Below are 277,070 nucleotides of genomic sequence, written 5' to 3'. Positions count from 1 at the left end.
GGCATTCATAACATAAACGTGCAAAGTCCACAGCACCACAACTCACGCGCGCGCACACACACACACACACACACACACGTGCGCACACACACACACACACACACACTAGAAAACTAATCTTCTCTGCTTTGTACAGAAAAGATAAAGTTGAAAATCAAGCAGAAAAGACCACTCAAAAAAATGATCAAATACAGGCAAAAATAAGAGACAAAATAAAAAATATAACCACTTATTAAATATATATATATATTATTTGTCCAATGAAACTTGTGATCACTTACTGCACACTTCTAAAATTTAATGAGCTTTATTTTTTCTCAAAACACCTCATCAACTGTCATTCCTAAAAAACAAAACATTACATACAAGGGCAAGCCCAACATTCTCCACTAATTTAACCAAATGTGTTTCTCTCCACAACATGAATCAAGATTATCTAATGGCAAATTAATTAGCTTGTTTTCTCAAACCAGCAATAGCAAAAGATAAATAATAATAGCAAAAATAATCGGTCAGGTAATGACATCAATACCAAGAACAGGAAAAGAGACTGATGTGATGCTCCCAAACAGAGAGCCATTTAAAGCAGGGAAATAAAACCAGAGTGCACCCCAGTGGAAAGCCACCATCCATTGTTTTATTAGTGACACGGCATGAAAACGATTTCGCTAGTCAAGACTCGTACTTACTTACTTACTTACTTAGGCCTTTGTATTTCTTGCAGAATAATGGCCATTGATAAAAAGTTTCCACCATGACCCAGTCAAGACTCACTGAAGAGAAAATATTCATTCTGAAGGAGGGACGTTTTGGTGGATTGAAACTGAACTGGTCCTGAAATCTTACTAATGCCACCCAGTGATTTAGACCAATAAGCTGGTTGGCAGAAATTGCCTAAATTTGGATTAGAGGTATTGGGTGCAGCTAAATGTGAAATGTGAATTCAGTGAACGAAAAGTTAAATAGGTAAATGGCAGGTTAAAATGGGCGAGGGAGAGCATAAGAGAGAAAGCAAACAAAAAGTTCTCGGTAAGCCGCATACAGTAGCTGTCGACAAAGTCCTCGGGGTCTGCGCTGAGAGCAGTGTGTTTGTGTTACCTGTCTGTTCTTTGATTTCTGACTGCTTCAGTTTGTTGAAATTTAGACATGTTCCAGCGATAACACAAGTGTTCTATTTTTTCTTGCCAAAGAAGCTGAACCTCTTCTCGCGATCCTTGTCTTTCCCGTCCTTGTTGCGCATGGTAACACCTCCGGCTTCACCTGAGCTGGGGGAAATGGGAGGCATCGTCATGGCACGACTGAGGGCCCGTGGACCTACGGGCGAATCTGCGGATCCTGCTGGAATAGAGCTGATGATGGAACGGATCCAGGAGCTCATCTCAGCCTTTAAACAAACAAAAAACATGTGTTATACTTTATGACCATCAAGCTTAGTCACAACACACACACACACAGTTTGTATTCAACTACTTATTTGAGGAGAGTAATTCTGTTTTATACTTCTTACCTCATCCTTTGCCTGAAACAGGTACTCTTTTCCATCCCCGAGCCTGCAGACAGTGTTGGTAATGTGAACCATTAGTCAAATATAAGCCATAAAGCTTAACAGGGTGAAAAACATACTCTCGGGAATCCTTTTTCTGAGTTTTTTAAATTGCCTCAATTCTCACCTGAGCTTGAATACAAATTTCCTCTTCTTATAGTCGTTTGCTACCTCACACACAGCCTCTCCGAGGCTGATGGGTACCTCTCCGTGGTATGGAATGCCATTGCTCGCGCTCTTGCCGTCTTTATAGAAACCAAGACTTCCTTTTCTGAGGACACAGTACACGCTCTGCCAGGACCTAAAGGAACAAAGAAAAGGCAGTTGAAACGCACTGTGATTGTCTTCATCGTCTTGGCTCTCCAATGACTATTTAAAGTCATTTGACAGTTAACAACACTTACCTCGTAGCTGCCTTTTTGCTGTGGGACTCCATCTCCTGTTTGCGATTGAGCATCCCCTCCATGGCATCTGGCTCTGCTCCACCCCTACTCGGTAACGTGGCAGAAGGATCAAGGCGAGAGGATGCCAGCCCACTGTCCCTGCCTGGTCCGTTCACAGACTCAGACTCAGAGCTCTGTGGTTAAAACCAGAACATGAATGGTTGTGAGGAGGTCGAAAAACATTGGACTGGATGGAAGCAGTGAGCAGCAAAGCAGCCATTCACAGCCATACGTGAAAAGTCATGATGACGTTTGTTTTTGTCGGCACTGTATGATTACCTGAAATAACAGTGTCCACATAAACACACAGTGCACTGATATACAATTAAAATAACCAGGCATGAATGCATGCTACACTGAACATGGATAGTTAAAATGTAAAAAAAAAAAAAAAAAAAAGAATCAAACCATACTTAGGCAACCTAATATACTTTTTGATTGAAACAGAGGCAGACATGATTTGTAATGTTCTTATGTTAGTCTTTGCCTCCTTAGTCATGTCTCTATAAATCAATAATCATTGCACCACACAAATACAGACAAAACACATAATTATAGTTCAACTCTGTAAAGCCTTAAACCAATAACATCTCTTCGATGAAGAATTCAAGATTGAATTTACTTCATGAATCTTAAATACAAAATCCAAAGACTATAAGATGCCTTTTAAAGTACTGAATTACGGCAGATGAAAATATTTGGAGACATTCTTGTTCCTTTTTTTTCTACAACGAGCTGTTAAATGACGTTCACACTCATCACAGGAAGTTTACACATATGGGGAATTACTAAAACAAGGTACATATAAACCAGCTACAATTATCACCACATTAGCACATTTACAACTCCGAGCTTCACATTTACATTAACTCGTGTCCTGGTCAATATGAGCACGCATACAACAGCAGACTGATACATGAGAACAATCTGTTCATGAATCTGCATCATGCCTTTAAACAGCAATGGGACTCATCAATGAAACATGGATAAATAAAGCGATGGTTTGCATCTGTGATAGAGAGCAATGGCTTCTCAACAGAAGAAAAGAGGCACTGCAGTTGACCAGGAGCTGAGCGGAGGCTGTGACGGGGCGAGGGGAAGCTACAAAGCCGACCACGGCTTGGTACTCACACGCTCCGGCTGCTTTGGCTTACACACACGTTTAGGCTCTGATTTCTTTCCCACTGACAACGATAGCGATAATGACTGCTGATGAAAACGCAATAAGAAATTGTTAAGAAGTCTCGTTTGTGGCAGAAACTTGAAAGTTACAAACACTTCTAGGACTTTGTTCAGGCGGAATACCATTATGATTGGCTCAACAACGATGTCAATAAACCATCAAATTGATGAAGTTTCATTCATACAGAGATGTCGCCCCTTCTTTAAATGAGTCACATTTAATATGTTCACTTCTGCCAGTGAGGATTTTCACTTGGACAGTGTAACATACATAGATGTTGACTGTGTCCTCCCCTGATCCCAACCCCTCCTCAAGTGTGCACTGTCCAAGTGACTCAGGGTCCCTGAGGTGTTGGGTTAGTTTCTTGCTCTGCAAATCCCAGGTGGCACTGATTCATTTCAGAAAAATTGCTTTCACACTTCACATTAGTTTGTACTGTGGAAGTCATCAACAATACTGATAGTAACAACTTTGCTGCTTATCCTGGCCATAAAATATCGCTCCATTTAGATTTGTTTTAGGAATTTTACTCTCCTGGCAATTTTCTGGTAAAATGATAGATGTTTCTGTCAATTAGATAGTCGCAAAGTCACAATACAACAAGGGGATATGTGTCAAAAGAACACTGTTGATTAGAGTAGAACAGGCAGAGACACACACTTAAATACAGTGATGCATGTAGTGTAATAAACTCAAAATATACTTTTACAACTTGTACATTTAAATAATATTCATCCATGTTTTTGTCAGTAATGTATTACTATTAGATGTGGACATGCTATGTTAACAATAATGCAATGTAATAATATTGATTGAATGAGTGAATTTCCTATAAATCCATGTCAGAAAAAAACAATGAGGCATGAAACATGGAAAAGACTTTACAGGATATGCCAGAGACCTCTGGTAAAACATTTAATTGGACCTGTAAAAACATTATATTTTTTATAAATGACTGTTGAACCACAGAGCAGAAGCCCTGTAATATTAAAAGGATTTGGATCTACAAAAGACTCACCTGCGATGTGTCATTGTCGCTATGAACTCCATTCACCGACACAGACTGATTGAGTGTGGTCTGGTCCAAACTGGTTCTGAGTGAGAGAGCGAGTGAAAAGAATGTTAATACAATATAATGAAAACAATGTCAAATTACACTATACATCAACACCGCTCTGCTCGATTAGAAGTCCTCTTTGGTTTACCTGGCTGCAGAGTCATGCACATGACTTTCTGTTTCAGATTGTGCCACTTCTACTGGGGGTGGTGTGGGGGGTCGCCTTGCTCTCTCTTCTTCCTCTCGCCTCCTCTGGATCTCATGCTCCTCAAGCTGAAAGATGTAAAGTAAGTGGTGATAGTTAAACTTAACACCTCATAAGTGAGGGAAAAGCCATGTCTACATTAATTAACTCAAACTATTTTTCAAATACACAGCATGTGATGGGAGTATTTTTTTTACTTACAGTGGTAAGTTTCTCCAGCAGCACAAAGCGGTCTTCCCAGGCTGCAGCAAGTTTTTCAAAGGCCTCATGGCGCTTAATTAGGCTCTCTACCTCGTCCACATTTGAGCCCAGCTCTGCAGCTCGCACCAGAGGTTCTTGCCCTGCCAACCAAGACTCTGCCACATAGGCATCTCGTCCGAACTGCAACACCTCCAGTACTGCGAAGCAGAGGTAAGGGGAGCAGAAGACAGAGAGAAAAATAAAAAGAAAGAGAGTGAACAAATAATAATGTAGAATTTTGACATTTACCTCACAGGTCTTGACAGGAAAGAATTCTGGATGTCATGATAATCTTCAAACTGGATGTACCCGTTTGTATTTGATCTTCTGCCTTTACCCTGTAGCAACCACAGAGTATCCCCGGCCATGGCACTATAAGATTGAATGCACCCTTATGTAGACTATAAAACATGCTAAGCAGGCATACCGATTTGTAAATGGTCCATCTTGTCTTGCCACTTGTTGTTGATCTTCTCTCTCTTTTCCTTGAGTTGAGACAGTTTCTCCCGGATCTGTGAATCGAAGAACATTCAGTAATTAGAAGACGTATGAAAAGATTGACTCGAAGCAAAACCTACAATATTCCATTAAGTTTTCTCACTTTTTTAAATATTTTAAATATGAAATAACATGACTGAAGAGAACAGTGAAAGTGGACCACTGCCTACTACCTCATCAGCTGCATAGTGATTGTTGTTGATGAGAGAATTCCCCATCTCGATGCAGGCAGTAAAGCTGTCTGCCCTGGTCTCGATCTCTGACTTGATATCCTGATGATTGGCAATGACCAGACCTGCAGAAGACACATCCCTGGGACAACAGAGAGGAGAATGGGGTGAGATTTAAATATACTTGTCGCACTGATTATAACAGCATTCATTACCGTGACTGGAAAATTAAGCATGAAATGTCACCTGGGGCTGTCGTGTGCATCTATCTGCAGATTGACACCGTCCATCCAGAGCATCAGGTCTCGCACCATGTTGAAGAAACGGAACTTCTCCACAGTGTCCAGCAGGAGGAGCCTGCGGGCCTGACCAGCCTCAAGCAGGCCCTCCCAGGCAGAAGTCACAGCATGTTCACTCCTGTTAATGTCATCCGCCTTCTCCCCAGCATAAGCCTTCTGCAGCCGTGCTGCATCATCTTGCACCTGGTTCACCTATGAGGTCAAAGAAGAAGAGGGGACATTCAGTTTTTTGCTCACATGGCTTTCTTGGAATCTCACGTGAGAGCTCCTTATTAACAGACAGCTGACCTGTCCACTAAGGGCCTGGATGTCATTTTCGAAAGTGTTGTGCTGTCTGTGTAGATGCTGAACGGTGTTTAGATCACGGCCAAGGTCAGACGGCAGCCCTTCCCTCTTCTCCTTAACACGTCCAAGCACCTCCATGGCATCTTGATGGAAGCGGTGCAACTCATAGGAGGCTGCTAACATTTGTGTGCGTGTGTCAATCAGCTCCAGCAGATCAGCCCAAGCCTCGTTTAACCCGTCTTTCCACTCGGCCACACTAGCGTTCTCAGGATGACCCGATTCAATCAGGTCATCTGCAAGCCCATTTACACCATCTACACGCTCTTGGCCAATGGTGCTGGTGTCACGAGCAAACTCACGAAACTTGTCCCTCAGCATCTGTAGAAAGAAAAAAATCAGGGCAGAAGTGGGAAAATTAATTTGAGCAACATTTCCCTGAGCTTCAGGGTCTCCAAAGTATGTGACGGAGAAAGAAAAAATAACGTACTGTGACATGTTCATAGTCCTGTCCTAGTTCATGGGAGCCAGCAACCACCTCCCTCTCAGCAATCCACTGTTCCAGGTCATCCACCTCCCGCTTTAACTGGGTCAGTCGCAGTCTCTCCTGAAGTCGCCCACGACGCTCCTCAGCGAGGTCTTTCAATCCTGCATATAGTTTGTCAACTTGGGCTTGTCTTAAGGTGATTCTCTCGCTGTGTTAAGAAAAAAAGAGAGCAACACAGATCAGTGGTTGTGGGTGTACAAAGTTTTTCATCAGAAGGCTTGTGTGACAGTTGACACTTCAACATTTAGATCTTTTTGTGTGTTGTTACCTTTCTGGGTGTTCACCGTTGACCATAATGCGGCTGCTGTTGGCTAGTTGGTGAATGGTTTGGGCGTAGTCTTCAAGTGCCTGTTCCAGGGTCTGGTGTTTCTTGACCATCACTAGTGCGCTTTGCTCATCCTGGGAAACAAATGAAAAAATATATGATATTTTCTCAAGACAAAAGAGTGTGGAAAAAGCAGCACCGAGAGCAATTTTCTCTTATTTTGTCTCGTCCTACCTTGGCTTTTTCCTCTGACATCATGTGCAGCTCTTGTTCTCCCATCCAGGCCTCCGCCTCCGCTGCATCAGCATAGAACTGCTGGGCGCGATTTGCCTCTATTAGACGAGTATGCCGTTTGTCTGTCTCGGCTATCAGCTGGTCCCAGAGGTCCCGCAGCTCAACAAGGCGCTCCTCTAGGACAGACTGTCTCTCGCCATCTACCTGGCTCTGAGGCTGGCCTCGTCCATGGATGTCATCGATGCGAGGCTGGTGGCCCTGGATCTCCTTCTGCAATGTCTAAATTCAGAAACAGAGAAGGTAGGTTGCATCTCACATTTGCCTTAGATGTATACTCATTGACAACAAATAATAATTTAAAGATACCAATGATATCGTTATCTTCCTTTAATTACCCTGCATTACAACATTTTAAACAAAGTATGGTAATTGTATCCACTGTACCTGGTTCTTTTTGATAAGCAGCTGTACCGTGGGCAGGTCTTTTCCATGTTCTGTGGAGGTCGCCAGGGGCATCCTCTCTTTCACCCAAAGCTGAGTGAAAAGCAGGCGGGTAAATAAGACATGAGTATCAGGCAAAACAGTGACTTCAACGTTCACATTGAATTTATGCAATCAATCAGGTGATTCAACTCACAATTTCGTCCTCCAGATCTCTGTTAAATTGATGTGCTTCTTTGGAGTCCAGTAGCCGCTGTCTCCTTAGTTTGAGAGGATCCTGAAGGTTGGAGAAGTTGTCGGTGACACGCCTTTGTTGACCATCTACCTCAGCAATTCCAGCGTCTTCCTGGGACAGGGCCAGCGCCTGAGACTGAAGGGACTCCACCTCCTTCTCTCTGACATCCATCTGGTGCTCCAGCATCTACACAGCAACAGTACAAAGATATTACAAATAAACATTTAAGTCAGTGTCCACTTAACATTTGGCACTCAGCACTCAAATGCAGGATTCATAAAATGCAGGATTCATAAAATGCAGGATTCATAAAATGCCATTTGTAAATGCTTTTTAGCAGTTAAAAATCACAATATATGTTTTGTATACAATTAACAGTATTCCTTAACAGCAAAGATGGCATGGATTGAGCTTTGTTTGAACAGTGTGCTCTACCTGGTGCTTCTTGAGCAGGATGTTGACACTGGTCAAATCTTTGCCATAGTCGTCGCTATGCAGCTGACCCTCAAGGTTTTTCAACCAGCCATCCAGAGCAGAGCAGCTCTGTGTAAAGAGCTCTGCCCGGTTGGCATCGAACAAGCACTGGGCTTTGGTGCGGGTGGTGCCCTCCAGCTCCTCCCACTGACGCTGTAGGTCCTCCAGGGTCTGCTGTACAACAGGTTTTAGCTCCGGCTTCTCGGCCACCAGTGCCTGACCCTCCTTTTGGAGACAGGAAACAAGGAAACAATTTTGAATTCAGGTTCATTTTGCTCTGGGAATGTCTTTACTGGGAGATTCAATTCAGTTTATTTTGTATAGCCCAAAATCACAAATACAAAATTGGCCTCGGAGGGCTTTACAATCTCTACACAAAACATTTCTGTCCCGGGACCTCACATTAGATCAGGAAAAACTCCCCAAACAAAGATAGTAAAAACTTTTTCACAGGGAAAAAAGGGAAGAAACCAGCGAGAGAGATTGTCCATAGAATGTGTTTTAAATATAATGCTGACAATCAGGCAGATAAATTGATGTCAACATTTAATTTGACGGCAATATATATAAAAATGGTCACACCTTATCAATTTTGTCCAGCCAGTCTTTGTTGGATGCCAGCTCTGCCATGAAGGCCTGATGCTTCTGCCACTTGCTGTGAAGATTTCTGGCCTCATCATAAGACATGTCCTGTGCCGTCAGCATCTTCTCATTTATCCACAACGTGAGCTACAGAAAAAAAGAATAGCATTATGGATTAAGTAATATTTCTTTATATTATTAACTGTGCCATATGTTACATAACATAAATAAATACATAAATAAAAAAGTTAACACAAATTCTATAGTTTGTTTCTTATGATTAAAGAAATCATTTCTACTCACAATTCCAGGTGAATTTCACAAATGTATCCTGTTACCATCTTTAATTATTTATTCATTATGCTATTTCATTTAAAAAATATGTTTTACCTCTTGTCCATCTTGTAGGAAATGCTGCAGTTCACGGTTGTCCTTAAGCTTAGCCAGCAATTCATTTGCTGCCTCCTTATTCTTCAGATGCCTGGATAAAATAAGCAGATAGCTAAATGAACATCTTTTCTTCAAATATTATTACACTATTAATAAATAAAATGAATAAAATTTGTTCGAACCTTTCCTGGATGGAATCAACTTTTTCCTGGATCTTATCAGAGTTAGCATTACTATCATTAATGAGGCGCCGTCCACCCTCCACCACACCAGTTATCTTCTCCTCACTGGCCTCTGTTGTGGTGAGGAAGTCCTCATGCTTCTTAATGGCCTCCTCTGCTCCTTGAAGACTGGTGGGCATTTCCGTGTGGGACAGCACATACTCCTACACAGAGAAGAAAGGAATGAGTATTGTTTTAAACATGTGTTATGTGTAATTATCCAATTCCAATGTTTTTTGCAGCCTGTGTGCTTCCTGTAAATATTGTATCAAGATTAAAACAAATACGAAAAAGTCACAAATATAATTTAGCTGCAGCTGTCTTTGAATCCATAATATTATTTAATTTCCTCTTCAATTATTTTGGTGCCACTTAAAAGTATGATAGCTCTCTTTGGATTGCGGATACATACAGATCTAAGCCTATGGCCCACTTACAGTGCATCTAACTTCTCTCCTCCAAGAGAGTGAAAATGCAAAACAGGGCACCGATGTAAACAAACCACAAATACCCACAGAAGCATAATACTTAATGATTAAATATGAGGGTAAACATATTTCTGATTACTAGCAGTGTTGCATTAAAAAAAATAATTTAAGCCTGAAAAATATTTTACTACATTACTTTTGGCATCGCAAATCCCGAACATTGAATCAATTTGATTTAACAATTATAATGAATTGAGATTGAGAAATTGATTTTGCAAGTCATGTTGAACCCATTCTCTGCTTAAAGACCTAATCCTCCACTTATATGATTCAATATATCTTATATTTAAGAATTTGACATTAACTGTTGGGACTGTAGACATCGACCAATAAAGCAGTACGTTGATACATGATTTTTGTTTCAAAGAATGAATTAAGTTTACATAACTCTCTGGTGCATGCTTTAATTCCATATTGTATTTTCCTAACCTGGCTGTTGAGGAAAGCCTCGGCCTGCTTTGCATCTCTCAAGAAATTCTGGAAGTCAAAGGCTTGGGCCAAAAGACTGTGGCGGTTCTCCCACATGCGACGCAACTCATGCCAGCCAGTGTCGAGTGCCTGGAGCCTCTGGGCCAAGAACATGTACTGGGCATCTGTTTGGCCTTGGGTCACCTCCTCACCGACCGCTCGCATCTTCTCGTAGTCCTCCTTATAGTTATCCACCTCATTCTTAATACTCTCATGCTGGGCTAGCAAACTCTCAGCCTCAGGCAGAGAGGTTGGGATGTCCTCTGAGGCCACGGCTGTCTGGGTACGGGACAGCCAGGACTGAAAGTCATCCAGATCCCTGAGGAAACCCTGCAGCTTGCTGGCTTCGCCCAATGACTCCTCGCGCCGCTTCATGGTTGCGTTCAACTCCTTCCACACATCTTGAATCTCTGCCAGGTGTCCTTGAATTTCTCCAGCCTGATCTGGATGTTCCATGGCCAGTTTTTCAGCCTCGTTTCTCAGGTCATCCAGTTTGCCCTGAAAGGATATGAAACATCATTATCTAACGCAGATATGACGAGAAGATACCTCAACATGAAGCCCAAAATAATCTTACTACTACTTTACTTGATTTCTAAAAGTTATATTACACAGTCCGTTTTGTTCCCATTCCTCAACAATAAGTCACTGCATGTGACATTTCCATACCTGAATAGCCTCCAGGTCCCTCTCCATGCCAGTGAGTTTGCGTTGCAGAGCCATCACTCCAGCCAGGTCATTGCCCAGGCTCTGGGTGGATTCAATCACTTTGGTTTTTTCCTTCATCCAAGTTTGGATCTCGTTGCACTCCAAGTGGTAGTTCTGAATGTTAAGGGCCGACTCAAGAGCAACTTTCTTTTGGCCAGCCATTTGTTCGAACTCCTTCCATCTAGGGACCAGAGCAAATTTTAAATTTTAGCTAAAATGCTAACCACGGTGCTTGTTGAGTACAAATGTATTTCTTTGTTGAATCGTGGGTTTTACTGGGCCTCATATGTTAGCTCTGACCTGTTGTGGAGTTGGTCTCGTGTCTGATGGATTTGGTCTTTGTTACAGTTGTCGGAGCTCAGCAGCTGCTCGGCCACCTGGTTCACATCAGTGACACGAGTGCCTAGGTTGTTCATCTCAGGTTCCAGAGTCTCAAATCTGCAGCCATAAATAATAGACTAGCATCAATTCACTCATTCTTAAAGGTCTAATCTAATTTAGACTAAATATTTCTGTAGATGATAAAACTATTTGTGACAGAATACCTATTAATTCACACCTTTTCAAGGGATACGATTTCTAATAAATTAAACCTTCTTCGTTAACATTCTCCTGTTTCGGCCAGACTAACCTCTGTTGCACCACCTCCAAGTCTTCCAGTTTGGTAGGGATCTCCATGCCATCTAACCACTGCTCCTTTTCCTCCACCCAGAGCTGGCAGGCACCAGCTTCACTGAACATGCGGTATAGGGCCAGGGCACCTTCCAGAGCCTGGCGCCGAGCTACTGACAGAGACTCTAGTTCTTCATAACTCTGCTCAATAGCAGGTAGGCGACCATCCACCTAAAGTCAGCCATAAACAATATTGAGCATCACAAATTGTAAGCCATCACTGAAGAAATGTAAGAAAAATAAAGCACACATACCTGAGGGAAGTCCATGTAGGCCTGAGGCAGTGCTTGGACCTGCTCATGCAGGGAGTCGATGCCGGGGCGGTGACTCTGGAGCTCCTCCTCTACCTCCCTCTGCTTGCGAGCGAGAGTTTGGGTGGAGAACTCATCATGGCCCACCTCCTGACTTGATACCTGTCTAAGTGTCTCCCTGATCCATGCCTCCATGTCATTAGCATCTGTTTGAAACTGGTGCAGGGCCACAGCTTCTTTGAGGCTCTGCTCTCTGAGCCTAGTTGTCTGGGGAACAAGTAAAACAGAAAAAGTTAGAAACACACAAAAAACAAAAAAAATCATCGAATGCAATCATTTATACTGTACTAATACAATGAATCGTGATCACCACACACCTCTTCCAGATGTGTCCACTGTGCACGGATGTCTTCAATCCTCTCGGTGACCTCTGGGGCTCCAAAGTGTCCCTCCTGAACCAAAGCTTCTCCGGCAGCAATGCTGTTGCTCAGGGGGCCATAACGAGCTGCCATCTCATCTGTGAAGGCCTCGTGTTTGCTGAGCAGGTGAAGGGCAGAAGTGAGGTCACGGCCACAGTCTCCACTGGCCAGGATCTGTTCCTGCTCTCTAATCCAGGATGCTTCTTCTCCCACATCCCACAGAAACTGCCACAAGCGGCGTGACTCCTCGAGGCGCACTCTGCGTTTTCCAACAAGTTGACCAAGCTCCTCATAGGCTTGACCGAGGAGATCAACCTTCTCACTAACTAGTCCCGGCTCACACGGTTTGTAGGCTGGTAATTAGAAAAGGCAGGAATGAATACATGGCAGTTAGATCTTGTGCCCAAATAGATGTATCTAAATCTACTTGACCCGTAGACTCACCCTGTTCATAGGAAGTGAAGCGCTGTGCTGCTCCCTGAACAGCCTTGATCCTTTCGGCCTGAGCGGAAATGTCAGCCTCTACCAGATTGTGTTTCTGCAGTAGGTCTAACACATCATGCAAATGTTTGCCACTGTCAGGCGACTGCAGACGACCCTAAAACAGAACAGTTCAGTGGAAGATTTGTTTATTTCATATAAATAGAATTTTAAAGAGAACCACCAAACTGTTTGCAACCACCCCCTACAAGGTAGAAATCTCGTTCTGGTCTTGTGTCCACCACCAGGATGTGTGAAGAGTGAGCAACATTTAAAGCAAATAAATATTCATAAATGTTGAATCATCACCATTTTATGAGCTATGTTTGGGACATGGTAATATTTTAAATGGCCAAAAACCAGTAACGGCTGACAGCAAAATTTCAACAACCTGTATCTTCAGACCATTGACGTGCTGCTACAAATACAATTAAATAAAGTCAATAAACTGTACACAAGCATTCTAATTATGTGGCAACAGTCAACTGAATCCCCAAGACATTAAAAAAATACAAAAGAAATGGATGAATATACTAAACAACTCCACCCCAGATCAAATAAAACACCTTTAACTGTTTCTCAACCGCGAAATGTAAAGAAGACCTCAAATGCTCACATTGCAACAGGTCAAAGCTTAAAAAGCAGCAAATAGTACGATGTTTATTTCAGGTGGTGGGTGGCTAATGATACCACGCCCTCAAAGTAGTAGGGAGAGGCATGCATGCTCAATTTTAAACAAGCTAAATAAAGTATGTATGTGTTGTGTTGGATCAGTACCTTCATGTCTGCCATCCAGTCCATGATGTAGCGCATCTCCTCAAACAGTCTCTGTAGGTCACGATGGGCGTTCAGTCGTTCTCGGCGTGCAGCCAGAAGCTCTTTAAGGTATTCCCAGAGTCGAAGTACATTGTCCCTCCGCGCAATTACACGCCGCACATCATGGTACCTCTCCGCTTCCAGCTCTTTGGCAACAGCCTCCACAGCAGCCACACGCTCCCAATATGCCCCAATGTCTGTCTCAATTGCTTCGTGTTTACGAGTGGCCGCTTCCACAGCTCCCAAGTCAGTTCCAAAGTTGTCCTAATGAAAGAGGAAATTGAGCTTAATCACATCAAAACTGTTCAATGTATTCAAGTCAGAAATACGAATGTGTTCGAAGACACATCTTTAATTATATTACCTGGGACACCAGTCTCTGGTTCTCACTCAGCCATGTTTCCCGCATAGCTGCTTTGCGGTCAAAACGTGCAGCAAGCATCTCCAGTTTCTCCTGACGAATCAACTCATTCCTCAGTGCCAGCTCTCGTTCATGCTCGGCCTTTTCCAGTCGCTCCCATGCCTGCCACATGAAAACACAGGAAGTTGGTGACCTGCAACTCGGATACCAATACTGCATACATGCTACATGTTGCTTGCAGCACATTATTAGAGGTTTCTTGATGGAAAACCATTACTAGTCCTTTTATAGAGCAACCCATACCTTATTGATGTCGGAGATGAGTTTACCCTCTCTGGGCATGTAGACTTTCTGATTGTTTGCTCTCATCTTGCTCTGGATAGTGAAGAGGAGAACTTCCAAGTTTCCCTTCTCTGTAAATCTGTGGGGGCAGAAACCACCTTAGTTGGACATAATGTACAGTCTCTCACTTTGGATCCTAATGGATAACAAGCATGGGGTCATTCACTGGTTTACAAAAACCCACTCACTTGGGGGGTTTCTCCACAGTCCGGTAGGAATTAAAAGCCTGCAGTTGGTTTTGCACAGCATTCAGTGAGTTAGCTAGCTGTCGATCGTTAAGCGTTCCTATGGTCTGCTCGATCCACATGAGCAGCTCCGAGGCAAGGCTCTCATACTTCTCTATCAGTTGGTCAGCCTCAATAGCATAGTCCAGTACCTGCAACCGAGAGGGATCTGTGAATCAAGGCAACTTGTGGCCAAACGCTTGACTCTCAAATAATGTACACAAACACACAGCTAACCTTGCCAATTCGCTTGCCCTCCACTGCCAGGGCTTTCATCTTCGAGAAGTAATGGTAATAGGTTGCCACATAGGTAATGATGGACTTTTCATCAGGTTGATCAACATTAACATCTGGAGGAGAAAAAAACAACAGTTATGTTTGTTTATCAAATCAGCATTAATGGGTGCCAAATTATTACTATCTTTGGACATGCATTTTGTGATACCACTGTAGCTGATAAGTGATGTAGTGTTGCCATCAATCTGTTTCGAACAACAGTTAGTGGACGGTGTCAGGCAGTCAGCGTTACTTGTGACAGGAATGCGTCATGTTATATGTACCCACTCACCTTCTGGGTCCAGCAGCTTGGTGAGCCCAAGATCCTTCTCAGCCACATTGAAAGCATTCTGGAGATTGTAGTGAGCATTGGACCTCTTCAAGTTGTCAAACTCAATCACATCGGGTCTGCAAAGGCCAGAAAACAATTCTGGTTTGAATAATTACAGCTGGCAAAGCAGGGTGAAAACTAATAGCAATATCATTCAGGCTAACATATAGACATATAGCCCCACCTATTTGTTCTATAGTGTTAAACCTTTTGCAGTCCACTCCAAAACATGTCTAAATGTACTGATTATTTATTGCTTATTCTTGCCTGAACCAGGTTTGAATTTTGGCTTAATTATGCATTGGAGGGATGTCAAATTGGTAAATCACTTTAATGACCAAATAGGCATGCATTGGCATTTCCAAAATATGAGAATGAAGACAAAAAGTGTTCATATCTAGTGGTTTGAATTGTAAAATGGTCATGAAACATTATACTCCACAGCATGTTCTTAATTCATAAAGTCACATTGCTTTAACAATGGAACGGGAAAAATATTTGCATTATTGTGAGTGTCTGCTGACTCTACTGCAGTTTGAAAGGGGCCTGATCATGTAAATGGCAGCGTCATGGTTACATGAATATCCCACGATTCACTAACTAATGAAAGCAATGTTTGCATTTATAGATCGAGTATCACCTGAGACATTCAGTGTATTGAACAGCAGGGTGTGCAAGAGAGTTATCAAACATGGCTCGTCATAGAAAAATAACTAGGTTATTATTTCTGTGATCTAGGTCATCTTACTCCCTATTTTCATCCTTTTAGCCATACTGCAGACTGTTTGAAGAAAGGGAGTAGGAGGAGACCACAATAGAAAAGGGGATAAAAACACCCTTAACACCCATGTTTCTGCGACAGGTGTTCATCATTAGGTTAAGAAAGATTCTTTAAAGGAAAGACTTGTTATAACCAATCACAAGTTGGTGCTTAACAGGAGCCTGTTGTTGTATTGTAGTACAACAGGAAGAAGTCAATGACCTGTGTTTGTGCACGATGGCACTGAACGCCAGGCCATCTCTCCAGCTCGTGGTGAAGTTGTGGATGTTGACATTGGGGTATCTGCAAAGACCAGATCAGAAGTCATCAATCATTAACTCTTCACAGCATAATCACTTACCACTTCAGTAAAACCACAATTATCATAAATGGTTTAATATGTCTTCAACATGTCAAAAGTATTTAGCCTGTGTGATTAAGTCATCCCTTTCCCACTCTTTTCTCACCCAGCAGTTTTCATTTGGCACCAAAGCAGCAGGGCCTCTTTAGCAGATTTCTTCTCCTTGTTGTCCCCTGTCTCCACACTAATGTCCTGGATCTGTCAGCATAGCATTCTTTAGTTAAGACTGTGCCCACATCACTTTACACAAAGGCTATATAACTGGACCTCGGAATGTCGTGACTATAATGTATTAAGGTATATGTAGTATATTATACCACATTTCAGGGAGGATTCAAAAAATAACGGCAGTAAGTTGGAATAAAATATTAGCACAAATAACTTTTAAATCCCATTGCAGCAGTATTACCTCCATTACAGTTTTTGTGAGTTTGAGGATGGGCTAAGCTCAATGCAGAGACCTGATGTCTCAAAGCCGAACTTACTTCAGCAACGTGGCACGCACTCTTCAACACGACTCTATACAATACCTGGAAGCGAAGGATGATGGTCCAGATAAGACCCAGGGTGAGACGATGATTCCCATCCACTATGTCATGTGAACCCATGTTTTCTAGATGGACCTTTTGCTCCTTCAGAAACTGCAGGGCTTTATCAACATTCTCCAGGCAGTGGATACGCATGCGGCCCTTGGTGGGCTTTGGCTGAGGGTAGCAGAGAAAAAACAAAGACCCATGTTGAAATTTATGAACAAAAGTGATTACAACATACAAAAAGACAAAAGGTTGAAAGTCATTTAAAATAAGCAAAACATGTAGAAGCAGGAGGAGATATATAGCACACACAAAAAAGAAGAAATGTAGATCATGAGTTCTAATTCCTCCTGACTTGTGGTGCAGGGTCAGGGTATGGGTATGGGTAAAGACGGAGAGATGTGGTTCCTGTGTGACACTGACCAGCTGTTCTCCCGAAAGCACTTCCAGAAGGCGGATTAGCATGCGGCCATCACGCAGGTCGGTGTATAAGTCACCAATGCGAGAAGTCACTCGGCCTAAGTGAGAGTTTACCCATTTGGTAAAGGTCTTCTTCTGTACTGCTTCACGCTCATCTGCAAAAGAAACAACAGGGAGAGGGAGAGAGGGAAAGAAAGAGAGAGAGAGTGGGGGGTTGAAGTTGATTTACAATTGAGTACAATTGCCTCCCGTGACTGACATGCCACTGGCATCAATATCAAACTGTAAGGGAAATTCATATTTATAAAGAATCAATTTGGTGCGAAAACAAATACCAACACAATCAACAACTTTGAGAGCACACACGTGACAGTAAATCATACAGACTTAAGCCCGTGTCCTGAGCAGTTCATTTCACAGATAAGCTATGCTATTAATTCTATGGGATCACTGCTTAGTGAGAGGTTTTCACTCGTCAGACCAACGTTTACTGATGACTCTGCTCACATGTACATTGCCAATTACTCCAATCATGTGATTTTAGGAGAGGAAAGTGACAATGCAAAATTGTACATAAAGACAATGCAATTTGCTGTTTTTCTATTGAAGCAGGACTAAAAAAAGAATCACAGTAAATTAAGCTGTAACAGCAGCTCAGACATATGGACCAAGGGAGTAAGAAGCTAATCCTGCTTTGCCACCTAACAAGGTGACCTCATTTCTAGGACACAAGGTCTTCCTGCCTTTTGAAAACACCATTCTAGCATTGTACTTAATGCGCTGCACCTAATACAAGACAACACAGAAAAACCCTGAAACTGACAGTAAATAGATCAGAGGAGCAGCTGTGATGATAAGATAACAAAATAAAGACTACATGCATCCGTGTGAAATTAAATATAAAAAAAGGTGAAGAAAACATCTCTCATAAAACAATAAGAAATAGCCTTAAAAGCAGCTTGGTCTAACACATGAACCCAAAAGTTACAACTTGTGTGCTTCATATGCTGCATCAAATCAGCCATGAGGGGAGGTATCTCGACAGGTCTGTAAACAAATGTTCCTCCTTCCTATTCAATTTAAGCATTTATTTAGCATCATTACATGATCTTAATGTTGTGAAAGAATTACAAAGCCACTCCAAAAAGAGTGAGCAATGTGAAGTGACCAAAGCCAGCATGTTGTGCAAATAACTGCTCTGCCAACTGTCTGCTAAAAACAGAACAAGATGTTGAAATTTCAAACAAGCTTTCTCGGGTGGAGTAATACCAAAGAACACAACGCTTGACCTCTTGCTCTTTTGAAATAAGGATTACAGATAGCTTCCTGTAATGTTGTTTTTTAACAGAAGATTTAAAGCAGTCAGATAATAATTTTCTGAAACAGCTAATGTTATTACCGTGATTAAAATACCCTTACTGCTGTGATCTTTGTATTTTACCTCTCTGTGATTCTGGTAATAAAAAAGGTAACATGTAGAGTTTTGACTTTATGTGGCCTTGTCTAGTGATTTAATGAGCAGGATCAACATAGCTTTGTTTTCACTACTGGTATAAGTCGCATGTACCTGCTAGTAGTATGAATACCCAGGATAGTCTATTCGGGTGTATTCTTGTGCCGTACAGCAGCTGGTTCTTAAAATATCCATACCTTGCACAAGACTGCAGAGGAAGCGCGAGCACTGTGTTATAAAGTAAAGTATCACTTACTGATGTCTCACCCTGTTCTATCGCTCTAATTTCCTGCTTGAGGGCTGAGTAACACTGAAAGGGCACAAGCACTCCAGACAAATAGTTCAACAGTAGGTAAACCCAAAGACAGTAAGGTTAATAGGTGCAAAAGCACAAATATACATGAATCAACACGTTTTATAAAAAAGCCCTCAATGTGTTGTCTTGAGTTAATCAATTTCCAGATTCAGCACAAATATGTTAATTCAATGTGGTGACTTTCAAGGCCTACAAGCATATTTGAAGTGTTGGAGAAGTGTCAGAAACAGGTTTGTTCTGCTATCTTAGCTATCGGCCCTTTTGTCTTCCTGACGTGGGCTTTTTCCTAGTTTACCTAAGCTCAAAGATATCAGACAAACAAGATAATTTTATGGCATCACACTCAAACAACTACTATTGCTCAAACAGCCCTGCTTTAGTTCAACTCTTGTTGGTCCTATTCATACCGTGAGAGGATGTGCTGGTTGCTTGAGTTTTGAGTAATTTTATTACATTCTCATTTGAACTTTCAAGAACTGACTCACTAAACCTGCTTGGTTTTTCTTCCTATCTCTCCCATGCACCACGCTAACAGATTATTTCATTATTGAAGGACCACTAAGCGATTTGAAGCTGTTCAATGAGCCAGCAGAGGTGGATTACTGTGGCAGGTGAGGTTTAGTTGAGGAGCCTACATTCCTCCTGGCGTTTGGTCATGTTGTGACAGCTCTCAGCCTTGAGGAGGAGGCAGTGGCCAGGGGTCCTAAAGAAGAAATAGTTCAACCTTGCTGGTGCTCCGCTGCTAATAACAAGGCTGATAAAGAAGCACAAAAAAATAGACAAACACGAATATCATTCTTATTTGGTTAAACAAACACAAACTTGTTAGTCCATGGGAGGATATGTCAGCTTTAATGTTTGCACATCCATGTCAATGGTTTCCCATTTTTACCAGCCTTTAAGAAGGTTTTGCAACAGTAATTGTATGTATTTTTCAGCACAGGATAATAGGGTGGTGGCTGAAGGTGAGACATGAGACAGAGACTACGCTTCCCGCATATTGTCAGATGTCTTAGGACGTCAGGCAAATACCTGCTGAGCATGCCAGCATTGTTACACAATTACACAGTAAAAATGTAACACACCACCATCAGGGATGCAAGGTGTGATAAAACTGCATTATATACTTATGTTGACATACCTGTGATCCATGAAAAATAAATATTGGCTTTATTAGATACTTTAATGCGATAAAAAAAATATGACTAACTAACTTCACAGTGTGTTCCTTAAAAGTATTCTGGGGCAAGAAGGGATGGAAATATTATCATTTAAAATTTAAAGAAGTGAGCATTCAAAACTCCCTCGACTATCCTCAACATCCACCTGTACTTAAGCCCGTTGTGTGTACGCAAGGAAAACAAGCGATTAGAATTCCAGGCCCTGTTTTTTCCGTTGTTTACTAATGGCAGATCAGAACTAGTGGTTACAGGCATCATTGAATGTTTCAAAAGCATATTTGGGCATGTCCAGTCACTTTAAACATGCTTTAAATATACCTCAAGGCGGAGGAGTAGAGTGGGGGCCTTGCACAGCCAATGCCCCATCTATTGTTGAAGGTGCTGTTGCTTTCCATTTAACCCCCAAACAAACTTTGGCACTGTTGATAACGATGATTATCTGCAGGTAATCGGAGCCCATACGCCGCCAGACTTAATCCTGTCTGTGTGGCTCATAGAAGCTAGGATCATATTTAGTGAGAAAATGGAGATAGATACAACATAATGAATTACTGGGCCAAGGCAAGGCTCATGCACATCAATAATGGAAAACATTATCACATCAGAACAACTTAGATTATGTACAGTTTAAGACAAACAAGTCTATGGACACTAATTCATATTATGAGGGTGAGGAGGTTCAGACGTGGGTGTTGATTGAAACGCCAGAGCGAGCATGAAGAGACAACAAGAGGCCCAAGCGGCTGAACACGCACCTCAGGGGAAACCCCGCCTGAAAGCACCAGGGAGTGAGTGGCTGTGAGGAGTAAGGCCGGGGTCATAGTTTAATACACAGAAATAAAGCCACTATTGCTGGCTACAGTTCTGAGCTGTTTTATATTTATTATCTGTGAAGTGTATGACCGTCTTAACCAGGGATTTCTTCAAAGAAAGATCTTTAGAAAATGACAAAATATAAATAAAGAGAAAGAACATGGACTAAATTGATAAATCTGTAGAATGACATGGCATACAGGCAGGGTTTGTAGACACATGGATTGATGTTGTTTTGATGGATACATATGTAAAATCTGAAAACACATTTAAACCCTGAACTGTCAAGTGTTTTACATTTGTTAAAAAATTACTACATTCTTAGTGTGCAGGCGGGTTGGGGGGTGAGGTGGTGTGAGGGGCGGGTCAGAGACCTGCTGAGTCCCCCTATCCAAGTTTTCCTATGTTGCTCCCTGTCTTCTCAATGAATCCTGCAGCCCTTCGTTGTGTTGCATGACACTGCACTTTATCTCCTAGTGGCGTCACTTCAGCACAGAGGACAAGGAGTGACTCAATCCATAAATAGCTTACCATAGTAAGCACTTTACACAACAGCAACAAATGCACAATGCATATTTTGTCTACTTTTCATTTCCTGAAACCACATTCACTGTCAAATTCACCCGACTACCTACAGTCTTGTGATTATTTTTCTCACTCCCAAACACGAAAAACGCTTTTAGACGAGCGATAGAAAATGCATGCAAAACCTAGTAATCATTCAGTGCTGCCCACAATTGAATCTTAAATTATGTGTTGCTGAGGTCATGCCTTCCTCCCTCACCATTCCCGGTTCTCTTTCGAGTTGGGTTGATGCCCTTGACTTCATAAACTCTTGACATCAGGTCCCTCTCCCACCTTGAGCTTGCGTAATGAGTGCCTCCGGCCACCCTGTTCTCAAAAAGAATGAGCAAACTGCTTCCATCAATCCGGAGGCCTTAATCTGCTTTAATGACCTTCTCTTGGTCAGGCCCACATAGACAAGATTATGGTTTTGTGCCAAAGAGCACAGAGAAAGGCCCTCGGTGCAAGTCTGACTCTTCTCTCGCTTTCAGCTCTGATCTTACTCATATTATCTTACACTATATATAAAATATGGAAAATATTCCAAAATTCAACTGTAGCAATCTCAAATTGTTGTACTACTAAAATTGTTTCTATTACGCGAGTGAAACAACTGAAGAGCAAAGGTTGAGTCAGATGAGTGTGATGTATATAAAGAGATTTTAAAAAAACACATTGTTATTAGTGTGTATTTTATGTATATATTTATATATGGGCATGTTGGTCTATTATATTTAGGTAAATCTCGATGAGCCATAACATAGTATCTCTCCATTGAATTTCTTCGAAATCTTAAAAAGATCAGGCATCTCACATTCTTTGTTGGATTAGTGGCAACATCAGGCACACAAAAGAACACTGTTGAAAAAGTAAACATGACCATGAAACGGTTTTAACCCTAAATCCAAGTTCACCTTTAATTTACCCATAAAGGAAATTCACTTAATCACGGTTGCAAAAAATACTCATTAGAGGACGGCCTTGACATCTCTAATTTGAGTCTGTTTGTCTGCATTAAGCATTTATCACATATGGTAGTTAAACTCAAATAGTCAAAATCAGGTTATCAGTTTTATGCTAAATGGTTACCATTATTACCAGTGGGTGGTTTGAGCTATATGGCGTGGCAATTAAATGAAGACCAACCCATCAAGGAGTTTAGATTTGTAAATCTTTATATTTAAGAATTTAAATTAAGGTTAAAATAACTACTACACCTTCCAATTCAACAGTTGCTTCAGTATTAGGAAGTCTGAAACAACGTAGAAAAACATCAGAGTACAGAATGTTGCACTTCATGTACCTGACACTGTTTGATCAAATCATTGAGTGCACATGTTATTTTTCATAACATTTTTTTCATTTCTTTCCTTTATATATATATTTCTGGAGGGAATTGAAAATCTACCCTTAGTGTTATATGTCCACAGCGTTTAAGTAGGCATCCCATTATTTGTAATATCCAACTCAAACTGTGAAAAAGTGATGCATCTGCAAAACCAAGTGAGCAGAATGTCACGTATGAATGCATATGCTTTGACATTTCTCTCCTTGAAAAAAAGCAGAACTGCCTTCCTTTGCTTAAGACTTTGAAAGTAGGGCTGTGGTAGAACTGGTGCATTGCCACATGTGGCATGAGTTATTTTTACACTTTTAACAGTTTGCGGTCACAAGTATAGAAAGACAATGTTTTTTGCCGAGCTTACAATGACAACAACTAAAAGGGTGAATAAGATGAAATCCGTTCATCTCTTTATAAAGACGATGAAGAACTCAACATGTCCTTCAGGTCATGCCCTTCTGTGCCATCTGCAGCTCATAATGAGAAAGACTGGGAAGGAAGGGACCAGCCAAGGTCAATAACATGAGAAAAGAGAAAGAAACCGGCAGCTCTCAGCCAAAACATCTGGACACAATAGTGTGTTAAAAGTCAACAAGACAATCATTTTCCTAAAGCATCCAAAACAGCACTTTCTTGTTACCCTTCAGAGTAGAAAATGGTAAATATTGGGAAAACTGTACAAACACAAAGACATTTTGTGTGTGCATGTGGTGAAGCCTCACCACCGTAATGTGACTCTGAGTTACAGCCGAAGGCCCAGAGAGTCAGAGCTTTCACTAGAAGTGTTAGAAATATTAAATTACAACATTCAATTCTTACTGCGCCACTAGACTTGAAACTTTACCTCAAATTTGACATGGATCTCTGTCAAAAATTCAGATTCTTCAATAGAGTATACAAGAACAGAAATACTGCCGACCTCGGCATCTAGGCATTCACTAAAAAAAAAAAAGGAAAGAAAATCTTAGTCACCTCTTTGTTGTGAACAGACCAAAATGTCAATACAATTATATATGGAGGAAAAAACTATAGTGGTAAACTAAAAGATAACCACCAGAGTATCTATAGTGGGAAATTAGTTAATTCAGTACACTAAATATCAGAGCTGCAGAATTTGTTTGGACATCTTTTCACGATTCTGTGTTTTGCCTAGAAGGCAAAAAAAAAACCATGGTTAAGTACTGTGTATTTGTATGAAGCTATATTGCTGATGCCTGCTGAGAGACAGTCTAAACTTAAGTCCACAGCAGTTGACTTTGAGCGGGTAGCCAGGACAATGACCCTGTGGTCTAAAGAAATACGTGTTATCTATGAACCGCAACATTAAACTGACAATTTATCTATCTTGGCGCCAAAATCAATAGACGTAAGCATGAGGCAATAAAAGGTGAAAAAAAAAAACTTCCACATGTCTCTCTCTATTGCATTTTACACATGAGGAACCATAAGATTGCATAATATAATGTGCACGGTGTCATTTGAGTTACTAGAAAATGTCAGGGTTTGAAATAGCTTTATATGTTCTTCATTGGACATTAATGATTTTATGAGTTAAAGAATAATGTGAAGGTCAGTCAAAAGACAGAAAGCTTTTCTTTCTTTCTTTTAAACCAGAAACTGTGCTGCCATGTGTCTGTTCCATGGCAAAAACATTAAGGTGTTCCTTCTCATTTAAATTTAACCATGTGGCCCAGTGCTCCATTAAACCATTCATCCTTGGCTGTAGTTATTTAGTTACTTATCATTCACCACTAGTCAAACAATGCTGGATGTGTTCAGGCCTTTCATGACTGGTATTGGTCCTCTAAATCAGTCTTGAAAAATGTTCTGCCATTAAAAATGATGAAGACACACCTTTTCTCCAAATATGTCAATTATAAAAGTTGGAAAAGGAAAAGTTGACTGACCTTGCATAAACTGCACGCGAGATGGTGACAAATATTTTGAATGGATGCAAACATAATGTATGGTTTGCAGACAAAACTATTTTAGGAATGCTTCCATTTGTGTGAAGCGAACACCCACCTATTTATGTGTGTACATCTTCTATTTTCTCAGCACACATCATGGTTCAAAGCGGGAATGGAGAGAGTGACACAAAGAATGAGCCTCTAGGGTAGTCAGACTGGAAATACAAGTGGGTGTTGACAAAACGTGTTGACTTGTGTGTCCGAGTATGTGTGCTTTGGTATATTTACAGCAAACTGTATCAAGAACATATTTATACTCAGAGATGAACATACAAAGAACATAAACTGTGTCACACATCTGTCATCCTAATTATCCTAAACATGTATTCATAACTAGAGATTACAGTCTGAATGAACCTCATTTCACAATATTTTTGTTGTAGGAAAGTGTGAATAAATCTTATCAACGTAAGATTAGTTACTGATCTCCGACCTCAAAAATGACACGTTGGCGAGTTGAAAAGATATGTAGGTATGTACCCTTGGCTTCTCTGTGCGTGACGTTGCATAGTTGAATCTAATTATGTTGTAAATCTTTTATTTTTATAAAAGTAAAAGATGCTATTTCCTGGGTCTTATTCCCCCTAAAGACCAGCGCGGCCATCAGTGTGGAGGTGTAGGCAAATACACACGGACCAATCACTTCCTGAATGGCAATCAAGATATGGTTTAAAATATTGTTGATCCACTACAAGAATGTCAAACATGCACAGTAGACTTGCCCCTCAAATACACTCTATAACAGCGTTCCATTCTAGATAGCAACCAGGGAGGGACAGGAAACTAGCAAAACACTATGCTCTACATGCACACCACAGACTTAAATGCCAGTTTCATACACTAATGCTCATACACATTCAGCTGCTGCAAATATTTGATCTCGCGGGATGTGACTAAGAGTCTAAAGCTCACCGGAACATGCCACATGGTAACACAAGAATTCCAACAGGTACACATGGTGATAAAGCAAAAGCTATCACACAATACAAAGTGTTGATTTTGCTTCTATGCAACACAAGCATTTACAAACGTTAGTTACCATATAATTTTCTACGTCCAATGTCACAACTCTGGCCTTAGTGGTTTCTGTTTGCAGGACCTCACAGGCCTTAGCCAGAGACAGAGCTGTGCATTGTAATAAGATAAGAAAGGACAGGTGGCCCAGTGATCAGGTGCCAGACTGCCTGCTTTAGAGCTGAGCTGAAGTCTACTGTATGTCTACAAGGCTCCATTAGATTCTCTCCAAATTAAGCACTAAAAACAGAACTGAATTGAGAGAGGAGTCGAATCAACATCTCACAAGAAGAGACTAGGAAAATGCTGAGCTATTACAGGGGGACTAATTCACAACCCAGACCACCTGCTGTAGGAATACCACGATAACACGAGCCAAATAGTCCTCTACTAAATATTTCCTGTATTAATGAACAACAGGGAATGTGTTAAAGAGTAGCACTTTTCACTCTGGGAAAGTCTTATCAGTAAGTTTCAACATAAACAAGTTACAACTGTTTCCATCGGCCACACAACAAATAACTTGAGGCTCTAACAAGTGACGTCAATAAAACAACTCTTTATTAAAATATATTGGCTGAGCGAACCTAAACAAACCATTGGATAAAAGATACGGTATATTATAAATTCCCAAAGAGAGTGAAATTTCCCTTTCAACCTTATCGACAGGTTAGTATGACTCTTACCTTGCAGCTGTTTAAACCTTCCTTCCAGGATGTTAGAGTATTGCACCTGATTAACAAATGCTGCCGGGGACAAGCAGGGCTCCCTGTCCCTGCGGTCCAATTCCATTTTTGTTTTCTGGATCTCTCTCCTAATATTCCTCTTAGGTACAGAGTGAATGGAAGTTTTCCGGCATAGCACAAAAGAGGCAAACTTTCCCACAACAAATATATCTAATCATTCAGCGGGCTTTCCAGAAGATAAAACGTTGTGTATATATCCGAAATGCCTTGATTTGTCCTCCTCTTCTGTATTTCTTCAATGCTGCGCCTCACTAAGGCACAACACAAGCATGAAAATGTTGCCGCCTGTTCTTTACTGTGTCCCACCTTGTCCAATGAAAGTACAGCAGTGAAACGGTGGAGGGTTTTTTTCCAAAAAATTATTTCAAACAAAGCTGAAGAACAAAATGTTCTCTGTTTCACCTCCTTGTGAAGAATTTCACAACACTTGTGGACTCTGAGCAAAGTCAAAAACGTTGAGTTGCACTCCCTTGATGTTCAAGGCTGGCTATTCCTTCCCTCCAAACTCTGAACACGCATTTGCTTGAGCAGAGCACAGCAGGGCAACCGGCTGCGGTCGGATTGCTGTGTAAACACAGCCGGCTGTGCCTTCTGAAAATTGTGTCATTTGCATAAGGTGTGTTTGAGGGAGGAGCACAAGGGAAGAATACCGTGGAAAGATGAGGGGAGGGAGTAAGGGAGGAGGTGTAGAGGATCGACTAAACCATTAAGAGTTCTCTGCTAGGCGTAGCTTGAGGCAGATTATACAACTCTACCGTAATGCCAGGGAGCAGAGGGGTGTGGCCTTGCCGAGAAGGTCCATCATCAAAGTCACTATCAGATCCCATCCTCTTATCCTGTCGTCTCGCTGTGTGGTTCTTATTTCTGTCACTCTCTAAGACAAGATTTGATCTTCCTTTTCCTGTTCACGTGGCCTGCCCTGTGATAAGGCGTTAAGACAGGAAGGAAGTTGTTGAGAATGTCTCAGCAACACAACAAGCTCTTTCCTGCCTGAACAAGATTTGAAATTATGAACTTGTGCGTCTGTTTGTCAGGCAGATGGTAAGGCAGGCGTGGGGGTGGAAGTGAGTCATTACCAGTGCAAAATAATTATAGAACTACACCGCATTAACACATTTTATGTTTTACTAGATATGGGACAATTGTAAAAATGATGTATGGTACAACTTGTTATGGGGAAAAACATCTTCTTAGCTTTTTATGATTAATAAAGATTAAATTATGGGAAATGGATTTATATCTTTAATTCTGATGGGATTTGAAAGTTACAAACAATTAATTTCCTCTATCACTGAACAACGGAACATATCATAGAGTAACTAATTACAGCCTTTAAGAGCAGATTTTTGATTCTCAAGCAAGTTTATGTACACATGACTCACCGCCACACCAATAATAAAGATGTATATCAAAGTAATACACACACCAACAGTACGGTCAGCTGAAACAATACATGAAGAGGAAATTATGAATATATTTTTGAAGTTGTTGAATGGAAGGTTTACTCGATCTTGCAGCTGCTATCACCCTAAAAAAAATGCAAAAGTTAAAAGTTACAGCTGTACTAAATACCTGTGTGCAAAAGTCACACAAGACTGTAAACACAGTGGAAGACTAAGGTCACAACCTTTCTTACGAGAGGATGGCGTTTGGTCTGGTCAGGGGGCCGTGGTAAAAAGGTCTGCTGTTTTTTTTTTGATCTGTGCTTGCCCTGATGAGCAGGGAGCATCTGGATGGGTCTCATTAGAGGACCAAATGCTCTGGGCCTTCTGTGACTTGGTGTTTATAGAGGGAGACTGGACTAATGAGATCCGAACAGAACACACTTCCTTCGGAGGACCAGACGCTATGCTGTGGTCGCATGCGGCGAGAAATGAAGAGCAGAGAACTGGTAAAATGGTAATGGCCATTTAAGATCCCACTGGGCATATATCAAACATCACACTCCCAATTAACATGACAGGCAGATGTGATGGCAGGTTTGTGTGTCTGGCACATAGGTTTTAACAAATTATGTTTCGGCCGTTTCCTCCCTTTACAACTCATCCATCATTTAGATAGATAACAATAAATAAACACACTGGTTAGGATAAACAGTTTTTTTCTCAATCTTGTGAAATATGAAAACAAACAGTGAGGAAGTCTGCTAAAGGGAGATGTGGGAGAAACTCCTGCATTGAGAAAACTGGAATTAATGATATTTAATGATGGTTTGGTGTGGTGAATGAACACAGAGGAGAAAGAGAAAAAAGATAGAGGCTGCGGAGGAGTAAGCGCTACCAGAGGGAGAAAGGAGAGATCTATTGCTGAGCAAGCCATTTTTTTATCATCCCACAGCACACCCCCGTCGAGGAACCCGGGGGAGGGCGGAAGGCTGGACCGTACTACAAACACTGGCAGTAAATATCTGATCTGAAAAGGAATCCCCCCGGAGCGGGTAAGGCTGATTCAGAGTCTTCAGGATTCACGAAGGTTTCTTCCTTTTGTCCCTGTGAAAGTGTTTTTTCTCATTTTTGGGGGAAGTTTTTCCTGATCCGATGTGCGGTCCTGGGACAGGAATGTTGTATGTGTACAGATTTTAAAGTCCTCTGAGGTAAATTTGTAATTTGTGAATTTGGGCTTTACAAAAAAAAATGAATTGAATTCTACCATTAACTTTTGCCTGATATTAAACTGAATTGTGAACTCATTAGACACCGTTTCCATCGTCACTGACATTGGTTCCACTCTGATTTATTTCCATAGGGCCAAACACAAGAGATCAATGTATCTGCCTGAATTTTTTTTTTAACTAACAGGTGATGTGTCCTCATGACAACATTCTTTGTTCCAATGTTTTAAGAATGGAACAAGTTAGAAGAGAAAGAAAAAAATACAGAACTAGCCTGCGATGTTATTATATACATGGAAATTATTTAAAAGGAAAAACCCCTTTTTATGTACCATCTCGTTTCAAGATAATATATCAATTGACAAGATATGTAGTAAATGTGAAATGTATTTGGTAATCCAGAGTGTCAAATCACATTAAAAAATGCTATACAGCAGCAAAGGGTTGAATATTTACAATGTATTGTAAAGAGGTGGCAGTTTAACAGCCAACACAGACGCAAAAAATAAATAAAACTATGCCACAGTCAACCAGGCATTGAGTAGCAGTATTACAGGGTAAAGGATACATGTTTTCCACATCAAAGTAGATTGCTGCTAGAATTTCAAAGTAATCAGTACTTTTAATCGTTTGATTTAGAACAGTCTCGATAGAAGCGTCAATGTTATCTGTAGCGGTCTCCATTGGTATTAATGCTCCTTTGTTCAGGCCTAAAGCTGACAACGCTTGACAGTTAGTCCCGCCCATGGCACTGATTGGCTACTTGTTAGTTCTTTGTGGCGCTCAAAGGTCTGGACCTGGGCAACAATCACTCCAGTCATAGTCTAAGTATCTACCAAATGCTGTACAGTGAATTGAAATGATATTCTACCATCTGTGTTGTTTATAAAAAAATAACGCTAACATGGTGGTAATTAAAAGGCATGTGGATGCTTGGAGTGGGTTATCCTGGAACAACAAAGATGACAGTTCTATCCCCAGCTCTTACTATCAAAGGGTTCTTGAGAAGGGTCCTGAACCCCACGTTTCTCCCTTACCGCTTCACAGCAGCCCACGGCTGCTAATGCTCAAGATGGGTTAAATACAGAGGTCAGATTTCATGTCCATTGAAATAAAGTCTAAGTTTTTTGTATTTGTGAAAAAGCCTTTCGCTTTCCCACTGTAGAAGCTTCCACAAGTAATTACATCTAACTGTTTGAGTGTGAAGCTGGGCGTTAAAAAAATTCAAATTTGCACCGCTTGCTTTGCTACCCACACAGTACTGGAAAGTAGATAAGTGGTTATTTATGCAAATTAAAATTACCTTAACACAGGGGTGGTTCTCTAAAACTAGTGGCAGCTGCTGCCACACCAGAAGTAAAATGGTGTGAATCAGGAAATGAGGCAATCATATTACATGAAGAAAAACAAAGGCAGTTGAATTAAGAGAGACTGTGTGAGAAGGAAGCATATGGAGCAGCTCACATAATGTTAAACGTCTTGACATTTGGGGAGAAGTTGTAAAAAGGTGGGCAGGAGCTATGCCTAGGGGGCAATAGCTACTACAGCATGTCAAAGAATGTGCACATCAAGCCCACACTTGTCCAAAGGAGATTGTATCAGGTATTCACACACACACACACACACACACACACACACACACACACACACACACACACACACACACACACACACACACACACTAGTATTACAGCCCTCTGTTCCTTTCCATAATTATATGGCATCAAGATACAGTATATCTTCAAATATAGTGCAATGTGTTTGCAACCAGGTAACACAATAAGGGCAAAACCCAAAGTTTGTTTCCTTTTGGCATAAGGAAATGAGTCAGGCTATATTTGTAAGTGAAATGAGGTCCATCTCTTTAGAAGTACTTTGACTCCAGCGGTAGCGGTGCTCAGAAATCATTAGAGCGAGAGAGTTGTTTTGTGTGTGTGTGTGTGTGTGTGTGTGTGTGTGTGTGTGTGTGTGTGTGTGTGTGTGTGTGTGTGTGTTTCTGTGTGCGCGTGCGTGTGTGCGTGCGACTGCCTGTTGCTCCCCTCTGCTGGGTTCTCCTTGATACTGCAACTTGTTTTGACTATTAATAACATATATTTTATGTTAAGCCTGTAAAACCAGGAAGGTACAGGCATCAGAACATTCACCTGGGTCACGTTAGTTAAAGCTTCCAGCAGGGCTGGCTGGCCAGCAGACATGCACTTGCACAACTTGGAAGGATGTCAAAAGTCTCAAGGGTAGGTGAGTAAGGTGGCGAGTAAAGCTGCCTGCAGACCTACATTGTATGAAAAATGCAGCTTTCTCATTCATTTTAGTAAGACCACTGTTAGGCACAGCATGTGGTCTGATGTAGAGGGCCCCAGCACAAAAAACTAATCGTCATCCAGGAACACTGGATAGTCGTGTAATCGCTGTTTTTTAAAATGATCATAACATGAATGGGCTTGGGCCACCTACAGCAGCCATAAAGACATATATTAACCTGTGGTGAAATGACTATACAGTTGCCTGGCTTTGTCCTCATTTTGGAGGTAATTCAGTCTTGCCCTATAAAAAGAGATGTGTGCCTTTTGGGATAGAAAAGAATAAAGTTGGTACCTTAGTCGACAGAGCCTCATTATATCGGTGCAAATTACCATTGACCTGCTATTTTGTCTCTAAATGTTGTCTATTTTCTCAAACTGCTGTTGTATATTTAAAAACGTTACTTTAAAAACAGTTGGCTTACTGGCCTAAATTCAATAATGACATTTGGAAAAAAGAATGTGTTGCATTAGACTCAAGAACTAGAGAGATTACAACCACAGATGTTCTGTTTGAGTGGAGTGAACATCTTTTCGGTTACAAAGTGAGAATGTTATTTTACAAGTGCTTTACTATGTGTTGTTTATATCCTTAATGCTGCTAGGCTGGCAAGTCAAATACTTGTCTATCTGCAGATATCACCCCCCAATTGAGTAATCTGCCAAGGCTGTCAAAAAATTTGCTGTCAAAAAGGCAGTCTTAAAAATGTTAGCATTCAGAGGAGAATTTGTGGTGGTCCCAAACCAGCTTGAAGCATGACACAGGAATGTGCCAGTCAGTATGTGACTGAAAAACATGTGCCAGGGAGACTGCCTTTTTAACAGAGCCGTCATACAGTTGAAAGCTCGGGGCATTACCAAACAGCTGTTTTATACAGTTTATCATTGAAATGGTTAAAGCTGAGGAAAATGTACAATTACAAAATTGTACTTATCTTTACAGTGCCGATTAACTCAAACCCATGTTGTGTATGTTTCAGTGTTTTTAACTTTGCAAGTACAAATTAAAAGATTTTCCAAAATGAGATCAAATACATTTCCAATCCTATCATCATCTTTAAATGTAACGCTATCATGATTTTATATGAAATAAAGTATTTGTTGTAATTATGATGCTCCAACTGTAATATTAGTTTGTTTAGTTGAGTCAAACATGATTACTGGGGTTTGCTAAATGTTTCTTTGCCTTGCATTTAATATCGTACTTTAGTCTTTTGATTGTATTGTGTGAATTGTCGTAACAACATTAACATCATACTGTTCAGCTTAGAAGGATGCAATACAGACAGCAGTGCAATTTGTCAAAAGTCTTTACAAAGTTGATGGTTTGATAACAGGTGTCTTTTGTAGCACACTGTAACTTTGAGGTGGAAACTTCTCCATATACTACTACATTTGTGTGATACCAAACGTGTAGCATACCTGCGAGGGCCTTGATGCGTGAGCGCTCGAAGAGGCGTGCTGAACTGTTTTCATTATCCCAGTCAGTCTCTGCTGCCAGGTCCCAGCGGTTGTTGATGTCATTGTACTGCTGCTGGATCTCCAAGCTGTCAAAGTCCGTCGGCGAGATGGTGCTCATGTTGTCCAGGCTGGAGGAAAACTCATTCAACCTGCAATTCAGACAAGGAGACACAAAAGCACATTCAGTATCCAGAAAAGAGAGGCAACATTCCGCGATACCAGAAGCTTCACAAGACGGACTGTTGAAACGTTCCCAAGTAAAGGTTTGGAAGATTCCATTTAGAAACAGAGAGTCTATTTATATTTTATCCTAGGCCAGATGATGCTCTAAAACCACCTACACTCTCCTCACAGCTGAACTCAAGTTTGATATGCTCAAATGAAAGTCATATGCAAATAGAAACTGAGAGAGTACAACTGCCAGAGTGTATTGAGAGATAAAAACGTGCAAATAGGTCTGAGCTCAGCAACTGTCATGAAGTCAACCAGTTAGACAACCAAGACACACACACACACACACACACACACACACACACACACACACACACACACACACACACACACACACACACACACACACACACACGTCAATAGCCCTACTAGTGGTCAAAATCCCACAGAATGAAACACTTTATATTCTCAGTTCCTGCCCTTGCACTCACTGCTGGCCATGCAACATCCCTACTATCCTGCTGCTTGTGCCAACTCAGCATTCAGGTATAATAACAAGGGCACCCTCACATGGCAACAATCAATAGGCCTACACCATGAGGAGGTCAGTGCCACACCTTCAATCGGATGAGTCTCTGGATTTTGCTGACAGATTTGAGCTTGAGCCAAATGGAAATGCAACATTTAGTCATTTAAATGGTGTATGAACTCTAATATGTCCCTATATAACATGAATTATTGGTTACTAAAAACTGATGTCAAAAACATAATACTTTATTCTTAAAAAGATCCTATTCTTGCCTTCAAGGAAAGCATTCAAATATTGATAAATCTGATATTTATATTTACATAAATTAAATGAGTGATTGATTTCCTATACATCATGCCTCAACCATGTTTGATAAAAAAAATAGCTTTTATTACATTAAGGAATTTACTTCATTATTCAAAAATCAGGACTGCACATGACCAGACAGATTCTGTCGTTAGTATTATGCACTGGAGCTACATTAAGATTAAACCCCCACCGGAGAGACCCATTAACTAACTGGGGCTATTTTTTAAGAGCATTGAACAGATTAATAGACATGGTTGACTAGTCAGTTTGCTAATACCTTTATCTTTCATTGTGTCTAGTAGCTGTGGCCTCCTTGTATTAAGATGAGTGAGAGGACAGTTGTTAAAAAAATATGGAGTTTTGTGAGGAGGTATTTTATGGGTAAGAATAACTAAGGACCACAAACCCTGCTCAATGCTAAATTCATTAATTTAATGCACAGAAACTGCAGTCCTACTTTCTCCATCATGTCTCATGATGAGTTTATTTTAGTCGCGGTTAGATTACGTGGTACGATGGTGAGAGGTTGGAAGAAAGAGATTCTAGGCAATAAACGAGGTGGTGCTCTAGATGAGATTAAGTAGGCCAGCTATGCAAAACACATTACACATTAATAAGGCCATGTAATTCTCTGTTCTTTACCTTGAGCTTTGATTAAAAGAAAGACATTAACAGCTGCCGACAGAGATTTATCCGTTTGATTGTAAGGCTGCCAGTAATGCGTTTGCTTGTACGATTCTCAATATATCCTCTCAATCAAACCTGGAGTTCAATAACGGACCGCTGCCAGAACCAATACCTATCAATATTGTATACTGCCAGTGGACATCATGGTTGGGCCCATATTCCCCAAATCATTAAATGCAAAAAAAACGAATACCAGAAAGGCAATAGCATTGTTGAGCATAGCATAAAAGAGAGGGAGTGAGGTGGTGCAGATTTTGGCTGTCCTAAAACAGCAACAAGAAAGTACTAATAAATACTAGTTACCCATCATAGGAGCAACTTAAAGTGTGACTGATGTGTGCTACATTATTTGGCTTTGTTGGTTTCTTTATATTTTGCATTTATTGGTTAGTTTTCCAGTATAGATGTATGCAAGAACCAAGTGAGAACGAGGGAGATGAGATGCAATAAATGTCCACAGCTACAATTAAACCAGGGATGTTGCAACTAATTGGTATATAATGTGGACCACCAGGACTCATAGGGCGTTGTTTTCAAATATGACTTTATCAAAGAGAGAGGCTGAGATTTTGTTGAAGTCAAACCTTTCCAATTCTGCTGTGCAATACAGTGACCTGAACATCAATACACCTTACCATTGTTAAGACAAGTCAAACAAACCGCTCACATTCTAGCTATAAAAAAATAAAACAAAAGCTTGGCAAATCCTATTAGTGGCAGATTAAGAAGCGGCTGGGAATAGAAACTAAATGGGGATTAGGGAAGAAGGTAGAACACCGCCTCCACACTACACCCAGACCTGTCACCTCCCCACTCACAGGCACCCCAGGAGTTGGCTAATGCTTTGACCCCCTTGAGAGTGTGTAGTGTGCGTAGGCAGTATGTTTATTCTTGTGGTCCTCATTTATGAATGTAATACTATCTATCTTACAATAATTAAACAGTCAGTCCACAAACTCCCCTTTTTTCACCCTTAACATCACTGTGTGAAATCATGGGGCACATTGATAAACAATATATTAAAACAAGCCTACACTCTGTGACTGTTTGTGGTGCAGTGCGGCTGACAAAGTGGTAAGATTTACATGCAGCTTAAATAACCCAAATGCCACAGCATGGAGGCAAGAGCCACAAAGAGGACACACTATCAAGGACAGGCCTGGCAGCAATAAAGTCAATGACAATCTGTCTGTGGGAGCGGACCAGGGCGGGGGCTGGAAGGGGCAGGACCGGTGTGGTCACAAGAGTCTGGCAGTGGCAGATCGAGGGCAATCCTCCCCTTATTGTCGGTAGGAAGAGGCTCGACTCAGTGTCTGCACTAATCACCCCTCAATGTATCAGACAAACAATCCCCTGACCTACTATGATACAACCTACTGTACTCGTTCTCGCACACACACGCGCATGCACAAAACCACACATGCAAGCTGAACTGACCTATTACACCCCCACCAGCACAACCATCAACCTCACACACACAAACACACACCCACAGAGCTTCTAAAAGCCACACACACACACAAATCCACCCACTCAGCATGTGCAAATCAGTATTCAGCACACAAAATGGGTCGGTTCAACACCTACAATCATACTAGCCTGAGTGAAGTACAGTTGCCTCCCAGAGAGAAACAACTTAAATAACTTCTACACTGAAACTGCAGTTTGCAAAGCTAAAAAAACACAAAGGAGCAGTCTGAGTCAAAATGTCTCCTTGCACAAACCTTCAAGTAGAGAAATCAGATGCTAGCCCTAAAGCTACTGTATTGCAACTCCACCATTACTGCTCATATCAGGGATAAAAAAAAAGCCAGGCAGGCAGACAGATGTGGCACAAAAGGGGGGCATAAAGAGGTTTTATGAAAGAAAATCCCCTCAAGGTCTAATCCACAAATACATGCCAAAAGATAGTCATGTGTTATTATATATGTATCATTATTAATGTAATGAAAGATTTAGATCTGTACGTATCCTTCATATGTCCATATGCATTGACCTCCCAACACTAGTGCAATCAACAAAACATAATACAAAAGAAATAAGTGCTGCTGTTAAAATCAGCCTATTATTGTAAAAGCTGGGCAACATTGCAGGGCTGTGTTAACAAAATGAAAGCTTCGTGAAATCGACAGATCCTCAAGCTGGGCAACGAGGCAACATGGAGCCTACATGGAGTCCAACCTTTTCAAACATGACAGCATGCTTTCTCTTCAAGTCAAAATAGGAAAACGGGACATGTACCGCAAGTGACTGTTTGGAAGAATAGTGCATCTGAAAAAGTAAAAACGCGAAAGTGGGGCACTGAGGAATGCCTCAAGGCGAAACCCCAGCCTGTGGCTGGGCAGACACACATCAGAGTATCGCTCACAACAGAGTGACACCGGTGAAGCAAGCAGGGTAGAGAAAGCAGGATTACAGCCAGCGCCACCACCTCTTTCTGTCTCCGCCATCCCTCCTCCCCCCCAGAGCTGCTTCCCTTCGCCCAGCTGGTCTATTTATCACTGCACTCGTTAATCAGAGAGAGCGGAAAAGAGAAATAGAGTCCACAATCAGTCACCCTCAGGGAATTAGGCCTATGCACACTTTGCCAGTCACACTGCCACAGCACACTAGGGGAATAGGGTAGACACACACAACCACACCCTATAACGCCAAACAAAAGGAGCTATAAGCCTTTTCGTGAAATTCACAAAAAACACATCTATAATGTTTTAAATATTACTGAAAACATATCATTATGACTGTAAATCAGCCGATCGCTTCACATAAACAAATTTCAATGAGTTCAAGCTGAGGTGGCACCTCTGTGTTGCCAGCCAGTCAGTCATACTCAGACGAGCATGGGGGTGGGGAGGCAGATCCCCAAATTTATCGCACAAAGCCTGCTCCGCCAAACTGGCCCCATACAATGGAGGAGTCAGCAGAGAGTTGAGGCCAGCCGTTCGAGCCTTTCCTGTTTGCAGAGATGAGGCAGCCAGAGGCACATATGCATCAGAGGCCCCTCCACAGGCAGCTGATCCTGGCCTGAATGCCCTGCTGAATAGGACAGCAGAGGTCCTTTGTTGACCTGTAGCATCACATTGATCAAATACTCAAGCTGGAAGCATGCCTTCCACACATAGACATAGAGATGTCACTTTGGCTTTGGGCATCAATTCTGTTTACTGCACAGCGGTACATAATAACTGGAATTCTACAATCCGTAGAATACAACACAAGTGGGCAAATTCACAGGGCACTACCATTCATTAATTCAATAATTCATAGATATTGTGATAATCTTTGACAACTTAATCAAAATATGTGAACACTTTGAAGACTGAGAAAAGCAGGACATATAATGACATCTCACAGAGGTACTACTATACCCTTTAACTACGGCATGAAAATGAAGAAGCACCTGACTTGTAAACCAGCTCCGTCTTAAACGTCATAACCAAGCTGGACTTACTATTCTTTGTCAATGTGAGGCATGAGTGGACAATCAGTATGAGTAACAAATTACACAGCCAAGTATTTCCTGAGGATTGACTGTAATAACCCCACGATACAAATATTTTGCATCTTAGAAGTTTATAGTTGAAAATCACCCTATAGGCTACATCTTTATAACCTTTTTCCCACTGTGGCAATTTTGGGCAATAAGGCATTAGCGTTTGTATAATAGTATGTTTATATGTAGTCATATCATAATGTGATGCCACAGCATGGACAAACCAAGGCAAAAGTTACAGAAGTTGCTGCTCCTGTCTTGCCCATGCTGCTGAATAAGTCTTGAACTCAGCCTTTGCAGAACATTTGGCTGGGAGTCACAGTGGCAGCCTCAAACTCGATGGCTGCCAGAAATCAAAATTAAAAACATCAGTGAATGAAATATTCATGCAGATCAGGCTAGTCCACCGTGGATTGATTCTTGCCATTTTAAAACGCACTAGACCAAGTGCAAGCGTAAGCACTGTCAGTTTGCCTCAAGGTCTGCCAGTCAGTGTGGTGACGCTGATGCATGCTTGATCGAAAGGCTTTTTCTAACCATCTGTTGATCCCAACAGATCCTAACAGCCCAACATCAACACTCTATGTGCATGTGTGGGAGGTTTTTTAACCTCAGGGGTAGTATATATTTTTGGTTTTGCTTTCCTTTTCTTCCTTGACCTAAAAAAAGGTGCAGCTACGCATCGGCAGATGAACAAAAAATGTCTTCAGCTACATCTGGAGGTTGCCTTCTTAGTGTGGCTGCTTTTGAACAATGTTAGCAACACCAGGCAAAGCCACTAAACCAACATTGTTGAGATATTTTCTCTCTCAGAAACAAGGAGATGCTACTATCTGCTGACGAAAGCTGTTAAATGCACTAAAACTAAACTGAATTGTGACCCAATAGCCTTCATTTAGACTTGCGGCACTAAAATAAAGCAGTTTAATTTGGTAATTTCAGAATACTCTATCCGAAAAGGGCTTAGATTGACAAACTGAACCTTAACTATGAATGGTATTCCTTGTTTTAGTAAATAGTTCATTGCAAACAATTCCTTTTTCAACCATATCCAAATAGTGCCTCATATCAGAAATGATAGAATAACCTGGCAGAGCTCTCTCCTGGCACTAAGATATTCCATCTTTAGATTCCTGAGAGTAGAGGTGCAACACATGTTCAGAATTTCTTCATATGCACGAAAAGTCTGTTCACGCAAGAGGCAGTGAATGTAAAACAAAGTACTTCCAATGACCTGACCTTTTAAAAAGGTGGATTTATCATTAGGTTTCATATTATATGAGGTGCCAGACTGTGTGTGTGTGTTTATTTTTATATATATATATATATATATATATATATATATATATATATATGTATATATAGAGTATACATAATACATCAAATAAAAAAAACACATGGCTGCTGCCATGTGCCCATGTGTGAACTTCATTCTCTCTCTTAACTTTTTTTTACATGTTAAACATAGCAGAGATGAATTCACTGTTCTTTCTATTGAGTGTAAATACCAATAAAGCACAAAAATAACTTCTGATCTACTTTACTTAGTGGCTGCTGTTTAGTTATAGATGCAAGACAATTTGCACATTTATATTGACGACACACTAGGGCTGTCAACAAATATTCGAAATTCGAATATATATTCGAATAGTTTTTAAAAACCGAATTTTGAATATGAAAATTAATATTTGAATGTAAAAAAATATATATATTTTGGAGGATCATTCTCGTGAATCTGGCAACCCACGCCGAAGCCACGACGAGGTGACAAGGTGCTCAGTGTTGCCAGATTGGAAATGGAGAAGGATCGTACCAAAGGCTCAATATGGTCGTATTTGGAGGATTATTATCGTGCATCTGGCAACCCTGAGATCGGTCGACCAATGACAGTTCTCTCTTGCGCAAGAAGATGAACGTAAGATACCGTTTCAAAACTTGTAAGAGCGTAATAACCAGTTAGTGAAAGACCCAGAGAAACACAAATATCCAACGAGGTAAAATCCCGGACGTTTTTGAATCCCTGCCGGCCGCATTTGTTAGGTCTAGAAAAGAGGACATGTTCAGGAAAAGGAGGACGTCTGGTCACTATGTAAGCTAGAGTTAGGGCTACATCTCCAGAATGTGCACCCAAGAGAACAACGCATAACATGTGAAACTTCAGCGGAACAGACACGTCGGGATACTTATTTTTCGCCGTCCGCCACAAGTTCGTTGTCTGCTTTCACAAAGTTATTGTTGTTCATTTAAACCGCTTTGCGCGGAGAGCACGACGGTGCGGGAGAGAGAAAGAGAGAGAAAGAGTGCGTGTGTGCGAGCGAGAGGCCAGTGTCTGCTGTCTTGGCCATTTATTAATTTACTTATTTTTGTGTGGGTAATATGTTGTTAAATATGTTTAGACTTAATTAAATTACCTATACAAGTAGTTATGTCTCGTATTAATTTGCCCTGTTATTGTCGTGCCTATTGCGCATGCGCAACCAGAAATTCAAATATATTCGAATATACGTGTTTTTTTAAAGCGAATATTCGAATGTCATTTTTGAGCAATTTTGACAGCCCTACGACACACACAGCTATCTGAAAAAAAACTAAATGCATGCAAATGAGACAGTTGTTCAGGACAGATCTTGAATGTATTTGGCCAAAATAATTTTGATGAGATACATACTGTCTTGTTTTAAAGGTGCTGTAATATCCATCCTGATGACCTACTTTCTTTTATTATATGCATTTAATTTTTCGTAACACTTTACGTTTCTTTACTTTAAGGATGGAGCGTAAAGTGCCTTTTCAATTGTTAATTTATGGCAGCAAAAAAAGCAAACATTTCAACCTCAAATCTGCAAAAATGTCACTCTCTGGCCTCAAGGACAGAGCACACATGCCACAAAAGCATTGCTTTTAAGGGAATTACCTTGGACGCAATCACGTGTGAAAGTTTAAATAAATACATGTGGGAAAAATGACCAAGACTAAAATGATGAAATAAATAACTGCTCAACAGAAAGCAGTACTTGTTACACAAGGCATATGCTGGTTTAGTGATATGGTTCACTAAAGCACAATGAAAGTGTGAATGGCAGGAACTGAAAAAAGGCTTGTTCAAGAGGGATTTTGAGAATCAGCACTATGGGGGGCCCACATTCACAGCCCCAGTCTATTGTTGAATGCTGTTCATCTAGTCAGACACTAACAGCCATATCTCATGTGTCTATCATTACAATCCGGCTGTCTCTCGATCACAAAGGCAGATTATTTCAACCTGTGGCCATGAACACAATAACAAGGTATGATCTGACTAGGACTTTTTGAGGCAAGCTTATCCACAAACACACTATATATTCTATTCATCGTATTCTAATAAAAGGTTGTTGGTCCATTTATCTAGTTTGTTTAGGTATATGATCTTTCTGGGCAACTATGCAGTGCTGACTGGATCAATAAGTATCTTCTAATTATAGAAGAGAGAATTTCTATCACAGCAACACACATCTTGCAAATGCAACACATATCCTGCAAATGAGTGTCCATATTTAAAAGCTGCAACAAGAAAATTCAATACATTTGGAAAACACATTTTAAATGTTACAAAAAGTAACATTTAAAGTAATGTAAATTATAATTACCCTGTTGCAGCTATAATGAACATGAAGCAGAACAAGAGGGCATGGATGCCACCATGAGCTGTTTGTATGAAAATTAATTTGATGAATCTGCAGATATTGCCTGCAAATGTATCAAATACAATGAAATGTATTTGTTAGTCCTCTTAGGAAGATTCAGTTTTATGTGTTGCAGATTATCCATAAAAACCTGAAGATGTCTGTGTAAGGCATAGAAGAGACAAGGAAATAAAAACTCCACAATGGATGATAAATTATTCCAAGTACACTGTTTGTTTTGATGCACAATTACACAATGAAATCTTCCTTGTAATCTCCCCATTTGGTGTTTAGTCACAGCGGGCCTCTGCAGCTAGATTTCAGCCACAGCTCCTAAGGGACTTCATACATTATTAAACATACTGTTTGTGGACAGCTTCAACCATACACCTAATGCCTGCAGACAAAGCTCCATGAGCATCATTTAACAACGTGAACAGGCATGAGGAAGTCATCATGTCGCCCTCTGGTGGTACCATTTTAAGGCTGGCTTCTCAGTGGGGACTTTTGTGCAAATGTAACAGATTTATTCAATTAATTGATTCTTAATTTGTTGTCTAAGAGTAACCACATAAATTAGCGTTGTATTCACAGAACCTAAAGTTAACATACTTTATAATTACGTAAATAAATATGGCTCATCTGTAAATTATATTTAAAAAAATCTATTTAAGTGATAAGTGATAACAGTTTGTCAAATTTAGTCTTCCATATAATCCAGTTCCCTGGGCTCAAAGGCAAAGAGGAGGTAGTGGGAGAAGAAGGAGGCATTTTTAAATGGAACAGAATGAACCCCTGGCTTTCTATCCCATCTTATAGATCTAGATGACTTCAATTTATTGCATTCAGTTTCCAATTAATGTGTAAATCCGTCACTGAATATAAAGTGAGCTGGAAACCTGATGTAAATTGTATTAAGAACCACTGACATAGGATAGTATGGTCCTCCTTTATTGGAGAGGCCATATGTTTAGCTTCACAACAAAGCCAAAGCTCCTACCAGTGAACACCAAACTATTCACTATGTGGTGTTCTAGCCAAGAAGAGTAGTTTAATAGCATCAATGTAGACGTTTTTGCCTGAGAGGAGAAGGTCATCAAGGAGTTGGAAGAGGCGCGTTCCATAAGCGTTACCCACTACTCCTTAACTAATGTAATATTGTGGCAGCTCTTGTTTATTCATGCATCCTATAGATTTCATAAAACCATTCAAATAAAATATGTCATACTGTAAATATAACCACTTATTTCCAATAACTAGACTAATCTCAATCATGGGTGATAACTGCAATCTATTGTACACACAAAAATAAACATACATTTTGAATCTGGCATCAAGAATGATGCTTACATTTTATGGTCATTGATATGCACGCCCCTCATCTATGTTTTTCATTTTCTGCCACAATAAAACATGTTGAATGGGCTGACGTCTGAATGAAACATGGTTCTTCTACACGTGGTAGCCGGCAAATGTGAGATCTCAATATGTGAAAATGAAGTATAATGGTTGATGGGCATGAAGCAAACGCACGCGTTTCAAAACAACTAGTTCACTGGACTTTGCCTGGAAGGATATATTGCTCATAAGACAACCTTTTAACGTACTTTTACCTGATGCATCCCTGCTATGACTCACAGTCTAGGCCAGGCAGGCACGCAGTATAAATCTCAGTCATATATCATAACATAGCCACAGAGCCCACAATGTCGAAAGCAACACACACAAAAACAGCAGCAGCTTTACAAGACGCCAGCACTTTGCCACATCTCGATGAAACACAAATTACAACCTGGCGAGCGGGCGGGCAACAATGCTTGGGTTGGTTTATTTGCAGATGTTCAATCGGAGATCCACAGGCTGGTTGTTAACACCACGCAGATACAATGTGGCTGCGTTTGACATCAGTTCAAACAAAGGCAAGAGGATACAGACGTGCAGAGGAATATGGTTCCCAATCACTAACGTGAGGCGCTGCAGCCAGACGGAATCCTCGACCAGGCAGCTAACGAGCCAGAATTAAACATGAGTTGTTTTTTTTCCACCAGCATCTCTTTCAGAGTTTCATTAATGGCACTGGCTGAGATACAATAACGTCCGTTGTCTGTTGACTTGGCCAGCTAATAGCAGAGGCAAGCTAACAGCGTCCACCTGAACATCTCACTCCCATTAGCTTTGTTATTAGTCGGGTTAGCCTCCTGGTTAGAGAGAAATACTAACACACACACACATGCACACATTAAAATATATCACGCTTACCCCTTCTTTTGTCTTCTGTTACAGTGGCTGTCGATATTGTTTCTAACGCGTCACTGTGTGCGATATTTCAGCAGACATGAAAAATATCTTCCTTCGCTACCAGCGCGTGCGACGAAGCTAATTGAAAATTAACGTTTAAAAATCCAGGTAACGGTCAACGGCTGTCCTTTAAATCCGCATCTTTGAAAAAGACCGTTTCCTCCGCGCTGCTACTGGTGCAGCACGTTACGTTACGAAACCAGGCTCTTTTTATATATATATTTATATATATATATCGCTTTTACATAAAACGTTCAGCGGGGGAAGACAAAAATAAGCGATGAAAAGAGCCCGTTTTGAGGCAGGTACGAGACGGATATCCGCAGCAGCTTCTTCTTCTTCTTCCCCCCGCGGCCGAGCATCAGAAGGGCCGTCTAATCTAACTCAGTCCCGCTGCCTGTGCTCCCGTTCAACAGGGAGAAGAAAGAAAAAGTGGACGTGGTGGTGGTAGTTAGGGGTGTGCGTAGGGGTGTGTGGGTGGGTGTATGTGTGTGTGTGGGTGGGTGGGTGCTGACCCTTCACAGTCACATGAGAAGCACATTTTCGGTATTCTCAACATAACTGCATATAACTAACTGCACATCGCTAAGAGGAAGATGCTCTGACCCTTCTCTGGTGCTGTCCCTGGTGCTAAAACGGAAACGTGCACATGTCATTCCGTTTTCGTATCTCAAGACAGATTTTTGCTCGCAATCTATTTGTTAATTTAATGAGGGATATTCTACAAATGCAAGCATTGGAAATTCTGGTTTACATTGAATGCATCATCTTCAATCCACACGGGGTTGCAGCCAATTTGAGCATCTCACTGGCTGTCAAGGCTTTCAATCTCCAACTATCGCCTTTGTAACTGGTGACCCTATATGAAAAAAGGGACTCAATATAGGATGACGTCTTCTCCTTGGATCCACCACATCAATGTCAGTGAAATCATTCATTTGTCCTGGTAGTTCATACATTTACATGGTGTATATTATATCATATTAATACATCCCACAGCAGAAATACATTTTATAAATTCATGAAAGCACCTCCCCCACATCAGTGCTTTTTATTGAGTCAAAATTCTAGAAATCCAAAATCGACAAACACCACAATCGTGATGTCTTTTTTTTAGGTTGGCCTCCATTCGTCTTAGCATTTTTATCTCTGGGAACTGCCATTGCACTAAATTATTCCTGAGACACTATAAAGCACCTGGTTTGTGGGACATCAAGCAAGTCACTGAGATCTGGGTTATTCATAAAGCCCTGGAAGATCCTCATGCTAGAGATCCTCAAGACCAGTGTTTTCCCCTGTGCTTTTCTCAGTTGCACGGCATAGTAATGTGAGCAGTGATTGATTTCTGCAGTTGAGTTAAAAAAGATCCAGAGGGACTAATTCCTGCTGGGCGCCTGTACGGAAGGCACCCAAACTCCAACACCTAAATTATATTTGTATCTTTGTGTGCGCTGTCTGCACTGTGTTTGTCTCTCCACCCGGTGTGTATCTGTGAGCGTGCGTGGTGCTGAACCAACAAAGTGGTAGTGGCAAGAGCTTTATGGGATGATGGTCTTAGCAAGTAGAAAAATAGCAAGCTTCTCATAATAAGCAGTTTGTGGTAATGAAAACGCTGTGTTGTGTTCTTAGTGTGATTCCAGTATTTTGCATTTTTGCTGTGAGTATATTATTGTAGTTGGATCTTTCAAACTGCAGCTAAAGCATCAATGGTTGCCATTGCATTGCACGATCAACACATTTCAGAACATTTTTCACTGCTCAAAACTGTGTATTTCACTCAGCACCTGCATCAACAGATTTATTTTAGTTGGGTTGATGGACAGTTGAACTACGGTGAGGGACGGTTTAAAAGGGGACCTTCTACCTCAAAGATAACACTAGTACTGACTTTAAAGCATCGTCAGCCAGATTTCTGAGATCAACGCTATTGTTAAAGATTGATAACATAAACTCAAATGAAATGAGCGTCTGTTGAGCAACAACATTAACCATTATCTGCCCCAGCAACGCTGCTCAGGGGACAACTGATCAGATTGTGGTTGCTATGAGCATGTGAATGTGTGAAACAGAGACCAGAGTATTTCTAAAAAGGGATAACTGCTGATGGAGAAACAACCCTGATTAAGATAAGGTTAAATAATAATTTGTTTACAGATGTTTTTAGATTTGGTTTTAGAGGACATTGTTGACTTGTTTTTACTGTCAGATGAAATTAGACTATATGTAACAAGGCTTTTTTTCTACATCCAGTCAGTTCACTTGATTAAATGGATTTTGTAGAACATCACATACTCTGTGCATGCGACTTTCAACTCTTTATCATTGTATTCGCTAAAGTGACCCTCCCACATAAGATGGCATCACCCAGATAACGCTGTTCTTTTTTAAATCCAAACATTACAAACACTGAAAATGCGGAAGAAAGATATTTCTACCATTGCAGAACTAATATTGTAGAACTATTGCTTACATAAGCACATGGTATTGCAGTGTTGACAATGCTGTATATTTCAGTTAGTCACTGGAGCCTGATATATTTTTTGAGTACATATTAACATGCACTTTAATCTTTTCTTGACCTTTTTCACTCTTCAGTGACACTGATTAGAATTAATACCTGACATTGATTTTTTTTTTTTATCTAACAGTCAAATAGTTGTATCTTATATATAATCTTATTGGTTTTATTAGATAAGATATAATATAATCTGAGCAATACAAATTACAAAACAAACTCCAGTTCAGGTGGCTTTGCATTTTACTTCTTGAAGGTTACAGTCTGAACACTGTACAGGCATGTAAAAGCTAAAACAAAGACACCAGGGATAATAAAAAAAAAATTCTGTAATTTGAGCTGTGGGTATGTGTTATAGCACGCACACACACACACACACACACACACACACACACACAACCTGTTTACGCCCCCGGCCCCAGACCCCACCCCTGCTTACATACCCACACCCCAGCAGAGAGCTCATCCACAATCCACCATGACAAAGAGAAAGAGCTGAGTGCAGGATATAAGGCTGCCAGAGTTGGTCCAGCACAGTGCTTTTTGCAGATTGCAGCAGTTTGAGCTAAACCCCCTCTCTGTCTGCTCTATAGACGGGACCTGTGTGAGTGGGGTCATCATTAGTGTGTGCAGTGACCAGGGTGGAGTTGGGGTGGGGAGAAGAGGATGGGGGGGGGGCTTGTGTTTGGTAAAGTTGGTGTGATTGTATAGCTTCACAGCCCGGTGGACATGATCTCTATTATTCCCCCCTCCCAGCACAATGTGACTGATATTCTCAGCCCTAAATCTGAATCGCATGACTCCAATCTGGGTAAAGGTGGGGGTCTCGGATCTCAAATAAAGTGTCTGAGGCTGGGACAGACACAAGTTTAAAGAAGCACAGTTTAAAATCAACACTGCTGTTCCTTCTAGAACGTATACAGTTGCATTCCCATTGTTCACTGTACTCCAAAGATTTACTCATTACCGGTGAGTACAACAGGTCTGAACCCTGTTTTAAACGTATAATTAATTTTTAAATGTTATTTGCACTTTATTTGACCCTTTTATTGGTTTTGCAACACATCTGACAATGCTCTGATAGCAAGTCCTCTTTTTAAATTTCCAATCAGTGAAAAGTGAGACTTTATCCACTGATAAAACTTTAAATGTAAGAGATCTCTTTGTTGTTCATTCCGCCTATTCGTTCACCTCAGGCTCATGTAGAAAATTGACCATGAATTAGTTTCACAAATCAACAACTGTATATCAAGGAAACCATAAAAACAGTGAAAAAGGCCTTCCAAGCATAAAGATGCAAGGAGCGGACAGGTTGAATTGAAAAATTTCTTTCCACACTGTCAACCATTGCAATGGCTTATTCTGGTGATCTGAGTTAAAGATGCAGTGACTGTTCAAACTATATGGACTCAGTAGTCAGCACACACTCAATGTACTGTGTTCAATACTTTGATGTGAAATATGCATGGATTACAAAATGTCATCCTTATGCTGTGCTATGTCATGTTTCTCCCCCTAAACTCCAAAGGCAACCAAAGTGTTGTTTCACCAACTAAGAGGAACGTTTCGTAACTGCAGTCAACCGCCACCGGTACCTCGTGGGTTATAGTTCGGTCAGTGTGACCTACTAAAATATATTTATACCTCTCCAACCACTCTTTTCAGTCTACTCCCAAGGACACTGTGCTATTTCTGTTTCGTTTCTTGCTTATCCCTCTCTCTCTCTCTCTCTCTTTCTCGCGTCCTTTTTCTTATCTCTGTCTCCCTAAACTAGTTGCTGGAGGTCACCCTGCTGTTCCAGTTTACAATTATACAATAGTTTGACAGAATGAAACCAGGACAGTGAGGAGCTGTGGTGCCAATATGGTGCAACGTGACTCACTGACCTCTCAGGACGAGAAGCATCTATAGAGGCAGACAGACAGCGTGTAAGTTATTACACCTGTTTTCTTGGTGTACGAATCAGCAGACAGGATGTTTCTCATGCAGTTAACATGAATCACATGACAACATTATAGGTTCATTCACTTGATGCTTGAGAGCAGAGGGTGTTGTGAAAGCAATACTTCAGTCTGTACTGTGTTTTTGTTTGTTGATATTTTTCTTTACCTTTTTTTGCACATTGCAGAGTGCAGTGAGCAATCACAGTGTGGTGACAAAGCTTAATGATTTCATCAGCACTATGTTTATACAGTATGGTCAAATTGTGTACATACTATGACTACATAGATGTGTCTACACATGTCTGAGTATAATCAAGCAGGCACACATGTTGGGAAAGTTATTGTCCTGAACAATTTCATCCATCGTGGTTCTAGTTTTACAACAAAGGATCAATAAAAATTGATTAATCCGGAAAGGCACTTGTATTTCAAATGAAGAAATAAAACATATACTGTATGTTTCGTTCACAGATTTAAAATAAAGAAGCATGAGCATGAATGATGCATTTACTGCAGTGGGACTCTTTATATTGACGCCTTATCCATAGATTTATAACACCCACACACCTCAGAAATATAACCATTCTGCAACCAGAGCTGAGTACACTGTAGTGCAGACATGGTGGTGGTGTCGACCCTGTTGGATTGATAGAAAGCATATTCAGTACAGATGTACAAGCAGCCCCCTCTAGTGGAACGGTCTTGTGGATCATTGTACTCACACAGTGTGATTTATTGATTTGGTTAAATGTTTGTTGTAAAACATCAATTAAAGCAATCAAGCGTAAGTAAGTTAAACCATACCACCGGAGGACCGGTTGTGTTTGTTTTCCATATCTTTACAAATGATGCATATGAGGGGGGTGGAAGGGGGGGGGGGGGGGGCACATCTCTGTATAAGAACATTTCTGCAGCTTCAATATTTGCTTTAGGATACGGTGGACGACAAAGACAGCCAATGATGCTACCGCTTTATAGAAGAAGAAAGTAGTAAGATCAGAAGTCATGACAATTAGGACCAGCAGCAGGGAACTAGTTGAACTGTTCCAATGTAAACAGTTTCTTTAGAGCCATTTAAAGATTTTAGTTTGAACTTTTGTTTGTGGCTAGAAAAAGAATAGTACAAACTATAATACTTTACTATGCTGTTCCATGTTCACGGACATGTAGCTTCCCTCATCTTGTTTTCGTCGTTGGTCCATTGCTCATCTTCGTTCTTATCCGTAGGCTTCTTTTTTTTAATCATTTGGTGACTTTAGTCACCCAAAAGACAACACTAAATGAAAAACCACACAAGTTTATTAATTTATTTTATTCACTTCATGAAGAAAACATAAGTAAACTTATGTATTTTGTATTACTTCCTTCGGTTAACTATTACACAATATACATTGACCTCAAATTATTGCAACATAATGGACTCACCCAAAAAGAAGCCCTGAAGGATAACAACAATAAAAACTCTTAGATTGAATGCATTTAGCATTTAAGTCTAAATAAATGTAACTGTTTTAGACAGCACTTATACACACTGTTTCCGCATCTTTATTTGACTTCTCTGGCTGCCTGTCATCTGTTTCAAATCAGGAAGAACCAGAGGAGGAGCTGAGGGAAGAGCTTGATGAGTCAGATTAAAAGGTGTAGACCCAGGGTAACCTGGTGGACTGGTGGAGTGAGCCGGTTCTGGTACCCTTCATCATCCTGGGGCCGCCTCGTGATTTTGCCAATAAAGCAACATTGATTTAAAATAAACTTTTTGTATTTTAGCAACAACATATAAATACAGTGTGGATGCAGAAGAGCTAAGGAGATGTATCAGGATTATATGAACTCAGCAAAATTCCTATAAATAGAATGTATTTTATTTTTTATTTTGAGCACTTTATATGATATTGTCTTGAGGTAACTTAGATTTGACGCTAGATGAATACATTGAATTGGATAATTAAAAAAAGTCAGTTTAAAACATGCAATAAAAATGTCAGACGATAAACAAAGAAATTAAAACATTTTGTCACGGTTTTATCTTTAGTGCCTCCTCTCATCTGTTGTGGCAAAATGAGATCGGAGGATTCCAAAGCAAAACAATGTTTTATCAAGAACTGCATCAATATGGCCTCGCGATAAGAAGTATTAAGAATTAAAAGGCATGAATCTGAAATTTAATAAAACATGAATCTGTTTTATAAATCGTCTTGGACTTTATTTTGGATAAGCCGCCAAATGTGTATGCACACCCACATACTAGTCTGTCTAACTTGCTTATCCAGTCAGTCATCCATCGAACTAGGAGGGTCCGTGTGAACAAAGCGCACACGGACCTAGGAGGCTCGTCATTGGCTGAGAAGACGAGCGTCAAACCTACGTACACACGCTGTGGTACCAGTCTCTACGATGAGACGTTTAGGGAACCGCTCGAGTGTACGTCCAACACTACCATCTTCATTCTGACACTAAGTACCGCGTGTAAATGAATCTAACTCTATACGTTGTGTTAGCTTTGTCTGACATGCATTATTCATGAAATTGTATTTTTACATTCATAAAACAATACATTTCATCCAAACAGGACATTTTATCCAAATTTACTTCGCATGTCACACTTTCAGTAGATGTTTCTGGAAAGTGTTTTTCAGCATTTCCATCAAAACTTGTTAGACTTCTTTCTTTCTGCAATGGCTGATTTAAATTTGGAAAGAGATTTAGGCTATTTCGGTATCTAAATCACAAGACAAACATTAAACCCTGATCAAAACAAAAGAATGGAAAATATGCATTTTTTTTTAGACATATAATACAATTACAATACATATACATGAAAGAAATGCATTCTGTGTAGTAATGAATATTTCCGCCTTAAAGTGATGAACAGACGGCAACTTCCACCAATGTGTTTTGGAATTACGACTTTACGGGGAGCTCTTGAAGCGCTCCAATGTCTGCGCGCTGATCCATCTCAATGAGTCGCGTGTGCGTGTAGCGTGTGTACAGTTAATGAGAAGAGGGAACGCGGCTGAGCAGAGCTCCCCTGCCATGACGGACAGCTCGGTCTGGTAGCAGGCCCGATCCCCGCCGGACAGTCGCGATGGACTTCGTGCTGAGCGGAGCGGCGGCGTGCGGCGCGTGTCTGTTCACCAACCCGCTGGAGGTCGTGAAAACGCGAATGCAGCTTCAGGGAGAGCTGAAGAGCCGGGGCTCGTACCAAGTTTATTACCGCAACGTCTTCCACGCCTTTTACACGATCGGTAAAGTGGACGGACTGGCCGGCTTACAGAAAGGACTGGCTGCCGGGCTTGTCTATCAGTTTTTTATGAATGGGATCAGGCTCGGCTCGTACTCCATCATCGAGTCCTCTGGATACATCCACACCAATGGAAGGGTCAGCGCGGCCAAAACCACGGTGGCAGGGGCTGTGGCTGGAGTGGTGGGAGCCGTGGTTGGAAGTCCCGTATACTTGGTCAGTAGCCGGTTTCCTTGTCGCCTGGGATCGCTTGACTTAGTTTTCTTTGTACTGCTCCTTTAAGGTTTATCAGCCGGGACATTTCAAGGTGAGCTGTCACCTGTAACTTTGGAGAAAAGGAAACACACATTGTCTCTATTGATTTACAGGTTAAGACTCATCTGCAGAGTCAGTCGACCGCCTCTATTGCAGTGGGACATCAGCATAAACACCAGGTGACAACATGACCCTTGAGATGGTAATGAATATGAGAGGCAGGCATAAACTGTTTTGTGTTTTCGTCTTCCTGCCAGGGGATGATCCTCGCTATGTCAGCCATCTATAAGCAGCACGGCATTCTGGGACTGTGGAGGGGCTCTAGTGCTGCTGTACCACGGGTCAGCGTGGGGTCAGCTGCACAGCTCTCCACCTTCTCCTCCACCAAGGAGCTTGTGGTCGACCTACAGGTTAGAATATGTAATTGCTCCCTGAGAGGGCTCGCTGAGGTTTAAAGAAAGTCATCTAAATTCAGTAATGATGAGTGGAAACAGGCCGACGGGAGGAATGTTGTCTCCCCAGTCTTCCACTGTATGCACACGTCTTCTTATGACCTCACTGTTCCATAATAAACACGTTTGCGTTGAGGGTCTTGCATAACTCAGAGAGCTGCTGTGATTAGCCGAGGGGCCAAAGCTTTGCTGATATCCTCGAGAGTCTGGACTGATCTGGATTCTACACTAGGCAATCAATTGAGAAAACAGATTAATTGATCATCAAAATAATCATTAATTGCAGGGTTGAGAAGGTCATTTGTAGTTGGTTGCTGTGCACAGATTATAAAACCAGTCATCGTGGCACTGACAAAGCATTGCACTCTTCTGGAATCGAAATTCGACACGACACCACTCATTGGCCCCTCCTGCCTGAAACCATGGAGGTTACACAACTAGTGCACCAGTATACCGGTTGCACGTTGCTGCTCGCCTGACTTGATTAAAAAAAAAAGGTCTTACTTACTTGAAGCCAGAACTATAACGCATTTTAGGGAACATTATTTAAATGACCGGTCTGCTAAAAAGCTCAGAAAAGAATCCTGACATTCTCGTTCAAAGCGGCCTTCAAAGAACTAAAAATGGTTATGTATTGCCGTGTTGTATGCTTATTGTTGTATTTACCTTCTTCATAAAGACGTGACACCAACGTCTAAAATACTTGCGTCATTGTTTAAAAAAACAAAAACTTTTGTTTACATCAGGTTTCCAAAGAAGGCAGCTTTGACTGGAACTACTCAGGGGGGCAGGAGGGGTCTGTGTGTGTGTGTGTGTGTGTGTGTGTGTGTGTGTGTGTGTGTGTGTGTGTGTGTGTGTGTGTGTGTGTGTAACATAGTCACGAATAATAGTCATCCTTCTGTTTTCTTAAGATCTTGGTGATGATTTACTGGTCTAGAATCACCACACTGGTTTGCATACTGCAACTAGAGCCTCTCATATCCTTATGGCCTTCTATCATTATCTCATCTTATTCTCCCCAAGGTGTTCCCGAATGGCAGCTGGTTGGTGGCCCTAAGTGCCGGCATGATCAGCAGCGTGGTGGTGGTGATGGCTATGACACCTTTTGATGTCGTGAGCACACGGCTCTACAACCAGCCCGTGGATCATTTGGGCAAGGTGAGGAGAGAGACTTCCATTGGCTTCTTTAGCTTTTGGTATACAAACCCCTTTTTTTATACTATGGATGTAACATTGACATGTTTTTCTGCAATAGTGATTCAGCCTTTACCTCGCATGGCAGCTCGATTCTTGCGCTGTCTCGTCACATAACAGTCCACCATTGAAGATTTGCCACCTTCAATGGTGCCTGTTTACAGGTTCTTGGGAATATTACTGCATATTTAGTGAACAAAAAATGCTGTCGTCGAGTGAATTGTGGTGTGATGGTTGGGGCTGAAGAATACACGTTTTAGTCCTCTCCATTTCAACAGATCAAATGCAGGCTGACTGTCGTTTCCTCATCTTTTAGGGGCAGCTTTATAAAGGATTTGCTGACTGCTTTTCTAAGACACTGAGGAAGGAAGGCTTGATGGGACTCTACAAAGGCTTGGGAGCCTCTTATTTCCGGCTCGGCCCACACACTATTCTGTCTTTGTTCTTCTGGGATGAACTGCGCAAACTGTACAAGCAGTTCAGATAACACCGGGAAATTGGGTAACTCATTGAGCTCTGAGTGCGGAGGCTCCATGACTCCTCATTCAATGAAGGTACTATCATGAGGTTGAAGAAAAAGCAGGAGATGGAAGTCATGATGGGAAAGAGAAAGAGCAAAGGTCACAATAGGGAAACACAGTCAGGAGGAAGGTGAAAATGTCAAATCCTCATATGTGCACAGATATGATGACAACCTGCATAGGAACTTAAAGGATAACACAGTACTGTATGTCAAACAGCATGACTCTTATAGCACTTAAAATAATGCTATTCCAAAAGATATAAATAATTGACACTGGATATAATTCTGTACCCTTTGGAGGAAGCATAAGATGTGGCCCACAGTTTGAGGAAATCAATGGATTGTGCCAACCGCCTCAACAGTGTCATAACACCGAACTATAAAATGCTTGGTGCAAACTGGTCATGTGGCAAGCTGCTCCATGCTTAATTTTTAACACTGCACACTGGCAGTAAAGTGTCTCTCTGACTATCTAACAAGACTACCTCTATGTTATTTAGTATTTTAGTTTAACCAGAGACCAGCGTACCTACATGTACAAACAGAGTGCACATCATCTTAATCGGCAGCATTGCTTCATGCTTTATGTGCGCTCATTTTTTTTCATAGGGATAGGTGCTTGAATACAATTTGTATTGAAAAGATTAATGTCATATAGCCTTTGTCTATAGCCTGAGCTAATTTGCATCAATTATGCTATTCTAAAAGAATAATTACACGGTGCAATAGAAAAAAACACGATGGAATCCAAACAATGAATAGATTGCGCTCGTTATCAGAGGTTTTACCTTTGAAAGATTTAATTCCCAATGCAATACTTTTATGTTGCTGGTGTTAACTCAGGTGTTATCAGGACAAATGTCTGTTTCTGTTTATAATATATATCATGATTTATAATAAAAAAAAAAAAATGAAAGTAGTTGTGTTGTTGTCTGTGTGCTACTACATAAATGCTCAAATATGTGTGTTATTTCTAACAAATACTTTGTTGAATGGAATTAACACCATCCTAATGATTCATGAACATCATTGCTCATATTTCATTGCGTTAAAAAGGTCTTTAAAAATGCTTTAGCTAAGGAGTTTTTCATCACATATTTGAATAATCATTAAATCATCAGTATTTATTTAGATATTGTTATATAAATTAGCCTTAACATCATGTCCATGTAATTTTACATTCTCCAGGTCAGCATGAGCATCATCAGCGTTACTGTGTTGCTTAATATAGAACACATTTTTCTTAATACAACACTAAAGACACATGGTACCTGATTTAATTTTGTATTATGTCGCTCTCCTGATTCGCTCACCATTTTATACTCTCACGAGAAGAAACTTTGTTTTCTTGATGTTATGAGACCAATTTGTAAGCAATGCATGTGGTTTATTAGGAGTAGTCCAGGGAAGGGAACTGTATTTAACTGCAGTATCAGCTGTGTAATTCATACACTGACCGAAGGATCCTAATTAAGGCCGATCAAACTGACTAAGATAGTCTTCCCAATACAACATTATTAGACTATGAAAAGTTGTCTTTGAAATAATATCTCCAGCGCGTCTAAACAGAAATACTTTTTGTCAAGCGACAAAACCTTCTGCCGTTTGTTTAGTTCACACCAAGCCATATACAATTTTGGTGTTTCATAAAAATACCAAACAAACTCCTTAAAATAAAAACCAGATTAGGAACCAGACTGTGAACCCCCTCAAGCCGATTTGATTTAGTAGTGAAAAACATGAACAATTGCATCCGATTCCTAACAGTGTACTTAGCCATACTATTATGATAAAGCCATTTTTGTGAATGAAACCTGTTAAGTGGTCTACAATGACGACATATGGAATAGTTAGTTTATATAAATTAGGAGCCAGGAGAAGTTAAACGTCTTAAATTAAAGACTGGCTGGGGAATATTTTAATAAACGTCAAATACAAGCAAAATACTAATGGTAGTTTTGCTACTTTTGTTTGGAAATTGCTCCGTTCATTTGCAGATTGCTCCAGTTATGTTTCATAAATGTGTGACAGAATAAACTTCCTGTTGTGGGCAGACACTTTCTGTTCAATGAACTTAAAGACTAAATACATTTGTATTGACCTACATTGTGTTACATTTTTTTCATATGGACTGAAATTATGAAACTAGAGGAATTTACAGTTTCAATAATATACTCAACCCACAGTACTATTTATTTCCACTATTGTAATGGTGTTAAGGGAGGTTGTTGTTTAAACTAAGTTAATTTCCTTAAGTTTACAGGGATTAGAATAATCATGTGATCACTAGATTTCAAATTGAGAATTGGTGAATTTCCCCACCGAGCTTTTGAGCAACAGAAAGTGCAGCCACTCTGTTTTTACATTTCTAACGCATTTAACAAGGGAACCTTTGATTGACAGATTGTGTTTATTTTAGTGTCAACCACTGAGACAATTAGCTTTTCTTACAGGATGCCATTATGGCAGCGCTGTGCTTTGGATAATAAACTGTGTCATTCAGAAAGTCAGCTGTTTTGCAAACATAACAACAGACTGGAAATGTGAGAGGGCGTGTTTTCCTAATGTGACAGGATGAGCAGGAGGCCTCCAGGACACTGATGGAGAACCCTGTACTGAGAGATTTATTGATCGTATCATTGATCCCGCTTATTGCTTATTTATTAAACTATCAGGAAGAAAGAAAAAAGAAATTAATGGAGAGAAATCAACATTGCTTCATTCATTTATAAAGTAGATAAATTACTACGTGATGACATTGTATTGTTGTACTGCAGCTCAGTACTTGGGTGAAAGTTCTAGTTTACTTTCCACACGTTCACATAAACAAGAAGTTCATCTATGTGATGTCTCTTTGTGCCAGAAGGGGGCAGCAGAGTTCAGGCCAAGCATGTCAGGTCACACGACGCTGCTTTTTACACACACACACACACACACACACACACACACACACACACACACACACACACACACACACACACACACACACACACACACACACACACACACACACACACACACACAGTTTACGCCCCGGGCCCTAGACCCCACCCCTGCTTACAGCTCAGCGAAGAAGCAGGACGCACAATTACAGTTTACTATAATAATAATAATAATAATAATAATAAGAGAATAAATAATGTTAGGAAGAGAATCAAAAGACTCCCTCATGTGGAATCTGCTTGATTTTGACTAGAAACCACACAATATGATGTTCAGTCTGTTAAAACAGAAATATGAATATATTATAAGGACAGGTAACTGTGTGTGTTCATGTCCGTGACACACAAGTGCATGAGCTTCGGCATGGTAGTCTCTCCCCCTGTGACCTCTGACCTGTGCAGTGTCCTCGTGAGATAGAAGAGCAGCAGCAGTTAATAGGCTCGTTCGTTAGAGCTGCGGGAGGCGTTGACGAGAAACTGCGATCAAGTCGGACAGTTTTCAGCTGCCTTCAAAGTATTAACTGGAAGTTACAGAATAAAATACTTACTGTTAGTTCCGATATGTCGTCTACTTGTAAATCAAATCTAACCGGCATGCACTGATCGCGTCAATCGCCGCCGATCGATTCTGCGCAGAACTCGCTCATCTCATACGAGACTAATCTCAAGCCTAACCTGTTGCTGTCACAACGACGTTGCAGCGGACGCCCCGATTGGCTGTCAGCCTCTGGCCCCGCTCCTGTTGTCTCATACCTCAACAGCTTCTCTAGTAGGGAAGCAGTGAGCTTACAGTTTGTTTTCGGTTGCTAAACGAAAGTGGTCACAACTGGAGTCACATCTGCAAAACTCTACAGTCTGCACCGCAGCAGTTTCTGTGGACCAAACTCTAGTTCGTTTTTCATTGCTTGAACACAGTTTTCAAAACTCTACACACTTATCCCATGACTTTAACCACAACCTGCACTACACTGTGGATTTACAGCACTTTGTTCAAATGCTAACACACTGCTGTCAAAACTGTGAACCACACATTCAAAACGGAATAGATTTCAGCCTTGTGCCTTTCAAACACTGCTGATTGCAATTTCAGCTGAAAGGCTAAGCAGGTGTCTTGTTTTAGACTTGTTAGTGAAAACACACACACACACACACACACACACACACACACACACACGTATTGCAGTGTATATATAGGCTCAGAAAGACTCATTTTGGAAATGGAACAAGGAAGACGGGTTCGTGGAGGGAGATGGGTGGCAGGGAGACGGCGGATGCGTGGAGGAAGACAAAGCGCTGTTATTTCAGATGACATAAGGGCTACACTTATAGACCATGTCGCGAACCATGGTCTCTCAGAGAGGGGCAGGGTTGAGGGTGCAACCCAATCTGCAAAAATCCAGTGGCATCTGTAATGCGACTTTTCCATCATACAAACAGGTGAGAGTTACATCCTTACAGTAAATGTAAACATTGCAGGAATCTATTTTGTATTGCAATTATAGAATATTTACACAGATATATATTACAGTAAGTTTGACTGTAAAATATATTTTTACAACAGGACCCAAAGGCTGCCCCCAACAGGGGGAAGAGGAAAAATATGTTTAGATGCGCAGGAAAATGCTATTGTTGACATGGTGGTTGTCAACAATGCAATAAAACTGCGGGAGATTAAAGAGAGTGCTGGCTGATGATATATTTGAAAATGTTAATTCTGTCAGCACAACTATTGCTCGAGTCCTAAAGAAACATCACGTTACAATGAAACAGTGATGCACTGTACCGTTCGAGAGAAACAGTGAACGGGTAAAAGAGCCAAGATGCCAATATGTCCAGGTAAGACGTCTGAGGTTACATGCACAGCTATAAAAAATATTTACAGTAAAAAAAAACACTAGCATATCGACAGTAAAACTTTGCACTTACTGTTTTTCAGAGTGTAATGGAGGTGGAAGCACTGGAAAGACCACATTCATTTGTATTTATCGATGAAGCTGGATTTAACCTTGCCAAAACACAGCGCAGAAGAAGGAATGTTATAGGTCAAAGGGCCACTGTGGGGGTTCCAGGCCAAAGGGGGGGGGGGGGGGGATATCACCATGTGTGCCGCAATGGCCAATGATGGCTTGCTTCTCAACACACCACACATTGGCCCGTACAACACAGAAAGGCTTATAGCTTTCCTAGAACGGCTCTATGCTCAACTAGTGCCAGCAGAACAAGGGGGGCCAGTAAGAAAAGTTTGTCATAGTTTGCAATGACGTTGCTTTTTTCCTGCAGCTGTCACAGATTGGTTTGCAGCACATCGCAGATTTAGTTTTGTACCTGCCTGCATATTCACCCTCCCTCATCCCAATAGAGGAGTTTTTCTCTGCCTGGAGGTGGAAAGTGTTTGGTCACCACCCACATGACAAATGTCTCTTTTGGAGGACTGCCAGGTACTCCAGAAGGTTCTTCCCCAGGTGCACGGCAAGAGAGAACAATAGATGTGATGTTGATGAAAACATGTGGCCCGATGCTGGAGAGAGGCAGGATTAGCTCCTTAATTATTTGTTCAAATTACAGTATGTACTTTTAGTTTCTACCTTTTTTTTCTTCTCATTACTGTAATTCTGTAAATTACTACAGACTATTGAAGCAAACTGGTAATTTTCATTTACTTTAAAGAATTGTTATGTTCTAAAAAATGTAATGAATCATGTGAAAGAGTCACTCTTTGAAGAAAATATTACTTTGTATGAAGTCACTGAAATTGTTCAAACTGTAAATATGAAAAGTTTGTATTTTTCTGTATTGGTGCTTGATTCTAGTGTTTTTATTCTGAGTGACAGTGTGTGTGTTTTTATCTCAGCGAGGATTGTGCAGTGTTTGGCTGCATTGAGCATGTTTTGAGCCATGTGTTAGAGTTGTGTTGCTTGGAATGAGTTTTGCAGGTGATGTGAACTGTTTAGCTCAGGTGACTGTTGGCAGTGCAGACTGTAATTAGAGTTTTGCACATGTGACTCCAGTTGTGCCCACTGTCGTTTAGTGATCGAAAAAAAACTAATGTTTAAATAAAGCCCCAGACACCTGATCCTCACTGTGTTACGCAATGCAGTCATAACTTGTCTGCAGCGCTTATGGCTTTAAGCTATACAGCTAAAGGAGTTGCGTGGGGTCCCTCCTCCTGAGGCAACTTCTGTGACTAAAGCAGCGAGGGTATCAAATCCATGCGTGCAAAGACATTAAAGGAAGTCCTCCGGGAGGCCGAGTTGAGACTTCTTGCCGTTCATGTTGGTTTAAAAAAAGAAAATACCGTATCCTGTGCCTCTAATGTCCCTGTAATTTATCAAATGGATACCCAGTGTTTTTGCATCGAGATCGTCATTACGTAATGTCACAGAGGAGAAGTGAAGTAAGTCTTGTGTCAGAGAGGAAGAAGAGCTTAATAACAATCAGCTCACATGTCATTTTGAGCTTTTCTTTTGGGGCACCTATTTATTGTAATCTCAGAGATTTCCAGCTTGTTCTACAGGAGCATTTCATCTAAACCATTTCCAAGTGTTAGCTTGAAGGCTAATTTCACAAAATGTACAGAATAAATATTTAACAAAAGCTTCCCAGAGCTTCTCTCAATACAGAGCAGGGCAGATTTTCCTATTCAACATTAGTAAAAATGTCACATACGAGTGTAACAAGGTCCTGTTATTTCGGTGAGTCCCCGGCACAATAACATAGCACTTCAGGTATTTTGTTGGTAATGGTCTTTATTTGCACCTACTCCCACAAACCGCCTGGCAGCAGTCACTCCTGGTCTCTTTAAGGTCTTTCCTACTGCTCTTTATATTGAGGAAAGCAATCAGCTGAGAGCAATTAGGCCTCATCTCCAGCACCTGTCCCCTAAGTCACCTACAACCACACCAACATTAGAACAATGAAACCACATGCTGATACTGGAACAGTCAACATGCACATTATCAATGTTGACATATTAAGCCACGTACTAATGTCAACTCATAAAAGCAGTTACGCTCCCTGTTTATGCTGAGGTGGACCTTGCAGACGCTGCAAATCACATTCGATCTCACAATGTTGCCTTCCCTGCTGCTGCACTTGCAGGTCCAGCCTCTGATGGGGGATGGATGGACAGATGGAACCGCACAACATCATTTGCGGTGTCCACAGACATGCTTTTGGAGTCAAAGTACCTTGTAAAGTACTGTAAAATACTATAAAGCAGAAGCCCTAACCACCAGACCGCACAGACAGAATGAATGAAAAAACTGGATTATCAAGGTCGGAAAGATCATTTATTTAAAAAAATGATTGGATACATCCATTCGTTTCGGACAACAAATCTGCTGGTGTTCTGGTTTAAAATCAAGGCAGAACATCCTGAGATTGCCAATAAAGCTATGAAACCCTGCATCCATTTCCAACATCCTGTCTTTGTGAAGCAGGGTTTAAGTTACGGAGTAGACTGGACTAAAAGTTTAAGTTATAGAGTAAAGGTTTAAGTTATGGAGTAGACTGGACTAAAAGTTTAAATTAAATTAAATTATTAATTTGTTTTTATGCCGGTCGGATAATTTTATTACGTTAATTTATCGCCCACACCGTCAAGGCCGGTTCCTAAAAATATTGTCGTGCACAAAAATAAACATGCAATCAAACAAAACAACTGTTAAACGATCATAATCTGAGGCAAGTACCGCATGCTAATTAAAGGGTTAAAAGGCCATGGAGATCTTTGTAAAAGTCCACAGCCTTTAAAAGGCAGAAGTTAACAATAAATGTTGATTATTATCAGGTATTTTAAGTTATTGAAAATATATTTAAATTTTTTTGTTATGAATACAGACATATTTTCATCTATATCCAGGAGTTTCTTTATCTCACTAACGATTCAAGTCTGTTCGGTATTGAAAACACAGTGTCATTTACACAACACACTCCAACATAGCAACACACAAAGCTGACAGCAAAGCAAGTTGCAACCAAGAATTCATCGTTCCTTTTCAAGTATCCTTTGAAAATGACACCATGAATCAGGCGAAATTCATCCAGAAGGAAGGATAAATAACTCACTTCACAGACATCAGTTCCACATGGAAGAATTACCCAACTCTGGGCATTTGCCTTCCAGTGAACAGGTCTAAACCCTGAACATTGGCTCTCTGTCAACCATGGCCAATACCTGACCTGGTACACTGCCTTTAGTCCAACCACAATGCATCATCAAACCTGAGTTGAACCCCAAACCAGCCCATGAACAACTGGATTTAGGAAGCATGGTCAATGTCATTGAGGAACCGTAAAAGGAAATGCTGATCCTTAATAATTTTGCCACAAAGATGAAGTCCCTCTGCCTCGATATCCATAAAAGCCAGGCAGAGATCCAAGGTTGGGAGAAACTGGACATAGTACAGCAAAATGCTCAGCAGTTTAATGTACAGAAAAGCACAATCAAAAAAGCATGCAACACCCTTTGAAAATAAGTGAGGGTGGTTATCGACATGGCTCAAAACTATCAACTGTTTAACACTATGCCTAAAACGGCGAAAGCTGAGAAAGCAGAAATGGACAACGGGAAGGTCTGCTGCAAAAAAAAAAACGACAGACCAGCTGCTAAAACTGATGAGCTTCGAGCAACTCAAGTCAGACTGCGTTAGAAAGACAGGAAAACGCATACAAGGAACTAATTTATTTCCTTAAATAAACTCCAAAAAGAAATTGCTTTGGAGAAAAGCAGCCAAAGAGGCACCAACACAATGTCCAGGAGTTGCAGAAGGAAGTCAAGTTGGAAAACGCTGGGAGGAAAACAAACATGGCCATGCAAGCTTCCATTGAAAAGGGAAACCTTCAGAATGAGGCTCTGCAGAAGGAATTCCATTTCATCAACTAAAAGATTGTTAGGGTGAACTACAGGCCCGCTCAGACTCTTCGACAAGAGACAACTGCGCTCTGCAACAGAACATCCAAGAGTTGCAAAAGGAAGTCCGGTTGGGAGAAGCTGTACGAAATCAAAGCTGGCAATGCAAGCTTCCATTGAAGACCAAAAGGTCTATTACATTAAAATAGTCAAAGAAATTTAAATCGACACAAGAAATAAAAAGAACACAATTGTTATCCCGTTACACAAAACCAATAGATTATGTTTCGTGACTCGTGAATATATCATGGATGTAAAACACAACGAGGGAAACCAGGCTGCTGGTCCTCAGGAACATTCTGAATCTACCCCAGAAGAGTTTTGTCTGAAAACTGCTCTGAATCTGGCCAACAGCAAGATCATTCTGGAGAAGAAGTTCGGAGACATGGAGGAATTTCAAAGACCAGCTGAAAGTGAAAAGCCTGTAGATGACAGAGAATCCAGCTTTCTGGTGAGCATGCAAAAGTTAATTGACAGAAGATTGAAGGATATTTAGAGGGAACAACAGAGGGAGCCACAATGCGTCAGCTTTCTCCAAATTCAAGTGCGTCTTAGCAACCAAGACCATGACGAAATGGTTAAAACATATAAGGCAGGTACACTGAAACTTGCTGAGTCAATGTTAATAGTCGCCGATCTCTACCAGGAGAAAGAGGATTCGTCTCTGCGACTCAGAGAGTCCCAAAACAAGCTTTTGCTGGAGAAAGCCGAACACATCCAGAACAACCAGGCCCTGAAGGCGCAAATAAAGTCTCTGCTGGAAAAGGCCGGCAAAGACCAGGACCTGAAGCAGAAAAAATAACTTCAGGATGAGCACCAATGCGAGGTGAACAAGTTGAAGGACGGGATGGTCACTCTCAAACTTAGTAACAAAAGTCTCCTTTCAAAGCTTAATGCCAAAAAAAAAAAAATACTCTGAGCATCCAAGAAGAGCAATGGGAAAATAAATATGATGATCTGGACAAAAGGCACGAAAGGAAGCTAAGCAAGACCATCCTATTCAGAAGAAAAGAAAATCAGAAATCCCAGAAGATTCTGGACAATAAATTTAAGGCTGATTTGAACCGGAAGCATAGCTTGGTGGTGCAACTCGGAGCGGTGAACAACGAATGCACGCTCCTGAACGATTCACAAAAGGAGCTGATCGACGCACAAGACTCCATGATCGACTCACGCACGGTCATGACCGACGAGCGCACATTACTAGGATATCTGTCTGCAATTTTTTTTAAAAAGTGTAGAGGCACCCTTAACAGGAGGATGCAGCCAAGAGGTTGACTTCGAAAAAATGAAACGAAAAATGCGGGAGACGCAGACTGTGGCGCAGACACGGACGCTGATGGAGACGATGTTCGGGGGAACAACGTGCGACATCGACGGCCCCCGTCGTCCAGCTCCCGACTCTATTTGGAGGAGACAGAGTTATCTTGACGATTAGGTCTGTTTGACAGAACCTATAGGAGAGTGATTCTCCTCGGTTGCTCTCACAAAGGTTTTTTATTCCTTTTTTCCCTGTGAAATGTTTTTTTTCTTCTATTTTTGGGGAGTTTTTCCCGCCTCCCGCCATGGTGCCCCGACCCTCTACCTCCTGCTGACATGGATCATCTGGATCGTGGATTATTTCTATGTTCATTAATTCTGTTATGTTGTTCATTCTGTACACATTACATCTATCGCTTCTGTCCAGGCAGGGAGAGTGATTCTCCTCTGTTGCTCTCATGTAGGTTTTTCCCTCTTCTTAGAAAAGTCATAGCATGATTACCGATGCAAGGCGCACGTTTTGATGAATTTTGACGTTTGGGCTGGCAAGGCCCAAACGTTTTTAATAATAATAAGCCAGCAGGAGAACATGAAGTGTGCTTGCAGCATAACCCACACGTAATTAAAGTCCTGCCACAGGCACTACAGCACTGAAAGGACTCCTCAGACCAACTAGGACGTTTTGGGTTTTTCCTCCTAAACACACGAAAAAGCTAAAACCCTCGTCCCAGTTGCTGCTCTCTGATCAGCCAACCATCACCCCATTTACCAATTTATCCATCACCAACAAGAGTGGTGCTCAGCAGTAATACCGCCATTTGAATTCACACTTGAATGCAAAGTATCAGCAGCAAATTGTACATGTAACAAAAGGTAAGGTACTCATTATCCAGACCAAAGTAAGGGATCCATAAGAGGGGTTTTTCAAGGGTTCAAAGCATTGGCCTGCTCCTAACCCTCCTCCGCCTCCCTGATAGACTCACTCCCCCCCTCGTTTGCTAACTCGAATGGAGAAAAATTGTCCCCCACCCGCCCCACGACAAATGTCGACCGATACGGAGCTCAGCTGCGGTGTCGCGGCCGGTGTCGTCCGACGTAAACACTCGTTGGTCGAAGAGTTTTTAAAGTCCGCTTAATTGTTCTGTTCTTCTGTCTCTTGTCGAGATCTCGTCGGACGTGAGCGCCATCAGCCAAGGACCAATCAGATTGCGCCTTCCACGGTGGCGAAGTCAGGAGAGCCGAAGCACCTTCCTTCGGAAAGCTCCGCGGAGTGCGTCACTGGGCTCAACCGCTGCGCCACCTGTTCCCGCTGATTAGACCCGGTGTAAAGATTTAAAAACATACGATAGAAAAAATAAGTCGTTTTATGTATGACCTTCCAGTAAAAAAAAAAGTACATTAATTAGAAGAGTTCAACCCAGAAACGAGTAGCAAAAAATAAAAATATTAGTGAAAGAAGTAGTCCCTATTTTTTTTATTATTAAAGTAAAAGTAGGAATACTACAGTGTAAATATACACTTATACAAGTAAGAGTACTGCATTGAAAATTATACTCAAAAGTAAAAACATCAAAGTATACTTTAATTAAGAGGACCAAAAAGTAAATACTTATTACACATGATCGTTTCAGATTTATTTATTTATATCTATATATTTGATACAAATCCTGACCTATTTCCTCCAGATTATTATTATTATTATTATTATTATTATTGTTAGTTGAACCACATACTTAATGGTAATAGCCATAAATGTGGTCATCCATCTTGACAACAACTTTACAGTTTAACAGCACCAGAAATTGTGAACTTTAAAATCATTATAAAGTTGAATCAACACCTCACTGAAACAGTGAAGTAAAAGAATAGGAATAAAATAAATAAACTAACGGCCTACCAATACAACCGCATAATCATTTTATGAACATAAACATTAAATTAGTATTACATATAAAACAAGAGGCAGGTTTATTTGTACAGCACATTTCATTTTCACAAACAAACACATCTCCGTAACTGTACGGGCTTGTGGGAGTCTAACATCATTTTAATCCCCCTATTCGTACTTGAAAAGTCACAAAACTGCCAGAGTTTTTTCTTCTCCTCCGTCTCACGTTTCTGAGTTCTGAGTCCTTCCTGGTCTGCCCACATAAAGCACATGCAGAGGCTCCTGAACATTTCAATACCATGCCTGAATCAGACAATGTTTTGGCATAAAATAAGTCATTTTTCCATGTTTTAACCGAACGACCAAAAGGGTGTTTTATTAGTATGTGGGCTGTTGTTATGGCCCTTCACCATACAGTTTGAAAAACTTGGGGACCGTTCAAGGAGGCATTTTTAGGGAATCTGGCTCATATCATGCTGGATGTACATAGTTACGATCAAAAATTTGTTATAAAAAGGTTTTTTAACCATACACTTTATTCCCAAAAACATTCTGAAAAAAATAATATAAAATACAAGTATTAGAACCCATTTGGGGTTCATACGACCACTTGAACCACTTGAACACAACCAAATTTGTGGCACAAACTCACGCAAATCAATTAAAACTCATGAGATCAACTGCAGCTGGAAGCCAGTGAATAATTAGCTGATTTAAAAAATATATAATAAATTACAAGCACTTTTTGAGCTTCGCCAACGCCCTGTCAGAACGCAAAGCACACTCAGCAGAAAGAGACTGTTCTGTGTCAGAGAATAAATAGTATACTAAATACTGTGTTCACTGCTCAGACCTCATTCTGCCATCATGTAAGGCTGACTCAGGCTCTTGTGTGTGAGTGTGTGAATGTGAGAGTTCTCGCTTACACACACACAATCACGCTTTAAAGTAGATATGAATATAGAACACAGGCAGTTTTATACAAAAAGTAAGAAAAACATTTTCTGATATGCCAACATCTGGTGAAAAATCACAAAACATGTCTTGAATGAGTGGAAGGATTTGCATACTATGTGTAACACACACAAAATGTATGGTCACATTTGTGTTTATTTTATTTGTTCTGTGATCTTTTGCCCAGTGGGTGGCAGTGCAGCGTTGTGGTTTCAGCACGTAGGTGCGCTATCAGCCTCTCATAGTTTGAGAAGACGCTGGAAAACAGAAGCCAAATCGTTTGCCTGTCATTAATTCCTATTTTCTCGTGTCGGTAAATAACACATAACCTATGAATTGTATACCAATGTTTAGTAATACCTTGTCAGTAGATTACTTTGTGTTTTGTTTGCTATTTACTCTGTTTTAGAGGATTTACTGTCGGGCGTTAGCTGGGATAGTGTTGGCCCGGTGTTACCTCCCGGGTTATATGTAGCTCCTGTACATTTTACTTAGTGACGCAGTTAGTTTGTTATACAGTTGACGCGTCGCGGCCATTTTAAATAACGTCTTCCTCATGGAAGCCATAGTAACTCTGGGCGCATTGCCAATGTAAAAAAGAAAGAGGGATTTAATAAATTCCAGGTGTCAATGTAATTTATCGAATTTGATTTATGTAGTATGTATGTATTGGGGTAATTACCTGTATTTGCTTGGCTGAATTAATTGTGATGGCCATGTGGAGGTTGACAAGATGATTGTTTACACTTGGAATGACAAATAAAATAGATTGAGAAAACACTGGAAAACAGGAGCCAAATCGTTTGCCTGTCATTTATTCCTATTTTCTCAGGATCAAGTCTGTTATCAGGCTCCGTCATCTGAGACCTGTAATATATGCAAATGTTCATTTGTCACCGTCCACCACCTCTACTCACTCTTTGCTTTGGTGGTGGCGGTGCTGCTCGTGCTGCAGAGGACCTGGGCCAGGAGAACACAGCTGAGACCGGCTGACAGGGTCTGTGACAAAGTGGTGGACAAGCTTCCTGTCTCCTACGAGAGAAAGTTCAATGCACTTAGTAAAGACAACACTGACAGATTGGAGTGGTGTAAAACGGTTGTGTAGCTATGTTTGTGATTATACGCTTATCCTGATTGCATACCTGGAGAGACACAAAAACAACACCCAGAGATCCTGCCCACGACAGTAACACAGACACTGTCGACAGTTGGCCCGTGTGGCCGTTACAGTGGTTAGCTGTGGCTTGGAGAACCTGGAAACAACCAATCTGGTAAGTATGTTCATTCCCCTGATAGATTTGCACGGTGCAGAATCACCTCACACTTCACAGATGTTGTTAATTGTAGGACAGCTCAGAGATTTCACTGACAAAATAAGCCATTGAGTTGCTACCTTGCTTGCAATTAAAGCTGCCAAACTGGAAGCCTGCATCACTGAGGCCACTGCTGCAGCTGCGTAGGAGCCCAGAAGGAGCAGAACACCCCCATAAGTCAGGAGGACCAGGATCCCTGCCAAACAAGCAGAAAACAGGATTGAATGAGAAACTTGATGCGCAACAAAAAAGAAATGCCGCGCAAGGAACACTGATCGCGTTACCAAGAATGTTCTGTTTCTAATAATAGTCCAAAGGCTGGTTGTGTACACACGTTGGCCTCTGTGTAGAAGCAGTCAGGAATGTTGCAACAAGTTGATTTTTATCTTATTGCTTCACAGTTCCTTAATTTGTGCAACAGGTTTAACTTTTTACACGTATCAGAATGCAATTCATTACTAACTTCTTCCTAAATTGAATGAATGTACTGACACACACCAAAAGATTGTTGGACAGTTGATAATTCCATTAGTGTGAGGATGTATTAGAGCAAGAGGTTTGGTGAAAACATGGCCGGTACGACGTGAACACTTGTAAGTGGTGCATTTAAATGGTTTTGAAGTATTTACACTAAGAGCCACAGACAAGATGAAGGCAGTCAACGTATTTAAAGACGTTGGTTTTGGTCTTTCTATGTGATTTCTTGACAATAACAACAAAAATAGAATAATGCCAGACTTATCCTGAAAGTGTATACACAATATTGAAAGTGTGTGTGTGTTTGTGTAGATAGGCTACTTTATTCATCCCCAAAGGGAAATTTGGTTTGGTGGAGATCTGTGCTAACCTGTGAGGGTATCACCACGATAGTGCAGGATAAGGAACACAATCGCTGCTGTCTGGGCCAAGGTGAAGAGCCTTTCAGCCCAGGCGCTGCAGAGCCGTTCATGTAAAACACATGGCAAACAGATGATAACAGGTACATGCTGCCAGATAACAAACAGAAAAATATTCAATTCCTTGTCGATTAACTCACAGTTTTTAAACTCGACAGAATTTGCATTGAGATGCGTAGACCACATCTTTTAAACATTTATTGAATGAATGTCTCTTGGGCACATCATGAGCAAACTGAGAAAACAACTAGTAAAATGTAGCTTCAAGCATGAGCATGTTAATGACGATGGTTTAGTTTCCACCATCAATCAGAGAAACTCCTCGGTGTCTCGACTTCAGCATGGTGGAAGTGAAGAGAAGTCAGTCAGTTTCTACATCTCAAATCAGTAAGTATTGGGACGTTGCAACATGATTGTAATACAAAACATATGACTCTAATCTGCCGGTGATTCAGCACAGAACGAGAAGAATTAAATGTCCTTAAATACATACAACAGTGGGTAGTTGTTGGCCACGGCGTACACAACAGGACAGGAAAAGGCATACAGCTGCAGGAGCGCGGCGGTCAGACTCAGGCCCTCTGCACTTCTTCTCCACAGTATCGTCAACAGCTGTGGCAGCTGTGCTGCAGGGAGGAGGCAGACAGGGAGGAGTGAAGACAACATGGAGTTACTCAGTGGGTTTGGTGGCTGTGTCTAGATTAGCAAGCGATATGTAAACAATGAGGTAAACATTGCAATTATGGACACAAAACCTCCCATTAGCCACATAAAGTAGCATTGTACTTTGCACCATCAGTTTACCAGAGCACCGAAAGTGTTTTGTTTGATCATTATGATTAAACAATACAGAATCAATAAGGATTAACCATTATGGGGAGAAGTGATGACCCGCTGCTGATGTCACGTGATTCACTCAGCTTTAAAGTTGGTCTTCTTACCCAGAAGAGCGTCCAGTAAGATCCAAAATCCGACAATTCTGGTCGTTATTAGTTTTAGGCAAGGCACTGTGACAAAAAAGAAAAGTATTCAAACAATCAGACGCGCGTTGGACGCCCACTGCTGCACGAGAGACGCGTGCGCCTGTGGAAATGTAGCGCACACAACAAAGAGCATATCGCAGTTTATAGTTACACAAACAAAACGTTTACAACGTTAACTGTTACTCAGAGACACCTAATTAAAAACAATCCATGTGGGAAACCACACACACCTCCCTCACGCACATCTGGAACGATGTGTTTTCCTGTTTCACGCGCTTATATGTCTTCAATTACATACATTTCCCCACGAGGGGCCTCACCGTGCACGTGCAAGTTGACGAAAATCCTCTCGTAACATATTTCTGGCATTAAATAGGTAACCAGGAAGTCTTTGACGGTGGACGTGGCCATGGTGGGTCAGGCTGCAGTGAGCTGGAGTCTCTCCTCAGTAACAAGGGGAGTGGTTCAAAGGTCCCCTAATATTTACATTTGGGCCACAAGGACACGAAGCCCAGACCCCCGATACAGGTAGACCGGAAGTTCACCTGCCCCTTAGTCTTTGTTGGGAAAATGTTTCCCTATATATTTTAAAGGAAAATTCTTAAATTATACACTTTGTACAGAAATGTGCATACTATATTCAAAGACACGCTTTCAGACAGGTTTTTATGACATACTCTGCTTTGAATAGGCTAGTTTGTGTTTGTAAGGATTGTTTTTTTCCACAAGAAAAGTTGAATCACCATGTTAAAAAATATTTAAATGACATCTACCCATGGACGAGCCAAACGGGCACAGGCACACGGGTCAAACATGTCCCTCATGGAGACACATACCAACATGGTGAAGAAACATAAGATGCAACATGAGCGATGGGTAACAACTACAAAGAGACACAAAACAACAACAAAAAGACGTGAAACAACTATAAAGTCTGTCCAGAGGCTCATTGCATAATTAATCTATACCATCTTTTTATATTATTCACCTCATAAATTGAACTCAGAAGATGTTTCTTACAGGCGTCCACACATTTCCTCAGTTTGACATCTCAAAAACATTAGGAATTATCTCGGAAGGCCCAGTCGTAACTCTTTGACGAGAGAAAAATATAGCGTCTGCAGAGGTTCAGTGTTGTGCAATAGTGAAATTGCATTTTCAAAGACTGCAAGTTTTACATAAATAATAAAACATGTCCATGTTTTCATGAGCTTTTATACCTTGTTTGTCAATTGTTGAGACAATTTAAATACAAAGTTTTAAAGTTATTAAACTCATTAATTGTCTCTCAGTGTAATGTGTGAATTCAGAACAGTTAGATGTGTTCAAATACAACTAGACACTTTACAAGTAAAACTAGGTTCATAGATGTTTCTACCTACTACAAAGCTTGTTGGACTAAAATTAGCTCAACAAAAAATGAAGTCACTAAATGCATGTAACAGAAATTCACCATCATTTGTGGGACTTCTCTTCTCTGAAAACAGGAAGGATTCGAGCGCAAAAACCTCATCAACGAGTAGTTGTACAGCAGTTTTCACTCTGACAACATGTGCTCCGTAAAATGTTCCCGCTGCATCGGCACCTCTCTGTACCCGCTGGTGCTCATATCCATCATCTGTAACATAGTGCTGTTCTTTCCTGGCGGGGATGTCAAGTACGCCAGAGACGGACACATTACTCAGGAGGTGCGGTACATGGGGGGACTCGTCGGTGGAGGTTTCATGGTGAGCTGTCTTTTACTGAAAGGTGTGACTAGTCTGCTATAAACTTGTTTCTGAAAGCAGCATCAGATACAACTTAACATATATATTGTTTGTTTATTGTTTTTGTGGTGATCACTTTGCCCGTTTTGGGTCCTAATTTTATGCTTCAAGATCGTATGACACTTCAAATGAATTGCATTATTCTTTAGTGTCACCACATATTGTGTGATACTGTCAGGAGGCACCTTTCATCCCGACTGAGGCAAAGTCTCAAAGTTTCATTGACAAGTTTGGCAGAGTTTGAAAAGTAATTCCTCAAACCCAGAGTGACTGAAGACGGTGGTCTAAGTGCTGAATCGTTTACCACTTTTTTCCCGACGCTGCATTAATTCCCTGTCTACTAATATGTACCACAGGTTCTGATTCCAGCAATTTTCATCAGCATGACTGGGGAAAACGGATGCTGTGGATTCCGCTTTGGGGTGAGACTAAGTCAGACATTTCAGGTGCACGGTAAAGAATGGAGGAAAAAGTAATCAAGCAAGAACACCTTGTGTTCAGGTTATTTTATTAAACTGTTGTTATATGCTCAAGAAGAACTGTCACACTCAACCACTTGATGGAGATCAGTCAAGATGAGAATGACTCAAGAGAAAATGGAAATTTGCCACATAATACTGCATCACGGTTGCATGACACTTAATCTTTAGATAGTCATAATAATGCACACCCACCATAACCACAGCACAGTCCATTTCTCCTTTTCGAAAATAAGACTTATTTGGAAGTTTAAGTTCTGTGAAAGTCTTCATGAAGCATTAGTCTTTTGGGTTGAATCTGAAAACATGTAAAGATTATAATTTCTGGCTTTTGGTTGAATGCAGATGTTCTTTTCTATCGTATTTGCTGCAATGGGCGTGGCCGGTGGCCTGTACAGTTTCATCGTGGCGGGGCTCGGTGTGCATTATGGGCCCCTCTGCAACAATGGTGGGGTTTGGAACACACCTTTTAAAAACAGGTAACAAACAGAAGTTCTGATGATATGAACGCAATGGAGTTGTAGTTATATAGAAGTCTCTTCTTTTGCGCAGTAATCCCTCCTACCTGACCAACCAGAAGTCGTGGAGAGTCTGCACGGAGCCCAAGAACGTGGTGCAGTTCAACATTGGCTTGTTCTTCACCCTGATGGCGACCAGCGGCCTGCAGGTGTTGCTCTGTGCCGTTCAGATGATCAACGGCCTCTTTGGCTGCCTGTGTGGAGCCGGCAACAAGAACGAGGTAAAGACAAAGTGGTTGCGCTTCAGTTCACCATGTTGTTAAGTCGGATTTCTCTCTTTAGTCATCACTTCAGTTTCCCTTGCTTTTGTTTGTTTGATTTTTGATTTTTTTTTTTCCCTGACAGGAAGCATAAGCTCCAAATCAGGATGATGAAGATGCAACCGTGTCACATCTGACGAGTTGACTGTCGCCCCCCGCTGGAAGGGTGGGAGTAGTGTTCCCGGCTGTATTCGCAGAAAACATTCACTTTGAAATATTTGTCGCCTCTAATAAATGATTCAATTTAAATCTGCATTTTATGCTGTTACAATGTATTCAGGTGTGTTGTGAGCAGAGCACAGTATTAGAAATCATTCATGCTAAATGCATGGCTAAGTTTGAATAAATTGGCTTACAATAAATGCTTCTGATCCATTGCTACAGTTCGGTGTCATGTTTCTTTATATCTAATGTTGATTTTATAATGAGAGTAAATGTCACTAAATAATGCATCAATTTTTCTATCCAACATTTTAGTGTTATCTCAAATTGTTGCATATAAACCAGACATCTGGTTGTTACTCTTCTGAGAGGAAGGCCAACATGTTAGATGTCCGTAGAGCCTATCGGCCAGAAGAGAGCCAAGTACAGGCCATTTACCAAGATTGTAAATGGCCTGTACTTCCGAACCCAAATGTATTTGGTTTTGTTTTTACCGTTCACTGCCTCAAAACGGGGACACTTGCTGAATGTTGACTGCTCCAGGATGTCCTGTCTTTGAGGAAGTGACTCTCCCTCATGATGCAGCACACAGAGATTTGCTAGACTCCATTTGTTTCTGTGAAAGTAACAAAAGTGAGTAAAACAATTGTGGTCAGATATGTACTGTATTCCTGCGGTAACATTTTTAGATGAAAGTTAATTAGCATTTATTACTTTATAAATTTGTTTCATGCCCACACAGGTCAACGCAGAACTCACTATCGACAGTAATCATGTTTTTTATTTATTCATTTGTTTGTGAATCAAAGGAAAGGAAAGGAATCCACCTCCAGACTTTTTTCACAAAATGTAATACACAAAAATTAATCTTTACCAGAACTCCATTCAAATGAATGAGAACCTGAGTTACTCACGGAAATAATATGTAACTCATTCAGGTTATGTATCAGTTGTAAGTTATGGTGGTTGTATATTCAATAGATGACATGTGAAAACAATACTTCAAAGAAGGAAACTCCAAACAATATTTACAACCTTTATCACTGACGAGGATCACTGCCATGCCAACGTGTTGCTTGGAGACGGAGATGTTTTGGGAGGCGTTGGCTCTTTCTGCTCTTTTTCTTTTCTTTTTTACAATTCCCATTTTTGGTCAATTTGTAACAGACTTAAACTGCAGTCAACAGCTCATAGGAATTGAAAAATGTAGACGTCCGGTTTGTGTTAAATCCTCCTACAATATGGACATTTCTCAATGTTTTGTAGTGGATGTCGATGACGCATTGTTCTTGTTCTGCCGAGCATGCTGCCACAAGTCTAAAGTCCAACTGTGCCTTGGTCCTGGCGTCACAATGTCAATACATCTCCTGAATACTGTATACAAGAGGTGGAGTTGAAACATGCCTCACAGTAAATCTCTGCTCTCTCACAATCCCCACAAAGACATCCAAGTAGCACTTTGCAATAATAACTTTCAGCAACATACTGTCAGCTGATTTTGGGACTCAAACTCAACAAAAGTAGGTATTAGTGAAGTGACCATCACTACTGTGTGTGACTCAGATCACCTGAATGGATTCACACCTCCACAGAACAAGCATTGTCGCTGAGGGAATGAGTCACATTCATATTCTGCGGCCTATCCCAGGCTCTGTTTGTCCTCGTTATCAGTTTGTCATTACACCGCCCACACCCTCACATCACTCTCTGTATTTGGCTTCTGCTCTCAGTGGAAATACTTTTCACTCTGTGGGTCAGTTTCACGAGGAACTCCTCTCTGAAAACAGGAAGGATCTCAGCTCAAACTAACTGAACAAGTTGCAGGACAGGAGTCGGTCTTCACTCCGACAACATGTGTACTGGAAAATGCTCCCGCTGCATTGCTGTGGTTCTGTATCCATTAGCAGTCATATCCATCATCTGCAACATTGTGTTGTTCTTTCCTGGCGGAGACGTCAAGTACGCCAAAGACGGACACATTACTGAGGAGGTGAAATACATGGGGGGACTCGTCGGAGGAGGTTTAATGGTGAGTTGTCTTTTACTGCAGGGTGTGACTCTCCAACACGCTGCTTAAGATTCCTCTCTGAAATGTGTGCTGCCTCAAAAAAACACAACACAGTATTTTAAACTGGTGTGCAGTGGTCACCTAATGGTTGTAATGGTGTTTGAAGAAGTAGACTTGCTTCCTCTCATTAATGTATTCAAGCTTAGATTAATCCATTAAGTGAAAATATGAAACAGTTTTGACAAAATGTAATTAAATCTCAGCTCCTGTTTCAACCTGTTTCTTGCCACAGGTGTTGCTCCCAGCGCTTTACATCAACTTGACTGGAAAACAGGGGTGCTGTGGGAATCGCTGTGGGGTGAGTCGGTCCAAACTACTCGTGAGATAGTGAAAGATGACAGCTGAAACGTAAATGATAAACAAACAAGCTACTATATGCAGGAATACACTTCTCCAGCTAGTGTAAAATATGATAATTTGAATTTAATTAACAATTAATTAACACATTAAAATGCAGACTTCCTATATGTAATTTAGTTACATTTAAGCTAAAGCTAAAGTTTAGAGGCCAGTTGCACTCCAATGTAATACCTAAATAAACATTTTCTGTAGCGTCTCTAAACTATCAGAAAAGTACAACCGTACAACTACTTTGATTTTTGCTTGAATCCTTCCTGTTTTTGGAGAAGAGAAGAACCATAAATGGCGGGAAATTTCTGTTACATGCACAAAGTGACTTCATTTGTGTATGTAATAAATGTATTCCTGTTTGAGATCTTCTTCACGTTGTCTGATGTAGGTGCAGTATGACGACTACAGTGCAGTAAATAAAGTGTGACCCTGCTTTAGCAATAAAGAAATGCCACTGAACCTAGTCTGACCAGACTAATGAGAAACATGTTGCAGCTGGTTGGGTTTAGACTGCTGGGGAAAGCATAAAATGTGAGGAATGTGGGTTGAAACAAAAGTTGAGCCTGTCCCTCCTTAAACTAATAAATACTCAAAAATGTATTAAAAGTATGACAGCAATGTGAGGGGGAGGAGGAAGAGGAGGTGAAGCATGGGAAAGAAATTCAGTATGAATGAATGTGTTAAACAGCAACAGAAGTGTTTCTGACCTTTTCTTATCATTTTACTTCTGCAGATGTTCTTATCGATTGCCTTCGCTGCTGTGGGGGTCGCTGGTGCTCTGTACAGCTTCATTGTGGCTGTGCTTGGTTTGCAAAACGGGCCCCTTTGCAAAACTATTCTGATTTGGAGGACACCTTTCAAAGACAGGTAACACGCTGCAGAAACTTCCTCATGATATTTCATATGTTTCTAAAAGTCCCGATTACTCACACGCCTCCTCCTTTGCACAGTGACCCGAGTTACCTGACCGACAACTCGTGGTGGGGTCAATGCACAGAGCCGAAGGACATTGTGCAGTTCAACATTGGGCTGTTTGCTACTCTGTTGGTCACAAGCGCGCTGCAGCTGATCCTCTGCACCGTTCAGATGATCAACGGGCTCTTTGGCTGCCTGTGTGGAGCCTGCATCGACAAGGGGGTGAGAAGAGTGACACCGAATAGATCAAGTCTTTCTGGTGTGGTAAGGATTGAAATTCACTTTAATAAAAGTATCCTTGCTCACGTCTTTGGTGTTTTCCTTCCAGCCGCTGTGAGGTCCTGACAGCTGACTGGCGCCCCCTGCTGGGGGATTGAGAGAAGCGCTCCTGCTGCATTGTAGATTTTTTTTATACTTTGTGCACATGTCAATGTTTGCAAATGTTTGTGAAAATGGTTTTAGAAATAATGTACACCAATTATATGGTTTATTCTAAATACATTTGTTTGAAATATAAGCTGTTCATGTGCTGTGTTGAATTGTATGTGGCGTTAAACATGCATATTCTGCTTTAACCTTCAGTTAAAATAATGGACTCCATTGGATAACTGGTGAAATAAAATGCAGGACAAAGTTATTCTTCAATGAAACCTGTATTGCTGCAATGCATATCAGGATAGATATTCACACAAACATTTCAGTGTTGTCTCAAATTGTTAGCATTTTTAAATAACTACATTTTTTAATTAACATTTCTGACTCACCAACCACTAAATACTGGAAAATCCCGCAGGAGGAACGCAGTGTGCAAATGGCACGTTTGACGAGGCAGTTGATATTTTTCTCATGACCTTGTAAAGAACAATCCAGGTGACACAACAGAAAAAGGCAAAGTGTTGTAATTTAAAAAGGCAAACACTGGGTCCCAAAAGAGGGGAACCTTAAACACAACAGGATGGGACTAAAATGGGATGGGGAAAAAAACAGTCAGTTTATGCTGGCTATGTTTGTTTCTATTTAGGCTGATAAAACCTGAAAGACTTCAGTCAAGGCCGTCGGCCATTAAAGGCCACGAAAAGTAAGCTTTTTGTTAACTAGAATTGTCACATTACCAAAACAAAATGAGATGTGACTCACAACTGAGGCGCATCCACAGCTGTGAAGGATTCCATCATCGCAAACACAAGTCATCACAACACATTATAGGCAACTTAAAGTAATCAGTAAATGCCACTTCACATTTCTAAATAAAACCTTTATGCATTGAGCTACAGTAATAATTCAAATGGAGTGTGTAGGATTTGGCGGCATCCAGTGGTGTGGCTTCATATCACAATACCTCTTTGTGAAGAAGACCCGCTTCCAGTGTAGATATAAAGGGCTCATTCTAAGATAACCAAAACACAATGATTCTTAGTGTCAGGTGAAGATACACTGAGTATTATGACCCAGTTACGCCGATAGATCCCCCTAAATCCTCCACACTGGCCCTTTAAGATTGTGCATGTTAAAAGAAAACCTCACAACCTCATGGAGTGTTTTTCTTACCAACGTACGAGCTTACAAAAGAAAAAAAGGATGATTTGAAATGACTGGCAGAGAGAGATAGTTCTGTGCGGATTCGACCTTGTTGAGGTAGACATCGAACAACATACTGGAGTGTTAACAACCCCTCACAAATAGACTGGTTGAGGTTGCTCAATACTGTGCTGCACATATGTTTTTCTCATATATGCGGTGTGTTGGCAAAGCATCTTTGGGGAGTTAAAAACAAACTACATCTAAATCCCCCCAAAAATATCAATACAAGGATTTAAAAAGATTTAAACACAAGGTGTAAGTTAAAAAGAATGATGTGGCAGTTTTTAGTGTTATGTTAGACAAAAGCAGGAAATAGCAGAAAAACCAGGTCCCACACAAAATAAACTTCAACTGGAGTTTTGATTAGGGTATATTGCTACAATATTTCTCCTACAGTTCAGTACTCCTTCATTTGTGTTGGGCATATTTTAACTGTCAAACTTCTTCATCATGAGCTTGCGGCTGGCCTCATAACCCAGGAACAGCGCTCCGTTAGCGGGGAAGGTGCGGACCATGGTGGGGGTTAGACCAGAGTAGAGCGCCTTCGCGCCTAAACAGAAGAAACGGCGCAGATTACACTCCGATTGATAACACAAACAGCAGACAGCTGAAACACAAGCATCGCCGCTACCATCATGAAACCAACCAAAAACTAAACGTTAAACTCTCCTCCTACCTACCTTCAGTACGTGCAATGGTCATGAAGGTTTTAAAAAAGCCCGCCTGTTTGCCAGTCATAGACATGACTTGGATACGAGACTTGACGCAGTCAAAGGGATAGACGACCAGCCACAGGCACGCCCCCCCAAAGCCACCGCTGAACATGATTGGAACCACACCTTCAACAGAAACAGTGACACAATGATACTGTCCATCAGATGTGTAGGAGGTGAAGAGGGCATTTCTTTATCTGAGTAATAAATCCTAAATGTGCATGCCTTCTACTCGCAATCATCTTATTGCCACGCACTCATTTATCTATAAAAGTTCCTGTAAAGGAAAAAAGTATAGTCGCGAAATTTAAAAAAAATTAAAGATGAAAATTAAAACGCACAAGCAGACACACATCCATAAGTGGGAGAAATTAGGATGAATTTTACAACATCCAGCAAGGACTTTCACCCATAAGTCAGTTACTTCATAGCTGTACTTGTGCTGAATACTTCAAGGCTTCATTCATATTGTTGACGTTCCAATTCTAACTTTTTCTAAAATCAAACCAACTATTCTGCTTCAAACCATATGAAACAGCGTTTAGTATTAAAAAAACAAAATTTTCCCCACAGTCTAAAAATGACATTTAAAAACCACAATAGCTTAATTTGAAAACCTCAACAGAAGCTTCGACATGCATAATATATTCTAATTAAAACAATAATTGATGAGGATAAAAGAGGGTTAATTTCTTAGTTATTCAATACATTTGGCTGACGCATTAGTAAACTAACGGTTTGAAACATTTTTGTCTATCAAATGAATGTGGTTTTAATATGAGATGCATTTAGTAGTTAAAAGGTTTGTGTTTACATTAGGAAAGCCAGCCAGACTTCTTCATTAGTGCGTACGCATGGTCTGAGGCAGATAAGATAAGAAATGTGGATGAATTGTGGATTTAAGAACGTTCTCATGCACAATTTGATTGTGACTGGGTTATCATTGTGATAACATTTGCTTAATAACTTTTATTTAGCACTGCTTTTAGCACCTCATTTAGATCTATTAGAGTAACTTTTCCCAGAATGAAAATTGTCCCAGTACCTATGTCCTCTTTTTCACACTTCAAGTAGTCTGAAAAGGTGGTGCGGCAGAGCTCATAGGCACCGAAGAAGCAGAAGTAACCAGGGACCTCTCTGGCTATGGTGGTGGTCAGGCCCTGGAAGAAGCCCTGTGGCCCCTCATTCCTCATGATGGATTTCACCACCGACCACACTGTACTTTAGACAGAAAGGAGGGACGGATGGCTCAGGTAATGCACACACACTACAATAGTATTACTGACAGAATAACACGTCAGAGGATCTTCAGGGGGAGTCTGGGGAACTTACTTCTGGCGCTCAGCGATCTTGCCTGATAACTCCATCTCATACATGGCTTGCAGCCGGCACTTGACGAGCTCCGTGGGACAAAGTACCAGGGAGGAGAATATGGACGCTACTGAGCCAGCACAGGCTTTCTGCACGTCACTGCCGCGGAGGGAAGGAGAAACAAAAGACATTTAGAGACGGTACATGTGTTTCCCAAGGGAACGAGGAGGACAGCCTGGTTTACTTTCCCCTACCTCAGCACAGCATCGTTGTGCAGTCCAGCCGTAAAGCGGATGATCTGCTGGCAGAAGCCGTAGCTCATGAAGAGCACAGAGTTTTCTGCGATGTTGGCCATCAGTGCCGGCATGGTGCCCTGGTAGAGACCACGCAGACCCACTTGTTTGTAGGTGGATGAGATGCAGTGGATGAAACCCCGGTACAGATTAGGAAAGGTCTGCATCTTGACCTTTGCCGTGTCCAGAGGCTGCCCACTAAAGACACATGCAGCTCCCCCTTGGAGAAGAAAAGATATATCTGTCAACAACAGAAATGATCCAACAAAAATGTAGTACAGCTGTTTCACAAACTACAGGGAATACTTTTTAAAAAGTACTGTTGACTTTACAACTGTCATTTGCATAAATAAAAAAGGTACACACATTAAATTGTATATTTGTATTTAACCCATTGTAAGAATTTTGAGGAGTAGTACTTTTCTTTTATTAAAATCAGTGCACAACATAACTGCTTAACAACAGTGGTCAAAGCTGAAGAGAGAACAGCCTTGACACTCCACTGAGTCAAAGGGAACACAGAGAGAAGCGAGCCGGAAAAACACACAAGTCATCAAAATCTTCCGTGACGTCAGACATGGCGAGTGAGCTGTTTGGTAATACAAATAAGAAGCAGAGAGGATCATTTCATGGAGAGACAAAACATAGTTTGTGTGCTACTTTTGGGAGACAAAGCACGGTAGTTACCTACGGCTCCTGCAGAGAGGTCAATCATGGCCTGGACCACCGGGTGTGGGGCCATGGTGCCTCAGAGGAAGTCTCTTTCTCTCAGCTACCTGAAAAAGAAAATAATGGCGCTTCAACTCCACTCACAACATACTGCTACATCTTATTCGAGCACTTCATTAACTTTAAACACAGAAGATAATTTGTGAATATGGGTGTGTTTCCATACAGGGAACACAACAGCAGCTGGGTTATCAAGTTCACGGTAGTAAAACTTGTCCTCATTTATGGCAAGAGTAATTATTTACAGTGAGTTAAGACTGTGTGAGGAAACAGACGAATAACTGTCATACACAATGCAATGCAAAGGAAGACGTAATGTCACTACAACAGACATGTTTGCATTAACAGAAGCTGCAGTCTTTCTGGATTAAGAAGAAAAGCATAACTTTCTTGCAATGTATTTAGTCATTTTGAATATTCTTGACCAAAAACATCATAAGATTTAACTGTGTGATAGCAGCCTTTTTAAGTGGAAAGATAATAAAAAGTAACAAAGCTCTCCAGGCTAAAAACATGTTATGTTTGCAATAGTTGTAATTATGTAAATGTTGCAGTATTTTTAGGAACACTGAGTTCTCTTTCCCCTGCTGAGGTCACATTATACAGATACTCAAAAGTAACAAAGCTCTCTAGTATAAAACATGTTATGTTGGGAACACAGTTGTAATTTTGTAAATGTTGCAGTGTTTTTAGGAACACCGAGTTCTCCTTTCGCTGTTGAGGTCACATATATAAATCCACAAATATATGTATAACACAAGGTTACCACCAGGGGGTGACAAAAGACTATTCTTTCTACAGAAATATAGCGTTGAACATCTTAAAAACTAATTCAGCGAGCAAATGTTGCTGTAACCGCCATTAACAACACTTTTACGTCAGCAGACCGCGGGTGAGAGTCATCGTTTTACTTTACGGCGAATATTCACTTTTTAAGAACAAAAAGAATAAAAGGGTGTTAATAATGTAACTAATAAAGCACAAACCTTACAGGAACCAAGGCTTCACAGCTGGTGAGGTTACCGTCGCGTTACTTTACCATCTATCACGTTAAAACACGGTGACGTTAGACGAGCGAGCTCCTGACCACCGCGCACCGGGAAGCGCATGCTGACACACGCGACCAGCACAAACGTCCACAGTTTATCCCGTCGTTATCTTGTGTGCCACATGTGCACCGCTGTAGTCACTCAGAGGAGACAGTGAACGGGTCGGCCATCAGTGATACAATTGATGAGGAGAGAGAGTCTCGAGGGTGTGTCGCATCCGAGGAGAAGAGCTCCCACTCCGCTCCAAACTGCAGTCCACCAAAGCCGCCTTCGCTTTACTCTCTGGTCACTCGTACTGTCCTATGTTCTGGACTAAATATCTCTAATAATAATGCTATAAGACTTTGGAATTGAACACGTTGCACTAAACCCAACAAATGTAATACAATTTGCATTTTGTTCGGAATAATTCGGAAACCGATGCAATTGATTTATTCCCTCCCTCTTCTAGAAATCGAGTGACGCTCTCTATTTAGGATCTATGATATGTGAACGTTAAAGCTTCCGGTTCACATTTTCAAAATAAACCCTCATGAGAAGGTGATACACCCCCCCCCCCCCTGTTGGTTTTTTAAAAATATTTTTTTAAACATAAGAGTTAACAATTACAACTATTCAGATTACAATTATTCGGATGGAGACCTATTATACATTTCAATGTAACCAACAAACATTTGTAATGTTGACTACCCAGTATATAAGTCAGGAAGTAAAAGGGGGGCTCTTTGTCAGCTGTTTTTTTGTGTGGTCTATTAATTCTCACAAAAATGTTTAAATATGATTTCCCTTATCTGACTCATTTTTGACATAAGGTTAGAAATAATGTATTATGATATAATTATTATAATATATCATACATTATGTAATTAGGTATCTTGTGTGTGTAAAAAAAACAAAGGCACTAGGGAGTCGTGTTGAGCTGTTGAAAAAACAATAACCATTCTTTTACATCTTGTGGCATTGTATACACATTGCTTTTGCACATTGTATACACATCGCTTTTGACTATTAGGTCATTGCAATTAATTAATTGCAATCACCAAATGGGCAAAAGCAAGTTTACCCCCTCATGTATTGTTCTCTTCACCCGTAAAGTTGCAATTTTATAGAAAAATATGCAAGTCAAACCACAAAGTCTCATTGTTGTTATTCATCTCTGAACTTAAATGCAGCCAGAATACCATCTGTTTAAACAAAATTGACTGGATTAAAAATGTTCCCTCTGTCCACAGGCTTATCCTTAAAACTCAAACCCGCGATGGCTTACCACAGTCTAGACCCACTTAGATACATGATGCAACACCTCAGGCATGCACTCAATAAAAGACGATGTTTTCATATCACTTTGACTTTTATAAAAAAAAACAACAATGACGTTGTCTACATCACAGACAAGAATCATCAATATTCTGTTTTAAACAATTTTGCCATGAACAGAATGAACCCCATGCCCATCCCTCCCCCGGAGCAAACTCCTCTATACACAGTATACTTTACATACCTATAGTTCCTGTTCAGTCGTTTTGCATTTTATCAAAGTAGTATCAATAGCTTTAAAATACATACAATGCTCTTTCCATTGTAATTATAATTGCTATCCTGATTGTACATACAGTATCATTTCCCACAGTTAGAGTCTGATTTTCAACATGTTGTCACAAATCATTCTGAAGAGACGACACAAGTCTCTGCATTTCATTAAACACTTGGCAGAATTGTTTTGTAAATGAAAAGCATTTCCTTACAACCGCCGTGTGTCATGAGAATTGGATACGCTGCAGATATCCTCACACTGTCAAAGTGGTTCTGAATACACAATACAGGAAATTATATTAACCCAAATCCACAGCTTTTATTCATGCGTTCCTCTTATTTGACATCAGTAATGTCCTGAACCCTTCTCAGACTCTCCAAGGAGCTTTACTGCCAACTGTTATGTCTGCCCGAAATTGAGATTATGAGGTACAGTCAGAAAAGCTCAGTAATCCCCAATAAGAAGAGTTACACTGAAGGAATAACAAAGAGATTATAAAAGGTCACTTTAACAAAAGAGTAACACAAGTTAGAAAAGTGGAACTAGTCCATGTAGTTGTATGGATTTGTTATACAAGAGTTTGGCAACAAAGTTCTCAGTGTTGAACACAGACTGTTGGCAGTGGGCTGTGCTCAATCAACATACAGTTTTTACTTTATAGGATTAGAAACAGTGACTGATAGGTGCCTGACGAATAGGTAAAAACAAAAACTTAAATTAAACTTTGTATTAGTGTCACAGGTCTCAAATGTGAAGCTCAGAGATCACGAGACACATACAAACTTTGGCACTAGAAATACATCCTTTGCAAATAAAATGGTGCCCAGGCGTTGAATTGAATACTAAAGAAATGTGTGGAAGACTTGTTTTTCCAGGAGCTGGTTTGAATTTTGATCTCTAACTCTAACATAACCGATTAATGACCAGAAACCAGTAACCACAGCCAGGCACGTGAGTGTCCTCTCAGATGTAAGTTGAGGGCTGCGTCAGAATAAATATCTCAACCTTTTTACCTCCAGGATTAAAACACTCAAATTTTATTTCATGTGTATCAGCTTGCAAGTGCAGTTCAGCGTTTACTCTCTGCCACAGGGGCAACAATATTTTGGTTCGTGAAATAAAAAGTCAATCTAAATGTGGGAAAAGCAACCAGTCTCAAAAATACATCAAGAAAGCCTTCTTCATTTGTACCCTGTATACACATAGCCAGAGCCCAGCAGGAACGAGTCGGTCAATACCGTGTGTTTAGCGCCGCAACACAATGTCCTTTGGGCAATTTAGTTGCAAACCAACACGTCCTGATTCAATGTGCAGTACCACTAATATCACAACATGAGCCAACTCTCCCCTAGCGGCTTTGGATACAGTAACCAGCCATAACCTATATAAGTCACTCTACCTTAAGAAAAATGGGAATACTTTTTTTTAATTAGCTCTATGGCTGATTCTGTGTGTCTATTCTCTGAAAAAATGATCTGTATAGTAGACTTTTAAATAGTTGTCAGACTTTTTTTTGGCAATTTGTTTGACAGCAGCAGACTGTTATCAATGGAATAAAGGAGGAAGTAGTGAGGGTGAGCAGGAATGGCACAGTCTCATAGTTTCAACAAAGTCCAGTGTTTGAGTGAAGAGACAAAAGGAGAGGGAAGTAGCAGGATTCACACCTTCTGGGAACTGAATCCATGTCCAGATAATCCACATCCAAATAAGAGCAGCACATAAGCGTGTTAATACTCCTTCAGCCCCGCTCAGCAGTCAGACACCTGCACTGGCTGCTCTGAGGAGTTACAATAGCCTCCTTTCATGATTGTTTTGGGGTTCAAAATATACTGCAAGTGAAGTAGAGAACAGTTCATTTTCTGTGTTATATTGAGTAAGAAGTGGATAACTTATTTATATACAAGACACTGGCAACTGCATTCATTTCTTCTTGGTGTAAAAACAGGTAAAGTCATTAAAAATATGATTTGACATCAAAATCTATACAATGCAGAAACCTCATGTACAAGATGCATTTGTTACATTTTCTCTCTGCAACCTGTCGGCTGCACAGTGTCCACTGATGATCCGCTTCAGATGGAAGGTCCCGTTGCAACAGGCCGTCAAGCTTTCACACTGAAGTGGCTGGTTGGTAGTGGACAGTTAAAATGAAAATAAAAAGTAGGGACAGAAGTGGATGCTTCCCAAGGTGTGAAACAGAGACGTTTTTTTTCTTTTTTCCTTTGTTTCTTTTTGGCCAAACCTCAGCGAGACGAAACCAAACAAAAGAGCGATGGAGTGCTTACATTGTGGCTGAAGTGTTAGGCACTGCAAAAAAATTAAACTTTTTTCTTCTTTCATGTTTCTGATAAACACAGTAAGGCAATTTGATTATGGCTGACTGATATCAATATAAGTGTCCGGTCTGTCTTCTGGTAAGTTCAACATATTCACAATTTAGACTCAGGAGAGAAACAACACTTTTTCCCTCCATTTTAACAACCCATTTTAAGATTACCTGTGTAAAAACAGCTACAATCAAAAATGAGGCACTTTATAAAAGAGTATATAGTTATCTAAGCTATATAGTATTAATCATTATATGTATACTGTATATTTTATATACCATTGTAATGTGTCACTTTATATTAGAATTGTGTTAACTGTTATGAAAATGAGGAAACAGACTACAGCATGTTCTATAGTTTCTGTTATTCTACTTGTACACTGTAGTATAGTATAATATACAGTTATAATAAAGCTCAGTCGCCAAAAAAGGATTTACACTGACTTTTTTTTCTGCTTTTCTTGTGCTACAAAATGGTTAAAATTAAATAGTTTCAGATCATATTTGGTGGTTTATAGGTTTATTTAGTTGTGTGAAGTTTGAAAATTTAAGTTGAGAAAAAAATAATATTGTTATTATCTAGTCAAATGTATCCTATAATAAGAATATGTACGACTTCATAAATGTGCATTTTGAGCATCTTTTTTTCATCTCAGATTCCTTCCCGGTGTAAATAAAGCAATAGATAAAGAGTAGAGTAGTATAGTATATGTAATAGTACATATATTATACTATAAATATGTGGGGAGTGAGGTTGTAATTTTTTGTAAAATTATAAATAAGACTCAGTCCCCTCCCTCCCTCAATCATTTTCATACAGCCGCTGTTTAAAAATATTTTCTTTTCAGCTGCCCTCCCAAACTAGTCTGTTATCAGGTCCCCTCAGCACATCTCAGTGAGGGCATTTACATACATGCAATCTAATTATTCTGCTTACTGTGCTTTTGAAGCCAATTTGATTAAGCTGTTTATATGCATAGCAGAAGAACATTATGTTAATTTGGCCATTTTTATGCGATGTTACATACTGTGATTATTAAATAAAGACATTGTTGTTCATCTATGCACCTGCTTTGATCCAATTACATTATTGCTTTTCTGTTCAATGCAGTTACAGTAAGTTTGAAGTGTTAGTCACTTGTAGTTTGAGATAAAATCAATAATATTATAATTCAACACAGTGGACAAATGCTAAAAAAAAAAAAAAGAAGCCGGATTCCCACTGTACCGACAGATGATCGGTTAACTTTCCCTTCAATCCTTAAACTCCCCGCCATATGAATTAAACATCCAAAATACTACTGAAATACATTGACTAACAATACCAGCAGCATTTGCGGATGAGCCACAGGATGTGACAGGACATGATTAGTTTGTACATAATCACAAGTTGGGGCTGTATAAACATGTATCCTGTGTGAGTGCACACACAGTGAAGCTTTAGAGATAAAAACTTGTGTGTGCTCTGTGTCGGCAAACACTGAATTACATTATGACAATTATGAAAGGATAAAAAGAAGCCATTGTTCTCATCCCTCCACTGCAACCTAAAGCTCAACTCTAGTGTGATGTTGACTGCGGTGTGAAAATGAAATTGTAATCCTATGATATCCCATTTAATACACATTTACACTTGTGTGTACTTCATAAAGATTGCATACGATCTGTGGGATTTCTTCTTGTTTGAAGAACTGAAATGAATGAAAAACATGATTATTGAATCTGAATTTAATTTGTATATCATAATTTCCTTGACAAATAACATCCACTTAATTATACCTTAGAAATCGAGTAGTAGCACAAGAAAAGTGGTAAAGAAGTATAAAGGCTTTTTTGGGGCAACTGTATGTAATAAATTAAATATGTTAATAGTGAAACCTCTGCCAATCTGTAGTTCTTTCCTTTTCCAGTCAAAATAACACCTGATGATCATTTAACTTAATACACATGGACAAAGGATGATATATAAAAACACATGAACCTTAAGTTTGGCACTGAATAAATAAACCCTCCAGAGTGCAGCTGAGATTGATTTACAATAGTTTAAAAGATTGGCTTGTGCACCAATCACAGTGTGTTTTAAATTAAGATGCACAGAATGGCCACCTGAGAAGTCACCCACAATCACATATCAAATTCTCATCCTTTATCTGTATTAAGCTAAACAATGATCAAATGTCATTTTTGTTCAAATCAAGGCAAAAACGAAACTTTCCCCCTGTGTGTGTGTGTGTGTGTGTGTGTGTGTGCGTGTGTGTGTGTGTGTGTGTGTGTGTGTGCGTGTGTGTGTGCGTGTGCGTGTGCGTTCGGCACACATTTGGTTGACAGAAAACAGCTGACAGGATGGGGATGAGTTTTCCAGGTTTTCAGGGTTCAGACTCCCCTCACAGACGGTTGGAGATCAACAATCTGAAAGAAAAGAAAAAGCAGGAAAGAATTCAAATCACACATTTAAAACAAAAAAAAGAAGCTTTCTCTACTTGTTACAATAATTTGTGTCATCCATTATTATAGTTTGCATATTAATCCACAGTCAACCTAATTTAAATCTCCCCACACAAAATGTTACAGTACATGAAGCAGCCTATATTATACATTCTGCAAATCATAATGCGTTTCAGCTCCTGCTAGCTGCTCGGGTAAATACCACAGGACTGATTGGAGTTTAATGCACCGTGTTGCAGATGTCAATTTTATGTGTTTTGCATCTTTGCGTTGGACTGTTTAGTTCCAGGGATTTTAAACCGTTGATTCTTTTGAATGAGCCACCGAAACAATCACAATCTCAAGTTCTGATCACGTCGGCAGAATCAAGTCAGTAGCGAGCAAATATCTGGGTTATGATCATCTGCAAAGAATTGTTTTCCCCAGAGAGAAAAAAAATGAGAATAATTGCGTTAGAAAACCACTTTATTAAAGGATAATCATAGTTCAGACACAAGTGTGTATAAATCCACCTGTAGTTTGAGTCAGTCTAACAGCTTGCTCCATCCACTCTGAGTCAAATGATTGTCTGTGACCTTTAACACTCTGCGCTCTCATTGCTGTGTTAAAAAGGTTGACTGTAGGGTGGAAATGTTCTGCACGGCGTTTCCCTGCATTTGTATTCTTTTGTTTTTATGCAGATATCCATTATTATAGATCTATACTGTTTGAAAGAGTGAAGCGATGCAGACAGTCTGGTTTAGTTTCCTGCATGAAGCTCATAATTGTGAGAATGTGTGTAGTCGTGTTCACTAATAACAATCATAGATCAGATAAAGGTAATTAACCATTTATAACACTCAGACAAACTGGAAGATTTAAGTTACATCATTGTCTTTGCTGTCTTTCCAAGACATTAAACTGCACCAGGAGAGCCGAGTCGTCTTCTCCTGTGTTCACATGAGCACTTTGCTCGTAAAGCAGATGTGACAATACAGCAATAAAACATGGGGCACAATTAAATATGTTAATCTAGTTCTTGGTATTTAAATAAACATTTAGTTTGAGCATCTAATTAAAATGTAATTAAAACAGGAGTAATGTAATATTAGCAACAGTATTAAAGTGTTGCTTGGGTATTGGAGGAGCCTGTTTGTTGGAGGGTTCACATGCTGCAGTACAGCCCCATAGCCAGGCTTCAGATATTGAGCTGCATTATTAGAATATGGCTGCAGTCATAAAAGGCACTGTTTGGGATTGACAAGACGGGAGGGCACAATCAATCACTAATTACAGTGCAAAATGACATGAAAGAGTAATTTACAGAATATTAACAGAACCTTAATTTGCTTGCTGTGCATGTTTAATGCATACATACGGTATGCATGTATATCCCCAGTTAAAATAATGAGGCAGTTATTATGAATATACATGTACACGCAGAGATGGAATACCATTAGATAAATCAATCATGCAAATGTTGGAGCTGCTCCGAATAAATAAGCTGCACAACTTCTTTGTTCCATTTGATCCTCTAACGAATACTTCTGTTCACGTGAATATACATTTTAAACACTTTCATTTCTTGGTATGTAAAAGCAATATATATATCTTAAGTCATCCAGCGTTCATCCATCAAAAATATACTTAACATTAACCATTAAATAAATGTGATGTGTAAAATGTGAAATTCTGCAGCCGATAGCACACCCACACAAACATAAACACCTGGCCCGAGTTTCTCCTCTCTACCTCCATTTACGTGAAATGGCTCATTACCAGCAGAGAAATCAATTGGCTTTGCTCTTGTGAACACCCACTCGTGATAATAAGAGACTCAACAGACAACCCACAGCCTGGAAACCCAGCGCGGCCCTCCAGCTTAAAGCAAAGGTGCACATCAGGCGAGGATGAAAGGGGAAGAAGTGACTTTGACCAGACATTAGTTTTGTCTGTGGATTATATGCACATCACATAACAAGCTTACATCCAGCGAGACAACCAGGAATTATGTCCTTTTTCCTTTCACCAGTTTTGAATCATTTTTTTCATATTTCCTAGTTAGTTAAATTATTGACAGTTAGGGCTGCAATTACTAATTATTGGTTTTATTTATTAATCGGCTGATTATTTTATGAATTCAACTATTAATTGTTGCCAGAAAATTGTGAAAATGCCTGCTATATTTTAGCCAAAATTTAGAAAATCAAACAGCTTATTTTGTCACACCAACAGTCTATAACATAGAGATATACTAGAAAAAGCAGCAAATGAAAATCTAGATTATGTATTTATTTATTGATTAATTATAAGACACTTGAATCATATTTGGTTTTGGACAAGTGGGTGTTTTCTTCCAACTTCAACATTTTCAATCTGAGAAATCACGTCAGAAGCAATTACTTCATAGTTTAGGAGACACTCCAACTGTAGTATCATAAAAGATGATATCTAAGAATGTATAGAGCCTCAGCTCAAGAATATCTGAGCATTTAATGAGTCCAAAATGTTACATCACATTTTAGTTAAGTTCAGTTTTAGTTTAGTTGAATAGATATTTTAAGGAGATGAGTTGGCAGATCAGGTTTTTACTTACCTTGACCATCCTTTCTACTGGTCTGGTGAGCTCTCCGTTCTTCTGACTTGTAGAAATCAATACTGGCGTACGTGTTGAGGCCGGAGCCAGCACTGCTGCCCACGGCGCTTCCTCCGATGATGTATGCGGTCGAGGCGCGCTCCACTCCGGCTTGAGGGCTCTCCTTAACGGCCAGGTCAAGGTCAATATAGTTAAGGCCTTGTCCAGCAGGTGAGGAGGAGGCTTGCGGTGGTGATGCAGATAAACTAGCCGCCTGCCTGTTCTCCCACAGTGAACCATCCAAGCCATGCCGATGGCTCGCCGCCTGGCTGCCCTCGGGGAAGATGGAGGTAGAAGAGGGTGGGTGGCGTGGGTGGGAGGGAGGTGAGTTAAATGTCTCTGAACGGTGGCTCTGCCGTCCCTGCGAGTCACCTCGGGCCAATCTGCCACTCCGCTCAGGAGACTGGTAGGACTTGACTGGGGAGAAACCCAAAGCGGACTCCTGCTCCAGGGATGAGGGTTGACCAGAGTGAATGGCAGGCCTTGCTGAAATGCTGGGATCTGAACCTTTGTTATCCATGAATGGAGTAGGGGCGTCTGTTGGCATTGCCGCCATCTTTACTTTTGCTCTGTACCCGGCATTGCCCTCTGCTGCCGGAGGAGCGGACGTGCTGTGTTCATGCCGGGCCTTAGGGGCAACAGCCGGTGGGCCCTGTGGGGTGCTGAATCTGGATCTAATAGGAGTCAGGGGCGTCAAGGTCTTCCCTAAATCCATACTGACATATTCGGCGGAGGTGGACAACGGAGCTGAGAAGCTGCGAGGAAGGTTAGCGGGATTATCGTGGCAGAGAAGTGGTTGATTAAAAGGCCGAAGGGTTCCATGGATCACAGGTCGCTCAGACCCCGAACGTCGTCCTCTGCCATACTTATTGTCCTCCTTGAACACAATACTGACATACTCACCGACATTTTGTGACACGGATGGCAGCAGATTCTCCTTTACCCTGGGAAGGGTATTTGCTTTAATAATGTCTGAAGACATGCTGAGGGGACGACCCCTTCTTTGTTGCTTTGGGCTCTTACTACTTGACCCACGTTTTTGATGATGGCGGCCATCTTTTGTGCATGTTCCAGCTAACTTGTACTCTGCCCCAGTCCTTACTAAACTCAACCCTCTCCCTGCCGATATGGTCTTGTCTTCCAGGCTCTCACTGCTGGCTGAGCTGGAGGAGAAGGAAGAAGAAGACATGGAGAGTTGACAGCCTCCTGCAGAGCCTGCTGCAGTTTTATTTCTCTTGCTGTATCCCACTCCCCCTCCTCTTCCCGCACTGTCATGCCCACTGCTGTCCTTTTTACCCTCCCCTTTGTTTAAGTCCTCCTCAAAGCGAGTATAGAGAGTGTGTTGATAAGCTCTTGGCAGGGAGAAGTAGGAATTGAACATTTTTGGTTGCAGTTGGTGCTGTTCGGGGTGAGAAGGCGGTGTGCTGCAGGCAGAGCGACTGCAGTCAGGTGAGATGTTCATGTAGTCACTGGCAGCCCGGCTCTCCATGCTGGCCCTGCTATCCCACATGCCCAGTCCGGTTAGGTCTGTGGAGCTGCTGCTGTTGGGAGACATGACCATGTAGCCCTCTGTGCTGGGCTGACGGATGTGCTGAGGGGGGGACACACTGTTGTTGGGGGTCATGGCCATATAATCATCATCTGCCCCAGGTTTAGCTCTGGAGAGAGAGAGTGAAGCAGGAGGAGAAGTGACTCCAGGCAACATTGACATATAGCCAGTATCCACGGCCGCTCCACCTTCCACTTCTCGCCTGCTTTTGTCAGTCCTCTTGCCTCTTTTCTTCCCTCCTGCATCAAGCTGCCCACCCCCAGCTGCCAAACCCCCTGAGCCAGCGCGCTCTCGATTAGCACTCTGCGACATGATGGCGTATTCTTCCTCGTCTTCATCATCTTCATCTTTTCTATGTGGGATCAGTCGTTCATGGGCTGCCAAAGGCAGAGAAGCTCTTTTACTTAATAGTCTGCGTTCTGCCTCAGATTCCCTGCTGGATGAGCGGCGCAAAATGCGCCTGCCTTTTGAACGATGATGGGAACCAAGGAGGCCCTCTCGCTGCCCCATCACTATGTAGCTGGAGGAGCCTTCTCCGTGTACGTGATGTCCGGACAGATTGGGTACGAGCAGAGAGTGTTCCCCAGGACTGGAGCCATATTCATCTGAGGAGCCATAGTCGCTCGGTGACCCTGAAACCGAAACTCTCTGAGAAACACGAGGGTAGGAGCAGATCGTCATGCCTCCCACTGCTGCCCCCACGAGGCCGCACTCTGAGCCATGGCCAGAGCTGGAGGACAGACTCGGCGCAGGAGAGGGAGCAGGATTAGGCGTGTACCGTGCAAGGCTGAGGGTAATCTTAGCCGGAGTTGGGGCCCTGGTGGGCTTGGTCCTCAGTGTCGGCGTAGTTGAGCAGGAACCGTTAAGACTTGGGCTGGAGCTGGCCCACGTCCCTTTGGCGCTCGCTCCGCTCTCCTCCGACCGGGCCCCGATGCTGGCAGTCCGTGCCCTCGGGAATCCGTGGCGCGACGTAGGTGAAGTGCTCGTGCTGCTGCCTCCTGTTCCGGGGGTCTCTGTGCGGGCTCGTCTGGAGAAGCCCACCTGGCTCGGCGGCAGATTTGGATGATGTCGACGGCTCGGGACACTGATGGGGTTTGAGGCGGTACCGCCCCCACACGACGTCCCCACAGACTGGGATTTACTACGCTGACGAAACTCTTCACTCAGGGCCTTCATGGCCTCCAGCAGGGTCTCGTGCATGTTCTGAGCCACCACAGAGTCATCCACCTGCATCCAGAACTCTCCAGGGCCGGTTATCGCTGAGCGGCCCACCTCAATGAAGAAAAAATTCTCTGAATGGCCACACCTGCGGACATTCATCAGCTGCAACACCACAGATGCCACGTCAGAGTTGAGTTTGACAAAGTTGACTGTCTTGTCAGTGAGGCACAGCCGGTAAATGCCCACTAAGTTCCTGGCATGCCCAAGACCTTTAGGCCAAACCTTGACCTGCCACACCTCCTTGACGGTTGGAACAGGAGACGGAGAGCTACACTCTCCACTACTGCCATAGTCTTCAGGAGTTTTACCTAGGAAAACAATAAAGAATAAATAAATATACAATTACGGAGTTTCATGACGAAACATGTCATGCATACGCACATTAGGAAACACCCTCAATTTACATAAAACATATAACCAGTTTAAATATTGATCAAAGCCTAAATGACAAACCAGTGAAGGTAACATTAAAAAGTAATATCTATCATTGTTAAACTGCTACATGCATGAATCTCTACTGTGTCCCAGTGTCTGCCAAGCAACAGTGCTGAAGCTAATTCATCACCATCACTTTTATGCTTCAGCTCTATAATTAATGAAGTGTTAGTGGACAGAGAATACATCTAATGAAAGCAGCATTTTTTGATTGTGAAATAAAACGTAATGTTTCAGTTTAATGCCGATCACAAAATCCCTCTTACCACAAAGTCACTACAGTACATATATATATACATATATATATACATATATATATACATATATATATATATATATATATATATATATATATATATATATATATATATATATATATATATATATATATATATATATATATATATAACTGTGGTGGTTCCCCCTCCTGAAACATATTTTATATTTGTATTTATTAGAGATGATCCCCACTGGAATTGCTGTAACATGGTATATTAATGTGTTTCAATCTCCATTTGGGCGTCCCTGTGCACATTATGGACAGGTATACAGTCAAATAAATTAGGACCAGTGATTTATGGTGGCTGTCCCTGAGACATAATCTCAACAAAATGGGGGTCTGTACTCAGTGTATCTATTCAGGGTTCCACAAATGACAAAATTAAAGCTGGGCAAGCCCATCAGTCTCAGCGAACTGAAATGTAAAAAGATAACACGAAGGGTGGGTGGCGTTCAGCTCCAGCATATACGGATAACAACGTAAACACGAGGATAACCAACAGAAACACATTTTCCAGTGAGAGCGCGCTGACGATGCCATCTCCTCCCTACCAGCAGCACCGTGTAACACAAATGTAGGTTAGGCGAGCGGCAGTCAGGGCTGTGCAGAAAAACAACAACACAGGCTCCAGCGGAGTGCACCACGATAGGCTACTACTATATGATGCATCCCTCGGATGGTTGCTATATGCCCACTGCGCCATGCAAAAATACCCCGTCGAATGTAACGGGCTGCATTTCAGACAGAAAAAAGGGACTAGTGTCTAAATAGTATCACATATAGATGCCATTTAAAGCATCACATTGCATTTTGCTGAGAGAAAATGATCCGCAGCTTCATTTTGCAGACGAAAAATGATCCGCAGCTTCTAGGTGTATTAACGCGTATTGAGATTGTGCAGCACAAACACAGCACATGCCGCCCATATAGCGTGTTGGTCGACCCCGTTCAGACGGATCTACCTGCCTCTCGGTTAAAAACGCCACCGTTCACACTGCTCAACTTGGACTGATTTATTCTAAATGAAATGGCCAAACTAGGGCTGCAGCAAACACATACACACAACTGGAGCCAGTGATGTGCAATGAACGACCGGGAATGGTCGGAGCCAAATGTGCATGGAGAACAAACAGCCTAACCCATACAGGATGGGCCCGATGCAGAGACAGACAGTAGAAATCACATCACACTTTGCATATCTTACAGTTGCCCTGGAGGTCCAGCATTGCTTGGTACCACTCGTCTTGGACCTCCTCGCTGTCTGCAGCGATGGCAAAGCTCTCGCTGCGGGTGTAAAGGACTATCATGTGCTTGTTCTTGGAATCTGCTCGCTTGTTGATGTTGAAGCAAGTCTCCAGGCTCAGGACTTTTTTGGGCACAGGTGATTTACTGCGGAATTTCTTCTCGTTCTCGTAATACTCAAGACGAGCAGGACCATGCTCCGAGGCCGCCCTCAGCACGAAGAAGCGCCGGTGCATTGATTTATGCTTGCGGAGATAGCCGCTCTTCTGTACATCTTCATAGTTCTGCGACTCGGCTGCTTGGTTCTCCATGGCCGAGACAGGGTGGTACAAATAGATCAGAAGCCAAATATCTCAGGGAAAAAACCGAAGCCCATGTGTACACCTTACTAATCCATTGCGACTACGTCCCTCGTCCTCCCCGCGTCCACATTTAAGTGTCCAGCATGTGTGGAAAGGCTCAGGATGGGAAAAACAGCCAGACCATGTTTTGGGTATGGTCTCATACTGTGAATCCAGCAGCTGCAGGAGGCTCCGCGCACCGAGCGTGCACAGCGTCCACCGCTGCTCGTCCTGCAGCCCAACCCAGTCCTGCCCGATCGAGTCCAACCACGGTGCAGTTCGTCTCCTCCACCTGTCTGAGGATGCCCACATTCAGTCTAAACCCATCGCTGTAAAGCTAAGGGGAAATAAAACAGAACTTCCGATGAAGATTTTCAAAATGAAACCACTCCCAAACTGAACGAGGCCTTTCTACCCATCAGCTGATCTATTCCTGTATTTTTTTTGTGATCACTTATCCTCTGATCGGGGACAGGGGGTCAAAATGGCAAATAGGTAAGACACCACAACACAGGCACAGTTTCACGGCAGCAGCTTCCTCAGTGATACAGTATTTGTGAGTGGGACATGAGAAAAAAGACTCCAACTACCCCATCTATCTGTGTCTGTACCTCACCAAACTAAGTGGTCAGCGTCTGTGCATTTGTGTCCCTTTTTTTAATTTACCAGCCAATGCGCAAAAATAGAAGATTACCGTTATTACACAGTTATGATAATATATCAACAATATAAAACTGCCTGCTGCAAATCGCTTGCTGCACTATTCACACATAGTTTGCTTCTCTTTTGTTGTCACATGAAAACAGTGCAAGCGGGTCGCCCACTTGCATGAACTGATATTTCAGAGTCAAACCTAATAGTGCTTTTTCATCAACAACATTATTGATCCAGTATATAACCTGCTGAGCATGCTGATATTTTTGTGTGACCACAACCCAATGTGCTTTTATTGCGAAAGCCAACCTGCTATGTTTCCGGTCTCCTCCTGGCTCTCTCTGGCTGACTTGACTCCGCTTCTGCTAGACTGGCACCTCCAAGCCGTTGCCAGCCAAATGCCACGGGGGGCTTCAGGGCTGCTGGGGCGCACAGAGGAACACGGTGTCCAGCCGGGCAAGACTTCGTTGATGATCAAATCGACGATCAACAGTTCATGTCGTTTAATTCAGCTTTTATTAAGAGGATTTGACCATACTGACTGTGCAAAGGCAGGAGGCAGGAGGAAGAACACGCCTGTTTGAGAGGTCAGGGCTTCTGCACCATACCTGTGTGCATCGTTTTACCGGGGAAAATGCATGACATATGATTCCCTAGATACTATTAGTTATTACTTAGGAATCTAATATTATAGTGATACACAATTGCATTATAATGTTTTATATCAGACCATTTCTTACCTGTGTTCAGTTAGTTGATTATTCCTTTTTTGTTTTTTTGTTTATTTTAAGATAAATCTAAAATCAGTGTAACACTAGTTCAACAATCATTTGGGCAGCTGCAAACTAATTGTCTTGACCATAAGTTGGAAGAAATTCTCTGCTGCTGATGACATGCCGTTTAGCATTAATCCAATGTAATCAGTGTTAATAATCACAAGTTAAACATACTGATGGTATTAGTGGGATGTTCTTTAGTGGTTTGGACCAACACGGCCGAGCCAGCGTTCCCCAGAGCACACAATGTGGTTAGCCTTTTAATGCCAACTGAGGTTTTATGATTATTTATAATGTTCCCATACATACATGCGGTACATACAGAGTATTAGCTGAATAATAATGCCACATGCTTATCAATAATATAATAATTTATACCCAAAGCAACAAAATGCTAAACAACACAGGTGTTAAGAAAGCAAGTCTTTTACACAGTCCGTGGTTAAATCCCAGGCGTGTGATTGCACCACCAAAGTGCCAAAAGAGGTTTGGCATAGCAACCTGTCAAACTGATCAAATTGTCCTCCTAGCAACCCCTGTTAGTGGCAGAAACAAGAATTGCTTTTGAGCTGACATTGTCCTCAGGGCACGAATATCACGAGCAGTGCAGACAGGATCTGCATACAACATTTGAATCATTTCATGAAGAAATATATGATCTTATGTCTCCGGTACACAAAGGACAAATTTGATTTGGTATACAAAGGATCTTTTAAAGAAATCTCTGGACCTAAAGCAGAAACTATACTCTGATACTGAAGAAAAACTACAATTTGGTTTTACGCTTTCCACGTCTAAAAACCTGTAAATTCTCGGTAAGTTACTGTAAGATGGTGCAACTAAAATGCAACTTCAGCTCAGTGGAGGTCGTGTTTCAGCGGGAAATCCATTAAATAAACATGCACAAGATGTATCATTATTTGCAACGTTCAGGAGGAAATTCAGACCTCAACAGGGTTCGCTTACGATGTGCAGCGTGTTGCACAGAAGTTGCATTCTGTAAAAGCTGTCCCTTGCATTTGGATTGTTCCAGTACAGAATATAACAGTGTTAAACCAGCCCAAAAGTTGTCAGCATCATCTTTTATAATTGAGTGACGTTTTGAAGTTGCTGATATTGTGATAATAAATTTGACCCTATTCGATGATGAGTCTTTTTAAGCAAAAATGATGAATATCGTAATACCAGAACTTGTCTATGAAATCATTTATTCCCTGCTCAGAGAAGAGGCATCATTACACAGAGTCTCTATGAGTCTGCATAAGGATACACTGAAGAGTAACATTTTACATCGGCATTTATACACAGAGATCAAAGGTTAACAAAGCATGTTGTTTTAGGTGGATGCTCGAACAAAGGTTGAGACCATCTGTGGTTTAAAGGATCTTCGTCCTGTCCTTAATGTATGACCTGTGCACAGAATGATTTATTACTTCATCACAGCTACGGGAATGTTATCTCATTTGCATTTGACAGAAGAGGAGTTGCATTAAAGATTTCTAAGATAAACTACAACTCAGAATATAAAATTCCCATTACGTACTTTCAGTATGTCATTCCTCGTTTCGAAGTGTTTTGCCCATTTACAACACCTCCATTTCAAAGCTTATAGCTTGTTTTAAGTAAAAAGTATGAATTGACCAATATAAGGAACTAATTTTTCCTTATTTACTGAACGTGTGACATATTGGACCCTTGTTTTGAATCAAAGTTAAATACTGTCAGAGCACCATTTGGGAGAATAGCCTCAACACACTTACGAAGACACAATCTTCACTAAAACCATCATTTATTTACAGAGACACATTGAGAACACTTTAAAAAGGAATAGTACAGTACATTCAGTTTTGATGAGATCAATCTATTTGGCAAATTGATTAAAAATCTAACAAACGCAGGTCCTACCTATATAGAATAACTCATCAAAAAACATTCAGTAGCTTTTTCTGTGCCAGTGATTAACACTTAATGGTGTGAAGGACACCAAAAGAAACCTGATAATCAAGTCATTGCATTTCTATTTTTCGTCGATGTTAGAAGGGGTCAGCAAGTGACCTTCAAGGAAAAATGTTTGCAGACTGAAACTGCTGTTGGAGAAAAACATCACATCCCGACCTTGCTTCAATATCAGTGCCGCAGCAGACAATTAACAAGCCAACAAAGAGGGTGTGAACAATGCCGTTGCTCGCTCCTTAAATTCACTGCGATTAAATCCTTGTTTTTTTGCCGTCCTCTTTTGTGTCAGGGGTTTAGGAAACCCAAGCAGAAGGAAAAACTTCACTAAAAAGTCCCTCACTCTGCAGGACAAAAACACAGACTAACTATGTACAAATTTACAGTATGTACACATCCCCGAGCCACACAGAAATGACTCAGAGGACTATGTCCTCTCCTTTTGATATGCTTTCCCCCATATTCTGTAAATTCCCCTGGGGTCGGGCACAGGAGCGACTTAGTGAACATTTGTTCTCATAGGACCTTCAAATGCAGCCGCTGTGTGGGGTCCCGTGGAGCCGAAAGAGAAACTAATAGGCCAAAAACTCAGACACTGCGAGACATAGTCATCTAGAAGTCTGCGCCTGCACATGAGAAGGCTCAATCTGCTGAAGCACATTATCGGAGATAAGATTTTCAGCCAATTGCATATCAGTGCAGAGCAGAAATACTGTGTGTGGCAGAAATCAGGTCTCCCCATTGCTGTCCTATTAAGAGGCTGTTAAACACAGAGCTGTACAGTACACTCAGCCATGCATGCAGCATGTTTCAGTAATAGGCTAATTGTACTTTAGGTGAAGCGACAGAGAAACTGCATAGTCGTTAGTGAACAATAGTTTGGGTCTTGTTTAATGTTGCGCACATCTCCTGAGATTTGGTAGAAAATGTTAGCAAAGATATAAACACAATGTTAAAAAACAAAACATGTATGTATAGTATCATGCCATTATTAAGGAAAGAAGCTTATCTTTAAAAACAATATCTTGTGTCATTACATGTTGGGTTGTATTCATTATTTCAAGTTTTGCAGATGTTTTGGCCTCAAGTTCATTTCCAGTATGTATCGTTATAATTAATAAAAGTCATCTCATCTGAAACTTAGATCTTTGATACACTCAATTGAATTGATGAGTTAGTCAAATTAACTCAAATATGCCTATCGCCGTAAGGGAATACAATGTGACAACATCACAGAGATATTGTTATTTTTTTGTCCATCTATATTCATCTAACATTAAATAAACAAACCAAATAATTTGATTGAAACATTTTAATCATGTTTGGATTGTATGGCTTCATTCATCAACTGTGTGAAGAATCAGAGTAATGCTGCTACCAAAGCAATATCAGAGCTGAGCTTTCAGCCCTGACGGATCGATCCGGTGCTCTCCAGCTCAAATTACTGTGAAAATGTTTCAATGTACTAATTCCAAGTTGTTGTAAAAGGTTAATTCTCCGAAAGTGAGTGCTCTACTTTACCCCAGATGAATAGTCAGGCACTAATAGCTTCCACCCTCGGGATGTTCATGATACAATATCTCCAATATCTCTACAAAGCACAAAGATTAGTACAAATACGAACGACCGTACAAGTACATCCAGAATTGAAGTACACCAGTACGTATTACACAGGACGCTGTAAACGACTCATCCATTACAATCCCCTCCTCTGTCCTCTAAACCGATACATTTTGGGATCTGTCATTCAACCTTGGTGTGCATATCATGCTTTATGTGTACTCTATGTTTTGTTGAATACAAGTTGTGCTTTCTACTATAAAGATTTTTTGAGTACAGAAATGAATTCTCTTGTCACTGGTGCTGGATTGATAGTAGATTATGGTTGTTGCATGCGTGTTCAACTCCTCCTCAACACATCTCTCGGTGTGGTTTTTTCACTGAAAAACAATGTTGATCTAGAAAGTATCTCTTTTCATCCTGGGACATTCCTTAAAAAAAAAAAAAAAAAAATCTTCCTAGCCCATCTTCTTCTGTCGATCCAGGAATTTTTGTCGTCTGTCAGGAGGAATCTCATCTAACGCGATACCATGATTGGCTCCCCTGTAACAGGAAATACAGCTTTTCATGCACTGAGATTGAAAGAGCACCACATGCCAGTCACACCTTATCTTGCTACAACGTGAAGTTGTGCTACATTAAAATGCAGTGAAAAGATGAAACAGACAAATCACCTGAATGCATATGTGGAGGAGTAACCAAAACATTCCCTTACCCTGCAAGGTCTGGAGGAATAGGCAGAGGCTTGTTGAAATCCTCTCTTCCTACCAACCAATATGTGTACTCAATCCCTTTTCCCTGAAAATAAACAATCATTAGAATCCATGAGCTGTCGTTACGATGCCAGGGTCACTGTGTCACTGTGTTTCTATTCATGTTACCTTTAACTCTGTCATGCCCCTGGTGTCAATTTTGTATCCCAGATTCAAGCTCTTAAGAACGTCGACTGTGCTTCGGTTGACATGGATTCTGTAAGCTGTGATGGAAATGACAGAAATACACGGCAGCATTTACACACCGGAACTGCTTTAATGTCAGTTGAACATGTACAATCTTTATTGTCTTTGGGACTTTAAAATGATAATATCTGAGAAATTTAGAATCAGGCTGTTATTTAGGCATTAAGCCACTTGGTGGCAGTAAACTACTCATTAGTATATTGCTGCTAAAAGCACATGTGTATAATTGTTATTTTAGCTTAGCAGTGGTGGAAGAAGTATTCAGATCCTTTACTTAAGTAAAAAATCCACAATTTGAAAATAATCAACTCCAAATTATAGCTCTGCATTCGAATCCTAACTTCAGTAAAAGAATTTAACAATTATCAGCAAGGTTTACTTCAATTATTAAAAGTAAAAGTACTCATTGTGGCGTAAAATGTTACTTGTCTGTATTTTACTATTATATATGATGCTTATTGTATGATTATTACTGCTGCATCAATGTGTTTGTTGCATTTTACTGCGGTAGATGTTTAAGGTTGTGTTTATTTGAACTCCTTGGTACACTGTTGGGTAGTTCAACGCCCTGTTTTTAGCTTTGTGACAATACATTTCCCAAGAGGGTATTATATACTTTAATTAGCTAATGTAATTTCTCAACACATAAAGAAATAATTAATCATTTAGTTCATCAGAAAAATAATTGTTAAAACTAACTAAAGCTTTGAGACGAATGTAGTGTAGAAAAAAAAGCTTTAAAACTTAAGTGGAGGATAAAATATAAATCTGCATAAAATGTAAATACTCCAATCTGGACTGAAATACCATACTTTTACTTATTCGTATATAGTCGATCAGACTACTGTGAGAGTTCAAAGGTGAAGAGTTTTATTTATTACAGTATGATCTTCTGGGAGCTCCATCAATTTGAAGAGTTTTATTCCTAAACATAAGTGCACTTGGCAGTTAACACGTGAGTTCATACTTAATTTATTCAGCATGCAGAGCGTAGCGGAGTCAGACTTGGTCAGTGACGTAGACATTTACACCGAAACTTCAAGTTGGCCTTTAATTCTGCTGATAGTCTTAAAGGATTTGCAGGACTCCTCACTTAAAGCCCTATTTAGGCTCAGGCAGCATGCACACCAACTACACATGTACACTCACAACCATGATATATATATATATATATATATATATATATATATATATATATATATATATATATATATTCAAAATGATTTTAAAAAGAGGAGATTTGTCTATATAATGATGTTTTAGACACTCACGCAATCCTGTGGACTCCATTCGAGATGCCGTGTTGACAGTGTCTCCAAACAGGCAGTACCGAGGCATTGTAAGACCCACAACTCCTGCTACCACTGGGCCTGCAAAGCGCGCGCACACACACACACACACACACACACACACACACACACACACACACACACACACACACACACACACACACACACACACACACACAAAATTGTGTGTCAATTATTTTTCTTTCTAGACTTCTGATCAATTTTCATTTAAATAAAAGTACGCAATTATTTTCCCAAAACAACGACTAGCACTTCTGTGTACATAGAGAAATTCAAAGAATTTAGAATACATCTTAATTGTGCAGTGTGTTAATTGGATGACAGCGCTCTAAGCGGATAGCCTTTCACTGTTCCAGGACTAAGTTCCAGACGAGGATGAAGAAGGTAAAAATACCTCTTTGCCTTAGCAGCTTGGGCTCCTGTACTCTTCTTCCTCCTGTACTCGTATTCCTCTCATATACTGTACAGTTTTTTTTAATCACTCTGGAAGGAGGTTTTGATTGATTTCCTACCATATTACTCATTATTCATTCTACATGTATGTGACTCTTAAAGGAATCACTCATAGTAAAAAAGCAACTTTACGACTGTGTATGGAGAGAGCATTACAGCACAAAAAGGATGGACATATAGCTCACCAGAGTGCAGGCCGATACGAATTCTGACCTTCAGTTCAGGCATGTGCCTCATCTTGAAGGTCCCGATGCAGTGGAGGATGTCAAGAGACATGTTAGCCATCTCGGCTGCATGACGGTTGCCGTTTCTGGTGGGGACACCTGAGGCTACCATGTAGGCATCTCCGATAGTCTCCACCTTAATACAAAAAAAACAAACAGTTTATTAAACACACACATATATACAGTATATATACACATACACAGTATACATACATACATACATACATACATACATACATACATACATACATACATACATACATACATACATACATACATACATACATACATATACCACTAGTTCAACAATGCATAGCATTCTCTGGATAAATAGGGGACATAAATTGATGTGGCATATGTGTTCCTGGATCAGATCAGATCAATATCAACACACAGAATTCTAGATCGAATTCTCACAAACATTTTGACGGGAAATACAAACGATTAGTAGTGGAATACAATAATTAAAAAACTACAGTTACTATACACTCACCTTGTAGACATCATGCAGTCCAATGATGGCATCAAAGAGTGTGTAGAGGTCGTTGAGCAGGTCGACCACCTCGATGGGATCGCTGAGAGCTGAGATGGTCGTGAAGCCCACGATGTCACTGAAGTACAGCGTGACCTCGTTGAAATGCTCGGGCTTGACGGGCTTGCCTGTTTTCAGCGCCTGGGCTACGGACCTGGAGGAGGAAGATGATGAGTGGAAGACACGCCTGAGGTGCTGAAGCAGAGACAGTCTTGAGACTGAGCTTGAGACCACTTAAAGTAATCTTACATTTTCTTGGGCATCATAAACCAACTTTTACAGACATACAACGGCTTTGTCTTTCTCTTATTGATCCTTAAACAATGCCACTTTGCAAACAGGCAAAGTGGCATTTCTAAAAACATGACTGAGATACACACAATAACAGCAGGATGTGATTCTCTCCTCTCAGTGTGTAAGTAAAATACAGGAGAGAAACCTCTTTTTGGCAGATCAGTGATTTCAAACACAAGTAAGATTAAATATGATATAGATTCAATATCACTAGTCCAAAATCATGTCAAACACAGTTGAGCACATTGCCTTGCAAAAGTAATCACTTCTTGCACTCATTACTAGTTGTCACATAACAACTTGGAATTAAAAAATATTTTTTAAATTGTATGTTAAGTAGTCCAAATTAATGAAGTGAAAAGAAAAACAACTGTAAAGTGGTGTGTGCTTATGTATTCAGTGTCTTTGTGATGAAGCCCCTAAAAAAGGTCTGGTCATACAAATGACCTGGTCACCTAATTAGTGAAATATTATCCACCTGTGCAGTCTCAAGTGTCAAATAATGTGTCACATGATCTAACAGAGCAGCATTACATTAATCAATAGACTGAACTACATCAAATCTGCCCAGAGAGAATCAATACCCACAGACCAGACAAGAGAAGCGAGAAAGAGACCAAAGACCACAGAGAAGATTAAAGTGTCTGTGCATAGGACCATTGGCAGGTTTGTTAAGAAGCCATATTCTTTTTGTTTTCTAATTATGGATTTACCAGTACTTTGTTAGATCACGTGACACTTAAAGTGTACATAGGTGCACTCTATTTAAATAACGATGTGATGTCATCAATTGATTTCCATTGTGATGTTGTTTAGGGACAATTCTAACATCAAGCTCGAAGACAGAAACTGAAGATCAGCTACACTACAAAACATACAGGAAACACAACTGAGGGGTCGATCTGTTGGAAAAACTGAGGCACATCATGCAGTATTGTCAATGTGTATTCTTTGGTGACCCAATGATATAATTGAACACATTATTGATCCCTTAGAGAGAAAAAAAGAAACGCCCTCCTATAGAAATAGACTGTAACTAATTTCAGTGATAGTAGACATTCTTCTAGCACATGGTTGCTTGCAAGTCCTGCTCGCAACCATGCTAAAATGAGACTATTTCTGACCTTTGACCTCCATGAGGATGCAACAGAAGAATAATGTTCTGTTGTAATTGTGCTGATGCTCTATGGGCCTAAAGATCTTTAGTGAGCATGACGTCACAGTTTTTGTCGTGTGTTAGGTAAAGTTGCTGGACACTCACTTGGGCAACATCTGAGCCACCAGCTTGTCAGTCTTCTGCCTCTCCACCTCCAGCTCTTCTGTCCTCTCTCTGATTAGATCCTCCAAGTTGGAGGAATACTGCTCCAACATGCGCAGCATGGAGTCGATGATGTTGGTCTTCTTTCCTTTAGTGATGCTCTTGAACTGTCGTGTGAACAGGAGGAAACAGGATGTTCACACAGAATAGCAAATAAGGAGTAGATGTGGATTGAAATGTGTTTTTTTTTAGTGTTTTTACCAGCTTGAAGATCTCCTCAAAGGTCGGCCTCTTTTCTGGCTCTTCACTCCAGGCGTATTTCAAAACCTGTATCACCTCCACTGGGGACTCGTCCACAGACAGGACAGGCCGACACAACGGAGGAGGCTGTTTGAGTTTGCCGATAATCTCTGTAAACACACACAGACGTTGTGTGTGCGAACACAGAAATAAATAAAAACAGACAAAACACTTGATACGGAAAATGTATTGCCTCTAATGTGATTTTGTGCACCAAATTTTGTCAAAATAATTGGGCAGCATATTCAACGACAATCTTAATATTTGCATTTTTCTTTCCAGCTCAGTGTCAACTGTTTAGTAGAAAAGGTGAGCGGAGAGCAATACATATAATAAAATAGCATGTCATTATCCACACAGGTGGGGAACAGAAAAGACAGGATTTCAAATAGAACATGCACATGGCCTTCTACAACTTCACTTTTCTTTTCATCCTTCGGGGTTAATAACCCCAGATCACTCACCCTTGGTTGGCATGTCCAGCATGCAGTAAGGTGCAGAGCGGGAGATGACCTCCTGCCCGACAATGGAGAAGCTGTAGACATCCCCAGCGAAAGTGCCCCTCTTTCTTAGACTGGAGCTTCTCAGCAGCTCAGGAGCCGTCCAAAGCAGACCTTTACAAATAAAGTAAGTAATAAATAAACAAATAATATTGATAGGTACAAGCTTTGTTACAAAATGTGTTAATGTATGCACATGAACTCACTTTCTGGCTTTTCCTCATCAATGTCAATGCCTTGGGCCATCAAAATTTCATTGAACCCATAATCTGTCACCTTCAATACAAAGCGCCCATCGACCACACAGTTACGGGATTTGAGCCGTCCATGGATGATGTCACGATTGTGCAGGTACTTCATTCCCTGATGACAGTTTGAGGAAAACGTGTGAGTGATGAGGCAACATGACAAGACGGGAAATGAAATGCACGTTGGTCATGTTGTCTCTCCTACCCGAATCAGATCCATTAACAGGGAAGACTTAAACATCCAGTCAAGACGCACTTCCTCATTGCTGATCAGATTCTCCAAGCTGCCCCTGGTGCAGTGTTCAGTCACAACAGCAAGGATCCCAGAGTCGCAAAACAGTCCCAGGAACAGATTGAGGTTCTCATGCCTCATGTCTCTGAGCTGATTGGAAGACAATGGAAATAACAAGATACAAGTTAATAAGTTTGATGCGTTTTATTGTGGGAAGGCACCAGACCAGTCTATATTTGGGGTTTTATTGCAACAGAGGAAAGTCAGTCATTGTGATAATGACACACACATTCACTTACCTTGACAAAGACCAACTCAGTGTTGCTGTTGATACCCGATACAGGTCCACCGGGGCATTTCTTCAACCAAACCCAGTCACCCTGGGAGAAACACAAAACGACTCTTTGTGAAAAAAAGGACAAACAGAAGTTTATTAAATATGTCAGTCACCTTACCTCAAACACAGCAACATTGGAGCTATCTGGTGTGGACGCCATGTAGCTGCGACCGGACACAGAGTGCTGAGGTGTCTTCAAATCGAGCTGGCTTTTCAGGATACTTTCGTCATTGATCCTCTGCTCAAATACAGTTCAAAGAGGATGGGGCAGCTCAGAGTACATACTATTTTAAAAACGACTGTCATACAATCACATACTTGCAAAGCAGAGAGAAGCAACATACAGACAGTAAAGCCATAGATTTAACAAGGAACTTACCCTTTTGCTGACTTGGGTGTTGATGAAGACCAGGTCGTCCAGGGTCAGCACTACCTTTGTTGATCCACCGGTACCACCTCCAAAGTTGAGCCCAATCCTGCCACTTTTCCTGGACAAAGAAAGAGAAGAAGAAAACAATCAGGTTTTTTGAAAGATCACACAAGACTGCACCAGAAGGGAAATTATTATTTGATACTGTGCGGTACGTACTTGAGACTGATAAAGAAGTTGGAGCTACATCCAATGACTCCAATAAATGCAAGAAGAAGAAAGAAGAAAGTGACTGTGTCCAGGCCTTTAGGAAGAGAAGAAAAACACAAAAATAGTTTAAATGCACTGAATTATGGAGCAGTGCTCCAGCTAATATGTATGATTATTACTAGTGCCCTCACCTCCGGTACAGGCAAAGTATGGGCTAAACCAGCAGCCTGAGTCTGTGTATGGCGAGCTGCCCGCAAAATGGATCGAACGGCCGAGGTATTTCAAGCTCCCGACCTCTCCATGTGTATGCTCGGCATCCAGAACATGAGTGGAGTAGAGATAGTGGCCAATGCCACTGTAGTCCAGCACTACATACTGAGCTTGCATGCCTTCACCGTCTCTGCCAGCCTTCAAGTACTGATTAAAGCCATCAAATTCAAAGCCGCCCTTGCTTTCACCCAGGATTTCACCGGTAACCCAGCGGCCTCCATTTGCGCGGGCCTGCTCAGCAGCCATAGCTGTGTAGTAGATCATGTTGTAGATGGTGCCAAAGAATGGAGAAACCTTACAGAGGAGACAGTAATGTGATGATTTTGATTACATTCAAATGTTTATAAAAGTGCCTTTGTGTATCCTCTTCTAGATTTGTAATATATTACAATACACTGTACACAAAAGTATCCCACAAATCTCACCTGTTCTGGTGGGGTTGTGGTGCGAATTTCATAGCTGTCCTGAGCGTCTCTGAAAGCCTCATTGAAATTGCGTTTTCCAGAGTCCATAGTGATGGTGAGGACTCCGTCATAGGCTTTGCGCAGCTTGGTGTCATTGCCCAGCATATAGTAGGGTGCATCATTGTACGGTAGTGAGTAGAGGAGGCTGTCGTAGGGGATAAACACGTAGCCACGATCGATCATACGCATGAACAAGGCTGTTGTCAGAAGCTGGTACTGGGCTTGGCCACCAATCAGGACAGAGGGCATGCACATAATCACCACTGTGGAGAGAAGTGGGATTCAAAACGGATTCATTTGCATGACTCATGTGGACTAAAACAATGTGGAGATGGATTTAATGTTGTTACATTTGTGTTTTTGTTCTTATTTCAGTCATCTTCACATCTAAAACTCACCTCTGACCCGGTCTGCTTCCCGCACTTTTGCCAGCGCTCTCCGAGGACCATCTTTGTCGGACTCCATCGTCACCACAGGGTTGACAGGAAGGCCAAGAGCCCTCAGTGACGAGGCCAGCTCCTGACCTGTGGCTTCCCACAAATCTGTCTCCTCTGAGACTATGGCCACATGGGCCCAACCAAAGTATCGCAAAACAGAGAAAAGTACACGAGAGGACAGTGGCAGCGGCCGCAGAAAGTTGGAATACATCCCCATTTTATTCATGTTGGGTTTGAGGCAAGCCCAGGAAAGAATCCCAACATCCCACTCTTTTGCATACAAAGCGGCTGAGGAGCAGTAGCCTGGGTTAGCTGGGCCCAGAAGTGCAGCACTATAACCTTCCAGCTCAGCAAAGCGAGCCAGGGCACGGGATGACTTGCAGTCCTCATTGACCAGCGTGTAGTCATACCAGTAGCCTTTATTGAGGTAGGGATCTTTGTTTATGCGGGCAGTGGCGAGGCGGGCTGCCAAGTCAGGTAGTGCTTTGGAGTATAAGAGGTCACACGTCCAGGGTCCAACCAGGGCCACCTTGAAAGTGGTCGCCCAGGTTTGACAGGGCAGAGATGAGAGTATGAGCAACAGCAGAAGGAACCAGTTCCCAGACCAACTCCTGGAGCGTCGCATGGGGGATGATGGCAACTGTGGTTTTGATGATGAAGCTGCTAATGATTTGAACACACTATATCCACTGCAACTGTTTGCAGCCACTGTTCGCACACATTCTTTTCTCTTCACTTTTATTGAATCATGCTGCCATCGTGGGTGGTAAGACAGGTTGTGCAGAAAGCGAGGGTCTCTGTGACTTGCCATTTTCCTCTTACAGCTATGCTTGAGCCACAGCACGGGGGCGCAGAGTTTATGGTGACTAGCGTGACAGTGAATGTGTCTTTGTGGATAGGACTGCCTCCCTTGGCACTCAGGAGGCCTCTAGTCCAAAACTGGACCGGCGATGAGACAACCCCAAGTCATCACTGTATCCAGTGAATAAAAAAAAGGTGCAATTAGAAAGTGTGTTGCTAAACAATTTAACATGATCTGCTTTTGCATCTTAGGATTTGTGACACAGACAAGGATACCTTAAGGCTTAAACAGTCAATTAGGTACTGGCATGATCCCTGACCTGAAGCTGCATCTTCTTGAGCAGTTTGTTTAACATATATGATGTTGAATTGTGTCAGCTTCCATCTGTCTCATTGAAGACATTTGACCCACAGTGCCAGTGCTGTTCCTTGAAGAATTAATGGCTTGTGTGGCAAGCTGATAAGCTCTGCTGGGCCCATGGAGTTTAAAAAACCAAGTGCCAGGTAACGTGGAGCTAAATCTGGCCTTGATGTCTCCATTTACTCTTAGCATCTTATAGATTGATGGAGTTTACACCGGGGGTTTAGGTTAACTTAAGAAAGACAGTCAAACCTTATTCATCTTCAAACATTAACTGAATTAAGAAACTTTATTGCTGAAAACGAGGACACTGAAAATAAAGTTGTTGCATTTATTGCATGTAAATACATATGAACTACTTCCTATTCTGCGCTTAAAAATATCTTCAGCATTGGGCACTTTCATAACCAACTGCAACCATGGCAATTATGTTTTGAAAACCTACTTTTAAATCCTGTTTTTGGACTGATACATAAACATAGCTAACTTCATTCTGTGTTCAGAAACACTTAAAATGGCTGCTCGTAAAGGGACATTGATAGCTGAGCAAAAGGCCCGACCAACCATTTCCTTATCTCAGTGGCAGCTAATGCTAAAATGTAGAGCATTGCTTCTGAGATATAAGGAAGTTCAGCTTGAAAGAAATATTGATTTTTCACCAATATCATGCTGGTTTAGAAAGAGAATAAAACAACCTTGAAGCTCACCCCTTAAAACACTGAAATAAGTTAATTTCAGTGAAACAACAGTGAATTACAAAATGATTGTGCTTGTTTTGTTGTGTGTATACCATAGCCTGACTGATACTCGATTTTATCATGCCAACATTACAATTTCAGAATCTAATGGTGAGTTTTTAAATGTAAAATATGGTGGAAACAAATATATTGTTATGAATTCCTTTGATTCAATAAATCAAAATTTGTCTAAAATTGTTACTTCAATATACACTAAATGAAACATTTTACAGCTAAAAGATGAACTTGTCAGTTCTCAATGATTAGCATAATCCAGTTTCTAAATGATCTCAAACTAAATTTGGCATTTCTGTTCTGCAATCTCTTGTTCTTTATCAGCTAAAAAAAACATCAATATATGTTTACTACTAATGGCCTCTTTATCAGCCTGGCTGATTTATCTCTCAAGCTCTCATTTCTATATGCTTGAATCTTCAATACCAACTCTGTTTTAATCTTACATGTTAATCACATGTAATGATTCAAAAATTATATTTAACAGTAGTGGCTGATTTGAGTCTTTGCCTTGAACAAGCGGCGGCCAACAGGCCTTTTAAAGGGACTAATACGGTCATTGGCTTATGAGTTCTTAAGGGTCAGGTCAAGAGTAGCACTGATCTTTATGCTAACTTTGTTCTTATGTGATGCTGATATTAAGAAATAGGTGAAATTATGTTAACACATTAAAATGCTTTTTTACATTTTATGAATAGTGTTATTTTCTTCAAGGATTCAGCCAAGGATTAGACAGTCCTTGGCTATCCAACAGTCTCACCTTTGCATGAGGGTCTGTGGCAACGATACTTGACAGTGTTAAATCAATGACACGAAAATTCAATGAAACATATTTACTTAGAGAAAGCTCTGACCTGGAGCAGTTTCACTACATACTGCAGGAACCATGTCGATGTTGGAGCCTGTCGTTGAATGGCACCATCCAAACTCCAGGTGGATTAAGTATACAGAAGTATACAGCCGGAACAGTGATCGTTGTCCTTTTATTGGGAAACAATATCATAGGTAATCCAAGTAGTGTGGAAAGTAAAAAAAACAACTAGTTTTATCTCCTCTTGTATCCAAGTTCCTTAAAGACAATACTGAAAATGAAAAATCTCCACATTTCCAGTAGTTGCTTTGGCTCCTGATGACCCTATTCTGGACTGGGACCCACCCCAAACCACAGAGGGACAGTGCATGGGACGAGGTAAAACCCCGATCCAGTGTCTGGATTGTTAGAAGCTGTCCGAAAGCTGTGGAGAGGTAACGGGTAAAAGAAAGGGAAGAGTGGGAAGGACTGGCAAGCTTTGACTTCTCAGCCCTCTTGAGCTTCTAATCCACAGTGTGGGAAGAGTGTGTGGGGGAAGGGAGGGCTGGTGGAGAGGAACAAGAAGGTGAAAGTAGAGGTAGATTCACTCTGAATCATTTACACAAGCGTAAATTTAGGTGATGACGTAGAATGTTTTAAAATCAACCTAAATTAATGTGACTGAATTATGCTACAAATGGTGGCTAACTGTACTGAGGGTCATATTTAGTAGGAGGATCATAAGAAGTATATGATCTTATGAAGAACTAATACTTCCATAGCAATGTCAATAATTGCACATTTATCCCCTATGGCTCCTATAAATTATAGAATTGCATGTAATCATCTGAAGCTTAAACCTGGTGCAGGGATTAAGGCACCTGTATCTGTAGCCCAATGAAACCCTGCAGCTGCACTTCAAATCCCTGTGATTCGTTTGCTTATGCTCATTGTCGTATCACCACTTTTACTACAGTTGCCAAAGATGAAACATTAAATTTAGCATGGCTAAAACTCTCAAAACTTATTTCAATAAAATTGGTCTTGTATCCATCCATTATCTTAATCGCTTATCCTCATTGGGGTCGCGGGGCGCTGGAGCTGATCCTAGCTGTCATGGGGCGAAGGCAGGGTACACCCTGGACAAGTCGCCAGTTCATCACAGACATAGACAGACATTCACGTTCACGGGCAGTTTAGAGTCCAATTAACCTAAGCAGCATGTTTTTGGACTGTGGGAGGAAGCCGGAGAACCCGGAGAGAACCCACGCTGCCACGGGGAGAACATGCAAACTCCACACAGAAGGACCTGCCAGACCAGTATCCAAACCCCGCCCGGGATCCGAACCACAGACCCTCTTGCTGTGAGGCGTCAGTGCTAGCCACTGCACCACCGTGCAGCCCCGGTCTTGTATCCATTTGGTTTCAAAAATAACCTGAACCTCGCCCCTGATCAAAAACAAGAAGATGTTTATGGTGAATAATAGGGTCTTTTTAAAAAATGATTGATCAAATATGTAAAGGTGTCTTTTATATGACCACATTGCTGACATTTTTGAAAGCTCATTTTCTGAGTTTGAGCTCCAACTTCTGGACAAGATAACAGTCACAGAGGCACAAGGCATCTCGGGCGCAATGCTAATAAAGGCAAAATAACAATATGAGCTGGAGCCAAGGGCTGAAAATATCTTGCGGTAAGCTACTCGCAGCTGGTACAGTTCACTGCAGGTGAAATGTAAGGCTTTCATTTTTTTTAATCAACCACATTTAAATACAAAGACGCTCATGTACGATACGGGGAACACATCCAGCATAAGGGCAGTGACCTCAGCTGAGCTTTTTGAAGCCGGTCGCTTACATATGGAAGTGTGACAATGGGTTTGTTTTTTGTCCTGTCTTGCACATTGATGGCAGCCTTGCTGGAGTAATCAGATTAGTCAGGTGGGGCTGTGCTAAACTGATCTGCTGCACGCAAGCCTCTTAAAAGTGACATGGACTAACAGCACTGACAGAGATCACTTCGAAGCAAGGTCAGGCACACGCCAGATTCACCTAGTTAAGTAAAGACTCAGCAACTGCAGAGGTAGCAACACTGCACAATACTGACGGGAGGATACCAGGACTTCTGATTGTCATTCAGACCTACAATGTTATTAATCTGCAACAACCAGTCATGTAGGCAAAACAGACAATAATATGTAGTAGTCAGTGTCAGTTTTTTCTTGTTATGTATCTGAACTGAATACACTTTTTATTATTCTAATATGACATACCTGTCCTTAGATGCCAGTGTGATACTGGCATGTGCTTGGTCACATGACTCCCAAAGCTGTAATGCGTTTGACAATTTCTAAAGTACATCTCTCTTGGAATTCTTTACTTTCTACGGAGAAGCTATTTGTCGAAGTTCATTAATCACATACTGAAGAAAGATCCTTTGGGAGGAGCAATAGAGAAGCTTAGACAGTTGCCTGCTCCGTGACCCCACGTAATTAATCAGGTGAATTCATTTGGCCGCCTCCCACCACAACGTCATTCAGTCTGTCCAGCGTCATCTGTTTAGAGCTGTAGGAAAGCCGGGAACCTTCCATGAAAAGACGGTTATTTAACATTACAAGTAGCTTTGAAATAGTCATGAAAAAGACTGTGCCACGATATGACCTACATAAGCAAGCAAGAGCATCAGTCAGACACTATTTCTATACGGAGATGTGATGGTGGGTATTCTTTAGACCCGTCTTCAGATTAGATTCTCTGTGACATCAGACAAAACTAATTACTGCATGTACGTACACCACCCACTTCTTGGGATCCAACACCACGGAGCTGGAGGCCCAGGCTGTATTGCTGGGCCTACTGGAGGGCAGGGAGAACCAGCTGTATCCTTATGACACAGAGCTATGGTGCTCATTTAAACACTATTGCTTTTGTCCACAGGGGCCGCCAAAATCAACAATGAATAATCCTTGTAGAAGCTTAAAAATGTGTGTTTGGTAATACGAAAGCTGTCATTGTTGCTGAACAATGTCCTCTGGATGTCAATATTCGACTCACCACCTACAAGGCGCTCTACAATCGGCTCCCCCTCCGTCTCTGACCTCTTCCACCAGCCAATGCCTCAGTTCTGCTGAGGTCAACCTCTTGCAAGTCTCTAATCTGAACCTTGGGTGACAGGGCTTTTGAAGTCGTCGCCTCTCCCGGTGCAACTCATTACCAAACCACATAAAAAATGGTTCTACATCTGTATTCACTATTTTACTGCATGTTTGCTTATTTTATTCGACAGTAGAGTCTTTGAGAACTTTCACAACTTTCACAAGCGCTATATAAATGTGTTTAATGGACAGGACAAGACACGATGAAACAGTACGAACCAACAAGGAGCTAGGCGACACATGGGGTTTAAATACAAGAGGAGGTAACGAGCAACAGGTGGACACAATGAGGGCAGCACAGGTGCAGGGAATCCACAATCAGGAACCAGGTAGACAGACAATCCCAGACAATCACCAGGGCAGGAAGTACAGAGACACAGGGACACAAGACTACAAATATATATATATATATATGTATATATATATATATATATATATATATATATATATATATATATATATATATATATATATATATATATATTGTGTGTGTTTAGTTTAGTTTATTTCATTGATGTCTGTAAGTGTGGGATGATGCTACTACAGCAAAAAAAAAATCTCCTTGGGGATTAATAAAGTACTTTTCATTCATTTCATTTAAAATAAAATAGGAAACAAAACTCAAACCATGACATGAAGTTGCACTTTTTATTGTCTTGACTTGTATTTTCTAGAGTTTTTCTTTGACGCTAAAATATGGATAATAGATAATGTCAGACAAAAAATAATTTGAAGAATTACATTGGCACATTAACTCAACTGAGCAGGTTTCCCATTGTACAGGTACATCACTGCATATGTCTCTAGCAGATCCTGGTCCAGCTGCGGCTGGTTAGAAAGCTGCAGCACCCTCTGTCGGTTGATCTGATACCTGAATAAAACAGAGAGAGACTGTGAATTCACTGCAGCCCAATCTCTTTGATGTTAAGCAGTTAAAATACATTTTCGTGTCCACTTACACATTTATTCTAAGTTTGCATTAGCAGGTGGTTGTGGAATGAGGGACAACAATGTAATGCATTGATGTCGCATATCTAAATATTTAACCTCTGGACTTACCGGCTGTCACAAAATACATTGTGTTAGTCTCCTTCTGATGTAGTTGCAGCAGAAAAACACTTGGCACCGCTGCCAGGAGCTGGAACTGAGGTGAATGTTTCTGCAAACTGTTTGGGACAGAAAATGATGTTGCATCTTTGAATGACGATTAAAAAAAAGATGTAGTTGAGTCTGCGGGGCGTTTGAAAGCTTCAGGTGCATTGTGGGGGCCCATTTGTTGTCTGCTATGCTCACTGTGTCTGACAGCAGCTCTCAGTGATGGGTGGAGCAGTGTGGGAGGAGTACATAAACAAAGTTTTCACTTCCTCTAATATATATTTAACATCATCTGTGAAGGGAAACCTGTTCAGTCAAGAGCTCTGCTGCAAAATGTCATTCACTAACGCGTTGGCCATCATTGGGGTATTTACTGTTGTTTTCCACCTGCTGAGACTGGTCTGGAGATGTTGGTGTGGACTCAGACAGTTTTTTTTGTCCGAGCTTTGGCATGTGGATTTAAAGACGTATGGGCAATGGGCAGGTAATGTCAAAGAAAACCTGTGTCAGATGTTTTTGGAGATAAACAAAATGTTAAGGATGCAAGATTTAAGGGTTAAGTTTCATTTTAGTAGAAAGAGATGTACACTGTAAGTACACTGTGGTTTAAAGGTTTGGATCACCTGCCACTAAACCTTGATTTGTTATATTCAAATGACTGAGAGAGGACTACTCTATATGTTTTAATTGTCTCTCATGCAAAGACTTTTACAGAAAATTCTTTACAAATGAATGTTATTTTTCCGATGAAAGGTTTGTTTTGTACATGGAGAACAAAATGTTGTACAATGTGCAAGGATTCAACCAGATTGACAAAGATCTCACCGACAGTTTCATATGAATAAAAGAAGTCTGTCATTGGTAAAAGAAACTTGAAGATTATCAATAAAATGAGTGCAGATTTAAATAGGAAGATGTTTTAGTGTCAAGTGCACAATTATGCAGCCTGTAACAAGTTGAAATATTTACAGGTATATTGCTTTGTCAAAGCTTTTTAAACATTACAACAGAAATAGAAAATTAGCACTATTGAATCTGGATCACAGAACATCAACTTAACATTTGATAGATTTAGAAAATAACAGTTTAAACTCTTCTTTCTAACCACCTAGTAGACTGCAGAGGGCCCAAAGAAAAACAGCAAAGATATTTTGAGCTCAAATGCTCAATGTGGTCATATAATGATTTACTGTCACTGCTTGTCTGGTCTGACAAAAGGGTATTTGGGGGCAAAACAACATTCTCGCATCACATGTAACACTATGGAAACATTGCAGACATTTCCCTTTTAATCATATAGTCAGTCTTCTTTCAAGGCAACAAACTATTTCAAATGTAAATTCAGTTGTGAAACAGGTGGTAGAGACTGTAAGTTAGGGAACTACAGGGAGCAGACTGCTGAGACGTGGGAATATTTGGATATTCATACAACAATAGCTTTCATCAGTAGCACCAGACTTCCTTTCAGTGGAGCCAGTTTGATAAGGGATTTGATAAGATGTTTACATTCCTCCACGATGGGACATTTCCGTCTTTTTGCCAGCGAACATTTCAATCCTCTGCAGGCATGAACTTAAAATTAATTTCCCATATCCCTTTGTTAACTTAGGGCAGTTGTTTCCACTTCTTCAAATTGTTTGAAATGCAACCTTTATTTTTTTCATAAGACCATGCCTCTATCGCCTTTGTCGTCAAATCCACATCTTGTAAACTTCTCTCATGACTTGATAAACAAAAAGACAAGGGTTTCAATGAATCTAAAATGAGTGTAACGTTGATTCCTCTAACATGTGCGTGTTCTCATTTGTGCAGTTGTCACCGGTGCCACATCTGGCATTGGCAAAGCCTATGCCTGTGAGGTGAGTCGTCAACTTCCTACAACAATTTCTCCCCATGATGGGGTCTAAATGTCAAGTTAGGAGCTAGACAGTTGGTTGATATTTGTTAAGTCGTTTTAGATCGCGTGTTTCTGATCTCATCCATGCAGAATGTTGTTGTTGAGCCAACACACTTGTCTGTCCTGTATGTCTCCTCCTAGCTGGCCCAACGAGGCCTGGATGTTGTTTTGGTAAGCAGATCGGATGATAAGCTTCAAATGATTGCCAAAGAAATAAGTGAGTGAAGAGAAAATAAAACTGCTGTTCTACTGCTGCAGCAATGAGGCGGTGCCTTAAACTTCTTCTTCCCCACACCAGATGAATTACACAGATTAACGTTAACCATGACAGTGACATAAAGTTTTGCTGCTGAATATGCGATCAAGAGATCGGCATTCATGCTTTTCTAGTCGCTGAACTCTGTTAATGTTACATTGTAAACAAGCAATCTGTGTTTAAAGTGACAGGAATAGTAATGATGGCAGCAGCGCTAAGCTTCATTCAGTTACATTATGATGCGTTCAGGGTCTGTGTGCTCTGTCTGGTCAATACAAATGGGTATTGAGCAAAAGTAAATTATAACGTTATGATCATGCTTTCACATCTCGTAAAATGTAGAGTTGGTGAGAAACGTGAATAAATCCAGCTGTTGAAAAAGATGTTTTCACAACAACATAAATAGATATGAATGATGAACTATAAACTGTTTATGACGCAGCTTATGACGCATCATCAAAACTACTAATGAGAAGATTTCATAATAATTTACCCCGTACACTATAGTATAGTAGTATATGAACAGATGACTTAAACAAAGTAAAGGATACCATTTTGAATGTTTGATGGTTCACACAGACTTCAGAGCAGTTGAAGGGATTTTTGGGAGCGTGTCAAAAAAGTCTGGAGGCTTGTAGATCAGCTGCTAGAATTAAACAAGGAAATCCGTATCTGCTCATATGGATCATCAAGGATCGATGATTAGTACTGGTAGCAAACAAAAAAAACATGATCAGGGATCTCTAAAAGTTATATTTCCTCCCTTTTTTCTTTTGTGCCGATACAATCTGAGATCCGATCCCTGACACAAACCGAACCCTGAGTTCTCGGCTCCGTTGCACCACTACAGTTTACGGTTTCCCCATCGCAGTAAACACAATTGTCTTTCCATGTGCAACAGAGGATCAGTATGGACGAAAGACTCGCACCATCCAAGTGGACTTCACAGACGGCCAAAGTATCTACACTACTATCGCAGAACAACTAAAGGGACTGGAGATTGGGATTCTGGGTAATAGGACAACAATTTACAAAGCACAAGAAAAGTACTGGGAGGTTACAGATACTTTAGGAACTCAAATATATTGCAAGCAATTCTTCTAGAAAACGTTGACAGAGAAAAAGCTGTTTATTGGAGCAATAACTCATCACTGTTGCTAAATTGCTTCCAGGAAGTCACATCTTATAATAGAAAGTGGTTTCCCAACCAGGCGTTCAGGCCCCCTCAGGGAGCGCAAAAGATCACAGGGTGTGCACTCGTACTAAACTCATAATAACTTACAGGATAATTTACACAAAAGCCTGTATATTTCAAATAGATATTTTAATGTCCTCACTCAGACATAGTAGGCTAATCAGAAGGTCATCTTCTGTTTCACCACAGTATCTATCTGATGCAGATCACCAGCAGATCATGTAAAGTATACTTTTAAATGATCTATGTTTATAGTTCATAGTTAAAATACTCATAACTTGCTGAATTTTAATTTCGCAAATGCCAGACACAAATTAATAATACTGAAAGTTTGGCTACATTTTTTTTTATACCAAAATACTTTCAAACCTGTGTAGATAGTAACAGTAACAGTTCTATGGACGTCACCACATTGAATCAGTTAATTATTGACATGAGACAATATTAACAGAGGCTGTGTGTGTCTTTGTAACCCTCACAGTTAACAATGTAGGAATGACCTACTCTGACCATTTTGCCTATTTCTTGGATGTACCAGATGCTGAACAGGTAACATATTAAATATAATATAATATAATAACAGGTGCTTTGTTTTTTTTGGCTGTTAGATGTCATGTTTGTCTAATTTCTAACTAATATTTTCCCTTGTGTGTTTATTATGACCAGAAAATCACTCAGATTATCAACTGCAATATGCTTTCAGTGCCTCAGGTAAAACATTTACTGTATGCTTGTGTGTTTATGAAGTCCACGTTTCCACTATATCTGAACTAAGTTGTATATTTTGTAAATGGCTATTGCTGCATTAAAAAAAAAGATCATGATTTATATTTTCCTCGCTCAGATGACCAGGCTGGTCCTTCCAAGCATGGTTAAAAGGTAATGTCACAAACATCCAGAAGTTGAAATGAAGTCATTCGAGATTAATTGATGGACGTTTGTCTTCCCTCTCCTTCCCAGAGGGACCGGGCTGATTATCAATATGTCCTCTGAAGTGGGCGTTCGTCCACAGCCTTTGTTGTCCCTTTATTGTGCCACTAAGGTACTTTCTCATCCAGACATTATGTTATTTATGTGCACATATTCATTCAAATAATGCACAACTTCATGACACTCACCCTCTTCTGCTTGTTTTGTGACTTTCTTCTTTATTTCAGATTTTTGTGACATATTTCTCTCAGTGTCTGCATGCAGAGTACAAGTCAAAGGGAATTATTGTTCAGGTAAAGTATGTGAGACTTAACCTCGGCCATTCAAATGTACTAAAGCTGGAGGACATGTTTTAAGCAATGAAAAGCATCGTATATAAAGTAAACATAGTCATTTAACCCTGACAGTTTTATTCACTTTAAACAAGATATGACTTCAACATGTAACAAAAACAAAGAATTAAGCAATAATAATTGAGACAGAACACTCATTAGGATTGAGAGGAATTGACACATACTTATGTCATTACACTGGCTTGTTTAATACACTGAAACCACAGATGTGTTTTTAGCTGTTAACGAAAGATTTGGTTAATAACAGTATCCCGCAGCTGACGCGCACCAAGGAGTTTAATCTCAAGTTTTACTTCGAAAGTCGGACAGCGCAGACTAAATCTTTTTTTTGCAAAGAGCAAAAACAACAGAATGCTGCAGGAGGCGTTTTGGGCATGAGTATTGTTGTTGAACTGCGCCTTTTTGCTTGGTTTGTCTCAATCCCAATGGCAATCATGTGTTTAATGTCACATTGGTATGAATTGTGGGTAATTCCCTTGGTCCAAGTCTGCAGAAATGCAGATTTACGGTAAGCCTTCATAAAGGGCTCAAAATGTCTCCGAGCGAGCCCTAAAACACTCAATGATTTGACGTTGGAACAGTCCTGAACTCTCACAGACTTTACAGGAGCGCGACTCAAAGTCTTTGTCTGTTAGTGTGGAGATTGGGATTGGGCCAAAATGTTAAAATGCACTTGATGACTTGAAGGTGGATTAGCCCCAACCCCTCAAATTAAGTCTTTGGAGCTTGGCCCTTGACCATGCGAGCTGGTACTACTTCAATGCCAAACACCATCCACTGATGTTTAAGTTCATGATGATAAATAACAGCCACAACTGAAGATGTTTTATGACATGCATTCAACCAGAAGTATTGATTTCTAAAGTTGCTTAGTACCACTAAAATTATTTATATGTGTTTTTCTTCGGTTGAACAAACATTCAGCTCATAAAACAAACTTAGTGTGCTCACCGGCAGCCGGTTCACACTGACTCAGGTTATGTTCCCGTTTAGTTTATTCACTGCATTGGAAGCTGCGTCCAGCACACCGTGCTTTGGAGACTGCTGCGCTGGACTCATTGTTTCTCAGTGCTCAAACGGAAAGTTATTTTTAAAAGTCATCAGTGTGTGTGATTTAAAAGGAAGTTCAACCAGTCAATTCTTCCCCAGTGTGTGGCCCCCTTCATGGTGTCCACCAACATGACGAAACACAAGACGGTCAACTTCTTTGTGAGGAGTGCTTCCGGTTTCGCCCGTGAGGCCTTGAACACCGTGGGCCACACCAGCTACACCAGCGGCTGTCTGTCCCACGCGCTCCAGGTCAGGTGGATGAGAGATGGTCACTTACAAACCCTCACCTGCTGCGCCATCCTAATGCTTTTTCTCCTCTGTCCTATCGTACTACAGAACATTGCCCTCACAATACTGCTGCCGGACTGGTTCCGCATGTCCTCGTTCCTCGTCAGAAAGTTCAGAAACTACGCACCAGCCAGCCAACATGAGACAACCGTGTGCAAGAAAAAGGAGACGCTCGGTCAAAAGGAGGAGTAGTTGTGTGACAGAAGTTCTAACTGACATGAACGTTGACTTTTACAGCTAAAAATAGACTTTATAAGCTTAACCAAACAACCACTGTACATATTTCTAAAAATATGTGTACTATCATAACATGGTAAACTGCATTAAAAATGTATATTGTTATATTTTGCATATTTAGTTATTCTCAGTTGCATAAAGTTTTGAATTATACATGAAGATAACCTGTAGGGTAATATAATATAGAGTTTTTCTGTTAATGTACAGTACATACTATTACACAGAAACACACAATCTGTTTGTATTGCATTTAAGCAATCTTTTAAATACATATTTAAATTTTGCCATATTACAGTTGATACCAATACATATTACATTTGGCATATATTTCCACCTATGACAATCAGCAGTTTATTATGTACATCGACAAGAATGAGCTTTAGTATCCACGAGTCAGTTATTTCAGGCTCTGTCATTGAGCAAAAGGTCATGAAAATGACCTATGAAGAAATTTTCCATTCGTTAAATGGCCCTTTTATGAATGTTAAAAGGTCTATGTAAGTGCTGCAACACTATAAAAGCAAATGTGACAAGAAAGTGACATTGTACTCTGTATTTGTATTGTAAATAAGATAAATTAACTGTGGAACATGTGACTACTCTGGTTTCAGCCTGGAGTTGGTCTGAATCATCATTGGTCGTGGTCCTATGAGACTAGATTAGAATGGCTCTCATCTATATAACCATGTTGTGGTTATAATTTGACAATTTGCATCACAAAATCCAAGTATAGTCTTCAAGTAAACACATACAACAGCAGCACATGCTGTTCATCATTCTGAGGTCACATGTAGAAAACGGTTCCCTTTGTGAAGAGTGATGCATTTAACAGCAAAACAAGACATGTTTGCAAAACTGCATGGGAAACAAAAACCAGAACTGAATTCTGCTCAGAAACAACAACAAAATTAAATATTTTGGTTCAGAAGAAGTCTGAGAATGTAAAAAAGAAAGCATAAACAGTTAGAATGATTATGCTTTAACACAACACCATTTTAGAAAAGTTTTTACCTTGGTCAATTGTTAACACAAATTCATAATTTCCTCCATAAAATGATATTTAGACGTAACTATATTGAATGTCAAAGACAACCCGTATTGCTCCAAACAAAGTGAGTCTTTGACACATTTCCATCTCTTTTGAAGAGACAGGTTTAAAGCTGATCCAAACAGGAGGTTGTGTCAACATAAAATCACACCCAAAACAGTTAGTATTCCCACATTTCTTGGCTCACCAAGCCAGTTCAAGTGTATGTAAATAGGAAAGTAACCTCTTTAAATACATAAAGCTCAAGTGGCGTATTTTTTTAAATGCACTCTGTGATCTGTGGCTGTGATCCTTTTGAAAGCTTACGTAAAACATCTAAAAAGCTTCATTAGGTGACCATACTGTAAATGGTGCTACATACTGTAACCTAGCATCCACTTTTCTTTACATTATTTGTTAACTTTACATGTAACCCGAGTTTAAACTCACGCAGATAAGACCTTGCTGCCTCTACAATATCAGCGAACAAAACGACCGCGCACGCTCACAGATCAGTGTACGTGACCGGGGTGACCCCGTGAATCAGGAGCGTCGGCCCCAAACTATTGGTCACGGCTTCCAGCTGAGCCAAGTACTGCTGCGACTGGCTGCGCTGACCGGTGGGTCGAGGTAAATACAGGAAGCGCACAGCGGCTTGAGCGCTGTGCTCCATCAGCATACAGTTCACTGCGGACAAGAACTCCTCGGAGAGAGCTCGCGCTGGCTGTGCAGGAGGCTCGCCGTTTGGCTGAACATGGTGCTGCACCACAGAGTCCCAAGGCACGATCTTTATTGACGCCCTGATCCTCAGCTTCTTCAGCAGCTCCCGGAACGTCTCCTCGTTCACCACCCAGCCCTGGTCGCTGGACTCAGTCTCCACATTCAGGAAGATTCGCATCCTTGCGTGGCGCCATTTGTTGGACATGTTGAGCACGCAGGCCATCTGCAGCAGGAACAGGCTGCACACGTCCTCGTAATCCCGGCTGCCGGGATGGAGCAGGTTGAGGGGCCACACGTCGATTGTCCGCTCCGACCCGTCCACCTTGCTATCTTTATCCTCTCCCTCCAACTGGAAGAAATAGCGGCCGAGGCACACGTTCTTGTTCATTTTAATGGCGTCAGAAATGATCCCCACGTACTCCTCAGGTGATAGCCAGCGTGGGCTCTCAACATGTCGCACCGGTGGAAAATGGGCCTGCAATGAAGGCAAGTCGACCCCAAAATTGTATTCGCCCTCACTCCCTTGTCCATTCGAGGAGTCACAGAACGCAGAGTCCTGCAGGAAGAAGTCCTCAGGAGTGCAGCTGTCGTAGAAACCCAAAATCAGTGTGTTGGGCTTCATGCCACCTTGTAGTGGGAAACAGAAGTTCAGATAAAGCAAAACCATAATCTGTACTGAATGTAAGATGGCCGGGGATGAGGGAACGCTTACCGAGGCCTGTGATGCGCAGCAGATGCTGTGTTCCCTGTCTGACAGAGGGGGACAGCGTCAGGTCCACAAAGGCCTTCACCCCGAGTTTATCAACGAGGCTCAACCAGAAGTTGTACTGCTGCTGAACCGGGTCTGACGGCAGAGAGTCTGGAGCACAGGGGAATTAGTATGAAATGCATTTCAGGAATAGATTGGAAGAGTACAGGCTTCACTTTATGGAATTCAAAACTACTGAACACATTTCAGAATTGAAGATAGAATATTGGTGGATGAGGTTGTCAGGTCCTTTACTGAAGTAAACGGTAAAAGTATCCCAATTGAAAAATACTCCAAAACAAATAGGGACTTTAAAAGTCCTGCATTTAAACTGAAAAGTAGAAGTAAAAGTATATACATTAAGTGCATCAGCTTTAGTACAGCTAGATGTACTTTAAGTAATTAAATTAAGTATTACTGCCGCAATAGTATTAAAGTGAAATGTCTCCTGGATCTGATATATTTGTATTATCATATAATTAGATTGTCAACAGTGGGGAATCAGTGCATAAGTAGCATTTCACTGTTGTAGCTGGTTGAGGTGGACTTTACAATATATAGAAACTAATACATTTATTCTGGTCCAGTGGCTCGAGCGGTTAACTATTCTAAATCAAAGTTTGAACAAATGATTGTTAATTTGACTTTGTTGTAACGCTGAAAAGGGTAAGATTTATTCTGAAAAGTAGCTGTCAAACAAATATAGTTTGCTAAAATGCAAAAAATGGGAATACTCAAGCGAAGTACAAGTTACTCAAATATAATAAAGTAACGAACTAATTGCATTACAACTGTGGGTCAGTGAATGAATCAAAGAACCTGTCAGCACTTTCTGAATCCTTGGGTTGCATCACACAATATATTTACAAGGAGCTAGACATTTGGCCGAATTAAAGGATGTCTGGTTTGAACTCTCAGGTCTGACACAACTATGATACAGAGGAAAATTCTTATCTTATTAATAATGTAAAAGAAGCAGCAGATGGAAAGTGAAAACCCACGGGGTAGTCTTCCATGATGGTGCCTGTGACTTCAGGGAAGCCAATCAGATCTGTTACACAACTTCAGTGTAATGCAACCTACTTTAAAATGTGCTCTGCTGCTCATCTTGTTCATGTGCTCTCAGAAAGAATGATACAACTAATCTCATGATGCCATGTTGATTGGACACATCAGTGGCAGGCTTCCAGACGCATGAAAAGGCCAAAAGCTGAGTTTCACTTTGAACATGATTTACAGATAAGAATAATTTAATACGGTTGGCCATCGCAGACCATCCACAGGGAATTACCCAGATCTCCCAGCTGCACGTGGCCCAACACGTAGAGTCCTCCCTTCTTCAGCTGGTTGACAAACAGGATGAGCTGACAGGAGGAGCGAGGGTTGGCCACCATTAACAACATCTGCGGCCTCCAGAACTTCACATGGTCTTTCCTCACATCCAGCATCAACAGATACTTACGCACCTAAAGAAAAAGGAAGACAGCATTGTTGACACACACACACACACACACACACACACACACACACATGTGTGTGTGTCTGTCTGTAGGTGTGTGTGTTTGCAATGAGTCCAGATACCTGATGGAAAATGAGAGCCTGGCTGACGTAGCCCCAGCTGCTGGTGGGCGATCTGTAGTGGAGGAAAAGCAGAAGCAGCAGCAGGAGGACGATACTGCCTGAGGAGTACACGGGGTTAATGACGAACATCATCACTAAACAGCTCAGGATGCCCAGCAGGCAGGTGTGCCAGGAGAAGAGCTGGAAGGTCGGTCTGTTAAACACACACACAAAGAATAGAGGTCACTGGACACATTAAAAACAGAAGCCAATAAGACATTAAATATGATTTTATTGTCCCATAAATTATATGATGGTAATAAATCCAAGTGAGCTTGATTGGGTTTTAAATATATATTTTGTTGTAATCTACATTTATAAGCCTGTACTCTCTGAAAAACGACACCTTTAAAAAAGGTAGCTCACACGCTTTGCTTTTGTGTCGCTGAGCAATTTTAGATTAATGTTAATGAAGGCGCTATGAATAAGTACCAGCTGTTTCAGAACTAAACGCATAAAACCTTTTCTTCTCAAATAATATTGGAAATTTTACTTCTACAGCAGTTGTTTTTGTTTGTTGTAATTTCATTATGACAATTTGATTTTGCTGTTGGATTCAATTACACACCGATGGAAATTGTGATAGGAATGCCTACTGATCACTTATCATTTTACTTTTAATATTGATTTTATTACCTGAAATTTGGTGCCGACGCCCACTCAAGAGCCAAACAGGCCAGATCAACCGCAGCGTAGGCAAGCAAGTAGAAAACAGTCACCAAACCTGCCACGGCATTGAGCTGGCCTGCAAACACTACACACTGAAACACAGACACACAACGGCTTAGGACACTAGTTGTAATTAGAAAAATATATAACTGCATGAGGCAGAAGCTCTGCTCACCTGTGCCAAACCCCAGGTGTACAGCACAGCCACCCACGGATTCCCGGAGCTTGATGTGATTGTAGCTGGGGCTAATGGCAAACCTGTGAGGGGAAAACAACAGTCTGTTAGAAAACGAGTGAAGAGGGGGAAGCCATATAATGAGCCAAAACATAAAGCCGTACCAAAGAGCTGATCCAGAGCAAGAGCATGGAGGATACGGGACGCTCCGATCATAGCGCACATCGCAGCTGAAAGAGCAGCGCAGAATATCCCGACGGTGACGAACGGCGGCCAGATGTTTATCCTCTGGAGGAAGCCATAATCCTGAATCAACAGGGTCCTACAGAAAAAGAAACAAATTACTTTATATTGTTGATCTCTCTTAAAGCATTCATATCAGACAACACCACAATGAACTATTTTCAGACCTGTCACATGTGGCGCTGACCAGGATGAAGACAAGGACGTAGACTGTGAAAGTGTAAAAGACGGCTACGATGGTTCCTTTGGGGATAGAAACACTCGGCGTCTTCAGCTCCCCTTCAGAGATATGCGGAGTGGGAGCAAACATCAGGGTGTGCATGTGCTCAGTGCAGATTTACTGAATTGCTGCGTTTGTTTAAACAAATCTCTCGAGTGACAATATTCTGCATAACGACATGCATATAAATTAAGAAGCTCAAAGCAGCAATGACATAATGGCAAAATACCGAAGTTACATTCTAACTTCTGCAATGACACCCTTCCCTCCAATGTGATTATTTATGCAAGACAACAAGCTTTAACCTGACATGTTGGCTCCGGCCATAATCCCGGTGCAGCTGGTGAACATGACCGCGAACACGGTGGCAAAAGACATGACAGAGTTGGTGCTGTAGTCCAAAGAGTAACCAGCTGCAATGACAATGAAAGCGAAACCTTGAATAGGTAACCCAAATGCCTCAAGGTACTTCCAGATCCTCTTTCACACCAACATTAAGCCCCAAACACTTACAGCCCAGGTTGTTCCTCAGGGTGGTGGCATTGAAGCCTGTGTAGCTAGCGTTGTAGCGTAAAGTCTGGTTGCCGGTCCCCTTGTGACCGATGACAAAATCACGAGGTTTGACCGCCAAAGAGCTGACGAAGATGGACAGCAGGGTTACAGTGATCACCAGCAGGATGATGAAGGCGGTGCGGGAGTAGATGTGCGCGCCCACCAGGCACACGAACAGACACAGCAGGAGGACTGCTGAGGAGTACAGCACCGTGTACCAGTAGCCCTGTGGAAGCACACGCACGCCTTCGGACACAGACGACTCTACAACAGAGCAAGAAGAAAACTGAGACTTCTCAAGACAAGAAAGGGATGTGTACTACACATCCCTTTAGTCAACTAAAGGGATGTTTAGTCAACTAAAAACAAAACATAAACCGAAAACTTACCAGGATCTGCACCGAACACATCAAGTAACGCCTCCACAAGACCAAGAACATACTCTCCACATGCAAACCCTTTGGCCAGGAAGAACATCAAACCAATGCTTCCTCCAAACTCTGGACCCAGAGACCGGCTTATCATGTCTGGTCACATTATGTTAAGGCTGATGTTCCGAATGAAATGGCAAGATTAAGCAGCACTGTGGAAAACAACAGTTTGGTGTGTAAGGATACAGTAGGCTCCGCCCCCTTGTATTGCACCGTTGGTGGAAATGGCACAGATGGACAGTATTGTGAGAGATATAATGACGTAGGCTACAACCACCATTAAAAGACCCTGTAACAGCCCTGCGTGACCAACCACGAACCCTGCAAGAGAGATCACGTCAGTGTTACTCACGACTGCACAGCACAATGACTCAATTTTATTGCAAGGGATTCATGACAACTCCCACCGTCTACAACTCAAAACAGCTTTCTCGTCATCGGATCTGCTTACCGGTTCTCAGGAACAGCACGATGCTGAACATGGAGAGGATGGTCGGCACCATCACCCCGAAGAAAGTGTTCAGTTGTCGAGGGTCTTTGCTTGGTGACCCGGAGCCGGATTCAGTGGCGGCGTCCAACTCCACGCCGCATGCCACTGCGGTCACTGCCAGCCCGCATACCCCCGAGGTGATCAGAGGGGTGCGTTCGTTCGACATGTTTGGTGCTTAGAGCCTGGGATCAGTCTGTCGAAGACAAAATTAATAAAGACGGGTTTCAAACAGAAAGATATAGAACTACAGTGTTGAATCAACGGCTTAAAAAGGCAATAATTCGAACGTGCTTGTCGTACACTACTTTGTAACAAACTGTTAACTGCCTAGTCATGAAGCACTTTGCATGCATAGTAGAAAGGAAAAATGGTTAAAGTCAGAGATCATGGTCACTTTAGTTTGTTCTGTCTGCTTTTTCATCATTAAGCTCCACAGACAAATGTCTCTCATGTTGTTGATGTGTTATTTCACAGTGTGTACAGCCTTTGTAAGTTGATGCATTGTTCTCCGCGTCAAATCAAGTGCAGCAACAAGCTGCAAACACACAGGCGTTTGTTTTTGTCACACCAATAAACACACAGTGATGCTTCTAACCTTGACTGCACTTCCTCGGAATGAAGACCATCATGTGAACAGTAGCCCATGTGATGTACTGCCTCATGAAGGCTTCCAGCATCACAATAAACCAAGTGTTTACGCCAAAGAGTTATGAGGCTTTTGAGACAAACTTTCATATTGTTCACCAGCACTCAGGCGCCACAAAGTCACCTGGCTGATACGACAATGTTAGAACCTTTACTTTCACTTGTTTCCACAGGCAGTAGCTTCCCTTTTTTACATTCATTTACTACACAATTTTAGAAACATCAGGCACCAAAGTGCCACCAGAGAGTCCGTGAGTTGCTGCGGTTCACACCTCAGGTTGGTATTTGCAGTCACCTGATTCACAGCTGCTTGTCTGTTTTTACGTACAGCTCAAAGCAAAGCGCAGACATCTTCGCTGAGGAGCCTGGGCATGTCCCTGCGTTTAGGTGACCTTTTTTTTTCTCCGCCCTCTCAGATGCCAGCAAAGTTCAACTTTCACATTTTCCCCCTTAAGGAGGCAGTTTTTCACTGATGCTGTGGCCAGAGTCGCATCAACGACACTCCTCTCTGTGAGTCATGAAGTCATACAGGAATCACATGAACAAAACATGATGGGACATGATCTCCTAATTATTACAGGGATCACACCCAGTTACACGATTCTCTTCTACTAAATATTTTCAGAATATTTTACCAGTACAGTTGAAACAATTAAACCATTCATTGGTTAGTGGCAGGACAGAAAATGAATTAGCACTTATATATATATATATATATGCTAAAAAATAATAATAATTTGAAAACCCTGCTCAGATTTGACATATTCCTGCCCCATATCAAGAGAATAATGGACAGACCATTCAGTCTTGTAAATAATTTTCAAGTGCAGCCCAATTTAACATGTGCATGTTTCTAGTGTACTCCATGGGCATTTCTAGTCTGTCCACCAATTGCTGATGAAATGTAATTTAAAACACTTACTTTTGTGTTTTTATTACAGTTGCACGACATTCACAAGTCCAGTAAAATATCGTATGACACATAGTCTCAACCCCATCATGGATATTTGAGTTGTGATCTGTATAAACAGGGAAGTTGTTCGTTGACAGGGAGTACTGTATACTGCATGCACTGATCCAGATCAGTTACTCTGCTGCTTCCCTCATATTCAGTGATGCTGGAAGCGGCCATGCTCTGCAGGACGCTGTCAGTGGCGCACTGAGCGACTATCTCTCATATCTATGCAGACCGCCTGAACAGACCTAAAGAGGCCCTCTCGGGGTCTCGAGACCCTACTTCCGAAACAAGTCGGATACCAAAAGAAAACACCGTTTCCGTCACATTCACTTATCATGAGGGTGGAGCAACTGCGACATTAAAACTTTACGTATTTTAAGGGGCGCACCATTGGCTAAATAACACGCCATTCAGCAGCTGGTTGTTTACGTTTCGAGACTCTCGGTCCAGGAAGTGGCCGCGCGACCGGCTGTCACAAAGCAACGCAGCCGGTGGGAAGCGCTCGCGCAGCGTGTCAATCAAACGGAAACATCCAGGATGTGTTCGTCCGGTCACAGACAAGCAGGTGTGATCCTTTAGTATCCCCCTCCACCCCCCCAAAAAAACCGAGGCCAGCCAAACTTACCTCGGTGAACCTCCACGGGACAGTTTCACCCACTTCCTACTTGTTTTGTCCGCCTCTCTCGGCTCGTCTCGGCGGTTTCTGGAGAAGATGCCCCGGGTCAGATGCGCAGTGGAGGGTCAATGCAAGCGCACCGGGTCGGTGGACATGACAGGACTGAGCCGTCCCGAGGAGTTGGATGCTGTGAACGACGTGCTGCCCAATAACAACACAGCAGCCATGGCACGCCTCGTTGCCTTTTTATTTGTTCAAAAGTGTCACGGGAGAGCAGAAACCGCCCATGTGACTGCCGAAAGGGGAGGGCAGAAATACCCCAAAACTGCTGTGAGCAGAGGTGCTGCTGCCTGCCCAAAGTCACCACGCCCCTTATAGGAGTCGAGCCACACGTGACATCACCAATAGCGTGTTAATAACTTCCAATACGCCAGGTGGTGAGCGGACATTAGTCTGCGGGGTTTAGTAAGATAACAACTTGGATCTTGGATGCATACACATTTATGATCAGGAAGCGCTGCTGTGAAGTTGTTCCGTCGGCTGGACTGTAAGACCTCTTCTCCACACCAGGGGTCGTTGTTGAGACAGAGATGACGTCCATAAATAGAAATGTTGAGGGGGGGGGGGGGGGTCATTTTGTAGCAGGACTAATCTAGGATGTCAAAAAAGGTTATCATTACAATGATGGATATTTTTCCATATAAGAAAAACATTAAATCGTTCAAATAGTCTACAGAAGCCGTTATAGTCACTCTAGAAACAAACAAACGACTGACAATGAACAAGGGGACTGATGTGAGGATTGTGTGATGTTAGAGAGGGCGAAGAGGGCTGTGGACATGCAGCATCTCCTTTATCATATTTCACAAGCTTCTCGATAAATGGTTTCCAGTGCTGTGCATATGTCTTATAACACCAAGTAAATGTCAAAACGTTATGTCCTACAGGCACAAACAGTTGCTTATTTAGAAATGAGATGATAATGTGCCTTTAGTTAATCAACTAGATATAAATCAAGATAGACCTTAAGATAGACTAATAGACAGACATACAAATATAGACATAATTAGATAGATAGATAGATAGATAGATAGATAGATAGATAGATAGATAGATAGATAGATAGATAGATAGATAGATAGATAGATAGACGGACAGACAGACAGACAGACAGACGTATACAATGAGAAGTGATAAAGGAACATTGGGGGATTTCCTAAATCACATCCATACTTATTCCCACATCCAGTTTATTTCATACATACATACAAAGACTCACTAACTGATTCAGTCTCAGTAGAGTAGAGCTACTGCAACACGTCACCTGATCCAACCACCAGTTCAGCTCTTTATGCTCTGATTTCTTGTTCATTTGACCTCTGCAATCAGTGGGAAAGCGTGATGTACATTCTGTAACAACAGAGGGGAGAGGATGGGTATGTATGTTCAGAATGAGGCCATCCTTCAACACATTTCCCTCATTGTACTACAATCCTGAAAAAACATGAAATGAGCATTAGTACAAAACAAACAAAAAAACATTGCATTTGTGAGGACCTGTCACATGAGCAACATAGAACATCTCAAACTGACGAGTCCAGGTAAAAAAAAAAGGATCTCAAAACTGCAAAGTGATCTGATCAGAGGGGGGTCATGGGATTTACTAGTATTTAAGAGATGGGTGTGGTTGAAACATGCTTCATGCCCGGATTTGAGGATCCTTCTGCAAGCGCCCACCGCGTGATCTAGCTGCTTGTTTCTGAATAATGATATTCAGAAAAAAAAGAGAAAAAAAAAAAAAAACAGGAACCGTGTGGATAACTGACCGAGAGGGCCGCCGCTCATTATACCGGGAGAAAATCCACCCAGTCGGTCTAACTGATGGGTTGATTGTCTTTTGCAGCTTTGAAGGGTTTTTTTAATGCCATTTTTTTCTATACGAGGCCGATTCTGCTCAGTAATTCATTGTTAGCTCGGAGGCGGTTGTCCTGATGAAGTGTCGGCAGAGGGAGGAGGAAACCAGAGAGAGAGGAAGGAAGCGAGGATAACGTCACGAAAAGCAGAATCGGAGTGAAACGGACTGTGTAGTATTTAATGGACAGCGCTTGATGCGGGCCGAGGACCGAGCCGAACCGTGTTTGTTTACGTCGCATTGGACAAAGATGGTTTTGTTAACTGCTCGGGCGTGAAAAAAGGGGGAAACATTTCGAGGAGGAAACGGCAACACAGCAGCAGCAGCAGCAGCAGCAGCAGATCTCATCTTTTTTTCAGGAGGCTCCACTAAAGCAGAGCAATGGAAATGTGTGTAGCCCTCCTCCGTTCGCCTGCTCGCTGAAGGATTTGGAAACAGCCTCATCGTGACACACGGACTTTAGAGTGGATCTCATCTTTGTTAATGAGTGAAAAAGACATATAGCTGTAAACCCCTCCACGGGATTTTTTCTCTTTTTTTCCGGGGGACGTTGCCTTTTTTTTTCGCGGCAGAGGAAAAAAAAAAAAAAAAGAGGAAAAAAAAAACCATCGGGAGAATTAACAGGTAGCCACCCCATTATCAAACGCCTGTGACAGCCGTTGTAGGCCAGCCCATTGAGTGTGAGATGGCTGGGTGATGATGTGCCTATTCGTGGCATCATTTCGACTAAATTAACTTAGCTACATCCGCATTTTAGGAGCACAGCATCTGAAACAAGATGTGGTCAAGGCCTCCATCAGCCCTGATCAATATGTGATGTAGCCTGCTTTCACGGGGCCTGCCTTCCCCCATTTCAATACACCATGGCATCTCTAAATGCGGCGGACGGCGAAACAAAACCCTTATGGGGTGCATCTTATATGCTAGTGTCGGGCTCGTACCCGCTTTTTTTTTTCGTTTACTGCGGCTTTTACGCGGCGCGGAGCCGCCAGCACAGACAGGCCCGTGTGCGTTAACGTTTACTCTGACCAACATGCAGTGGCTCTGCACTCCATCTCCAGCTGCAGATGTAGTCATGCCATGTTGGTGTAGCTCCACATCAGATGTGCATCCAAAGGGGTGGGGCCATGTCACACTTTGGCATCATGTTCTCTGAATTTCTCTCCACTTGTGTTATAAAATGTGTGCTCTAAAAAAAAAAGGCCACGACTCCCCTCAGATGCTGGGGGCCACTGAGGATACAGGCTTTTATTCTAACGTTTAACCTTCCTCGTCATCGTGAAGGAGGTATCGCCTCTTGTCTGGCCATGCATCAGTTCAGGTGGAGTCTGTGGGCTACGATATGTATGTGGGTCTTTTTCACTCTGTCCATCGGCATGACTCCATCACAGATCTGCTCGCATCCAGTCGATGCTCGCAGGCGACTCAAACATGCATCCGAGCATCTGGTCCGACCCATCCAGGCCTGATCTGTGATGCATCACCCCCCTCAGCTTTTCTCCTCCTCATTGGCTAAATGAGCAGCTGTGCCAGGAGACTGAGACCCATGATGCGCCCCTTTTGGCTTCCATTAGTGCCGTGTGATCCATCTGGTCGCAGGTCCCTCCAGGGAACAGTGACCTACTGTAGCTAATTGCTCTTCCTTTGCAGTGTGCACTGTATGCATGTTTGCCGTGGATTTGAATTGCAACACACATGCAAATAGAAGCTCCCTATTTGGGAAGCGGTTTGAATGTGTAACTGTGCTCCTATCAGCAACAGGAAATGCTGTTTCCTACTGAAAGCATGATGTGATGTACAGTGTGTGAGGACCCAGTTGGCCCATAGCGAAACCATAGATCTCCTGCCATGTTAATTCTTCCAAACCGCAGTATCTCAGATGACATGAAGATGACTGTATCCAGCATTAGCACCAGTTCTGACTTGATACACAACCTGTAATTGCACAGTGTAACAAGTTCCCTCGGCTTTAAAGGGAGTGTTCGCTCGGTATCTGCTGCCTGGTAGCGATGCTGGCTGCTCGATAGAGGCTTAGTCATTACAGATTATTCTCCTCAGTTAAACCAGGCATGGTTGCACAGCCATAAACAGATTACAAGGTTTTTTCTCACTGTGTGCGTTCAGTAAACCGTAGAGATTAAAATTTGTCGGTTTTAATTTTTGTAGTTTTTACAAACAGTATTTTAAGTATATTATTTAACCTAATTGATTCATTTTTGATGAAAGTGGACTCTTGGATTATAGTGGATTATGAAATCATGAAACTATGCTAATCCCCATGGGGCTCACACACACATCAGCAGTAATTTTGTATTAATTATGAGATGATACTTTATGGAAATCTGAGACTGACATTTGAAGTTTCCACGACCAACAGGTGACAGTCAGACGAATAAAAAATGAGTGAGCTGGAGCAACTTCGCCAGGAGGCCGAGCAGCTTAGGAACCAGATAAGAGTAAGTCATGTTTTTATAGTTTAGTTTACATCCATTTATATATTAACATGTTGTGTAATGTCTTTTTCCTCCTATCATTCCCTCTCCAACAGGATGCCAGGAAAGCATGTGGAGATTCAACCCTGACACAGGTGAGTGCCACTGAATGTCCCATCAGTAAGATGTATAAGAATACAATACATGTAATTTAAAGTTTTTTGGGTTTGATTTCAGTGATAAGAATGGGTTTGGTCATTGTAGAGTTGGAAACATAATAATAATACATTTATGGGAGAAATCTTACACTTCTTATTTTGTAACGCATTGTTGTAAATATAGATTCTTAGTTATTGATGATTGTGTGATGGTTTACCATTTACGTGCTATGCTTTATCCATTACTATAATACTGCCATTTGTAAATTTAATTTTACACCTAAATGTAATTGTACCATCAATTTCGGCATGGTATATTACACTATCATTTAAATCTCAAGTAGCTTCACCTCCCACAGTTATCAATTAAAAAAAAGGGTGATTTTATTCAAACTCATTTTTTGCATAACCTCTCCTCAGATAACTGCCGGTCTGGATCCTGTGGGGCGGATTCAGATGCGGACGAGACGCACCCTCCGCGGCCACCTCGCCAAGATCTACGCCATGCACTGGGGCACTGACTCAAAGTGAGTGTCGACTTACCAAACCCTCTACGTTGTCGACTGTGACTAAAGCGTTCCTCTCGCTGTACTGGTGCCGTGCCAGCAGGTATTTGCCTGTTTACACTGCAGTGTGTTGAGTGCTAATAAGATAATGTTAGCATGCTTCCGTGCCACACTATGATGGTAATCACGGTAAAATTATACCTTTATTCATCACGTGGGCATTGTCACTGTGACAGCACGCTGACCAAAGCCAAAACATCCAAAAGCTGCTTTAGGTTCAGAACCACCGTGTAGGCTCAAGTAGCACAAAAGCCGTAGTGCCAGTTATATCCCAAGTGTGTGTGTGTGTTCTGACATTTTTAGCAAAATCAAAGTTTTCAGTTGTAATGTGTTGTCTGTATTGCCAGTAGGCCAATTCCATTTTAAACCAGTCCACAGTTTTAGTTCAATCAGAAAATAAACACTGAGCCTAACAGAACGTCCATCGATAGTAAATAAACTTTGAATGTTTGTGTCTCTACAGGCTTCTGGTTAGTGCCTCTCAAGATGGAAAACTGATCATCTGGGACAGCTACACCACTAACAAGGTAAAGTCAGCTGGCTATTCGTCTCTTCAGCTGAATAAATAGTCACATTTGACCCTTTAAGTAAGAGTGGAGTGAAGTCGTTCTCCTGTAGGAGGAGGGTTTGACTTGTAACAGCTTCTGCTGCGACCTTTATCGTGACTTATTCTAACATTAGCCAGTGACATTAGCATCAGGCTAGTGATCCATGGTTATGCTCTTATTGAGGGTTTGTGTAACGTGTGTTGCCTCCATACCGTCTTAGATACACGCCATCCCGCTGCGCTCCTCCTGGGTGATGACCTGTGCGTACGCACCTTCTGGGAACTACGTGGCCTGCGGAGGCCTGGACAACATCTGCTCCATCTACTGCTTGAAGACTCGCGAGGGCAACGTCAGGGTCAGCAGGGAGCTACCTGGCCACACAGGTGAGAGAACGTCGCCCCTTTCAGCCGCTTCTGTTTGCCTTCAACTTTTTCCTGCGACTCGAACACGATGAGACATTTCGGACTAGCGTGCAGCGGCCCCGTGGCTCGTGGGGAAAGCTATGCTCCCGAACAACGAAGATTTCATTGACATGGTTAATTATTCGCAAGGCAGCGCTGTCTTAATGAGCTGAGACATCAACTCCTGTCTGCGAGACTCAGGCTTGTGACTGTGTGGCTGCTGTGCTGCTGTACGGGATTTGCAGAATGGGCTGCAACGTAGTATGAAGACGTCTCTAATACAACGCTATTGTCATAAAGTATCAGGCGTCCGTCAAAGTCTGCTCAACGGAAAGCTCAATAACCAATTCTATCATGAATTGCTATTTGGTACACTGATATAAATGTATGTATTTGTAGAATATGGCATGTTGTAAAGTCAAATTTAATTCAGTTCCCCAACAAACACCTGCTCTGTTCTCTCAGGTTACCTGTCATGTTGCCGTTTCATTGATGACAATCAAATCATCACGAGTTCAGGAGACACCACATGGTGAGCCGCAGAGATCAAAACGCAGATAGTGAGCAGTGCAAACATTGTTTTCCTAAGCTGGTCAGTGTCTAATTCTGCCTCTCTGCCCCAGTGCACTGTGGGACATCGAGACGAGTCAGCAGACCACGGTTTTCTCGGGGCACAGCGGCGACGTCATGAGTCTGTCCCTGTCGCCCGACCTCCGTACCTTCGTGTCAGGGGCCTGCGACGCCTCTGTCAAACTGTGGGACATCAGGGACAGCATGTGCCGGCAGACCTTCACGGGCCACGAGTCGGACATCAACGCCATCTGTGTGAGTGTGCTCAGAGGACCGGCGGCCCCAAATATAAAAAAGCTTTATCCACTGAGAAAAAATTACAAACCTGAATGTACCAGAGATAGAACAAAAATGGATAAAGAAAGTGTACATAAACTGATAGGTCTACTAGGAATTCCAAATGTCTTGCTCTGGTATCGGCGCAACATAGCTCTAAAGTGGCCGTCTGCTGTAAACCGTCTAATACACGATCAACAGAGCGCCTCCAGGATTTGTCACGGTGACGTCACACGCTGTCTTGTATCCAGCTTTGGGGGGGATTTAAACTGGGAGCACGCTAAAGGATTAACAAGATTATCAATTAACACCATATCTGAACATCCTGCATCAGTCCAGACTCCAACTGAGTCCAGACGCCACACAGGTTGCACCTGATAGATGACAGGTGGACAGATTTGCTTTTGAAACCCCGCGATCATCTGATCAGATTCAGACACTAGTAGCCAATGAGCACTGTTTTCTGTCATGTAAGGGCATGTAGGGAATAAGGGACGATATAGAGGGAGACTAAATCTGTATCCACACTTCCTGCTTGCTACTCCTCTCCCTGTGCTCCTCCTCAGTTCTTTCCCAACGGCAGCGCCTTTGCCACAGGCTCAGACGACGCCACCTGCAGGCTGTTTGACCTGCGTGCAGACCAGGAGCTCAGCCTCTACTGCCATGACAACATCATTTGTGGCATCACCTCCGTGGCTTTCTCCCGCTCCGGCCGTTTGCTGCTGGCTGGTTATGACGACTTTAACTGCAACATCTGGGACGCCATGAAGGGAGACAGAGCAGGTGAGTGGAACTCAGGACAGGAAACAGCTGTGTGCTGCTGGCATGCCAAAATGTCTGACAAAAAAGGTTCAACTTGCAGGTTTTTTTTAAATTTGAATGCACACAATTGGCAACAGCCCATATTGTATCACTGCAAAATATAACTAACACTTATCTGACCATCGTCTGCAATATTTACGTCAAAAACCATGTGAAAGCATGTTTGGTGCTCGAAGAGACTGAAAACCTAACGTGACATTTCATTCACCAATTAAAGGTTAATTGACCTCCTTTAAAGTATGAAGAGTTAGAACAGTTAGACTTTAAACTTTTCAAATGTATTACATTTAACTATGATAACGGGTTGAATGGTGGAGGTGTGACTGAGCACCACGGAGATGTTTTCCTGCAAATTAATCAACCAACTTAACGTTATAAGTGAACATACCAAAAGATGACGAGTTGAAAAACAATATGCAGCATGGTACGCCCATAAATTGTGATTTGTAATTGGAAACGGAGAGTTGTAAGCACAAAATACAACATAATATCATCAAGAAATGGAATTACAAAACTAAATCCCTTTGACAGTTTGTCGGTCAACCGAGCTCTGCAGTGAATTCACACGTCTCAAGCCTTGTTTTGTAGAAACCGTACATGTTAGAACACACGGCCCAAACTGTGTTGCAAGTTAAAGCAGTAATAAACACAGGGTCCCTGTGTTCGGGGTGGTTTTTAAAAAGTTTCGGCAAAGTCTGGAGAGCAAAACATTTTTACAGCAACAAGTCTTCTTTTGTTTGTCCCTGTCCCCCCTGCAGGGGTCCTGGCCGGCCATGACAATCGTGTGAGCTGTCTGGGCGTGACGGATGACGGCATGGCGGTGAGCACCGGGTCCTGGGACAGCTTCCTTAAGATCTGGAACTGAGCCACGCACATCGACCGCGACCGCAAACACACACACACACACACACACACACACACAGACACAGACACACACACACACAGACACGCACTCGCGCACGCACGCACGTCCAACAAACAGACAGACATCGCTCCCGTCTTGGGACACTGTTTGCACCCTGTATTCACTGTATGTAAGATTCAACAGACAAACTGCAACATTGTACTGTACATAATATATATGACTTAGGTATGAGTTTACACACACACACACACACACACACACACACACACACACACACGCTGTATGCAGGACAGGATGACACAAAACCTGAACACGTGCCCTCACGACCTTCAGCTGATTTAAGTACAGTACCACACACCGAGAGAGAGAGAGAAAGAAAGAAAGAGACAGACACACACACAAACACAAACACACACACACACACACACACACACAATCTGTAAAATGTAAAAATGTGACAAAAAACAGCTGATTCTTCAGCTGCTCAAATAAAAAACACAAATGCCACTATTACCTGAAGCCTTTTAACACGTCTAACACGCTCATTCACTTAACATACACACACACACACACACACAGACACACACATACACACTTTTTCCTGAGAGACACTGCTCCTCGAGTTAAACAGGGGAGAAGACGTTATTTGACAATTCTGTCTTTGTTTACAATGAAGTCCAAAATGCACTTCAGACAAATTTTTCTGTACTATTTTTGTCTCAGTACCACATGTATCTCGGCGATGCTAATGTGAAGGAAGAATGGTTGTGGAAAGAAAATTATATAAGTCCATTTACACTGAAAAAAACAAACAAAAAAAACAAAACACTGACAGACAGGATGAGCCGATGATCGACAGAGTCCAAGGAAATATCAACTCTTATTTTCATCTGTTCGAAACATCACGTTCTCACTGTTTTTATAGATATGTACCCCCGCATACAGTAATTCTCTTAAGTTTTGGTTTTCTTCTGCTTTTTTTTACACTTATTTTATTCATGTTCTCCCTGTGTGCCTCAGATACACGTTAATGATTATTAATAGAGAATATTGATAAAGTTAAATTAACAAAAACATTAAAGATCTGAGATTCAAAGTTGAGTGAAAAAAATAAAAACATTATAAGATGCATCTTAATAAAGCAGGAGCCAGTATTCATACTTTGACTTTATCAATGTATTATCTGGACATGACAATGGTATAATTGTACATAATATTAATAAATAATAGCCTCTCCTGCCAGTTATTGTGGTTTCCTTTTTTAAAGCACTGTTTCTTTATTCATACTTGGAAAGTGATGAACTGGATTGAAGATAAGTGTGCTTGTGCAGTTGAGCCTGGTATTTAAAAGGTTTGTTGTGGTACACTGACACATAATGGTACATCATTGCTGTAGTTTCCACATAGTTTCAAAGCATTTTTCTCACAAATAAGAATGCCAGTTATACATATAACTAGTTATTCTCGTTTTAAAATGAAACAATCAACACGGACGCCATTACCATGAAATCTATTGCAGTGATTTTTGTATTTTTAAAGCTAAATGCTTTATTCTATTAATGTATGTAATTCATTGTACGACTAAAGACATTTTATCCTATACTTATCTCAAAATATCCTATTTAACACCATTATAATAAAAACAGTATAATGGCAACAACAAAATAAAAAACACGTCATATGTGGTCAGGTCACAGCAATGTTTGATGTCATTCCTAAACATTCATTGCTCAGGAGAGGATCGTTTTTGTTTTCATATTCTTCTTTTGACTGAAGTTATACACTGCCTGGCCAAAAGAAACTCACCACATGGATTTAACTACGACTGCCTACTGTACACGCCTGTGGGGGCAGTGCTATGATCTGGGGTTGCTGCAGTTGCTCAGGTCCAGGTTCAGCAACGACCAGGTTCAGCAACGACCAGGTTGTTCCATCAATGGATTTTTTCTTCCCTGATGGCACGGGCATATTCCAACATGACAATGCCAAAATTCATCGGGCTCAAATTGTGAAAGAGTGGTTCAGGGAGCATGAGACATCATTTTCACACATGGAGTCCAGACTTTAACCCCATTGAGGATCTTTGGGATGTGCTGGAGAAAGCTTTGCACAGCAGTCAGACTCTACCAGCATCAATACAAGATCTTGGTGAGAAACTAATGCAACACTGGATGGAAATAAATCTTGTGACATTGCAGAAAATTATCGAAAGAATGCCACAGCGAATGCGTGCCGTAATCAAAGCTCAAGGCGGTCCAACCAAATATTAGTGTGCGTAATTTTTTTTTTGGCCAGGCAGTGTATTTAAATGTTTCATACAGGAAGAGATGTAGCTTTTCTTTTGCAGTATGTTTTACCTTCAGTCACCAGGGGGCGCTGCAGCTCATTCACCATATCAGGTTCACAAAAGTTAAGTTCATTACAACAAAAAAAAATCATTAGAATTAATTTAATCCTTTGAATGGCATGCCGGTGAATATTGAGCCGGGTGTCTGGTGAAGTGGACAAATGCAGTTATATACTGTATATGTAATACAAGTCCAGTTATATACTGTATATGTAACACAAATCCAGTGACAACAGGTCAAAGTAGATTCCAGCACCATCATGCGGTGAAACGGTGGTACATATATATATCATATGTTCACTACTATATTGATTACGGCCCTTGTCACCCAGCTAAACCCACAGGTTATCTCAGGTATTCCCCCTGAAGGTGACTGTGTGTACACACTGCTTGACTGACATCTCCTTTTCTCTTTGTTGCACATTTACACCTTTATCAGACTTATCGGTCCGGTGACCTCTCGTAATCCCAGCGTAGGCCCGCCCACCTTCAGCCTGAGCAAAGGGTGACTGTGGGCGAGCAAAAGTACACAATTATTTTTGGAGAGGCAAGTTCAGATTGCCAGTAATGACAATTTTAAAAAAAAAATGTAGTTCACAGAAATTAAAATCTAGTCGATGCTGTACATTCTTTTTCAGAAGTCAAAGAAAGGAAACTGGACCAATGAGATTAAGGTATTTTATTTTTCAAACAATTTTGTATTAAGACACAAATTCATTCAACACAATCTTTTGAAAGTTTAAAGTTTATCAGTCTATGAAATACAATCTGGAGTTAACCTCTCACAAGTAACACAGAGGCGCGCACACTAAAACATTGCAAAAGATGTTTACAGTCAAAAAAAAAAAGAGAAAGAATTATTGAAAAATAATAGATGTAGTTCCTGTCCAAAGATCCACATCGTTTTACAGCTCCCCAGGTTTGATCTGCCTCACTCCCAGCTACAGGTGCTTATCCATTCATACGTTATTGATAAGAAATATGAGCCATGAGAGAGGAGTGCCTCATCACAATATTAACTATCGGTACTTAGAGTTCACAAAAGGCCGCTCCTGGGATTTCATTATGGCGAAGCAGGAGCAAGCACCCCATCAGGGGATTGTGTTAAACTGACAAGTAGAAGCAGTTATTATTTGAAAAATACACAACAACTTTGATAACAAGCAACACAAAAACCCGCCTACATTCAGTCTGCCAAAGGCCACTGAAGGGTCGCTTCCTGTAGGCCACACGGAGATGGACAGCCACGGTTTTGATTTGTTCAAATGCTTGTATTGCTTATTTAAAAGAAATGTCATCGTCTGAGAGAATGACCGTCTCTCAGACGATGTTCTACATCGTTCAGCACTCCACCTGCAACTCCATGGTGCCTTTCTTTCTGGTGACAAACGTTATCAGTCTGTCCACACTCGCGATCAGACGGACGCTGAAACTAAACTTGTTGTGAGGTTCTCTTAATGGCTCTTGGCACAAAATTAAATATAAACGTTAATGTCTTCATGTAAAAAGAACAGTTGAAAATTGCAACCCATTATAAGAATTTCTGTTGCATACAATTTGACATGCTTAATTATTTGAAGCGGCTGCGTCAATCAAACTGATGACGGTCCGCGTTACATCACCCGAAAACTACCCGCCCATGTTCAACACAAGAGCTCTTTTTGAGGGATTTTATTGGTAAAATGAACAAGTTTTCACAGAGTCAATTTATTTACTTAAAATGCTATTCAAAAAACAACAGTCAACACGAACAAAAGAACAAAACAAAAAAATCAATGAATGAATACATTGCTTCTTATATAACTGCAAATTAAGTAGTTTGGAGTGCCTCACTGAGCTTGTGCACTAAAACCGAGGTAGAAATACACTAAACTGTATATTAGGCAACATAAGTATGTGTTAAGGGAGTTCTCCATTGACTTTACACATAAAGACACACACACACACACACACACATAAACACACACAAGTCTGTTCCAGTTTGGTAGTAAGTGCACCGACTGATGTTGCCAGGCAACACCTGGGATGTTGCAAACATTTGTCGAGAAAATGTCTGACCATCACTGTGTTTACTGTTTGGGGGACCACTTCTGAATTAATTTAACACTAATCAAACTTATATATATATATATATATATATATATATATATATATATATATATATATATATATATATATATATATATATATATATATATATATATATATATATATATATATATATATATATATATATATATATATATATATATATATATATATATATATATATATATATATATATATATATATAAAGATCTTAAAATCTTGTACATTGATTTCTATACTTTTTTTCAATTCTTTTTTTAACTTTCCATTATTTGTCTGACAATGTAAAATATATATATATATTTTTTACATTGTCAGACAAATAATGGAAAGTTAAAAAAAAAAAAGAATTGAAAAAAAAAGTACAGAAATCAATGTACAAGATTTTAAGATGTGGAAATTGAAAGCCTACATTACCCACAATGCACTGTGCCTGCCGATAGTTTGGTGAGAGATTCCGTTGCGTTATGCAAGTAATAGATGAGGAGCTAGAGAGGTTTCTTTTCCCACATGTGCAGTTGTACTTCCCAACACCTGGAAACAGACTTTGATGTGTAAAATCAGGGGAGTTCCTCTTGAAGGATTCTAACAGCCGGTGACAAAAATGCCTCCAAACTTAAGTTATCAAGAAATGATAACTGACTAATTGTCTTATTCTGTAATCTGTTAATGTCACTAATCGATCAATGAACTTTTCACTTACTAAATGCCTCCTTTTTTTTTTTGACACAACATCAAAGCCAAGAGTCAATAACCTCACATCAAGGGCGCTCCCGCCCTTCACGTCACCACCTGGGTGCCGCTTCCCATCGTCACCTGAGCATATTTACAGCCCGTCACCGTCACATAGCCGATTTACACAAGAGGCCAGAGCCAACAGCCATCTGAGAGCCTCCACAGGCGTCTGCACCACAGCCACGGTCCACTCTTCTGGTAACAAGACGACGGACGTTATTTTCACGATCACCAACTACTTAGACGGATTACATACCGATGACTGCTGAGTGAATGAGGAAAATAAAAACCATCTCTCTGTTGTACTCTATTATAGCTTTGATATCTGCCTTAAAATACATTGTGCTTTGATTATTAGAGCAGGACACATGTTCATATAAATACAAATCTTTCTTATAGATGTACATTCACTTTGATTTCTCAATATAGACTAATTTACACATTTTATAAAATAGGCTTTTCTGAATATATCAAGCTACTTTCCCCACTACAAGATTACGCAATCAACATAATTCAATAATAAGCGCTTCTCTCATTTTTTGCTGCAAGAACCTTTTCTGAGCAAACGGCACACACGGTTGAATTTAACCTGTGCACCAGTACTACGTTTTCTCTACAAACACGTTTCATATGTATGGCTTTTCACTATGCTGGCTCCCTCTGTGAGAAGATCCTTTACACGTTACACTGGATTCATTGGACATGTGGAAATGTAATCATTATTGCAACTTTCTGAATGGATTATAGTCTGAAAATCATTTTTAGGTAATATACATGGTGCCAAAAAAAGCATTTCAAGTCCATCAACGAGATATTTGGGATTTTACTTCAGTGTACTTAAGTGACACAGGGCATAAATAATATAAAAGGGAGCAAATATAATAGTGCCTCTTATACATGAGATCTCAAGTAAGAGACGTGTGTGTGCGCGCGTGGGTTCATAACCAATCCTTAAATTTCTCACCTTCCCAACTCCAAGGCACTGCTTTAACTGTAAACATGGCAGATTGATAAAAAATTATGATTTGCCCGTAAAAGCACGAGTGCCAGAGCTCCTGGTGGATTGTAAATTGTGACATTAAAAATGAAAGTCATGGCACATAACAGATACTCAAGAAAACACATTTGCGAAAGGGGAAAACAACTTCGATACAGTACTATATACTCTATTTCAATGGCTTACATGCACACCAAGTATCTGCTCGAGATATATTTGCAAATGTATGTTTACTGAAGTAAAAGTGCTTTCCATGCCCATTTAGTTTGTTTTATAATCTCATCATAAAAGTAGCCATCTGTTTATATACTCTTTGATTAAACGCCCTCTGCTCTGACCATGTACTGTATTCTTTCTAGCTTTATTTTTGTCTGTATGAAATAAATCCTCTTAGCGACTTTGAGCAGACTATTCCATTGATTGCTATCAGAGATTCCTTTTCATAAACGGCCAAAAGCTTTTTCTACTGGCAGTTTAACAGACAACATGACAGTTGTGTTCTTTGAACATTAACATGTCAGCTTCTATTCATAAGCAGATGAACTTGTTGTGGGAAAAAAAGAGGATTAAAAAAAAAAGAAGATATTTACAATGTCCACCTGTCGATACCAAAGTGCTAGAAGGTGCTAGAACACCGTGTGACTCACTGATCAAAAAGCTTGATTCACGTCTTGACCAACACACTGCTGACAGGAAATCAGCAATCTACTTCCTGATGAGTGCGCCGCATACTTCTACCGTACTGCCCGATGTATGAGAGCACACAGAATCCCCCATGTGCAGCTGCCTAAACTAAGCAGACAGTTCATTTCCAAAGAAGGGGGGAAACATTTGTAGTATTAATAAACGAGTCAAGAGCTACAGGAAATCCTAAGGAGCTCATGAAGCACGATTCAATAATGTTGGTGAGAAGGCAGCTGACTTTTTCGCTGTATATACAGAAACGAACATCGGTTAGTGATCTGCAGGAAGAGTTTCTACACAAATCTTTACAGTCTCCATTTTAGCAATGGTCCTTTTGCCCGAGCTTCCTACCCCACTGCAGAATATACTGTGAACTTTGGCAGAATGTAGAGATATGAAATATATTAAGTCTCATGTGTTCCAGCAGTCTTCTCCAAAGGGCCTGATAAGATAGAGTCCTCTGTGGTATTGCAGAGTCACCCTAGATTAAATCTTTCCACTGGCTGAAGACAAAGAGTGAACTGTACCACACCAAGCGGTTCTCTGGAAACACTTCTCAACAACAACAAAAAAAAGATCCACACCAACTAAATAGTCTTCGAACTGAAATATAATACAGTAGGGTAGATCACTGCGGTAGGAGGATAAAAGGACCAGCACAATGATCTCCCTCAATCACTATAATCTCAGTGACACCCTCTTTTCACGCTGCTCCAACGTCCTCTTTTACTAAAGAGTAGCCCTCTCCTCCAAAAAGGTATCAACACGACCAGCCAAATACACACACTCCCCTCTTCTAACAAAGACTCCACAGATTAGCATATATTGCAATATAATGGCAATATATAGTTACAGTAAAATTAAGATCACCAGTAGGCTAATACCAATACAGAATCACTACATATAAATAACACATCTTTGTATTCTGTAAATCTATGAAAACAAAAAGTTTAAATACAAGCCCGATGAGTGAAATAATGAATGTGTTCACCTAAACCATAGAAAAAAAAGGCAAAGCAGGAGATTTCACATTACTGATTCTGAGTACTGCACATTTAGGTAACTTCTGATTGGTTTGATCACATAATCATTTAAACTGAAATCTATTTAGCTTTTGAAGCATTCATGACTTACTTACTGTTATTAAGAGTTGCAACATAATTTGCCATTCAGGTCAGAGAAAGTTAGTGAAAGCTGGACTTTAGGTTACTGTCTACGATACATAACTAGATACTTCAACAAGCTACTTTGTCCTGACTTTAATGTCCCTTTGTAATATGTGTTGTACTAAATACTTCCTGAAATCATGAGCCCCACAACAATGGGGGTCCACAAGCCACTGCAGATGGTCGATCCAGCATTTTATTATTTGACGTCAATGTGTCCTGTGGCAACACACTGGCTGAAGGCTATATATAAGAGGCCTGCAAATGATTCAGATCTAAGTGTAAGGTGCTACCTATTTACAGCTTCATTTAAACATACAGTATCGGTAAATAATGCCTTCTTCAAAACATACTGTAGAACCCTCAAGGAATGATTTTTTTTTGTATTTTTGAAACAATACTTGACAATGAGGAATTAAATAGTTACGACAGAACACCGGTCCACCAAGTAAAGTAAAATCAAGACAATAATATTTACAGTACAAATCAATAGATGGTATTAACATTTGAAGCTCATCTGTGATTTTTTTAATGATAATTCCAGGGAGGATGTTATCAGGGGGGCTCTGTGGAATTTATTTAAGAAGTGTACATGTAGGCTGGAATGGGTTGTTTGAGTATGTATGAGTGTTTCTATGTGTTTGTTTGTCTTTAAGTGTGTGTGCGTGAGAGTGAGAAAGTGAGAGTGAGAAAGAGAGCTGAAGAGAAAGGTGTTCGCAATTGTGTGCAAGCGATTGTGAGACTTTCAGATGCCCCTCCTTCTCCGAACCCTGCTGGGTTCCACACACTGACCAGAGCAGCCGTTTCTTCACCAGTTCATGATGCAGTTTCTGTTCAACGTCATGAAGTACACCTGGCTGCTGCCTCCAGACCGCACTGATGCAAAGAACACCTGAGAAACAGCATAGACACAAAAGGACATGCACGTGTTTAGGGTCAACGGCCATTAGCGGACGGACTGTCCCACGCGTTTACGTTCGCATCTCTCTCACCTTGTCATTTCTTTCACAAAGGAACTTCAGCCTCTGAGCTCTTTTGTGCATGAAGACACCGTCTAGGTGGCCAGTCTCCACTGAACGGATCTCAATGGCTTTTTCTCCCCATCCCATGATTTGATTTGAGCAAATATGAGCTGCAAGGCAAAATGTAACATTAGTACTTTGGCAAGCTGATTATAGTTTGTAGAGCGGATGCATCCACTTTGATCAATGTCCATGCAAGTTAGTTTGGGGATTTGATCCGCACCAACAGATGTGGGCATCTCGCCCCACTGCAAGACCACGTCCTTGATGATGCGCCCATAAGTGTTGACGTAGACGCCCTCGTCTTCGTAGCACAGCAGCATCTCCATGCCGTCTGAGCTGGGCAGGAACACAATTGCGTGCGGCATGACATGGCTCTGAATCTGTTTGAGAGGAAAACAGAAGGGATGAGTTCCTGCAGGTTTCACATCACCCAAAACCCTGCTGGCTGAGAGCTGTGCAACTCACATGAACAGGGATGTAAATGTCATAGTTGTTTCCAGAGTCCACGTCGATGGCGTGGAAGCCAGCACATGAACCGTAGATGACCTTCAGCCTCTGACCTTCCTCCACCGTCAGATCAACCAGGACAGGCCTGTGCGGCAGGTCTGCAAAAGACTGGTGGAGAGGAATGGAGGGGGTCCGGAAGCAGAAAGTGAGTGAGAGAAGATAATCTACTTGAATGCACTTCTGGTTGACTGATCTCGCATCACTAATCCAGCTCACAGGAAAGGGGAGACTTACCTTGAAGGCCATGAATTTGTGATAAGGTTTGGGCGCCCAAGCATAAACTTCCACCGCATTCTTCAAAGCAATCACCAGGAACTTTATCCTCTCATATTTCACTGGAGAGGAGAACCACAAGGCCATCTGACATCAGATACTTGCAATCAATAATTCACTGCGCCAAATGCATTTAGGAAAATTTCTCCAGAGTAGAATAGACAGCAGTGATAAACAGCCATCATCTGTCACTCACCCACTTTGTAGTGCACGCAGCCCTCCATCTCCCCCACAGTGGTCCAGCCCTGCTTCTTCTCTACCTCAGGGTCATTGTGGAGGATCTTGTTCCTCAGCCAGGCCAGGTAGTAGACACGCACCTTGTTTTTCTTGCCTAAGTAAATACAGTAGGAGATCACTTACAAAGAGACTAATATCACTTATTATTTTAATGCATTTAAATTGAGGTTTCAATCATATTTTCACTGTATCAAGATTTAGCAGACAATACACAGAAGAGCAGGGAATTATACAACTAAAATGACCTGAACATGAAACTTGATATTGTCTGGGACTTAATACTGTAACATCTAACTTGACTGCTTTACTGGCACAAATGTTACAACTTGTGTTTGATAAGAACATTAGTAATTTGAGTAGATTATCAACAAAATATCATCACATTATTAATACAATATATTGTAAAACAGATATTTCAAATTTTTAGTTCTTGTTTGGCTTGACGCATTTAAAACTGGGCACACTAAAATAAAACAAGCTTTCCTGTGGCTTTGAAGGGAAAAGTCAAAATGCAAGGCAAATCAATTACTCTGAACGCATGGGCACAATTGGCATCTAGTGTTTGGCATCCCATTACACACAGTAGTCTTTTGCCAAAAGTACAGAGAGCAGACTGCTGATGAGGAGCAGTAATGACCTGATATGGTGATGAGCAGGTTGAGGCCCTCCAGGACGTCCATCTGTTGGAACCTGCGGGAGTTGATGAGGGGGTAAACCTTGCCTTGACCACTACGGTCCAGCAGCTTCAAACCATTCTCTGTGCCCACCAACAGGTTCACACCTGGGGACACACACACAGACACAAATTAATAGCTTTTGAATTTAGAATCATTGTAATTATTGCATATTCTTAGTATTTGAACTCTTATCTTGTATGCTTTAAATCTAAACACCACTATAATACGTCATATAATTTCATTGTATTTAGAGGAGGAAAAAAGAAGATAGCTTTAGTGAGGCAACTGCAACATTGACAACTATGCCTAAGGAATTGATTTGGAGAGAAAAATGCTTTGTAATAAAAGCAGAGACATCTAGATATTAATGTCAAACTGTTTTGGTCACATATTTTGCTCTGCTGGAGGGCACTCAAACTATGTTAATGTTAAGAGATAATGTTTCTTGAAGTTTAATCTCCTTTGCATCAAACCCGAGTATTGAATCTGTTCTCACCCCAGAGGGCAGCGCACAGGATCTCGGCATTAAACCTCTTCTTGTACTTGCGGATCTCAGGTGTGTCATTGGGGGGGCGTGTGTTGGTGGGATTGACGTTCACCATGGATCCTTTCCTCACCTCCATCTTCAGCTGCTCAAACCTGGAGCCTAAACAGGAGGAGGCCCCGAAGGAAACGGCTTAATGACGACGGAAAGCACAACCAAGGGCAAAAATGGTACAAAGTTCGGAACGAGACACAAATCTCCCAGTCATCCGTTTAAAAAAAGGGAAATTAGCTGATGAACAAGTTACATTTTCAAAGAGATATGCTCTAATGTAATATTGAGCATTCTCTCAATCTTAAAAAAAAGAAAATAAATTCCAATCAGATGTTGCTGCAAGTCTGAAAAGCTCCTGACTTACCAGTGAGGGACATGTTATCCCCTGTACCTCCTGGGGACTGGTACATGCCCAGATCCACAAAGGTGGTGAAGGAGGACTTGCCAGATGCTTTAACCAAACCTCTGGACTGATACTGGTGGAGCAGAAAGGGGTTTAAGTGAACACCACGTCTGAGAAAATTTTGAGTCATTTAAAATGTTAAAAACATTTTTTTTGTGCCGACTGAATGAGTTTATTAAAACGGTACATTAAGTTATATTTTTGATGATGCTGAACAGATCGTCATGAAATGTAGTGCTTGATGGGTGGACTTCATGGCTAGAATGAGGGCAGATCGGGAACAAATGAAAAATAAAACAAGAATTTAGACTGATATATTTAGCATCAGAACTTACATCATAAACTGAGTCTTTCCCAGGGGAGGAGTGAGTGGCTGAGTCTGTAGGGGAGTGGGAGGGCTGCACCACATCTGGCAAGTTAGTGTATCCATTATGGCTCCGCTTCTCTGGGGTCTTTCAGGTAAAAGAGAACACACACGCGCGTCATTGGCAGACTTTGATCTAGGCTAAATTTGCTGCACCAATTACTCGGATTTGCCCCATCTGACAAGCAAATCACAGTAACTACAAGAAGCAAAGTAATAGTCATGAACAGGCTCACTTTAAAAAGATGTGAAACGTGAGTTTGGGACAATATTTATTGCCTCAACATGGAGACAGCTGTGTCGGCGCCTCACAGCTATTGACGCCAAAAACAATGCAAACTACAGCAAACGTGTTCACGCAGCCAACAGGGTTCACCTGAGAAGGAACTGGACTACTTCATTATATCTTTACATTGCAAACAGTTGTCTGCTGCTATACGCTCAAACTCCTGTAGAAGTTTACTTCCACATGCTAATGGTATGTGGAGAAAAATGTGAAATGTACAGAATATGCCAACTGACGTCTGACCTAAAGATTATATAAATTTTGCAATCTAGTGTTTGACAAATGAAGGGCTGACACTGTTTAATGTGATGCAACCGATAATGTGTGTGTTGTCAGTGAAGCCAACTTGCTTTAAAACTAAAAGTACATTTGCTGTGTGAAAGTAGTCAAATACATACATTCATATGTACGGCACAAACTTTACATGTTTAAATTTTGTTTAATTTCCGAAATGAATACACTCTGCTATTTTATTGTATATATTGAGTATTCTTCATTCCTGATATTTTTGTGTGTCTATGTAACACTGCTTGCTACTGTGACAAAAATTTTTTGCCTTGGGGATGAATAAAGTATCTATCTATCCATCCATCCATCTAAAATAATCACTCCCTATGATTTTGATTAGTCACTGTAGCTTGGCACAAGTATTTGACGCTCATTGTATATTGAAATGCTTCAACACAAAAAACTCCCACATTCAAATGATCACTAGCCACCTGCAAGTTGTATGCTGTCTGTCCCTGAATTATATTGCCGTCTCTCCAAAAAAGATGTATGCCAAATTACTCTCGCACACATTTTATTTCGTACATGCCAAAATACACCCTATGAGTCATTAAAGCAGTTGAAATCTGCGTGGTTTTTAAATATTCAATCTACAAAGGTGGTTCCCAGTGAAACCTGAAAGACATCATCGATGTTTCGGGCATCTTAATTTGTTCTGAGATCAAACTTCATCAAGGGTGCATGGGAAAGGGCTAATGTATTTATTTGGTCAGTTACGTGTGTAATGATGCATTTTAAGCATCATTACGTGCACAGATGACTCACCCTCTGCACCAGCATGGTCTGATCCCCATAGCCTCCAGCTTGCTCTCCCTCTTCCCCCTCGCCTTCGTCTTCATGAACCACCATGGTGTTGACTGAATCAGTGTCTGCGTCCCTGTGACTGAAATCAATAGAGGAATAGAAGTCATGGATGACATGACCGCTAGCTTGATAATGGAAAAGATAGTAGAGCAGTTTTACTCAAGTATTGCACAATGTATATTAAAGTAAGTTTGACAAATAAATAAAATATTATACAAATAAACTGTTATAATTTGTAGGCGTTGGTGTTACCGATCTGTGGGGCTCTCTTCCTCCTCGGCTCCCTCGCCACTCTCACTCTCTTCACTACTCTCGCTGCTCTCGGAAGAGGAGGAGTAATCGTTGGCCTTGACTGGGGGCCTTGGCTGCTCCTCAGCACGCTCCTTGGCGAACAGGCCATGGTCCTGGACACATCCAAACATTTACTTTAAGAATGCATTACAATATGATTCAAACATAAACTCAGCTGACACGGAAAAGAGCAAATAATAACAAATAATAATAAAGACAATCCAAACACAATTGAAGGTGAGGGCTCATCAGAAGGATTGGCTCAAAAACATCCCAATCCTCCCAGTGTGTTCAGAATTCAAAGCCGGCCACCTGGTGACACATTGGGATGATTTTGAGGCATGGCTTCAAGGCCTGTGTTGAATGTAAGATGTCCACATAGTAACAGAAAAATGCCAACACATTAGAAAGGCTCTTATTTAAAGAGTGGGATCTTATTCCAAGACAAAACATTATGAACCAAATAATAAAAACTGTGTTGAGCATGCAATTTATTAAACATGTACTACAGCCAATGAATACAGATGCAAACTCATGCATGAACACTGAGGACTGTATAACGCACAAAGACAGTCATACTAACCTCCCCTATAGCTCTCTTGTAACTCTGCACAATTGAGTAAAAGTCAACAAAAACAGAAATTTGAGAAGAGCAGAAAGGAAACGGCAATAGTGTGAAGGATAGAAAACATAACAGCATTGTGAAAATGACCTTGAGTTCAAATAAATGTCAGTTTATAGAAGAGGTGTGTTTTTAATCAAAACATACGTGTTTCGTGCACCCCCACACTGATGTTAAACCGAGTTGTCTAGGTAGGGGATACTGAAGAGACGGCCAGTATATTGTCTGTTTGAAACAACCACTTACTGCAGGGCGCCCAGGGCGGGAGGAGGTGCGAGACTCCCCTGGCTTATGACGACTATCATGGGAGAGCATGGGCGAATCCATTTTGGAGGAACCTGCGAATAACAAGGTTGCAGAGTGTCATTATAATTCTGAAATCAGACCTACTGGAAAGACAGTCTGCAGAGAAATAGCATTTGGTAGGCAGGGACTCACTGAGGATGCGATGCCTCTCTAGAGAGCCAGTCTGGGGAAGATTGCATATAATGCTCATACTATCTCCTCTCTCCCAGCGATCATTGCGGCTGAGATCTGGATTGCTGCCGTAAGGAAACAAATCAGTTATCATGATTTGCAGGCACTAATTTAGGTAAATATGTGATAAATCCTTTGGCTGTCTTTAGTACCTGGCTCGCACTGGATGCCTTATGCCAGAGGTCAGGTTGGTATTGAGAGCTGTGGCAATAGACGCTGTCCTTTGTGGAATCTGAGGACAAAAAAAAAAAAAAAATCATAGTCTTACATTTAACAAAGTTATGATAAATATCTGAATGTATGTCAAATCAGTGAATGGAAAACCTGTTGGATCCACCAGCTACTGTGTGAGAGAATTGAGAATTCTTTTCCTAAACTGAGACCATTTAAAGTTAGTTTACTAAATGTAGTCCAGCTAACATAATATGCGTGTGTCAATATAAGAGTGTTTTGCAAACTGCGGAAAAGTTTTGTCAAAACCAGCTTCGAGATCTCACTTTGGGTGGGAGCTCCACATCTGGCAGGCGGATCCAGGGGCCGCGATCCTCTCCCATTTGGTGTGCCTGTGGTGCCGGGATTTCAGAAGTCGGGTCAGAGTTTTGACGCACCAACTCTCTAGAATGGATGGGACGGGGTGAGGGAGTAAGGGAGGGATCCTGGGTGGGGAATGCGGACATGGTCTTAGTGGGCTGGTCACAGAGGGACTGAGAACGAGGGACAGGGGCAGCATAAGGCTTCAGTGGAACCAAGTGAGCCATCTGGAACTGCAGAGGACAGCAGCAGCACACCAGGAGGGAGGAGCAGCAAAGTGGAAGGAAGAGAGCACAAGACAGACGGAGAAGCAGGCCGAGGTGGAGAATAATGCAAGGTTGTGTTTGTATTCCAAGGAGGTTTTTAACATGTAGGGACAAAGTGATCACAGATGTGTGGAGAAGAAAAGGAGGGGTAAGGAAGAAGAAAAAAAGGCATAAATAAGGTATAAAGCGGCTAAAGAATTCAGGGCAGAAAGGCACAAGCAGTTGTATATTGGGTCGTTTTAATCAACTGAATTTTGCACGCACCTTTCCCTGGCCCCCTTGGGGTTCAACAGGCCTCTGCATCGGTGGAGTCTGAGCAGACTGGATCCCTCCTGATTGGCTGATTGAGTCAGAGCGCAACTGGATGGCATTGTCGGAGACAGTGGTGCAGATTTTGGGTGAGCCCTGTCTGTTGAGCTTACTTCGCTCCTCCACCTGAGATGAGGATGACAATAAAAGAAAGATGTGCATTGCAGGCCAGTGTACAGCAGTCTGAATGTGGTGGTTAATGCTTTAAATGAAGGTAACACTGCTACCTCACGGGCCCAAGTAGGCTTATTGTTGGGCTCCAGGTTTTTGTTATAGTGGTAGAGCTGGGGCTTCTTTTCTTGCTGCTGTTGTTGCAGAGACACCAGGTAGGCATGCTCCTGCTGCAGCTGCCTCTGCAGTCGCTCTGACTGACGCTGTTCCTCCAGCTGCTTGCGCTTATACTCCTGGGCAAAAAAACAAAAAAACACACTGCAGTCAAGCGATTGCTCGACTCAGACTGGACACGACAGACAGGTTGGGCAAGTCGTAACCAAACCAACGCATCGGTTTTAGTCAATCACCTCCGATTTCATCCACTGAGATAATACACACATTGGACTATCATCTTAACGTGTGTACTTGTATTTTTAGTACATTCTGTCAGTTGACTTTGGTTTTTCATTGAGTGTTGTAGACACAGTTCTCCTCGATATTAGAGTTCCATGCTTAAGCATAACATGTCTTACAAAGTTACATTTGAGGTACACAGACTCAAAATGTACTTTCTAATAAAGCTAAAATCTCAAATATGTCTGCGTTGTTGCTGTTCTTAACTTCTTAAATTGCAACTCAGTATGGGCCACAATGCAAAGCACGATATTTCCAAATCAGTCTACATCATAATGCTCACATACATGTAATGAGTGAGTGAGAGCATGAGACTGTGGATACAAACAAACCCAAGTCCTTTCAGACACTAATGTGGTGTTCCTCCACAATGAGAAAACTCGGTCTGGCACCTGGTGAGAATGCCTCACCTCAGTGCTTCCCTATGCGGGGTGATGCAAAAGGCCAAGGACATAATGCAGTGATTACAGCATATTTCTGAGGGACCTATGAACACTGTGGAAAATGACATTGTATATTTGTATTCTATCCATTTATATTGTAGATCATAGCATGCTGATGTTACTGTCTGAAGGATAATATGGAGGACAGAGCAAAAGAGAAGACCTAATGTTCTGTTTTGAACATTTAATGTGAACCTAATAGTTTTGAAATGTACTTGCAGCAGGTATTCCATGCATCCATAATTACATCTAATGAAAGGCCGTTACTGTGAATCAGCTGCAGGAAAAGTTATTTTTGCATTATCACAGTTGATCAACATAACAGGAGAGTAATAGAGTGTATTAAAAGGCACTTCTCTAACGCTGGTGTATAGTAAAATATTTTTTCAGGTGGCCAGTGTATGTCATGTTATCCTAAAATGATGACTGAATGCCAAAATTACCTCAAAGCACCATTTCTGGGGGTATGTTGCCCATGAGCATGGCATCGAACCCTCAAACCAATTCAGGGCAACCGTCCTGTGGCTGACCCTGTGCTTTATGAAGATACACATCCACATAATTCCTGTGGGTATGTATAATTATGAAAACTATCTACCTCATGAATACAGTAGGGAGGACGTCTTTCTCCCTCCAAAAAACAAAACAAAGAGCCGACACGATAGCTCAATCTTAATGACAGCAACTCGCATGCTTCACAGGAGCTAGCTAAAGCAAATACGGAGTGTGGCAAATATTCTTTTCAGTGTAAGCAAGACACAATAATAAACTCTGAAATCTGCCCAAAACGGTCCTCAAAATCTAGGTCAGTGCACGGCTCTTCAAGACATGCAGTATCATCTGCCTTTTACTCTACCTAATTGCATCTACCTCAAACACAAGCGGACATGTAACACTGCAGTGTTTGTTTTGCCAAAACACAGCAACCTTGTTTTTCCTCATCACAATTGAGGGTCTGAGGATAAAGGGTGGCATATGCTGTACAAACTTCAAGCTCCCTCAGGCAGTTTTGTGATTTGACAAAACAGAAACAAGCCATATTGTTGTGGAGGACGAACACTGTTTTTCTGTGCTGATCAACAAAGCTCCTTCACTAATGATCTATTGTAACCGAGAGGACACAGAAACCTCTGCAGTCAAAACAAGACATGGTAAAGGAGTAGTGAGGACTAGTTACCATAAGCAGGGCTTGCTCCTGAAGCAACTGCTGCTGAAGGATTTCTAACTGCCGCTGCTCTTCTTCTAACTTTTGCCTGATAAACTCCTGAGGAAAGGTAAGGAGGCAGGAATGACAGGCTTTAATAGGCGGGAAAAGAGAAATGACAGGGTATAGAGGATAGAAGAGGCACAGAACAGTTATGTAACATCATTCCAGTAAACAGACACCGTGTGTGCTGTACTGATAACAATTCTAACACAACATGCATCTCCATTTAGAAGTTGTAAGAGACACATACGAGTTACCATTGAAACATGACATCACCGTTTAGCATGACATAGAGATTGTCATATATCACGTTAAGAATATTTAAATATTTAGCAGTATATTGTGGTTGTGGTTGATTGTGGCATAAAATGAGTATGATGCCGTGCTGCCAGACTCTTGTGTTACTGAGGGTAGACTGGAAACAGAGCACAAGAGACGCAGAGAGCTCACCCACAGAAAACTCATCTCTGAATAAATACACTAATTTAGACCCTTGCTGCTATGGCAACCTACTCATGGAATTTCACCACCAGAGCGACTTGCACTGTGTTGCTGGTGGACACGCCCATACTTGACACTGATTGGCTGATTGCAGCCCCACATCTCCTGCGGTTGGTTACCTGCTCCCTCTCAGCCAACCTTCTATCTTCCTCCCGTCTCATATCGTCGAGTCTCCGATGGGGACCTTTTTCTTGCTGCCTCACCATCTCTCTCTCCTTTCTCTGTTGCTGGGAGAGAAGGGCGACAGGAAAAAGAGAAATGAGCATACAGGCTATGTTTGCACAGGGGCCCATTTATAATAGATAGCCTGCTTATGAGCAAACTCCCCCTTGTTTTTGTGCAAAGAGCTGCAAAAAAAAGATACAACATGGAGTGGGGATGCAGGGCAAAGATCTCTCTCTTTCGCTATTTTCCAAAACATCAATGTAAAAAGTTTGCCAAATTTATATCCAACATAACTCCTCAGACATTTCACAGCTGCTGGCACTTTGTCAGCCCACCAATGAGTTGAGTTAGTCATTCAAAATAAAATCTCTGCACATATCCTCTCCTAAAATATTTGCTACAAGCATAAAATGTTCATCAACCATAAGAATTAAATCACAGCATCAACACAAAATATTTACTTCATTCTGTTGTCCTCCATATCTGCATCAATACTTGTCCTAAGTCCTATATGTTGATGAATAGCAAATCCAACACAGAAATCACATTAAAGAATGGCGTGTTTCTAAAATGCTGTACATTTGTTCAATGCATGTGGAAGCGTGATGCATACGACTATGTTGATCAACTAATTGCTAATGAGAGCTGATGGTAAAAGACGGTGAAGCAAAGCTAACTACAAGGCTTTTTCCACAGACAATTTGTAACTATGAAAGCACTTTGTCGACTCTATATCAGATACAAAAAGCAAGTTCAGCTGCCTTCTGGACAGAGAAGATAACAGGATGACACATTCAGGGGATGTGAAACATTACAAGTGTAAATCAAAACTTTTTGTCGACTGCTACAACATCCAAATAATCCTTGTACTGTGCAAGCAATTTTATCCCTAAAGTCAGGAGGAATTCATTTAAAAAATACAAACCGGCACAAACCAACATTTACAGTAAATATATTGTTTGGAATAGAAGCTTTGTGGGTGACTGTCAAAAAATAAATATAAAATATAATTTTATTTCAGTAGTGATCCAGATCTAGGATGGCCGACATGTAACCATTTTTATACGTTGCATGTATTTTTGAAGGGTGGACGTTGTGCAATTTCTTTTAGCTTCATTTTATCCATTAAGTAGGTATTTTGGCCCTATTTTGATTGTTTACTGGTGTAGACCTCCCTTGACTATCGTTTCCCCTTTATCCGTCGAGCTTTGTTGTGCATAGCTATTACTTTTCATTTCTGTGTCAGTATATCGAGAGAGATGCAAACAGAGTCAAATTCCTTCTACGTGCACAAATACTTAACAATAGAAAGTGATTCTGAAGAACACATGCAGCCTGCGGGGCTGGTTTACAGCATCTTAATACTCTTTTTAAAATGCATGGAATCTGTGAAAAGGTGGTTTATAAGTGGCTCAAGATATAGACTGTTTCCGCAAAAACGTCATACTCACAAAACATCTCACTCGAGGCTACAATTCATCTCACTTAGGGCGAATGTTTGCAGAATTAATAATTCATACTTGTGTTGCAAGGAGGTGGACTTTCTGTCACTTTAAGTAATCTCACTCTATTCCCCACTGTTTACCTATTTATTCAACGATGAATGTATGTGAACAACATGTTGAAAACGTACTGTTGCCAGTTAAGGTGACCTGAGATTTTGTTCAGTACCTGCAGCAAGTTATTTAGCCGTAGAGGCTTTGAGTTGGGGACACAAACATTTTTCATTGGTGTGTTTTTCATTTAGTGCAAAGGCCTCATTTCTAGATTTAGAAGTCAAAGCTATCTAAAGTGTGTTACTCTTCTTTGTGGTTTCAAATTTTATTACTCATATTCATTTGATGGATTGACAGTATATTACGTGTATTACATAACAAAAGTTTAGTAGACTGATAATTGAAGGGAGATCAAAACTGATGTGCACTTATGTCCAAAATAACCAATAGCAACCCAAACGCATAATAAAAAGGTCAAACAAAAAGGGCAACAGCAAGTAGTTAAGTAGATAAAGGTTAAGGACAAGAACAAACACAGACAAGGAACTTGATATTCTTGTTGCTTGGTTCAGTTTTACTTTGAATTAAAAATGTTCTGCCTGTTGCATAATGTATTAGTATCATGAGCCTCTGGTAAAATGTGCAGAATTACATTTAATTATAAAACAAGGTTGACAGTGGAAATAAGGTCAAAGATACCATTTATTTCCTATCACCGACAAAGTCTGAAATGTCTGTACTTATAAATGTATCAGAATGAATCAAAATTATTATATACAAGAAAAAAACAAACCATGATGATAACATGCAAGTCATCTGTGAACGTTTGGGATAAGTAGCCCACTTTACTATGAGTGTGTGCATTTAAACTAAAGACATTCAATGAATCCGTTTTCATTCTCTGAAGTAGGGAGATGATTTATGCACAGGAGGTAAATTCACTTCAAAGATATACTAAACCTACATAACAGCGAGGTCCCTAAAACACACCTACTTTTTGTAAATTGAGTATTATATTGCTTAATGCATTGATGATTACCTCTTCAAGACGCCGACGCTGTTCCTTCTGCTCCTCTATGCGTTTCTGTCGGTCGTGCAACAGTTGCCTTTTGTGTTCCTCGGGGTCCCTACGCTGAGCAGCCAGCTGGGCCTGCTGCCTCTTGTGAGCCTCCGAGCGCTCCTTGTTCTCCTGCTGCAGGCGCTGGAAGTCCCGCCTCAGGGTGGACTCACCGGGCACATTGAGGATTGAACTGATGAGGGAGAGGATTTTGGGGACAATTATTGGCACAGAGAACACAAGTCACTTGGTCAGAAAATATATCGATCAATTAATAAATTGCAAATACCTTGACTCTCGGTCATCTCCACGATTTTCATCCTCTTCATCACTTCCACTGTACTCATACTCTGTTTCTTCTATAATTAAAATAAGCAAACGGATAAGTTAATTAAGTGCAAAAAACAATTGTGACATAGTAATGGACTGTATGCTGTAAAGTATAGTAGATTGTGGTACATGAAGAGATGGGGTACCCTGGGTTACAGCCATTTAGGCTCTTTGCATCCCATTTGCTCACCTTTTTCTCCCCTTTTCTTGCGCGTACGGTCAATATGGTCTTTGAGCTGAATTCGGACCTGACGCTCAGTGGGCTGGTCCCTGATGAAAGAGTGCTTAAGAAGCTGCTCTGTGGACGGTCTGCTGGTATAGGTCTTCACCAGACAGCCCTCTATGAAGTCAATGAACTTCTTGGACCTAGGATGGGGAGGTAAGACGAGGATGAACTAGGGAGAGTAGGAGGACAGGGAGGCATGGAACAGTTGGCAGCTGGGCAGAAGAGAGATTTCAGTGGGACATGGTTCATCTTTAGCCCCTTTAACATGTGCAGAAGTCATGTATGTGATATTTCTAGGAATCTCCTTTTCATAAACCAGTTTCCGCTACAGCCAATGTTCTCACTTAAGTTCTTCTTCCTCAATTTCTCTGCAATTAACATGCGAGCACAACATGATCGCTGCAAAATTCAATTCAACTCCAACACACACTACCTGTACAGGGTTAATGATGTTGAAATATAACATCCAAGAGTTATTAAGTTTATTAACTGACCACTTCTTCATGGTAAGAATTTTAAAAAACAAGGTGAAAGAAATAAAATTCTGAATGCGATTAGGACCATAAACTCTACTACGTGGGTCCATTAACGAGCAGCATACAGATAAATAGGAGCAAAACGGTAGGAGAAAGAACATGAGTTTAATGAGAGCAAACAAGTTCAAATGCCTTCCGCACTTTGAAATCTGAGTGAATGACAGCTATCCCAAAGGTCTTTCCCAATAGAGGGACAAATGCACCCAAAGTAGCAGAACGATGTTCCTGTGATCATTGCTTGTACAGGCGGCATTCGTTCCATTTAGTGCTGTTCTCAAGCGTGTGTGCACTAAAGGGATAGTTTGGCTTTACATAGTCAGACAACCCTTTCCAACGGGCAATTGAAGCCGTTAGCTCTGCTCCATTTAAAGCCACAAGACTCATTTTATTTTACCTTGAACACAAGAATTGCTGGTCCTGCGCTGCCTCTTTCAGTTAGTCAGTGTTATTGTGTGACTTGGGTGAATCTGAACTAACCCTTTAAACTCTTAATTTACGCAAACAATCGAACCAATTGAGGCAGAGGTAGACCACCAACTAACGTGTTCTGCAGGTAAAATTATTGTTTTTGTCAAAGGAATCTTTTGGCTTTAAAGAGAGCATGTAAGGATATAACTTATAGACAGGGTACAGAATGAAAATATCCCAATCGCGTCCATTTAAACTGGTATTGATTTCTTTAGGTGGGCTTTTTTCATGTGGCTAAAATTAGTTTTGCTGCTGCCCTCGACCTCAGCAGTACATTGCTTTGCGACCATGCTGGCACTCCTATGAGTTTATCAAAACTGGGGCGTGCCAATTGTCATCTATTGACGGTCATACACCGTCTATGAATAAGTAACTCAAACAACACAACTTTAAAAAAAAATCTAAACCATCCTTTTAACCCGCTTTCTCAAACATCAAGTAAACAGAGCCAGCACGTTACTGCGGTGCATATAACTGTGCTCTCCTGCCATGACCAGGTTTACTCTTTCATACTTGACCTTTACTCTTGAATTTGCTTTGAAAAACAGGGTTTATGCACATTTTAAATCATATGAGGGGAGCCTGATAGGTGTCCAACATATGATATATGCAAGTAACACAACAGGATGGTTGATCACTCACCATTTTTTAGATTTAAGTTTTGGGGGGGGATTCCTGGGAATGAGGAAGAGGGCTCTCATCGGGTGCATATCACACAAGGCTGCAGAAATAAAAAAAATAAAAAAAGAGGGTGAGAGTTGTTCCATATTATTAAATATAAGACCCATAAGACCTACAATAAATAAAAATAACATCAGAAAAAATTCAACTGTGAGATGGAGTATCATATACTCCCACACCTGATGGTTTGTAAAAAAAATTAAATGTATATATATTAGCCACCATTACACATATTCTTTGTATCCTTAAACATGGTTATAGCTGCTGTTATCCAATCGTTCCTGGAGCCTCAGGCTTAGTGTTACATTGAATGTGAGAGCAAGGACTGTGAGTCATTGTGTTCCCAGCGTAGGTAGGTAGCTAAACCTGACTGGTTAGCTTTACAGTTTCACAGGAAATAGGCTTTAATATGGAAGTCTTTTGGACGAATGCAACGTGACAGAGAGAGCCTCAGGCAGGAAGAACATTTGATGTCATTATTGTAAGGGAACAGAGGGATCACAGCTACTGATCGTGTGTGCTTCATGTAACATGCAAGTTTAACATGTATTATACATAGCCATAATGTGGAAATAAGCAGAATTAGTAGTTATTTCGTAGACTTAGATGGTTTTATTTCCTTCAGAGAAACGGATCACACACTGACAGGATCTTGGCAGTTTTGTCAACAACAGTTACAAACTGCCATGCCATTTAGTGCATTATGAAATACCTTGAGTGAACCGATCCGTTTGTTTAGGCTTTTAGTCTTAAAGCCGTTTTTAAATGACTGCCTTTTATTCTCCAAACTGACAGCCCTGTGTTTTCTTCTAAGTGTGAAAGGTGTCTGTTATTGCAGTTTGTGAAAAACAAAAACGATGTGAAAAGATGCTCAATAATGAATATGTTCAAAAATATACCAAAAGCTAGTAATCCTGTAAAGCTAAAGAATAAATTACTGTAACTAGCACAATGATGCATCTTGAACAACAGATACCACATATATCATTTGTTAGTTCCGTCTTTTCTATGTAGTCCATAAATTGATCCCATAATCTGTCACTCTAATCATTTACATCATGAAGACGAAAGGATATTTCAAGAAATGTTGTTCTTAGATCAATGCAGATGACCAATTGAATTATTTTACTTAATACGGCAAACACATAAAACTCAATAAAGTAAACAGTTTATATACATCGTCATTATTATTGGTCATTATGTCAAAAAATAAAACAAGAGAAACAACAGCTTGGGTTGCAAGTAATGATGATTTCCATCACTTAGTAATCAACTAATCAAATATAAGTTGGCTATTTGTCATTAATGACCTGATAAATATTTTTGTAATCAAAGACAAATCCGGTGTCTAATTTAGTTTGGCAACAGTTTATCAAAACATAAAGTAATAGTTATAATAATTTTAAACAGAAAATTAATTAATTAGAGAAAATAATTGAACTGTCTTCCATTATTTTCTGTCGACCAGCTATTCCAAATTTTATGAAAATGGTTTCAGCTGTAACAACTAAGAGATCCAGTCAAAAATCAAGGAATATTGCAACTATGCAAGTGGAATACATACTCCTGTAACGTAACTGATGCAGTCATTACACACTAAATAATTCACAAAAGATACATCTACACAAGTATGTCTTGTATCATTAGCAGCAGCATAATCATGATCTGCAACAGTTCTGTAGTCTTTATCAGTGATGTGAACAAAAGGTTTTTTAGAACATCATCATTGGAAGTTTACCATCTTTGTGATTCATTTTACAAACATTTTAGCTGCTACTCGTAAGTGAGATTTTCTTTTCTTCTTAGTCAGGGTTGACACCAAATCTCTAGACAGACATATCTCCCCGCTTAGCAGACCAGAGAGAACTGTACAATCAGCCTCCACAGGCCAACTGCCAGCTCACGACTACACTACCTTGATTACAGTGAGTCAGCTGCCCATCTGAAGACAGACAACAAGGCTGCATATGCAAGACAGACTCATTCATGAGGTCTTTTCTGGAGATGAGAGACTATCTGTTGCTGGGTACATAGAAATGCACTTTTCGAACAAGAACAGATATAAAAAAAACAGATTTAAAAAAAAGGTGTGTAAAGGAGTGTATACACTTACGAGGAGCTCCCTCTGCCATCTCAATGGCTGTGATCCCCAAGGACCAGATATCACTCTGCAAAATACACAAGGGACCAGGTCAGTCTCTATCTCTCATATGCTCCCACAGCATAGTGCTCACGCAAACGCAGTGCTTCTGTTACCCTGTAGTCATAGGTGGAGTCAGGGTTCTCATCACAGGCAATAACCTCAGGTGCCATCCAGTACGGTGTGCCGATGAAGGTGTTCCTACGCCCAACAGTTCTGTCCAACTGAGCACTCACCCCAAAATCAACTGAATGTGGATAAAGCAATCAGAGGAAAGGACGCGAGACGATGAGAGGTAGCATGTAACAACTTTTGCTCTTTTACCCAAAATGACAAGCATTCAACGTACCAAGTTTGACCTCTGCATTCTCTGTGAGCAGCACGTTCTGACCCTTGATGTCCCTGTGGATGACTTTATGGGCGTGGAGGTGAGAGAGGCCCTGCGCACAGATAAAGAAGTCAAAATTGATCAGGAGCCAGTGACCTCTGCTGCAGACTTGTTTCGAGTGGTGGAACAGCAATTTCTCACCCTGAGGATTTCTCTGCAGATGTAAGCAATCCAGTCCTCCTTTAGAGAGCTGCCCTTAGTGTTTTTTACCAAGTCGGTCACTGATCCCGCCCCACAAAACTCCATCACCAGCTACATGCAGACAAATGCAAACTTAGTGAGCACAATCAATGAGACGTAGTGCTATACAATCATCAGGACAGTTAAGACGGTGGACCAACCCAAAGTTGGTCATCATGTCCTGGTGGACTCTTCTTGACAAAGGCACCGTAATATGTGGCTATGTTGCGGTGGTGGCTGTATTTTTTCAGCATGTTGATTTCAGCTTTGATCTCCTCTTCTTCCTCCTCCGTAACATCCATCACCTTGATGGCAGCCAGCTGGCCCGTCTTCACATGACGGCCCTGACAAGTTCATCATAACAGTGATCAGTTAAGCTTAAAATGAACCTGGGACTCCTTGTTTCTGAAACTCTTTGAATTTTGCCCCATCAAGTGTGGCTAATTGCTTTTGTTACCATTTCACCGTTCTTTTATATTTTCCTTTCCTGTGTGTCTTCATTTTCTGTCACAGACACTTAACTTTTCAGGCTGACAGCTGAAAAATGCACTTACAAAGCATTAAGCTAAATCTACTGAATAGTAATAGAAGTAATGAATGCAAAAAAATATTTTGAAAAATGTAACATAAATCAGGCAGTAGCGCAGCCTTTGCAGTCCCATTTTATAGCAACTAATTCCAAAGGTGAAAACTTAATGTATTGAATTCTTCAATCTACGAAGAGAGAAAATGAGCAAAATATAGGCATCATGACTCACCTTGTACACCTGCCCATAAGTCCCATTGCCGACAACCTCGACCAGCTCAAAGATCCCTGCTGGATCCTACGGGAGACACGGGCAGAATTTTAAGTCACACAACATACAGATATGGTCAGATACACTACTTTCAAACTATAATGCTCCAGCATTTCAAAAAAATAAACTGTAATTTGTTTCTCTTTTTATTTTTGCAAAATTAAAACCACTGCACTCAAAGCAAACCATAACTATTTTTGTTACAAGTGGGTGATGCTTGCTTTGTTCTTCTTTGAATCCTACACATCGACACTTCAATGCCGACCCTAAGTGGAGGTCGTATTTCATGTTGTTACACTCATGTTTCCTTTGTCAAGAGTCACGCTTACATACTAAAAACCTACTAGACTGCACCTGTTCGAGTAACTCTTGCAATCTGGCTTCAATAATGTTGGCACGAAGGTGGAACTAAAACCGGTCTAAATACCAAACACTGTTGAGGACACAAATTAAAACAAACAGGCTTTTTCAAAATTAAAAGTGTGTTTTGCCTTAACAGAACACTCACGGACCTGAATAGATCCAATACTTATATATCAGAAAAATGTGGACTCCATCAACAATACGTCATATAAACACACAAAGAAAAGCAGAAAGACTCTGCAGAGTACAGATCGTACATAAAAACAGTCCCAATGGTTTCTACTTTGTGTACACTAAAACCAATTTAAACCCAATATTACCATACAAGTCATCTGTACCTAATCTTCCTAGCCACCCCCACACAGACTTAATGCCCACCCACAACATGGAGGAAACAGACAAGCAGATGCACTACATATTGATATTAAATCTGATATAGACTTGACAAGGAGATCCATCTAGCCATTTCCTGATTTGTTCATTGTAAGATTTGATGGAGTTATGGAGAATACAATCTACTAACACCTAGGGTGCTTTGACTCAATTATGAACCCCTCCCCCAAGACACAAGGGAATATGACAAGCAGTTCCACTTTCAAGCAATTTCAATATGGCTTTAAGAAGATGTGTGGGTGGTTAGACTGCTGCTTTGGGTTTAGAATGTACAGCATGACCTATCCTGCTTTCATCTGTTTCCAATGATGGGTTTTCTGCCTTCAACAAGGAGGGGGAAAATTCCTTTGAGACAGGAAACATTTATGGGAAGAAAATAGCATGTATACTTATGAAAGATTTGGCAGTAAAACTGGGAAATGACCACACATTTGATGCAAATGCACATAACTCATATGACATAAACACATCATATTTTGAAGCATGTTATAACACAAAAGACAGGGAACTGTAACGTAAAGTAGGAGGCAACAAAACGATATTACGGAAGAGAAAAAATGAGTGGGCGGCAAGGCTGAGGCGGTAGCTTCGCCCACGAGAGTGGGATGAGAGGAACGAAGTGATAGAAGGGGAAGGGTACAGTTATGTTCAAGGAGTAGCACCACCAGCACAGTCAAACAAATTGCCAGCAATGATTGCTAAAACGGCAAAGAGGCAGTAAAACCACAGGGTAAACGGAGGGTAATCGACAGTCAACCCACTTAAATGATGAAAAGTGGCATCGCTGGTAGTTCTTATGGATAACATGCCATCTTATTTATGTGTAAACGTGATGTATTGATAAACGTCCAGGAACAATGCAATAGATGTTCCCACCCACCTCAGTTCAACAGGGTGCACACTCTTACGGTCCATTGGGAAGTTGACCACACATTTCCTGCAGGAGTGTCAACTTAGCCAACAGAGGAAGTCTTTAAAAAAAAAGGCCTGCCCTTTCTTTGGTTACACAGCTGCAACAATAGTCTCAACCACAAGTCAAAACACTCCCTGAACACCATTAGGGAACAACTTTATAGATGACCGTAAAGGTTTTTGAATGGCTTCCTAATACTTACATTTGGAAGTACTTTTTTCAAATGTAATAACATTTATTTATGTATATTTTTCATTACATTTATTTTGAACAAATTGTGTTTAAGTACATTTTGAGGCTATGAACATGGAGGAAAAGTTAATATCTGAGACACTTTTACTGGCATTCACAATAAAGCTTCATATTAAAATAGTAATGATTTGTATCATGAAAGCTTATTTATGCCAAGCACTTATGCTTGGCATAAAACATGGACTGTTTCACTTCACCAAAATAAAAATCACAAGACTAAATTTCTCATGAGTTTCATTTCCAGAGGGCTGTTATTCCTGGTTACCCAGAATCCAATAATCTCATGACACTATCGAAGTTTCGGTTTAAAAACTGGAAAAACTGGAAATAGGTATTGCAGTTAGTGCAATAGTTTTAAATTGAGAACCAAACAGGAGGAATTCAGCAGCATATTTGTTGGAGTCTGACCATGTTGCTTTCATTGTGTTAGTTCCAAATCTGTAACTCACTAAAATCCAGCCACCTGTAATTGAAACAATTGTGCAGGTGGCTGGACTTTATCCAGTGCTATTGACATTGGAACACAGTGATACAGCCTAAATCTTTTGTTGTGGTCGGTGTACAGTGGACTGTTGCTATGTAGCCTAATGCTGGAGTTCTTCTGTACTATGGAGTTGTTGTCCTCTCGTAGCACTATAGAGCTGTTTTTCTCTGACTTGGTGCCAGTAGTGTTTATCTAATGCAGTGTTTTTCAACCTTTTTGAAGCCACTGCACGTTTTCTACAATAAAAAAATCCTGTCGCACACCAACAACCAAAAAAGTTACATTGCAGCATGATACAGCACATATGGTAGGTAACTATTGCATTACCATTGCAGAGTATTTCATTACTAGGCCAGCCACTATATTGCAGGCTCAATGACAAATTAGTAGCGGCAAATAAATTATATTTTTCTGGACCGATTAAGTGAAATTGGACATTTTTCCACGGCAACCATTGTTCTAATCACTGATCTAATGCATAAGCACAGGACGCACATGCATGCACAGGGACGCACAGGGTGTCGTGCTCCCCCGTCCTGCCAATGGTTTCACACTATTCCACAAGTGGCAGTAACGCACAAGACATGCAGCATGCCCCAACAAAGTCAGGGAAGAAGAGGACTACTAGCAAGTAAACAAACAGGATAAACAAAAATGAATTTAAAAAAGCCCCTCCAAATGTTTGATGAGGGAGGAAATGCATTTAACACATTGGATGGCACTCAAGGATGCACATGATGACTCTTGGTGAGTGATACTGAATGTAAACAAAACTGTTCGTTTACAAGAAAACTCCTCTAAATGGTCAGTTAACCCAAATCACAAACACAGTTTCTCAATTAATTCTAGTGGTAAATGGCCAGGAAGATATTGGTATTCGTGCCACCTCAGCACAATGGATGTAAATGGGTTTTATTTACACATTAAACTCAACAATAACACAGCTAGTGCTCTGCCTCCGGCCAATAGTTTAAAATGTAACCATGACTTCAATTTACTGTACCATACCAGGTCTATGTAAACAGAGATAGTATTGAGAGTGATAATCCAATTCCAAAATTCAATAAAAGGGGTTGTATGTTAATTTAAATGGAAAAAAAAGTAATATAATATGGGCTCTCATATTGCCATTGAATACAGATTTATTATAAAGTTGGGTCAGCTCTAACAATACACTGAGATTTTGAAAAATCAGTTCATTTAAAGTCGGGGCAAAGATAACACAGGTCCAAGCAAGCCAAGATTTGGATAAACTACCCCTGATCTCCTGTTAAGCCCCATAAATCTGTGAAAGTTACAATAACATGCTGCATTGTTTTCTGCTTTTTTAAGAGGGTATGAAACCCTCCAAGTTGAATTTCTTCCAGGGGTATTTGTTTTAAATAGTGAGCCTTTATGCTTTACTTAATCAATTTCACATGTATTTGCTTGTGAATTCCTTAACACTGAGTCTCGATGATGCTGATTATTTTTCATAAAATAACCCACCAAAAGTATTTTTTTACACGGAGAAAAGGACCTCATAATATCAGGTCTAACATTAAAGTTTTAATGATGCCAGATGCACATTTGGTCCTTTTAACTCGAGGCAAAAAAGAAAGAAAAACACATAAAACATAAAAAAAGAGCTATTGTTCCATTTCAAATCAGTAGTTAAGTGTGGAGACAGGGATTTAACCTAGCTTTTCCAAAAGGCAGTGACTGAATCCATAAAATACTTTTTTGTAATGCTAATGAGGTTCTGTCTTTTGGGGATTTACTGCTGCAACAATATCATACATTTTTGATACTTTCCATTAAAACAGAGAAATGCCTCAAAAGGGAACATCAGAGCTGTGGTCTCAATTAAGAAACTGTTCCCTTGGAAGGAAGATCTTCTAGAAAATTGGAATAGTGGTGACTATTTTAGCCTCAATTGATTGAATTGCTTTTCTGGTAAAGTGGTTTTATTGTTGGAAGAGAGTTATCCAAAAAGTGAGGTTGATTTTTTTTTTTTAAACCACTATAAATACCAGGTCAGAAAGCCCAGGGTGTGTTCCAGCCCTTATAAAGTTTAATTCTTGTAGCATTTAATACATACATAGAGTAGTATGAGAATGTCAGTAAGACAAACTAAAAATACCAGATCCAAAATTCCCAAGGAAATGGTTAGAGGATGTCCCATTCAACTTGGAATCACTGACTGTATGGAAAAATACCTCCAAACATAAATATGTTAATTAATATAGATCGTGTCAACCTCAAGGGTTTAGAACTGATGGCTAAAAATACATGATTAAAAAGAACAGATTAATAACTAGATGACAAAGACAAATTGTTTCAGGTGATGCACAAGCGACAGAAGCATCACTGCCATGTTTTTCAATATTCTTTTTTAATGAATGCCCTGATCACAAAAACTTGTCAGCGCTGAAAAATCCCTTATTTATTTGGTGCTCTTTGATGGGAATCTGTGACACTGAACCAGCACAGCCGCCTATGGCGAGGCCAAGGGATGTTTATTCCCCCTCAACTTTGTAGCGTGGGTGTTGAATGGTCGTGCTTGTGTCAGAGGCAAACTGACGCTTCAGCTCATATGACATAACATCCAATGTGTCCCGTCTGCCATAATAGCACATGAATAAAGTGCAGCACACGTATCTTACAACAACAATACTCACCCTCAGAGCTGCGAGGTCTATGTCATCCAGGCTTCGTGTGGGGGCGTTTTCAGACATGGCTGCAGAAACTTACAGCCGTAGCTACCAAGTTAGCCAGATATTTGACAAGAAGCACTGAGGGAAATATTACGTGGCTGCTACAGCGATCTTGAGCGGTGTTATCTGTAGATTAAATCCAGTAAAACGGGCGGTCCAAAATGCTGCAACTGTTGCGGAACAACGCGGTAGCACTTAGATTAGCGAACACATCGCAGATTGAGCTGCCACAGGCGCACCCAGCTGGCTAGCTCACGTCAACTCCGCTCGACAGATGCAATGATATCCGCGGTTTGTTCTCACAATTATCCGATCAAAAAGCAGTTCAACTTCACGTGAGAGATATAGAAACTAAGCGGTCACGTCACCGTTAGCCGGCCATCGGCACCGGTCTAACAGCTGGCAGGTTTTCAACGCGACGCACCTCCGCTGTTGGACACCTTGCTGCGTTCATGTTGACGAGCCGCAAACATCCAGAAAATGTGAGATGGGATGGTATGCTGCTAACACGAACTACCAAACAGGATCAGTGTGTTGCTGAAAGCATTCCTAGTTGCGCTGCTGAGGAGGAAAATAACATTTACGGCTCAATGGGCGCAATGGTTATTTTTAAGGAGAACGCAAGGTCTGATGTGATGGCGTCCCTGGATCCGTCCGCACCAGAACCGACTGTCAGCCTGAAATATACGTCCTTCAAAATATACAGACAAGTGCGGAACATGACAATAATTGGCCCCGTTTGAAATCCGATCCTCTGCGGACTGCAGTTGTCAAAACTTGTTAACACGACTTAAATATTCCTCAATTTCGAGCACAGCGCACGTTGATCCGTAAACCGAGTCAGGTGCGCGCGACTGACCCAACGTCAACTAGAGAGCTAACGTAGCTACGGCTAGTCGGCTAAATAGACTTTTCCACGATAAACTTTCCTTCTTCATCCATTTTCTGTGTTGACAGTCGCGCCTAGCACTGCCAGCCTTCCGGGGGGAAAGCGCAGGCAAGCAGACAAGCACTATTTTTTTTTCCGCAAGGCGCTGCCGTAATACTTGTAAATTGGGGCCAACCACTCTTGAAAGTTAAGCGTTGACTTCGTTCTCACGCGTCCAAATTGTTTAGGAACTGGTAGTTACACGACAACACTAAAGACACGGTACAGTTTTAAAAGCGGCTGCAGCTCAACTTGTTATTTCGCCATGTTTTGCTTCCCGAGTCCTCCCTCCCACTTCCAGCCTTGTTGTAGTCTTGCGGGGTTGTACTGACGATTGGCTGCACACGCTCCTCAAGTGTTTTCTCCTCTTGGATGGCTACGGCGCTTCATCAGGGACAAATTACCTGCAAACGTTACAGCGGAGCTCAATCTACGCAACTGCACCCGTCTGCTCCCAGCAGCACAGCCGAGGTCGTCCTCGGACATACCTGTTCTGCAGTGACCTACTCTGTCACTCTGTTTACGTTGAATCAAAATACTATACTGCTTGATAACTAAATAACACGCTGTAATGTATATTAAAACCCGTTTCTGTTCTTGGTTTAGCTCTGATATGGCAGCTATCCTAACTATAGCTATAACTTAATATAGTTATAACGTAATACTTGTCAGTTCTGCATGATTCACTTCCAAAGCTGTCCACCAAGAATAATAAAAAAAAACTAACAAAAGATATGGCACGGTGCTTTATTGAAGACTTCAACATTCATAGCGAACATTAACTTTATTTTTTTTAATGGTAAATAGTAACCATTTACATGGTTCAGTTTATATGTAGTCGTTCTTAAAATTGTGCTAAAATACATAATTTGTTCCAAGAATTAGACAAAGGATGCTACTGAATTTTAATTAAAAAAAAACAGTGCTTTACATATAATATAGAGCTCACCATTATGTTGTTGCTGTTGACATTGCAAAAAAAAAAATGCACTACAGGAATGTACTACTGTTTTTGTTTGTGTTGAAAATGGGCTACAACAGCATTTTGTTGTGTACACTTGTGTTACATAATGACAATACATTATCCTTTTTTCTCTTCTCTTAGTTTTGTTTTCTTGCAAAATGTCCCTCTGTTTCTAGATGGTATCAGTAGTTCTTGCTGTGGAAGGCTGTTTTTTCATACATACCATTTAAGTAAAAGAAGATATTGACTTTTATATTCCATAAAAACAAGTTTATTGAGTTGTTCAAAACTGTTTTTAAGTGTTTCAGTAATCATTTGTATTATATCTCAGTGTTAGTTAGTTATACATCAGCAACTCTAATAAACCAGATCTGCAGATTTTCATACACAGACTTTCACATTGTGACTTTTAAAAACACAAGTTTTTGTTAGTAGTATATTCCGAAAATTGATTTGTAATGTTGGCTATTAGGCCAATAAAAAAAAATCACGGGAGAAACAGTATAAGGTCACTTCTTAGTATATCACAGACAATTTCGGCAAAATTATTGAATGTCTACCTCTCAAGGTTACCATTTTGTGCCGTACAAGACAGGCTACAGCACATACCCAGCCTCTAGTGTGCAAGTGCTCATAGTGTCTCATTACTTTTTAATATCTTCCTCTGTGAAATGTGCTTCATGTAGTGACAAGGCAGCAATAATGTGTGACCCCTGTCATAGGTCAGATTCACAAACACATTTGTTCTGGAGAAGGGAGGCCTGGGAACTGAAGGGTTGCTGGTTCAAGTGCGGATTGAGTGTGGAGTGGTAGTGGAGAAGTGCTAGTTTGCCTCCTGTGCCCCATGAGCAAGGCACTGAGTTCCAAAAGTGCTCCTTGGACATTGTAATGTCGCTGTCCACTGCCCCTAATACGAGGATGGGTTAGATGCAGAGGCTCAATGTCACTGTGCACTGTGCTGTGTACAATAAAAACTGGTTTAAACGTACTGGAAGCACCTTGGTAGTGTTGTGCACAAAAAGTTGTTCAGACAGACAAGTCTGTGTATTTCACTGGCATTGTCGTAGGTTCAACAATTTAAAAAAAAAAAAACCTTTTTAGACTATGAACTGTATAATGTGACTGGCATGCACAATAATCAATTATTACAAATTTTCAACAACATACAGTTCTCTTTAAAATACATGGGACAAGGAAAACCACAGAAAGACTATAAAACAAAGTTCCTTACAAAAGCCTCACATTCTGCCTTTTGTCTGCCTCTCTGCTGGTTGCACAGGAGCTTTGTAGTTACTGATAAACTTGGCAAGACTGTGTGCTATGTGAGAAACCTTCAAACATGCAAACGGTGCCCTCCCCCCAAATGTTCAATCTCAGGTTACAGAACGTCCTCATTTTCTTCTTCCATTGGTCAAATTACTTTTCTGTCACCATGTCTTCGAGCTAAAGAAACATGCATCATATTCTGTTATTGCATAACAGTAACCCAGGTCCTGCTTTGCCATGAGAGGAACGCAGCAAGTTCTGCCAAGTTATCACACAACATTTCCCTATCAGTCAATACAATATGGATGCTATGTTCGTCCAGTGCAAGACTTGCTCAATTGTAGTGATTCGGTGCTAATGGCTGAGTCAAGAGGATTAACCGTTTGACTGATTGACTAATACCGTGATTTCATATAAAACAAAACCTAAAACTCTTTGTGATTTCAGACTTGAATTTGCTCCGTTGGAATCGAACCGTGAATATGAGACACATTATGCCAATACTCAGTTACAGTAATGGCTCAATGAACTGTGGCCAATAAAAGCCTTGTGCATGTAAATTAATAAAAAAGGGTCAATATGTTAGACATTTAATGGCACCTGGAAATAGCTGAAGTGGATCGTGGAATGTTTTGTACTGTTCTGCTGACAACATGATGAAATAATAATTCACTTCGGTTGCCATGGCGACTTTAAAAAAAGCAACAATTAGCGGTAAATCAACCTAGCACCCTTTAATTATCTTGTCCTCCTTTTCTTCCCTCGAACAGCTTTCCCACCTGATTATCCATCCAAAAATATTGAAATGATTTCGCGTCAACGGAATTGATCCGTCCTCTTTCAACATATTACCGTCTATTTTCCGGTCCACCAACCTGGCGTAGTAAGTTATCCCTATTATCAGTACTCTCCCTTTTCTGCCCTATCCAGTTTTTATTTCAGCTACAATCCAGTCATTTCTCTCTTTATAACCGTCACCATAACAACCACAAATGTTCTGACAGATTTGCTGGCACTGCAGTGAGAGGTGAAGCCTCGGAGGGAGAGAGGGAGACGATAGCGAGAGAGAGAGAGAGAGAGAGACAGAGACACCCACCCACCCAAAAACCTTGCACCAATAAATGTACACTACGTTCCCAAATCATGTGAGATGCTTGATTTCCAACACAATCTTGCAATCCTCCCCTGACTCATACATTCTTTTATGTGTGTCTAACACCACCGCCAGCCCTTAAGTTCAGATTGCACCGCGGTGCAAGTTATGCTGCAAAAAGAATCATCGCGGGAAAAAATTGGACAGTCTATTGTTCTAAATCATGATTAACCAAAATCTACATTTCAGTGGTTATGTTCAGACTCATCGTCAGTCAAGGAGACAATATAAAAAAGCAACTGAAGCAATGTCTTTCCTCACCACTGCAGCATCAGTGTCATAACTATTGTGCTGAACCATTAGAAACTATGAGGAGGAGCATGTGGTGCAGCAGCCCCTTAGCTGCTACGTGGTGGTCTGATCTGAGCTCAGCTGCGGTTATGTCCACAGCCCCACAGGAGCCATGCCTTCTTTAGTGTTCAGCGGAGGCAGCAGGTTCTCCTCACACAGGAACCTCAAGGGGAAGTGGACCAGCAGCCCTCGGACAGCCTTGAGCTCCTCTCTGGCCTGCTCCGGGTCTGTGTCGCAGAGGCGTTCCTCGTTGGCGTGTTCCTTCAGCTGTCGCATGTTGTGGACAGCGTTGTGGGGCAGGCATTTGAAGACCTGGAGTCGACCAACCAACGAGAACAAAGAGGGGGGGGGGGGTAAGAAAACCACACAACGCAACTGACTAAAAAGATCATGATTTTGATGCACCATCATTAGGTTATAAGTTATACCTTGTCGTAAATCGTGGCATTCAGTTTAGCAGATGCATTCCAGCTCAAGAAGAAGAATTCATCGCTGATTGGATCATCAACATTGACACTGGGGTCTGAAGAAGCTCCAACGAGAACGCTGGTGGGGAAAATTAATAAATAAATAACAGCCAAAAGGTTCTGCAAGCGTAAAGCATTCAAACATTACAAACGTTCTCATGTCACAACACAATTCAAAGTTCTGAAGTGAGGATTCAACTATGTAGGTTTGTATAAGGGAAATAATTACCATTTTATCATACCATTTACACATGAGAGGATTTTCTTGTATATCACAAAAAAAAACAGATGGTTCCGCACTTGTTGCCAGATCCCAGTTAGTAGCTTCTCAATCAAAACTAAGCTGGTTTTCCATGACAGACAAGTGATGAACTCCCTCAGAGAGGTAGTAACAGTTCATGGTCATGCATAAATAGAATAAATAGAATAAATTTCAGCCGTTACATATCCCGTCCTGACCTGAAACACTCTTTCCGCAGAGCGAGTGTGAGGGGTCCTGCCTGGTACTCCTGCCCTCCCATGACGGAAAGCACCCGGTCTTCATCTTCCACAAACACTGCCATCTCACTATCTCTGTTGCCCAGCATGCTGCGGTCATTGATGTTGGCTGATCCTGGAACACGCGTGGAGAGTACGAGCATTAACAATCTGTCATTCCAGAGACGTCACTCAACGCATGAAGCAACCCGCAAAATAAAATAATGTAATATAGCATAAATATTCTTCACAATGAATCCAGGTTTCTCTTGTTCGGTACGGTGTAATCTGAAGATAATCTGTACATTTTTTTGTTGAGTGCAGAAATCAAAGCTGACTAATCACAGAGTCTGTGGAAGAAGTTTATCTTGGCAAACAAACCACTGATTTAAGCGTTTTCATTTGTTTAACACACTCATGCTGGTTTAACATTTAAGAAATATTAAGTCCTGGCCATAGCTCATTTATAACCTGTTTTTTCACAGCGATGACGCACCAATGATATAGCAGCGGTCATCAGCAATGAGGGTCTTGCTGTGAACATAGATGAGCTCTGTGACAAGCGACTCGGAGAGCTGGGTATGTTTTCTCAGGCCGCACAGTGTGATGTACTCCGTCCACTGGTCCTTAACTGGGGGTCAAATCAGAATCACATTAATCACAAAGGACAATGCAAAACAATGGGAATGTATTAAGAAACTTACAGAGACTTTTAAAAATGGATGTGAAAAAAAGAAGAATTCAAGGAGGAAAATGGTGACTGGTGGGCAGATACCTAGTACCAGTAGCTTCAGTTTAAAGGAGCAACACGAAGAAAAAGAAAGAAACATGTTAGAGAGGAAACAGGTGATATCGAGTGATGTCAGGTGGATTTTTGTGTGGAAATCAGAGCAGATAAGTGACAGAAAACTCACCATCTTTAAGTCTTGAGAGAATGGAGTGCTCCCCTCGGCACATGGTCCTAGGACATTAATCCTTCATTAAAACTATTTCATCAACACATCATGGGGCAATAATATATTGATAAATCTTAAGCAATAATAACTTGCAGAGTTTTCAAGTTGCACTTTTGGTTGATGGAAACCCCAGCCTTGTGCTACAACTTTGAACTACTACTAATTCCATAACATAATATTTCTACTTGTTTACTTCTATTTAAAAAAAGTAACTGGTGCAACAGTTACTTTTGTAATACACAAAAAAAAAAAATGCAAATCCTAAACTTTTGCATTTTGCACATGATTGATAACGGGAGGAAAAGACTCTAACCTGTAAGTGAAGTGCAGAATAGCTTGGATGGCATTTCCACCTCCAGTTTTGATGTCTCCCTCAAAGCCAGGAAGCAAAGGAACCACCACAAACACCCTGTACTTCTTCTGCTCTCTGCAATAAGACACAATGTCAAAAAAACATTACTAAAAGTGGACTATTCCTTTCACTAATATTTCTATGTTGGGTAAATGCTGAAATGTACTCATTGTTGAATCTCTTTGAAATGGGCTTTGTTTACCAAGTTTTAATTTCACTACGAGCTTCACGGAGAAACTGCTTTATAACTTCAAGGTTCAAGGTTGTGGGTATGCAAAATAAATGAAGCGCCACGTAAATCTGCCTTGTGCAAACCAACCAGACCTGTGGGCGCGCAAGATTCGATTCACAATTGCATCACCGATCCCATTATAGATGGTCTTCCCATCATCGGCACAGCTGATGAAGAACTGGTTCTGAGGGCAGAGAAAAGGCAGATGGTGGCTCGGTATGAGGTGAGGGCCAACACAGGTAGGTAGCTGGCAGGGAACGGGCCGAGCCGTGATTATATTTAGACTCATGACAACTCATGCTTTGACACAGAATCTTTCAGTGGCATTGAAAATTAAAGAGTCAAATGCAGGTAAATTAGAATCACATGCTGAAACATCAGAAAGGAAACCAATCTACATCTACAAATAGAAAAAAAAATAACACCCACTCTTAGGCGGTAACAGTAATATTTTTTTGCTGTGTTTGCTATGATTTTGAAAGTATTAACAAATTAGAAAGCATTGATAGAGACATATGCATACATATATTTGTCTGTTCCTGCAGTACCTCAATGTAAATGTAGTGCTCGCTGTTCTCGATGGTGTGAATGTAGGCATTAAGGATCGAGCACTCATTGATTCCAGTTGACCAGTGGTCGGCAGAACGTAACACCTGAAGATGAGACAAGTGAGTCCATTGGTCGTGTCTTTTACATCAAGTCAACCAAGTTTAGCTCAAGACTGGGGGAGGAAAAAGGAACTTAAACATTACTACGTTAGACATTTTAAAGTACTTTTTAAAGCTTCAGCTGTATCATAGACGTGCAAGAAATCAGAAACTTGAAACTGCTGCTCTCAGTTTTTTTTAAAATTTTATTTAAGAGAGTTGTGATGTACTCAACTACTGCCCTGCAGCAACTTCTACTTCACATATATTATTTTGGGGACGTGCTATGAGCTCCACAGCTCTGATACAAAATTTGAAGTCCCTAAAACCTGAATACGCGACCAACTAAAAACCTGAGAGGAAAGCTACAACCTAAGGTTAAGTTACTGGCCTTCAGCCACCTTAAAGAAGAAAATACACACTACAAAAGCTATTGTTACTCAACACTCACTCAGTCAGAATGGCGTGAGAACAATAGCCTCTGCCACACCAGTTGTGTTTCTAGTGCTAGTATTTCACATGACCTCGACCACATTTCCCATGAAGCCCGTTGAAAATGAGACGCTTCCACTTGTTCCCCCTCCCCGTCGTTGGCAATCCATTTGTTTTCCCTGGTTTTACTGGAGAGCATAAACATGTTGGAAGTGATTTTTTCCAACAGGCTTTGCTCTTGTTCCACCATCTGCCATTGCAAAAAAAGCTTTGAATACTTAAGCGGCACTTTAAAAAAAAGGCAGAACAGTGTCTCTTTGTTGTACCGTTAAGAAATCCATTTGATTTCCTGCTAGCTCTGACTCAGTGTCTTGGTGTATAGTAACTGGGCCATTAGTGCTTAAATACCTGCACTTTGGCCTTGCTGGATCCGGGCACCGTGAATGAGAGCGAGTCTGCAGTGCAGTGAGACTTGGGAAGAAGGTAAGGGTAGAACTCGTCCTTGTACTTGTTTTTGAAGATCTACAGAAGACAAAACATATGAATGAAAGCAAGATTTTTGACCTTGCTGCTGGTCATGTTTCCTACAGAAGCCTTGATTGAAACAAAAAGTTAGATTCACATCATTTCACGACCGGCTATCTGAGTCGTATCGTTGTAGTAGTGGAAAAACAATAGGTTAGCGTGAAATTCCATAATCAAGTTGAAATATTTCAACAGGTCCAAGGCGACACTAGTGTCAGAGTGCTTTAGTTCTGTGTGAAAGCTTTAAATAATACACAAATTAAACTTTGTACATTTACGGTAAATTATGCATTGAAGCCAACTGAAGCTTATACACAGACTCCTTTGCCAGGCTGAAGACGTTCCAGTCCAGTAGCATGATGAGGACGTTGACAGTAATATGACCCAGGTAAACCCAGGTACTTTTGAAATGGCCGCGCTTTGCTTTGAGCCTGACCTTCGTAAAGTTCCAGCGCTGGATGAAGTGGCGGGCTACATCCCTGGCAGCCCTGCCATGAACAGCTGCAGAGAAATCACGCCACGGCATGCGGGGAACCTGAGTACGGTCGATGTTATCTGAAAAATATATAAAAAGCAAAACCTTTTAGCTCTTTCCTCTTCAAATGTTTGCATGTACGTGATACTGACTGAGATTAAAAGCTTGAGACAATACCGTCAAACGGTTTGTCCAGTTGGACCCAGTCTTTCCTGATAAAGTTGCTGTAGTCTTTGCCAAGCCACAGTTTAGTGTTGCCAGTCAGATCACCGAGGACCTGCTCTGTTTGCTTGTCTGGTTCAGATGGCTTTGAACCATCAGACACGCCATTATCCTAGTTAGAAGAGACATTTGTGAGTGTCTACAGGGATTGTGACACACTGGTTTATGAACTAATGTAAACACATTCATGCTTTATTAGTTTCTTACGACTGCATCTCCTTTGGGCTCCTCCTCGGCCGTCTCTGTCAAACCCAGGTCAGTTAGCCGGTACTGGCTGTCATCCCATCTCCCAAACGCCAGGTCAAGGCCCCCCACAAAGGCTACCGTTTGGTCAATGGCCACGGTTTTTTCATGGTGAGCCCACATGAACACCACAGAGGACACATGGTCAGGATGTCGCATCACCTGACGGACATAGGGGTTCAAATTGATGTTAAGGTATAAGATGAGGCCTCTGGTCATTGTGCGTATCAAATTATGTGGGGGTGTGAAAGACCTTGATGTTTGGGTGCATGTTCATAAGAGTCCTCTTGCTGTGCTCACTATTGATGCCCAGGGCCATCTCCATCTCTTTGTACAGCAGAACACACACTTTGACTCCTTGTTCCTGCAGGAAGGAGTTAAAGACGACTACATTTATCAGCGCGGGTAATCTGATGTTTGAAATTTATTTAACTGGTATGGCGGAAAAGAACAAGACATAAAGAGTTCTTACTGCTTTGCGTTTGAGTATCTCATCCAGGCGCCAGTAGTTATCGGTTGCTGGTCTCTTTAGGAACACTTCAGGGCTGAGCCTGACAGAAAAGACATTTACATTATTCACATTACAAATGCAAAAATATTAAAATGTTACAAACTTGGTAAAACGAAGCCTCTTCATCAACAAATATAGATTTTGCAGACACTTACCACCAATCCGTGATGAAGATTTCCTCCTTAGCTTGTTCCAAAGCATCAGCCAGGTCTGCAAAGTAGCCACTTCCATTCACATACCTTCAAACAATATCCATGAGCCATGAAGATTAGCAAATGAGAATAAAATGGGAAAACAGATAGCTGTAAATCTCCACTAAAATATGTATCTGACCATTTAGTGAGCGCGTTCTCCCGTGGCGGCGCGAACCCCTCGAAGCGTTGCACTTTGAGAAAGTCGGAAGTGTCTGCCAGCCGGTTGATTTCATGACTCCACCAATGAATCTGTCTATAGCTGCTGCATCTGATGATTAGACTCCTGAACAAGAGCAACAGGCCATGCGTCACAAACACAACATAACCTCAGGTATAAATACATGCAGTATGCTGGAGCTCTTCGTACGAAGGCAGGCAAACAAATAGCTGACCCACCGAGTGAAGTTCTCAATGCACACTCCATATCTGGTGTCTGTGTAAGCACGGCCCACTTTCACTTTGAACTCCGGGTCAAACAGCAACACAAAGTTGATCGTGCTGTAGTCTCGGTTCATGTACATAAGGAAGGAGTCTTTAACCACCAGCCAGCGCCGCGACCAACGGAAACAGAACTGATGATGGCCAATGCAGTTGAGACCTTGGATCCGGTGACCCCCCGACCTCTTGAAAATGGGTCCCTCCCTGAGACAAGTTGACATAATTAATCTTTATCACGCACTTAGTCATTGAACCTATTTTTCCTTGCACCTCACACAGTCTCAGTAAGTTTGCTTACAAGCCTTTGGGTCCGAGGTCAGTGATGAAGGAGAGAACTCCGACGGAGAGGAATTCCAGCTGAAAAAAAGCAGATGTGAAAATGGCATTGTGCTGCATGGCGTCCACTTATGCATGTCTTTATGTTAGAGCTATTACCATGCTGTGATCATTCCTGCAAAACGAGTTCTCCAGCAGACCATTCAGGTACTCTTCAAGGTGTTTCTGCAATAGAAAAGCAGATCAGTAAAAGTATGTTTCACAATTCTGAAATGCAGTTAATAAAGAAAACCAATCTTCTTTGTATAAAATACATAAAAATCTTCAACATTTCTGATTGGCTTGTTTGATACCATTTTGCTGGAGGACCTCCTGATCCGGTCAGTCCCTTGTAGGCTGGGCATTTCCTCTGACATGGCCCTCAGCTGCTGCCTCTCCTTTGCAAATCTTTGAGAGAAATTTGAATATTAAAATGACTTGGTGCTTGAGAAATCTGACCATAACAATTCAGAGCACCACATCACACAGATTTTACATGACAGGTCTCTCAGAGTGAGAGGTTGATTTTCACGATTAAAACAATTCGATTGGTGCACCGACCTTCCCAGAGGCATCAAGTGAAGCATCATCTTGTGCTTGTAAAGGTCTCGATGCAGCTCTTGGAAGTGCTTGTACTTCCTCTTCACTGTCCAGTGGAAGTGGCCATGTGTGAGTTTCACGGTGTACAGGGTGCCTACATGGACCTGGAGGGACATTATTGAAATTATGTAAATTTGCATGGTTGTTTAGACTTAGGAAAATATATATGGACAGTAAAATAAAATTGTGCTTCTCGGAAAAATTCAAATGATCTCATAAACATGATGCTTTTTTAATTAAAGTGCCTATGTAGAAATGTAGCATAAAAGTTTAAGGACCATATGGATGTGTAATAGTGAGCTACTTAAATTGTATTTATCAAGCACAGTGCACGTTTACTGCTTTATTTTGCACTCTGATCAGATCCTAAACTGCATTTCGTTGTCTCAGTAATTTGTACTTTGTGTAATGATACTAAAGTGAAATCTGAATCTAAATGAATGCCCTGTCTTTAGAAGCCCCAGCAATAAAACCTGGCATCGCAGAAACCACTTCCTCAGTCACTTCATGGTGTTTTCAGCCAGGCTTCAAAATGAAATCAGAGTGACTTGGTAATAAAGAGTGAGGAATGAAAGTTAAATGTGTGTGCTTTAACTTTGAGCTTATCTAATGCCCTTTATAAATACTAGTATCTTGTTTACAACCACCAACTAAAAAATCACATGTGATAATAAAAAACCTGGTGTACCTTTGAGCGAGTAGTGTATTTCTCTGTGTTGTCCACTCTGCATGAAATAGGTATACCAGGCATTAAGAAAGGCACACCTTCATCTTTTACTTCAGGAAGATGATGCACCACATAGAAAGGGCGACCGTCTGGAATTTAGAGGATTAGAACTTTTTAATAAAAGTCTGCTGATGCAGTCATTAGAGCTTCCGTTGAATGTATTTACAAATGGGACAGTTTGTCTTACCACTGCTGGACATGAGGCCATCTCTCTCGTCTGGAGACATATCACGAATGTCATGAGAAAAGCGCCTCCTGTTCAAGTGTTGGGCCGTCGAGCTTTGAGCCGCCGGCTCGACCCCATCTGGGCTGGCCATCGCACAGTTGTAGCAAGTGCCAGCAGCCCTGATGCAAAGACAAAAGATAAGGGAGGTTCACATTTACAGTTCAGAGTGTTGGCACCTTTCCACCATTAAGCAAACATCATGAACACGACAGCGGCATGCATGAGAGCACAATGGAGACCGATCTATAGCTGATAGAGATTTTAAAGACACATATTATAGTATATTTCATATTAATTGAAGGGATTCTGCGTATATTTCCTATACTCTACATGGCTACATGTCAAACTTCATGTAACTTTAGGTGGTATCTGTCCTTCTACCCTTAATAGTAGCAGAGGTGCATGAACTAAAAATAACATCAATAGATGAAGTAGCCTCAGCAGCAGAGTAGGCATCGCCACTGCGTCACACGAGAAGTCTAGGACTCGACTACCAGTGGGAGAAAAAGGTGCGTGTGAACCCTTTTGTATCGCGTGGGTAGATGCATTGAATGGCTGAGTGTTTCCTGGGCAACTAGGCAAAGGGGAGGGAGTATGTGTGTGTGTGTGTGTGTGTGTGTGTGTGTGTGTGTGTGTGTGTGTGTGTGTGTGTGTGTGTGTGTGTGTGTGTGTGTGTGTAGGGTAAAGAAGAGAGAGCTGTGGAATGAAAATGAGGATAAAACGTATACTAATAATACTAGCACGGAAGGACACACAAAATGTACTGAAAACTGAGCTAATTTCCATATTAATAGTTGTAGAGGACACAATTACTATGTTGTCATTTTCATTATCTTCAGCATAACTTGCTTGGTTTTGCTTCTACCAACATATAGTATTTAAACTTCAATGTTAGTGATAGAGTTTTGGATCAAGATATATAAAATAATTGAAGAGGTTCCCACTAAATGTACATGCAAAATTGTGTCACTTGGACTAAACAGTGTATCTTATTTCCCATCTAAATTCAGGAGAAACTATACAAGAAGCTGAGTAGCAGGTTTGGGCCGGCATACTGAACGCAGGCTGGGTACATCCCCTGGACTGCATTATCTTGCAGCAGCATCGACAGGCTCAAGGAAAGGCAAAAATAAATATAAGAACAAGTGAAAGCAGCAGTTAAAAAAACATTCAAAGAATGTGTACTTCAAAAAGGTTGCATACCTTTTTCTGGAGAGGAGATGAAACTGTAAGTATTTGTGTTCAATAAGCATCTCTTTTGGATTCTTTGTTATTTCTTTGTTTTGTCTGTTTATTCAATCATTTTCTTCATAACAAAATACATCTTGATTGTTTTGACTCATTAGGTGTATTAGGCTCGACTTACAACTGCTGAACAACTCTTTTGAATTTCCATCATTTGCTGAAGAACGTACTTAACACCTGTGATTCCCATGAAAAGAACAACTTATGTTTTAATTGCAATGAAACCCATGGTTGGACCATTTCTTCTTTATCATCTTGCTGCACAGCTATTGCTGCACTATTCCAAAGCTTTTGTTGTTGTTGTTTCCACTAATAATACAGGATATTCTCTGGCCGTTCAGCCATGTACATTGACAATAAACCGTGTCATTAAAATGTACTGCTGTTTGTTGAGAGAGATATGTTGACAAACTAATATTTGGCCCTCTTTTTTCTTGGATCAGTTTACTCCCGGGTGAGAAACTAGCTGGCTACTGCCAAAGAGCATGTATTGTGTGCAATAAACTGACATGCATGAAAGAATTATCTTAAAATATATTCTGTTAACCCTTTAAAAGGCCGACAAGTCTAGTGTTGCCTTAACAAGCCTCTCTTCTTTATTGAAGTGAAACTTATTTAGGCTTCCTACCTGTGAAACACACTACACCCACCCAGAGTCCTCTACATCAGGAGCCAAATTGGCCAGAGGGGAGTGCTTTTACTGAGAGCCAAGCAACATCTTACACACCAACTGTTATGCGCATACACCTTTGTGTGTGTTTCAGTGGTGCTGGATCGGTTACCACTTAGTGTTGTCGGCAACAAGACCTTCTGCACATTCTGACATTGTGTAGACAATATTGGGTTAAATTGGTGGTAGAGCACCACAAGTCCCAATATAAGGAGCTTATACTAACTTTACTTAATTATGTTTGCAATGTGTTGGCCAAGAATAGCCATGTTTTTTTTTCGTTTTTTTATTATCAAGTGTTCTGTATTCCATATTCTTCCAGTATAATTATTAAATATGATACCTTCACCACCACCAAAAAAAAAAAGAATAATTCCAAAGTTTGTACAGCAATTTGAAGATATTTTACAAAGGTTAACGATCAACTAGATACCTCTTGAAAATCTTGTTTTTACTGGTGACTCTAACAGTTCTCACCCTCCTGCTATGACGTAGAGGCGTATTCAGGGCGTGACCAGTACACCTTGGTATTACCACTGGGTGTGGCTTTAGATGAAGCAGATAATACAAATGACTGGAAACCTAAAGAAACTAAGTTACATTGATTTTTTTTTTTTAAAGGTTACCATGCTTGGACTTGTCACATATGGATATGATCTGATGAATATTTTCTTAGGGGCAACAAGGTAAATGCAGTATAGTATTTATTTTCAAAGGTGTCATAATGAATACATCTTCACAAATGTTTATGTTCTGATCTTTTAGAAACGAGACATGCACGTGGCCCTTAAATACATACCGAGACAAACGATATGAAACGTGCAACCGAATGACAGGATGTGACACATTCCGACATGACTGAAACAACAGTGCTGACACAGTCACCTCGCTGGAGCCCATTGGATTTCCTCAAATCTACGCAACTGTATTTAAAATAAGCATAGTTTCTGACTGTTCCACTTCATCAATAACCACAGTAAACTGTCATGAGCTTTTTAACATGGGTTAAGACACAAGTTTGGAGATGAACACACATGTTTGCCTCTTATTTTGTAAGTATGGATAAGTTTGCAGCCATTGTTGCCAATGCTGTGCTGCTGTCTGATCAGAACAGTGCACCGTAACACCAACATCTGTATCATCCACTTTTTATAGTTTACACAACCGAGGCGATCGCGCGACAGTTGAGTCTCTTTATGTCTCCGGGCTCAGACTTCACAGGCTGACATTGCTTGAATACCAAGTTCAGTCGTCTCCACCCAAACCCTCGTTTCCCCCCACAGCGACGTTTTCCACGAAGAAACTACGTCTCAGTTTACAAAACGACGCCACGAACATCAATTGGCGACAGTGATCACGGTCGGCTGTTGACGCGTCACACGGTTACCGAGCTCGGCGCTGAGTATTTGTGAAATCCGCAGCTGGACTCATCCTAAAGCGGCAATGCTGCGACAGCTAAGCCCGGGAGGAGCGATACCCGTGTAACTTTAGGCCCACACAGATACTTACTTTCAGTTCAAATACCGCCGCGACTCTGCACACACAGCTATTCCACGCCTGGGACCAAAGTGGGCCTACATGCAGGCTAAAAGTAAGATTTCATCGTTTATGAGCCCGTGTCTTGTCAATGAGGAGGTCACTTGTATTCCCCGTGGGTGATGCACGCAGTAGTCCCTCCCTCCTATCGGGTGTCTAGTGGGACAGTGTGGAGGAAAAAGGAAAAATACGAAAAAATAGCAGCGCGAGGCAGCACCTTCTTAGCATATGTTGCCTCTTGTGTTTAATCCGATTTCACGGAAACCGCATGATGTTTAGTCACAAATAGTGAGCTTATTTTTTTTTTGCGTGACAAAAGTTGGAGTGAAGGACGAGACAAGTCCCGACAGGCTGCCACCATCAGGGGAAACCATGGGAGAAACACACACCTGCACGCACACATGTATACAAACGCACACACAAGCACACACAGGTTGAAATTGAGGTAAGGGCGGAGGAGGACGACGAGGAAGAGGAAGAGGAAGAGGGGGGGGCTCAAGGCGGGGGTCTCCAATGAAGCTCTATGATTACGTTACTTCTCTGTGTTCGACGTGATTCACGAAACATATCACGAGATTTCCGGAGAGCATTTTCAATTTGCAAACAGCTGACACTGATTTTTTTTCGTCTCAACACAAAACTCGCATTTGCTGTGTAATTTTAGAAGCAGCTGTTCATTTTGTAGGTGACAATTTTCATGGACTTCACGGACTATCCGCCGACACAAGGACCGACGCCATCTTCAGAAGCTTTCAACGTTACACAACGGAGGACTTACCCGGCGTGCCACAGTGTTTCAATTGTAAATGCAAGCCACAAAAGATAAGCTTTTCTGGGAACTCCTATTGTAATTCAAACGTTTAACAATCATTGGTATTATGTATAGCTTCGTGATTGTGTGAACTACCTGTGACACCACTTCCAGACTGGTTGCTCCTCCTGTCAGGGCTGTAATGACGTACACACTATGTTTACTCTGGACAGGGATTTGCTTGTCACTAGACATTCACCAACAATTCAAATCAGTTCCCTCCACGCCCATTAACATCGCTACCAGGGATGTAGAACAGCTTACTCTTATATTGCATTAGTACTACTAATCTCTTACCCCTCCGAAGCTTACTCACATTTTTCCACTTATGTGCTGTTTCCCCTTTTATCCTAATGAACTTGCGGACCTGTAAACTCAATGAGATGACAGGACTACAAATACACACTTTTTTTTAGTGAAACTCTTTGACTCAGGTGGACTGGTAAAATAAACTATAGGATAAAAGATAATAGAATAAGTTATCAGCAACAATTGGTAACAGCTTGAGACCCTCCTCGTGTGCTGTTGTTACTGGGGAAAAAAGCCATTTATACTTTTGTGTAATACATGTTCTCACCACATGGGGGTGTTCAAACCCACTCACACCAAAAGTCTAACTAGTGATTTAGAAATAATTCAGGGCAGTGTCACGTCACAGACTTCGGGCATGCGGATTTAAACAATAAATCAAGATTTTAAGATGTTAAGAGAATTAACATTATGCGTGTTACGCATCCAGTATACATACATGACAAGAATAATACAACCCATTTACAACATTATTTTTTAAGAAGTTTTACATTATAGTTTCACTTTCAAGTGTAACTATAATCAGCATACTTAAGTTGCAACACCCCTGAAGAACAGCAGCAGACATACACACAGCATTACCCACAATGCTGCTGTGGCCACTTGTTGTCATTTCCTCTCCTTTCTACATAGGGCCCAATCTGATGTAGCCTATGAAGTACTGCATACACAACTACTTTGACATACTATTTAATCAAATTTGAGTACATTTTTTTCTAATTCTAAATGTAAAGCATCTTATACAACTTACACTTTGCAATACATTGATTAAGACAGTCACAATGCACAAAATAAAATGTTTATTTAAAAAAAAAACATGGCACAATGAATCAAGACACTGTCCCTCAAAGCCATCTACCCCTAAAAATACTTTCTAATAAATAAGTCATAGTAACAAGAATAAGGCATTGATTCAGAGTTGGCTGGCTCAAGTTGCATGTATACAGGTTCACCACGTATAAGACATAGTACATTCAGGGAAAGTTCTCAAGACTTTATCAGATACTTTTTTTCAGTGTGATACATGGATGATTCTTAAAAGACAATGAAAGATTGAAAATTTCAGCATATCACAGGTGAATAAAAACATTTAATCAGTTAAAGAGCCTTCTTTATTGCTATTTATGAATCCAGTTCTACACAGTGCTTATGGATCCACGCAATACAGTACACAATGCTGTCGCAGTTTTGGTATCAAACATTATTTGCTTCAACAGAAATAACTTCCTTGGCATGGTGATGAAACACCTTCAGCACTTTGTTTTAAACACACCTCTGACCTGAAGTCTGAACTTGCCTAAACAAAGTCTTTTATAACACAAAACAAATATTAATTGTATTAGGTAATGATGATGGTGATTATTATTTAAAATATCACTATTTCTAACTAGACCTGTTCCACCCTTTTAATGTCCAAAGAACTTACACTCAAATTAAGAACTTGGTTTTAACTAAGTTGAAGGTTTGAATGAAACCCTCAGCTGCCTGACAAGTGTTCACAAAGATAAGTCTGAGCTGTGAACATGAACACAAACAGATTTGTCGTTAAATCTCTGTTATAAAAGCCTTTTAACTCAACCTTCACTCTGAGCCTGGGACTCCGTGAGCAAGGTCAGACAGCATGAGACACGGTGACCCTTGGAAAGGTTTCATAATATCAAAAGGGTATTTTTTTGTAATTCTTTTATTTTTTAACTAGGAGCAAATTTCTTGGTCTGCCATGGAAACGGAAATTCAGGCGCCCGGTTGAAGTGTCCTGTTAAGAAGATCCACACTGTGCCGATGATGAAGAGGAGAATGGCAGCCCAGAAACACACCTTGTCGATCATCTTCCCAATCAGTACCCAGCTTTCAATTTCCTGTATTTGTGAATCAAGTGAATATTGATTAAATAACTACAACAGCTAGCCTAAAACAATTGTAGACAGGTAAACATAAAATCAATAGACATATTTAAAAACATTTCTTTAATCGCATTGATGTTGGATACATGTTCAATGTGACACTCACAGATCCAATGGCATTTTGTTGTCTCGTACTCTCAGCAATGTAGTTGCAGGCATCCACACATTGCTTGATCTCGGGTGCAGCTTGGGCCAAACTCTTATACAGGTTAGCTGTGCCGCTGACATCCATATTATCCACTAGAGGGGAAGGAGGCACTGACAGTCAGACAATAGTGTAGCACGTTACCCAAGCCAGACACAAGCATGACAAATAATATGCTAATACCAAAGAAATCAATGGCTCATATGAGGATATGAATACATGGCATACAAACTACACAGAAACAACATTTGTATCATATGTATGACAAAAACACTGTGTTCAGAAATCCGACTGGGACTTAATGGCTGCTAAGAGTTTAGAGATGGTATAAAAAAATAGACATCTTACCAATGGATCGTGTGAGACCATGCCTCTCTCTTTGTTTGTCAAACATCATTTCACTGCGAGGTTGTTTCAGTACGTATTCCTCTGCTCTCTGCATGAGGCCAAAGGAGCTGCGCCGCCGCTCCCTCACGCCGTTCACCTCGGTCGTCGCCTCACTGTCATCCACCAGCGGGGGCATGCCCAGGAAGCGAGGTACCATTTCCAGGAACAACTGTGAGAGGCAAAGAAGATACCAGCACTTAGTTCACACAAAATAACTTTTCAATAGACACATTTTACTCAATTCTACAGAGAATAATACTTACATGTTTGATGGTATTTGACATGGTATGAGTGCTGGGGCTACGCAGGGAGAAGTTCAGCACCACAATTTGATTAGTGGCGATAAGAGTAGTGACAGACATTACAAAGATCAGGTATCTGAGGGAGACAAAGAGAATATCTGTTGGAGACTCAAACTGTATGGATTAAAGGAAGAAAAAAAGCCCAGCAGAGGTCAGCAGAGAACACACACAGACTCACTTTCCGATGAGAGGGACCGAGAGAGATGTCTCAGGGATTTTCTGGCCAATAAGAAAGAGGAAGACAGTCTGAGCCAGCAAGACAGAGATGGACACGGTCAACTTTTGTCCTCCGGCTGTGGAGGAGACAACAGAGACTTAGAAGACAGAGGAACACAGTAAACAACAATAAAACATACCAGCTTTGGGATCCAATACATCCAGAAAATTCTCTGTACTCAGGCACTTTATTATAGAAGAAAATAATGCTACATGGTTAGGGATAAAACATTACTGTGCCTATAAATATGACGTACCAGTGTTCTCTTCAGATCTTTTCTGACAGTAATGACTGACTATACTTACTCTGTTTTATTACTTATGAGAAAAGTCAATAATGTTTTTTAAAAAAACCTTAAAATTCTGGACTTTTTTAAAATTATAGTCCTAATAAGAATAAGTAGAATGAATTATTATGTTTTTTATGTATAAAGTACAAAACATTATGACACTTGCTATTTAACAACATTCTTGTAACGTCTGAAACAATAATAATCTAACAGCTGTAGGGAACTAGACAACGGCTTTACTGACCTTGTGCAGGTAGGAAGTAGGCCAGCACCACCAACGAGGAGATGAGGGAGCAAGGCAGGATGACGTTGACGACGTAGAAGAGGGGCTTCCTTTGGATGATTAGATTGAACAAAATCTCCTGATACTCGAGGTCATCCGGGGTATACCGTGTGTCGATCATCTTCCTGCCTGGACGATGGACAATGGCCCACTCGCCATTCTCTGAGGGGTTAAAAACACAGTAAACTGAGAGGAGTTGTGTGCGTTAGAAATTAGTGTATTGAATGAGGATGTACTGTACCTGTGAAAGCCTCGGGGTCGATGTCCACCCACTCAATAGTTTCGCCTGTATCTCCGACAGCCAAGATGAGATCCACTTCATTAGCACTGTACGTCTGGGATCTAGGGGTCGTGGCAGTAGAGACAGAACAGAACAGAACATGTTTTTTACCCAAAAGTCTGTGAGCATGTTTATTGCACACCAGTGTTTTGTTTTTTTTATTTGTTCAACCCATGCAGGCTTCATGTACGAAATAAAAAAACTAACAAATCAGCATTTATATAATAAACATGTTGGAATGATATAATTGTTCCTCACCTGAATGCTAGCGTGCAGTTTTGGTAATCAAATGGGAAGTAGCTAATCTCAATGGCACAAGTGCTGCGATAGATAGCAGGAGGCAGCCAGTACATCCACCCCCCGCTGTAGATCAACACATTGGCATAGTAAGCCACATCAAACTTGCCATCAATGCTGCAGAGATGTAGGAAAAAGAACAGAAACAGCTGACATCAGACCAGATTATGTATAAAGACACTACATAGCAAAGAAAAAATGCACGATGTCACTCTGTAAATGCCTTACTTGTTCTCCAGGACAATGTCAGGGAGCCAAACAGTGTTGTATGGAACACGAATAGAAGTAATGCCATAGTAGAGAGATTCGTTCCAGGCAAGGCGATAATCAGGCCATTGCTGTAGATGACATTTGAGAGAAAAGGTCACCAGTGACATTAACAATGAGACACAACTGAGAGCTGAATAAGGGAGCAGGAAAGAGTCCACGATGAACCTTACTCCAAAATGTTTTGCCAGGATTTATACAAATATTACAAAAACATAAGTAGGAAGGGAGGGAAAACTCACAATTTCAATCCACACATTTGTCGTAAGAGTCTCCTCCTTTTCATTCTGTGGTATAAGTGAAAAAGCAGTGTGAATATTTGAGCTGTAAATGTAGATCATGCCCTGCTACGTTACTACCCAATTGATGTCGCAGCCATTACTGTGCTCTGGCCAAAGTGCTTATTGTCCTGTGGAAATGGTGGTGAACTACTTTCTTATACTTGTGTACATTTGCTGTTTGGAGATGTTGCAGCCAAGCTTCGTTGCAGCAAGAGTGAGCTCTCACCAGGGAGATGAGGTTAGTGAGGGTCAGCTTGATCTGAATGTCCAGCTTGTCTTCAGGATGCACCACTGGCCGGATGTTCTTGCTGTAGCCTTTGAACAAGTCGGCGATGAGCTTGGACTCCTCATTACACTGCACTGCATGAAAACAAAGATGAGCTACGGAGTGAGTTTACATACATATGTGATACAATGATGTCTGATTTATGGTTTTCATGATGGAATGAGGAGAAACGTCTTAAATAGTGATCAGTCTAAAAGGCAGGTAAACTAAGTTTGGGTCAGTTTATGTGTATATTTTGGCAAACCAGGGGGGAAAGCCGAGCAGACCCAGCACAGGACGCAGCGGTCAGGTTAGGGGAGGTGAGAAAGGGAGTCTACTATCCAGTTCTGGTGCTGAAGCCACCAGGCAACTGCCAGTGGACATACCTGCGGCCCATAAGGTGATTGGAGCAAGCATATGTTCACAGAGCTGGGACGCAGCAGCAGAAAGACTGGGCAGGAGACAAGCCGCCTGAACCACTGCAGACAAGCCGCATCAAACCAGAGGTACTCAAGCAGACTCACACCTCTCCTCTGATCTGCCCACACAGGACAGAGGAACTGCCTTGCATTGGGAGAAGGCTGAAGGCCAAAGACCCCGAACAGGCAGAATCTTTAATTCAATTTGACCCCATCTCCTACCCCCGACCTATTTATTGAAGTACACGTTTGGTTTCGTACACACTGCCTCTGATTCTCCTGTTTTATTCTGATTCTTGCCTCCATGTTTTCTGAGTTGCTACAATATTTGCACTTTCAAATACTAACACTGACACCCTGAGATCATATTTTTTTTAAGAAAAATGCTCTTGACCCAATGCTTTTGAGACAATGAAGTATAGATGCAAAATAATGCCGTTTAGAATATATTCTTGGAAGCACCTGTACTGTATGTTTAACTTTTGTAACATGTAAAATAAAATAATATGCATGAACGTTTTAAGCCGACTCAACGTTACGTGATGTCATGTATAGGAATAGGAACTAGTAAACATGCTCACAACGGTTCTTAGAGGCAACAATGCCATCTTTCTGTCCAGCTCCGCTCCACTATATTTCAGTATAAACTTGAAGGGAGACGAAGGCAGAGGTTATTTCCGACACATTGCCTCTTCCCTCCCAGCTGTCACTATCCATAGCTCAGATTACACAGCAGCTGGGAAACTCTAAACTAGGACACTTTTAAGTCACACCCGGGTCATCTACAATAATCATCAATTTCATCTTTAAGCAAATATGCAACACATTCTACAAAGCAGTAAAGATGTCATCTTCCATGATCGATTCCTTCCCAGGTCTGCCTGGTCCAATCAGGCACAAACATGCAACATAGTTTTGAGCTATAATCGTAACTCTCCCGTGGGACACTCATTGTAGTGGGCGGTGTGATGACACTGAAAAGATTTCTCACTTTCCAAGTGTTTGACATGTTGTTAATGATTCAATATGGGTCAATATAACACGTAATAATTCCTGTGTATTTTATAAAAATTCAGCAGCACTGAGACATCCGTTTAAGCCAATATCCATTTGAATGTGTTAACAGATCCATACTTCCTCCACTTTCAACACCGAGGAAAACATGTCTAACAACACTCCCTGATAGGAAAACCTTATAAAGGTCTTATAATGGCCTTCAAAATGGAGGCAGAGAGTTGACAGCCTTGTCCACTACAATAAACTATGAAAAATCAATGCTCAGATGTCATGTGGCAGCTACATATAGTTTGACCATATGACAGCCTGCTTGTATCTGCTAAAACATATCTACATTAATAATCTAGAACAGCACTCCAATTATTTTTGTTTTCATCTACAAATAAAGTATATTATATTAGTACAGGCTAAGAATGGACGGATGCAAAGACACTATACTATATTAAAACTATAAAAACTATATTATTGCCTAAATGCAGTCTATTGTAGTTGAATGACAATGTCTTTTATTTTCATTTTTAAGGAAACAAGATTGCACTGAGAAACACATTATGTGATGTACTTCTCCATAAAGTTCAGTTGTTCAACTCACAAGAATCAGGAATGACTTATTTTTGAAGGCCAGCCCTGGGAAGTTAACTTTGCCGTGGTTACCTCAAAAAAAGGTAAAGATACTTCAGATTTTGGATTTTTACAGCAAATAAGGTCTGTGGCAAGAAAAAGTTTATAATAATCATACATTTTGTTTCGACAAATAAATCCTCACAATGTATTGAGACTTGTTGACTTTGAGACGAGTGGAACCAAAGGCGCAAACATACAAACTAACTTTCCGAGTTTCAGGACTCATTCCTGCACCACTCCATTATCATGTGCATACAACGTATACGGTTCATGCTTGACGTCTATGCTTTGACCTGGTTACACCCGGCAGCTGCTTATGATGGGAAAGCGACTGAGCCTGCAAGCGACCACTGAGGAGATGCAGAGCTGATCAAAAGGGTCAAAAGGATTGGATATCTCATAACTTTGGCATTTAAAATCGTAAGATAGCCCTCGCTGTGAGTGAGAAAATATATGTGATATACCTAAACTGACCTTTAAGGTGACTCGGGGACAGGCCACACAACAGGTCAGGACAACATGGCCACGCAGGTAAACATTACAACTTCACTATTTCACTAGGGCAAAGGCAGGCAAAGCTCCCCCTCGTTTACCGTGGGACATTGTCCAACGCACTCTCCTATTCATGCGACCATTTTGAACATAAGAAGCAAAGAGAATAAAATGTGATCAAGCAAAAAGAAGAAAGAGTTCATCCATCTTGCAGTAAGCATCGCCTCAGATTATCACAACTCAATGAGGACCGAAGAGTTCGTTCCTAATATCGGAACTCATATTGCACCTTGATGGGGTTAGTTCATAACATGATTGTCAGTACAGCTGCTACTCGAAGTGTAGAGATCAAATGGCCTCATCTGACAGTGATATTGGCAATTTTCCATGACAAAGTGTTTATTAGTAAGGGTGTAAAAACCTTGTCTAGGACACCATCTATTGTTCCTTCTGGATGTCCTTCATGCTATTCCCAGCATCCTAATGAATGCTTTCCTACAGGCAGGCACCTCGCCACTGAGGAATGTATACACTACTCAAGTGACCTCTGCCAAGAAGATGGACAGGAGGCTTATCCACAGCTGTCGAAAGCAACTCGTCATACCTTTTCCCTCCTGAGTGGCCAAATGGATTTGTAGAATCGTATGTTTTCAAACTTCCATCACACGGAGGCTCTCACTTCTGCTTCTACTGCAGCCTTTGTTACCTTCCTGTTGCATACCGCCATCTGAGTCAAGCAGAACAGCTTTACACTCTCTGCTGCTCTCATGACAAAGCACAGACGACGCTCTGGCTCCCTTGATACTTTTTTGTGCTCATCCTGTATAACTGCATTGACTATACTTGAAGTAACACTTGAACATGGGGCAGGTTATGGAACAGAGGATCCCTATGGAGCGAACACATATACAAGAAAAGATAAATCCCAAATATATTTTATATCCGGTTTGCCTTGTACGCTAAATGTTCCACAACGTCATGCAAGTCTACACTTTAGGTACATGGTGGCATGCATGGATACCAACAACAAAACTGTTGGTTTACTCTATAGCAGTATGTAAAGTATTATATGTTATAGATTAACTGTTTATGCTTACAGATGTGCCATCGACAGAAGGAAAATTACGAAATAGCCAAAAGTCTGTATAATCTACACAAATGATTTACAACAGTAAGTGTGTAGAGGTTTTCCAAAGGTATGGCAAGTTTTCTCTGGCGTGTCAACCAGTAAGAGTTTTAGAGCTGGTTGTCTCTCTAAACACTGATCTACTGTCAATCATCAGGCGTTTTGCGTTAAAACGGCAGCCGGCCAGTTGATGAGGATGTGCCAAAAAGTTTGACATAGCGCCACTTACCCTGAACCATTAAAGTCCCGAGAACAGTTACGACTCCAAAAAATATCCAGAACCTGCGTGTTGCCATCACGTTCCAAGACCACTCCACTGCACGACACTGCACTATATCTAAATATTAAGTTTGAGAGAGAGAGAGAGAGAGAGAGAGAGAGAGAGAGAGAGAGAGAGAGAGAGAGAGAGAGAGAGAGAGAGACAGAGAGACAGAGAGAGAGAAAGAGAGAGAGTAAAAACAGAGAGGAAGAGCCTTAAATCCCTCAACCAAACGCCCTGACTGTCGCCCACCCCGGCTGTTGCTATCCATGGCTCAGATTTCATAGCAGCTGAGAAGCACTAAACCAGGACTTCAAGTCACACTGCGGTCACCCACAATAATCATCATCATGATCATTAGACAACAACTATCAGAGGCGATGCCAGGTATTTAAGCATTTCTGTGACAAGATGTATGCAATAATTAGATTTTATGCTGTTTAACACCAATACGATAGAGCTCCGTTATCCTTGTGTGTGTGTGTGTGTGTGTGTGTGTGTGTGTGTGTGTGTGTGTGTATCCCCATTATAATAGTTCTAGTTTGATATGTGTCAGATGTTGTAGGATTACAGGATTACTATGATTGTTTCTTTCCCCAATGGTACCATTTTGTGAAGAGAATACATGGATCTGTGTGTCAGACAGAGCAAAGAAAACAGCGATAAGAAAAACGGGGAGATACATACAGCCGTGGTTGCAGCGAGGTGTGCAGGCCTGCTCGCTCCCTGTTATGTGTCTGGAGTATTAATACACACTCAGTAGAGCTTGCCGCTTTAACAGCAGGACTGCAGTAGTGACAGAGTATATCTGCAGACCACAGTGTGGCGGGTTCAGGGGGCTGGAGGCGAACAATGCTCATAAAACTCCATCGAGACATAGAACTGCTTCAGGATAAGTTGAAGAACAGAAGCAACAGAAGTAGAGCTTGCTGCAAAGGTAACTCTAAATTATGACGTTTCAATCATTTCAAATCCAGGGACTAAGTTTGCTGTGAGTTATTGAAGTAGAGCCACTCTGCCGCGACAAGAGCAACACACAGACTGACTTTTGGAATGTGCCATGTGAGTTGCACAGTATGTAATGTACTTCTAAATATAAAGTTGGGGAAACAGAGACGAACTTCTTTAAAGTAACTGGAGTCTCCAGAAGGCAGATTATATGTCTCGCACTCAGTTCAGATCAGTTCAGAGATCAGAGACAGAAGAAGGGCCGGATCTGCCCGGCCTCAAAGACACAAAGACGCAGCCTTTACTCACAGAGCAAAGCAAAAATAATATACTGTTTAGGTTCAGCGAAACATGGGCAAACTACCTTTTACATTTTAAGATAAAGAAACCTATCAACATATGGTTTATGGATATGTACATCTATACAGCTGAAGCTAATACGTTTTCTCTCAATTCCAACCAATTATATTCGACAGTTCTTTAATGTAACTGACAAGAAGGCCTCCTTGTGCAAAATGACAGATATACTGTTTTTATGAATATAGTTGCATTTAGTGAAGCATGTGCGTCACAAACATTGTACGTCAATGCAGTTGGACCAAGAGCTGTATTTGAATAATGTGTAAAAAAATGTTGATCACCAGCGCCCGCTATGCATCCATGGTATAGCTCCAACAGTAAACTCCTACCAGTAAAATGAACCATTCACTTTCACAATGTAATCCTGTTTTGTGATTGACAATGTGATAACATGTTGAAAGCTTGTTGCAAATGAAAGTTCTCTGGTGTACCTCAACCCACAAGCCACCAGGCCACATCCACAACAATCATGCTTTCTTTTCCCTCATACAATTTTGAACGTCTGCACTGTTGCCATTACGTTCAATCCTCCAGCTGTGCATATGCGTGCTCTCCTTAAATTGAGTCAAAAAACAAAATTATGAAGAATTGGAAAAAAAATAAGATCACAAGTGATTCAATGTTTTTACTCGAAACATGCGTTGATCTAACTTTTGTGCAGAAGCTGATGGAGAATCCAGTCACTGTTTTATCTGACAGTGACAAAATACGTTTTTCCTGCTCTACTGACCTCCCATATACAAATTAAGCTAAACAGTGTGAAGTCCTATGTTCCATGTGCTTAGTCTACTCAGTACTTTGCACCTGTTCACCATGTCAAGTATAAACCGCTTTCTGTTTCTGTTTTTCTTAACCAAAAATACATTTTTGATAGACAATATCTTTTTTTAAATGACAATTTTAGGGCATTTAATCTGAGATTACCAGCTATGCAGAGTGAAATGGTTAACAGTCACGTGTTTTCAAAGAGATTCACAGTCTTCGCTTGTCAGTTGCTGCCTATTTCAGATCATTCATTGGCTGCACACAGTGAAAGCCCCATGACCAGCCCCTCCCAGACAAGTAATTAATGCCCCGGCTTTCAATGTTTTCCCGCTTCTCCACTACAAAATACCATTGTTAAGTCCCTCCTCAGGAGCACACATGTGGTTTGGCTTGAGTGTGGAGTTCAATGTCTGTTCAACTTCCCCCACACCAGAGACAGAAAACCCAGTGATGGTGACCGATGAGTGGGTTTTCGATGATCACAATCAGAGGTGATAATCATGGGAACAACCCTTATTCACTACATCTTTACTCCAGTTTTATTGACTTGTCTCGGACTTTAAACTTCAACATATAGATGTAATCACTAAATAATAAGTTAGTAAAGATGTAAAATGTTGTAAAAGACACGGAGACAAGGTAACAGAGATTAGATTAGTTTTTCCAAAATAGTTTCCCACTATGTTTTGTGGAAGTGCAGATGTCTTTGTCGTATATTGAATTAGATTAGCATCAATGGAAATCTTTGTTCATTCTGCCGTCTCAGCTCGAACAAGATTGGTTCAACTTTGTTATTCATTGACAAACGTGGATTTGGTATAATTTTTGACAGCCACCTTGTGACACAATCTGTTTTTAATTGTTTAATACTGAGGTTTACTCTATGTTGCAATAAAGATATTAAAAAAAGTGGAAAATACATTTGTTTACATTGAGAGAGTGTCCTGAGATACTCACTGAAATGTGTGTCAACACAGTTGTAATGTGTGGTAGTTGCGGTGGTGCTTCTAATGGATTGTGTGAATGAGTAATAGAGGGAGAGAGCGAGAGAAAGAGAGGGAGAGGGAGAGGGGGGAGAGAGAGAGGAAAAGGGGAGGCGGGAGGGTGGTAGTGGTGGGAGGAGAGGAGAGGGAGCAAGTGTTTATTCGAACTGACCAGGAATATAGTGCTTATATTGAAAATAAATCTGGAGGAAGGGGGTTACTGGCGGACAAGCTACGCTGGCTCTGCATTATCAGTCAGTGGCTGATCTCTGGACTCAAATTGAGCAACACCACAAGAGACGGGCAGCTTCGAAATCAGTCAGAAACAAAGGCAGGAAAGAGGAAAGACGTGAATCAAAGAAAGCCAAAGGAAAACCAAAAAAGAAAGAGCGACAGCAGGCTGAGTTGTCACAGTGAGGAGACGAGATAAAACAGCTGTCGTAGAAGAGAGTTAAACTACTTCTGTGAGGTTGAGAGAACTTTTTTTATTTAAGGTTTTGGGGAGGAGTATGAAAGATTTGCGAGGTCGTGGGAAGGGGGGTGGTCGGAGTCAGGGGTCCAGCAAGGAGTAATTGTGGTGACAGCCAGTGCAAGGGGACAAGGACTCATGAGGACTCACACAGAGGAGTTAGAATATAGGGACAAAGAGAAGGAACCGACAGGGACTGGCAGACCCCAAACTGGACTTCAGTATGGGTGTTAAGAGCAAGGCTGCTGCTGCTATCTTAGTCTTGCTGTTGTTCCTCGGCTCCCTATGGATCCGTGAGTATTTCTCTCTCTCTGTTTGTGTGTGTGTGTGTGCGTGTGTGTGTGTGTGTGTGTGTGTGTGTGTGTGTGTGTGTGTGTGTGTGTACATTTGTAGGTGTGGTTTCTATGTTCTGCTATTAATCTAGACAATCCTTCCCTTGTTTGAAATACATATGCTCCTTGTCAGGAATGTGTCACATGGTGGGGCTGCAGAATCAAGCATGATGGTCACATATTGCTCACTCTTCCAATGCTTAAACATTCAATAACATACTATAAGTATTTATATATGTAATTTGACAAGGTGTTTTAGTGGGAGAGGATACAATGATTCTTTCAGTCACATCAGATAAACTATAACCTAAATAATTACTTTGTATACATGATGAAAATTCTCAAGACATGAAAACATCTAAAGGTTTATAATGCAAAACAGCCTCAAACTCTTTGTATCTTATTATGGGAATCTTTGACTATTTGAATAAGTATGCCAAAATGGAACTGTATCTTAGGTTGGCTTAAAAAATATAGTATGACAATTATAAAGTATTGCTGATAAGAAAATAAATAACTTGAATGGTTCCTTTCCTGTTCAATCCACAAGTCTACATATAAATAAAACATCTTCATGTTGGAACAGAAATCTGGTAAGCAGTGTAACAATGTTCAATCGGATCATGTGATCTTTTTCTCTTGCTTGGATTCAATTCAGAGATTTGAAAGACTTGAGTGAGATTTGAGATTGCAAACGGAGCGGAAAGGAAAGTTCAGTTGGGAGCATGAACAGCCAGCTCTGCATCCTCACAGTAACTCAGTAAGGAACCTTATATTTAGACACAGTTCTTAGTTTGCGGTGGCAAACTTCCCTGTTGACATTTTTGGCAACATCTACAGTAGGTCACCGACAAGTTAGAAACGCATGTTCATAAAAATGTGTTGAATTTGAACTTAGAGACTTTGGTAGCTCAGTGAGACTGACACGCCAAGTTACCTGATAGGAGTCTGATCGTTTGTGAAAGTCTTCCAGGGTCAATTTGGAGGCTGACGTTCAACAGCATTGCTGTTCATGACTCATGTAGCACTGGCATATTTTATGGTTTTGTGGTTGTAAGGAGGTCAGGTGCATGTCATTAGAGATTATGATAGAGCCAAGAATTGATCTCAGCAACTGGTCCTGTGCACATGATGTGTGCTAGGAAAGTCAGTGTTTGAGACAATTAAAATCACAGGGTTTGCTTTGTCACAGGCTGGTATGACCTCAAAGGGATTAAAACTCAGCATCATGGCCTGCTGCCTTGTCTTTTTTTATTATCTGTTTATCTACTTGTCTCTGTGCTGTAGGATCTTAAACACATGGGTAGGTAACACTAGAGAAAAGTGTAAGTTATTAAAAAAAAAATGCAACTGAAAAAAACAAGACCAATGTTGCCAACCTCTTGCCAATAAAAAGTAGCTTATGGTTCCAAAAGTTGCTTAATTTGGCAAGTAAACTGCCAAGTAGGCAAAACTGACAGCCCGCCTCCTCAAGCCTGCCTCCAAAGCCATTTCCCCTATTATCATGATGAAAGTAAACCTATCTTAATAAAGGTAAACCATGAAAATGGCTATTGTTAAAACTCAAAGCTGTGAAGCTTGCAGCTTGTGGAAGACTGCTGAAGAGCCATGAGTGCGCACAGGTACGTGTGTATAGATAGATAGATAAATCACAGGCTCTTTAGACTGGGGCAGGGATGACGTTTTTCTTTGTTGACTAACCACTGAAGTTAGCATCACACTGGTTCCCTTGCAAATAACTTGCAGAAAAAAATGAATGTGGTAAACACAAGTTTATGATACTAACACATTTGTTTAGCTATCTTCACAAAGGAACACCGCTTTTATGATTTTTGTAGCGTGAATGCAATTGCCAGAAGTAAAAAGCTACTTGTGCTTTTACACGAGTATGCACAACAAGGCTGTGAGGATGGACTTGTTGATGTAATGATGTTTCATAGTTTAATCAAGCCACTTGTTACCACCTGTCAATTCTGTAAGATAGGTAAAAAATGAACCAGATATTTACCTTCAAGAAGTCTGATACATAAAACAGAGCTAAAAATGTTGATTGATTAGGTGATCAGAAATATGACTCTAAATGATTTATTAATGTTGACTTCTGGATACATAAATTAATCATCAATATTAAGTGAAAAGGATTTGACAACATTGTGTTCACAACTTGTTTCTCTATGCCTCTGAAGGCCAACAAAAAACTATTTGATTGCAGGTTCAAGTTAACCTGTAATTCTTTATAATTATTATGGAAATGCGAACACATACATATTTAATTTTTAAGTGGTAAATGCACATGTTAATTACAATGTCCTTGTGTTTGAAATAGAGTTGCAGCATTATCAGACAAAAAAAGACTCGCAATCAAACACTAACAGTGTGCGCTTCTCTTGTTTCTCTTTATAATGTCTCGCTGCAGATGGAGGTTTGGATTACCACTGGGATTCTTGTTTCAAAGGATATAATCAGGTGAACACGGTAGGTGAACAAACATTATAAAGCATTTATTCACTCGTTACATTTCCTACATGCTGCTGGTTTTGTGAAGCCGATGGCTAATCGGAATGCAGTGAATCACTTCCACTTTCTCTCGTTCTTTGTCCCCTGTCAATCGCCCTTACGCTCACATACTGCCCTTCCCCCCACTGTCAGCATCACCAGCTGTACAACAGCAGTGAGGCCAATGGGGCCGAGGGCCCCCAGGTCATGGCAGTGTGCCCTGGTCAGACCTTCCAGGTGTCACTCCTGTTCTCCCACCTGCTGGCTACACCAGCCTACACCTCGGACGTGCTGATGCAGCCATATCTGTCCAGCTGGGACGAGCTTGTGAGGTAACATCATCAGATAAAGCAGGAGAGGTAGATTAATTCACAGCCAGAAAGAAATACGTAATTTATGATTGAGGGTATGCTGGACTCTGTAAGATGATTCATCTTGTTCCCCTCCAGGTTTATGGAAGCGCTGGGCCCTATGGTGGGACTGATATCTAACGAGATAGGAAGCAAAACTTCTATAATCCGTCAACTGGCTCTGTTATCAGAAGGGAACCCTGAAGCAGAGCTGGGCCCAGATATACACTCAATAAACAGTGTAAGCGCAGATACTGGGACAACAAACAGTCCGCAGGCCTCGCAGCACACTGGCGCTTATCACTCTGTACGCTCCATGATCTGGGTGGAGCTGAACAGAGGACTGGTGGACTTCCACCACCAGACGGACTCTGGATGCAGGACTCTTCTGCGTCTGCATCGGGCTCTGCTTTGGCTGAAGCTGTTCCTGGAGAAGCTGGCTGAGACGCCAGAGGCCGGCCGGCTAAGGAGCCCCTCAGACCTGTGTCGAGAGGCCTACCAGAGCACCCTCGCCAACCACCATACCTGGTTCGTCCGCAGGGCCGCCGAGCTGGCCTTTATCGCCATGCCAGATCGGGGTTTCTTCTTCAGGCTGGTGTGTGTGCAGAGCCAGGAGGAGCTGAAAACAATGCTGAACCGAGTGGTTCAGGCCATTGAAGAGGTGTATGACAGGACGCAGAGAGCACTTGAGGAAAATAACATGCTGGACTTGCCATAGAAAAGGGGCAATCAGACTTGACCACATTTGCACTGTCCTCCTGGTTTCTGGGGCATCCAGCGAAAAAACATGGTGTAAACTTCTAAAGGAAACATGAATACAGTTTTTCCAGCTAAACCCCCCACCCTTCAACCAAAGTACTGCGTCAACAATCAACTGATACTAAAAGTCAGTTTGCCTTCGGCCTGTAGAAATTCTTTATTACAATTTATGACTCGGCTTCTCGCCTTAGAAGCATTTTAAAGACAGCTGATGCATTCAGGCTGGCTAACCACAGAATGTGAATTATTGAAGCAGGTGCACATAATAACATGGGCACCACACACCACTGCAATACATGCAGCTTTTGTTAAGCTTATAATGTTCTCAGCACGTGTCACAGGGAAGGTGATTTTGTAATGTTGTAATGGATTGCAACGGATTGTACAGTTCATGGTTTTTTTTTATGTTTTAAATTCTATTGAAAATATGCTTGGTGATTTAGTACGCTATCTCTAAAACTGGCTTGGTCTCGAGGCCTTGTAGCTTTTAAATCTGGGACCAATCTTTCCCAATTAAAGAGGTATTACACAAAACAATCAACAATGTGCTGAACAAAGGACTAAATGCTGCTTCGGAGCATCTGTGTTGTGAGTGTGGAAAAAACATTTCTCTGTTATATATTATATATGTTTCTATCATGTTCAGAATTACTAAATTAAATTAAATTAAAAAGAATCAAGATGCCTATTTTTTAACATAGTGCGGTCGAGTAAAGTGATAACTTTGACATTTAAATGCCAATGACTGAACTGTGTAATGTTACCCACCATCCAGCAGAGGTTATTGTGCTCTGCCACGGACTCATCTTTACTTACTACCATCATGGTGGATATAATCGGCTCTGTGTGACACTTGTGCCTGAACACATTTTGTGTGATTTTTTTTTAAACCCCAATACAAATGCTGTTTCCCCAATTGTATCTTAAATACATGCTTAAATATTGTAAAAAGTCCTGAATATCAGAGGGTTGCAGACTATTCAAGATTTGTATATATATAGAATGTGTGTAAGAGAGAATAGCACGTGTGAGCATCAATCACCCGTGCTACTCTTGATCGGACTATTTTAAACCCACAAATACCTCTAATGCCTCGTAATCCTGACTCTCTCCCTTTTGCTGGACGGTGCTTTTTTCATTCTGAGTGAGACAGTGAAGAAAGAAGGGATAAGAATAGAGCCTGAAGACTCAGACTGAACAGGAGACAAGAGCTGGTTGAAGGTCAGTGAGCGAGCGGAAGAACACTTTGGCTGTAATCTTGTCAAGCAGTTGGCCGCAGACTAAAGTAAAGCAGCCCCCAAAGTAAGCAATAATACTAACTGAAACAGAATTCACACACTTCTTGGCTTGGGTCGATCACTATTTGGTGTACTAGAATCCAACCAAAACTTGAATCTGTGACCTTTAACATGCACTGTGTGCTGAAAGGATAACATGTTGCTTGTGGCATTTCCTCCTCATACTCTTGTGAAAATAAAGTGCAAAGACTCTCACTAGTTTACACATATGAACATTACCTCAACTCTTTTTAGCAGTATATGTGCAACAGTTAACTATGGTGTCCACTGGTGCTGTAGACTGTGAGGATTATGGTGAATGTAAAAGATCCACTTTCAACTTGCAATGTGTAAGGTCTGGCCAAATTCTCCAAAAAAAATAAATTTTACCTCTACTACTGTAGAGGTACCAAAAAAAAATACTAATTATTGAGGGCAAGAAAGACTAATTCTTCTGAGACCCGGTCATGACAACACTGCTATCTCGAATCAACGTTGCATGCAGCTTATATTGTGTTTATATGCCACTAACCGAGGGCTGCATGACCTTTGTAAGCTTTGAAACGAGAATACAACTCGTATTTAGTTTTATCCGCCCCGCCACTTGAGAACTACTTTGGCAGGAAGAGCGCGTGAGCTCGATGAGACAAACCTTCTTTTCGCGGTTGTGTAGCAACTGTGCAGCACTGGGGTCACAGTGGGATGTGGCCAACAACAATGTCAGGTCGAACCTGTGTCACAGCATCTCCAAAAAGCTTGCTCAACCGACTGGGAGTGGCGGCGGTACCCCATGATGAGACCCTCAGAGCGTGGCATTTGCGATGGCTAAATGCAAGCTAACTGCTAACGGAAGGTTGTATCCCCCAGAGCTGCTGCCCGCTCTCCTGCCGGCAAAATAAGGAAATTCTTGTTTTTGCCATTGGGTTTAATCCAATAAAGAAACTGTCAAAGCACACACCAACTGTACCTTCAAGGTGATTGACAAGCCCAGACTGGAATTTACAGGGATTCGCCTCTCGAGGTATAAGTGTTATTCCAAGACAGGCCGGGCCGTTGCTAACTAGTTCTCATACTAATTGAAAAAGATATATTAACGTCAACATTGTTACTTCTTCACATGCAGGTAATGTTTCTTTTTGGAATGTTTGAAAACCACATTCTGTAATGATAGCAACACAAATCACAAAATCACAATTTGAGTATGAATACTGAGAGAGAATATGGAGACCCGGTTTAACAATTGCAAATCTGTATACAAATCTGTAGACAAACTCCCACACGTGCAGTATAATCCAAGTCTCCTTTCCCAAACAATCATTTTCGCCGAAATCTTACTAATTAAAACACTTCCGTCACTACCGTTTCCTAATGTCGCATGCGCGATGCAAGTCTGTGCATCAGACAGAGGAGAACGTGTTTTTAATAGTGAGATTTGGGAAACAGATTTTTAATATAGTTTTGCTGTTGTTAGACCTGGCCTTCATTTACTTCAATCAAGGATATGCCCATGAAGGAATCACTTCTGTCATCCTATAAAGACACCAAGGAAGACCGAGAGGCAAGAATTGAGAGTGAGCCTGATTTCCCTTAAATGACATTTATTTATTTATTTCTCTATCTTGGTTTGCAGTAAACATGAGCAAAAATATACATACAGTAAGAGCAAAAAAAAAAGAAGATCCAGAATATAATCGTCATCCTTTTGGGGCGAGAGTATCTCAACAAAATGCCATGGATTTATTTTCTGAACTATCCTTATACTGCAGTCTCAGGCAATACAACGATATAAGACGGGTTTGGTGGGGAAATGTATGTTTGTTGAAGTTATGCTTTATTTGAAACATGAATAGTTCACTCTTTCTGACATTTGCATTGGACCGTGTTGTAGTTTTGTTCTAAAAAGTTCATGAAGGGTTTACACTTGAAAGTTCTCTGAAAACTCTTTCTGATGTATTCACTATCAACATAAACCTGGTCTTCAGAAAACTTTCATTGCGGTCTTTAATGGGCTCAATTTTTTTTCTAAGACAGGACAAAAAAAAAGTTTCTACATAAAAGAAAGAAACAAAAACCTTTCCAACCAAGCTGCTAACACTTTGCCATTTGTTGAATGGAATGCAGAAAACATATCCAGTAGCTCCCATGACATGATACAATCCAAGTTTATACATTCTCTCCACTTTACAACAAAATAACAATAAAAATACTCTTTTATAAATAAAACACTTTTTATATTCCATCATGATAATGCACGCTGGCAAAATTGCCTGACTGCATATCTTTACCTTCTGTCTTCCTTGGACTTAGTTACAGCCTTTATAATAAATACATACAGCCCCACAATAAATAAATGTATTGCTTTTTGAGGACATCTCCAAATTATCACAGAAAAAAACAAGCGATAAATGGAGATAACAGGAAATAACATTCTGTGACACCGGGGAACAACACTGTCTGTCCACCAGGAGGCACTGTTATGTTGTAGTTTAACACGTTCCTTTTGTGCGTATTATTATTATTAATATATAAGATGAGGCATTTTATTAACAGGGTGCTTAGCCCTCCACTTGGATCCTACAGTATCTCTGCTGAGGATGTGTCAGCGCAGCACAAATAAATCAAATTTAAACTGTCATGAAGATCTTTGGTTGAAGAACTAATCTCCACATGCACATGAGTAAAACATGGAAATGGCCAATTAGGTGATGAAGCAGAACATTTTATTTGCCAGAATTGGATTCAATAGGTTTTGATCGATTTAAGAATGATTGGGGTATAGTAGAGTTGAATGCATAAAAAGAAAAAAGAAAAAGCCATACATTTTGAAGGCGTTTGACACAAGGAGGAGGAGGAGCGACAAAGTAGGGTAAAGAAGTTGAGCGTGCCTGCTCAGGATTAGCTGACCAGATTAAGAGATTACATATAAATTAAGTAAATGTTGCAGGAATTGCAGAGGAGAAATGCATCAACTCATCAGGGGATGGTCACAAAAAGCACACAAAAAAAAGAAAGAGCCTCTAATGACTGTTGGAGCACATCCTTCATTATCAATAATGCAGATATAGATCAGATCTAAATGTCTTTCTTTGTCAAGTCTGGATCAGATAAGGAGGTCCTTTTTATACCACTGTGAGATATTTGTGAGAGAAACACATTACTCCGAGAGAAAGTAAGTGGTGGAGTCGAGCCAAACCTAAATATTGGTGAACAGATGCTTGTGTTCCACATTTGCTGTGATGCCACAGCAGGATCACCGTCACATTGGTACAATGTTTTTAGCCGTGCTGAAGCAATGCAAGTTTAAAAGACTCCACACATTAATAGGTGTTTTTTGTACTGCACAATAAATGCACGTTAATGTAAACGGTACCAAACTTGGGCCTAATCTATGCTTTTTCAACAGGTCGTTAGTTATCTTGAGGGTTTTGCCGCTGGACGGGGATTCATACGTCAGTGGAGAAATACCACAAGATAACACAATTTATGATGGAAACGTATACACGGAAGTCAATTTGTTTTGTTAATTTCCTACAGGACAATAAAACAAAACTACCAACTCACATAGTCAAGACTCTAACCATTTAAATAATATTTAAACTATACCTTTTGATATCCTGGATGAATATTTCAGAGGATGATAACGGGTAAGAGTTAAAGAGGGCGCAAACACAAACTTTCTACATCCTTCAAAACTGCACATTAATTAATTCAAAGCACACTTTCAGTGTAAATCAATAAAAAAAATTGACAACGGCATCTATTTCTGATACATATGAAATAGATGCAATACACGAAAGAAAGAAAAGATATATACCGTAAATATTTGTGTTTAAATTAATTAAAAATTGAGACACAAGAAAATAGCTCTTGATTCAGCTTCAGGAATAAAATGATAGACGGTGACAGGGAGTGTAACGTCATCGTGCAGCAGGAGGATCAGCTTTGCTATAATCATTTGATATTCAGATGGTTGGTTGAAGGCCGACAAAGCATTACTGGTCTGTTTAGCTACGAGCTGATTGTTTTGTTTTTTTGGTCAAACTAAGGTGATGTTGTAAGATCTGAAAAATGACTGACGTCTCTCTCCTTTCATAATTCATCAGTGATATTGCTATGAAATTGGAACCCAAATATGAAACACATCTGTTTCAGAAGCTGCTCTCAGGTCAAACAACCAGTGTGAATACCAAATGATCCAAAAAAGAATGATCAGGAAATGGAAGTTGTCTCTTCCGACTCAGGCATTCATAATGTATGCCACTTAATGAATATTGCACATTGCATGCAACTTCCCGACCTACAGTATGAAATGGGACCTGTGACTGGAACACACACTCACACACGCACACACGCACGCACGCACACACACATGCACAAACATACACACTTTTAAAGGTTTTGACGTCAACTGTAACTCCCTTTTTGTTCGGAGATGCCTATCTTACAGTTTTGTTCTAAAAAATACACACTTGCTGTGTGTAAGGTTAGATTACAGTGTGGCCCCTCCTGGTGGTCAGTGGTTTAACATAACCTTATTTCACACTTAGCAGAGAGGTGGGACATAGGGGCCTCCTGCCCTTGTAGCACACTAAAGACAATACACACATGCAAAATGGCTTCATCTCTGCATCCATCCATCCATCAAGATATATGAGAGTTCGCTGGATTATTCTTTTAAGTGCAACAAAATAGACATACTGATATAGGGTTATGATACCGTATAAATACTGTAGGTATACACATTTTGTATTGTAAGTGTTGTGTATATTTATAGAGGGGTACTCTATAAGGAGGCAGCAGGAGGGGAGCAGCAATAAAGTGTTAATGTTGCTGATCGTTGCAAACTTTGAAAACACATGTTCACATCCTTTACATCCCCTAGTTTTCATGCAGTATAAATAGACGTCACCTGAAACTAATTTACAGAGAAGAATGTGTCCCAAAGCTCACAAACAGAAATAATGACAGAATTACCACCCTTTTATTCTTACCCCATTTCATCAAACAACCGGACAAACAATTTCCCCCAAAGTTTGGGGGGTCGTAAACAAATCCTACAAAGGGTGTCAATACTGAGATTTGTTTCTGTGTGTGGGCAATGTTGCAGAGAATGAAGAAAGTAGTTTTCAGGAGAGGAAAAAGATCAACCTAGGTATTAGTGTTGATCCTCAGCTTGAAAGACACTCTTCCGGCAAACTTGTCTCTTTCTAATCCAGTGGGAATGTTGTTGGCGTTGATCTTGCACTCAATGTTGACATCTTGATTGGCAGTAATGTTAAGGAACTTGACGGCAACCAAAGGCTGAGAGTAGTTCACCTGCAAAAACAGGTCCCAGGACAACTTCAGCACAGGCAGTTATGCATTCTGTCTGGTACGTCTTTCATAAACTGTCTAATAATACGTGATAGCTGCTCGTTACTAGCAGCAATATTTTCAGACTGATTTTAGTCTTACCTGAGCTTTCTTGCCATAGTACGGGTAGTACATAAGGTTGAAAGTGCCATTAGGAGGGAAGTATTGCATCTCTCCAATTTTGTCAGAGTCTTCTCTCTGAGGGGATGAAACAGCTTCATGAGTTACAGCCACTACATACATGAAGAAGAGGAGGTGAACCCCTATCTTTCAATCGAATTTCCCGATATGCCCACTATCTACTTCAGCAATCTATTGAATGCAAAACATGATCTTGATATAGATATATAAATATATATCTAAAATCTACACTACTACAATGTATGTTTTAACGCAATCTAAAGTCTAAAAACACAGGTTTTGTCCTATTCTTACCCATTGATCTTTGCCAACTCTGTATTTCTGAGAGTGAGCAAATTAATGAAATGCAACGAGGAGCAAAAAGAAAAAAGAAGAGGAGCATACACAGGTGGTGTAAGTGACAAAAGTGGCATGCAATACAGATATGACAGTTGAAACAATACAACCACAGACATCAAAGAGAATGGAGACGACCGATGAGAGCGAGGCACGAAAGCAATGAATGGGCTGAAATCCAAATTGTTATGTTAGACCTTTCATTGGGAAAGACAAAAAGGGATTACCTTTGCACCACAGGTGACAAACGGAGTGATTCCATTCTTTCCTGGCATCATCCCGATCACCTGTGACAGAGACACAGCACGTCTCCAGAACCATTCCCATTTGACTCATTTTAAACACAGAGGAACGGAAAATAATTTCAATAAAATATGCCTACAATTAACGATAAATAATATATACGGACTGGTATCTTCATACTGATGTTCTAATTTCTACTGAGATGCTTGTTTCTTTATTCCCAACCAGTTTTATTTTCTCAGTCACACCATGTCTCCTAGCAACACCATCCCTTCCTTCCCTCGTTCTCTTTCATACCCGATTCAGCTTGATGATGATGCATGGCTTGCCCTCCTGGTATCCAAAGTAACGGTCATTGATTCCAGAGCAGTCCTCCAGAATGGTGCGGTTGAACTGACAGGAGCGCTTCGGGTTGTTCTTTACGTCGCCGCTGTCCTCCTGCAGGAAGTACTGGTCCGGGGTGCATTCGTTATTTTTCTCAGCCTGGACGGAGTTGTTGTAGGCTGCATAGAGGGGGGGGGAGGGGATATTCATTCTGTTTGTAAGGGCTTATGACTCAAGTGAAGCCTTGGTGCAAGGCAATTTTCCACATCCATCTTATTAGGTCAAAACACTTCATTCTAGATTGTTGGATAATCCGCAGCAGTACGAGAGGCAGAGAGCCAGACTTACGTGCCATGAACTTGTCCAGGGCCTGAGCGTACATGTCCCAGGTCTCAGTTCTCCCAATGTCATAGACAATCTCGTAGGTCTCATCTGCTTTGGGTCTAATCACCATGCCTGTGAGTGACAAGAGAGACAGCAAGGGTTTCATAACAGCATGCCACGGGGTGTGACCTGTGTCAACGCAATTTGTATTATTAGCTACCGCACCTGGCGTGGAGAGCCGGTCCTGCCAGGTCGGTTTGTGGTCGTCCAAAGTCTGCAGCATGACATACATGGTGAGCGCAAACAAGCCGGCAAGGAAGATGTAGAAAACTAAATAGAAGAGAAGAATAAGACCTGCAGACAAAGAGAGAAGGGGGTTGTATCAGCTGTGAGCGATATCAGTGAGGAATGGAGCATTTTCATGGATAAAACATTGGAAACAAATAGGTCGACATAGAAAAGCTGAATTATACAAATGGAATAAATAAAATATGTATTATTTTTATTAAAACTGGACGGATATCATACTGACAAATAAATCTGTCTCACAAATCCTGTGTTCATATTAAATTAATATGCAATTTTTTGGCTATAGCTTCCCTGCCAAATTCAGAGTCAAGGTTGTGATCAAACAAAGGGATTATGTAGACAAATCAGTCAAAACTAACATTATATTGCCTATGTTTTTGTGTTGCTTGATAAAGGCATGAGCTACGTATATATAGCCATCTCTGTTTTATTATTCATTGACATTTTCACAAACTTTCTCTTTGTATCGAGACTTCTGCCTCACAATACACTTGTTGTGCTGGTGGCGGTGCATAATTTGTGCATGAAGGCTACATTGGCTACAACCGCAACTTTGCATATGTGCAGTCCATTTCGTGATTATCATAATGCACATGTTTAACTATGAATATTCTTAAATCTCAGTGGATAATGGAATCAGTTCATTTTAATTAAATGTTGCTGCAGTGTTGTGTCTGTGTGGTCACTTTCAGACCAGTAATGTTCACAGGAGGCCAGTTAATCCTCCATCTGCCACTATCTTTCTCACTCAGATGAACAACCGTCCTTTACACGTTTAAAATACAACTGCAAAGTGGTCTGAAATAAAGAAGATTTGATCAATTATTTGGTCAAAACAGTATGTTCAGGTTTGCTTTTCTCACACTCTCTTGCATCCATTAAACCAAGATTAAAAGGATGGTCTATGAAACTCATAGCGTTTAGGGGGAGGAACGATGACAGAGAGGGATACTGGAGGAGGGAGAACAAGGACCCCCTGGAGACCAGGCCACAGGGTCAGGAGATTACAGGCCATCATAGACTAGACCTATTTCAATTACAGTGAAAGAAGACCATCGTGATAATGTTACAGAGACCGCATCTGTGGATTGTTTTTCTTTTCAATTAATCTCTCCTTTTTTTCTTGATTAATGGTTGCCAAAAATAGTGACATCACAATTTCACAATGCTCAATATGAATGGCTGTGAATTCATCAAAATTACAGTTTATTAATCATTAACTGACTTGTTTCAGAAGCGTCTTAAACATTTAAATGGAAAAATGTAATAATCTGGCGCATTGTTCCACAATAATGTTTTCTACTTAAATGTTCAAATGCTTTTGAAACAACTGTTTGCCCCCACCACAGACATTATTGTATACATAGAGAGCAGAACAACAAAAATAGCCTTTTCAATGACACATCCCTCATTTTGAGCATCAACTCCTGAGGCCTGTGCTGTGGCCCCCAGCATGGAGTACACTCGCTCTGTCGACAGGCGCTGCAGCTGCCTCCCCACACAGCCAGAGTTACAGGAATCCATAACCAAATGTCAAGGGGAAACTGCTCCACGGGGAACAATTACAGAGGGGTATCTTGATGATTTAGAGCTTGCGTGCGTGTTTTTCATACGTTAGTTACAAGAGTCATTGGAATCCAAGGTGAAATGATTGAATGGCTGAGTAAGATGGCTGTGAGTGCGACTGTTGCATGAAGAAGACCCAAGCTGAGTCATTAAATATATAAAGAGTCAGCACTCCAGGCCCCGGACCAAGCCAGAGGCACTACAGCGAGAGAGGCACCGGAGACAAGATGTGACAAAACAAAATGTTAAAGTGATTTTTTCTGTCCCCCAATGGAGATGTGGTGCAAAGCGCAAATACAACACCACCCAGGGGAGACTGGATGTGATAACGTGCATATGGGTTCAAGCGTGCGGGCAGGGTGGCTTTCCCCCTGGCAAAAAGGGTGTTAGGTTCTCAGTCAGCCCACTCAGTGCTGATGATGGACAGTGAAGCATCTCCATTTCACCCTGGTATTGTTTGCAGACGGCAGTTGAAAGCAACGTACAAAAGGCCGGGGTGGGTTGGTTTGGCATCCCGTTCTTTATTCAATAATAATGGCGGGAGGTGTCTCTCTTCTTCAGAATTAATTATGAGGACAAGCTGTTCAGTTGCTTTGTAAATTGGTGATCAAACAGATCTGAACTGAAATTTTAGTGTTCTGGAGAAAGAATAAATAGCTATGCACTGGAGTTCTTTCAACACTAAAACATCTATTTATTACCATTGTATATTTGTTTAAGGTCTCCAATCTTATACTGAGGCCCTCATCATGGTTTTGTTACCCATTGGGCCCTTTCATAAGGCAATATGAGCCTTTTGTTGTTTTTGGAAATGGGAGGTGCTGAACACTTAATTAGTTCTATTTTAAATAGGCGTAGTTGTTTGAACATCTTTGCCTGGTGTCGGCTGGTGGCAATGTAACATCAAAATTGAAGGACTGTTCTGTTTCATCAAAGCTTTTTCCATATCATTACAGCTCTTTACACAAGCAAGTGTGCTGTGTTTCATCCTCAAAGAAGCCTTTGATCTAAGGCTCTGCACGTACATTATACTGCATAATTATAAGTGTGAACAACAAATTTGCTTTTTGAAAACCTCTGACTTGTATGTTGTCTCTCCAATTTTCTTGGCCTATTGACATAAATGGGTAAAGAAAATGGATGGATGGGCTGCCACGCAATAAAACAAATGGACCTCGGGGAAGGGTATGCACAATGTATGCATCGTTAGGAGAATGAGAAAATGCTGAGGTGAAATGCCAAGTTTAGCAGACCTGCATGTAGTGGCTGACTACAGAAATAGCCTAATTAACAAGCCTTAGAGAGCACAGCTTAAAAAGGCCACCAGACCTCAAAGCACCTGGGACGCACTGAGCTGGATTAACTGCACTAGGATTCCAGCAAAGGAAGCTACAGCCAATGATTCCCAATTCTATTCTATTAGTAAAATGTCCATTCAGGAAACATTATGAGCAGAAAACCACTGCAAGTAAAATCACTTTCAGCATTATTCCAAACACAAAACTTGAGTGCCGCTGAGATTTTGTCCCCAGTGTAAAGATCAAAATGAATCTAAATTCCTGAAAGTGGTTTACTTTATTAGATCCACCTTCTGAATTGATACCTCCCCCATCAGCCAATGAAGTCATTAGATTAGGATTAAATCCCTCACTGATTTACATTCACTGGGAGGGGCCGGGTTGGAGGTGATACAAATAGCTTTTGGCCCACGGCTTTACCCAGATTAAAGCGCTCCAATGTCATTAGAACAGAGCCATATGCGCCCGATCATTTCATGAATCTTTGAAGTAGTTGCAGGCTGTAGGGCAGAAAGGAGGGCATGTGGCAATGCTCCTGTGTTACGTATAGGCTGGGATTGGATCTTCCTTAAAATCTCAGGGGGCAAGCAAAAGCCTGAAAATGAATGACATCATGTTAAATACTCAGTAGACAAAGCTCCAGGCCTACAAACCTATTTATATTTAACTCTAGCAACCCATCGCCCAGGGAAAAAAAAGTCTCATCTGCAGCAGAATTCATGTGAAAGCTAGCTCCAGCTCTTTCATTGCTTCCAAAGAGAGATGCTGGTGATATGCACTTTGCAACCTGTCTCAGCAGTGCTGCAGTAATCTTGCTCATTCAAATGTAGAATAAGACCATAGGCCTCCACCCTTATGCTGAGCGCATTGCGCACAGAAAGCAGTGCCATAAATTAATAAATAAATAAAGACGTTTTTTTTTGTTTTTTTTCTTCCTCCGGCTTCCACAGGAGCGGTGTCGCATTCAGATTTCAGCACCAGACTAAAGTGAAAAGCGACAGCTTTACTCATCACCGAAACGCTGGCAGAAAATAATCAACCAACTTCTCGCAGGGTGAAATTAATATTACAGTTACACATGTGCATTCGTGGAGGCCTCTCGTGAAGCTTTATAAGGCTCAAGAGACTGTGACAGAGACCTGTTACAGAGCCGTGGAGGGACCGTGTTTGCTGCATTGCTGTAGCTATAGACAGTACTCACCCCAGCTGCTCGCCGTCCTGCCCAGAAACTCCCTCGTCCTCGAGTTCCATATATTTTCCTTCCACCCGTTTTTTTCTCCATCTTTCGACATGTTTTCATAAAATGGTGGACCCCCCTAAACCCTGATAAACGCTCCCTGATGAATAAACGTCGGGTTGAAACAAATGACCAGACAGCAGAGAGGGAGAGAGAGAGAGAGAGGGAGAGAGAGAGAGAGAGAGGGAGAGAGAGAGAGACTCACTGTAGCACCGCAGATACGAGATTAAAAGAGCCGGTCTACTGAAGCGCTCAGACGCACAAATGAATGGAAAATAGAGTATAAACACTTCTTTAGACAATGTGGTAAGATAAAGCTGGCTAGTAATATTAAAAAGTAGCGTTCCTGCTCTCTAGCTTAGACCTAATATCTGCCCTCCCCCAGTTCTTGTCTGCATGCCGCAGAGTTTTGATGAGTGGTGCAGAAATCTAGTGATACTGCGGTAAAGCGCTCCCTCCGTCTCCCTCCACCCTCTCCATCCCCAGCAGAGCCAACCCCACCTCCTTCTCCCGCCTGGCCAATCATCTGCACCGCATCTCTCCTCCTTGTCGGCCCAACGCACGACAGACAACAGTTAGAGCAAATCATCATGGGCTGGCTGAAGGCGTCCTCTCATTGGCTCTCATGCTCCGGTATCGTCACGTCCCCCGAAGAAAAACCAACATAATATCTCTCTGATATTCCTAAAGGAGTCTAACAGTGTCTGTGGTTCCGAGTGATAAATCATAGCCCCTATTGTTGTGTTTAATTATCTATCTCATTCATATTGTGATCATACAGGAGGGTTATTAAAATAAAAAACAGACTATTCACATAATAATATAAAATACGACTTATATAACAAACTACCTGGATTTATGTTTTTCGAAAACACAACTTTTCTGCATACCTCTTCTTTTTTTTTAAATCGTTGGTTGAGCTACAGGTAACAAAAGTTGTAGGTTACTATTCTGAATTCAAAGCCAGAATAATAACTAATACGAGTGAATAAACCGTTTGGAACAAAAACTATGAATGTAGTTAAAGCTATAACTGTAAAAGCTTATAATCGTTTGTGTGTGCTTTATTGAAGCGGTGACTGTGATGTTGTGCATGGAGCCACACCAGCAGCGGTGGAGAGTGAAAATAGCGCCTTTACATGGACAGCGAGGGTGTTACACTTGCTGCAGAAGTGCAGTGGGAACATAATGTCCACTTCCCCTCGATCTCCACTGAAAAGCAACACAAGGCATGAAAACCTGCACAAATACAGTTTGTTGTATAAAGTTCATTATATAAAATTTATTTTTAATGACAATATCAATGCAAATATAGCACTACAGTGATATCCAAGGTACACCGTATCTTACCATATCAATATAGTATGGCGCTCGTATAATGGCCACTGTTTTAGAAGACACACAAAACCAACAGTTTCTGTAAACTATTTTGGAAATGATACCTAGGGTTCCATATCAGTCTGTGAAAAGGAATCATATAAGGTGATTTAATTGGAGTTGGACACAATAGTCAGTATCATTGGGACATTTTCAGTGTAAGGAATCTCTGCATGCATTGCACTTGCCCGTTTCCTTCTACCTGACCTGTGTTTGTTTAAAAATGGACTCAGTAAGCTTGAAAAACCTGGACCCTCAAACACGAGCAGGTGGGCATTAAAACAAAAGGCCAAGCAGTGACTCTCAAACATTTAGATAGGTCTTCTTTTCACTGGGTGAACTGTACTGTACAGCTTGGTGCTAACTATCATAAAACGACAACAACCAAGAGACATTCAAGTGCCTTAATACTATTACAGAAGGGCTCACTCTTCAAGGTACAAACTTCATTTCACGTGGCTCTCAGAAATAAAACAAATATGTAACAATAACCACTATATTAATAATGTTTCTTATGGTAACACGGTGTGGTTGAATGAACAACGCCAGTAGTTCAAGATAGCAGCAAAGTATTCCAAATGTCAAGACAACGAGCTGTTGAAATCTGTACACAAATAAAAATGAATGTAGAAAAAAGGGGTATAAATAAAACAATAACACAGCTTAAAGGGAGTCTTGCATAAATTTAAATAAACAACTGTTGGACCATGCCTTTCTTTAGAGGGCTTACTGTTTATTAGTCGAACTATAAGTAATGCATGGACTGGCTGCAGCAGATAAAGTACTTAATTCTTTTAGAAAAAACAAGTGAACAAAGTTATGTTTATACAGTATATGCTACATAATATGTATTGATTACAAGTATGAAAATGGAAATAGTTGCTACATTTTCAATACAGTTGTACATATCTATTTACAGTACATTAGGGTTTAATTTCTCCTATGCGTATACCATATTTTGTGCAGATTGTTCCAGCATTCTGTTCGAGGTGATCAATACTCACAGTCTTATCAGTTGCACCATATTGTACAGTCTGTGTTGATGGGTGTCAGTGCTTGTTTTTCTGTGTGGTGGAACAATCACTAATGTGCAACTGTGGATAAGCATGGGGGATGAAGTTTTTGTACCATTAATCTGTATCTATATTTGGCTGGACTGCACACAGTATGTGCCATCGAACACACACCCTTCCCTAACAATATACCCTCAAGCGATATATTCATCTTTTGTACAACCACGCGTTATCATAGTGAAGATCTGCTGTATGTAAAAGTCTGACATGATCATCTCTACACATATTCTTTTACAATGCTGTATGTCTATTGTGACATGCAGAGAATGACACAGTAAATATGACTTATTCAAGTCTTAGATATGTATGTTAGGCTAGTTGACACAAGTTTTTAATTATGTTGCTCCAGCGCCCGGAGCATATTGCTATAAAATTGCAGAAACGTTGAGAAAGTAAATAGATTCACATTACAAATATGCAAACAGATACAGTAGGTAGCTTTTACTCCTCAGTGATGATTATTTGCATCCACAATGACAATCTATTGATACCAAGACATCTCATAAGCATTCACGATTTCAAGAAACACTTCAATAACTTATCAATGAGTCTCGCCTTTTCTCATCTGCAGAGTAGTTTATATGCAAGTTTGACAACTTTGTGTTGGAGAAAATATATTATCCCTTTTTGTCTCAAGTAATCAGGAGGAAATTTGGCAACACCAATTTGAGAAAACATCCCACCCATTATTACAATGGCATCTTCATTTTGTGGCAATACTGGCGTTTTGTGGCAAAAAAAATCATTGGCAATTAGAACACATTGATAAGGACATAGTACAGAGCAAGTAGAAATCACCCGGGTAAGAGATTAATTTAGTCTGATTGTAATACGTCCTTTCTTCACCTCTTTCAACAGTCTTTTTTTGTGTGTTATTTTTGTATTTTTTTTTACCAAATGAGTTCAAAATCTCCAATAACCTTCATTGTTGTTCACTGATGAGTTTCTCACACAGTAAGAGGAAAAACTCTCTTCTTCCTCTGTGGTTATTGTCTGTTCCAGTTACTAAACCCATGTTACTCTTCTTTCTTATCAATTGTTCAACCATCTTTAACTCATCTCATCTCTCTTCAGTGCGGTACTCGCAGGCCTGTCGTTCCACCTCAGATAGCTGTGTCCCACACGACGGCCTGCGGCCTCTGGCAGGGTGGCGTGCCAGTCTTACGAGGCTCAGGTGTCCGTCTCCAACTAGGGAGGATGGGCATGCTGTCCTGCTTGCACAGGCTTTTGTCCGGGCGCCTGTGGGCCTTGATCTCTTTGCACAGGCAGCGTTTACGCTCGATGACTTCCAGCAGCTTACCGTCTCTCTGGCTCTGCGTTGCAAACTGGGTGGAGCCCCCGCTGACAGAAGGCTGTCCCTGCGCCAGCTGGGCGAGTTGCTGGAACTGCAACTGCAGGTGGTGCTGTTTCTGAAGCTGCTGGAGCTGCTGCTTTAACTGCAGCTGCTGCTGGTGGAGCTGAAGTTGCTGCTGCTGCCGAGACACACTGGTACTGCTGGGACTGCAGGGCACTTGAGGCTGGGCCAGACCATGCAGCTGAACACAATGGAAAAATATAAGTGAATTTAGGGAGTATTTTTTAGATTATAATATTTACATGTTGACATAACCTGCATTATCACTGCAGTGCTGTCTGCATTATAACCAATCCTAGCAAGTGTAGAATATAACTGCAGTTCCTCTGGGCAGCCACGAGGATGCAGCGCTGCTTCATCTATTACAGGCTGAGGGAGGGTCAACCAGCCGCATGAAGACAGGCGCTGCAGCACACTCAAACTGCGTCAGCACTTGCTATGCAGCCAGAATCTGGGCAAATGTGCTGTTAGAAGACTGCAGCTCATCACTCCAAAACATGGTACAGCATTTTCTGTCATCCACTATTCTCTCTCATTTTCTGAATACACATCAGCCTACGTCATATAGCTTTGCAGCTCTTATTCTTTTGAGGTAGGCCAGAGCCGTATTCTGCTCAGTGGGCATATCTAGCAGCTATAAATAGATCTGCTGAAGCACTGTCTCTGGCAGAAGAGGGAATAATGAGACCGATATTAATGTTACTCCCAAATCTAGCATGAATGAAGTTAATAAGAGTCTAAAGTTATATGTCTAGGTGCGATATATTAACCTGATTCAGGGCTTCTCGGGCTGGTAGGCTGCTCTGTCTCTGGACGTCTCCTCCACCCACCTGTCTCACTCCAGCAGCAGAGGAGGAGCGGCCCAGCCGCCCCACTTCTGTAAAGAAACAACATTTACACTATGTGCCTGCTAATGAGAGCACCACAGGGATACAACTTTTCATTATAACACACAGAGCTGTGAATGTCATACTACAATCATCGAGTTGAGACAGAGCTTTTGTACATTGTGCGGTCATTATACCAGACAATTGTTACGATTGTAAATTACACCTTATACCGATGAACAATGGAGGACATTTACAGAGACATTTGTTCATGTATCACTCTGTCAATGCTCAACTGTCATCTGGATACCTCATATTATCTTGTAAACAGAGTCACAGTCTATTTATTGTAACATGAACATATAATTCAATTTTGGTAGTGATCTTAATCGGTAATTTCCACTATTCGACAAATTGTGTTTATCCAGACTTAAGCACAATATGATCTTGATTGCATTTTCTACCAACATATTTTCATTGTTAAATCATTAAAGTGATATAAGCGATGTAATTGAGTGAAACTGAAATGTGATCGGTGGAGTTTGTACGTTGTCTCTCCGACTGCATTGTCCTGTAATAACACTTCACCGGTAACATAAATTTAACCCTGTTTGCCTATGTACTTCGTTCATACAATGAAACACAATCCATTTGTTAAGTGTTTTGTATGATCAATTTTGTAACACTGTACATTGGAAACACCACAAACAATGGGGCCAGCGGTCATGAATGTATGGGTGCAGAGAAGTGGGCCTGTTTATGGAACACATATTTTATTGGCTATGCTTCAAGGTAAGTATTGCACTGATTCCCAAGGTAAGCAGCATGTCTTTGTTTTTAGGAAAAGGCTTTGAGTGCAGATACAGAGAAGGACTGACAAAGGAAGACAGAATTTTAAGGATAGCTTTAGTTGAAGAGGATGAGCTGTTAGCTTTTTTTGACCGTCAGAGAAGAAGAGAGGATGGAGACTCTGATTCTTCCAAGTTTAAGAGCTACAGCACAGCACAGCCAGCAGAAGAATCCCCATGTCAATCCGTGAGTTCCTTTCTAAATCGGATATTGTAGTTACAGACTATGACTAAAAGATTAAGAACACAGGGTTTACTAACCTCCATTGCGACAGGCAGGGAAAGTCTGGCAGGGAAGAGGTAAACCGACTCTGGGCAGGGCTCTGAAACCTGGGGTGCTGTCCACACCAGCCAAGGACTCACTGTGACCGAGCGCCCTGCTGGTGGCACTACTGAAGTGGACTGGGATGCCCGAGTGACCTCCTCGAGACCCCATGCCAAGGTCTTCCTTATCCATCCTTAGTAGGGCATCAGCACTGCCATTCCATGCACGTCCTTCGTCCTCTGAGACATGGGAAGGAACAGAATGAATATTTCAAAGGGTATTTAACTGAACATTTACAAAAAAAGCCTGATTTCTTCTCAACACAGGGTCAACACTGTATTCCAAATGACTTCTGACTTACTCTCTGTCTCTCTGCTCCCATGGCTGAAGGACAATTTTCTCTGCATAGGCCAGTAAGATCCCTCATCTGCAGCTAAGCTGGCACTGCTGTCCCAGGGCATGAAGCCAACTTTAGAATGGAGGGACGAAGACCCGTCGTTGCTCTTGATTAAACCCTCACCTACACCAGTAAGACTTGAGGGCTGTTGCAGGGACGGCGTGTGAGAGCTTCCTCGCAGGCTCTCGTAAGCCGGCGGTCTCCGGAAGCCACCGGAGGGGTAGGTCCACAGCAGGGGGCTGTCCGAGGAGGGAGGCTTGTACGCTGGCAGGCTGTGAGGAGTGTGGGAGCGAAGATGGGGTCGAGAATGAGGACGCTGGGATGAGGATAATGGCGTAGGGGTTGAGCTGGTGCTGCTTTTGGACTTGGAGGGGGCATGATCCAACTGTAAGGAGTACGGCCCTCCGTCCCTATCTCGATCTCGATCCCTGTCCCTGTCCCTGTCTCTGTCTCTGTCTCTTTCTCTTTCTCTGTCTCTTTCTCGGTCTTTATCCCTATCTCTGTCTCTGTCTTTCTCCTTGTCTCTGTCCCTGTCTCTACCCCTATCCCTATCTCGGTCCCTATCCCTATCTTTGTCTCGGTCTCTGTCCCTGTCTCGGTCCCTGTCTCTGTCTCTGTCCCTGTCCCTGTCTCTATCTCTGTCCCTATCCCTGTCCTTATCTCTCTCTCCTTTATCAGACTTCAAGAGGAAGCTAACAGACTTGCCCTCCCGGCCTGTGCTTGAGGTTTGGGTCTGGACTGTGGCCTGGTTCTGAGAACTGCTCTTGAGTGGAGCGGGAGAGTCTCCTCTCTCTGGCTTGCGATAGTGGTGGTAGTGCGATGGGCGATGGTGAGGGTGGTGGTGGTGATGGGAGAAAGGGGAGGTGGATTTGGAGGAGGGAGGCAGAGGTGTGGAGTGGCTCCTGGCTCGCAGTCCAGGAGCGGGGCCCAACTGGGCCTCCCTGCTGTGTTTGTCCTGCTGGGATGCACTTGCTCCTGATGACTCCTTGGAGCCTGACGAGGGAACATTCGAACAAGTTGAGGAGGAGGTGCTGGCTTGAGTTGTCACGCTGGATGTTTGCGTTCCCATTTTAGCAGACGCAGACTTGTTTTGCACCCCAACCCCGCTGGAGGCTGCTGCAGGCTGTGGGAAGGCAAGCAGTGGGGGCCGGTGTTGTAGAAGATTGGGGAAAGGGGCTGGGATCTTCGTGTTGGACTCTGACTCGGATTTAGTCCCTTGCAGCAGGTAGGGAGTAGGAGCTCGTGGAGTGTGTGGACTAGTGGAGAGGACCTGGGGGACAGGAGTAGAGGATGCAGAGGAAGGCAGAGGAGACGAATGGGAGATTGACACGGTAGCTTTGGATTTGGAGTAGGAAGGAGAGGAAGAGGAGGGGCGTGGCAGAGATGAGCTGCTGGAGTTGGAAGGGGTGACATGGAAGTGTTTAGAGGTTTTCACTTTCTCATGTTTGTGTGGGAGGTGTCTGTGGGACTCTCTGTCCTCTTGCCGTGGGTATTTCATCTCCTCATAGATGGCCTCACTCTGGTCTGAGTCAGAGTCAGGCGTGGTGGCCACAGGTGTGACAGGGTGTGGGGTGGCTGTCTGGCTGTCTCTCGTGAACACTTGGCCCACCATCTCTATATAGACTGGCTCATCCTCTCCGTCCCCAGTCTGAATCTGAGAGTCTGACGCCTGGAAAGGCAAGGATGTGGCGGAAGGAGGCACACGTGGAGGGAGAGGGTCAAAGGAAAGCTGGGTGCTCGGACTTCTCTTGGGCTTTGTGGGAGGAACCTTCTTTCCTCCGATTTCTCCAGAGTCAGACTTCTTCATGGCTTTAGAAGAAATTAAAAATGCATGTAAAGAAACCAGATCATTGTGGAATATGCACTTAAACACACATACACTTCTTACCATTTTTCTTCTCTGAGTGTTTCGCCTGTGAGTGACAGGACGCAAGAGATGTGTCAATAAGTCCTCTGCCATCAGTGGATGAGGCGCTGAGGCGAGTGCTGGGGTGACGTTTGGGTTTGGTTGGGGGGCAGCGGCCACAGTGTTGGGATTGGGTGTCAGAGTAATCTCCGTTTTCCAGACCTGTATCCCCAGCACCTACAGCGTGGCAGGACTGTGAGCGCGGCGCCATGGCGGAGGCACAAGAGTGAGGGGACAGGTCCTGGGAGGCCGGCATGGTCATGAAACCCATTCGGAAGTGCCGGCGGAAAGAAGCCAAGTCTCTGACTTTGCCAACAGTGGCTGAGGGGTCGTTTTGATTGGAGCTGCAGTTTGAAAATGGGGTTGGGAAAGTGTGAATAGAAGCAAGAAGACATCATAGTTAAGTGCAAAAACATTCATGTACAAACTTTGTACTGACCTCCCTCTTTCCTTACTCTCACTTTGGTCTTCAAAGATTGCTTTTGCAATGATGAAATGCCCGCAGGGCTTTCGCTGCAGAGGGAAAGCCCTGGAGGCTCTTCCATCTTTTGCATTCACATATCTTTCCATCTGAATTCCTCCACATCTGCTTCCTTCTCAAACACATTCAATTAGGAAATCAATTCCCCTGTCAAAAACAAAGTACTCGTAGTGTACACTGCACTGCTGGAATTCCCTTTTTCTTTACATCTTTTTATCCTCAGCCTACGTCTGCTCTTATGCAAAATAATTGTGTCTGTTTCCATGGGAACAGTTGTGACTTTCATCTATTTGACAGTTTGCCTTAAAAATCATCAATGATACGACCTGTCCTGCAAAAAAAAATGTCACTGACAAAGAGAGAAATCAGACAAAATAATGCAATGTTTTTCCAAACTGATCAAGCACTGGAATTGCATTCTTTTGTCTTACGACCTGTGAAATACTTGAATGTAAAATGTGTTATATACTTATTTTCCATTACCACCATGAGATCCAGATGCTTATTATCTTTTATTATTGTGTCTGTGCCTTTTTTTCCAGTTCCCAAAAAACTAAATAACTTCTTAAAAAACCTACAAAATAATACATTTACTAGAGCATCATAAATCCACAACAGAACCTAAAATTAGGCAAAATGTGTTTAAATTGTGAACCAAATGTTCCAAGTTTGAAGTCGAGCACAGTTCAGGCATCAGTGTCAGTGCTTCAAGCTGTTGAGGTAAAACTGTGAGCTTCCACGACCCTGCTGAGTTCGCCAAAGCCTTAAAAAATGGCTTGTGATAACCCGTTCTCTGCTTTAGAGATAGGTGCTGCAATGGTGTGGTGTCTCCAGGGGTGTTGTGCTGCCTCACTGCACAGCAACAAAAGATAAGTCCATGGCCTTTAAGCTAATTTCACACGAACAAGGTTGAATTACTCTTCCCAGTGCGACATACTTTTTTTTATTAACGAGACCACTATGAAACTACTGTACTTTCACAAAATGTCACATGAGAGGAAAAAAAAGCAGTCACACATGGTGGAAATACCATCACAAGCAGAATAATGATATGAGAATGTATTGCAGCAATGCGGTAAGAAATCCCGGCAACATGAGGCTAATCATTATTCAAGGTTTGTGTTGATCGGATCTCAGCCACAGGGAGCACATCTGGATATCCACATCTGTGTGTACACGTTTGAGGCTTTGAGAAATTGTGTTTCTGAGTGTGTAATTAAACAGCTCAAATGCACGATTATTCTGTGTGTAAGTGATTCATTATAGTACGTAATGGCAACACATGACTGCGGGTCACGCAGCGCTCTCTTTTAGATCAGTTGCCATCCCTGTGAGGCAGTGAAGCACGAATAAGACAATTGGAGCTTACAATTTGCAGTCGACATTGCAAGCAGCAGAAGCAGAGCGGAGGCTGCTCATCCCCGAGAACACAGAGGCTCCTATTCGCTTTCCCGTCAGATATTAGTGTGAGGCAGCACACGTGTGTGCCTGAATATCAGTTTTTACTGTATGTGGTGCGGCAACAAAGTGTGCTTGCATCTGCACAAGAATGTTTGTGCCCTTGAAGGCCTATGGAGATCTACTTGTGACTCCTCACAATCGGCACAGATACTAGAGGGCCAAAATTAGCCCAGGGCAGAGGTCAAGCAGCTCCTTCTTTTTTTCTTCTTCTTCATAGAGCAGAAGAAACACTCAGCTGTCCAAAAAGAATCTGGACTCTTACTTCTCTGTTTGCTTTTTTCTTTTTCTTTGTTTGCCTAATCAAGAGGCACTTAAGCAGAAGTTTAGCAAATAAAAGATAGCATATATTGTTGGAGCAAGTATGCGCTAACATACCAGGAAAACATATTCGCTAACAAGAGTAAATTAAAACATTTAGCTGTTATGTACCAGAAGGTGAAAGATGACAAATTATAAAATATTATATTATATATTACTAAAAGTATATACAAATACATATATAAACAACACAAAAAACAACTATATCCAAGTATATAAGTCAGACCGCTTCTGTAAATGGTAAACAATAATGTATCAGTGCAATGGGGCAAGTGCAAATATGCTGGAATAAATTACTTATTTACCAAGTTGCTCGATGACTTTACCACAAAAAAAACAAACACGTTCCTTTAATCCTGCATTTTCGACATTAAGAACAGTGTGTTTGGCTCTGGTGCACTGTTTAACCAAAATGTTGTACTATACAATGGATTGAGCCTTTATAATTCAGGACAGTGCCATAGATCTTGTAATTACTGGTATGATCTGATTACTTTTTTAAAATCATAAATAGAGCTTACTCTGTAACAATTAATATTTCAAGGACTTTTTCTCCAGTTGTCTTGTTTTGTCCAATGTCCAAATTGGAAAATCGGTATCTCTAAATCATTTCGAACAAATGTTACAGGTCAATAATGCTAATGCCAATCAAACTGTATGCGGTCAGTCGCTGCTCCTCTGTCGGCTTTTGACACCTTTGGCAGACTCTCGAATTCCTCCTCCTCCTCCTCATCCTCCTCCTCTTTCTCCTCCTCTTCCTCGTCCTCTTCCGAGTGTAAGATATTCCCGAAAGCCTTTAAGACTATGTTGATAAAGCTCCTGCTGAAAAAACCCAGTTTAGATCATTTTGCCCCTAGCAGCTACCGTCCTATTTCTAATTTACCTTTTTGGGGCAGAGTTTAAGAGTGGGTTATGTTTAAACTGCTGAATGAGATTATCTGTAAAAAAAAAAAAAAAAAAAAAAAAAAATCATCTTTGAGAACATCCAATCTGGTTTGAGGGCAAATCAGAGCAGTTAAATTGTGTCTTGTTAAAGTTTCTAATGGGTTAAGGTTGAGCAGCTGACACCGAGTGTGTATCTGTCCTCATTCTGTTGGACTTTTCTGACATACATATTACACAATACGCAACACTTCAATTGATTGTCATAAGTTATGGGTTGTCTCCCGCATGGTTTTTAACTAATAATGATTTCTCAAGATTCCATAAAAGGTGAAACTGTCTTTTGGTGTGACTCAAAGCCATAAAGCACAAGATGTGTCTACTGATATTTCTAAGAGTATGATTGTAGTAGTTGCCAGCCTGTGACACACACACAGGCGCCCCAGTAGGTGCCCCTAAAGCAACCAAACTAAAATAAGCTTTCTGTTTATCTTCATCGTCACTGCTTGTCCACAATGAATAACCACACAGATAACAACTTCTTGAAGCTTCCACAAAAAGAAAATGTGTGTCTTTGACTGCTTGAAACCAAAGTCTTCTGAGACATTTACTTTAACTCCCAAGTGTTTTACTCCTGTGATAAAAGACTGTTTTTCTCTGTTCATGAAGACGCGCTGACAGAATGAGGAATACGTTCACATTTGGTTGCCATGACAGCTGAAATAAATTGTATTCTTAACAAAACTGAATGAGCTGAAATCATTCAGAATATGTTTTTTTAAAGGCCTGACTGTGCTTTGAACCATGTGCTTAAGATGTTAAGGATAACAAAGGCCTTTCTTCTCTGGGTTTGATGTGTCTCTTAAAGGGACATCACAGGGACCTGAATCTTTGACTGATTCCCTGTTGATCTCAATATAGAGTTGGCAATTCAATAGTGCTTCAGATTCAGGTCAATGAGTTGATAAAACTGAAAAGATATATATCAAAATAGAGATTTTGATTGTAAAGATGCTATAGTAGTGTCCTTGTTTAAACATTTACCTTGTATCGTGTTTCAAACAAACAATTCAAAAAAAACTTTATCTATTCAACGTGGTCTGATATTTATAAGGACATCAGGTGAGCTTAGCATGAGTAACATTCAGACAGTGGTATCCAATCAGGCGTCAGTAAATGTATACATCCATACAGGTAAAACGTTATATAGAAAATGGAAGTTATGACTTTGGGTCCCAAGACACACTTTGTCTCTGTTGTCCTAACTCTCAATAAGAAGCTGCATTGTCTCAAATTTGCATTTCCCCCTTACAAATAATACTACAAAACCCTGAGACACTGTCCCTAACTACAAATACATTTTAGCTCTTCATTTCAATCCTGTAAAGCCAACAGAGGCCTAAAACACTGAGAATATTGACAGTTATGTCTTCCTGCTTGGCCTTGGACGACAGACGGAGAACCAAGAAACCAAGACGGACTAACCAAGGGTCATAAAGCAGTTTAGAATTCTGTAAATGCTAAAAAGATTAGATTAATTGATTCATTTAAAGAAAAAATATTCCATAACAAGACCTCTGTGTGTGACGTAAGTGAAGTATAAATAAAGAAACTGGTATCTTACATTATTCCACTCGTTTTTAGTATTTAATTAAGTGTACAGCCAACTACATTTTCCAATTATTTGCTTACACAAAAGATAATCTATCCATAATTTGATTTACATTATAAATCCCCCTGTAATTTATAAACATTTGATATTTTTTTTCATTTGTCTTTTATTCATCACGCTTTGTCACATTGTCTAACTGAATATTAATTAGTGAATTGCTTTAAAGGGATTTGCAAGGCTGTTTTTAGTCCTCCATAAATCTGCACACTGGTACACCCATACCAGTCGATCACACTGGTCTCATAATTTGTGAAATAATAAATCCTCAGCTGGCAGCAAGGTTTTTGTCACGAGGGGGAAAAGTCTGTCGGCCTGTATTAGTGCCATAAGAAACTCTATTTTTAAAAATCATATTGAAACTCACCTATTTACAATTCACTTTCTCTACAGCCGTCTCTGCTTTAAAAAAATGTGATATCTCTCTTGAGGGCCTTGAGATCTCAAACTGTCTACCAGTGCCCTTCATACTTTTCCTGTGTCCCTCCTCCTCTCCCTCTGCCTCCCTCCCTCCCATCAGCTCTGCAGTCTGTGCCCGTCCTGCCTCCAGTCCATTTGGTTTCCATCCTTTCCTCTCTGTGTGGTTTCATCCCCTGACCCTGCCCTGTTCGTAATCATCACTGGGCATGTCCTGCTTCTCACCTCTGCTGCTCTGGCAAAGCTCAGCTCTGCTTTCATCGCTCATCATGTTCCACTGTCCTACTTGCTGCCCTACACCTCCACTGGCCTGACGCTGCCATGGCGTTGATCTCTGCTTCCAACACAAAGGCCTCCAATTACCGCTGTGAGTTGGACGACGCTTCTAGAAACACGATGTTCCCCCTCTCTTCTGTGATTTCGGTGAATTGTCGGTCTTACATTTGAGTGGTGTATCTCTACTCTGTCTCAGAAACACACAATTAGACACACAAGATCCCTCACTAACAGGCTCTTATGTATAATATATAATAATGTCACACCCAGACTGTGGTTCAGTGGGATGCTGTTGTTTGTCCACTTTTGTAGAGTCTTCTATTATCATTGAATTTGGTTGTTTTGGTTTAAATTTATTAGAAAATTTGCATCATTATCTGTATTATCATTATTACTATTAGGACAGGCATTTTGTCTGAAAAGCGTCTGAAAAGCTGAACCTGCATCAGCACACACGCACGCACGCATGCACGCACACACGCACGCACGCACGCACGCACGCACGCACGCACGCACGCACACACGCACACACACACACACACACACACACACACACACACACACAGCACCTTGTTTAACAACAACTCCTTAATCCCACTGAAACAGTGATGGCATGTCATACTGGAACAAGTATACAGACTTAAAATACCAATAGAAAAATCTGAATTTTCGGTTAAAGTACAGATATGTCAACAGCTTAAAGTATAAAAGATTGTTAATTTGAATGTGTCTGTGTTCAAGCAGCATGTCACTAGTGTAGCTGGTGGAGGTTGGGTTGTTGGTCATGGGTAGTTTAGTTCTGTTTCCCAGCCCGTGTCAGGCCACCTCCAGAGGGTCACGGGATACGTTTCAGAGGGTGGAATATGATTAATGTAGCGACATGGATTTAGGTTGATTTTTTTTCTCCCTCTAACCTTCATAGATTTTTGGGAAAAACTGTACTGAATAATGTGACCTCTATGTGTCTTGAACAGTTGATCGAATTTAACTGAGAGTATCTGAGAGGTTTAGAGAGAGAATTCTTTTTTGGGAGGAGCTGCTTACAACTTGAAAGCATCAGAAACATAACGAAGGAGCCCAAACGAAGCACTTCTGTTGAGAGGCTCGAGCCAAACATATTGGGAATCAGTGGTTTAAGCTTTGTAGCTGCCAGATAAATAGTTTGTATTGAAGTACAAGTAAAAAGTGGCACGCATTGGAAATACTTCGATACAGTGCTTGAGTCAATGTTTTTACTTCCTTTCCACCACTGCCGGCCGGCTGAGCTTGCAGGACACACTCCCTATGGTTACTGTTCCATACAAACTTTAAACAGGTTTTATAATCACTGCTTTGATTAAAATGTACAAGATTTTGTAGATGCCATATATGTTTTTGGCATGCTAAACACAGTTTCTGTTTTCTTTAAATCATCAACCAAACTTTCTTCTTACTTTAGAGGAAACAAGTTAAAGGGGGGATTAACCCACATGTGTATGACACAATGCTTTGAATGAAAACTAAAGGTCTCTCCAGGGCTTCAAGGTTAGGATCTCTGATGAAAGTATGTGGATGGAGACAAAGAGGCAACAACTGTATTTAGTTTTATATTTCATCACTTTTGGCCCCGTTACGTCCTGTGATATTACACACTGTCCTATTACAGATGACATTATAGTAGTTTATCTCATCTTCAGAACATATTAAGTTCATTATGAAGTTCTGCTATGCAAGACGTTTCAGACGCACCCCTGTGACTTCATGAACTCTGCTTGGAATTAAGATTTTGAAACTAAACTCATTCATGCTGGCTAAGAGGTTTATATCCCTTCTGAACTGAACCCTAATGTAATCCCATATATGCAAAGCTCCCGTGAGCTCATCCTCTCACCTCTTTTTACTTCCCTCTTGGTCCCTCTGCCTCCAGTCCAAACGGCTCTTACGATACAGCAGGTTCATGTCGCTGCGGGGTCGCTCCTCCTCGCAGCCTATCACAGCGCAGTGTAGCCGCTTGCTTCGCCTCTCTATGTCACGCAGGAAATGCTCGACTGCCACATCCTGAGCAGAGCCAGAGCTCATGGTATAGAAGAAGACTCGGGAGAACAGGACCTATGTCACGGGCAGCCTCCTCCAATTCACCTAAACAAGAAGAAACAAGAGCAATGTTTGAGCTCATTAATCATTAAAACAACATGCTTCACAACTTCCCAGCCGACTTGCAAGCTGCCAAGATTGACGGTGATTACTTTGAGATGTGGCGACGCACTACGAAACCCAAATAATTGAAACCCAAATTACCTGCAGAACTTTAGGGGAGTCATAGCTTATCATTCTCACCGTGTCATAGCGAACAATCCTGCCCATTACTCGAACTGGCAGCCGTCAGAGCAGAGACACTGTGATGCATGATGATGGAGGTTGCAATTTTGTTTACCCCAACCTCCAGTGTATCACATGAAAACTATTTATACTTTCATTATCCAGTTATGAATATTTGAGTAAGCATGGTAACTCAGCTGCACAGTGTCTCTGGCTGCAGGCCCCGGGATGGCCTAGCTAAGCCTGTCTGCTAGCCAGACAGTAATGGGGTTTGTCATATGTGGCGCATGCACAGCTTCCTACTCACGCTCACCCCAAGAGAAGCCGGGCCTGTTGTGAGGCAGATATCTGAGGGCCCAACGGTGTTTTTACGTTGGAGAATGTGAGTGTGCCACACAATTGGCTAAGAAAAGCGCAGCTGTCAGCTGATGCATGTTTCCAGTGTTTTTCCATCATAAATAGCAACAGAGTTTGACTGTTTCCTTTAGTGGTGGACAGCATTATCACTGGTGCTTCTGGCCTCGGTTCGCTTGAGTTTGAGTTGAACAGCCTTGTTGGTGCACACATCTGAGTCATCACTTCCTAAGAGATGCATTAGGTTCATATATATTCTGTTTCCAAAATTGTTCTTTTGTAATTTGTATAGCTCATAGTCAGGTGTTCTGTCTCACAAAGCAGGAAACAGTTAATCATGAAGCAAATTATGTTCTCTACCTGATTCTTTTTTAAATCACAGTTGTGCTTTTTTTTTAAGATGTTACAATAAAATTAACATCCAGTTTAATGAGCTCGTAATTCATTAATTAAAGCTACAAACAACATGAAAAGAGCAGTAAAAATCACATTTAAGCTTTCAAAGCTCTATAAGTTCTATACATATACTCAGCACCACTTAAACTGCAATCACCACCAACTGCACAACAGCTTCACTGTATGAACAATATCTCAAGCATCTCTCCTTATAAAGACAAAAAAAACAAAACACAGTTGGAGCATCAGACACGGTCACCTGGTCCAGGCGGCATGTTGAGCCATGTAGCTGTGTGATTCTTTTGTCGCGGCCCAGTGTGTCATCCAGTGTGTCAGCGTGGCTACTGCTATTCCTGTATCCCACAGCCCTCACCACAACCCCGACCGCTGCTGCTGCCACCACGCTTGCTGACTCAATGTTAATTAGGTTAGAGCTGCGACTGTAGGTTGGGCTTTTGTTAACTGGAGCTTTGATTTGGGTTTCAAGGATCTGGCAGCTGAGCGGACCGCCCTGCAATTGCCGCATTACAGGCTGTGGGTTGGTGTGCAATTAGCCGAGCTAACAGAACCAGGAGAACTTCATCTTACATCTGCACACAGGTTTGCCTCATCATGAGCTGCTGTTTGACAGACGAACACATTACATGCAATGCACTCGTGTACTGTAGTTTCTCTGTGATCAATCCTAGATGTCACTTTAGATTCCAAATAAATTCAGAGCATTTTGCAAGTTGTTTCAGGGGCATATGTAGAGTCATGAGTCACTTGGGTTTCTCTCATGAGATCCAGGGGCCAGATAGAGCCACAATTTATTTCGGTGGATTTCGGTGGATGCACATAAGCAAACAGATCACACATACTCAAATCCGCCATACATGCTAAACACACACGTACGCACAGGGTGTGAAGCGGTAATTGCAAATGCTAAGCAGCTAAGTGTGGGTTACTGATGACAAAGAATTCAGATCATTATCGACAGAAAATTGGAAAATGCAAAATATCTCTGGGTGACAAAGGAGCAAAGTTCTGAGTGAAACATTAAGGTTTTGCTTTATACAATGGTGCCTTTTGTCTGAAATCTTGCCGCTGAATTGAACACTTCTGGAGCATTTTTTGCTGCAACCCTCTGCCCTCCAGCCTCCACCTCAGCAAGTGGCCGTGTAGTGTTGCTGCAACTCACTGTGAGCGAGGCAGTGACGCCGCAGGGTGGAGGGACACATCACAGCACTGGCCCTAACATACATGGGGCAATATTTCTATGAAGCATATTCAAAATACACATGTAATCACTTTGGAGGAGAATATATATGTTTTGTTTTGCAGACATCTACAAACAAAGTGATCTAAAACCAGATATTATTCCATCAACTTGTCTCATTTTTGGACTACAGAGAAAGCATTCATAAGATATATTTGCCTTTGCAAAACTGCTTGAATAGAAGCAATTAGAATGAAAGGGCAGATAGTACAGAACATCTTGTTTATTATTAAAGGCATTTTCTTATGTCAGCACACCCAGTCCTAGGATGATTGGGAATGCATCCCTTCGAGGCTGAACTATAAAGCAAATTAACACAATGCAACTTTGTCACTGAGTATGTGACAGGAAGTAAGGGAGAAATCAGTTGGATTTGGTGTATCCGCAAATATTTACTACTCATATTTATCAATGATGCAGGATCTGGACTTTTAAAAACGCAAGATTCGGTACACATGCTTGACTTTATTCAGTTTCCAGCCATATCTGCGCATCCATGTACACACAGAGCCGCACAGCAGTCACTGCACTCCAGCCAGACACAATGCTGCAGTTCAGCCGGAGAAACAAACAGGGAGAGAGGATGAGAGTGGCGGAGAGGAAGCAGGAGCGAAGTGTTCAGGAGAAGAATGAGCAGCAAGAGAGGAGGGGAGATCGAGGCAGCGGGAGAGAGAGAGAGACGGGAGGGGGCATGGTAAAAAATGGGGGAAGCCAATAAATACAGAGTCGCTTCGGGATCAACCGAGCTGAAGACAAATATGATTAGGCGGAAAATGTAAAACTGGAGACAGGCTGATGGAAGAAAACATCGAGGAAGGGTTGATAAGGAATAAGCAAATGGAGGCAAGGAAGAGAAGATAGAAAAACAGTGAAAGGCAGCCAGACTACAGAATGGGGGAGGAGGTGAAATCAAGCCTCTCACACTAGTCGCTGTGTGTGGTCTCCTAGCAACACTGTCAGCCATGCATCTTTTCCATAGCCTCTGAATATGCAACACAAAAAGGACGTCAGCCTCGTCATACGTGATGATCCCGGGGTTAAACTCCACTGCTGCTTCATTTGTACCCGATCCTCCACTGACAACACATCTCATGTATCTTAAATGGAGATAGCATCTGTTTCCAATAGCAACCATGCAACCTTGTTGCATCCTGACGTATTGAGCCGCACGCCGCTCTACGTTACAAAGGCTGCTCCTCAGACCCAAGAAGTACTGCCCAAAATAGGAAAACTGACAAATACACCCAGAGAATTTAACATGACATGTTTTATTGATTGCTTTAAAATGCTTTCAAGATGAATTTTAATTTATTATTTCGTCAGTCAAATCCCTCCTCTTACTTCAGCTGTGAGTCTGGATATGAAGCCAGTTGTTAGGCATGAAAATCAGGTATAGATGTTGCAGTACAGTCGTATGTTATCGCCTATCACAGCGGGAGAGTGGGCCTTGAAGGGAGTGGACATTAGCGTGAACTTGGATGATAAAAGACTGTCATACTAAAACAGGAGCCCCGTGAAATCACACCTTGTTTTCCAGGAAAGAAGCTAATCTGCGGACAAATGCTCACGTTTTTTCTTGCCACCAACTTCCACGTGCTGAATGTTCTGAACAGATAATGAGTACATAACCCAGTTGATAAAATGTTACCAGCCACTTCTTTTTCTTCATAAAACGTAACGATATAGCAGAGGCTGGTGTGACGTGACAAGAGGCGCCATTTCATCACCATTAAACTGTTGGCAAGGCAAAACCAGCTTTCAGGAGAAATATATTGACCTGTGCTGGGAAATAAGGTCAGCGGAGGATTCATTTCCTTCCTTCTTACAAACATCTGGTTGGCGTTTGCACATTCAAATGCACAGATGATTTGTTTCAAGCTCTTACAGGCACATCTTGGGTGGTGACTGGGCTCATTGGTATTGGTAGCCCGGTCGTGCTAATGCTATACATCCATGACATGTCATCAATAACTATATAATAAGTACAGAGAAAAGTAGTGCTTACAAACAATTGATGTGACTAAATTACATATTTGAAGCAATGGTTCAATATTTTGGGAAGTACACATTCATGCCGGGTGAATGATGAGAAGATCGATACCACTCTCATGTCAGTATTGGGAAATTGAAGCTAAACCGAGCAGTCTGTTAGCTTAGCTTAGCACAAAGACTGGAGGCTGGTGGAAACAGTTAGCCTGGTTCTTTCCTGCACCTCTGAAGCTCACTGAATGACACTTTCATGTCTTTTGTGTAGTCTGCACTAAAACTGAACTGGACTATTTCTTGGCCAAGAGAAGTTTATTGTACAGATTAAACAAACAAAACATGACATGTTAATAATTGTTAGTTTATTAATTTAGTGAGCTTTAACATTGCTTAATTTTCTTACCTCTAGAGCTAGGTTCTTTGTGCTAAGCTAAGAGGCTACTGGCTCCAACTTCATATTTACAGTACCGATATGTGACTGACTGACCGTCTCATCTAACTATCTGCAAAAAAAGAGATAAAGCATGTGTCGCAAAAAATATCTAACCATTCCTCTCGGACAAAATGACAAAGACGTATTCCCAAAGTAAACTTTGTGCTGACAAAGTACAAACATGCATGCAAAAATCAATGGCCACATGACGTTTTGTTCACAGGAGCTTAATATGCGAAGAGATGTCGTCCTAAAAATGTGATCGCAGATAATTAATGCCGTTTCACTTGATTGACAACATCTAGCAGAAGTGTTCTGATTTGGAGAGGATGTCCCACCTGAACACGGGACCCCTGACAAAGTCAAACCATCCATACCGTCATTTTCAGTGTATTGGAAAAGTTCACCTATTGTCGGTGATCGTAAGGTGACATAATCCACGTATCGGCTGCACAGTATTTCCTGTCAAAAGTGTAGAAAATTATTTTGGCGTTGTTTATTTCCTGAATTTCCACTTTCATTGTCACACATTACTTTCTCCAAACACTTTTTTTAATTATCATCTCTGCGTTGGCCCTGTCCATGTGGAGTACAGAGTCGGGCCATTCAAACTTAATCAAACGTACTTTGGCACGTGTACCTCCTCCCAAAGAGCAGGTAGACGGTTTGAAAGTGATGCTGTCAGGCACACAGCATGTTGCAATCCCCTGACAGTCTTATTGCACCTGCATACATTGAGACATGTCAGTCTGTGAACCTTTTGGAAATGTTACGCTCTGCCAGATCAACCTGCTGGCCACAAAACCCTTTCAAGCAATCGCTTTGAGAGCTTTTATACACAGTAGTCAGCACAAAATCAATCTAACCCTCCCTGACAACAATACAGTCACCTGGTAAAACCTGCTTGATATATTTCTGTTTGTAATTGTTACTACAGGAGTCTTGTGTCTTGTTTTCCTCACTATCGCCTGCTCTGTGCTGCTCCTCCAATCGCCTGAAAATTGAACAGATGCTGGATATTCTCATCTGCTGAGCAGGCACAAAGATATTGTGTGAATTTAAACTATGGAAGACTTTGAGCCTAATTAATATGTATGTCTGAAGTGTGTCTGTAGTATGAAAGAAAATGAGATTATTCAAATAATTCCCTCATTGTGCATCATAAAACCAGGAGTCACTTTTTTCATCCTTTGGTTAAGCAGGATCTTCACTGCTCGAGCATTTCCTGAACTTGTCTTCTTCTCTTCATGTGCTGCTGTTGTGTGCTGAACGCTCCACAATATTGCATCGTGAAGGGAAAGGCCTGTGGCTGATGAGAATGGACGACAGGAGGAGGAGGAGAGGGAGGAGGAAGAGGAAGAAGAGGAGGAGGAGGAAGAGGAAGAAGAAGAGGAGGAGGAGGAGGAGGACGAGGATGTCGAGGCTGATGTATTTCTCCGGGCCAGAGATTGAAGGCACATGACAGGAATTTTGCAGATTTTTTCTCTTGACCTCTTTCTGATGTTTTCTTCATGAAATAAAAACTGAAGTAACCTCAGTATGGTCACGTGGAATAAATAAAACCTTAACGGGATGTTACACAATTTTTTGGGGGTCAAAAACCCAAATAGACTCACTTAAATATACATGCCCAAGACACTTCGCACGCATTGGATTCCTCCTCCTGAGCGTTGTACAACCTGAGTGACCGCTAAATTTTTTATGGACTGAAACCAAAAATACCCGACAAAAAACCTTTCCCTGTTTCCCCTTGCCCAGTGCTACCAAGACGCAGCCTTAAGCCACAACAAACTTGCGGAGATTCTCAGTGTTTGGCTCAACTTTGCACCTTTCCTGTCAACAAATGAAACTATTATTGTCGGCGTGTGTGCACAAGTAAACATCTGTACAACATGTGGATCGCGAACACTTCAAAATATGAAAAGCTTGCAATGAAATCTGCTACCAAGTTAAAACAAAAATATTGCAACACTCATCATTATCTGCCTGGTCAAAAAGAGACGGTTCGTGAATGACTTGACCTCTGATTTCCCACCTCAGCTCGCCCTTGCCTTCATCGTCTTCTGCTAGGATCTGCAGTAACCAAGGTGACCCACTGCACTAAACATACATGAACACGGCTTACATTTCGGAAAGCCCTTACACGTCACTGGACACGTTTTCATTGAATTTATGTATCCTACTTTCTTTTTTTTTTGCGCATACATAGGGTTAAAAACCTTGTGGAAACATATTGTAGAAAAAAAGAAGCATCATTTGAAGAGAAACAAAAAGAAGAAATGAAATGAGAAGAAAGTGACACTCAGGATGTGTGCAGCATGTCACTACACCCGGTGTGACCGAGGAGTGCAACATCACTGTGTTCAAATGTTTCTGCAGGATTCCTCCAAGATAATCTGCTTTCCATTCAGACAGTAGCCAGCACTGTACAGAGCAAACTCTCTTGTCCATCACTACAAGCGCGAGAGAGAGAGAGAGAGAGTCAGAGAACGAGAACAAGAGAGAGAGAGAGATCACATCATGCAAAGAGAAAGACTTTATTTTTGTTTGCTTTGTGTATTCGGCTGCTGTAACCCAGACTGTGAGGTATAGCGCTGCAGGGAAAAGAGTGAGAACTGAAAAAACCCCTCCATGCTCGCACTCGTGCACGAGGGGTAGAGCTTCACTCTGCAGCTGCACACGCTTCACTGAGCCAGCATCCCTCTCTCACCAAGATCTGACTTATTTTAGATGTGGATTACCCAGCAATACTGTCTGCCTCCCTGCATGTTTGTTTGTTTTTTATACATATATTGATATATTTATCAAAAGTATACTGACTGTCAGATTTAAGTAATGGTGCATATTTAACATCTTTGGTCAGTATAAGATGTGCTTATCTCTTAAGGAAGTAAGAAGTGTCTCGGCCGCTCTGATGCTCTACACAACAACATGGATGATCTCCGAGAGATCGTCTCTCTAAGCCAAAACCAACCTGCTTGAACCAAAGCTGGAGCTGTTTTATGATCCCGAGCAGCCAGACTTCACTGCATGTGCTCGTTGACTGCTGATTCAAATTTAAATTCAAACTGTTTTGAAAAGAAAGAAGCTAAAAACACCGTAGCCCTCAACGCTTCAGGCTGTACCTGCCCAACAAGACAAACCTCATAAACTATTCAGCAACAATTAAGCAAAGCCCACTAGCCCAAAGCAAAACAAGGATCAGCTGAACATCACCGTAAACTAGACATATGATTTGCCTCCAAGCAGCTTGTAGGGGGCTTGACTCCAATCTCAAAAGATCTAGTAGTTTGTAAATTGCGTTATTTTGGTCTTGTTTGCACAGCAATATTCAAGGAGAGGCCGAGGAATGAAAAATGGACAAGAAGTCTCCGGTGATTGCAATTTAAAAATCAAATGATGCAAAGGAACCTGTCCCGATAAGTCATGTTGATTATAATAAACCTGCTGAGCTGATTTTCTTCTGAGCAAAAGATGGAGCAGCAGCAGTAAGAGCAGCGTTGGTGTGATTAGCAAAGCCAGGTGTAGGCCACAAGTGGTCTTCCAACATTTGAATCATCCTACTCCTTGTGCTAACAATCCCCCGATAAGCGAGTCATAGCGTAGGTTGCACACACACACACATACACACACGCGTACATACACACATGCACACGCACGCCCACGCCAACAGTTCTCCCACTCATTCATCTTATTACATACAAATCCTGTCTCTCGTGGCCCAGTTGTTTGCACCCCACAGTGTTCACCAACATGCCGGTAACTCAGAAGAATAGATTTTTGTGCACTTGTTTGAGAAAATAAAGAGTTGGAGTGAATACTCGCTGGTAAAGCATACACACCATGCTATCTCTGGAAGAAAAAAACATGTTACGTGTGAATAAAATCACATCAGTCCCTTTTCAAGAGTCGTTGAAAATCAGTAAGTCAGACATGTCTGAGAGCATTTTGATGGTCTGCACTCAAAAACTGAAAAGCAAGACCATGCTGAAAATGTACAGGCTCGTTGGCCTTACAGGTGTGATTGGCAGGTTCTCAGCTCGGGGTCTCACTTGAGCAATTCTTATTCCTGTCATTCCTGCTGTTCGCTGCACTGACAGTGATCGAATGAAAAGGCACTAACTGGGACACATGGAAGGTGATGGTCGAAGTCTGATTCAGGGGGTGTTTTCTTCTGTGTTCAACTTCTCAAAATAGCAGATGAAAAAATATCACTGACTATAATTGTGAGTTGCTGTTGGAGAGACTTCCTTTGGCCCAAGAGGTTTCCATCCAGAAATGAGAGCGTAACACTCGTACAGTCTCACCTAGCGACTGAATCCATGTGATTGTTTTTGATGCAGCAATGTTCTCAGCACACTGCGATGAAACGGCAACAGTAATTTGTCCGTAATTGTGTAGAAAAAGGGCCATTTTGAAAGAAATCATTCAAATTACCACTTAATTTACCCAATAATTAAACCTATTAAAGGGCTTTTAATTTGAAGAAAATGCTGCCACCGAGCCAATCAGATAGGATTCTTTTCAGTAAAAATGAATATTGCTCTGACATTTTCAACACATACTTAAGTCGCCCTGCATCAGATTTGCATTTCTGAAGCCGCTGTGTACGCTCACCTATTTCACACACGGTTGTCGAAGACTGAGTTTTTACTGGTGACCTTTACGAATGTCTCAGACATTGAATTACCACTGTGAGATACTTCTGCCATGATGCTGCACATCATCTTCACATCCATGTATGCAGTGACATCTTAGGACAACAATGTTTGTGGAACATTCATTTTTGCTGTTTGCAACACACAGTGCCAGAAAAAAAATGCATGTAACTGCCTCCTAATGATTTAGTGAGCATTAGTCAAGGTCTTTTGAAGGGCTTTGGCATAAATGCAGCACATTAATGAGAAAAGGGACATTCACACAACAAACCACTATGGACCCGCTACGGATGCTGAAACATGTATAATTCAAAATAGAGCCACAACGTGCTCCGCTAGTAATTCCATATCTTGGCAATTACTGTTTCACATAGTGTCGCTGAAATTACTTTGCTCATGGCTTCTTGATAAAAAAATATACAAGTGCCACACAAACACATATATATTTATATATGTATATATATATATATATATATATATATATATATATATATATATATATATATATATATATATATATATATATATATATATATATTGGCTTTCTGTTCCAAATACTTGTGTACCCATGTGGAAGATACTGGGTGGATACAGATAAATAGGTGGTGATTAGCGTGGCTTGAGACTGGGAGCTCAGTGCCAACAAGAGAGGAGTAACTGTTGGCTCCTAACCTTATTTATTTTTGCATGGTACCATGCAAATGGGTTTGAAAGGTTTAATGAGAGGAAAACGGAGGGGAAATGAACAAAGATGAGTTGCCTCAAGGAAACCATTGTACACATCATTACTCTTGACTACACATTGCAATGAAGACTGGATGCTGTAAAATGCCTACAATCCAGAAAGAAAGCATTTGGACATCCTCCGGTCAGACAAGGGACACGCATGTAGGAATTTTAAAGTGTGGAGCACCGAGCGAGCCAACAACATCCATCCCTAATAAAGCACAGAGAAGTCAGTGGTCATTTGTAGTGGATGCAGAGGATGTATATTTCAAATACTGCCATGACTATTTTTCTTCAGCCCCTGTATCCAGTGTGTCACGGAAGAAATAGAAGGATATACGACAAAGAAATGACAACAATTTTTTCCAAGGAGAGCCGGGCAATCTGTATGCCTTCGTGACATCTGTTTAGAGAGGAGGAGTTGACAGAGGGAGATGCAGCAGAAAAAGACTAATGGGATTCAATTCTGTTTTTTTTTCTCCCTCTCTTTACTGGACGGCCTATTTGAGTAACAAGCCAGGAGAGACAGAAGACAAAAGAGGATGACATCGAACAATGTCCAAGGCAGGATTTGTACTGAGGACATAGCTAAGGAGCCACTAGAGAGAACCTCGACATATGTATTATATTTGGAACTCAAAACTGACTCAAGTGCATGAAAAAGTTGATCCACAAGAAACAGAGGGCTTCATGTTGATGGGCACTGATGCACCAATACAATTGAAATCAATTATTGTTAATATATAATACAAAAAAGGTAGTTTAGGTCCATCCATCCATCCATTATCTGAACCACTTATCCTCATGAGGGTCGCGGGGCGCTGGTGCCGATCCCAGCTGTCAAGGGGCGAAGGCAGGGTACAGGGTTTAGGTCATTAAATCAAATTTGACCTACATTTGTGACAGTTTAGGTTTAAAGTGGCACTCGTTCTGTGAAAACAAGTGTCTTTTTGAGGAGCTGCATCAAGTTTGACAAATAAAACCTGATGATGTCATACTGATGTCGCCAGGTTTATCTAAACTTGATCTTGCAAACCTCTGTGACATACAGCCTGTGTTACAACCTGTGAGCATGAGGTTTACCAGGAAGGTAGCTTCTAACAGAAATGCTATTGAGGTGCATGATGGGAAGTATAGGATCTAATTTAACATGCAAATAATAGGAGATATTTGCTGTTTTAAATTTCAGTCTTTTACACTCTGGCCCTTGCAGGTCCCGCAGCTCCACTTTAACACTTTTCCACCTTTGACTGCAACATTGTCAGCTCTGTAAAAGAAAAACATACCCCAACTTTGCGAAGGCCCTTTCTAATTAGAAGTGTTATATGTGTTGAATACATGGACATTAAATGCCAAGAACGCCCCATAAAGACGTTCAGTACCAATAGATTAACTAGCCTTCTGATTTAAAATAAACAACATGTCATGGAACTCAACCGAAGGCTACAGACACAAAAAGAATAACACAAACTTCACGCAGCGTCCCAGAGTCTCATCTGAACAGTTTCCCATCATCTCTGAGCGGACACAGATGTAAACAGACATGTGGAGTTACAACGATGCCAGTACACATTTTAAACACAAACCAGTCATGCTGTCAAAAAGAGGTTGCACTGGCTGTAGGGCTGCAGCTAATGACTTCAGACATTCATTTCTTTATTCAGTATTGACTGTGTGGTTGGTCTATTCAACTTTGAAAGAAAAGAGGAAAATACTACAACACTTAGCCCAAAGTTATGTCTTCAAATGTCTTCTCAAAATAGTTGCAGATCATTTTTCTTTGAATAAACGATTCAATTAATTGACTAATCCGTTCTGCTCTACTGGGCTATTCAATCACATTTACTGGAGCGGTATTTACTCAGCATGAAAGTACACAGGGCAAGTGAAGCAGAGTGATGGGACAGAACAGGGTGGCGGGATTCAATCCAAAACCACGAGGGGCATTAACTGCCTCCGAGATATAAAGTAATCTCGTAGTAAACAAAATGAATTACTTCTCAGAACGAATAACCCGAAATGTCTCCATTGACGATCACGGAAAACTGCATACGCACAAAGCCAGAGGCACCATTTATAAATCCTTCATTTTACAACTAATAGCAGTCACTCACGATGCTCGCGTGCTGCTGTGGGAACAGCCTGATGCCATCTTCCTCTGACAGAGCTGGGAGAGTTTAAGACGATGAAACCACAGATGGAGGAAGCACCTGCTCTGCCTTTAAAGAAAGGCCGATGCACAATGAAGCCAGCTAAACACCTGTACTGTAGTATTGATTTTAAAATACCTGCACAAGTGGCCAGTAGTAGCCATTTATATTACTTTTACCAACCTATTGAGCGGCTTCGGCTCAAACGCTAGGAAAACAATCTGTTTGGGGGCTCCAAGAAACCACAGCAACAACAACAAAGAAAGCCATTACCGCTCATCCAGAGAGAGGTATCCACTCGACGAGCAAAACGGGCTTAAAATGAAAGGAATCTGCCACGTCTGCCGCTCGTCCATCAGTCCCTCTCCTCTCTGTCCCTGTGTGGGCCTTCCTTCGCCCTCTCTGGTGTCCAGTATATTTGTGAATTCCACTCCAAACTGAATTACTCATCTTTTTTGAATCAGACATGATGTACACTGCCGATCAGAGCAACTGAATCATCCACTTTATGGGGGAAAGCTCAAATGTAGTCAGAATCCTTTCTCTTTTATTGCCAGCACTGGTCAGTTTTTATTCGTGCTATAAATACAACACAAGCTCTGCCTAATTTCATAAACTCTTAACCAAAGTTTGTGGTGTTTTTTGTACACATGTTACAAATGTAAAATCTTTACATTCAGCCGGATAAATCCTAAAGTATTTTAAAGAAGCATATTCATTTGTTTCCACACTGAGCTGCCAGATAATAGAATAGCTGTTTCTTGATGTAATCACATTTCTGGACTGAATTGGGGATCACCAAGCGAGCGACAACAGTTAGCGAGCCCTGGTTCTCTCTCTGCATTCAAGACACACTGCACAGTATGTGTGGCTCACAGCCTGCACTCACTGACCCCAAATACACAGCTGCTCCGAAGCATCCCCGCTCTCCTCTATTTGTACCAAGGCGTGCATAAACTAAACAGCACTAGAAGCAGTCACATATCCCATCCTGTTTATCTTTATCTGTTAGCCTACAAGTAAGACTTAAAGCCATTCAGCTCCAAGGTCAAGCAAGACTGAATTGTATTTCAGACAGGTGGTGAAGTATCCAACATGCATCCTCCCTCATGAAACACCATCGTACAATTTCAAATTTACACAGGAATGTTGGTAATAATGAGTCGGACTTGGAGTTTTGTGATATTTGCACCCAATCCTGTTACAGCTACTAATGATACGATTTATTATTTCAAAATAAAATTAAAAAAAATGTCCAGCTAAGTTAAGCAACCTTCCCTGATTCTGATAAATAACATTGGAAGATAGATTAAAGCCAGGTAGAGAAATGACTATTATAAACGTTTTCATATTAGCAGCCTACTACTACTCTTTATTGGTATTTCTCCAAGGGGGTGGGGAAGAAAATACAAATGCTGGTTTTGAGTGGCAGTCACGCCCGGAAAAAGAGGGGAAAGCGCTGTTGACTTAATTCCACGTTCAATTCACGACCCCTCGACCCTTTTGGAGCACGAGGCTCTCAGGTTGGATACTGCGGCAGTTTATCGGGTACCATTTAATCTTTTTCTCCACTAAAAACCACATGTGAGGATCTCGTGTCCCCTCATCCAGACGCCTGCCTCTCCCGCACGCGCCAACACATCCTCACCTGGCTGCGCACAAACAAACACACACACACACACACACACACACACACACACACACACACACACACACACAGTGTATTCACAATCACAGCAACGGCCGCCCATTCACACGCGCATCACACCACACTACCGCTATACCCGTATTATCCGTAAACATGCAGATGTTCTCCACCGTGGCCTCGCAGGAGGAGACTCTGTTGTGGTGTTTGATGAATCCCGCCGTGCATGCTCCAGCATCACCAGTCAGCTGATGGCTTGTTTTTTGGTGAAATATTAATAAGGTCTTGTCACGACCGAACTTAAACGCGGGCTGTGGGGTTGCGCTGCACGGCGGTCTTGTCGTATCTCTCTATCTCTTTTGTATTTGGGGCTAAAATACTGGCCTTAAATCCACCGTAACGGGCTGTGAGCCTTCAAGGTTGAATAATCTGGCTTGTGAGCACGCAGCGGCTCGCTGTCAACCTCGTATTTATACAAAAAAATCAACCGTGAAATGCCATCAGGCCCCGCGCGTCCCTTCCGCAATACAGCGTCGTATTCCCGACTGCTAATTATAGGCAGACAGTGCACTTCGACTATGACAGCTGGTAATAAAGGCTAAAGGATGTAGGCAAATGAGTTCGGTGATTAATGGAGCAAAACATCATATGAAGAAAGGTGTGATACCTACCTTAGTAACGGGGGAGCCTATATGGCTGGCGCAGAGGCAGACTGTGCCGATATCCAGTGGCCCGGGCTCGTAAAAATCAGACAACAACAACACCACGCCGGTTGTTGATGACACAGCTGTCTTGGTAGACGGGAGGGGAGGAAAAAAAAAAAAATCCTTTCCCAGATGTGTCAATTGACGTGGAAAGGAACAATCAGTTATTCAGACGCATATCATCGGACTGACGCCTTTTCTTGACGTGAGGTCTTCCATTTTTGTGACAAACAGCGCGCCGTAGCCTCCACTACCGAGGCTCGGTGTAGGCTGGCCGGTGTGGGATCTGATTGAAATCCATGATGCAGTTCAATGCGACGTTACAAAATCATCCTCTGCAAAAACACGCAGGTGACACGCCATCCCCGTGCGCTTCAAAGAAGGCTCCGGCGTGACCTCCGCACACCTAACATGCTTTCTGTTCAGGCATGAACAGCAAAAGGAGAAGAAGAAGAAAAAAAAACGCCAAAACAAAAATGCGCAGAGATCAGCGCGCTGTGTTGTTTCAAGCGCTGGGCATCCTCACTGAGTATTTGCCTCCATATTAATATTCATACAGTACTTCCTGAAAGCAGACCAGTGGTTGTTTAGAGAAAGAAGACAAAACAAAGCAGCGTCCAAAGTGGCTTTGGGTCCAACTGCGACGAGAGGCTGTTATGTTTTGGCTGTTATCAGAGGACCGAAATTACATTTCCCTTCACGGCTCATATTTAGCAGAAGGAGTCAGCAGCAGGTTCATTAAATGTCCGGATGGATTCTTGATAAAGTAGCGGACGATTTTTCCACTCCGATAAACCTAGATATGTTGTCAAAACAAACAATATATGTAATGTAACATATGGGAATATTATAGAACGTGTTTGAGTGATTTTAATGGGAGATGAAATAGTATAAGAGTAAAATAAGCTCGCCATAAACCGACAGACATATAAAGTATAGGTTAAGCTGTATTGACATTGGAGTTATATTTTGTTTGGACTGTATCTTAGTGATCAGTTCAAGTAAAGCCTGGGACACAGACTGTGTAAAGGAAAACCTGGTCTTAATTACGTATTTTTATTTATATTCCTTGACTTTATGGTATGGGAAATTGTAACTATAGACATGCACATCTGGTGTTTTTGGGGGATGGAGGTGTCACATGACCAACTAGCCAACACATGGCCTGTGAGGCAGACACGCCCCCTAAAGTCCATAGGAGATGGTAAAGGTGAAGCACAGGCCTCTAATCATGAAGGCTGTATCTATATACTGTTTGGATCTTCACAAACAGAACTGCAGGGGGTCAACGTGTGTCTGTGAGGGGTCGTCTCAACCAGACACCAGGAGAGGGTTCACACCAAAACATTTCAGCGATTGTTTCAACTGTCTTTAGACATTGGTCAAAGTCATTTTGAGCAGATAAGTGAAAACAAAAGCAGTGGTGGAACAAGTACTCAGTTGTTTTACTGGAAGCAGCAACAGCACAATGTAGAAATACTGTGTTACAAGTAAAGTACAAAAAGCATTTGTTGCACCTGTTAGGTGACAACTTGCACTGTTGGTATTCTCATTATGCAGAATGGGCCATTTCATAAATATGAACACTATATTATTGAATTATAATTGTTGATGGATTTATATGTACGTTACTTAAATGTTGCAGTTGGTGCTTATTTTCTACTATGCAGTTACATGCCATGTAGCTTGTGAATTTCACCAATAAGGGTCCAATAAAGATTTTATAATAATAGATCTGAATGGATTTCTTGATTAGATGTTGTAATATGAAGTAACTACAACCTGAAGCTATCAAATGAATGTAGTGGAGTTTAAAACAAATTGCCCTTCTGAATTGCAGGGAAGTGTAAAGGAGCAGAAAACAGATATACTCTAGTACAATTACCTCAACAATATGCAACAATATATTAACCATTTAGCAATGGCCAATATAAATAGGTCACAAGCAATTGTATTTCTAAAAAGCTAAAACATCATCCTCAAATCTAAATGCATATTCTAAAATGAATCAATGTTTTTGAAAAAGAAATATGTGTTAGCTCATAAAAAGATACATAGCTAAGTCTACTTTTATAATTGCATTTGATTTGTATTATTAAGTTCAACAACACCATTAGAAAAGTACCATCAAAAGACACATAACCTTTTTGGCCACTAGAGTGATCCACAATAAAAGAGACACACACAACCGACATGATCATAAAACGATTACATTTCCAGGAGATGCTGTATGGAAGCAATAAACAAAGTATCCAACTACACAACTTTGGCATTGCTTGCTCGTGTCAAAGTATCGGGGGAGTGGATTTGTTATCAGCAGCTTTACATGATCTGGTCAAAGTACATCCTGCATGTGGAGCCTTTTCTCGACTGTTGAATCTGCATCTATCCAAATAAACTGGGGAATAAACTCTCATAAGGTAAAGTATTAAGTTGCAGTATGGTCATAAAAGTAGTTTTATGCTGTCTTAATTAACTTCATGCAAAGTGTTTTGTGGTCTTACAAGCTTGGCTGATACGTTTTATTTGTGAACAAATTACAACTGTACAGGTTCATCTGTCAGCGTATTTAGAAGTAAGTTATTTTATTTAAGTTGTTGAGCCTTTTTGTTCTTTAAAGAAAGATAAAGAGCAAAAGCTGCTCATTACTGATGGAAACTGCTCTCTCCAATAACAGTGACTTTCATCAATTTCCATATTATCTCGGATAAAGCAAAGATATGATATGATTCATCTACACATGACCTTTATTCAATGAAATCACAGTTCAAGAGTTATCAATTGCTGAAAGTTGATGGCATGGCCTCCAGGTTGCAGGAATGACGAAAGAGAAAACTCAGTGGAAGGAATTCTTAGAGGCAGTGAGTATTCTGCAATGGGTGCTATCCTTTCTCTTCTTAGGTAAGACCCAACTCCACTTACTGGTTTTGAGTTTGTATAACATGACAATAGAAAGTATGTTAAATCATAATTTTTGCAATAGTTATATTAGCTCACCTATTCATTCACAAATTCGCAACTTTATCTGTAAAACAATTAGTATTTGTGCTAATTTAAGACGTCTCTTTTCCCTCAACATATGGACTCTGGCACTGTCCAACTGGCCACAACAAGGAGTGTCGAGCATTATCTTGATGGTGTGCCTCATGTTTACCTCATTGTGGCCGCTCTCCACTCTGTACTTCATATGGCTGGTGATGGACTGGCAAACCCCTGAAAGAGGTCAAAGAAAATACATCACTCAATACATCACTCAAGCGTCCACAAAAAATGGAAGAATCACGAGTCTCAGTTCCACACTACATGACATGATATTTACCAATTTCAAGCAGGTTCTGAAGTGATACAAATAAAAGTACTTAAAAAACTCAGTACATACACTACATACCTTTTTTGTGTGTTGTTGATGAACTTTACCCCCGCCGCCATGTGCTCCTATGGAGGAGTTATTCACAGCTGGAAATCATCAAAAGAAAGTTATGAATGACGTTCAAATTGTGACCATTTCCTGTTCCTGTGAAACCGGGACTCATCGCTGGGTCCCAATGTCATACTACATATTTATTCTGTACAGTACAGTATATATTCTTATATTTATAGTATTGTTTTTGTAGTTCATACATAATAAATCAACATACTTAACCATTTTACAACAACAACAACAACAACAGGAAATAATATAAGACTTCAAACTGCAGAATTCCTCTGCCAAATAAACTTCAACAGACAATATTGTGCTTTTTCCAAATATTTGATACATACTGTTGACAAGTGTGTAGTATGAACGATGTATAATGTCTTCATCAGGGGGCAGGAAAACAACATTTGTGAGGAGGTGGAGGATCTGGAACCACTTCAGAGATTTCTTCCCAATAAAAGTAAGTTGACTTTTGTATCATCTGATTTTATTGAATTTGGTTGGAACACCAAGGGACAGTGATTTGACTGGACGGTAGCATATAGTAGACTATTTATGAACAAAAGTAGCCTTCAAACCTTTAACAGAGTTGATCACAGTCAATCTTTGCCGTTAACCATGAAACCAAACCTATTTTCACTGAATATTACGTCATTGATAGAAAGATTTTAAAAACAAATGCTCATTACGAAGGTTTTTTTTATGTTATAGTTGTTTTTGCTCTTCATGTAATTACCTTAATAAAGAATCACAGCAGATGATGGCAAGAGTAAAATAAATCCTTCATTTTCTTGCTTAGCTGGTAAAGACAGCCGAACTGAATCCAAACAAAAACTACATCTTGGGCTGTCATCCGCATGGTATCATGAGTTTTGGAGCTTTCGCCTGCTTCAGCACAGAAAGCTGTGGCTTCACCAAGGTGTTTCCTGGGATGCGAATCTGCCTGGTGGTGCTGGCAGGGCTTTTCAAGATGCCAATCTTGAGGGATTACTTGATGTGTGCAGGTATTTATAGTAATAATCAACTAAAGGATTGAACTATTAACATTCGCCATACCAATCTTTTTTGAAACACAATTGAGACTGCAAAAGGAAGACAAACAATATCTATATGTGATTGTTACCGTCGTACTTTGTCTGATCAGGTCTTTGTCCCGTGAGCAAACCAAGCCTCGTCCACCTCCTCTCAAAGAGAGGCAAGGGAAACGCAGTGGTGATCATAATAGGGGGCGCTGCCGAGTCTCTGGCGTCCTCTCCTGGAGTCAACGCAGTGGTAATGAGGCACAGAAAGGGATTTGTCAGGGTGGCTCTTGAGTTTGGGTGAGAGCACTCAAAAACACACAGGAAATAACAGTTATAAGTGTATGTCATTATACTCACTGGACACGCTGATATAACCTCCGATGGTATTCCACAGGGCTGATCTGGTGCCCATTTACTCATTCGGGGAGAATGAGCTCTTTCAGCAGGTGGTTTTCTCTGAAGGCAGTCTGGGTCGGAGGTTACAGGAACTGTTTAAAAAGATTATGGGTTTTGCCCCGTGTCTATTTGTTGGTCAGCGCTTGGTATTACTGCCCTACAAGACTCCAATCACCACCGTTGGTGAGTGCTTCATTATTCTGTAGGCGAGGCTAACTTCCTGTACTCTGCCTGTTTTATTCTAACAGTCTGCTTTTTCCAGTGGGGAGTCCCATCTCAGTGCCAAAGCGCGTTACACCGACGGAGGAGGAGGTCGACCACTATCACAGGCTTTACATGGAGGGCCTGTCCAAGTTATTCCACGAACACAAGGTCAGCTGTGGGCTTTCTGAAAGTCACAAGCTTCAGTTCATTTAGACATTTCCCTTGCCAATGAACTGAGTAGCTATCTTTATTGGCTGCTTATAATGTAGATCTGATGTAACAACTTTATCTTCAACAATAGATTGATGCTGCAGGTTTCTTTGTTCATACTGCACTATTTTTGAAAAAATTTAACATGAACATGTACCTTGAATAATTAAGACACGACTCCCATTATGTGTGACCTAAGCACTGAACATTGGTGTCTCGTTACGCTATCTTGAATTTCACAACGTTTAAAAGTGTAGTGCATTCCTAATTTGATTTCACAGCTGCTAAACATGTGTGATGAAAAGAAATGCATGACATAAAAATCATTGCTTATGTTAAATTGGATTAGCATGTTTTCTCCAAGTGGTTAAAGAAATTGTGTAAATGAGATCCTAAGAAAAGAGGTGAGACAGTTTTAGTTACTATTTCACATAGTATGACCGGACCAACTTCAGAATGAGAACTTTCCACTTTCATTTGTAATTGGCATTAGAAATCTGCATTGTTTTAGTCAGCAGCTGTGTCAAATGATGGCCAGCACACATGCGCATGTGTAATTCATTAATTAACCAACAGAGGGCGACCATTCTTTGCATCTGCCAACCAGAAGGGTCAAGAAAAAAAAAGCACATTGTCAGAAATAAACTCATTTGAAATAAAAAATAAATACATAAAAAAATGAATGCATTTTCTTTTATTGTACAAAATGTTATCAGCCCCTGTGAGTTACAATTGTGTTCCTTTATGCGATACATTTTATCACTATCCTGTCACAGGCTTCTTTTCTGAATCATTTCATTGCTCTAATCACACGTCACAATTTCATTTGATACATCATGAAATGCATATTAATGTAGTTTGATCACAACTTTATTGAGGAAACAATTTACAACAGAAGTTTGTTCTTGTTGCACAAATATCACAAAATAAAATATTTAAGAAAAAAAAAATTCTAATCACTACAAAGAAAACAAAGAGACGACGGGGCAAGAGAACCTTCTAAAAGAAGTCCATGTCATCGGGAGCATCCAGATCACGGTATTCAATGATGTTGCGTGGATCACCGCGCGACATTCTGAGGTGGTGCAAGAGACAAACCAAAGACCCGAGGTAGAAGAAAAGAAATAATCATTTAAAAAAGATTTTTAAATTCTAAAAGCAACAAATAGACAGTTCTTGGCAAAGTAAAGATCCCACGTACAATAGTCTCACCTGAGGTTGCGTGGCTTTCCCAGGTAGCCACCTTGTCCGCGGAAGTTGTCATAGTTGCCTCTGCCGCCTCCATATTGGTTGGGAGGGTACGGAGGTCCACCTGTTGAAAAGAAGAACTCAAAATCAACCCAAAACTAGTGGCTGATTGACAAACACGTTTCCACTGCAGTAATAAAAAAAAGAGCAGTTAAAGAACATACTACCATAGCCCATCAGTGGTGGACGAGGCTGTACAAAGCCCATTGGACCTTGAGGACCTTGAGGACCTTGAGGAGGAAATGGCATGCTGGGAGAAAGCAGACCTGTAGGACAAAACCAAACAGAGAAAAACATATGTTCATATTGTTGTGGACAAAATGTGATCGCAGTGAACAGACTCACTTATTGAGTCAGTCTTTGTTAAAGTATGAACGTCTTTGATCATGAGTATTTGTTTTGATAGATATGTTGTGTTGACCTTGACCTGGGCCTGGAAGAGGAGGAAGTTTCATCTCAGGCAGCGACGGTCTCTTGGCATCCATCAGGAAATTATTAAAGAACACCACTTCCTTTTTCACTTCATCAATTTTGTCCCCATGTTTGTTCAGGATGTGCTTTCGTACAAAGTCAGGGCCCTTGAAATTAATTACAAAATGTCTTAGCATCACATCAAGAATGAAGCAGCAAAACCATGAATGACGATACAGTACTACAGGCAAACATCTGCACTCATTTAGTCAAAATCAGATAATAACACGTTGTGCTGTCCTGAATACTTTGTTTAACAAGAACTCACCTTAAATTTCTTGCCACTTAGTGGGCAGAGCCATTTGTCCTTCCCGAGCTCTTGAGTGTTGGCATTCACAAACTTCTCAACCTCCTCCTCAGGATCCTTGCGGCCCATCTTACTTGCCTCGTCCTCGGACAGGATTTCTTTTAAACTAAACAAGGGGCTCAGCTTCTCTTCCATCATCTTCTGCCATTGTAGCACTGTCGAAAGAAAGAAAAAAGTACAATACAAAATTATGCATTTCAACTCGAGCACGTACGGCTAAACAGGAACACATATTTTTCATTCATTATTTACTTTCACTCTTTCCACACAAACAAGAGAAACATGCTGACCTTCTCCATTTGTGATGCGGTTAGGCGGGATGGGTCCACGAACATGGATCATGCCACAGCGATTGGGCATTTCATCCTCACTGGGGTATTCGCAGGTATTGTAGTAGTCGATTGAATGCACAATACGCAGATACAAGATCAGACGATCCAATACCTGGAACAAAACAGACGCCAGAGAAACTTTGCAAAGACTGCATTTATAAATTGGATTCCCTAATTAGCCAGTCATAGCCAGCCAGCTGATGGGCACAATGTAATATTTGGATGGAGAATTGAGCTGCATGTAAATTCATAACTGCGAGGGTCAAACCTTGGCGAGTTTGTCATCTCTCTCCACAGTTGTCTCTGCCGGGTTTCCTTCCTTGGTGCTCTCCTCTGAACTCATCCCGCTCCCCGAGCCCAGGAGCTCCTCCTCCTCAGCACTCACCTCCTCGATCAGGTAATCAGTGATGTTCTTCAAGATGGGGTTCTGAGCCGGCAGCTTTTTCAACCAACATAAAATGTATGATTCAATTACAATATCATTCGAGAACAATCAATTTAAATTGTAATTGCCAATCATTGACTTACCTCTGTCCTCTCTCGGTGCCTCTCTTCCTGGGACTTGGTGCTCCAAAGGTCTCCTTTCTCATCTAAGGCATGAATGAGTTTGGCAGCCAGCTTGATGTCGTTGCGGAGCACCTGCTTGTGCTGAGTGATGCCATTAATATTACGCACCCTCCGGGCCAGGTCCCTGTTCACCCCCGGTGCCAGTTCACAGTCACGCAGCTGTTAAAGGTAAGAGAGAAACACAGAGTTTTAACAGCCTCAACTGCTATTTGGGAGATCAGTTATACAAACAGGTGCAAAAGACGAGCCAAAGCTCCATTAATTCTGTCATTTTGAGAAGTGTTTAGATTCTTAGATTTTAATACAACAGCCCCAAATGTTTAATTTCTCTTTAGTAGTAATTCACCGACACAAAACAGGAAACAACTCGATACAATTCGAAAACACATAACACCTACTATGCTGCATATTACAGTTTCTTGAAAACAGTAGTGTCAAGAGCTGAACCTGGCACACTTACTCGAATATTCTGAAGGTTCCAGCAAACCTCTTTGATGTTGACGCTACGGTCGAACGTCACCCAGCAACGTCTGAAAAATCTGCAACAGCACAGGGTTCATTTGACTATTATTGTGCACCCGTGTAAAGTCTCTTGCTTCACACAATGTGTGACTAAATGAATCCATTAAACACCATTTTCAGATAAAAAACTAAAGTTAAAGAAGGCGTTTTTTTAAACCAACCTGCGCTCCGGATGGGGGTCAGACAAGCACACACGCAGAAAGCCAGGGTAACGTCGGCAAAGCTGAGAGAGAAAAACACCAAAGTATAATGTGTTCAAACAAAGACAGGAATTATTGAGTGACCTCAGCGATTCTACACATCCCGGTCTATTAAAACCAACCATCTGCCATCTGTGTTCAACTCACAGCAATAATCTCAGCCTTTGAAATCGTAGGAGCGATGCTCCTCATGAACAAAGAGCAGGTCCTGTGGAGAGGTCGCGGTCTGGGAGAATCATCTTTGGGTTTCTTTTCTTCTTTGTTGTCGGCTTCAACATTCTCCTTTGGTTTTTCCTCTTCATCGTCAGAAAGGAAAGAGCAACTTGTGAGGATAATATTTATTACAAATACTGGGGAAATAGACACTGTTCAGTCTTCCTGGGGAGACAAATCGGACACTATAAATTTGACTCCTTACCTTCACCCTCCTCTTCCTCTTCGTCCTCCTTGTCTTCCACCTCTTCCTTTTTCACAGGTTTATCAGAGCAGTTGGAATTTGAGTCTGAATCTGAGTCAGACTCACTCTCTGAAGCACTGGCTTCATCATCGCTGTCTCCACTCCGCTTTCTCTTTCTTCTCAGCTGATTAATAAAAAAAATTAAGAGCTATTTGGTTAATTTCTTTCTCTTGTTAGCAAATCATTTTAATAATGGAAGCAACACTCACTTTCTTGGGTTCAGGCATTTCTTCTTTGGCAGCTTCTTTCCCTGCCTCCTCCTTCACAGCTTCCCCTTCTGCTGCAGCAGCTCTTTCTATACTGGCGGAGTCATTCTCCTCCTGTGGCACAGTTTACTGTCGTCAACACAGAAATATCAACCGCTTGGCAAAGACTCAGAGAACAAAACACACCTTCTCATTTTTGTCTTTTTCTACTACAGGTTTTCGATCAGTGTCTAAGGATTTAAGGTCTTCTCTCTTGGGAGGTTCAGCGGCCCCTGGAACAGACGCCAACTTCTCCCTTTCTTCCTCCTCTTCAGATGGTAGGTCCAAGATGCGAATATCATGATCTGTCCCTCCCTCCATCTTTATCACAGCTGAAGGCAAACAAGAGGGTATGCGGCTCATGATGAAAACAGATGACGCTGGCTTTTCCTTCAGTATGAGTTAGTATCATTAGTTATTATAATCTTACCTGCATCCAGAACCTTGATGATGACCGGGGTCTGTTCAATGTCCAGGGAGACATTATCAAACCAGCCGTTTTCCATCAGGAACGTGAAGACATTCAGGCGGTTGTGCAAGGCACCCAGGGCCTCTGCCTTCAGTCGGCTGGCGTCATCTGGGTGATACTTGGACCTGAACCTATGTCCAGAGTCAGGGTCCACAAAAAGGTTGGGAGGGGATGGCGGGGGTTGGGATGAACGAGATGCAAACGTTAGAGAACAAAAATGCATAGTGTACATCTATATCGCAACTGTGTCATGAGATTCCAGTAATATGATCCTGAAATATGATTTATATGCAAATTACAATTTTTTTTAAATTTTTTTTATCATATGTTTAACAAAATAGACATTTGTAACTTCAGATGGTTGTTTGATGGTAATTTAAGTATCTATACAGACATTATTAAGATTTCTGTATTTTGTATAGCCTAGTCCTGGTGTAAGGTTATCCAGTGTATGCATATCTAGACTTTGTAATTATTAGTGATTATTATAGCTAATTATTCTACATTTGAAGAGATTAACTCACCAAAAAAACACAACAGAGAGATTATGAAATGAAGCATTCACATTCAGCATTCTACATTAAAATGTTGATCATTGAGTGGACTACAGTTACCTTTTTCTCTGCCAGTTTATTAACAAATAAATACTGAGAGGGGGTCTCTTCTGTGAAAATGCGCTCCACTTCACCCCAATGGTGTGTCTGTTTACACACAAATTCGGTTTTGGGATTCGATTTGATCCAAACAGAAAAAGAAAGTACCGTGGAAAAAAGCATAAAAGAAAAAAAATCTCCATGCGCGAAAGACTACTTGACTGTCTATCTGAAATGCCTGGTACTGTGTGTCTAAGAGCAACTGCATTGTGCGCAGTGCATGCCCTTGCTGGCTAAGACCGATTCTTGCGGATGAGTTCCACTTTTTCTCATCTTCAAAAAACGCCGTCAACGTAGTAGTAGGAAGGGAAGAAAAATGGGTTATGGCAAAACAGAAATCTGTTGCATAATACCTGTGAAATAAGTGTAATAAGCATAACATGCATTTTACAACTGTGAATCTTGAAAAAGGTTAAAACACTAATAAAGAAAGAGAAAATCCACCCAAACAATGAGGATAACTTTTAGATCAAAGCTGCATGTAACTGTACAACAAATTTAGTTAAATTTTACATTACACCTAATAACACCCATGAAACCCTCTGTTCAAACCTTTACAATGCATTTATAATCAAACTAAACAATTATATGTTCACTGAGGTTTCATTTGGGTTGATTTTCTTTCTTTATAGAGTACAAGTGCAAAAAAAGTTATTGATAACAATCTTTGCCTTGCCTGGTCCAACTACATGGGTGGAACTGTTCTTGAGTCATTTGATAAGCAATTGAAACATGCCAAAAAGGCTTAAGTAGAGGTATCATATTCTCGTCAGGATTGTTAAAGCAAGTATTTACTTATGTGTCATCAAAGCAATATATGTACCACAATTCAACATGATACACAAAACCCTTGGACCAGGCCCATATTATTAGATTGTTATCAAAAAACAATCACATCTAATGTAAGAATGATGTAAAAGTCAAAGGAGAGAAACTGTAAAACTTTGATGACAATCACAAAATAAATGACTACGTTGTTGTTCATTAATAATAAACAATAAAAAAGCTACTAATATTCATTAAAAGTAAAGGCAACTGATTTCGTACCACTCTTCATCTTTATGAGCCAAAAAGAAGTCCTGCATCTGCTGCCGGCGGAAGTCGATCTTGTACTCATTGTAGCGTTTGACTGCCTCAGTCTCCTCTACCGAATCATCCAAGGACAACAGGAACTCTTTAAAGCTCTTCATTATGGGAGGGGGTGGACCCAAATCCATGTCATGGATGTTACCGAGCCTAATAGAAAAGAGACACAAGTTGGACAGAGTTTTGAGAATGTAAACAAAAATATCAGCTTTTTATCTTTCATGCATTAACCCTTTTTAACCATGCAATGTACCTTAAAATGTCCTGTTACTACTTAAAGATGGGGTAGACACTTTATTTTTTTAGTTATTGGGGAAAATAAATCCAATAACCCTTATATGCTTTTTAAAAGTGTAGGTGCTTTAACAGCAGTTTAAATAAGGGTTGTTTGAGAAGAACAAGACACTTGCGATTGTGCTGAATTTATGTCCTCTCTCTCATGTCTTTCCCCGTTTTCCATTGTACCTTATGTAAAGTCCATATCGTTGCATAATTTCATATAGTTTGAAGTGAAAAATGTCATTCTTACTCTCAAATGGTGGTTTTCTTTGGGCCATTGTGTTATGTTAAACAAATTGACATTAACATTCACAAACGGACATACATAACAAGTTGCAGGAATTAACAGAAAGTTAACAATGAATCCCTAAAGACGTGAAAACAACATTCAACATCATAACTCCATCCCTATTCCACTACTCACCTCGCCTGAATAGGGATGCCATGATGAGGCTGCATGAGGTGCAAGTCAGGATGACCCCAGTGCTGTGGCGGGCCATAGCTTGGCCCTCCTCCTCCTCCACCTCCGCCTCCACCTTGTCCACCGCCGCCACCACCACCTCCTCCGCCTCCTCCACCACCATAACCCAAGTCATACCCCCCACGGTAAGGCTCTCCGGGATGGTCGTCCCTAACCGAGACAGATGAAATAGCATAAGAACAGTAGATAACAGTTGCAAAGATTGTTAATATTTGTGTTGCAGGGGATCTCACCAGTCTCTTCTCATGCGTTTCTGCTGCGGACTCATGTCGTGTCTGGGTGGGGTGAATCTCTCCCTTCGACCTCTGTCATAATCCCGGTACTCTCCGCGGCTACGTCGTTCCCTCCCTCTATCCCACTCTCTGGAAAATTAATTCCAGGAAACAACAGAAAAGAAACATTTAAGTTAAACAAATATTCCCAAGTCAGCTTCACTCAGTGACAGATTGCACCGGAGAGCCACCATTTAGTGGCATTCTGCAGGTTAGTTGAGACGTCTTCATGGGCTTAAGCTGAATCCTGCTTGACTGACGGTCCTCTGAACACACATCCCTGTGTCTTACCTGTCATTCCAGTCATCTCTGCCGTCTCTGCGTCTGTCTTCTCTCTCTCTTGAACGGTCATAGTCACTCCTCTCCCGTCTGAATTTGTCCCGTCTCCTGCGATCGTACTCATCGTCACTGTCCCCCATCTCCACGGAGAGAAGAAAAAAAAAAGTTAATTCAAGTCATGATTTATTATGGTAGGACTGTCGTTAACAATGACTGCGAGCTTAGTCGTAAAACAAAAGCGAACAAAACTTTCGACCATTAGGGTTTGAAACGAGGAGCCTGCTGGTAGCCAGGCACTAGGACCCTAAGGATAGTTGCCCACACATATAGGGTTTGAAACAAGGAGCCTGTTTATAATCAGGTAGCCTACTAGGACACCAAGGACCCAAGGATACTGGCCCACACAGTTAGCGTTTGTTTTAAGTCCGTGTCTTGCACAACCACATTTACTAATGGAGTTTGGCATCCGAAATACCAATGATTGTAAAAACATAATACAAAAATAAAAAGGTCCAAGCTATAAATAAAGGGATGAAATCAGCTCTAAAGTCGAAACAAAGGGAGAAGTTATTGTAGTGCGGGTTAGCTAGCATTAGCTAACGTGCTACGTTAGCTAGCTAGAAAACAAACATGCTCATACGTTTTATGCAAGAGACCATTCGGTTTTTTTTAAATAGAAGAATGATACTCTTTTGTTAGTTTTGCTAACCGCTATACAAACAAACGAGTACACTAATACCTTTCTATCACTATTTGGTGATGTGCGTGTTCTTCCTCTTCTCTTCCTTGTCTTCTTTGAGATGTTAATGCGGCGGTAATCAAGCCATACAATGGCTCATTACCGCCACCTACTGGGTTGAGGTGTGGAGCGGAATTGTATTATTTCCCCCTTAAAGTAACGTTATTCCACATTGTCTGCAAGTTTTTAATCATAATTCACTGTTTAATATGTTTACACTGATCCTTGTAAAACTCAATTGGCTTGCACTGTGTACAAAAAAATAAACCTCATAAAATGCTGCAAGAAAAACATCTTATATTCCAAGACAAGTCAGGCAGATGTATTTTTCTGGAATTGTGTTACCTTTCAAAAACATTAAACGTCATTATATTTCAAGTTAGATCGGTTGTTTGTAGTCATACAGATCCAGGCAGCTTTAGATAATTTAATCTAGAGGCATATCCAAAACTCAGACAAGGGGGAGGATTTAAATTGCTCAAAATCTCTGCAACAACACAAAGTCGCCCACTGATCCTCATAATGTCCCAATGCGGGTTAATGTGAGACCTTTGAAAGAGCCACAAACATAGATTGGCCATGCTACAATTTTCATCCAATCACTCCAGAGAAAACCTTATAGCTTGTGTTGAATTTTAAAATGATCTGGTTTACATGTCAACCATAATGCAGGAATGAGATAGTTTTGGACCACCTCAGAAATGTGTGGCGTGTGGAGAGGAGTTCCCTTTTACAAGAATCAAGGCTCACGGTCATAAATGCGTGAGGTATTGCTGAATATTGGTCTTGAGGGAAAGTTGAATTTGAATTGATTTATTTTGTTCTATTTATATGACCATTCTTTTTTTGTTGCAGTGTTTTTGTGTTTTTGTGCAATGTAGTATAACAAATACAAAAAAATCACAGTAAAAGGGTTTGATATTCAAACAATATATTTATTAGACTTAACTCTTATACTATATTATTTTACTTTCATAATCCAATAAACTGTTAGGTAATATTTGTTTTGCTTTTCTTTGTCCTTGCTCTGAACTTTAAGCGCTGCCTCATATGATCCAGGATGAGTTGTTTCCACACTTGAGTAACCTCCATGATAAATTCAGATTTCACTTGTGAGAAGGTATGGCGATCCCTGGATCCAAAGGCAAAGTTTCCACCGTTGGCTTCCAACGAACTGGAGATAAGGTGTGGTCGGTAAGAACCATCCAAAAAATCCTATGAACATGTAAACAATTATGACTTGCTCCTGAGTTTGCACAACATGGTGAGGATGCATTTTACATACATGACCATTTGAACTGGGCGCTGAGAATGTGCTCTGTCAACTGACATTAGAAAGCCATACCATTTTTGAACATTTTAATAAAGAACAATTATATCTCACTTGTTTGTCAAGAAAAAAATAAAATAATGATTCAGCATTTCAATATTATTACTATTATATAAGAAAAGTTGTTATCAAAATGTACTGCCAGTTCCTATGGTACATTAAATAAATCACAATGATTGCATTTTCAGTGATGAGAGTCAAGGGCAAAAGCAAATGAAAGGGATGGATACAACCAAGAGTGGGTACCTCACCTCGTTGTGGTCTTGAAGAGCTTGTTTGGAATCAAGCTGCACGAATGAAGACAAAGTTAAGAATAGCAGGAAAGACAATCTCAGCCCTGAGTACGATGGCAGAGATCCAGGCATGTTTTCTTATGACTGCATTGGTCAGTGTAAAGAGAAAAGGTCCAAATATTTCTAATACTTTAAACCCAAAACGCAACACGCCAAAAGCAAACTTGAGGTTCTGTAGGAAGAATAACTCTTTATAAGTTCTTTTGCTTCCGTCTATCACAATTCATGTCCACATGACTGGCACCCGGGTATTTATTTCTGGAACAAATTTGAAGAAATACACTATAAATGCCCACATACTATAATCCAGCCAATACCTAACCTACTCCCTACTCACACATACATGGAGAAGGTTTATTCAGCTCAAATATGAATAGTCTTTTCTTCAAATCAGCAGGTGACATGATTAAAGGGACATGAAATGGTGAAAATGAAAAGACATGGAGCTTGTTAGGAGGGATTAAAGGGATTACATTCAACAATTAAAGGCAGGCAACTACTTATGGACCACGCTTTGATGCTGCCCTTAATTCATTTAGGAATAGGGTTAATTATATTCACTGATCAGGGTAAAATAACCTGAAAGACTCTAAATACAGCAGGTTGTCTGTGCTCAAGGCTAATAAGGCACATGTTAGTACAAAGACCTGCAATTATTCAGAACATTTTCTTAGGCGAGCCATGCTTTTACAAAAGCTTAATCTTTTCATTATTACTAATAAAACCTGATGCAACTCACAGCTTAGCACACTTGCTGTTAGAAAGTGAAGAAAATAATGAAATGAAATGTAAAACCATAGATATTTCTCTTAATGAAGGATTTCATTCTATAATCACACCAATTGTTATTGGAATTATACTTTATTAATTTCAACTTTCATATCTATCTAGAATATTTAAAAAAGGAAGAACATGTGAGCGCAACAGCCATTTAGAAAGATGCTTTACGAAGGCTTTATAATAAACCTAAATGATCATGTAGGCCACTGTAAGGAAAGTATTCTTCCTTTTTTTATTTCCCTGACCTCAACAACAAAGTGACAACAGTCCTGTTTCAATATCATTTAATCTTCCACAAGTCACACAATAAATGCTGTTTCCCAGATTGTGTACAGACATCCTACAAATTCTCCGACCTGCTTTATACATGAAAATCATAGTTTACTGTACATGTATTATTCAAGTGTCATACACTAGGCATATTCTAAAAGAAGAATGGAATAATAACATAGGGATTATATTTTTTCATTTGGTTGAGTTGCCTCTAAAATTGAGACATATAGAGGAAAAAAAAATGGTTCTATTTTGTAACAGAGTATTGCTAACAAGTCCCAATCAATGTTGATCGTGTCTTTTGATCAACCCTCAGAAGAATAACAAGTTGGAATGTTATGATTTCAGAGTCCTACCGATTCCCCTCGAACACTAAATGTACGTATATGCAGCTTGTGCAGCGTCTCCTCTGTGATGCTGTTGCGTTTGGTCCAATATTGGTAAAGATCAAGTTGTTATACAGTTTTGAATTGGTAAAACAATTCACATAAACTATTTATTTCTTCTCGTAGTTGAGGGTTTCCCTAAATTAAAATGATCGATTTTTAGATTTTCTCCGATAAGCAAAAAAAAAAAATGAAGAATGAACACACAGGAAACACTGGTCACATTTGTATGCTCCCATCTAGGTAAACAGTGAGTTTGGGTTCATTTAAACTGTGCTTGAAAATGTTCTCACCCTGTAAGGTAATTAACACAACATATATTTCAGTTATGAATTAACAATGTTAGATCAAGGTATCAAAACTGCGCATTTATTTGAAGCAGCGAAACAGTTTGGCTTTAACATTTAAGGTTTCTAGTTGTACTGCTCTGTATATAATTCAGCAGTGTGGACTCCATTTAAATCATTTCATCAAATAGAGGAAAGAAAAACATATCTTGTTTGATAGTCGCTTAGCTTGTCCAAATATTTAGGTGCAAATCGAACATGTCTGAGCTGGCTATCAGGATCATTACTCACACTAAACATGTGGAAACACAGGCTGTCTCTGTCTTGTTCATCACTATAAAAAGAAGAAAAAAAGAGTGGAGCACATTTACAGACAAGGGAATAAAATCATAGCTTTCTAACCAGCAGTATTACATACCAGCAAGACAAGAGGAAAACAAAGGAGTGTGAAATCTTTCCCTTCAATTTCCAAACATTTAACATACACATGTACAAGAAGGCCAATGTAAGGCAAAACTTATTTTTCCTAAAAAGACATCCAGGGTCCCACAATTCAAAATGTTATGATTCGGTCTTTATAAAAATGGAAAAAAAGCCATTAAGTCTTAATCAATACAACATCAATCAATTTAAAAGACCAAACTCTGTTAATTATCATTTTGTCATTAATTTACATTACAGACTGACCTTCAATTTGTAACTAAAAACCTGAGTTTGTTCAACTTGACAAACTGGAAAAAGCTAAACATATTTTCCTTAAACCGATCACACAAAATTATTATCAATAACAATTTATAAGCAGCAGAAATGTATAACATCTTTGCAATAATCTATTATAGTGTTAACTGAGAAAACTGACAGTTTAAAGAACTGAAATATAGCTCTCAAAATGTCAAAAGAAGGTTATGGGTTTTAAAAGATCAAATAAAGACAAATATTTTCCCTCCACGTGCACATCCTTGTTAGGAAAAGATGCAACGCTGACAAAAAGGGCTGTCCGATATCAAACTATTATGATTAAGACAACATAGTCTTCAAACTGCACTAACCTCACCATAACCATACATAAAGTATTTAGAAGATCAGTGTGAGTTTAGCAACACAGGCTTAACCTCCCACTCGTATTTAAACAGCACACTAGATTCAAGTGGCTACTCTTTTTCTGCAGCACTAGTGTTCAGGTCACGTGGCAAGGTCAAGTTACGGATTAAAACATGCAGAGGTCTAAAGTCAAATATAGGAGTCCAGGAGTGAGTGAGTGAGTAAGTGACCGTCTGTTTGTCTGTGTATAGAAGTGAGATGCTCAACACTGGATTTTGGTGAAACTCATCAATGTGAGTTTTGACAGTAGCTCTTCTGGTTACTGAGTAAAATATTCTGTGACAATAAATGTCTAGCTAACCACAAATCTGCAAACTATTTAAAAGGACAGTGTGATAACACACCTGATGACACAAAGACCCCCGACGCCTCTTCTTGTAAAACTAAGTCATCTCATTGCAGCTATGTTCCAGCCATCAGATCTCTACTCCATCCCTACCAATGAGCTGAGTGGTGTCATCATCAGTGTGGAGCCTGTACTCTCCCGCGCCATCACTTTCTGAGTCTGTGTCCTCTGGTGGGGAGTGGTAGCCTTCATAACCAAGGATGGGTGAGTCGCAGAGTGCAGGGGAGACGAGGCACTGGGCGGTAGTGGTGGCTGAATAGGCGCCTGCGCTTCCAGAGGGAGACCCTGGGTTGGAGGGTCGAAGCAGAGGAGTGCGCTCCGTGTCTGCTTCGCCCTCCGCTCCTTCTCCCCGGCCCCGTCCTCCAGTTTCCTCCTCAGATTCGGATTCAGAGTGCTCCGTGTTGTTCCGAGTGACGCGCTGTTTGCACACAGGACATGTCTTCTTGGTCTGGGTGAGCCACGGGTCCACACACTTGCAGTGGTAGGCTGACAAAGCAAAAAGAGTGGCAGTGAGAAACAAGGTCTTCAGTGCAAGAGGAAATTGGCAGTTTTTAGGTTAGAAGGGAAAAGGATAAAGTTGCTTTATGAACATTTTTATCACTTTGAGTACAATATTGTACTTTGAAAAACCTAGGTACGAAACAAATGTTGACCTGCAAGAAAGAGCACATTCATGTACATTGTGTTTAAATAGTATAAAAGCTTGCAGCTGCAAGTGTGGCAGATTGTGGGAATCAGTCGAGGTATTTTGCACTGTACCATAGTAATTTCATAATAACAAGATAAGACCACATCAAATATTTACCATGTGAACAAGGTAAAACTCGCAGCTTGTCTCCTTCTTCATAATCATCCAGACAGATTGCACACACGTCATAGTCATCCCCTTCAATAGAAGAGAAAAGGTATTAATAACTTTAATAATTCAAATTCCAGGGACATAATATCTATTTTGATGAGAACGGGTTCTGCAAGTAAAAAGTTCCACAGATCACAGAACAACTTCGTAGACTTTAAATTCGCATACACGGATTTAATTTGCTGCAGTTGGGTCTTAATATTCCTAAAAGACTTAGCAACAGTGAAAGCGTTGCAATCTCATTACCTTTAGAGAATCTGTGGATTGGAATACGCTTCAATTGGTCCTTGGACAAACGATTTTTTCTCATCCTTTTTCTGTACTGGACACATCGTATAACCTGAACAAAACAAAAGGTTACTGATGACGTGAGAACATGCACATTTTTTTGTTAGCTCCTGTAAGACCCCACTGGTCATATAGTAAATAAGTAAAAAGCTGATTTGAAAAGGTTTCTGAAAAGACGTGTCTGCTGAATAAATAAAGCATATCAAGAGCATAATTAGTTGGCTCTATACAGCTTTGCTGAAACATCATTAAGTCACTATTTTAAAGACAAAGCAGCATATTTAATGCATGGTCACGATAGTCTATCTTTGCAACCTGGTTATAAGAAGAAATACATTTAAAATTCAGCCAAGGTATATTAAAGAATGTGCTACATAATTAATTAACACCCAGGGAAGTGTCACATCATACGTATACTTACCAAGACGACACACATCACAATAATGATCATGCCAACTACGCCAGTGAAGGGAATTAGGTAGTACGAGAGTGGAAAAGAAAACTCCGGCTTGAGGATCACGTAGGCCCTGCATATACCAACATTACCATAAGCACTAGCATCGCAAAAGGTCATCACAGTATGAATTGGTCCATGCACATTCAATGCAAATAAGAAAATTATTTATTTCTGAAAACGTTGAAATGGTTTTACTTACCCTTGTTCGGGAATTATGAAATTCCTGAGAATTTGAGAGGCATAGTAGCTGGTGAATACAGAGGGTATCTCAATTTCCTCTGCAATAGTGTCTGGAAAATAAAGAAAAAAACTAGTTTAACAAAACATTTTAGTAAGTTGGTTTTGTAAGGTTGGAAAACTTGTAAATGGTATAAAAAGAGAATTACCATTGCTGTAGTTCATATTGAGCAGCTTGTCTGAATACATGTTATGAATGATCGCAGCACTGTACCCAGCTCGCTGTGCATGCAAGACCTGCAAATCAGTTCCTCACTTTAGACCAGTTAGCCTTACGGACACTAAAACATACGCAAAACTCACTCAGACATGACTTACCTTTATATCAAAATTGCATTCATAGCGTCTAATAAGAGCGATGAATTTGGTGGTGTTGGCATCAAAGGACGGTGGCAGTGGAGGAGGAGGGTCAATTGTTGTGCAGCCATTCAGTGGACTTGACACCATCAAAACACCCTTTCACAAACACAATAAAAGTCATGTTAAGGACTATAACCTGTGTTTTCATGTATGCACTTTTCTCTAATACTCTGCGCTCACCATTAGTCCATCCTTAGGTAGAGGGGCGCCAAACAAGGCAGGCAGGTCCTCAAACAACATGGAGGTCATATTGCTATAATGCTGCAAAACAACATATGCATAAGAACTGACATGAACTCCAGGAGAATCTACAAAATCATATTTATATTTAAAACTTGGAGATTACTTACAGCATAGATATAGGCCTGTGTTGGGGAGGGAACCAGTATGCTGCAGAAAACCACACCAAGGACACTCAATCGAGCTCCAGCGCACCAGACGCCATGACGAGCCATCCTTGGTCGCTTACAGTTGCACTAAACTGTGACAAAGATATGACAGAAACACATTGCAAACTAGAGTGAGTAATCCAGCATACCTAAGGGAGAATGCTTCCGGAGGAAGCTGATCTAAGTAGTTTGGTTACAGCCTGGTATTAACATACTGATGCAAATTGACAATTCATGTGGTAAAACTTTGTAAATAGGCCAATGGTTATGTTAAAGTAGGAACTGTAAACTGGCTGACCGGCAACATTAACATTTACTCTATTGTCATGGAGTAGCAGAGCAAACCTAAGCCAAGTACAAATGGAAATGATTGTAATTTGGTTACTTTGTGAGAATACAAAGGGATTCTCGAGACTAAAGCATTGCAATGACTTCATACTGTAGTCTACCCAGGTGACACATTTGATTGATGATGTGCAAAGCTATACCTTTAATGTATTCATCTTCAGTTGGTTGAACACGTCAGATAGTGGTTAGGATCATGTGGGAAAAGTTCATAACATTGTTTATCTTGGCGCTCGCCAAGCTAGAGTAAGATTTACTCTTAAAATTAAGTCTTTAACCAATCAAAGTCTGTAGATCCTTGTTCTTAACCTGTTGATTAGTCCGTTTCCGACGTGAAGCAAAAATAACAGGGTTATTAGAGTCACTTAAGAAAGTATTCTGTTCAGTAACACAGCACCTTGAAACAGACATACGGTTAACCAGATTCAGATATTGTCAACATAGCCGAAAGCTAAAAAAAACAAACACCTAAAAAGTCGATCTCTTTGTCTGTGTTTACAATTTGATTTTGAATAAATGCAAACGTCGATCAACACAATAGAGTTTTTTTTTTTTTAAAACGATTTGACCTCAGATCTTGTAATTAATTATACGTCTGGATGTATGCAGCAGAAACGTATTACAGGAAAATGTGGTTTAAGAATCCAACTGCATTTGGATAGGTGACTTGTGCTGGTAAACAAGATGTTAACATAATGATGTGTTCACGTGCTCCGGGGCCTATGGAATATAGTTATTTCGGCAGTCGAGCCAAAGCCCAAAGTCTTTTGTTTGTAACGTTACTAAGATAACAACACGCTGAAATACACTGTTCGTATGTTTAAACAACGTAACAGTGTTGTTGTCACCGCCTAAAGGGGTCAATTTAGGAATAATCTGCTGCAGCTGCGTTTCCCACAAGCTAGTTATGTAGCATGAGCTAGCTAATGTCTCCTCTCGCTTACACGTCTTGAGAAACATCACCGGGCTGCTACTGGCAGAAGATTACGCTATTAATAGTTACGTTAAAGTATACTGAAGTCATTCGCATTCAGTTTAGTTAGCTATGACTGCGGGTGTAAATGCCCCATGCAAAATAGGAAATAACACAAATGAAGAACAGCGTCACAAAAGTTATCGGGCTTGTGTTATTGTGAGCGACATACCTCAGTATCCCGATAATATCGTCTTCGTGGAGATTGTAATGCAACGTCAAACCCAGTCGTCTCACCCGCGTCTCTCACTAGTCATAGCGGGGAAAACGATTAAAGTTGAATGTCGTATTTAAATCATCTCAATACTTTCTCAAAACCTTATGGGTCCACTCACAAACGACAAAAACAGGGAGGATTAGTTACCGTTAGCTGACGTTTGGCTCGTATGAGCAAAGAGCCGCTACGTGACGGATTACTGCAGGTTTTCTTTGTAGTACATCATATTATACACACTGAGTGGTACATGAACGCAACTTGCGATATGAGTCCACCGCAAAAGGAGACACTTCGCCTGTGTGATCTGTTCCTCCTAGCTTGCTGCTAGGTTTGTTTGTTATTGCTTCTTGCGCCCTGGCTCTTCTTCGTGCGGTGACGACAGATTGACTCACTAGCATACTGACCCACAGCGCCACCAGCGGCCACAAGGAACAGCAACGAACTGAGTGTCCACGAGGATACGTTCGTCCCAGCAAATGCGCACAGTGACTCTTGACTTTCCATGGTTCATTTCAAGATTCAAATAAACATATTTCAATCATCCAGGCTCCTGTCTACACACCAGCATCGACAGGTGACATGAGGGACTTTCCTGTTACTCAGGCACATCAGTTGCAAGGGATTGGGCCCCTGATAGAATTTGTCTGATAGACAATTAAATTAACATAAAGCTCACCAGTGTTGGGGAAATAACTTAATATTCTGTTTTCAGGTCTTCACACCAGTCTTCACACCAGTCATCACACCACACCTTTTCTAAACTCTGCCCTTAAGTGGAAGGATACCCATATTAGCATATTTACTGCTTTCTGAAGAAGAAGAAGAAGAAGAAGAAGAAGAAGAAGAAGAAGAAGAAGAAGAAGAAGAAGAAGAAGAAGAAGAAGAAGAAGAAGACATTTTTTGGCTAAATTAAATGTTTTCACTATGTTTTTATTATTTTACACACACACACACACACACACACACACACACACACACACACACACACACACACACACACACACACATACACATACACAAACACATTTGCACACACGTGCAATCAAATGGAACCTATGCACATGCCATGTTTTACATTAACGCACTTCTTTTGCATATTCCTTGGACAATATTTGGCTCATTCCTGCACATAACTGTACAGGTATTTGTTTGAAAACAAAAAATTGTCCATATTTTTCCATAAATTTGTATTTTCTCTTGCACCAAACCTGTATTGGTAATACACCTGATTCTGATATGGAGACGTCAGAGCCTTGGGGCTGCCTTTTTAAATACTAGGATAGGATAGCATACTTTGGTGAGTGTAGTTAAATGGGCAGATGCAAAAACAAATACCCCATTTATTATTATGGTTATTATGATTATTATTACTCTTATCTTCTGAACGAAAATTTGACTTGAGCCTTATAACTGTAGTAGTGTCCGTTATTCTACTTAATAAAATAAGTAAACTATTAAAAAAAACTTTGGTCCGCTGGAAAATGCAGCATCACAAAGCAGAAAACAGTCTTATGAATCTCACATAGACAGTAATCCTACAAACATAATTTTATGTTATACAGCACTAGCCTATAGTAAACATTTCAAAGGATCACCTGCAAGCTTTCAGTTTAAGCTGGTACTCTTAAGGGATAACAATCCCTTAAAATGCAACCTAACCTGTCACTTGAATTAAAGATGAATTGCATTGTTTTGTGTAAAACTTCTAAAAATTTAAAGAATAACGTTTGATTTATGCCTTCAGGGAGCTGGATTTTATCATGAAGATGCATATAATAATGGATACATACATGGGTTAACGTTGGCTACATGTTTTGATAAAATGAAGAAAAAAGAATGTTTGAGATTAACCTTCAAAGAAGAAATAACACAACCATCAGATTACAAATTAAAAGTGTATTAATAAGCGAGGAAACACGCCTTTGCTCAATTTAACAATCTCAGATATTTATTGCTGTGTATGGTGACATACACTGTAGCAGAACTCTTGTCTACTTGTGCTACTGTTACATTTTATAGTTTGACCACTGTGGCTTCAATGGACTGAACCACCTGAGCAGCAGCAAGTCTGCAGTTCAACATGTTGCCGATGCAGTTGAGTAAGCTGACGCCTGGCTGCCTGGAGCAGTTCCCTTTGTTCTCCACTAGAGTGCGCTACAGCTCAGTGTGTTGTTTTTTTATGATCCAAAGTTTCTCTTCACATTTTTGATTCAGACGACATTACATTTGTGTAAACAAGAGGATGCGCAGTATTCATACAGCATGCAGTAGATTACAACAGTTTGAAAGAAGCTTTTAAAACTTTAGAGGAGTTCTCACTTGCATGAGGGTAAAACAATAAATCAAAGCAAAACACATATTAATGTTTTTGGGAGCATTACTTGTATCCGACAGAATATCACACTAACACAGGCCATCACAAGGCTGACATAACACTGGAGAGGGATGGGCGGTGTGAATCTCTGTCTAGTTGTGTCCATGATCACTGCACAACCTGGCCTCGCTCCCAACACGTCAAATACAGATGCTCAGAGAAAAGTAAAAAAAAGGGTGGGTTGGTAGTGTATTGTTTCCAAACCTAACTAAGTGCTTTTGTTCCCGAAATATAAGTTATTATCATGCTACTTGCCTTGAGGAGTTATCAATCTCCACTGAAAGTCAATCCACTACAGCAGTTGCTGCAGACTCTAGCTCCCAAAGCTAGTTACAGAATCTGACCCATTGGGTCCCAATGCACCCGCTCATAATCATGATGCAAGATTGAATGCATTTATGCAATGGAATTATGTAAAAAGCATACTTATGGAGTACACATTCAAATGTCATGTGAACTTAAAAACCTACACACAATTCTTCTTCCTCCTACTTTTAGGGCTTTTCTGAAATCCTTTTATAGCTTTTTGCTGCAGCCATCTTCAGCAATACAACTCAACAGAGATGTCAGGTTTAATTGTTGGCTTTCATCAAAGCCGCTTATCACAGATGTAATTAGATTGAGTTAAAGTCACAAGATTATGAACTAATGTTGAATCATAAAGATCAACCACTGGTCTTTTTGCAAAGCAGGGATTGTAGTGCACTCTGTGCCATTGGCCTGTAAAGAATACAGCTCTCTCTTATTGTCTATTGTACATCCGTGAGTTCTTCTTCCACAACAAACATGCAGCTAATTCATTTAGAGAAACTCTGATGAAATGTATTATATTTGCTATACTAGCGGAAGCCTTCTGCCGAACATGTTAAGTGTGTTAATCACATTTATTTTCTAATTTTCAAGTAAACAAAGTTACATGGAAAAAATACAAAGCAAGCAAGGACATTTTATGTATTTTTTTTACTCCACCTCAGCCATGTCAACTGCATTAAAAGCGGCAAAAGCATTACAAGCAGTTTATTTAATATTCCAAAGTTCACTCTGTTACATCAGAGTAAAAAGCCAAATATGATCCTCCACAACGGCGTCATTTGTCTGGCTCATGTTGGTCCTTCACAAGTCTGCTAGGATGGCTGAAGGACTGCAAATAAGGCCCAGTCATGCATTCCTATCTCAAGGCGTTTCCTTTTATAGAAAATGAGACACACAGCACCTGAAAATACACCAGTAACGACTTATTAGAATCAGCATCAGAAAATTAATATAGTCACATTTTACATCTAACCTTCACAACTTACAAGAATCCTTTTCCGCAGCCCAGAGGTCCAAAGAACAGTTCTGTCGGGAGGCAAACCTTTCTACACGCTCCACTTAGACTGGGGCAAGACCAAGGAAAGGATGCAGCCTCATTCTCCACAACTGTCATGATGGGAAACATCGTAGCTATGTTTGATATCAAATCATTTTGCGCTAAAATTATGTAATATTTCTAGAAGTGTAAACATGCAGATTAGAGCAACAAAAAACACACAAAGATGTTTCAGTAAGACTTACCATAAAGCAGCAACACAACCAAGAGCGCCAAAACGATCACGCGAGAACAAGACATCCTTGCGTCTGATACTGTTGCTCCAAAATGAGGGTTAGGCCCAGGTCTGTTTGTATTTGGTCAGTGGGGAGGAGTTAAGATAATTTGCAGCAGTATACCGGTCACTTTGTTTTATATTACTGAATTACAAGAATCCTAAAGAGAGCATGCTTTTCTTAATCACATTTAAGAAACTCGCAGCACTGTGCCAAACCTGTGACCACATGTTTGTCATGAGACAAGAGAAACATTCCCCGAGAAGCGTCTTGTTTTCCAGCTGATTTAAAACCCATGCACATGTTTAACCCTCATTGCTTTCTGAGATTAAAGAGGTTACACATAAAACTTCAGCGAAGTAGAATCGTTTTTTAGATTCCAGGTTCAGCATTGTAAAACCTTCCCAGAAAGAAATCATCACAATCAAATATGGTCAGTTTTTGTGTGTGTACATGCTAAAACAAATTATCTGCAGTAAACAAGAGTGATGAGAACTTCACCATTGGAGACCTCGAGAGGACTCAAGAAGCAAAGGTGCTGAAGAAAGCCAAATCTGCCTGAGTTCAGGTTAGATACACAATTCTTTTGGAGACAGCAACCATCACCATTTTGAGGATTGTGGCCTTTAATAATTCAGCCAATGGTTAATTGGGCGTCCTTTGAAGGTTGTACATTTACTATAAAATAGTGGCACATCTAGAGGATTCATCCCATTAAATTATGATGAAGTCTGATATTGAGCAGCAGTCAGTGCCTCAGTGTCAAGACTCAGTACTTCTGGGTGGAAACACAGCATACGTAACAAAACCACTAAAAAATGCTGCCACTTAACTGTATTATCAAACGAAAACCAGATTACCACAGGTTCTATTTATATTGATGCTGTTTAGAGTCACGAGTGAAGTAGAGGAGCGGCATCTGAATGTATATCACAAGTAAATAATTGCCTTTACCAGGTTTGGCTACCACGTACGGTTGCAATAATCTGCTCATCGGTGTCTTTACAAACACACACACACACACACACACGCACACACACACACACACACACACACACACACACACACACACACTGGGAGCAATTCGGGGTTTAGGTTCAGTATTGGGTACAATATCTTGGTGGTGATCTAACGGGTGATTTTCCAATAAGTTGACAACTCGTTCTTCCTGCTGAACCAAAAATACAAAAACAATGTTGCAATTTAGATGAGCTCCAAGGTCACGACCCCTCGGGCAGTTTCATCAGTGTTGCATCAGTGTTCTCCTAAGGGAAGTCATTAGTGTT

At 41.0% G+C, this 277,070-nt stretch overlaps 20 protein-coding genes across 36 annotated transcripts; 7 read left to right on the top strand and 13 right to left on the bottom strand.

Moving 5' to 3' along the window:
- Positions 1-615: 615 nt before the first annotated feature.
- On the bottom strand, positions 616-44,337 carry sptbn2 (spectrin, beta, non-erythrocytic 2). 5 transcript variants are annotated; one of them, XM_068601010.1, is made up of 40 exons: positions 44,101-44,337; positions 32,952-33,139; positions 17,223-17,374; positions 16,797-16,970; positions 16,373-16,464; positions 16,128-16,208; positions 15,107-15,222; positions 14,776-14,888; positions 14,503-14,690; positions 14,276-14,393; positions 13,976-14,134; positions 13,573-13,875; positions 12,760-12,913; positions 12,274-12,668; positions 11,900-12,163; positions 11,605-11,816; positions 11,274-11,411; positions 10,935-11,154; positions 10,227-10,763; positions 9,271-9,473; positions 9,089-9,179; positions 8,699-8,845; positions 8,078-8,341; positions 7,604-7,828; positions 7,411-7,500; positions 6,967-7,245; positions 6,736-6,866; positions 6,411-6,615; positions 5,927-6,301; positions 5,586-5,830; positions 5,343-5,481; positions 5,099-5,183; positions 4,633-4,829; positions 4,375-4,499; positions 4,188-4,263; positions 3,118-3,195; positions 1,948-2,120; positions 1,671-1,844; positions 1,508-1,550; positions 616-1,384 (listed from the first exon to the last, which is right to left on the bottom strand). In XM_068601010.1, the coding sequence occupies exons 2-40, from the start codon at positions 33,106-33,108 to the stop codon at positions 1,172-1,174; spliced, it is 7,131 nt and encodes a 2,376-aa protein (XP_068457111.1). In that variant the 5' UTR covers positions 33,109-33,139; positions 44,101-44,337; the 3' UTR covers positions 616-1,171. The 5 variants fall into 5 exon arrangements, with proteins under 5 accessions (XP_068457111.1, XP_068457112.1, XP_068457114.1 ...); XM_068601011.1 differs by having other exon boundaries at positions 3,118-3,192; XM_068601013.1 differs by lacking the exon at positions 3,118-3,195 and having other exon boundaries at positions 44,101-44,335.
- Positions 44,338-51,510: 7,173 nt separating this feature from the next.
- Positions 51,511-55,121, top strand: slc25a35 (solute carrier family 25 member 35). The gene is made up of 5 exons (XM_068600653.1): positions 51,511-52,054; positions 52,207-52,272; positions 52,351-52,503; positions 53,569-53,703; positions 54,056-55,121. Exons 1-5 carry the CDS (start codon positions 51,683-51,685, stop codon positions 54,224-54,226), a joined length of 897 nt encoding a protein of 298 aa, XP_068456754.1. The 5' UTR covers positions 51,511-51,682; the 3' UTR covers positions 54,227-55,121.
- A 13,005-nt stretch (positions 55,122-68,126) lies between these two features.
- LOC137803087 (mannose-P-dolichol utilization defect 1 protein-like) lies at positions 68,127-70,820 on the bottom strand. The gene is made up of 7 exons (XM_068601353.1): positions 70,730-70,820; positions 70,368-70,433; positions 69,920-70,052; positions 69,378-69,463; positions 68,611-68,726; positions 68,360-68,470; positions 68,127-68,249 (listed from the first exon to the last, which is right to left on the bottom strand). Exons 1-7 carry the CDS (start codon positions 70,818-70,820, stop codon positions 68,127-68,129), a joined length of 726 nt encoding a protein of 241 aa, XP_068457454.1.
- A 1,139-nt stretch (positions 70,821-71,959) lies between these two features.
- Positions 71,960-73,526, top strand: LOC137802336 (transmembrane 4 L6 family member 1-like). Its single transcript, XM_068600135.1, has 5 exons — positions 71,960-72,136; positions 72,532-72,597; positions 73,000-73,133; positions 73,207-73,393; positions 73,518-73,526. Exons 1-5 carry the CDS (start codon positions 71,960-71,962, stop codon positions 73,524-73,526), a joined length of 573 nt encoding a protein of 190 aa, XP_068456236.1.
- A 1,774-nt stretch (positions 73,527-75,300) lies between these two features.
- tm4sf21a (transmembrane 4 L six family member 21a) lies at positions 75,301-78,499 on the top strand. Its single transcript, XM_068600693.1, has 5 exons — positions 75,301-75,623; positions 75,895-75,960; positions 76,747-76,880; positions 76,964-77,150; positions 77,257-78,499. Exons 1-5 carry the CDS (start codon positions 75,447-75,449, stop codon positions 77,263-77,265), a joined length of 573 nt encoding a protein of 190 aa, XP_068456794.1. The 5' UTR covers positions 75,301-75,446; the 3' UTR covers positions 77,266-78,499.
- slc25a15b (solute carrier family 25 member 15b) lies at positions 77,563-83,021 on the bottom strand. Of its 2 annotated transcripts, none has more exons than XM_068600692.1 (7): positions 82,542-83,021; positions 81,514-81,598; positions 80,788-81,046; positions 80,555-80,692; positions 80,268-80,443; positions 79,190-79,348; positions 77,563-79,059 (listed from the first exon to the last, which is right to left on the bottom strand). In XM_068600692.1, the coding sequence occupies exons 2-7, from the start codon at positions 81,566-81,568 to the stop codon at positions 78,938-78,940; spliced, it is 909 nt and encodes a 302-aa protein (XP_068456793.1). In that variant the 5' UTR covers positions 81,569-81,598; positions 82,542-83,021; the 3' UTR covers positions 77,563-78,937. The 2 variants fall into 2 exon arrangements, with proteins under 2 accessions (XP_068456793.1, XP_068456792.1); XM_068600691.1 differs by having other exon boundaries at positions 81,514-81,602; positions 82,542-83,020.
- A 933-nt stretch (positions 83,022-83,954) lies between these two features.
- si:ch211-284e13.4 (insulin receptor substrate 1-B) lies at positions 83,955-96,870 on the bottom strand. Its single transcript, XM_068600419.1, has 3 exons — positions 96,213-96,870; positions 91,485-94,601; positions 83,955-88,873 (listed from the first exon to the last, which is right to left on the bottom strand). The coding sequence occupies exons 1-3, from the start codon at positions 96,559-96,561 to the stop codon at positions 88,866-88,868; spliced, it is 3,474 nt and encodes a 1,157-aa protein (XP_068456520.1). The 5' UTR covers positions 96,562-96,870; the 3' UTR covers positions 83,955-88,865.
- Positions 96,871-101,992: 5,122 nt separating this feature from the next.
- Positions 101,993-110,743, bottom strand: gucy2d (guanylate cyclase 2D, retinal). The gene is made up of 18 exons (XM_068600420.1): positions 109,894-110,743; positions 109,457-109,758; positions 108,953-109,325; positions 108,771-108,855; positions 108,561-108,669; positions 108,300-108,419; positions 108,144-108,224; positions 107,818-107,994; positions 107,571-107,727; positions 107,329-107,478; positions 106,826-106,974; positions 106,568-106,731; positions 104,974-105,166; positions 104,442-104,616; positions 103,765-103,863; positions 102,416-102,510; positions 102,250-102,332; positions 101,993-102,077 (listed from the first exon to the last, which is right to left on the bottom strand). The coding sequence occupies exons 1-18, from the start codon at positions 110,741-110,743 to the stop codon at positions 101,993-101,995; spliced, it is 3,447 nt and encodes a 1,148-aa protein (XP_068456521.1).
- Positions 110,744-117,219: 6,476 nt separating this feature from the next.
- On the top strand, positions 117,220-123,673 carry hsd20b2 (hydroxysteroid (20-beta) dehydrogenase 2). Its single transcript, XM_068600857.1, has 11 exons — positions 117,220-117,370; positions 118,699-118,745; positions 118,925-119,000; positions 119,941-120,051; positions 120,716-120,783; positions 120,901-120,945; positions 121,079-121,113; positions 121,195-121,276; positions 121,392-121,457; positions 122,667-122,816; positions 122,904-123,673. Exons 1-11 carry the CDS (start codon positions 117,220-117,222, stop codon positions 123,045-123,047), a joined length of 975 nt encoding a protein of 324 aa, XP_068456958.1. The 3' UTR covers positions 123,048-123,673.
- Positions 123,327-132,399, bottom strand: slc12a9 (solute carrier family 12 member 9). Its single transcript, XM_068600856.1, has 14 exons — positions 132,216-132,399; positions 129,949-130,180; positions 129,684-129,818; positions 129,456-129,593; positions 129,028-129,330; positions 128,820-128,927; positions 128,462-128,573; positions 128,216-128,373; positions 128,052-128,134; positions 127,844-127,968; positions 127,169-127,361; positions 126,879-127,053; positions 125,552-125,698; positions 123,327-125,466 (listed from the first exon to the last, which is right to left on the bottom strand). Exons 2-14 carry the CDS (start codon positions 130,151-130,153, stop codon positions 124,625-124,627), a joined length of 2,724 nt encoding a protein of 907 aa, XP_068456957.1. The 5' UTR covers positions 130,154-130,180; positions 132,216-132,399; the 3' UTR covers positions 123,327-124,624.
- Positions 132,400-133,987: 1,588 nt separating this feature from the next.
- gnb2 (guanine nucleotide binding protein (G protein), beta polypeptide 2) lies at positions 133,988-141,991 on the top strand. The gene is made up of 10 exons (XM_068600282.1): positions 133,988-134,742; positions 136,496-136,574; positions 136,667-136,705; positions 137,129-137,235; positions 137,738-137,801; positions 138,043-138,205; positions 138,689-138,755; positions 138,847-139,048; positions 139,636-139,852; positions 140,650-141,991. Exons 2-10 carry the CDS (start codon positions 136,518-136,520, stop codon positions 140,754-140,756), a joined length of 1,023 nt encoding a protein of 340 aa, XP_068456383.1. The 5' UTR covers positions 133,988-134,742; positions 136,496-136,517; the 3' UTR covers positions 140,757-141,991.
- A 3,519-nt stretch (positions 141,992-145,510) lies between these two features.
- Positions 145,511-174,225, bottom strand: mink1 (misshapen-like kinase 1). 4 transcript variants are annotated; one of them, XM_068600567.1, is made up of 32 exons: positions 172,919-174,225; positions 167,815-167,880; positions 167,218-167,400; positions 167,018-167,128; positions 166,838-166,928; positions 166,605-166,735; positions 166,462-166,516; positions 164,310-164,388; positions 162,628-162,803; positions 162,397-162,466; positions 162,090-162,300; positions 159,509-159,616; positions 158,859-158,945; positions 156,899-157,075; positions 156,627-156,797; positions 156,063-156,329; positions 155,718-155,797; positions 155,527-155,630; positions 155,335-155,426; positions 155,050-155,073; positions 154,428-154,579; positions 154,137-154,254; positions 152,769-152,885; positions 152,395-152,506; positions 151,989-152,138; positions 151,453-151,596; positions 150,775-150,909; positions 150,540-150,640; positions 150,264-150,413; positions 150,019-150,178; positions 149,766-149,905; positions 145,511-149,665 (listed from the first exon to the last, which is right to left on the bottom strand). In XM_068600567.1, exons 1-32 carry the CDS (start codon positions 172,973-172,975, stop codon positions 149,582-149,584), a joined length of 3,903 nt encoding a protein of 1,300 aa, XP_068456668.1. In that variant the 5' UTR covers positions 172,976-174,225; the 3' UTR covers positions 145,511-149,581. The 4 variants fall into 4 exon arrangements, with proteins under 4 accessions (XP_068456668.1, XP_068456670.1, XP_068456672.1 ...); XM_068600569.1 differs by having other exon boundaries at positions 156,063-156,221; XM_068600571.1 differs by having other exon boundaries at positions 156,063-156,128.
- Positions 174,226-174,644: 419 nt separating this feature from the next.
- On the bottom strand, positions 174,645-189,291 carry pld2 (phospholipase D2). 2 transcript variants are annotated; one of them, XM_068600516.1, is made up of 24 exons: positions 189,020-189,291; positions 185,557-185,714; positions 185,331-185,458; positions 184,604-184,746; positions 184,357-184,450; positions 184,163-184,228; positions 184,026-184,084; positions 183,686-183,931; positions 183,429-183,572; positions 183,251-183,334; positions 183,057-183,135; positions 182,838-182,948; positions 182,549-182,746; positions 182,297-182,453; positions 182,081-182,199; positions 181,528-181,641; positions 180,589-180,693; positions 180,133-180,224; positions 179,770-179,883; positions 179,415-179,461; positions 178,997-179,131; positions 178,483-178,636; positions 177,985-178,102; positions 174,646-177,868 (listed from the first exon to the last, which is right to left on the bottom strand). In XM_068600516.1, exons 2-24 carry the CDS (start codon positions 185,684-185,686, stop codon positions 177,644-177,646), a joined length of 2,862 nt encoding a protein of 953 aa, XP_068456617.1. In that variant the 5' UTR covers positions 185,687-185,714; positions 189,020-189,291; the 3' UTR covers positions 174,646-177,643. The 2 variants fall into 2 exon arrangements, with proteins under 2 accessions (XP_068456618.1, XP_068456617.1); XM_068600517.1 differs by lacking the exon at positions 189,020-189,291 and having other exon boundaries at positions 174,645-177,868; positions 185,557-185,708.
- Positions 189,292-190,949: 1,658 nt separating this feature from the next.
- On the bottom strand, positions 190,950-199,172 carry chrne (cholinergic receptor, nicotinic, epsilon). The gene is made up of 12 exons (XM_068600413.1): positions 198,991-199,172; positions 195,045-195,178; positions 194,780-194,824; positions 194,499-194,608; positions 194,232-194,387; positions 193,935-194,035; positions 193,655-193,855; positions 193,083-193,197; positions 192,866-192,980; positions 192,564-192,771; positions 192,177-192,310; positions 190,950-192,025 (listed from the first exon to the last, which is right to left on the bottom strand). The coding sequence occupies exons 1-12, from the start codon at positions 199,055-199,057 to the stop codon at positions 191,858-191,860; spliced, it is 1,554 nt and encodes a 517-aa protein (XP_068456514.1). The 5' UTR covers positions 199,058-199,172; the 3' UTR covers positions 190,950-191,857.
- A 3,475-nt stretch (positions 199,173-202,647) lies between these two features.
- gltpd2b (glycolipid transfer protein domain containing 2b) lies at positions 202,648-207,958 on the top strand. The gene is made up of 4 exons (XM_068601031.1): positions 202,648-202,838; positions 205,294-205,352; positions 205,527-205,705; positions 205,823-207,958. The coding sequence occupies exons 1-4, from the start codon at positions 202,769-202,771 to the stop codon at positions 206,439-206,441; spliced, it is 927 nt and encodes a 308-aa protein (XP_068457132.1). The 5' UTR covers positions 202,648-202,768; the 3' UTR covers positions 206,442-207,958.
- Positions 207,959-209,340: 1,382 nt separating this feature from the next.
- On the bottom strand, positions 209,341-219,340 carry atp1b2b (ATPase Na+/K+ transporting subunit beta 2b). Its single transcript, XM_068600144.1, has 7 exons — positions 218,854-219,340; positions 214,705-214,833; positions 214,504-214,611; positions 214,129-214,334; positions 213,816-213,875; positions 213,214-213,309; positions 209,341-213,075 (listed from the first exon to the last, which is right to left on the bottom strand). The coding sequence occupies exons 1-7, from the start codon at positions 218,942-218,944 to the stop codon at positions 212,908-212,910; spliced, it is 858 nt and encodes a 285-aa protein (XP_068456245.1). The 5' UTR covers positions 218,945-219,340; the 3' UTR covers positions 209,341-212,907.
- An 848-nt stretch (positions 219,341-220,188) lies between these two features.
- Positions 220,189-249,688, bottom strand: LOC137802966 (neuronal tyrosine-phosphorylated phosphoinositide-3-kinase adapter 1). Its single transcript, XM_068601196.1, has 7 exons — positions 249,016-249,688; positions 234,311-234,558; positions 226,919-227,280; positions 224,995-226,839; positions 224,630-224,872; positions 223,464-223,570; positions 220,189-222,874 (listed from the first exon to the last, which is right to left on the bottom strand). The coding sequence occupies exons 2-7, from the start codon at positions 234,496-234,498 to the stop codon at positions 222,443-222,445; spliced, it is 3,177 nt and encodes a 1,058-aa protein (XP_068457297.1). The 5' UTR covers positions 234,499-234,558; positions 249,016-249,688; the 3' UTR covers positions 220,189-222,442.
- Positions 237,243-254,301, top strand: mogat3b (monoacylglycerol O-acyltransferase 3b). The gene is given in 11 exon segments (XM_068600134.1): positions 237,243-237,382; positions 240,461-240,593; positions 251,298-251,372; positions 251,375-251,401; positions 251,847-251,949; positions 252,163-252,270; positions 252,856-252,926; positions 253,266-253,470; positions 253,611-253,785; positions 253,883-254,067; positions 254,147-254,301. Coding segments are annotated over 11 exon segments (1,377 nt in total).
- Positions 254,302-254,990: 689 nt separating this feature from the next.
- Positions 254,991-262,979, bottom strand: srrt (serrate RNA effector molecule homolog (Arabidopsis)). Of its 8 annotated transcripts, none has more exons than XM_068600832.1 (20): positions 262,906-262,979; positions 262,179-262,306; positions 261,849-261,977; positions 261,559-261,765; positions 260,817-261,005; positions 259,078-259,247; positions 258,795-258,979; positions 258,612-258,722; positions 258,364-258,526; positions 258,093-258,241; positions 257,907-257,968; positions 257,684-257,762; positions 257,185-257,382; positions 256,925-257,095; positions 256,615-256,768; positions 256,286-256,479; positions 255,968-256,124; positions 255,711-255,812; positions 255,500-255,610; positions 254,991-255,373 (listed from the first exon to the last, which is right to left on the bottom strand). In XM_068600832.1, the coding sequence occupies exons 2-19, from the start codon at positions 262,304-262,306 to the stop codon at positions 255,507-255,509; spliced, it is 2,652 nt and encodes an 883-aa protein (XP_068456933.1). In that variant the 5' UTR covers positions 262,906-262,979; the 3' UTR covers positions 254,991-255,373; positions 255,500-255,506. The 8 variants fall into 8 exon arrangements, with proteins under 8 accessions (XP_068456933.1, XP_068456928.1, XP_068456934.1 ...); XM_068600827.1 differs by having other exon boundaries at positions 254,991-255,378; positions 255,516-255,610; XM_068600833.1 differs by having other exon boundaries at positions 255,714-255,812.
- Positions 262,980-265,540: 2,561 nt separating this feature from the next.
- Positions 265,541-272,184, bottom strand: rnf167 (ring finger protein 167). Its single transcript, XM_068601271.1, has 11 exons — positions 271,974-272,184; positions 271,782-271,858; positions 270,253-270,383; positions 270,083-270,163; positions 269,861-269,998; positions 269,692-269,779; positions 269,505-269,595; positions 269,270-269,375; positions 268,807-268,900; positions 268,507-268,587; positions 265,541-268,187 (listed from the first exon to the last, which is right to left on the bottom strand). The coding sequence occupies exons 3-11, from the start codon at positions 270,355-270,357 to the stop codon at positions 267,772-267,774; spliced, it is 1,200 nt and encodes a 399-aa protein (XP_068457372.1). The 5' UTR covers positions 270,358-270,383; positions 271,782-271,858; positions 271,974-272,184; the 3' UTR covers positions 265,541-267,771.
- Positions 272,185-277,070: the final 4,886 nt, after the last annotated feature.

The sequence above is a fragment of the Clinocottus analis genome, unplaced genomic scaffold (assembly GCF_023055335.1).
Source record: "Clinocottus analis isolate CAN_PGR_092001 unplaced genomic scaffold, fCliAna1.0.p SCAF_5, whole genome shotgun sequence".
In the NCBI taxonomy this organism is placed as follows: domain Eukaryota; kingdom Metazoa; phylum Chordata; class Actinopteri; order Perciformes; family Cottidae; genus Clinocottus; species Clinocottus analis.
The sequence above is the reverse complement of the archived record's forward strand: the minus strand, read 5'-3'. Positions and strand labels throughout refer to the sequence as shown.

What these genes read in the sequence shown, in the direction of transcription:
- slc25a35 (XM_068600653.1), top strand. Translation starts at nt 51,683, where the DNA reads ATGGACTTCGTGCTGAGCGGAGCGGCGGCGTGCGGCGCGTGTCTGTTC. An exon ending in GACATCAGCATAAACACCAG is followed by an intron (nt 52,273 to 52,350) that starts GTGACAACATGA and finishes TCTTCCTGCCAG; the next exon opens with GGGATGATCCTCGCTATGTC. An exon ending in AGCTTGTGGTCGACCTACAG is followed by an intron (nt 52,504 to 53,568) that starts GTTAGAATATGT and finishes ATTCTCCCCAAG; the next exon opens with GTGTTCCCGAATGGCAGCTG.
- LOC137802336 (XM_068600135.1), top strand. Translation starts at nt 71,960, where the DNA reads ATGTGCTCCGTAAAATGTTCCCGCTGCATCGGCACCTCTCTGTACCCG. An exon ending in TCGTCGGTGGAGGTTTCATG is followed by an intron (nt 72,137 to 72,531) that starts GTGAGCTGTCTT and finishes TATGTACCACAG; the next exon opens with GTTCTGATTCCAGCAATTTT. An exon ending in GCTGTGGATTCCGCTTTGGG is followed by an intron (nt 72,598 to 72,999) that starts GTGAGACTAAGT and finishes GGTTGAATGCAG; the next exon opens with ATGTTCTTTTCTATCGTATT.
- gltpd2b (XM_068601031.1), top strand. Translation starts at nt 202,769, where the DNA reads ATGGGTGTTAAGAGCAAGGCTGCTGCTGCTATCTTAGTCTTGCTGTTG. An exon ending in GATATAATCAGGTGAACACG is followed by an intron (nt 205,353 to 205,526) that starts GTAGGTGAACAA and finishes CCCCACTGTCAG; the next exon opens with CATCACCAGCTGTACAACAG. An exon ending in AGCTGGGACGAGCTTGTGAG is followed by an intron (nt 205,706 to 205,822) that starts GTAACATCATCA and finishes GTTCCCCTCCAG; the next exon opens with GTTTATGGAAGCGCTGGGCC.
- gnb2 (XM_068600282.1), top strand. Translation starts at nt 136,518, where the DNA reads ATGAGTGAGCTGGAGCAACTTCGCCAGGAGGCCGAGCAGCTTAGGAAC. An exon ending in ACAGCTACACCACTAACAAG is followed by an intron (nt 137,802 to 138,042) that starts GTAAAGTCAGCT and finishes ATACCGTCTTAG; the next exon opens with ATACACGCCATCCCGCTGCG. An exon ending in GGAGCTACCTGGCCACACAG is followed by an intron (nt 138,206 to 138,688) that starts GTGAGAGAACGT and finishes CTGTTCTCTCAG; the next exon opens with GTTACCTGTCATGTTGCCGT.
- mink1 (XM_068600567.1), bottom strand. Translation starts at nt 172,975, where the DNA reads ATGTCTGAAAACGCCCCCACACGAAGCCTGGATGACATAGACCTCGCA. An exon ending in AGGCATCCAGTGCGAGCCAG is followed by an intron (nt 155,631 to 155,717) that starts GTACTAAAGACA and finishes TCCTTACGGCAG; the next exon opens with CAATCCAGATCTCAGCCGCA. An exon ending in ACAAATTCATGGCCTTCAAG is followed by an intron (nt 150,414 to 150,539) that starts GTAAGTCTCCCC and finishes CCTCTCCACCAG; the next exon opens with TCTTTTGCAGACCTGCCGCA.
- tm4sf21a (XM_068600693.1), top strand. Translation starts at nt 75,447, where the DNA reads ATGTGTACTGGAAAATGCTCCCGCTGCATTGCTGTGGTTCTGTATCCA. An exon ending in TCGTCGGAGGAGGTTTAATG is followed by an intron (nt 75,624 to 75,894) that starts GTGAGTTGTCTT and finishes TTCTTGCCACAG; the next exon opens with GTGTTGCTCCCAGCGCTTTA. An exon ending in GCTGTGGGAATCGCTGTGGG is followed by an intron (nt 75,961 to 76,746) that starts GTGAGTCGGTCC and finishes TTACTTCTGCAG; the next exon opens with ATGTTCTTATCGATTGCCTT.
- pld2 (XM_068600516.1), bottom strand. Translation starts at nt 185,686, where the DNA reads ATGGCCAGCCCAGATGGGGTCGAGCCGGCGGCTCAAAGCTCGACGGCC. An exon ending in GACCTCGGACCCAAAGGCTT is followed by an intron (nt 183,932 to 184,025) that starts GTAAGCAAACTT and finishes AACTTGTCTCAG; the next exon opens with GGAGGGACCCATTTTCAAGA. An exon ending in ACATGCACCCAAACATCAAG is followed by an intron (nt 182,747 to 182,837) that starts GTCTTTCACACC and finishes TATGTCCGTCAG; the next exon opens with GTGATGCGACATCCTGACCA.
- gucy2d (XM_068600420.1), bottom strand. Translation starts at nt 110,743, where the DNA reads ATGGCAAGTCACAGAGACCCTCGCTTTCTGCACAACCTGTCTTACCAC. An exon ending in GCTGGACATGCCAACCAAGG is followed by an intron (nt 106,975 to 107,328) that starts GTGAGTGATCTG and finishes GTGTGTTTACAG; the next exon opens with AGATTATCGGCAAACTCAAA. An exon ending in AATGGAGTCCACAGGATTGC is followed by an intron (nt 102,511 to 103,764) that starts GTGAGTGTCTAA and finishes TTTCCATCACAG; the next exon opens with CTTACAGAATCCATGTCAAC.
- LOC137803087 (XM_068601353.1), bottom strand. Translation starts at nt 70,820, where the DNA reads ATGGCCACGTCCACCGTCAAAGACTTCCTGGTTACCTATTTAATGCCA. An exon ending in CAGCTTTAATTGCAAGCAAG is followed by an intron (nt 68,471 to 68,610) that starts GTAGCAACTCAA and finishes GGTTGTTTCCAG; the next exon opens with GTTCTCCAAGCCACAGCTAA. An exon ending in TTGTTTTTGTGTCTCTCCAG is followed by an intron (nt 68,250 to 68,359) that starts GTATGCAATCAG and finishes TTTCTCTCGTAG; the next exon opens with GAGACAGGAAGCTTGTCCAC.
- slc25a15b (XM_068600692.1), bottom strand. Translation starts at nt 81,568, where the DNA reads ATGGCCCCACACCCGGTGGTCCAGGCCATGATTGACCTCTCTGCAGGA. An exon ending in AAGATCGCTGAGCGCCAGAA is followed by an intron (nt 80,444 to 80,554) that starts GTAAGTTCCCCA and finishes TTCTGTCTAAAG; the next exon opens with TACAGTGTGGTCGGTGGTGA. An exon ending in GACCATTGCACGTACTGAAG is followed by an intron (nt 79,060 to 79,189) that starts GTAGGTAGGAGG and finishes TCTTCTGTTTAG; the next exon opens with GCGCGAAGGCGCTCTACTCT.
- rnf167 (XM_068601271.1), bottom strand. Translation starts at nt 270,357, where the DNA reads ATGGCTCGTCATGGCGTCTGGTGCGCTGGAGCTCGATTGAGTGTCCTT. An exon ending in TTCATAATTCCCGAACAAGG is followed by an intron (nt 269,376 to 269,504) that starts GTAAGTAAAACC and finishes TGGTATATGCAG; the next exon opens with GGCCTACGTGATCCTCAAGC. An exon ending in AATCCACAGATTCTCTAAAG is followed by an intron (nt 268,588 to 268,806) that starts GTAATGAGATTG and finishes CTTCTATTGAAG; the next exon opens with GGGATGACTATGACGTGTGT.
- sptbn2 (XM_068601010.1), bottom strand. Translation starts at nt 33,108, where the DNA reads ATGAGCACCATCTCGCCGACGGACTTTGACAGCTTGGAGATCCAGCAG. An exon ending in GGCTGGACAAAATTGATAAG is followed by an intron (nt 8,342 to 8,698) that starts GTGTGACCATTT and finishes TGTCTCCAAAAG; the next exon opens with GAGGGTCAGGCACTGGTGGC. An exon ending in GCGACAATGACACATCGCAG is followed by an intron (nt 3,196 to 4,187) that starts GTGAGTCTTTTG and finishes CGTTTTCATCAG; the next exon opens with CAGTCATTATCGCTATCGTT.
- LOC137802966 (XM_068601196.1), bottom strand. Translation starts at nt 234,498, where the DNA reads ATGAGCTCTGGCTCTGCTCAGGATGTGGCAGTCGAGCATTTCCTGCGT. An exon ending in ACACTCAGAGAAGAAAAATG is followed by an intron (nt 226,840 to 226,918) that starts GTAAGAAGTGTA and finishes TTTCTTCTAAAG; the next exon opens with CCATGAAGAAGTCTGACTCT. An exon ending in CCCTGCCTGTCGCAATGGAG is followed by an intron (nt 223,571 to 224,629) that starts GTTAGTAAACCC and finishes GTTTCTTTACAG; the next exon opens with AAGTGGGGCGGCTGGGCCGC.
- slc12a9 (XM_068600856.1), bottom strand. Translation starts at nt 130,153, where the DNA reads ATGTCGAACGAACGCACCCCTCTGATCACCTCGGGGGTATGCGGGCTG. An exon ending in GCGTCGGCACCAAATTTCAG is followed by an intron (nt 127,362 to 127,843) that starts GTAATAAAATCA and finishes TGTGTTTAACAG; the next exon opens with ACCGACCTTCCAGCTCTTCT. An exon ending in GCTGCGCATCACAGGCCTCG is followed by an intron (nt 125,467 to 125,551) that starts GTAAGCGTTCCC and finishes TCCCACTACAAG; the next exon opens with GTGGCATGAAGCCCAACACA.
- si:ch211-284e13.4 (XM_068600419.1), bottom strand. Translation starts at nt 96,561, where the DNA reads ATGGAGAACCAAGCAGCCGAGTCGCAGAACTATGAAGATGTACAGAAG. An exon ending in GCTGGACCTCCAGGGCAACT is followed by an intron (nt 94,602 to 96,212) that starts GTAAGATATGCA and finishes TTGTTTTCCTAG; the next exon opens with GTAAAACTCCTGAAGACTAT.
- hsd20b2 (XM_068600857.1), top strand. Translation starts at nt 117,220, where the DNA reads ATGTCATTCACTAACGCGTTGGCCATCATTGGGGTATTTACTGTTGTT. An exon ending in GCAAAGCCTATGCCTGTGAG is followed by an intron (nt 118,746 to 118,924) that starts GTGAGTCGTCAA and finishes GTCTCCTCCTAG; the next exon opens with CTGGCCCAACGAGGCCTGGA. An exon ending in AATGATTGCCAAAGAAATAA is followed by an intron (nt 119,001 to 119,940) that starts GTGAGTGAAGAG and finishes CATGTGCAACAG; the next exon opens with AGGATCAGTATGGACGAAAG.
- chrne (XM_068600413.1), bottom strand. Translation starts at nt 199,057, where the DNA reads ATGGCAACACGCAGGTTCTGGATATTTTTTGGAGTCGTAACTGTTCTC. An exon ending in CGGGACTTTAATGGTTCAGG is followed by an intron (nt 195,179 to 198,990) that starts GTAAGTGGCGCT and finishes GTTTTCATGCAG; the next exon opens with TGCAGTGTAATGAGGAGTCC. An exon ending in CAAATGTGTGGATTGAAATT is followed by an intron (nt 194,609 to 194,779) that starts GTGAGTTTTCCC and finishes TGTCATCTACAG; the next exon opens with CAATGGCCTGATTATCGCCT.
- atp1b2b (XM_068600144.1), bottom strand. Translation starts at nt 218,944, where the DNA reads ATGTCGAAAGATGGAGAAAAAAACGGGTGGAAGGAAAATATATGGAAC. An exon ending in CAGGACGGCGAGCAGCTGGG is followed by an intron (nt 214,834 to 218,853) that starts GTGAGTACTGTC and finishes CTTTGTCTGCAG; the next exon opens with GTCTTATTCTTCTCTTCTAT. An exon ending in TCATCATCAAGCTGAATCGG is followed by an intron (nt 213,876 to 214,128) that starts GTATGAAAGAGA and finishes TCTCTGTCACAG; the next exon opens with GTGATCGGGATGATGCCAGG.
- srrt (XM_068600827.1), bottom strand. Translation starts at nt 262,306, where the DNA reads ATGGGGGACAGTGACGATGAGTACGATCGCAGGAGACGGGACAAATTC. An exon ending in AGAGATGACTGGAATGACAG is followed by an intron (nt 261,978 to 262,178) that starts GTAAGACACAGG and finishes TTAATTTTCCAG; the next exon opens with AGAGTGGGATAGAGGGAGGG. An exon ending in CATCAAGGTTCTGGATGCAG is followed by an intron (nt 258,980 to 259,077) that starts GTAAGATTATAA and finishes GTTTGCCTTCAG; the next exon opens with CTGTGATAAAGATGGAGGGA.